The sequence below is a fragment of the Cherax quadricarinatus genome, chromosome 15 (assembly GCF_038502225.1).
Source record: "Cherax quadricarinatus isolate ZL_2023a chromosome 15, ASM3850222v1, whole genome shotgun sequence".
Classification (NCBI taxonomy): Eukaryota; Metazoa; Arthropoda; class Malacostraca; order Decapoda; family Parastacidae; genus Cherax; species Cherax quadricarinatus.
In genome coordinates, this window is record NC_091306.1 from 5,250,720 (window position 1) to 5,516,723 (window position 266,004).

General features: G+C 42.1%; 2 protein-coding genes and 1 long non-coding RNA gene across 4 annotated transcripts; 1 reads left to right on the plus strand and 2 right to left on the minus strand.

Moving 5' to 3' along the window:
• Positions 1-6,812: 6,812 nt before the first annotated feature.
• Positions 6,813-68,075, minus strand: LOC128692025 (3 beta-hydroxysteroid dehydrogenase type 7-like). The gene is made up of 6 exons (XM_070085097.1): positions 67,645-68,075; positions 59,758-59,994; positions 40,643-40,822; positions 39,536-39,757; positions 13,081-13,236; positions 6,813-10,636 (listed from the first exon to the last, which is right to left on the minus strand). The coding sequence occupies exons 1-6, from the start codon at positions 67,670-67,672 to the stop codon at positions 10,197-10,199; spliced, it is 1,263 nt and encodes a 420-aa protein (XP_069941198.1). The 5' UTR covers positions 67,673-68,075; the 3' UTR covers positions 6,813-10,196.
• LOC138852716 (uncharacterized) lies at positions 61,592-140,622 on the plus strand. The gene is made up of 5 exons (XR_011392028.1): positions 61,592-62,007; positions 111,662-111,729; positions 116,428-116,578; positions 139,544-139,675; positions 140,484-140,622. It is a non-coding gene; the product is annotated as an uncharacterized lncRNA (long non-coding RNA).
• Positions 120,488-241,565, minus strand: LOC128692026 (ADP-ribosylation factor GTPase-activating protein 1-like). Of its 2 annotated transcripts, XM_070085095.1 has the most exons (11): positions 241,435-241,565; positions 235,800-235,967; positions 233,455-233,568; positions 230,321-230,432; positions 229,599-229,764; positions 222,795-222,909; positions 220,116-220,226; positions 211,234-211,293; positions 147,498-147,664; positions 140,453-140,630; positions 120,488-124,091 (listed from the first exon to the last, which is right to left on the minus strand). In XM_070085095.1, exons 1-11 carry the CDS (start codon positions 241,492-241,494, stop codon positions 123,984-123,986), a joined length of 1,359 nt encoding a protein of 452 aa, XP_069941196.1. In that variant the 5' UTR covers positions 241,495-241,565; the 3' UTR covers positions 120,488-123,983. The 2 variants fall into 2 exon arrangements, with proteins under 2 accessions (XP_069941196.1, XP_069941197.1); XM_070085096.1 differs by lacking the exon at positions 211,234-211,293.
• Between the last annotated feature and the right edge of the window lie 24,439 nt (positions 241,566-266,004).

Genomic DNA, 266,004 nt, shown 5'->3' on the forward strand with positions numbered 1-266,004 from the left:
TTAAGGCACCTAAAATGGAGGAATATAGCAAATAATATTGTTGCAGTAATAACACCAGGAGGCAGCTCTGATGAAAACTCACACTCACGCGAGCTTTTAAATCTCTGCACAAAATTCAATTTAAACCAGCAAATAATAGAGCCTACTAGACTGGAGAATACACTAGACCTCATCTTCACTAACAATGATGATCTGATAAGAAATGTCACCATATCAAAAACAATATACTCAGATCACAACATAATTGAGGTTCAGTCATGTATGCGCGGAGCCCCAGACCGACAAAATGAGATTAGTCACGAGGGAGCATTCACCAAATTCAACTTCAATAACAAAAACAAAGTGGGACCAAGTAAACCAAGTCCTAACCGATATAAGCTGGGAAGATATACTAAGCAACACAGACCCCAACTTATGCCTAGAACAGATTAACTCGGTGGCACTCGATGTATGCACAAGGCTTATTCCTCTAAGAAAGAGGAGGAGTAGATGTAAAACAGAAAGAGACAGGCGCTCCCTTTACAGGCGACGGAAAAGAATAACAGAGCGGCTAAAAGAGGTCAATATATCTGAAATGTGTAGGGAGACACTGGTCAGAGAAATAGCAAGCATCGAACTTAAGCTAAAAGAATCCTTTAGGAGTCAGGAATCGCAGGAAGAACTAAAAGCCATAAATGAAATAAAAAAAAAACCAAAGTATTTCTTCTCCTATGCCAAATCAAAATCGAGAACAACGTCCAGTATTGGGCCCCTACTTAAACAAGATGGGTCCTACACAGATGACAGCAAGGAAATGAGTGAGCTACTCAAGTCCCAATATGACTCAGTTTTTAGCAAGCCGCTAACCAGACTGAGAGTCGAAGATCAAAATGAATTTTTTATGAGAGAGCCACAAAATTTGATTAACACAAGCCTATCCGATGTTATCCTGACGCCAAATGACTTCGAACAGGCGATAAATGACATGCCCATGCACTCTGCCCCAGGGCCAGACTCGTGGAACTCTGTGTTCATCAAGAACTGCAAGAAGCCATTATCACGAGCCTTTTCCATCCTATGGAGAGGGAGCATGGACACGGGGGTCGTACCACAGTTACTAAAAACAACAGACATAGCCCCACTCCACAAAGGGGGCAGTAAAGCAACAGCAAAGAACTACAGACCAATAGCACTAACATCCCATATCATAAAAATCTTTGAAAGGGTCCTAAGAAGCAAGATCACCACCCATCTAGAAACCCATCAGTTACACAACCCAGGGCAACATGGGTTTAGAACAGGTCGCTCCTGTCTGTCTCAACTATTGGATCACTACGACAAGGTCCTAAATGCACTAGAAGACAAAAAGAATGCAGATGTAATATATATAGACTTTGCAAAAGCCTTCGATAAGTGTGACCATGGCGTAATAGCGCACAAAATGCGTGCTAAAGGAATAACAGGAAAAGTCGGTCGATGGATCTATAATTTCCTCACTAACAGAACACAGAGAGTAGTCGTCAACAGAGTAAAGTCCGAGGCAGCTACGGTGAAAAGCTCTGTTCCACAAGGCACAGTACTCGCTCCCATCTTGTTCCTCATCCTCATATCCGACATAGACAAGGATGTCAGCCACAGCACCATGTCTTCCTTTGCAGATGACACCCGAATCTGCATGACAGTGTCTTCCATTGCAGACACTGCAAAGCTCCAGGCGGACATCAACCAAATCTTTCAGTGGGCTGCAGAAAACAATATTTAGTTCAACGATGAGAAATTTCAATTACTCAGATATGGTAAACATGAGGAAATTAAATCTTCATCAGAGTACAAAACAAATTCTGGCCACAAAATAGAGCGAAACACCAACGTCAAAGACCTGGGAGTGATCATGTCGGAGGATCTCACCTTCAAGGACCATAACATTGTATCAATCGCATCTGCTAGAAAAATGACAGGATGGATAATGAGAACCTTCAAAACTAGGGAGACCAAGCCCATGATGACACTCTTCAGGTCACTTGTTCTATCTAGGCTGGAATATTGCTGCACACTAACAGCACCTTTCAAGGCAGGTGAAATTGCCGACCTAGAAAATGTACAGAGAACTTTCACGGCGCGCATAACGGAGATAAAACACCTCAATTATTGGGAGCGCTGGAGGTTCCTAAACCTGTATTCCCTGGAACGCAGGAGGGAGAGATACATGATTATATACACCTGGAAAATCCTAGAGGGACTAGTACCGAACTTGCACATGAAAATCACTCACTACGAAAGCAAAAGACTTGGCAGACGATGCACCATCTCCCCAATGAAAAGCATGGGTGTCACTAGCACGTTAAGAGACCATACAATAAGTGTCAGGGGCCCGAGACTGTTCAACTGCCTCCCAGCACACACAAGGGGGATTACCAACAGACCCCTGGCAGTCTTCAAGCTGGCACTGGACAAGCACCTAAAGTCAGTTCCGGATCAGCCGGGCTGTGGCTCGTACGTTGGTTTGCGTGCAGCCAGCAGCAACAGCCTGGTTGATCAGGCTCTGATCCACCAGGAGGCCTGGTCACAGACCAGGCCGCGGGGGCGTTGACCCCCGGAACTCTCTCCAGGTAAACTCCAGGTAAACGCTGTATCTCTACCAAGCATAAAGGTATTATTTTTTGTTGGGTCCCTGGTCATGTCGACGTACATTGCAATGAACAGGCCGACACTGCTGCGCGGTCAGCAGTACGTGACCTACCAATTTCCTATAGAGGTGTTCCATTTCTGGACTATTTTGCTGCAATAGCTACCCACCTTCACACCTGTTGGCAACAATGTTGGTCAACTCTGCTTGGTAACGAACTTCATTCTATTAAACCGAGCATAGGTTACCGGCCGTCTTCTTGTCATCAGTGCCGTGGTTGGGAGACCACTCTCTCCCGCCTTCGCATTGGCCACACTCATCTTACTCACGGGTATCTCATGGAGAGGCACCCTGTTCCTCTCTGTGAGCAGTGTCAAGTTCTAGTATCGATTAGCCACATTCTGTTAGACTGCCCTCTCTATCAACGAGCACGCAGAATTTACCTCCAACGCCGTCTTCGTTCTACTATCTCTTTACCTTCCCTTCTTGCTGATGGACCCTCCTTTAACCCTGACTCTCTCATTGACTTCTTGACAACGACTGATTTACTCCACAAACTCTGATGATGATACCTTACGCACTCCCCTCAGCCCTTTCTAGCTCAGTCTCTTGCTGCCCTTTACCCTTTCACCATCCACTGCCCCGCTGTTATCCGTAACCTATTACTCATCCACCTCCCTTTTGCCACCTGATGCCCTCGCTTCCTTCCTGCCCTGCAGCGCTGTATAGCCCTTGTGGCTTAGCGCTTCTTTTTGATTATAATAATAATAATAATCACCGAGTCTCATTAAATGTCATATATTACGTTAATATACACATTTTCATTAATCCATCTATGATATTTTTTTCAAAATTATATAATAAACACGATACATAACATATAAAGATGATAAATACACCCCACAATAGAATAAGTTAGTTAGTTAGTTTAATATGTTTATTATGCACCCCATACCCATCCTGTGGGTGGTAGTCAAAAGATTACAGAGGTACATAATTGGTCCAGGGACTGGGCCTCAAAGTTTTGATAGCTGAGCAAGTTACAGAGGTAATGAATTCACAATTTACAAAGGTAATGAACTCACAATTTACAAAGGTAATGAACTCCAGGTAGGTCTAGTCACAATCATGACAAGTTACAAAGGTATTTACAGATTACAGAGGTACACAATGGGTCCAGGGACCGGGCTCCAAAGTTTTGATGGCTGAACTAGGTACAAGGTAATGAACTCATAAGTTACAAAGGTAATGAACTCACAAGTTACAAAGGTAATGAATACTGTAAGAATGGTTACTTACGTTTATACATGGCTGCAATCATGAAAAAATTTTAGAGTAATGAGCAATTCACACTTCCACACCCGGTCACAACTGTAGTGAGTTATTGGTGCAAATGTTGATTGCTGAGTCTCTCTCTCACACACACACACACACACACACATACAAATTCATACACACACACACACAAACACACACACACACACACACACACACACACACACACACACACACACACACACACACACACACACACACACACACACACACAAACTCATACACACACACGCACACACACTCATACACACACACACACACACTCATACACACACACACTCATACACACACACACACTCATACTCACACACACACACACACACAGGTATGAGAAACTTCCTGCAGGAGGTTCAGTGGGACAGAGAAATGGTAGGAAAATCAGTAAACGAGATGATGGAATATGTGGCAACAAAGTGCAAGGAGGCAGAGGAAAGTTTTGTTCCCAAGGGAAACAGAAATAATAGGAAGACCAAAACGAGTCCTTGGTTTACCCGAAGGTGTAGGGAGGCAAAAACTAAGTGCAGCAGAGAATGGAAAAGGTACAGGAGGCATAGGACCCAGGAAAACAGGGAGATTAGTAGAAGAGCCAGAAACGAGTATGCACAGATAAGGAGGGAGGCCCAGCAACAGTATGAAAACGACATAGCATCGAAAGTCAAATCTGACCCGAAACTGCTGTATAGCCACATTAGGAGGAAGACAACAGTCAAGGACCAGGTGATAAGGCTGAGGAAAGAAGGTGGAGAACTCACAAGAAACGATCAAGAGGTATGTGAGGAGCTCAACACGAGATTTAAGGAAGTATTTACAGTAGAGACAGGAAGGACTCTGGGGGGACAGACCAGATGGGGACACCAACAAGGAATACACCAACAAGTGTTGGACGACATACATACAGATGAGGAGGAGGTGAAGAAACTGCTAAGGGACATCGATACCTCAAAGGCAATGGGACCGGACAACATCTCTCCGTGGGTCCTTAGAGAGGGAGCAGATATGTTGTGCGTACCACTTACCACAATCTTCAACACATCCCTGGAAACTGGGCAACTACCTGAGGTATGGAAGATGGCAAATGTAGTTCCCATTTTCAAAAAAGGAGACAGAAAAGAGGCACTAAACTAAAGACCTGTGTCATTGACGTGTATAGTATGCAAAATTATGGAGAAGATTATCAGGAGGAGAGTGGTGGAGCACCTGGAACGGAACAGGAGTATAAATGCCAACCAGCACGGATTCACGGAAGGCAAATCCTGTGTCACAAACCTTCTGGAGTTTTATGATAAAATAACAGAAGTAAGACAAGAGAGAGAGGGGTGGGTTGATTGCATCTTCTTGGACTGCAAGAAGGCCTTTGACACAGTTCCTCACAAGAGATTAGTGCAGAAGCTAGAGCATCAGGCGCATATAACAGGAAGGGTACTGCAATGGATCAGAGAATACCTGACAGGGAGGCAACAACGAGTCATGGTACGTAATGATGTATCACAGTGGGCACCTGTGACGAGCGGGGTCCCACAGGGGTCGGTCCTAGGACCAGTGCTATTTTTGGTATATGTGAACGACATGACGGAAGGGTTAGACTCAGAAGTGTCCCTGTTTGCAGATGATGTGAAGTTAATGAGGAGAATTAAATCTGATGAGGACCAGGCAGGACTTCAAAGAGACCTGGACAGACTGGACACCTGGTCCAGCAAATGGCTTCTCGAATTTAATCCTGCCAAATGCAAAGTCATGAAGATAGGGGAAGGGCACAGAAGACCACAGACAGAGTATAGGCTAGGTGGCCAAAGACTGCAAACCTCACTCAAGGAGAAAGATCTTGGGGTGAGTATAACACCGAGCATGTCTCCGGAAGCACACATCAATCAGATAACTGCTGCAGCATATGGGCGCCTGGCAAACCTGAGAACAGCATTCCGATACCTTATTAAGGAATCATTCAAGACACTGTACACCGTGTATGTCAGGCCCATACTGGAGTATGCAGCACCTGTTTGGAACCCGCACTGATAAAGCACGTCAAGAAACTAGAGAAAGTACAAAGGTTTGCAACAAGGTTAGTTCCAGAGCTAAGGGGAATGTCCTATGAAGAAAGATTAAGGGAAATCGGCCTGACGACACTGGAGGACAGGAGGGTCAGGGGAGACATGATAACGACATATAAAATACTGCGTGGAATAGACAAGGTGGACAAGGACAGGATGTTCCAGGGAGAGGACACAGAAACAAGAGGCCACAATTGGAAGTTGAAGACACAAATGAGTCAGAGAGATAGTAGGAAGTATTTCTTCAGTCATAGAGTTGTAAGGCAGTGGAATAGCCTAGAAAATGACGTAGTGGAGGCAGGAACCATACACAGTTTTAAGACGAGCTTTGATAAAGCTCATGGAGCGGGGAGAGAGAGGGCCTAGTAGCAACCGGTGAAGAGGCGGGGCCAGGAGCTAGGACTCGACCCCTGCAACCACAAATAGGTGAGTACAAATAGGTGAGTACACACACACACACACACACATGCACATATGTGGTAATGCTTTATTTACAGCTAGCAAAGTCAGGGTATTTCTCCAGAATGGTCTGTAATATACCACTGTGGATAAAATACTTAGCCATTTCTTGAACACTTCTGAGTGAGTTGTTTCTAAATTCATTAATTTTATCACACTCCAGTACATAATGACGCAAGGTGTGACAATAATCGTAATATGAGATGTATATAAAGATGATAAATACACCCCACAATAGAATAAATAAACATAAATATGAGATGTCGTAGCCAGATAACTTGTACAAATGACGGCAAGAATAACATTTTCTCTAGTCTAACATAAGAGAAAATGTGTAACTGGGGGTAACTGTAGAAAATTATTCCTTTAGTATGTAAGTTTATTCAGGTATACACAAATACAGTTACATAGATTATCATGCATAACAGCATATGTGTAGAGAACCTGGGATAACCCAAAAAAGTCAGAGAGTGACTTATTTCCATTGCCTTCACTCAGAGCATCATTTCTTCTAAAAATGGTGTTACATGAGAATGGGCGTGTTCTTCTTTATTTATTCTACCGTATCAATGTAGAGACAACTTGTACACAATGTAACTTGTACACAAACCAGATGTGTACACTTTGTTTGTTGACTTGGTCCCACCTTATGTTTTTGTTATTGAAGTTGAATTTGGTGAAGGTTTCCTCGTGACTGATCACATTTTGTTGGTCTGGGGCCCTGCTGCACATACATGTCTAAACCTCTATTATGTTGTGATCAGAGTATATTGTTTTTGATATGGTAATATTTCATATCAGATCATCATTGTAAGTGAAGATGAGGTCCAGTGTATTCTCCAATCTTGTTGGCTATTATTTGCTGGTTTAAGGAGAATTTGGTACAGAGATTTAAAAGCTCGTGTGTGTGAGAGTTTTCATCTGAGCTGCATCCTGAAGTTATCTCTGCTACAGCATTATTTGCTACATTCCTCCATTTTAGGTGCCTTAGGTTGAAATCCCTCAGGAGCAAGATTTTTGGGGCAGGAGCTCTAAGATTTTCCAGATAGTGGTCTATTTTCAGAAGATGTTTCTGGAATTGTTAGGAAGTTGCATCCGGAGGCTTGTATACAACCACAATGACTAGGTTTTGGTTCTCAGTCTTTACTGCCAAAACTTCAACCACATCATTTCAGGTGTTTAGTAGTTCCGAGCATATCAGTGACTGTGACGGAAAGGCCTCCCCCCCCCCCCATTCCCCCTTTTGCCAATTCACTCTGTCACATCTGTATAGGTTATAACCCGGATTGACAGAAACCCACTACCATTATAGTATGCTCCTCACTTAGTGACGAATTCACTTACCGATATGGTCTTAGGAAGGGAACTCTGTCATTAACTGAGGAGAGGCTGTAGTAAAATTTATAATAGTGACAGAAAACAAATAACAGTATTACAATTAGTATAATTTAATAATGGGAATGGTTTTATCTTGGCATGCTACAATGTTTCTACACTGTCGAAAGCTCCTATATAAGCAGAGCATTTCAGGCAAACTTAGGACTAACTTAAGACTAAATAATGCAATAATAATATGAATTTTATGTTTACAGTCATTTGAGCGAGTTTACAATGAACAGAAGAGAACTGAATATCTTATTACTTTATGCTATATGGCTTTATCATGTTTTGGCTGAGAGGGATTACAGGTTTAATAACAATTATTTAATGTTTGGAAGAATTACAGATAATGAGAGTAAGTCTGTTTTGTTTTGGATGTGTTCATGACATTGAAAATAAGCATATGTTGTTTTCACATAATTAGCTAATTGTGCCAAATTCCTCAACTATATTGTAATTGCAAAATACTGTAGGTCAATCCAGTGTGTCCCAGCTGCAAGGTCACTAGTTTGGTTACTAGGACTTACCCAATTTGTTACTTAAATGATATATCGAGAGTTTCATTTCATAATCATCCCTCCTGCAAATGTTCCAAACTACATTGTTACTTACAACTGTTTTACTCTGTATAGTGCCCTCTCTCAATATTAAGTACTTGGTAGTCCAGCCCTCTAAGTGATGTAATACTTGTTTTCCACAAGAACAAACTCGTACTGATAAACACCTGTTTCCAATATAGGATGGAGGGACAGTACATAATGTCTTATTGCTGGTCCTTAGGGTTGCTTAACAAGCCCCTAGTGTCAGTCATTCACAAATTTGAGAAGCAAAAATTAATTAATGGTAGTCATATGGTTAACTAATACAGTGGACCCCCAGTTAATGATATTTTTTCATTCCAGAAGTATGTTCAGGTGCCAGTACTGACCGAATTTGTTCCCATAAGGAATATTGTGAAGTAGATTAGTCCATTTCAGACCCCCAAACATACATGTACAGAAGCACTTACATAAATACACTTACATAATTGGTCGCATTGGGAGGTGATCATTAAGCGGGGGTCCACTGTATTCAAACAACCTAGCAAATATCTAGGTGTAATAAATGAAAAAAATTAACCTCTAGGTTTTTATTATAAATCTTGAGTTTATGCTACTGCATCTGTACTTCCACCAGTACCAGTCAATGGCAGAAAAACCCTTGCCCATATATAATGGTATTACTTCTGGACACAACTGTCATCAGATATATCAACAGTATTCCTGGTGGGGTAATAATACTTCTTCAGAGGCGAGTCTTAGGTTTATCGGGTAATGGTACAGGCACTATGTTATAATGCTTGCCTAGCCAGGTCTACCAGCCTGACAAGAGAGAGAGAGAGAGAGAGGAGGTAGTTCTTGGTGATTCATTGTCTGGTGCGTGAGAGAGATACAAGGTCTGGTGAACTCAGGTCTAGGTTAGAACTAAGCCCACCAGGCAGCAGCACTAGGCCTAGTGGCATTACAGTAAACCACAAATCCCAAGAGCAGTTACACTGCTCGGGCACACTACCCATGATCGTCCCAACCATGAGAAATGATTGAATAAAACTCTTGTAGCAACAGGGTGCTACTACGACTACAATCAAAACTAAGCACTAACCAAGGAATATTATTATTATAATCAAAAAGAAGCACTAAGCCACAAGGGCTATACAGCTAACCAAGGAATATGGCAGTGTCATGGGCATTAGCATGAAATGCAAAACATGTGTACAGTGAACACAAAATTAACCAACAGTTCAAATCTAGTTAAGAATTAACTACGATTTTTAGTAAGACCTTTCTGTCAGGGTGCCTTAATGCTGGTGTCAAAGACTTATTTCCACTTTCCACATGATACAATGTTTATAGAGATGGGTATACAAACCACAAATTTAGGCATTACAAATAGAACAAGCAAGCAAATAACTATTTCTTTAAAATTGAATTATGATTACAAGTAGTGTGAATAAGAATACACGTACATATAAAGTTTTTTAACGTTTGTGGTTGAAACAATTGTGTAACATTTAATTGTTGCTAGAATATATTAGAGAAAGGTAGCTTTGAAGCTGTCGGTTGATAAGAGGCTCTTGAGTTTTCAGGTAGGAAGTTCCAGATTTTGGGTCTCTTTATGCACACTGAGTGTTTACAAACTTGATGTGCATACAAGGACATTTTCCCAGACACAGGAAATGTCATGAGATTTTTGTGTCTAGCATTATTCCAATGAGTTCTGTTGAAAGTACCAAATGAAGCTTTGATCTACAGAATTGGAGATATCTTTCCCTTCCTCAGATCAAATCTAATTATCTCCCATTCCCCAGGTGCTGTATGACTCCCACGGGTTTAGTGTTTTTCCACAAACAAGCTAGAATTAGCGTAGTAAGAGTTTGAACGTTCTTGTGACTGCCCCCAACTGTAGGGTGGAGTGTATCCAAGACAGAGCTCTGCTCGCATGCGATTCACAACAGTAATGGTGCTAGCAAAGCGGTGGAAAAACAATGATGGTAGAGACGATTGTTTGTTCTTTCTCTTGATGCCTAAAAGAGAACAGGTGAAGGCCCAGAGGCTAGCAAGCATTATCATGAAAGAGACTATCCAGTAAGAGAGATTCTTTGAAGGAAGAAGACCTAAGGGTAGGAGAAAAGGTTCAGCCAGCCCTTGTAGGTTGTTTGGTGGGGTATCATCTGACACATATACAGGTAGCCCACCACATCGTCTCATGCCCTCATTATCTCCAGAGACCAAGTGTAGCAGAGCACACACATGAGCCACAGCCACGTTACCTGGAACATGCAACGTATAAATAAGTGATGAAACTCTAGCCCTGACAATGCATAAGCTAGATGATAACTACCCTAGATGATTCATCATCATGGCCTGCAAAATTCAGTGTGCAGGGGTGTTCAAACGCCTGCAAAATTCAGTGTGCAGGGGTGTTCAAACTAAGGTAGAGACTGACCTCCATTGAGAAAGATGAATAATGATACTTCTAATACAAACAGCACTTATAATTGTGCCAACTACTGTCTTTCCAACTTTTTTTTATCACAGCATCTTCTAGAGTATACTTACTTGCAAAATACGTACAACGTTACAAGAAAAGTGTGAACTACTGGTATGTGTACTGACAGTGATATCCATATCTGCTTTTTGAATGCTCTGCAGCTCCGAGGGGGAACATAAAAATATTTTGAATATGTTTTGATAATGATACTGACAATCTTTTATTTCTACAAAATACAATATACATTTCATTTATAAATAGTTGAAATTGCTGACATACTTTACAGAAAGCCTCTGGATATACAGAGCATTTCAGGCTGCCTTAAAATTAACTTGTAACTGCTGGATGATTTATTATGTAATGTGGTTTGCAAGAGTGCTAAAGTTTGCAATCATTGACACTAATATTTTTATAAGATAAAGATTTTATAAGTCATCTCATGTGGACTGTGATAATATGACTAATTTCCTTGAAAAATTAACATTCCATGGCAAAATAAAAAAAATTGTAGGTAGATTTTTCAAATACGATCAACTCTCGATTTTAAGGACTGACTATTAAGTCCAGAATTGTGTAGCACTAATGAACAATTTTGATTTAGTGGACTTTGTCAATTAAATCCGAAATTAATTTACCCAGCAGACTATATGCTGCAAGTAGTAAATTTTGGCCTAGACATGAGAGAATGTGTGTGTGCAGTGGATGTGCACAGTATAACAGAAATCCTGCTCCATGCAGTGCATGATGGAAACAGTTGACCTTTGACCTTGTGTTTGGATTAAAATAGTGATTGAGGTGTGTTCTAAGCTGGATTTCATGTTTTTATTGGCTATTTCTTGGTGTCAGCACATGGAAATGATTTTGGTTACATTTAGACTGGAAATGGACTGAAATAGGTCTGAAAGTAGCGGAAAATATTTGATTTCTGTTTTATGAGTTATTACTTGGTCTGCTTCAATTTGGATGGCCTAAGCTATGACAAGTCATTCTCAGTTATGTTTTAAGCTGAGAAACAGGGCAAAACTTCAATTTATTGTGTGATAATGGATTCAAAATGGAGGACAAGTGTTCTATAAAAGAGGCCTGGGGTATGTGATTAATTAACAAAGGAAAGTTTGCTTTAGTGACTGGAGTATTTACTTTGGATTCTGTTTTTAAATTGGAATCTGTTGAATTTTGCATAAAATTGGCCAAATTACCAACTACTGGGCATTTTGTAGGATAGTTCTGATGAATGCACAGTTTCTTGTGATCAATTAATATAACCTTTATCAATACGTATATCAATATCAATATAACCTTTATCAATATAGAGTAAGAATTAGTATTAGTCTGCCCGAAGTGCCTAGGCATGAATATTGGCCATCTTTGTAATTAATATCTTATAACATGTAAACCACACATTGTAAGCTTTACAAGGAAATAAATATTTGAATCTGAATTTGAACAGAAGGCATAGTGAAATAGCCAGGAATTAGGTTGATCTCAAACTGGGCGAAACTACTGTTGCTCCCCGACCTCCAACTTTGCACCTACATAATTCCATAAGTTTTCCATCAAATTTTGCATTTTTGGTGTCATTTAGAAAAAGATTCTCTACTATTTTAAAAGTTTTTTTTTAAATAGTAACACTGGCAGTACTTTTAATTTTGACGGGTCACTGTCTGGTTTCTGAATGTTGTCTGACCACAAATTTTTGTCTATTAAATCTGGAATATGTTAAATCTAAGTTTTACCAGTAACTTGAAATTTCAGCCTACTGGTTGTGCTAGACCAGTCACAAGGTGATCATACCTCTTTTGTATTTACTAAGCTCCTAATTGTTTCCTATAATGTACTATAATTTCTTCACATCAATACTGCTTGCAATTCTCATAACTTCTAAATTGTTACAAATATAAAATTAACAGTGTAATAAATCTAATGAGTAATAACTGGAGTAGCTCTCAGACCCATAGTGACCTTCATTTCTTTAGGTTTGTTGTCAGTCCGATTCTTTTCACTTTTTTACTGAAAGCGTACCTATGTGGGAATATGATAATATAGAAATTTCATGCTGATAGCCTTGAAAATAAAAAACTTTCTTAGGTATGACAATACTTGTGTATGCACACATGAAAATCTCTCCTAACACTTGTTCAAAATTCTGAAGAACTAATGAGTTCTAGGGCCTTTTTTATTTTTTTAATCATTAAAATTAAATCAAGCTCAGTTTTGCCTTACCCACATAGGCAGCCTGGAGGAAGGCTTCTGGGTTACCCACAGAGGGAATCCTGCTGCCACCAGCCCTGGCCAGTGACAACAACAGTGGCACAAAAGTAGTGTCACCCTCACCATAGATCAATGGTGGCCTTAGCACCATTGTTTGCAGTGTTGCTCCTGAGAGAGAGAGAGAGAGAGTCACACCTATTGCCTCACAATCTTCACAATACACATGCAGTGTAGCAACCAGCATATGGCTGTAAGTATAATTATCTACTTGCATTTTTTTTCAACACGTCGGTCATCTCCCACCGAGGCAGGGTGACCCATAAAAAAAGGAAATCCCAAAAAAGAAAAGTATTTTCATCATCATTCAACACTTTTACCTCACTCATATATAATCACTGTCTTTGCAGAGGTGCTCAGATACGACAGTTTAGAAGTCCCTCCAAACTGCCAATATCCCAAACCCCTCCTTTAAAGTGCAGGCATTGTATTACCCAAAAACCATTTGTCTCCATTCACTCCTATCTAGCATGCTCACACACGCTTGCTTGAAGTTCAAACCCCTCACCCACAAAACCTCCTTTACCCCCTTCCTCCAACCTTTTTGAGGACGACCCCTACACCGCCTTCCTTTCCCTACAGATTTATACGCTCTCCAAGTCATTATACTTCGATCCATTTTCTCTAAATGACCAAACCACCTCAACAACCTCTCTTCAGCCTTCTGACTAATACTTTTAGTAACTCCATACCTCTTAATTTCCACACCCCAAATTCTCTACATAATATTTACACCACACATTGCCTTTAGACAGGACATCTCCACTGCCTCCAGCTGCTTTCTTGCTGCAGCATTTGCAACCCAAGCTTCACATCCAGAGTGTTGGTACCACTATACTTCTGTACATTCCCTTCTTTGCCTCTATGGATAACGTTTTTTTGTTTCCACAGATACCTCAATGCACCACTCACCTTTTTTCCTTCATCAATTCTATGGGTAACCTCATCCTTCATAAACCCATCCATTAACAAGTCAACTCCCAAATATCTGAAAACATTCACTTCTTCCATACTCCCTCCAATGTGATATCCAATTTTTCTTTATGTAAATCATTTGATACCTTCATCACCTTACTCTTATCTATGTTAACTTACAACTTTCTACCTTTACACACCCTCCAAAGCTCGTCCACTAACCTTTGCAACTTTTCTTTAGAATCTCCCATAAGCACAGTATCATCAGCAAATAGTAACTGTGTCAACTCCCATTTTGTATTTGATTCCCCATAATTTAATCCCACCCCTTTCCCCAACACCCTAGCATTTACTTCTTTTACAACCCCATCTATGAATATATTAAACAACCATGGTGACATTACACATCCCTGTCTAAGACCTACCTTTACCGGGAAGTAGTCTCCCTCTCTTCTACACACCCTAACCTGAGCCTCACTATCCTCATAAAAACTCTACAGCATTTAATAATTTACTACCTATTCCATACACTTGCAACATCTGCCACATTGCTCTCCTATCCACTCTATAATATGCCATTTCTAAATCCATAAATGCAATGAAAACTTCCCTACCTTTATCTAAATACTGTTCACATATATGCTTCAATGTAAACACTTGATCTACACATTTTCTACCCACTCTAAAGCCTCTTTGCCTATCTGCAATCCTACTCTCTGTTTTACATCTAATTCTTTCAATAATATATCTACCGTACATGTTACCTGGTGTACTCAGTAAACTTATTCCCCTATAATTTTTACAGTCTCTTTTGTCCCCTTTCCCTTTATATAAAGGAACTACACATGCTCTCTGCCAATCCCTAGGTACCTTCCCCCTTTCATGCATTTATTAAACAAAAATACCAACCACTCTAACACTATATGCCCCCATGCTTTTAACACTTCTGTCATGATCCTGTCAGTTCCAGCTACTTTACCCCCTTTCATTCTACATAATGCCTCATGCACCTCCCCCCCCACTCACATCCTGCTCTTCTTCACTTCTAAAAGATGTTATACCTCCCTGGTCAGTGCATGCAATTACTGCCTCCCTTTCTTCATCAACATTTAACAGTTCCTCAAAATATTCCTGCTGTCTTCCCAATACCTCCAGCTCCCCATCTACAATCTCCTCTATTCTGTTTTTAACTGACAAATTCATTTGTTCCCTAGGCTTTCTTAACTTGTTTATCTCACTCCAAATTTTTTCCTATTCTCAGCAAAATATGACAGTGCCTCTTCCACTCTATCATTTGCTCTCCTTTTGCACTCTCACCATTCTCTTCACCTTTCTTTTATTCTCCATATACTCTGCCCTTCTTGTATCACTTCTGCTTTGTAAAAACCTCTCATAAGCTACCTTTTTCTCTTTTATCGCACCCTTAACCTTATCTTTCCACTAACCACTCCTCTTTTCTCCTACAACCACAAACTTCTGCCCCACATTCCAATACTGCATTTTTAAAACTATCCCATCCCTCTTCAACCCATTACCTCACTACCCATGTTTGCACTAGCCCACCTTTCTGCCAAAAGTTGCTTATGTCTCACCCTAACTTCCTCCTCCCTTAGTTTATAAGCTTTCACCTCTCTCTTACTTATTGTTGCCATTTTCCTTTTGTCCCATCTATCTCTTACTCTAACTGTACCTACAACTAGATAATGATCCGATATATCCATTGCCCCTCTATAAACGTATACATCCTGAAGCCTACCCATCAACCTTTTATCCACCAACACATAATCTAACAAACTACTTTCATTACATGCTATATCATATCTTGTATACTTATTTATCCTCGTTTTCATAAAATGTGTATTACTTATAATATTAATAATAGTTTATTAGGACATGATACATAGTTGTACAAGGTATTATAGTAGTTGGGTGTATATATCAAAAGCCCCTTGTATGCAGAGCATTATGGGCAGGCTTAAAATTAACTTAAGAATATCTAAGCTATAACAGATTTAATGGTAACAGTTACAGTAAACAATTTACAATATCAAGTACAATTGAGTATTTTAAACAATGAAATTTGAACCTTTCAATTTTGAAGCATTATAGTTTTACAATTTTGTAACATTACAGTGAATAATATAACAAAATGATCAACTTACTATATGTAGTCATACAATTTATGAATCAGATCTAATCAAATCAAATCAATGATCTGTAGTGCAGTAACAGTTCATATGGTCATTAGATGAGTTACAGTGCATTCAAGAGAATGGATTATTCTATTAGGTAATGCTATAAAAACATAGTTTGATAAGGTTTCTCTAATTATACAAGTGCATTATACATTTATGAAATAAAAGTTATTCAATATTTGCATTAGATTAGATATGAGAATTTATTGATCTTTGAGCATTTATTTATGGGGTCCTAAGGCTAGGGGAGTAACACAGTGAGTAATGATATTTTGAGGCAGTAGAAAGTGCTTTGTTAACTATGTAGGTAAAGTTAAATTAAGTACTGTGTACATATTTAGTTTTGGATGAGTAGGTGGTTTTAAAGAAGAGTCTTGAATTGATATACAGACAGTGTTTCTTTGGTAATCACTGGTAATGAATTCCAAATTTTTGGGCCTTTTATGTGCATTGAGTGTTTACATAATGTGAGACTGACACGGGGAACATCAAAGAGTGATCTGTGTCTTGTATTATGGTCGTGTGTTCTGTTAAGGTTGGTAAGGAAATGTCTGAGGGAAGGGTTTATATCTGAGTTTAGTGTTCTAATTGTGTAGTAGGCACAATAATAAGTATGGATGTTTTGTATGGTGAGTAAGTTTAGACTTTTGAATATTGGTGGAGTGTGCTGTCTGGAGTGGGAATTTATCATCATTCTGACTGCAGGCTTTTGCTGGGTAATTAATGGTCTGAGATGATTTATTGTTGTTGAGCCCCATGCCCCCAAACCTCTTTCTACACACAGTTCAATTAAAGGTTCCCCATTTTTATTTACCCCTGGCACCCCAAATTTACCTACTACTCTACAACATTTTTACTCACTTTAGCTAAAGTGCTCAGTAAACTTATTCCCCTATAATTTTTACAATCTCTTTTGTCCCCCCCTTTCCTTTTTGTAGAGGAACTATACATGATCTCTGCCAATCCCTAGGTACCTTCCCCTTTTTCATACATTTACTGAACAAAAATACCAAAAACTCCAAAACTATATCCCCATCTGCTTTTAACATTTCTGTCATGATCCCTTTATGTGATACCTGGAGTTTACCTGGAGAGAGTTCCGGGGGTCAACGCCCCCGCGGCCCGGTCTGTGACCAGGCCTCCTGGTGGATCAGAGCCTGATCAACCAGGCTGTTGCTGCTGGCTGCACGCAAACTAACGTACAAGCCACAGCCCGGCTGATCAGGAACTGACTTTAGGTGTTTGTCCAGTGCCAGCTTGAAGACTGCCAGGGGTCTGTTGGTAATCCCCCTTATGTGTGTTGGGAGGCAGTTGAACAGTCTCGGGCCCCTGACACTTATTGTATGGTCTCTTAACGTGTTAGTGACACCCCTGCTTTTCATTGGGGGGATGGTGCATCGTCTGCCAAGTCTTTTGCTTTCGTAGTGAGTGATTTTCGTGTGCAAGTTCGGTACTAGTCCCTCTAGGATTTTCCAGGTGTATATAATCATGTATCTCTCCCGCCTGCGTTCCAGGGAATACAGGTTTAGGAACCTCAAGCGCTCCCAGTAATTGAGGTGTTTTATCTCCGTTATGCGCGCCGTGAAAGTTCTCTGTACATTTTCTAGGTCGGCAATTTCACCTGCCTTGAAAGGTGCTGTTAGTGTGCAGCAATATCTTTTAATCTCTCTTCTATTTCACTGCCACAACATTTACCATTTTCCTTTATGTATACAATACATTATTATCATTATAATCAAAAAGAAGCGCTAAGCCACAAGGGCTATGCAGCGCTGCAGGGTAGGGAAGGAAGCAAGGGTATTGGGCGGCAGAAGTGGGGAGGGATGATCAGTAGGTTATAGAAAACACTGGGGCAGGGGATAGTGCGGGGGTAGAGGGTAGCAAGAGATTGAGGTAGAAAGGGCTGAAGGTATCAGAGTTTGTGAAGTAAGTCAGTTGTTGTCAAAAAGTCAATGAGAGAGTCCGGATGAAAGGTGGGTCCATCAGCGAGAAGGGAAGGTAAAGAGAGAGCAGCGGAGCGAAGACGACGACGGAGGTAAATTCTGCGTGCTCGTTGATAAAGTGGGCAGTCTAACAGAATGTGGCTGACTGATAATGGAACCTGACAATTCTCACAGAGAGGAGCAGGGGCCTATCCATGAGATATCCATGAGTAAGACGAGTATGGCCAATGCGAAGACGGGAGAGAGTAGTCTCCCAGCCTCGACACTGGTGACAAGAAGAGTGCCAGTAATCTATACTCGGTTTAATAGATTGAAGTTTGTTACCGAGCAAAGTAGACCAATGTTGTTGCCAACAGGTGTGAAGGTGGGTGTTTCTGGAGAGAGTTTCTGGAGAGAGTTCCAGGGGTCAACGCCCCCGTGGCCCGGTCTGTGACCAGGCCTCCTTAGGTCAGTGTCCCAGGATGCGACCCACACCAGTCGACTAACACCCAGGTACCCATTTTACTGATGGGGAACATAGACAACAGGTGGAAAGAAACACGTCCAATGTTTCTACTCTGGCTGGGAATCGAACCCAGGCCCTCACCGTGTGAAGTGAGAGCGTTAACCACCAGGCCACCAGAGCCCTAGTAGTTATTGCAGCAAAATAGTCCGTAAATGGAATACCTCTATATGAAACTGGTAGGGCATGTACTGCTGACCGCGCAGCAGTGTCTGCCTGTTCATTGCCTTGTACGTCAACATGACCAGGGACCCAACAAAAAACAATATCTTTATGCTTGGTAAAGATGCGGCGTAGCCAAAGTTGGATACGGAGGACTAAGGAGTGAGGTGTATCAAATTTCTGTATAGCCTGTAAAGCACTAAGGGAGTCTGAGATAACCACAAATGATGACACAGGCATAGATGCAATACGGATAAGTGCTGTAAGAATGGCATACAATTCAGCAGTAAAAATACTAGCCGAAGATAGTAAATGCCCTCGTACGACGCTGTCTGGAAACACTGCTGCGAATCCTATGCCGTCAGAAGACTTAGAGCCATCTGTGTACACTGCAATGGCGTGAGAATGAGAGTGGAAGTGGTCAAGAAAAAGAGAGCGGGAAGCGACCGTAGACAGTTGGGCTTTCGAGCAAGGGAGAAAGAAAGAACAGACTCGAACAGCTGGAACTTCCCAGGGGGGTAGGGAAAAGTGAGATGCTACATGAACATAGAAAGGTGGTAACTGAAGAGAAGACAAGAGCGAATGTAGGCGAAGAGAGAAGGGACGGAGTAAACAGGGGTGGCGAACAAATAAAGAATGTCTACTAACATCAGTGACCATTCTATAAATGGAAGGATTGTTGAGATCATGAGAACGTACATAGTAGCGAAGGCAATGGGCATCACGGCGATCGGATAAGGATGGAACGTTCGCTTCTGCATAGAGGCTCTCTACAGGGGAAGAGCAAAAAGCACCAAGGCATAAACGTAATCCTTGGTGATGAATGGGGTTAAGGCTAGAGAGAGTAGCAGGAGAGGCCGCTGAATAGATCTGGTCACCATAATCAAGTTTCGATAAAATGAGGGTGGAATGTAGGCAAAGGAGAGTTCAACAATCAACTCCCCATGAAAGATGAGCAAGGGTTTTAAGAAGGTTCAGCTGGCTGTGACAAGTTGCCTTCAGAGAGGTAATGTGAGGTTTCCAGGATAACCTACGGTCAAAGAGGAGGCCCAGAAACCTGACTGTATCACGTTCAGGAATACGGGAGCCATAGAGGTACAAAGGATGATTGGAGATGACAGAGCGTCTAGTGAAAGTAATTTGGTGGGTTTTAGTGCTGGAAAATTTGAACCCATGTGTGGTGGCCCAATTGGAAACACGGTTGACCGCATGCTGGAGAGAAATTGTAATGAGGTGACAGTCAGCGCCTGCACAGGCAATAGCGAAGTCATCAACATAGAGTGATGACCAAATATTTGATGGAAGACTAGAGGCCAAATCATTTATAGCAAGGAGAAAAAGTGTTGTGCTCAGAACACATCCCTGGGGGACACCTTCAGCTTGGATAAAGTCCGGGGAGAGCACATTAACCCGAACACGGAAATGCCTGTCAGTTAAAAAGTTCTTAAGGAAGGATGGTAGATTGCCTCGGAGGCCTAAGGAGTGGGCTTGGGCCAAAATATTATACCTCCAAGTTGTGTCATATGCCTTCTCAAGGTCAAAAAATATGGCAATAACTGAGTGGTTATTCGCAAAGGAATTACGAACATACGTATCCAAGTGTAGTAAGGGGTCTATGGTAGAACGTCCCTTACGAAAGCCATATTGACGAGTGGAGAGACTGTTGTGTGTCTCTGAATACCACACTAAACGTCTGTTTACCAGGCGTTCCATCACTTTGCAAACTGCACTGGTAAGAGCAATGGGATGATAGTGGGAGGCTTCATGTCCCGTAGTGCCTGGTTTGCGGAAAGGGAGAACAATGGCAGATTTTCACAGCTGTGGAAGAACTCCTTGTGACCAAATAAGATTTAAAAGGCGTAATAGGACTGCAAGGGCTGACTGACATAAATGTTGTAGCATACGAATATGGATGTCGTCGGGCCCAGCTGCCGATGATCGGCAAGCTGAGAGTGTTGCCTCCAGTTCTTGAAGTGTAAAAGGCACATTATACTGTTCTTCTCTGAGAGAAGAAAAGTCCAAGGGTGCTAACTCTCTGGCAGACTTTGAGGAAAGAAACGAGGGGCATAGATGGAGCCCCTGAGAAATGCAGACCAGATGATTGCCAATTTCATTGGCAACATCTAGTGGATTTGCTATATCAACACCGGCAACCCGCAGAACAGGAGCCGGGTCAGGAGAATATTTACCACTCGGTTTTCGTACTTTTTTCCAGACTGCACTCATAGAGGAAGCAGAGGTGATGGTGGAGACATAATCTTGCCAGCAAGTGCGTTTAGCATCACGGATGACACGGCGAGCGATCGCATGCTTCTGCTTAAAATCAAGAAGCCTCTCCGTGGTTCTATTATACCGGTACCTGCCCCACGCAGCGCATTTCAAACGTACTGCACGAGCACAAGCAGGAGACCACCAAGGCACGCATTTCTGAGTATCCCTGCCCGAAGTTTGGGGTATAGAATGAGAAGCTGCGGTTAAAATGGAGGACGAGAAGAGGTGTAAACGCTCATCAATGGAGGACGAAGAAGGAACCTCACTAAAAACAGTTAATTGTGAGTAAAGTTTCCAATTTGCCTGATCAAATTGCCAGCGTGGGATACGAAGAGGTGGTGAATATGAAGGGGAAGTAAGAATGATTGGGAAATGATCGCTGTCATGTAAATCCAGGAGAACAGACCAGGTGAAGTCTAATGTGGCGGAGGAAGAGCAGACTGAGAGATCAATGCAAGAGAGAGTGAGAGTCCGAGGATCAAAATGGGTGTGAGTACCTGTATTTAAAACATGGAGCGGGTGGGTAGCAAGAAAAGCCTCTAACTGAATGCCATGGGAATCACAGTGAGACCCCCAGAGGAAATGATGGGCATTAAAATCGCCAAGTAACAGAAGCGGTGGCGGTAATGATGAAACAAGAAAGGCAATATCCGGAATAGACAATGCCCGAGAAGGAGAGAAATATAAAGAACAAAGCATATACCACCTATGCAAGTGGATACGGGCTGCTGTGTAATGCAGCGAAGTACGAACAAATAACTGATGGTACAGAATATCAGTGCGTAGAAGAAGGGCACTTTCATTAAAGGTCCCATCAGGAAAAGGATCTGAAGAATACAATAATTATAGCCTGAGATGGGATAGATGACTGCAGAGTGTAATTTTGGTTCCTGTAAGCAAACACCAACAGGGGAAAACTGGGAGAGTAACATCTGAAGCTCCCCCCGATTACCCCTGAGGCCGCGTTTATTCCACTGTAAATAGGCCATGATTGGCAACGATAAAGATACCTGAAATCCACAGGTAAGGGTTCCTACGGACTAGAGGGGTTAGAAAAGTCCACATGCGGAGGCAGTGGAAAACGTTCAAGTAGCGAAGGAATGGTGCACTGCGAAGAAAGGAGTTGTGCAGATGGAGGAGAGGAGAGAGAAGGAACAGAGGGTGGATCAGTGTCCATTGATGGTTTGGTCTCTGCAATATATTCAGAGATTGCTTCAAGTGTTTTGGAATTCAGAGACGTCGTATGGGAGACAATACTGGAGATGGTAGAGGGAGGATGAGTAAAGATTAGAACTGTAATGGACTGTACCAAGGTAGGGTGGGGGGAAAAGGGTGGAGGGAACTGGAGAAGAAGTGTGGAAGGGGGACAGAAGAGGCAGAAACCTGGGAGGTGGCAGAAGAGGAAGAAACTTGGGAGGGAACAGGGGAGGAAGGTACAGTACGAGGAGGGTGAACCTCTACACTTGTAACAGAGCCAGTGAGAGGAGAAGAACCAGGTACAGAGACAGGGAAGGTAAAATGAGGAGGTGGAAGAAGGGAAGGAGGGGTTAAAGGACCTTTTTTTGACTTCTGAGAAGTAGAGGGACGATTGGGAGGAGGTGTCGTATGAGATCTCGTTGATACTGAGGCTTGTGAGGGAGAACACGAAGAAGCGAAAACAGACCGAGGCGTTGAAGTAGGGACGTCTGAGCCTAGGACAGCAAAAGAATTAGATACAGGAGTGACTATGGGAGAGGTAACCACAGAGGAGGCTGCAGAAGATGGGACCCCAGAAGTGGGGGGACGTTTTGAAACATGGGAATAAGAAACACAAGGTAGTCTCTCTTGGAGGCGGAGATGAGAAACTGCCATGGCATAAGGGAGACCTTCTACTTCTTTGAGGTAACGGATTTCCTGCTCATTTAAGTAGACTTGGCAACGGCGAGAGTACAAAGGGTGAGCCTCATGACAATTAAGGCAAGAGGGAGGGTGATTGCAAGACATATTAGAATGGTCATCAGCATCACAGACTGGGCATTCAGCTATAGGTCTGCAATATTTCGCTGGATGGTCAAATCGCCAGCAATTTCTACACTGTTGCGGTGTAGGGATCACCTTTCGAAATTGTAACCGATGTCTTGCTACATAAACTGAGGATGGGAGTTCACGGCTGTCAAAAGTTAAACGAGCCACATTGCTAGGGTATCGTCTCCGCCCGCAGGCAGGAAGAACATAAGTGTCTACCTTGAGGATTGGGAGATCTTGGAGTTCCAGCTGTTCAAGAATGTCATTGCCACATGTCTGGAAATTTTGTTGAACTATGGTATGGGGCAGAATGACGGTACCAGTACAAGAATTGAGGGAATGATGTTTTTCAATAGTGACAGGAACAGTATCGATATGGGAAAGAAGAGAAAGATCATGAACTTGGGTAGCATTCTGTACAGTGATGATGTGCGTACCGCTCTTAAGAGCATGAAAAGAAATATCTTTACCAACATGGCGTAGGAGTGCCTTGCCAATACTGTGGTCGGAAAGATAGGCAGTAGAGGAAGTCAGTCGTAAAGTGAAGAATTTAGTCCATTGTGCATTCTGAAACTGAGCATGGAAAGTGAGTGCAGGACGTGTCGATCTTTTCGGAGAAGAATGAGAAGGTGGAGAAGTATCATCAGCAGGTAATTGTCATTGGCTTTAGGCGTGGGACCAGAGTTGGTCCGATGTGGAACGGGCCGGCGATTCGAAAATTGCCGCACCGTAGAGGGAGAGGCCGGAAGCATAGTCAAAGGAGAGTGGAGGTCAGATAAATCGAAGGAGTCAGTCGAGACCTCAGTACCTGAAGCGGGTGAGGAAACAGCACCGGCAAGAGGTACAGAGGCATGAGGAGTGTCCGAAGAGTGGTCCAAAGTCGAGGCGGGATCAGAACGGGGTGCGGTATCAAGAAGGGGCCCGGGGGTAGCAGGTTCATGGACTAGGGCTGCCATGGTTAGGTTACTTCTTTCTTTTTGTTTTAAAGAAAAAAAAAGAAAGAAGAAAATAAAATAAAAAAAAGAATAAAAAAAGGGGGGGACCAGGGAGGGATTGTTCCTAGGAGGAATGAAAGGGCCAGAAATCTCCCTCCGCGCCCAAGAGGACCTCAGTACCGCAAGTAGTGCAGATGCAGCATGGAACCCGTGCCATACCCTACCCATCATGCCAGTAAACCAGCAATCTGGGATAGCAACCTCACATCTGCTGAGCTACCTCGGTGGACAAGAGGGCGGCCGGATATCTGCCACAAAGCATACCTCCTTCGGCCACCACCCCCGGAATTCGAAAGGTGGCTTCCGGTGGCCTGGTGGCTAAAGCTCCCGCTTCACACACGGAGGGCCCGGGTTCGATTCCCGGCGGGTGGAAACATTCGACACGTTTCCTTACACCTGTTGTCCTGTTCACCTAGCAGCAAATAGGTACCTGGGTGTTAGTCGACTGGTGTGGGTTGCATCCTGGGGGACAAGATTAAGGACCCCAATGGAAATAAGTTAGACAGTCCTCGATGACGCACTGACTTTCTTGGGTTATCCTGGGTGGCTAACCCTCCGGGGTTAAAAATCCGAACGAAATCTTATCTTATCTTCCAGAGATACAACCGTCGCCCGAGAGACACCCAAAGCCACCCTCCGGGATACCAAAGAGGGATCGATACATCCCCAGGCAATCCAGATTCCACGGCAAACTACACCACCGCCAAGAACCTCAACGGAATGGGATGGACCCCAGTACCCTTTCCCCTACCTAGGAACTAGGGTGCCTGTGGGAAAAAATTCCAAAGGCCAAAAAGGAAGGGCAAAAGGGAGGGGTGGGGAGGAGGAGGAGGAAAGGAAAAAGGGGAGGATGGGAGAGGGAAGGGGGGATTGGGGGGTAATTAGGTTTGGTCTGAGGAAGGAGACCAACAGGTCTAATTCCTCAGACCAAGAGCCTCTTCACCACGCCAAGGAGTCCCCCTTGAAGAGGGTATACAATACAAATATATTTCAACATGATATACTGTTTATACAGTAATGGGTGACACTTTAGAGCATGTTTAAAGTCCACTGTTATGCAGAGCATGCATTTTGAGCAAGCTTAATTAACTTAAGATTACAATTGCAGTAAGCTCTCGCTTCACACACGGAGGGCCCGGGTTCGATTCCCGGCGGGTGGAAACATTTCGACACGTTTCCTTACACATATTGTCCTGTTCACCTAGCAGCAAATAGGTACCTGGGTGTTAGTCGACTGGTGTGGGTCGCATCCTGGGGGACAAGATTAAGGACCCCAATGGAAATAAGTTAGACAGTCCTCGATGACGCACTGACTTTCTTGGGTTATCCTGGGTGGCTAAACCTCCGGGGTTAAAAATCCGAATGAAATCTTATCTTATCTTATCTTAAGTGTTATTTGCTTGTATGTAGGGCAGGGGTGGGCAAACTTTTCAGTGCAGGGGTCACATTCAGAAATTCACAATTTTAGAGGGCTGCATAGTACATACATTAAGTTAAATACGTAATTAATATTTAAAATAGCTAAAATAAAAGGTTTTTAAAGCAAAAAAACAATTACTTTTTTTAAAGTAGTATATGATCTTGGCGGACCATAGTTTGCTCACCGCTGATGTAGGGTATCAAGTGGGTTTAACAATGAACATTTTTATAGAGTTTAATTCTTTAACCCTTTCAGGGTCGGCAGGCCCTCTCCCAGGATCAGAAAATATTTGAAAAAAAAATCTTATGAGTTTTTTTTTTTTTTTAATTTTATAGGCTAAAAAATTTTTTTTTGCCATCAATACTTACCGAGATATGGAGGTGTGAAGTTGACAGAAATTGACCTGCATACGGCAAGATCGCCGACTGCCGGTCACCCGGTAATCATTTTTTTTCTACTTTTTTCTATTATTTTTTAGTATTTTTTATTTTCAATTAACTTTTATGGCCTGTGAGACCAACATGAGGACTATTTTGTAAATATTCACTCTTTCTGTACTACACAATCACTGCACAAACACTGTTGTCATTATATTGTTTACAAAACATGTTTACACATTATTATTATAATCAAGGGGGAAGCGCTAAACCCGGAGGATTATACAGCCCATGTTTACACAAATGAACAAAATAAAATGTTGTTTATTACAATTTTTCTATATTATATATACATATACACCCTGCCTCGGTGGGAGACGGCTGACTTGTTGAAAAAAAAAAATATATAGTCACTGGACATGCTCTTAGAAGTTCTGCAGCCTGTGGAAGTCTTTGAAAAACGGTGTCATGCACAATGGTGTTTTACATTTCTCACAAATAAAACGAGTGTCTCTGCATTGTTGTGTTTTTTTTTTTTTTTTGTATGTGGACAGACGTAACACCACTTCTGAGCACTTTTCTTGAAAGCAGTAGCAGGCAGTTTCATTAGGAAGTGATCACCATGCTTCATTATTATTATTATTATTATTATAATCAAGGGGGAAGCGCTAAACCTGGAGGATTATACAGCGCCTGCGGGGGGGGGATGTGGAAGGCATTCAGGCTTAATTCGGGGAACTGGAGCACAGATCCAATTCCCTAAATCAAGAGCCCCTCACCAACATCAAGGAACCTTCCTTGAGGGGTCACCATGCTTCAGACGAGAAGGTAGTTGTTGATAATTTCGTGGGCGGTTTTCTATTGCAGGTGTTGTTCCTTGGTACTTGATTATTATTTGTCTGATGACAGACAAACAAAATTCGCCATATGGTGGTTTGTTTCTGGTCCTCATCTTATATATATTATAAGCATTGAGCATGGAAATGTCCAGAATATGGAAAAAGAGTTTTATGTACCACATATAACTCTTGCATGCCACATTTGTCCACTGAACGCATGTTGAGGGTGTAGTCAATCACATTATTATTATAATCAAGGGGGAAGCGCTAAACCCGGAGGATTATACAGCGCCTGGGGGGGGATATGTGGAAGGCATTCAGGCTTAATTCGGGGAACTGGAGCACAGATCCAATTCCCTAAATCAAGAGCCCCTCACCAACATCAAGGAACCTTCCTTGAGGGGTAGTAGTCAATCACAGCTGCAGGTTTTAGAATGGGTTCATTGCTCTCTCTATGCTGCCTGCCACTGTCTGCCATTTCGTTATTGTGAACTGATGACAACAGTGTGACATCTTGCTTGTCATGCCACCGAAATGCCATGATGTCATTGGCAGCAAACGTCTGCACCTCACCTCTACGAGTGCCAGCGTCGAACCTAGGCAAATGTTTACGATTTCCACGCACTGTGCCACACACATCTGTCATGTTCACTCACAAAAAATCACTGAGTAAGGGGCTTGTGTACCAGTTATCAGTATATAATATATGCCCCTTACCAAGATATGGTTCCATCATTGTTCTAACCACATCACCAGAGATACCCAGTAACTTCCTGGTATCTCGCAATGTATTACTTCGAGTGTACACAATTATATTCAATACAAGACCACTGTAGCAATCACAAAGCACAAACAACTTTATACCAAAGCGTTTCCTCTTGCTTGGTATGTACTGCTTGAATGACAGTCTTCCTTTGAATAGAATCAATGACTCATCAATAACAAGCTTCCTTAAGGGATAAAAATACATACTGAATTTGTTTCAGATACACAAACACATTCCTAATCTTATATAACTTGTTGTTTCTGTCAGGCCTGGTTTTGTCTGAGAAGTGAAGCATACGTAATAGTAGCACAAATCAATTCACTCCTATTATATCACTGAAACCTGGGGTTGCAATCAGACGGTCTGTCGACCAGTATGATTTGACACTGTACTTATACACATGTGGCATAAGCATTATTGTGGCAAACAAAGGATACATCTCAGCCACAGTTGTCTCCTTCCACTGGTGTAGGTGTGATTTTGGTGAAAGTATTGTGTTTGCTGTGGTGTAATCGAAGTATCTGTTGCTTTCCCTGACAATAATTTCCATCAGGGGTTTGTCAGAGAATAACTCGAAACATTCCAGTTCAGTGGCATTGTTCGTAAGTGTACAAGATGGCCGTATTCCACTTTGACTTTTATCAAAGTGATGGGGATTAGGAACAAAATTGGCAGCTTCCTGCCAATCCCAGGTGCGGTCTGCTGGTGGGTACTGGATACTGACAGGTGGTTGTGGTTGTGGAGGTTGGTGTGGTGGGTGGGTGGGGGATGGTGGCCTTTGTTGTAGTTCAGCTGAGTCAGGAGTGTGCATCATTGCATAGCCACCTTTCTCACCCTGCACACTGACAGCTCCTACACTACCTTCCTTGACCTTAAATCCGCTTTCGATGTAGCCAACCGACATGTAATAATTAGTGAACTTGCCAGAATGGATGTTGGAGGATGGCTTCTCCGCTGGATTAAAGGCTACCTGTCCAACAGAAAATCGTCTGTGTTGTTCCAGGGACATAGAAGTGTAACTAAAGACTTTGAATTAGGAACCCCACAGGGAGGTGTGCTCAGTCCCACACTGTTCAATATTCTAATTAATGCATTACTTAATGCTATGCCTAGTCAGCCCCATAATTATGTGATTAGTTTTGCTGATGATATAATGATTCACACCACCGGATTCTCCAACACCCAAAACATTCTTAATCATGTACTAGCCTCGTGTCAGGACCTGGGGTTGATAATCTCTACTGATAAAACAAAGATACTCAATAGGCGTCCTCCTCGACAGAGAGGCACAGTTCGTCAGATCCAATTGCATGATGGGTCTCTTCTAGAATATGTAAGCAGATACAGGTATCTAGGCTTTGAGGTTCCACTACTTGGACCTGTTGTAACAAGACTTTGTCGCCAATACAAAGAACGACTAAGAGCACTTAGAGTTGTGGCAGGGCTTCACCCCAGGTATGGTGCTAATGTTAAAATTGTGAAAATGATGTATCTTGCTTATATTAGATCATTGGTTGATTATGCTGCGCCACTACTTGCTCTTGTGTCTGACTGGAAGCTTGGAGGGCTGGAAAAACTGCAGAACGAAGCAATGGGGATCATCCTAGGATGCCCTCGTACTGCCAAAATTTTAAATATGCAAAAAGAACTTGATATTCCAAGCATCAGAGATCGTGTTACTGAAAGAAATATCCTAATTGGGGTTAATATGCTCAGGCAAGCTCATTCAAACCCCTGCACAGAAGCCCTCCAAACTTTCCTCAGCACTGGTGAACACTCCTCCAGATGGATCGAAAAGACTGGAACCGACCTCCGCATGAATCAGATACATGATCTATGTCAAGTAAGGCAACAGCGGCACTTCTCCGCTCCATGGAATATTACCCCATTCCAAACTACCATTCCTCCATTTCCCCCCAAACTACTTCTTAAATCACAACCAAAACTTCGCCTTGAAGCCAAACATGAGGCCTTAAGCTGTATTGATAACTTAGTCACACAGCACACACTCTCGCAAATTATTTACGTTGATGGTTCTGTTCACCAATCCACTGGTGCAGCTGGTAGTGCTGCTGTTGTCGTACAGAGTGATGGCTCTCTTAAAGAAATTGGAGCACGCATCAATAATTGGGCCTCTACCCTTCAGACAGAACTGTTTGCCATACTTCTTGCACTGAAATGCATCTATGTATCAAAGATTGACAGTTTAATTGTAACTGATTCTCTGTCATCCATAAATGCTCTCAACTCATTAAGCATAAATTGTGGCATGCTTGTGTCAGAAGCCAGACACAGGTATGGTAGGATTGTGGACAGTGGAGTCAGAGTGCACATGCTGTGGATTCCATCTCACATTGGTCTTCAGATGCATGATAGAACTGATAAATTGGCTAAGCTGTATGCTTTCAAAGAGGGAGTAGATTACAATCTTGGCTTGTCAGGTAGTAGTTTGAGAACAATAATACGAAAAGAACTTCAGCTGAATTTTATGGACTTAAGGCTCAGGGAGATTGACACCAGTGAGTCCATCTATCATCATTCTATCATGCAGGAGGAGCCACATGTCTATGGTGTATCCAACAAAATAAGCAGACTCTTGGATGTCACTACCGCCCGGCTCCGGCTGGGTTACAAGTATCTTTGGCAGGTTAAATCACCACCACCAGATGTAGACCAAACGAAATGTAAACTTTGCCAGATGGATTATTGTCACACCCTGCGTCATTATGTACTGGAGTGCGATAAAATTAATGAATTTAGAAACAACTCACTCAGAAGTGTTCAAGAAATGGCTAAGTATTTTATCCACAGTGGTATATTACAGACCATTCTGGAGAAATACCCTGACTTTGCTAGCTGTAAATAAAGCATTACCACATATGTGCATGTGTGTGTGTGTGTGTGTGTGTGTGTGTGTGTGTGTGTGTGTGTGTGTGTGTGTGTGTTTGTGTGTATGTGTGTGAGTGTGTGTGTGTGTGTGTGTGTGTGTGTGTGTGTGTGTGTGTGTGTGTGTGTGTGTGTGTGTGTGTGTGTGTGTGTGTGTGTGTGTGAGTATGAGTGTGTGTGTGAGTATGAGTGTGTGTGTGTGTATGAGTGTGTACTCACCTATTTGTACTCACCTATTTGTGGTTGCAGGGGTCGAATCACAGCTCCTGGCCCCGCCTCTTCGCTGATTGCTACTAGGTCCTCTCTCTCCCTGCCCCATGAGCTCTATCATACCTCGCCTTAAAACTATGTATGGTTCCTGCCTCCACCACATCACTTTCTAGGCTATTCCATGGCCTGATTACTCTATGACTGAAGAAATACTTCCTAACATCCCTTTGATTCATCTGAGTCTTCAACTTCCAATTGTGACCTCTTGTGTCTGTGTCCCATCTCTGGAACATCCCATCTTTGTCCACCTCGTCTATTCCGCGCAGTATTTTATATGTCGTTATCATGTCTCCCCTGACCCTCCTGGCCTCCAGTGTCGTCAGGCCGATTTCCCTCAACCTTTCTTCATAGGACAATCCCCGTAGCTCTGGGACTAGTCTTGTTGCAAACCTTTGCACTTTCTCTAATTTCTTGACGTGCTTGACTAGGTGTGGATTCCAAACTGAGTGTGTGTGCGTGTGTGTGTATGAGTTTGTGTATGTGTGTGTGTGTGTGTGTGTGTGTGTGTGTGTGTGTGTGTGTGTGTGTGTGTGTGTGTGTGTGTGTGTGTGTGTTTATGTGTGTGTGTGTATGAATTTGTATGTGTGTGTGTGTGTGTGTGTGTGTGTGAGAGAGAGAGACTCAGCAATCAACATTTGCACCAATAACTCACTACAGTTGTGACCGGGTGTGGAAGTGTGAATTGCTCATTACTCTAAAATTTGTTCATGATTGCAGCCATGTATACACGTAAGTAACCATTCTTACAGTATTCATTACCTTTGTAACTTGTGAGTTCATTACCTTTGTAACTTGTGAGTTCATTACCTTGTACCTAGTTCAGCCATCAAAACTTTGGAGCCCGGTCCCTGGACCCATTGTGTACCTCTGTAATCTGTAAATACCTTTGTAACTTGTCATGATTGTGACTAGACCTACCTGGAGTTCATTACCTTTGTAAATTGTGAGTTCATTACCTTTGTAAATTGTGAATTCATTACCTCTGTAACTTGCTCAGCTATCAAAACTTTGAGGCCCAGTCCCTGGACCCATTATGTACCTCTGTAATCTTTTGACTACCGCCCACAGGATGGGTATGGGGTGCATAATAAACATATTAAATTAATTATTAAGCAGCGTGGGTGGCAGCATGGCCCACTGCGGGTGCCTCACGGCTGGCACCACCACTACCACCAACAGATGCAGGCACATTTTCCATCCCAATTGCAACACTATCATCTTCATTTTCACTATCTGTTCCTGATGATAAATTAGACACATGTGCAACTCTATCTGTTCCTGTTGTACAGCCACAGGATGTACTCCGAGATGTACTCCTTCCCCTTGGAATAGTATATGGCACACTACCAGAGCGCATATACCGTCGTATATACTGATGCTTCACTGAAGAATATTCTACTTCACTCTCGCTACTGGAACTGTTTTCAAGAGCTTGGAGTTCATATTCACTATCACTATCAGTCCCTGGACCAATTATGTACCTGGAGTTTACCTGGAGAGAGTTTCGGGGGTCAACGCCCCCGCGGCCCGGTCTGTGACCAGGCCTCTGTAATCTTTTGACTACCGCCCACGGGATGGGTATGGGGTGCATAATAAACATATTAAACCATCACCATTGCTCACATCTGAGTCCTGGATAAGATAAGATAAGATAAGATTTCGTTCGGATTTTTAACCCCGGAGGGTTAGCCACCCAGGATAACCCAAGAAACTCAGTGCGTCATCGAGGACTGTCTAACTTATTTCCATTGGGGTCCTTAATCTTGTCCCCCAGGATGCGACCCACACCAGTCGACTAACACCCAGGTACCTTATTTGCTGCTAGGTGAACAGGACAACAGGTGTAAGGAAACGTGTCGAAATGTTTCCACCCGCCGGGAATCGAACCCGGGCCCTTCGTGTGTGAAACTGAACGTGAGCAAGACGGCCCAGCACCAGAGGTGGAAGGTTGAGACCCTCATCTGGATTTTCCTCACTATTACTGGTATTGTGATCATTAGTTTTGGTCACAACCTCATCAAAACCTTGAAACTCATCTTCACTGACACTTCCATCTGTATTAGAACTGTCACTGGGGAACAACAAAAGTGTCCCAATTCGCCGAGGAGTGAGGAGTTTCTTACCGCGAGGCATGGTGAGCAAGGTGTACTAAAATGGCATTCCCACAATGCACCACTGGGTCCCCGAATTTTTTCCTACTGTGCACACTGACCACGCAGACCCATTCTCTCACATCTAGGCCTACCAGCTGTTTTCCACTCAATTTGAAGCCGCTAGAATTTACGCGTATCCATACAACCCTGGCGCGTAAGCCGTACTAGTAGTACGGCACCAACCCTGAAAGGGTTAAAGGATTACAGGTTGGTTTATTATTACAGGTAATGAGGATTCTAGCATATTACACTAAATTTAGGAATTGGAATGTCATTCACATCAACCAGAGACAGCGCTAGTCCTAATATTAATCAATTGGTGGTGGTGGTAGTGGTGGGTATACCTGTAGGGTATTCCGAGGGTCATTGCCCCCCACAGCCTGGTCTGTGACCAGGTCTCATGATGAATCAGGGCCTGATCAATCAGGCTGTTACTGCTGGGCACACATAAACCCATATACAAACCACAGCCCAGGTGGTTAGGTACTCACGTTAGATGCCTATCCATCTCCCTCTTGAAGACAGCCAGGAGTCTATTGGTAATCCCCCTTATGTATGCAGGGAGGCAATTGACCAGTCTTGGGCCTCTGACACTTATTGCGTTGTCTCTTAGCATACTCATGCCATCCCTTCTTTTCTTGGCCGAGGCAGCTCAGAGCATGAGTATGCGTCCTGGACAAAGGACGATTAGCGAGTAAACCAACCATTTGCAAGACAATGTTTGGACGAGAATAACGCAACGATTTCCGAAAAGGACGACCATCGAGCCAGACGATTATTGAGGGACCACTGTATATAAATATCTCATGGAAGCACTGAATGAATCTTGTGTGGTCAGTGTTTGCCACTCTCACTCTCATCACTATCTCATATGTTTTTCTTGGTGTCTCCCCTCAAGGAAGGTTCCTTGATGTTGGTGAGGGGCTCTTGATTTAGGGAATTGGATCTGTGCTCCAGTTCCCCGAATTAAGCCTGAATGCCTTCCACATCCCCCCCCCCAGGCGCTGTATAATCCTCCGGGTTTAGCGCTTCCCCCTTGATTATAATAATAATAATTTCTTGGTGTCTGTGATGTTCTTGTAAATCTTTTTCTTTGTACTTTAGTGTTCACATTTTATTTCCTTTTATATTTAAGATATTAACTGTAGATTTTGTTTTAACTTGTTCTCATCTGCTACTCTTATTTTTTAAGTTGCTCTCTTATATCGATGAGATGAGACGGGAATTTTATAAAAAAGAGTAGAAGAAAAGAGCAAGTCAGAATCATATTTTTTTGCCTCAGTTTGTAAAAAAAAGTGTGTGTACTCACCTATTTGTGGTTGCAGGGGTCGAGTCTTAGCTCCTGGCCCCTGTGTACTCACCTATTTGTACTCACCTATTTGTGGTTGCAGGGGTCGAGTCCTAGCTCCTGGCCCCGCCTCTTCACCGGTTGCTACTAGGCCCTCTCTCTCCCCGCTCCATGAGCTTTATCAAACCTCGTCTTAAAACTGTGTATGGTTCCTGCCTCCACTACGTCATTTTCTAGGCTATTCCACTGCCTTACAACTCTATGACTGAAGAAATACTTCCTACTATCTCTCTGACTCATTTGTGTCTTCAACTTCCAATTGTGGCCTCTTGTTTCTGTGTCCCCTCCCTGGAACATCCTGTCTTTGTCCACCTTGTCTATTCCACGCAGTATTTTATATGTCGTTATCATGTCTCCCCTGACCCTCCTGTCCTCCAGTGTGGTCAGTGTGTGTGTGTGTGTGTGTGTGTGTGTGTGTGTGTGTGTGTCTGTGTGTGTCTGTGTGTGTGTCTGTGTGTGTGTCTGTACTCACCTAATTGTGGTTGCAGGGGTTGAGACTAAGCTCCTGGCCCCGCCTCTTCACTGATCGCTACTAGGTCCTCTTCCTCTCTGCTTCCTGAGCTTTGGCACACCTCTTCTTAAAACTATGTATGGTTCCTGCCTCCACTACTTCACTTGCTAGGCTATTCCACTTCCTGACAACTCTATGACTGAAGAAATACTTCCTAACGTCCCTGTGACTCGTCTGAGTCTTCAGCTTCCAGTTGTGACCCCTTGTTTCTGTGTTCCCTCCCTGGAACATCCTATCTCTGTCCACCTTGTCTATTCCCCGCAGTATCTTGTATGTAGTTATCATGTCTCCCCTGACCCTTCTGTCCTCCAGTGTCGTCAGTCCGATTTCCCTCAACCTTTCCTCGTACGACATTCCCCTGAGCTCTGGGACTAGCCTTGTTGCAAACCTTTGTACTTTCTCTAACTTCTTGACGTGCTTGACCAGGTGTGGGTTCCAGACTGGTGCTGCATACTCCAGTATGAGCATAACATACACAGTGTACAGTGTCTTGAACGATTCCTTATTAAGGTATCGGAACGCTATTCTCAGGTTTGCCAGGCGCCCGTATGCTGCAGCAGTTATTTAGTTGATGTGTGCCTCTGGTGACGTGCTCGGTGTTATGGTCACCCCAAGGTCTTTCTCCCAGAGTGAGGTCTGTAGTTTTGTCTGCGGTCTTCTTTGCCCCTCCCCAATCTTCATGACTTTGCATTTGGCAGGGTTGAATTCGAGAAGCCAGTTTCTGGACCACATGTCTAGCCTGTCCAGGTCTCTTTGCAGTCCTGCCTCATCCTCATCCGATTTAATTCTTCTCATCAGCTTCACCTCATCTGCGAATGGGGACACTTCAGAGTCTATTCCTTCCATCATGTCGTTCGCATATATCAAAAATAGCACTGGTCCTAGAACTGACCCCTGTGGGACCCCACTCGTCACAGGCGCCCACTGTGATACCTCACGTACCATGACTCGTTGTTGCCTCCCTGTCAGGTATTCTGTGTGTGTGTGTGTGTGTGTGTGTGTGTGTGTACTCACCTAGTTGAGGTTGTGGGGTCGAGTCCGAGCTCCTGGCCCCGACTCTTCACTGATCGCTATTAGGTCACTCTCCCTGAGCCGTGAGCTTCATCATACCTCTGCTTAAAGCTATGTATGGATCCTGCCTCCACTACATCGCTTCCCAAACTATTCCACTTACTGACTACTCTGTGGCTGAAGAAATACTTCCTAACATCCCTGTGATTCATCTGTGTCTTCAACTTCCAACTTCCCTTGTTACTGTGTCCAATCTCTGGAACATCCTGTCTTTGTCCACCTTGTCAATTCCTCTCAGTATTTTGTATGTCGTTATCATGTCCCCCCTATCTCTCCTGTCCTCCAGTGTCGTCAGGTTGAGTTCCCTTAACCTCTCCTCGTAGGACATACCTCTTAGCTCTGGGACTAGTCTTGTTGCAAACCTTTGCACTTTCTCTAGTTTCTTTACGTGCTTGGCTAGGTGTGGGTTCCAAACTGGTGCCGCATACTCCAATATGGGCCTAACGTACACGGTGTTTACCTGGAGTTTACCTGGAGAGAGTTCCGGGGGTCAACGCCCCCGCGGCCCGGTCTGTGACCAGGCCTCCTGGTGGATCAGAGCCTGATCAACCAGGCTGTTGCTGCTGGCTGCACGCAAACCAACGTACGAGCCACAGCCCGGCTGGTCAGGAACCGCCTTTAGGTGCTTGTCCAGTGCCAGCTTGAAGACTGCCAGGGGTCTGTTGGTAATCCCCCTTATGTATGCTGGGAGGCAGTTGAACAGTCTCGGGCCCCTGACACTTATTGTATGATCTCTTAACTTGCTAGTGACACCCCTGCTTTTTATTGGGGGGATGGTGCATCGTCTGCCAAGTCTTTTGCTTTCGCAGTGAGTGATTTTCGTGTGCAAGTTCGGTACTAGTTCCTCTAGGATTTTCCAGGTGTATATAATCATGTATCTCTCCCACCTGCGTTCCAGGGAATACAGGTTTAGGAACCTCAAGCGCTCCCAGTAATTGAGGTGTTTTATCTCCGTTATGCGCGCCGTGAAGGTTCTCTGTACATTTTCTAGGTCAGCAATTTCACCTGCCTTGAAAGGTGCTGTTAGTGTGCAGCAATATTCCAGCCTAGATAGAACAAGTGACCTGAAGAGTGTCATCATGGGCTTGGCCTCCCTAGTTTTGAAGGTTCTCATTATCCATCCTGTCATTTTTCTAGCAGATGTGATTGATACAATGTTATGGTCCTTGAAGGTGAGATCCTCCGACATGATCACTCCCAGGTCTTTGACGTTGGTGTTTCGCTCTATTTTGTGGCCAGAATTTGTTTTGTACTCTGATGAAGATTTAATTTCCTCGTGTTTACCATATCTGAGTAATTGAAATTTCTCATCGTTGAACTTCATATTGTTTTCTGCAGCCCACTGAAAGATTTGGTTGATGTCCGCCTGGAGCCTTGCAGTGTCTGCAATGGAAGACACTGTCATGCAGATTCGGGTGTCATCTGCAAAGGAAGACACGGTGCTGTGGCTGACATCCTTGTCTATGTCGGATATGAGGATGAGGAACAAGATGGGAGCGAGTACTGTGCCTTGTGGAACAGAGCTTTTCACCGTAGCTGCCTCGGACTTTACTCTGTTGACGACTACTCTCTGTGTTCTGTTAGTGAGGAAATTATAGATCCATCGACCGACTTTTCCTGTTATTCCTTTAGCACGCATTTTGTGCGCTATTACACCATGGTCACACTTGTCGAAGGCTTTTGCAAAGTCTGTATATATTACATCTGCATTCATTTTGTCTTCTAGTGCATTTAGGACCTTGTCGTAGTGATCCAATAATTGAGACAGACAGGAGCGACCTGTTCTAAACCCATGTTGCCCTGGGTTGTGTAACTGTTGGGTTTCTAGATGGGTGGTGATCTTGCTTCTTAGGACCCTTTCAAAGATTTTTATGATATGGGATGTTAGTGCTATTGGTCTGTAGTTCTTTGCTGTTGCTTTACTGCCCCCTTTGTGGAGTGGGGCTGTCTGTTGTTTTTAGTAACTGTGGGACAACCCCCGTGTCCATGCTCCCTCTCCATAGGATGGAAAAGGCTCGTGATAGGGGCCTCTTGCAGTTCTTGATGAACACGGAGTTCCATGAGTCTGCCCCTGGGGCAGAGTGCATGGGCATGTCATTTATCGCCTGTTCGAAGTCATTTGGCGTCAGGATAACATCGGATAGGCTTGTGTTAATCAAATTTTGTGGCTCTCTCATGAAAAATTCATTTTGATCTTCGACTCTCAGTCTGGTTAGCGGCTTGCTAAAAACTGAGTCATATTGGGACTTGAGTAGCTCACTCATTTCCTTGCTGTCATCTGTGTAGGACCCATCTTGTTTAAGTAGGGGCCCAATACTGGACGTTGTTCTCGACTTTGATTTGGCATAGGAGAAGAAATACTTTGGGTTTCTTTCGATTTCATTTATGGCTTTTAGTTCTTCCCGTGATTCCTGACTCCTATAAGATTCCTTTAGTTTGAGTTCGATGCTTGCTATTTCTCTGACCAGTGTCTCCCTACGCATTTCAGATATATTGACCTCTTTTAGCCGCTCTGTTATTCTTTTCCGTCGCCTGTAAAGGGAGCGCCTGTCTCTTTCTATTTTACATCTACTCCTCCTTTTTCTTAGAGGAATAAGCCTTGTGCATACATCGAGTGCCACCAAGTTAATCTGTTCTAGGCATAAGTTGGGGTCTGTGTTGCTTAGTATATCTTCCCAGCTTATATCGGTTAGGACTTGGTTTACTTGGTCTCACTTTATGTTTTTGTTATTGAAGTTGAATTTGGTGAATGCTCCCTCGTGACTAATTTTATTATATCGGTCTGGGGCTCCGCGCATACATGTCTGAACCTCAATTATGTTGTGATCTGAGTATATTGTTTTTGATATGGTGACATTTCTTATCAGATCATCATTGTTAGTGAAGATGAGGTCTAGTGTATTCTCCAGTCTAGTAGGCTCTATTATTTGCTGGTTTAAATTGAATTTTGTGCAGAGATTTAAAAGCTCGTGTGAGTGTGAGTTTTCATCAGAGCTGCCTCCTGGTGTTATTTCTGCAACAATATTATTTGCTATATTCCTCCATTTTAGGTGCCTTAAGTTGAAATCCCCCAGGAGCAAGATGTTGGGTGCAGGAGCTGGAAGATTTTCCAGACAGTGGTCAATTTTTAACAGCTGTTCCTGGAATTGCTGGGATGTTGCATCCGGAGGCTTGTAGACTACCACAACGACTAGGTTTTGTGGCATGATCAGATAGATCTGATAATTATTTAACCTGTGGCCATACCTAGAGTATACCTGGAGGGGGTTTCAGGGGGGTCAATGGCCCCGCAGCCCAGTCTGTGACCAGTCCTCGTGTCAACCTGAAACCTGCTTATGTTACTGCTAATGCTCCCTGGTTTTATAACTCTTGAAATGATAAATATGTTGCTTAGTTAAACTGTTGTACGTATAATAAAATCACAATATCATTGGAGTAATTTAAAACGACCCATAAACTGAAAAAGGAAAGTAGACAGCATTTCAATTTGTCTTGGATTATTAAAGTGATTTGATAATGGTTCAGGATGGCCTGAAGAATCTGGTTTCTATTTCAGATCTATAGACTTTGTATAGTGTTATAGTTTTAAGACCCTGCATTCATCCTACCTGACAACTAAACTCCAAAAGTGTCTGCATTCTTAACATTTTGAATCTATACCACCACTAGACTCCAAAATTGTCCTGGTGTTGTTCCTGACATACTCACATAACACCAGCTGTGATCTGACCCCTGCAAACATAATTATGTGAGCACATTATAATTTGAATATTCACGTGTACCTGTGCTAGTGGGTGTACCATGGGCGGCCAGGACCATCCCCTCAGCACGGAGCCTCATACGGGCATAGTCTCCCAGTAGAAGATCCTTCTCTGGGGTGGAGGGTGTGAGTGTCTCTGTGTGCTCCAGGAGCTTGATACCGCCCATCTTGACAGAGACATCACTGGTGTGGACTAACACAGATACCCCTGCCTGGCAGCAAGCCTTCACCACATTCATCACTCCTGCAGCAGTACCATTCAAAGAGTCAGATATACTACCATACAAGAGGAAAGGGGACACAAAAGTTAAAACAGAAATACATTTCTATATTCTAGATTAAGGTTTATTTAAAAAAACTACAAAAGGATTAAATACAGTTAAAATAAGGTAAAATATTTTCTATAATTAAAGTCATAATTTTAATAAGGGTTTAGAAAAATAATAGGCAAATACTGAATATGAATGAGGTAAAAAAAGCTCATGAGTGGAATGAAATACAATGAAGATAGTACTAGCAGATATTACTTAGGTGTACTCTTGAGTACTATTTGAATATTGTCTTACAGTGAGGTGCCTGACCCCTCATGATAACCATGGACATGAATCACTGTTCCTTCAAGTGGGCAGTGCCTTGATGCTAATGAAGGACTCTTGATCCAAATAATCGAAACTACCTTTCCTTTTCTTTTGACCAAAGAAGACTGACCCTTATTCCCAGGTACTGTGTGACCCCTACGGATTCTGTGCTCTCCCGTTGTTACACCCTTTTGTCCATTTTAAGTAGACTGTTTCTAATTGTTATTATCACAATGGTATACGTTTACATGTTATTTTTGCTATTTCACTTAATATTATATTCAGGAGTAATTCCATTATTAGCAAAATTGGATTTACCCGACTTACTAATGGGGAAACCACTGTATTAGTAAGCTGTGAGGGATGCCTGACTCACTCTCAGTGATGATCTGTTGCACACAGTGGTCACAACACCCAAGTCACCTCTGTCACACACTGTCAGTGTTGACTTGTTGCATATAGCGGTCACACCCAAGTCATATCTGTCACACACCATCAATGTTGACCTGTTGAATACAGTGGTCATAACCCCCAGATTATCTGTCACTCACCATCGACGTTGACTTCTTGCATATAGTGGTCACAACCCATGTCATCTCTGGTAAAGTCTGGGGTGACTGCTGAGCAGTTAATGACCGCAGCTACCCCAGCCAGGGCCTCCGTCAGTTGAGACAGGTCCCGCACATCACACTTCTGGTACAACACCTTGGCTGGCTCTCCTGCCGGTGACACTGTGGGACCAAGTGAGAGCTACAGATGACTATAGTTAGGTAGCACATCTGTCTTGTGAGCAGGGCATGGAGGATCAAGTGTTCACCACTGTGCTTATGATCCACATAGGGCTAGTGCTCACATACAGTATAATGTTGAAGGAGATTAAACTCAATGTTCTACATTTATAAACGTTTCAACTCTTTAAAACGTTAACCTTATGATGGGGATTAAATATAAATGATACACACATACATTGCAGACTGCTGAACCAGATTCCACTCAGCATTCATACTCATTTACTTACTGCCACCACTATATTGCTCTTAAAATAATTTTTATAACCAAGATTCTCAATCCAAAATTATCTTCGTCCTTTTAGTAATTTATACAGGAGGAGGAGTTACTACACTCTTGCTCCTGGCATTTTAGTTGCTTTCTTACGGAGGAAGAATTTGGATAATAATAATAATTCATGTTAAGCGCTAAACCCATGTGGGTCATTCATTGCAAGACATGATGGTGGAGGCTTGATCCTCTGTCTGCTGAGCACCAGACAGACACACTTCCTATTTGTACTCAACTATTTGTACTCGCCTATATGAAGTTACCAAAAGTATTATTCAGAGTACTGAGGAGGGGTTATTTAAGTGGTTTGGATATTTAGAGAGGAAGGAGAAAAGTATGACTGGGAGTGTAAATCTAGGGTGAAGGGAAGGAGAGGTAGGGGTCACCTTAGAAAAGATTAGAGGGAAGGAGTCAAGGAGGTTTTTAGTGCTAGGAATGTGGACTTTCAGCAAGCTTGTGTGAGTGTTAGATAGCAGTGAGTGAAGGAAAGTGATTTTTATGACATGATGCACTGTTGGACTGTGATCTAGGTAACATTTTATGAAGCACTGTTGGACTGTGAGCTAGGTAACATTTTATGAAGGGATTCAGGAAAACCAGTTAGCTGGACTTGAGTCCTGGAGGTCGGAAGTGTAGTGCCAGCACTCTGAAGGTTTGGAGGGTCATATGAAATGTATTATTAGTATAAAGGGGAAGCGCTAAACCCGTAGGATTATATAGCGCCTGTGGGGGGGGGAAGGTATTCAGGCTTAATTCAGGGAACTGGAGCACAGATCCAATTCCCTAGATCAAGAGCCCCTCACCAGTGTCAAGGAACCTCCCTTAAGGGGCATATGAAATGTAATGACAGTGCCCTTCTGACAACACTATGTTGTCATTCATTCAGTGCCTGAATAAATGACTGAAAGTTTTTTTTTTTTTTGTTTTTGTCAGGTTACCCTGATTTGGTGGGAGACATCTGGTGTGCTAAAAAAATATTAGTACAATGTTTTATTACTATCCCATCACAATAATAGTTAAAATATTTTAATATACAGAGTGTTGTTAAATACAACAATCATTACGTTTGGAAATCTTATCTTCATATAACTTAAATTGACTAAACTTAGCATTTAACTAGTCTAACTTTAAACATCTTTACAATGGCAAGTACTTTTAAGATCTAGTTTTAGTCTTGCTGAAGTGTTTTACATAAGTAGGGGCTTTCCTTAACATATGAAATGTCACCTAATTTTATGCTAATTATGGAAAATTTTCTAGGGTGATTACCTTCATATACCTCAACATTACATGCATACAAGTAAACTCATTGGGAGACAAGCATATTGTTTACCGTAGTCACCCCGTGTAGACATGTGAGAAAACTTAACCACCCCTGGTCACGGCAGGTGGTTCCTTCGACCTCACAATCTTGTCCATATCTATCCGAGACCAGTATGGATTGGATAGCACCCACAAGTACGGTGCTACTAATTAATTGTGGACTGTATAGATTATATTAGTGTAACTGAATGAAGGGGGGGGTAGGTTACACATGGATATATCCATCAAGGAAAAACACTTGTACATAATCTCACTACTTACCAGATATTCTCTGGTGGTCACTTGATGTAGCTGGATCACTCATAACCTATTCAATTACAACATACCTAACTGGCCAGTATCAGTCTGCTATAACTAGAAGGGTTACTTAACTGTGGGTGATTGATACTCCTTATTTCCTCCATTCACCATCTCATTTCGATGTCGTGCTACACCGACACGGTTCTTATTCCAGCAGGACGAGGTATCCGTCGGTTTGTCCCGGTTTAGAAGTCGTGACTCCATAAAGCCTTCACTATCCTCGGGACAGGAACAACGAGGTAAACATGTGCACACACACTCTGGGAATGGCAGTTCATATCGCTTCAACGATTCCTTAACTTAGTGTTATTATCACTGATTACATTACGATTTACAAGACGGTTTAATGTCTCATATTTATTATACACATTGGAGGCCACTCCATTAAGATTTGAGACCGATGAGTGATGATTAAATCATGGGTATTTTTCCCCGGGACACAGTCCATGGTGACGCGCCAGTCACCCCCGGTCCTACCATTATTCACTCATTTTACCACCTTATTTATAGTGGTGCCGTCAATCACGTTCCCTCACTCTTCACCAGGGACAGTCACGGCACTTCCTATTATGAAGTGAGGCCTATATTAATCCTTAGGCCGCCGTGAACGCCAATTTCCTGGTCCCATGTTTTCACAGCCTCTTAAACCCATTCAAAACACTGCCGCCTCACTCATGCCCCGAGTCGACCTCTACCCCCACACATCTGCTCATGCGCAAAGGAAACTCTTGGTTCTATCCTATTTTCAAATACATTTTTGACCCATATCGACACATTAAACACCTATTAGGCACTATAGCTTCGGAAAATTAAAATATTTTCCACACTGCGGCTGGGCGGAGGTCGTTGCTAGACGACTTACATAATGTGGATTACAATTTTCCCATCTTCACTGGCCACCTGGCTTGGGAACTCCAACATTGGTATTTACATAATCACCCATTAATTCTTTCCACCTGTTAACTCCTCAGGTAGGGCTCCATCCAAAGCACACTCAAGCTTCCATGCTTCTGGTATTAACAATATCCCTCTTATTGTAAGGTGTGACACTAAGCTTATGCTCTCTGGGTTAAATTATTGGGCATACTGGAATTATGAGACATTAACAATAACAAGTCTCTCTCAGTATCCCAAGTCAGCCCCAGCACCTTACTGCAGATAGGCACTTCAACTCCATGGCCATCCATATTTATTGATCCCTCAAAATGGACTAATTACTGTTCCATTCCCTCAGGGGTATCCTTGCACCTTGCATTATTTCATTAACCCCTTCACATATCCTCATTAGTTCCTCTTCAGTTGACGTCACACCCGGAAATTGTCCACATAAGATTATTTACCCAATTACTACGCTCAGCGGACCACCTGTGCACTTAAGGTGTGCATTTATCGTCGCCTGAAGTAAGAACAATTTATTATTTAACTGTTTATTAATTATATCATTATAAGCAGTCAACAATTTTGGTGTCTTGCTCAGTTCGCAGAGCTGAGCCATTTAACTGTCCATACGCCATCCTATAATTAGTAGGCAATTCTGGACGGTCGAGCTTCCACGGAAGTCGCACCCAGTAATGTCCAGATTCACATTTAACATCCTTCAGGTATTGTTCCTGAGTAATGGAATCATTTGGACTTTCCTCATTTATATTAATCTCTATGCTGTCCAGCTCCCACAAATTAGACTGGTTCAACATCATTCTCGATAGAAGAATACTTGTACTGGGTTGACCTTTTATGAGTAAGACACCGTGACTGTATTCACTACTTCCTCTAGTCATTATTACTAGGCGGTAGTCTGCCATATATTAAATGGCCCGTACCAGTGTTGAGGAGAGTGACGCCGCATGCTTTTGGATTTATGCCCTTTATCCTGAATTATTACATCCAACACCGGCAAGACTACCTCAGCTAGGCCATCATTATTGCCATTAGCTGCAACCTTTATATCAGTCACTGTAGTGTCAGGGTTATTAACATTATCATTATTGTCACCATTATTATAAGAATTGCATACAACCCTGCACATAACTGTATGGTGCCTTCCCTTGTTGCATTGATAGCAACTGTTCAATTTGGTATGACAATCCTTTACATTATGATTGTCTAGACATCTGATAATCTGTCAAGTTCTTTCATTCTTTCCACTTTAATATCCCATGAATTATAGGCATTACAATTTTTAGTGAAATGAGTACCCTGGCAGAAGAGACAGTCTCTCTTTTCCTTGCCTGACCTCTTATTAACTGGGTTACCCTTACTGAGGTACTTATTCCTCTTACCTTGATGTGAGGAACCACCATTACTGATTCCTGACTTGATATGTGCCTATTTAACTCTTAACTATGATTATTGCCACTGGGATTATTTTTCCCTTTTGAGACTTGACAGATACTTCAGAGTCATTATGTGTTATATCCTTAGAACTGTTTGGCTGACGGGTCTGCAATTGAACAATTAATTCCTGCCGACCTAGTCTGATTTCCTCCAGACCGTACTCTGGAGGTTTTGGCAAACCCACCCTTTGCATTAATAGGTTGATCAACTGCCTGGCTTACACCCTTTAATTTATTCAAACCCTTACTTTTACAAGACAGTTTTTCTTCCAGTTCGTAATGTTGATTAATTAAAACATTCATTTCCATTCCATCTGCACAATTCTCCAGCAGATCTCTTTCACAGTCTTTAAACCACAATTTGTACCAATCAAATCTACTCTCTAAAGCATCTAAATATAACTTTATTCATTAGGGTTCACGGTTCTTTGATTCATTAAATCAAATGCCTTCGTCACATGGCCTTTAATAGCCTGTAATGATGCTTTCATTACTCTAAAATTCATGGACTTGTCAGCCACATTAACTCCATCAGATCCAGTCATGGTTAGAGAATTATTAATCACTGATTATACAACTTAAGTAGGCGCCTTATAAGAGTAATTCTTGCAATTTACTCTTGTATAAATCCTAGCCACACATGTGCTAGCAATTAATTGGGCTAATTATCATACACCACACGATCGATTAAACTTGTGTACCCTATACCCACTTCCTTCAATCAGTCACTTAATTATTAAGTAATTAATTCAATTAATTTTTTCACTGATTGCATCCGGTTCAGGAAGGACCAGCGGGCAGATGTGGAAAATTTTCTAGGGTGATTACCTTTATGTACCTCAACATTACATGCATACAAGTAAACTCATTGGGAAACAACCATATTATTTACCGTAGTCACCCCATGTAGACATGTGAGAAAACTTAACCACCCCTGGTCACGGCAGGTGGTTCCTTCGACCTCACAATCTTATCCATATCTATCCGAGACCAGTATGGATTGGATAGCACCCACAAGTACGGTGCTACTAATTAATTGTGGACTGTATAGATTATATTAGTGTAACTGAATGAAGGGGGGGGGGGTAGGTTACACATGGATATATCCATCAAGGAAAAACACTTGTACATAATCTCACCACTTACCAGATATTCTCTGGTGGTCACTTGATGTAGCTGGATCACTCATAACCTATTCAATTACAACATACCTAACTGGCCAGTATCAGTCTGCTATAACTAGAAGGGTTACTTAACTGTGGGTGATTGATACTCCTTATTTCCTCCATTCACCATCTCATTTCGATGTCCTGCTACACCAACACGGTTCTTATTCCAGCAGGACAAGGTATCCGTCGGTTTGTCCCGGTTTAGAAGTTGTGACTCCATAAAGCTTTCACTATCCTCGGGACAGGAACAACGAGGTAAACATGTGCACACACACTCTGGGAATGGCAGTTCATATCGCTTCAACGATTCCTTAACTTAGTGTTATTATCACTGATTACATTACAATTTACAAGACGGTTTAATGTCTCATAATTATTATACACATTGGAGGCCACTCCATTAAGATTTGAGACCGATGAGTGATGATTAAATCACGGGTATTTTTCCCCGGGACACAGTCCATGGCGACGCGCCAGTCACCCCCGGTCCTACCATTATTCACTCATTTTACCACCTTATTTATAGCGGTGCCGTCAATCACGTTCCCTCACTCTTCACCAGGGACAGTCACGACACTTCCTATTATGAAGTGAGGCCTATATTAATCCTTAGGCCGCCGTGAACGCCAATTTCCTGGTCCCATGTTTTCACAGCCTCTTAAGCCCATTCAAAACACTGCCGCCTCACTCATGCCCCGAGTCGACCTCTACCCCCACACATCCGCGCATGCGCAAAGGGAACTCTTGGTTCTATCCTATTTTCAAATACATTTTTGACCCATATCGACACATTAAACACCTATTAGGCACTATAGCTATAGTGACAGAGTCACTTGTTTGCACAGAACTGCTTAATGCCTCAAATGATGTAGTGGAAGTTTTAGCAGTAAAGGTCGTGAACCAAAACCTAGTCATTGTGGTAGTCTACAAGTCTCGGAATGCAACATCCCAGCAATTCCAGGAACAGCTGTTAAAAATTGACCACTGTCTGGAAAATCTTCCAGCTCCTGCACCCAACATCTTGCTCCTGGGGGATTTCAACTTAAGGCACCTAAAATGGAGGAATATAGCAAATAATATTGTTGCAGTAATAACACCAGGAGGCAGCTCTGATGAAAACTCACACTCACACGAGCTTTTAAATCTCTGCACAAAATTCAATTTAAACCAGCAAATAATAGAGCCTACTAGAATGGAGAATACACTAGACCTCATCTTCACTAACAATGATGATCTGATAAGAAATGTCACCATATCAAAAACAATATACTCAGATCACAACATAACTGAGGTTCAGACATGTATGCACGGAACCCCAGACCGACATAATGAGACTAGTTACGAGGGAGCATTCACCAAATTCAACTTCAATAACAAAAACATAAAGTGGGACCAAGTAAACCAAGTCCTAACCGATATAAGCTGGGAAGATATACTAAGCAACACAGACCCCAACTTATGCCTAGAACAGATTAACTTGGTGGCACTCGATGTATGCACAAGGCTTATTCCTCTAAGAAAAAGGAGGAGTAGATGTAAAATAGAAAGAGACAGGCGCTCCCTTTACAGGCGACGGAAAAGAATAACAGAGCGGCTAAAAGAGGTCAATATATCTGAAATGCATAGGAGACACTGGTCAGAGAAATAGCAAGCATCGAACTTAAGCTAAAGAAATCTTATAGGAGTCAGGAATCGCGGGAAGAACTAAAAGCCATAAATGAAATCGAAAGAAACCCAAAGTATTTCTTCTCCTATGCCAAATCAAAGTCGAGAACAACGTCCAGTATTCAAAGTTTATTCTCTATAAGGATTACAATGCTGAGTTTACAGAATTTGGTTATTGTGTGGTTTACATGTAGTAAAATAATTACAGAGTGTACCACTAGAACACCTAGCATGGCTAGGCATTTCGGGCAGACTTATATTAAATCTTAAGTTTAAAATATTACAAAATTATGAGGTAAGTTGGTATTATGGCTAAGTGACTAAATACTAGTTGTGAGTTTAGCAATGTGAATGCTTTTGTTTTGGCACTATACATAGTTTCAGTATTGGAGTATCACAGGCCAACTTATGACTAGTTAAGATTCATTATTTTGAGACTGAGATTGATATTTCTGTTTATGGTCAAATGGGTGAGTGAGTGTAAGTGTTAACCACCAGGTGGTATTCGTATTATTAGTTGGCAGGGTGTATCAGGGAGATAAGATGTTTTCTGATGGTAGTTTTGAAGGTGATGAATGTGTCTGCAGTTTTGGAATTTTCAGGTAGGGTGTTCCAGATTTTAGGGCCTTTGACATACATTGAATTTTTGTAAAGGTTTAGTCGGACACGGGGAATGTCATAGAGATGTTTGTGTCTGGTGTTGTGCCTGTGGGTTCTGTCACAACTATCAAGAAAGCGTTTTAGGTCAAGGCTAATATTGGAATTTAAGGTCCTGTAGATGTAGATTGCACAGTAGTAAGTGTGGATGTACTGAACAGGGAGTAAGTTTAGATCTATGAAGAGTGGGGGGGGGGTGTTGCCAGGGATGGGATTTAGTGATTATTCTTACTGCGGCTTTTTGTTGGGTTATTATTGGCTTTAGGTGTGTTGCTGCAGTTGAACCCCAAGCACAGATAGCATAGGTGAGGTATGGATATATAAGTGAATGGTATAGTGTGAGAAGGGCAGTTTGCGGCACGTAGTATCGTATCTTGGAGAGGATCCCAACCGTTTCGGATACTTTTTTGGTTATGTGTTGGATATGGGTGCTGAAGTTCACGTTGTTGTCGAGGTATAGGCCTAGGAATTTGCCCTCATTATGCCTGGCAATTAGATGGGTCTTACACAGATGACAGCAAGGAAATGAGTGAGCTACTCAAGTCCCAGTATGACTCAGTTTTTAGCAAGCCGCTAACCAGACTGAGAGTCGAAGATCAAAATTAATTTTTTATAAGAGAGCCACAGAATTTGGTTAACACAAGCCTATCCGATGTTATCCTGACGCCAAATGACTTCGAACAGGCGATAAATGACATGCCCATGCACTCTGCCCCAGGGCCAGACTCATGGAACTCCGTGTTCATCAAGAACTGCAAGAAGCCCCTATCACGAGCCTTTTCCATCCTATGGAGAGGGAGCATGGACACGGGGGTCGTCCCACAGTTACTAAAAACAACAGACATAGCCCCACTCCACAAAGGGGGCAGTAAAGCAACAGCAAAGAACTACAGACCAATAGCACTAACATCCCATATCATAAAAATCTTTGAAAGGGTCCTAAGAAGCAAGATCACCACCCATCTAGAAACCCATCAGTTACACAACCCAGGGCAACATGGGTTTAGAACAGGTCGCTCCTGTCTGTCTCAACTATTGGATCACTACGACAAGGTCCTAAATGCAATAGAAGATAAAAAGAATGCAGATGTAATATATACAGACTTTGCAAAAGCCTTCGACAAGTGTGACCATGGCGTAATAGCGCACAAAATGCGTGCTAAAGGAATAACAGGAAAAGTCGGTCGATGGATCTATAATTTCCTCACTAACAGAACACAGAGAGTAGTAGTCAACAGAGCAAAGTCCGAGGCAGCTACGGTGAAAAGCTCTGTTCCACAAGGCACAGTACTCGCTCCCATCTTGTTCCTCATCCTCATATCCGACATAGACAAGGATGTCAGCCACAGCACCGTGTCTTCCTTTGCAGATGACACCCGAATCTGCATGACAGTGTCTTCCTTTGCAGACACTGCAAGGCTCCAGGCGGACATCAACCAAATCTTTCAGTGGGCTGCAGAAAACAATATGAAGTTCAACGATGAGAAATTTCAATTACTCAGATATGGTAAACACGAGGAAATTAAATCTTCATCAGAGTACAAAACAAATTCTGGCCACAAAATAGAGCGAAACACCATCGTCAAAGACCTGGGAGTGATCTTGTCGGAGGATCTCACCTTCAAGGACCATAACATTGTATCAATCGCATCTGCTAGAAAAATGACAGGATGGATAATGAGAACCTTCAAAACTAGGGAGGCCAAGCCCATGATGACACTCTTCAGGTCACTTGTTCTATCTAGGCTGGAATATTGCTGCACACTAACAGCACCTTTCAAGGCAGGTGAAATTGCTGACCTTGAAAATGTACAGAGAACCTTCACGGCGCGCATAACGGAGATAAAACACCTCAATTACTGGGAGCGCTTGACATATCAAAATTAAGATTGTAATAATTATAATCCACTACACATTAAATAAATTTGTGAACTTAACATCCACCTCCTTCTGTCATTTCACATATAATTATTAAGTAATTAACCAATTAATGACTTCACTAATTACCTCCGGTTCAAGAAGGACCAACGGGCAAATTAAATGTGGAAAATTGCATTTATCTGAATGTAACTAATTATGTACATAACAGTAAATGATAACAAAGATAATTATTATTTATCAATGTTACATAGACAAGTAGGAATTTGGGACACCTAGGTCGCAAAAAATGTCCCCCTTCAATACCTACCACTGTCATAACCACAAGTTGCTGTGGACCTATTAATTAAATGAAATATGCATACACCAGGAATACTGGTAAATATATAAATTTGTGGACTGTATATTAAAAAATGATTATATATAAATTCACATATACATAACAGAAGGAAAATATATCTTAATATCACTCACCAATTTGACTGGATATTAAGTTGTATCATACCCAAAAAAACCTCGCTAACTAAATTTATGAAAACACTGGCCAGAATTATACACAAATCTAGAGAGCTTATCTGAGGCTCCTGGAGCTGTCTTGTCCAGTCATCTGATATCTCAAGTTATGCAGGAATGGACATCCACCAATTCAGCCTCCTATTTGAGAGGTGTCAGCACAATTTTAACCTCTAGAGCACAAAAAATTCTTCCCCATTCACCAACGTTTCTAATACAAAACTCAAAACCAAGATGGCGAGTCTCGTCTGTGCAGACGCAGGCTTTCCGTTTTCTATGACATAAATATTATTAAATACAGTATGGCCATCTATTTACATATAAATACTGAATTTCTGGAAAATATATACAGTATTTTCCACATATGTGATCAGGCATATGGTCATTGTCTTGAACATTATGCTTAATTGTCCACTTATTGAGGAATACAGAGACAGTATAATAACCTATGTGACATGTCAAGATACCTGGAGTTTACCTGGAGAGAGTTTCGGGGGTCAACGCCCCCGCGGCCCGGTCTGTGACCAGGCCTCCTGGTGGATCAGCGCCTGATCAACCAGGCTGTTGCTGCTGGCTGCACGCAAACCAACGTACGAGCCACAGCCCGGCTGATCAGGAACTGTCTTTAGGTGCTTGTCCAGTGCCAGCTTGAAGACTGCCAGGGGTCTGTTGGTAATCCCCCTTATGTGTGCTGGGAGGCAGTTGAACAGTCTCGGGCCCCTGACACTTATTGTATGGTCTCTTAACGTGCTAGTGACACCCCTGCTTTTCATTGGGGGGATGGTGCATCGTCTGCCAAGTCTTTTGCTTTCGTAGTGAGTGATTTTCGTGTGCAAGTTTGGTACTAGTCCCTCTAGGATTTTCCAGGTGTATATAATCATGTATCTCTCCCTCCTGCGTTCCAGGGAATACAGGTTTAGAAACCTCAAGCGCTCCCAGTAATTGAGGTGTTTTATCTCCGTTCTGCGCGCCGTGAAAGTTCTCTGTACATTTTCTAGGTCGGCAATTTCACCTGCCTTGAAAGGTGCTGTTAGAGTGCAGCAATATTCTTATTAATGAAAATAAGATACCAGATATACTAAGCAAATTTCCTAAATTTGCTTGTAACAGATATGTAAACTGTAGATATGTAGATGTAAATCCAAATGTATACCTGTTAACCCTTTTGGGGCCTAGTTCCTAGGCCTTTTGTGTATCCATATGCTCTTGTGCTACCGTCCACAGGATGGATATGGGGTGCACAATAAACTAGCCACTTTCGCTGCCTGACCACGGTAGAGTGCGGTTGTGCTCTGCACCCCTCTGCTGTTTGTAGGCGAGCGCCCTTGTCAGTTACCTGGCTGCAGTGGTGTGAAGTGGTGCTGTCACACCTCGGCTAACAACTTAGGTGCACTGTGATTGTCAAGATGGCGGTTAGTCTGAGACGAAGGATAAATACTGTAGGCATTGAGCTACTTAAAGGAACGATAATGCCCAGTTCTGTGCAAGTCTTATTGCCAAAGATCATCCGGGAGACATATGGCGTACAAGATAGTGACTTGTATGGTGTAGCATTGAACGGAGGACAACGAATTTTCGTCAAACTGCTATCAGCAACGGTTTATGAATCGTTAGTCACCAGGTTTCAGGACGTGAGTCTTAACGTCACACCAGCTGTCACTGTAAGATTGATAGATGTTTCACGGTATTATACGTGGATCAAGTTACACAACGTTCCCTTTGAGGCGGACGAGGCGGATATAAGGAAAGTTTTTGAGAAGTATGGGACAGTGCATTATGCTCAACATGGTACGTGGGCGGCAGGAGCCTATGCTGGTTTTCCAGAGGGTTCTTTCAACCTCAAAATGACTTTGAGGCACCCAATACCATCCTATGTGTATCTACAAGATTTCAGGACACAGGTAATGGTAATGTACCCAGGACAACGACGTACGTGCCGCCTATGTGGTGAGTATGATCACATAGTGGCGACCTGTGACAAGCGAAGACATGTGCCTGGACCTGTGGTGGACGTCGCAGCCCCTGCTTCAAAAGTGGCAGGTGAGGAACAAACATCGGATGGAGGGCGTGGTGTTTTGTGGAGCGAGATAGTGGATCGGGCACACAGGACTGGCGGTGAGTTGGAGTCCCGCCCCCAACTGCCTGATCAGGTGTCGTCTCCTGTGGATAAGGAGGAGCAGCAAGTACAGGAGAAGGTTCTTGAGATTGAGGAGGAATTGGTGGAGGTGTTGAAGACGTTGTCACCACCAGAGAGGGACGTTACATCTGAGCGTGGTGTCATTGGAGAATCGTCGCTTCCAGAAAGTCTGAGACATGATAATTTGGGACGTAATGGTGGTTTGGAGTAGTCCATTGAATCATTAAACCATTCTCAGGTGGAAGTGGAGGTTCATCGAGAGGTAACATCTGACCAAGACATGTGTAACATGACTGTCACGAGAAAGAGGGCGGCTACATCAGATTCTGATGACATCCTTATGCCTGCACAAAGGCCTGGGAAACAGACTGAGGTGTAGTGTGAAGGTTGTGGTGTAGGTGGTGGTAGCCATGATAGGAGGCACCGGAAGAAGGGGGGAGGGAAAGAGAGCACTCTGAAGGTGTCGAACGTAAATTCAAGCTCTGGAGTTGTAAAGAGTGATGAGAGGAAGCAGGGGTGGAAACTTTAATAGGCCTTAGGTGTATGTCTGTAAATGTTAATGGGTTATGTAGCGGTATGAAGAGAGATTGGTTTCGTAATTTTCTGAATAAATCTAGAGTGGATGTTGTGTTCCTGCAGGAGCACAATTTCAAAGAGGGTAGGGTGTTGGAGGTGGCAGGATTTCGAGTAGTTATCCTGCCATCTCCCCGTCTAAAAGGTGGTGTCAGAATTTTAATAAGGGAGACGAGCCCGTTTGTTTTGCAGAGAAGTGAGGGAGGAGGGGGAGGGAGGGTGTTGCGTGTGGATGGGTGGTGGATGGGTAAGCGTGTGTCTTTTGTGAGTGTGTATGCGCCGGCAGAAAATAACATAAAGGTAAAGAATGATTTTGTGTGTGAGGATCTTGTGTTTTTCTTAAGTGCACTGCCAGAGGTGGCGATAGTTGGTGGGGACTGGAATAGTGTAATCAGGGTGGCTGATGTGGACCCAAGAGGGGCTGGATATATGTCTGTGGCTCTTAGGGATTTATTAAGGGATGTTAGGTTATGTGATGCCTTTGGGGGGGCGGTGTGGGAGACTGAATATACGTTTGTTAAGAGTGGATATGCTGCGAGACTAGATAGAGTGTACCTTTCTCAGGGAGTGGATGTGAAATCTTTCAGTACTGTTGAGGCTACAATGTCAGGTCATAGGGCAGTGGTGGTGGAGGTTGGGTGGGGGACGCTCGCGGACATATATAGAAGTTATTGGAAATTAAATATAAGTGTGTTAGGTGATGAGGAGGGGTTGGAGGGGTTTTCAGTCCTATGGAGGGAGCTTAGTGTGGAAGAACAGGGAGTGGATGACATTGTGACATGGTGGGATAGTGTCACAAAGGAAAGGATTAGAATGTTTTATGTGAGAGAGGGAAAACGTATTAATAATTTAAAATATGGACTGGCTAACTATTTAGAGGATAGGTTAAGAGGTTGCTATGGGAGGGGGGTGGGTGGGAATAATTTTCCTATGGATGAAATAGCTGAAATAAAGGGAAGGTTGAGGGTGTTGCAAAATGAAAGGTTTCAAGCTGTAAGGATGCAGGCAGGGGTGGAGGAAGTGCTTTGGGGCGACAAGCCATCAGCGTGTGTTTTGCGGCATCAAAAGCAAAGGCAGGCGGTGACAGCTATACCATGTTTAGAGGTAACGGAGATGGTTGGGAATTATAGAGTAGGGCAGGAGATACGAACCACGAAGGGGATGTGTGCGTATGCGGAGGCTTGGTACGAGAAGTACTGGAACAGTGGGGGGGTGGGTGACGTGGCGTTGGACAAGGTGTGTACGTATGTGACGTGTAATTTAGGAAATAGTGATCGAAAGGCTTTAGGTGGGACTATTACGGCAGACGAAATAGAGAATGCGTTAAGGGGAATGAGGAAGGGGAAAGCTCCCGGTATTGATGGTCTCCCGGTAGAATTTTATTTACAACATTGGGCGTTGATAAAGGAATTTATAGTTAGGTTATTTAATCGTATGAAGGATAAGGGTAAGTTGGGGGAGAAGCAGGAAACAGCAGTTGTAGTGTTGGTCCCGAAGGTCAAGGGGCAGCCCACCCTTCGGGAGTACCGAGCCATATCACTGATGTGTGCAGACTATAAGGTGTTTGCAAAAATTTTAGGTAATAGGTTCAAATGTGTTGTGGGGAGGGTGGTGTCAAAATCTCAGTTTGGGTTGCCGGGAAGGTCGATGATTGAAGGACATGGGATACTGAGAAGTTTTGTGGAAGCTAAGGGTGGGGGTGGAGGGGCGGCTTTGTTGGATCTAGATTGGCAGGGAGCATATGATAGAGTGGAAAGGGGAGCTTTGCAGGTTATACTTAGGAGACAGGGTTTTGGGGAGGAAATAGTCGAGTGGGTAAATACGTTGTACAAGGGGGCGAAAATGAGGATACAGATTAATGGGTGTATGGGGAGGGAAATTGCAATGGGAAGAGGCCTTAGACAGGGATGCCCCATGTCCCAAATATTGTTTGCGTGTTTCCAGGACCCCTTTTATAGAATGGTTGACCGTAGCTTATGTACGCCATGTGAGGGAAGTGTGGGGGGTGGGAGGGCCTGGCCGGGGTTAATTGGATATGTTGACGACACCACTGTTCTCATTCATGAAGGGATGTCAATGGGAGTGTTGGACGAGGTGGCGCAATTATTTGGAAGTGCCACGGGTATGCAGGTAAATAGTGCGAAGTCAAGGTGCATGGGGTTGGGTTCTTGGGTGGGGGGTGTGGGGGGAGATGTAATGTTGTTAAAGAATGGGCGGTGTCTTTAAAGATTTGTGGTATTATTTATAGGGATGACATGGTTGCGGTGCGGGAGGAAAACTCGATTAGGTTATTGGAAAGGATTGTGGGGCGTCTAGGTGTTCTGAGACCCCAGCACCTAACTCTGATACAGCGAGTGATAGTCGTGAACATTTTATTGTATAGTAAGGTTTGGCATGTTGCAACTGTGTTCCCAATTACAGGGACAGCGATTGCGGGGATTCTAAGACGGGTGTACAAATTTTTGTGGGGTTCATGTTGTGATTGGTTACGGAGGGAAGTTGTAATGTTACCTGTAAGTCAGGGTGGGTTGGGGTTGATGGATTTGAGACGGAGGGCTAATTGTGTGTTTATTAAATGGGAAGTGTTGCATGAGGGTGTGAACGCGGGGCGTTTGGGAAGGATACACGACAGGCTGGGTATGTGGTATCGAGGAATGGAGTTGAGGGAATGTGAAATAGTTTTGAGGGCTGTGATGTTGGTTAGGGAACTGAGAAAGGTTCGTATAAGGGTTTTGTGTAGGTTACTTGTAGGTAGGTGCGTTGTCCCAGTTGAGGGTTTGTTCCCCATGTATGCGTGGAAGAGTATTTGGTTTAGATTTAGTAAAATGAAGTTAAACCCTCGGGCGCGTGAGGTGATGTTTCGTTTTCTGCATGGGATCCTTCCGTCTGGTGAGATATTACGAAACAGACAGGTTGTAGAGGGTGGGGGGTGTAGTATCTGTGGAGGGGATGAGACAGCGTTCCATGTAGTTTACTTTTGTGAAGGGCTAGAGGAGGTTAGGAGCTGGTTAAGTAGGTTGGTACAGAGGGTGGGGGGCCGTGGGGTGTCGGTTTTGCGTGCTTTAAGTCTAGATATGGGTGGGTTAGACGAGGGTGTCATAAGAGCTTTAGATTATATCATGGTAGATTATATATATATGTCGTGGGTGATGAGGGGGAGAGGGGATAGTGAAGAGCGAAGGAAGGTTCTTGCGGTAACGTTCTATCGTACGATGTGTCGTAACAGAGATTTGTATTCAAATTCAAATTCAAATTCAAATTCAAAGTTTATTCTCTATAAGGATTACAATGCTGAGTTTACAGAAATTTGGTTATTGTTTGGTTTACATGTAGTAAAATTGAGATTACAGAGTGTACCACTAGAACGCTTAGCATGGCTAGGCATTTCGGGCATACTTAGTTTTATTCTTAAATGTAAAATATTACAAATTATGAGGTAAGTTGGTATTATGGCTAAGTGACTAAATACTATTTTGTGAGTTTAGCAATGTGAATGCTTTTGTTTTGGCGCAGTATATAGTTTCAGTATTGGAGTATCACAGGATTCATTATTTTAAGACTGAGATTAATATTTCTGTTTATGGTCAAATGAGTGAGCGATTGTAAGTGTGAACCACCAGGTGGTATTCGTGAAGTTAGTTGACGGGGTGTATCAGGGAGATAAGATGTTTTCTAATGGTAGTTTTGAAGGTGATGAATGTGTCTGCAGTTCTAGAGTTCTCAGGTAGGGTATTCCAGATTTTAGGGCCTTTGACATACATTGAATTTTTGTAAAGGTTTAGTCGGACACGGGGAATGTCGTAGAGATGTTTGTTTCTGGTGTTATGCCTGTGGGTTCTGTCACAACTATCAAGAAAGCGTTTTAGGTCAAGGTTGATATTAGAGTTTAAGGCCCTGTAGATATAGATTGCACAGTAGTAAGTGTGGATGTACTGAACTGGGAGTAAGTTTAGATCTTTGAAGAGTGGGGGGGTGTGCTGCCAGGGATGGGAGGAGGTGGGATCAGGCTTTCTCAGAGGGGTATAGATTGCTAACGTTAGGGATTCTCGTAAATCTGTTGATTGATAATGAGTGAGTGAAGGGGTTTTCATAGGTTGGAGGGAGTCAGGGGGTCACAACGGGCTCGCCTCCCTGGTGGGGGGGGGGGTCGTGAGAGTGTTGTGAATGTGGGTTTGGAATGGTGTCCTGGTTTTCATTGAGACTTTATGGCATCCAAGTGTGGATGTAGAGCTCAAGGTCTCGTTATGTTAGATATAACACTTTTCAGAATGTAGGTATAATATAGTAGATTTTTTTATGTATAATTATGATGTGTATCAGTCTTGTATAACATGATTCTTGAGAAATAAGTTCTTTACGACATGAAGTGTGTTTTAGTTTGTATTTATGTTACGTGCTGGGTTTTTGCACGATGAGATATACTTATATCCTGTTTTGCTTTATGCATACAGTGCATCTGATTAATGTGATTTTGTGAAAATTTTTGTGTGTACGTGTGGGTGTGTGTGTGTGGATGTGGGTGTGTGGGTGTGTGGGTGTGTGGGTGTGTGTGTGTATATATATAAATATATATCCCTTTCTATTGTATTGAGCCTTTGTCATGGGTCAGACGTTATGTAATACTTTATATATGCATGATTGATTCTTTTTAAAGTTTATAATTATGGTCTGTACCCTGATACCGGTTTGGTGTCAATGCTAGGTTCTTGATGTTAAGTTTTAGTCTGTATGGTATACAGACATATCTAGACAGTTTAGTAACGTAGTCCATTTGTGTCTGAGATTTGTATATGGGTTTATTGTAACAGTATAGAGCTTCAGTTATTGTGTTCTAAGCTGTATTCTTTTTCTGTTTATTTGTATGTTGGTATATGTAAAGCTGTATTGTTAGGGATAAGTATGTAGATGTTCTAGTAAGATTATGATGTTAGGTTTTGTTTTTTTGATTAATGTGAAGGATGGGATTTAACTGATATAACTTCTTTGTATATTTCATGTTCAAGTGTATCGAACCTTTGTCAGATGTCATTTATGTGTACAATTTATATATATGCAAGGTTTTGTATATATGTCAATTCATGACCCTGTGACATGTAATTTTTTTAGCTATGTTCTTGCTGTAAGTTTTTGTTGTATGTTTGGCAGCAATACCTTGCAAGCATGTAGGTACAAGCCGTTTGTCAGTTAATTTGATTAGGTTCCATACTGTTTCTTTATTTTTATGTTAAACTGTATTGGTTTTAAATAAAAAAAAAAAATAGCCACTTCGGTGGCAAAAATCTAAATCTAATCTGGGAAGGGCTCAGTAACAGTGCTCCAAGTTTAAAAGTGTCAAGGTATATGCGCTACAAATTTATACTTTTAGCTAACTAGTCATGACCCAGCAAAAACTGTCTGGGTTGACTGTCAGCTGCATTTGATACTTAACAACAGAACCACCAGTCATTACCACCATCACAAAATAGTGATCACTACCAACATACCAAGGTAATATTTATCAACAGCAACCTCTCCATGGTAATATCTAGCATCAGTAAGCAACCGTGGTAATATCTTATCACTGGTACTAAAACGAAAATAAACTTGGGCGTATCACTACACTCAACCATCACACCCAGGGCCAGGAGCTGAGTCTCGACCTCTGCAACCACAATTAGGTGAGTATCCATCCCCTTACACATCCTTCTCACTTATTTCTCTTATCCATCCATCCATCACCTTCAACTCCGGTTATCAGCATCATAATCCCCTATTTATTTATTTATTTATTTATTTGTTTATTTAATAATTTGAACATACATACATAGGTACAAAAAATACAGATAAGAGCAGCATGCCAAAGCCATTAGTATGCATAGCATTACGGGCAGGCTTAAAATTAACTTAAGATTAACTAAACAATGATGTGATCACCATTATCATCATCCCCAGCTATCACTCACCCCTGGTCATCACCACCATCCCTGGTCCTTACTATCACGTACACAACTCATGGTAACTCTGTGCCAAACAATCAAGTGAGGGTTTAGTTACTGGACACTTCACCCTCCATCACTTGCCTGTGCAAGGTTGGTAAGGCTTCACGTCCAGGACCCGGATCTCCTTGATGCAACAGCGGTGGGAGGCCTTCGTTTTATCCTCAACCCTCGCTTCCGTCTTCATTTCAGTTTCTATTTTTGTCTCCGTTTCCGTATCGGCGGCCGCAACTTCTTGGGAGACGTCTACAGCTGCACTCATCTTCTGCGCCTCCGTCAGTAGCTCTGAGACAACATGTTGTCCCAAGAACCCGCTTCCTCCTGGAAAGGAGAAGACAGTAGGTTTGAAAAGCTCGATGAATATAAGTACAGTGAAGTCTACCCATGCTAGGCAAGTCTAATTCGTACTTAACCACACCCACAGAAAAGGGTGTCGAAGTTGATCCCATGCACCAGAAACCTTTCCTACGAAGATAGGCTAGAAAGATGTGGAACTGGGGGAAAACAGGAATAAACAAGGAGGATAAAAATTCAACTAGGACACATTTTGATTTAGAAAGGATATAAGGAAATACTTGTTTGGCAATACCGTCACTGAGGCAAGAACTCTGAGTAACTTTTGAATATAGTTAGATGGGTACATGAGTGGGTGTGGCTGAGTGTGAGTTCGACCTTTCCAGCATGGGCAAATATACCTACTGAAGTGTGTTCCTTCATTCTTGTTTTCTTATGAGTTGAAGTGGTTAGGAGTGAACTGTACCTGCCTAGCATGGACTAGAAGGCCTACAGTAGTGCTTCTTCACTGTTCTCATGACGTTACTTAAGAGTTTGTTTCACTTCTCTACAATTCTATTGCCAAACCAATACTTCTTTATATACTCTAAATCTAAATTTGTCTGACTTGAATTCAATGTTGCGAGTCCTGTCTTGGTTAGATATTATCAACATATTTATATCCACTTCATTTATTCTTCTTTTCCATTTGTATACGTCAATCTCCCCTAATTTTACATCTTTCCAGCCAGTGCAAGTTCGGTGCCCTCAGCCTATCTTCATGGGATCAACTTTGCCATCCTTCTCTGAATATTCTGTAACATATTGATGTCCATCCTGTAATGTGGAAAGCAGAACACGGCAATGCGTAAGATTATTATGGATTTTTAGCATTACTCTTCCACACTCCGGCAGTCTCCCACCGAGGTAGGGTGACCCGACGAAGAAGGAAACTATTTCAGTGTCACTCATTCAGTCACTGTCTTGCAAGAGGCACATTGATACTACAGCTCTGGTGGCCTGGTGGCTACCGCTCTCGTTTCACACGGCGAGGGTCTGGGTTCGATTCCCAGCCAGAGTAGAAACATTAGGCCTGTTTCTTTCCACCTGTTGCCTATGTTCCCCATCAGTAAAATGGGTACCTGGGTGTCAGTCGACTGGTGTGGGTCGCATCCTGGGATACTGACCTAACAAATAACAAGGGGCTTTCTATATAGTAGTATGTCATTGTTGTCAGCTAGGACTGTATGCCTTGTACATGTACTTGTAGCAAATAAAGGTATTATTATTATTACAGTTAAGATGACCTTGCAGACCGCAATATCCCACCCCTCCTTCAGTGTATATATATATATAATGTGCTCACCTAGTTGAGGTTGCAGGGGTCGAGTCCGAGCTCCTGGCCCCGCCTCTTCAGTGATCGCTACTAGGTCACTCTCCCTGAACCGTGAGCTTTATCATACCTCTGCTTATGTATGCATGTGTGTGTATGTACTACTTTTTCACACAAATCACAAAGGAGCTAAGAGCTGTTATCCTACCTCAGGTAATTTCAACGCTCACCCTTATCTATCACCCCTCCCCCAGAATGCAACCCATAACAGTCAACTAGCTCCCAGTTCACTGCTAGGCGAACAGGGACAGCAGTTGTATGGAAACAAGTCCAGCGTTTCCACCCATGCTGGAGATTGAACCACGGGTGCTCGAGGATGTGAAATGACTGTGTTTCCAACATAGCCAGTATTTATTTCTGTGGGTTTAGTCATTAAGCTTTACATATTCGACAAATTTTCCAACACTGTCAAAAGTAGTCACTGGAACAACATGTACGAATCAGTTTCACTGGTACGAACACTTCTGAGAACCATGTAAGACGAAGCCTCGGAACATATTGAGCTCACACTCTAGAAGCAGAAAGAGAAAGAGGTGTGTTTACTGTTCGTATTGGTAATGACACATGCAACTCGAATAATCAGTGCAGTAATCAGCCTTTGGGCTGTGATCCATCCATTTTAGTTCACTCAACCCCTGGAGATGACTACTGGCGACTGCCGTAGACGCGTGAGTTAGTTTTATGCTTTTCTTTGTGCTCTGTACCAGTCCCTCCTGATAAGTTGATATGTTAGCCAAGAAAAATACCCAGAATGAGAATGTAGAATGTAACTTTGGTATATCTGTGTCTAGCATTAGGAATAATATTAGTGGAGAAGTAAATCATGAAAATGATTGTTATAAGAATGCAGTTAGAAGCCACTATGATAACATGAACATGGATAAGTATGTTCATGGAGCAACTTGCAATGTGAACAGACTGACTGATGTTGTAGTGGCCAGGCTTAGGCTTGGTTACAAGTACTTCTGGCAGTTTGGGAGACAAACAGATGATGATCAAACTATGTATATGTAAATTATGTGAGCAGGCATATGGTCACTGTCTTTAACACTATGTGCTTAATTGTCCACTTATTTAGGAATACAGAGACAGTATAATAACCTATGTGACATGTCAAGATATCTTATTAATGAAAATAAGATACCAGATATACTAAGCAAATTTCTTAAATTTGCTTGTAACAGATAATTGAACTATAGATATGTAGATATAAATCCATATGTATTCCTGTTAACCCTTTAGGGCCTAGTTCCTGGGCCTTTTGTGTATCCATATGCTCTTGCGCTACCATCCACAGGATGGATATGGGGTGCACAATAAACTAGCCACTTCGGTGGCAAAATCTAATCTATACCAGTCCTGAATACGGTAATCTGTCCCCGTATCTATCCTATGGGGCTGTAGTTGCTGACCATACCCATCCAGTGGGTGGCTGTTGCTCCCCATACCCATCCAGTGGGTGGCTGTTGCTCCCCATACCCATCCAGTGGGTGGCTGTTGCTCCCCATAATCATCCTGTGGGCGGCTGTTGCTCCCCATAATCATCCTGTGGGCGGCTGTTGCTCCTTGCACCCATCCTGTGGGGGGTAGTTGGCACCAAGGTGTAGGCAGCTTTCACTCTCCATACCCTTCTCATTGACGGTTTCACTCATATTGTCAGTAGCAATTACAATCTTTCCCCATTAATATTTGTACGTTGGTAACATCTGCGATTTTTTTATGCGTTACGTAGTATTATATAGATTTTAGTTGTCTATAAGGTAATGAAAATAGGTAAAATGGTTTTTGTTTATGGAAATAATTTTTAATAAATATCTTACTGGGTACTCGTGGGAAGGAGCACAAGCTGGACTACTTGGAAAAAAACAAAGTAATTTTTGGTCAAATAAAGGAACAGATGAAAAGTGATACTTTAGAGCCGGTGACCTATAAGCGTATAGCTTTTTTTTTAGTCCCTTTAAACAGAAGTCATACCTTGCAAACTCATTATAGCTGAATGACTTCCTTTTTCAAGTTCACATTGAAGTATACAGCAATTATATCAGCATGACTAAAAAAAAAAATTTTTATCCACTTACTCCTCGACAGAAACTTCAGGATAATATTGTGGGATAATGGTACTCTTGCACGGTAGCCCGCGGCCTGGTGCCAAAAGCTCTCGCTTCAGACGATTAGTGTCTGGGTTCGATTCCTGGCAAGGGTAGAAACATTGGGAGTGTTTCCTTGTCTATGTTCACCCATCAGTAAAATGGGTACCTGGGTGTTAGTCGACTGGTGTGGGTCGCATCCTGGGACAAAAATGACCTATTTTTTTCCGAAATGCTCTGCACAACAAGCGGCTTTCTGTATAGTAATATATCATTGATGTCAGCTAGGACTGTATACTTTGCACATGTACGTGTAGAAATATATGTTATTAAGAGGGCACACAAATTAAGCAGGGGATGGTAGGCAGCGATTATGTTTTTAAAAGTTCAGAACAATTATAAGCCTGCTAATTATAAGATCACATGAAGGACCTTCAACGGGAGGGGATGAGTAGATACTTTGATCCTGGTGAAGGATTCTTGAACCAAGGAATTAAGAGCTTTCCTTCCCTTGGATTAAATCCGATTATCTGTCATTCCCCAGGTGTTGTAGTACCTGTGCGGGTTTAACACTTTCCCGTAATTATAGTCAGAAATAAGTTTATCATAGGAAACTACCTAAAGTTTCGTTGCTAATTTTCTTTTAAGGTATCTAGAGATAAAGGGGAAAAATCACGGAAGTATTTCGACGCGAAACATACACGAGATAATTAAGAGAACCCAAGCTCATCAAAGCTCAGTCAGGATACAATGACAACTTTGTGTGTTCCAGTCGCTGCTCTGAGTTGTTTTCTCAGTATCGTATAACTCTGCTCCCTCTACTTCCACGCATGCAACTGCTCTACTGTTTGTGCCTTAAATCTGCACTGTATGACCCTTATAGGTTTAACGCTTCTTTATTATAATTGTGCCATAAATCTATAAAGGCCCCCACCCCCCTCGAGAAACCTAGGAGAAAAACTGAACTCTCCTAAGAGGTCCAGGAGCAGATCAACACCTCTGAGAGCAGTAAGGGCTTTAGCTTTACATAATCAAGTCCCCTCAAGGAAGGTTCCTTGATGTTGGTGAGGGGCTCTTGATTTAGGGAATTGGATCTGTGCTCCAGTTCCCCGAATTAAGCCTGAATGCCTTCCACATCCCCCCCCCCAGGCGCTATATAATCCTCCGGGTTTAGCGCTTCCCCTTGATTATAATAATAATAATAATACATAATCAAGTCTACATGAATGGTATACAATACCGACAAGATGAAAAATTAGACACGAGTGAAACATCTGGGTATCTTCATTTGTAGAAGTTTCGCCATCCAGTGGCTTTATTAATAAAGACTGTAGAACTATATACAAAACACGAGGTAATCATTCCCCGTCTTGGAGCTGGTAAGGAGTACCGTAATCTTGAATCTGAAGCCAGTGTCTCAGATTCTTAAAGATTACGGTACTCTTCAACTCCAAGGCTGAGGGACTGATTACCTCGTCTTGTATATAGTTCTATAGTCTTCCCACTGTGTCCTTGAATTTATATTGATAAAGCCAGTGGATGGCGAAAAATTTACAAATATACCCAGATGTTGTACACATGTCTAATTTTTCATCATGTTTATCAGCCTCAAAAGGGCCAGGAGCTGTATATAACCTTAAGCCCAGAAGCTGGTACACATTATTATTATAAAGCGCTAAACCTACAAGGGTCAAACAGCGCAGCAGGACAGGGAAGGGTGTAGGGGTATTGGGTAGCAAGAGGGACAGAGATTATTATTAGGTCATGGAGTATAGCAGGACAGTGCAGGGAAGTTGGTACGTAGCCAAAATGAAGATACGAAACTAGGGTGGTTGCCATCTATTGGCTAAAATGTAAAGTAGTATTTTTGTAATATTTTTGACCTTCATGACTACATAAATAACTCATTGAAACCAGATAAAAACATGTAAACAGTTCATTACCAGTTTAACTTGTTTAGCTAATATAACTCTGCGACCCGGCTCCTGGACCCATTATCTGCCTCTGTAATCTGTAGGCTAAATTAGATTGGCTGTCTGTAAGCCGCTATCTTGAGCATAACGTGATGATAATGCGTCATTCTGGGGGGAAAGGAATGTTAAGCTTGTTGATATAACTTTCACTAATACACCTCATATGAAACTCGGGGCACCTGTTCTTTGAAAAATTTGCTAGACCTAGGATAAATTGCTAGACCTAGGATAAAGTAACAATGATTGAATAGGCTCAATATTCTATTTTTTATGGCATGTAACATAGTCAGTATCCCTTAAGTGCATATAAAGGCATTTCCTAAACAATACATGGTTTAGAATAAACGGGATGAAAGTTTTCAGCTGTATGCCATAATTCCTAAGTGGTCGTTCTACCAAGTGACAGCCATGAAGAGTAGGGGAGGGGTGGTCTTTGGGTCTAAAGCCCCTAGATAGGGCTGGGGCTTTGAAATGAGCCTAGGTAGGATAACAGTTAGCATGTAAAATTGATTCGTGTAAACCCCCCCCCCCAGGCAATTTTTTATACATATTTTTAAATTAATGGCCAATTTTCATTACACTGACCAGTGACTGCAAGAACACCATAGTTAAAGGAATCTCGTGTTGAAAATCGTTTGTTTTCAAAGAAATTTCTTTGATTATTGTCAACATCTTGTGATTTTTTACTCTCCTTCCCCAAAATGAAATCCTGGTTGCTCTACCGCCTTCCCTCCAAATTCACTGTAATGTTTTGATAAGGACCTGCCTCGCATGGGCCAGTAGGCCTTCTACAGTGTTCCTCCATTCTTATGTTCTTATGACATTCCTCAGGTCACGTGCGTCACACCTCACTCTCCGCTTATATATAATGCCTTTCTACCTCTGTATGTTAGAAGTGATCAAGGTCCCAGGACCGAAACGTTTTGTAATAAATATGTCATAGTGTTTGCTTACGTGTCTTTTTAAACCAACTTGTCGGTATTTATTACCAAGGTTTATACCAATGAAATTCACAAATTAGACCCTACTAAGCCCAATATAAATTCTAATCTTGCACAAGTTAATATACACCAGCGTTGAAAAAAAATATTCTGACGTTATCGCGCACAAACTAATATCCAAATGTCATTAAAATTGGGATTGTATAGGAGAATGTGTAGGCGCAGCACACTGATCACCAGTATGGGCCTTTCTGGTACAGACATAGCAGTGGGTTCGAATCCTTTCCGGCCATCCTTTCCACTAAGTATGACATACCAGTGTTTGATCAGTTTAATATCTTTTACACCCCATGCTCATGCCCATGGCGTGGGCGGCAGTCACTCCATGCCCATGGCGTGGGCGGCAGTCACTCCATGCCCATATCGTGGGCGGCAGCTCAAAAGATTACAGGGGCACATGGGTCCAAGTTTCGATGGCTAAATAAGTTACTGATAATAACTATTTACATTATTTATATTTGGTTACAATCGTAGAGTTATTTATGCAAACATGAATTAGGCAAAAAAAAAAAAAATACAAAAACACTACGTTATATTTTAGAAAGATGTGCTTGTAACAGAATAAGTAAGTTGATTCAGGTATACACAAATAGTTACATAGATTATCATACATAGCAGCATATGTGTACAGAACCTGGGATAACCCAATACAATCACTGACTTTTCTGGGTTATCCCAGGTTCTCTACACATATGCTGCTATGTATGATAATCTATGTAACTGTATTTCTGTATTTGTGTATACCTGAATAAACTTAAGTGGCCAGAAAATGAATTCTCAAATTATCGCACGGAAACCGCTACGCTATTGCAATTATTAACAATTGAAAATTCTCACATACATTTCTCTAAGATGACCTTCAACTTAATGCTGGTGAAGAAGGAAATATTCCACCCGTCACCACAGATACTTTCTTTTGGGAAAAACATAATACCACAAAACACTGGAAAAAATACTCAGTAACTCGTGTATATTGTATCAGACTGCAGCGTAGTATAGCCCTTGTGGCTTAGCGCTTCTTTTTGATTATAATAATAATTGTATCAGACTTAACGTAGCATAATAAATAACACATGTTTCAGTGTTCGTGACTTGTGGAAGTTGTAACTAACACCTCATTAATATAACGGAAATAGTTCATTATTGATGTAACTTATTTATCAGTATTTGCACGCACTCGAGTATTCTGATTATCACCTACAGGATGGTCAGTATATGGTTAGCAAACAAAAACATAATCTTACCCAGCACAACAACAGTCAGTTCTTCCATGTTATGAGAGACTGAAGGCTTGGATCAACTTGCAGTGGCCGCTGCGACACTAGTTCACCTTGCTGAAGTGTTTTCCTCTGTATAAATGTTGCACGACAAATTTGCTTCGGCGGATATTCTCTGGCAATGTTCAGTGGTCACGAAGCTCTGTCTATAACGATAATGAAAAACCTTGTTCTGTGCAGTGCAACCTTACTTGCAAACTACGCGACAACCTTCAACAAACTGCATTATCTAATTTGTTCAAGGAGAGGATACGGTACAACTTACTGACGCGTTAACGTGTATCTAATCGCATTATCAGATATCAAAAAGAAAAGTAGACCCTTGACGGAGCATAAGTAGCACTGTAACTGAGGAAGGAGAGTAGCACCAGCGGGAGTGTCTAGCAACACTACCATGCCAGACATTACTAGCTGCTTGTATGCTTCATCACATCAAGGGCATTAGGGCAACCTTCCCACCCAGCATCACCGCGTCACAGTAGTCAGTACGTAAGTTGGGGTCAAGCTCCAGCTCCGGGCCTCCCTCTATAAATCTTCCATTATGACACGTCCTTCATCCCTTGGCTATTGTTTATATCATGATGGGAACGCCAAACTCGTAGGGGTCATGTAGCGCCTTGAGGCATGGAAAGCAAAGTCGATCTAAGGTACTGTAGCTCTAATTCTTTGGATCAAGATCACTTCATGGGCGTTAGTACACCTACACTGAAGGTATGACTTACTCTAAGGTGTTAAGAAAGAACACTGCAACATGCCTACTGGTCCTTACTAAGGTTGGTAGGTAAGACCATTTTAATGTTCATTCAGGTAAGACACACAGGCAACAGTTAGGCAACTTTTATTCCGAAACGTTTCGCCTACACAGTAGGCTTCTTCAGTCGAATACAGAAAGTAGGCAGGAACAGTAGAGAAGACGATGTAATCAGTCCATCACCCTTAAAGTCGTAGAACTTGAGGTTGTCAGTCCCTCGGCCTGGAGAAGTTCAGTTCCATAGTCACATATGCAACAGTTAGGTATCTTTATTTCGAAACGTTTCGCCTACACAGTAGGCTTCTTCAGTCGAGTACAGAAAGGTTGATAGAAGCAGAAGATACTTGAAGACGATGTAATCAGGTCGGTTGCCGTGTTCCTCCCTTAAGTCAATGTGACCTGACCTGACTAGGTTGGGTGCATTGGCTTAAGCCGGTAGGAGACTTGGACCTGCCTCGCATGGGCCAGTAGGCCTTCTGCAGTGTTCCTTCGTTCTTATGTTCTTATGTTCTTAAACCTAATGAACCCCATTTCCAGCCTATGAAAACAGCCAATAATCTAAATTAGAGATGTATCGGATGTGAAAATTTAGATATCCGTGGATGCTGGTGTGTATGAGGATGTCTTACTTATTTTGCGGGTGCTTATGCGGATATCTGTTTACAGTAAGATGCGGATGTAAGAAATTGTGCGGATGTTCCGCGGATGCGGATATCCGATACATCTCTAATCTAAATAATATGACTATTTAAATTGTATACAATACCGACAGGTTGATAAGTAAGACATGTGCAACAGTTAGGTATCTTTATTCCGAAACGTTTAGCCTACACAGTAGGCGAAACATGTGCAACAGTTGGGTATCTTGTAATAAAGTTGGTAGAATTACCGACAATATGTAAAGTAAAAGGACACAAGTGCAACTAATGTGACATTTATTGTGGCAAGCCATTGATAATGGCTTGATAAAGCTCCTGGAGAGCGAAACGTTGCCACAATAAATGTCACATTAGTTGCACTTGTGTCCTTTTACTTTACAAGTTGGGTATCTTTATTGAAGAAACGTTTCGCCTACACCTGGAGTTTACCTGGAGAGGGTTTCGGGGGTCAACGCCCCCGCGGCCCGATCTGAGACCAGGTCTCATGGTGGATCAGGGTCTGATCAACCAGGCTGTTACTGCTGGCCACACGCAAGCTAACTTACGAACCACAGCCCGGTTGGTTAGGTACTGACTTTAGGTGCCTGTTCAGTGCCTTCTTGAAGACACCCAGTGGTCTGCTGGTAATCCCCCTTATGTATGAAGATTGAGACACTTATGCAGCATATGGGAATCTTTATTCAGGAAACGTTTCGCCACACAGTGGCTTCATCAGTCCAATACAAAGAGGAAGGCGTAAGGAGAGGAGGAGAATGAGGTAATCAGTCCCTCAACCTGGATTCGATGTGTTCAGTCCATCAATCTTGTAGAAAGTACAGCATAGGGCAGTAGACGTGGCTTATATACTGTAGTGAGGTGACGTGAAGCAGATGGAGGCGGGGTCATAGTGGTACCATCCACTAGTCGAAGTAGGTCTTCGTCCAAAGGTTGAACAAGTGTTGAAGAATTCTTTGTAACAAGATCCCATGATGCTGCAGTGTCTGACAGTTGTGATGAATGGTTTGAAAAACCGACAAGTTGAAGATTGAGACACTTATGCAGCATATGGGAATCTTTATTCAGGAAACGTTTCGCCACACAGTGGCTTCATCTGCTTCACGTCACCTCACTACAGTATATAAGCCACGTCTACTGCCCTATGCTGTACTTTCTACAAGATTGATGGACTGAACACATCGAATCCAGGTTGAGGGACTGATTACCTCATTCTCCTCCTCTCCTTACGCCTTCCTCTTTGTATTGGACTGATGAAGCCACTGTGTGGCGAAACGTTTCCTGAATAAAGATTCCCATATGCTGCATAAGTGTCTCAATCTTCAACTTGTCGGTTTTTCAAACCATTCATCACACCCCTTATGTATGCTGGGAGGCAATTGAATAGTCTTGGGCCCCGGACACTTATTGTGTTCTCTCAGTGTACTCGTGGCGCCCCTGCTTTTCATCAGGGTAATGTTGCATCTTCTGCCGAGTTTTTTGCTTTCATATGGAGTGATTTTCGTGTGCAGGTTTGGTACCAATCCCTCCAGGACCTTCCAAGTGTATATTATCGTGTATCTCTCTCGCCTGCGTTCGAGGGAATACAGATCAAGGACTTTCAACCGTTCCCAGTAGTTTAGGTGCCTTATCGCTCTTATGTGTGCCGTGAAAGTTCTTTGTACACCCTCCAGGTCTGCAATGTCGCCAGCCTTGAAAGGGGCCGTTAATGTACAGCAGTATTCCAGCCTAGAGAGCACAAGCGATTTGAAGAGAATCATCATTAGGCCGTAGAATTCATTCTGACGAGGACATTCGAGCACTCCAGGAAGATTTGAATAGACTGATGCAGTGGTCGGAGAAGTGGCAGATGCAGTTTAATATAGACAAATGCAAAGTTCTAAATGTTGGACAGGACAATAACCATGCCACATATAAACTAAATAATGTAGATCTTAATATTACGGATTGCGAAAAAGATTTAGGAGTTCTGGTTAGCAGTAATCTGAAACCAAGACAACAGTGCATAAGTGTTCGCAATAAAGCTAATAGAATCCTTGGCTTCATATCAAGAAGCATAAATAATAGGAGTCCTCAGGTTGTTCTTCAACTCTATACATCCTTGGTTAGGCCTCATTTAGATTATGCTGCACAGTTTTGGTCACCGTATTACAGAATGGATATAAATTCTCTGGAAAATGTACAAAGGAGGATGACAAAGTTGATCCCATGTATCAGAAACCTTCCCTATGAGGATAGACTAAGGGCCCTGAAACTGCACTCTCTAGAAAGACGTAGAATTAGGGGGGATATGATTGAGGTGTATAAATGGAAGACAGGAATAAATGAAGGGTATGTAAATAGTGTGCTGAAAATATCTAGCCTAGACAGGACTCGCAGCAATGGTTTTAAGTTGGAAAAATTCAGATTCAGGAAGGATATAGGAAAGTACTGGTTTGGTAATAGAGTTGTGGATGAGTGGAACAAACTCCCAAGTACCATTATAGAGGCCAGAACGTTGTGTAGCTTTAAAAATAGGTTGGATAAATACATGAGTAGATGTGGGTGGGTGTGAGTTAGACCTGATAGCTTGTGCTACCAGGTCGGTTGCCGTGTTCCTCCCTTAAGTCAATGTGACCTGACCTGACTAGGTTGGGTGCATTGGCTTACGCCGGTAGGAGACTTGGACCTGCCTCGCATGGGCCAGTAGGCCTTCTGCAGTGTTCCTTCGTTCTTATGTTCTTATGTTCTTATGTACTTGGCGTCCCTAATTTTGAAGGTTCTCATTATCCATCCTATCATTTTCCTAGCAGATGAGGTAGATACATTGTTGTGGTCCTTGAAAGCAGGTCCTCTTACAGTATCACTCCCAGGTCCTTCACATTACTTTTCCGCTCTATTGTATGGTTAGAATTTGTGGTATACCCTGACACATTTTTATTTTTTTCAAGTTTTCCATATCTGAGTAATTGAAATTTCTCCTTCAGTCAGATACAAAAGGAGCAGTAGTAATAAAATAATGGTGCAATCAGCCCAGTAGCCTTGGAGAAAAAGTATTACTGAGGGATTGAACACCTTAAATACTTTTTTCTCCAAGGTTGGTGGACTGATTGTCATTTTTATTTCATTACTACTGCTCCGTTTGTATCTGAAGAAGCCTACTGTGTAGGCGAAACATTTCGGAATAGATATACCTAACTGTTGGACATAAGAACATAAGAAAGGAGGAACACTGCAGCGGGCCTGTTGGCCCATACTAGGCAGGTCCTTTAGATACTAGGCAGGTCCTTTAGATACTAGGCAGGTCCTTTAGATACTAGGCAGGTCCTTTACCATACTAGGTAAAATATATAAAGTCTAGTTAACATAATAACAAACACTAATACTCGAGCCTGTGATTACGGTCTTGGAAACTTTCCAACATTCCTCTTTTTTTATTTTTTCTCCTGATCCTGGTGAAGCTTAGACACGTGTGCGGCATCTGTTTATTTTTTATTGTATTAATATTGGTAGAATTGCCGACAGTATGTTAAAAGGACACACATGCAACTAATGTGACATATTGTGGCAACGTCTCGCTCTCTAGAAGCTTTATGTTGAGTAAGAAAATAAGAACATAAGAACGAAGGAACACTGCAGAAGGCCTACTGGCCCATGCGAGGCAGGTCCAAGTCTCCTACCGGCTTAAGCCAATGCACCCAACCTAGTCAGGTCAGGTCACATTGACTTAAGGGAGGAACACGGCAACCGACCTGGTAGCACAAGCTATCAGGTCTAACTCACACCCACCCACATCTACTCATGTATTTATCCAACCTATTTTTAAAGCTACACAACGTTCTGGCCTCTATAACGGTACTTGGGAGTTTGTTCCACTCATCCACAACTCTATTACCAAACCAGTACTTTCCTATATGAAAGTTAAGACACATGTGCAACATCTGGATATCTTTATTGTAGACGTTTCGCCATCCAGTGGCTTTATCAATACAGATTCTAGGACATAATAGGAAGACAGTAGAACTATATACAAAAGATGAGGTAATCAGTCCCTCGGCCTTGGAGTTAGTGTTCACAGCATCGTGGTGGAGGAGAGTCATATTGTCAGTATTTTATACCTTTCTTGCACAACTTTCCTATATCCTTCCTGAATCTGAATTTTTCCAACTTAAAACCATTGCTGCGAGTCCTGTCTAGGCTAGATATTTTCAGCACACTATTTACATCCCCTTTATTTATTCCTGTCTTCCATTTATACACCTCAATCATATCCCCCCTAATTCTACGTCTTTCTAGAGAGTGCAGTTTCAGGGCCTTCAGTCTATCCTCATAGGGAAGGTTTCTGATACATGGGATCAACTTTGTCATCCTCCTTTGTAATGTCGGGAAAGTACTGGTCTGTTTATTTAGGTACATTTACACATAATTACGTTATATAAACCAAGAGCTAAACCTACTAGGGTCATGCAGAGCCACATAAATAGCTGCACAAATTATCATGCATAGTAACGTGTGTGTAAATTACCTAGGATAACCCAAAGAAAAATCAGTGACTCATTTCCAATGGGGTCCTTGATTTGCTGAACTACAGCTAAATGGTGGGTGGAAGGACATGATCCGCTCTTTTGAACTTGAGCTAAATTGTCTGACTTGTTTTTCAGTTAATTATTAATCAGTGACCTCGGTAGGATGTACATGAATGGTATACAATACCGACAAGATGAAAATTAGACATATTATGTTCTTGTATTTGTATTGATAAAGCCACTGGATAGCGAAACGTCTATTGTAGACGTTTTGGTCCTGGGACCTTGATCAAGGTCCCAGGACCGAAACGTTTTCTAATAAATATGTCAGTGTTTGCTTACGTGTCTTTCTAAATCAACTTGTCGGTATTTATTACCAAGGTTTATACCATTACTCAACATAACAATAGTTACCACAATACACAAAGGTGGAGACCCAACGGATGTAAATAACTGTAGACCAACATCTAACCTACTATTGTTAACAAAAATTTTCGAAAAATTAGTACGCAAGAGATTAATACTCTTTTCCAGCATCACGCATCAACCACTGCCATTTTGGTTTTAGACCAAATAAGCACCAATGATACTAGACTTCCTTAATACAACTGTTGAAAATAATGAATATCCACTAGGCCGCTTTATAGACCTTAGGAAAGCTTTCGATACAGTAGACCACAGCATCCTGCACCTCAAACTTGATCATTACCTGGAGTATACCTGGAGAGGATTTCGGGGGTCAACGGCCCCGCGACCCGGTCTGTGACCAGGCTTCATGGTTGATCAGGACCTGATCAACCAGGCTGTTACTGTTGGCCGCACGCAACCCGACGTACGAATCACAGCCCGACTGGTCAGGTACTGACTTTAGGTGCCTGTTCAGCGCCTTCTTGAAGATAGCCAGGGGTCTATTCGTAATCCTCCTTATGTATGCTGGGGGGCAGATGAACAGTCTTGGACCCCTGACACTTACTGTGTTGTCTCTTACCGTGCAAGTGGCGCTCCCTGTTTTTCATTGGGGATGTTGAATCGTCTGCCGAGTCTTTTGCTTTCATAGGGAGTGATTTTCGTGTGCAAGTTTGGTACTAATCCCTCTAGGATTTTCCAAATGTATATAATCATGTATCTCTCCCGCCTGCGTTCTAGGGAGTACAGGTTGAGGAACTTTAAGCATTCCCAGTAATTGAGGTGTTTTATTTCAGTTATGTGCCGTGAAGTTTCTCTGCATTTTCTAGGTCAGCAGTTTCACGTGCCTTGAAAGGTGCTGTTAGTGTGCAGCAGTATCTCAGCCTAGACAGGACAAGCGACCTGAAGTGTCATCATGGGCTTGGCATCCCTAATTTTGAAGGTTCTCATTATCCATCCTCTCATTTTTCTAGCAGATGCGACTGCTACAATGTTGTGGTCTTTGAAGGTGAGATCCTCTAACATTATCACCCCTAGATCTTTTACATTAGTTTTTCTCTCTATTGTATAGTTGGAATTTGTTTTATACTCCGATACAGTTTTAATTTCCACATGTTTTCCATATCGGAGTAATTGAAATTTCTCATCATTGAACTTCATATTGTTTTCTGCGGCCCATTAAAGATTTGGTTGATGTCCGCCTGGAGTCTTGCAGTGTCTTCAATGGAGGACACAGTCGTGCAAATTCGGGTGTCTGCAGAGGAAGACACGGTGCTGTGGCTTACACAGCGAGTATTGTGCCTTGTGGAACAGAGCTTTTCACCGTAGCCGCCTCAGTCTTTGCTCTGTTTACTACTACTGTGTGTTTTATTTGTCAGGAAATTGTAGATCTATCTACTAACTTTTTTGCTATTCCTTCAAGCATTTTGTGCGCTATTACACCATGGTCACACCTGTCAAAGGCTTTTGAAAAATCTGTATGTTACATCTGCATTTTGTTTATCCTCAAGCATCCAGGATCTTGTCATAGTGGTCCAGTAGTTGGGACAGGCCGGGGCGACCTGCTCTAAACCCTTGGGTTGTGTAACTGATGGGTATCTAGATGGGTGGCGATCTTGCTTCTTAGAACCCTTTCAAGGATTTGTTTTTATGTGGGATGTTAGTGCTATCGGTCTGTAGTTCTTTGATGTTGCTTTACTGCCCCCTTTGTGGAATGGGGCTATGTCTGTTGTTTTTAGCAGCTGTGGGATGACCCCTGTGTCTGTGCTCCTTCTCCATAGGATGTTAAAAGCACATGATAGGGGCTACTTGCAGTTCTTGATGAACACTGAGTTCCACGAGTCTGGACCTTGGGCAGAGTGCACTGGCATGTCATTTATCTGATTCACGAAATCGTAATGACACTATTGCAAACAAGCCTTTTCGAAGTCATTTGGGGTCAGGATAATATCAGATAGGTTTGAGTCTACCAAATTCTGTCTCGCTCATAAATTCATTTAGGTCTTGGACTCTGGTTAGCGGCTCGCTAAAAACCGAGTCATATTGAGACCTGAGTAGCTCATTCATTTCCTTGCTGTCATCTGTGTATGACCCATCTCGTCTAAGTAGGGGCCCAATACTGGATGTTGTTTTCGACTTTGATTTGACATTAAAGAAATATTTCGAGTTTCTTTCAATTTCATTTATGGCTTTTAGTTCTTCCCGCATTTCTTGACTCCTGTAAGATTCCTTTAGCTTTAGTTTGATGTTTGCTATTTCTTTGACCACTGCCTCCCTTCGTATTACAGATATATTGGCCTCTTTTCGCCGCTCTGTTATTCTTTGCCTTCGCCTGTATAGGGAGCGCCTTTCTAGTTGACATCTTCTCTTCCTTTTCCTTTAAGTAATATGCCTTTAGCATACCTCGAGTGCCACAGAGTTAATTTGTTCTAGACATAGCCTAAGCAACACTGATCCAAACCTGCTTTCTCAGTTCATATAATTTAGGACCTGGTTGACTTGGTCCCACCTGATGTTTTTGTTAGTGAAGTTGAATTTGGTGAAGGCTCCCTCGTGTTAGTTTAATATGTTTATTATGCACCCCATACCCATCCTGTGGCCGGTAGTCAAAAGATTACAGAGGTACATAATGGGTCCAGGGACATTTTGTTGGTCTGGGGCCTCGCGTATACCTGTCTAAACCTCTATAATGTTGTGATCTGAGTATATTGTTTTTGATAGGATAATATTTCGTATCAGATCATCATTGTTAATGAAGACCCCTCTCTCTCGTGTCTTACTTCTGTTACCTTGTCATAAAACTCCAGGAGGTTTGTGATACAAGATTTGCCTTCCATGAACCCATGCTGGTTTTCATTTATAATCTTGTTCCTTTCCAGGTGTTCGACCACTCTCCTCCTGATAATCTTCTCCATGACTTTGCACACAATACATGTCAGAGACACAGGTCTGTAGTTTAGTGCCTCGTTTCTGTTTCCTTTCTTAAATATGGGGACTACATTAGCTGTCTTCCATTTCTCAGGTAGTTGCCCAGTTTCAAGGGATGTGTTGAAGATTGTGGTTAGAGGCACACACAGCATCTCTGCTCCTTCTCTAAGGACCCATGGGGAGATGTTGTCCGGTCCCATCGCCTTTGAGGTGTCAAGGTCACTTAAGAGCTTCTTCACCTCCTCCTCAGTTGTTCGTATGTCATCCAACACTTGTTGGTATATTTCCTCTTGATGTTCCATTCTGTGCTGTCTTCTCACAGCCCTTCCTGTCTCTACTGTAAAAACTTCCTTAAATCTCCTGCTCAGCTCCTCACATACCTCCTGATCATTTCTTGTGAGTTCTCTACCTTCTGTCCTTAATCTGATCACCTGGTCTTTGACTGTTGTCTTCCTCCTGATGTGGCTATACAACAGTTTCGGGTCAGTCTTGATTCTCGATGCTATGTCATTTTCATACTGTCGCTGGGCCTCCCTCCTTACCTGTGCATACTCATTCCTGGCTCTGCGACTGATCTCCCTATTTTCGTGTGTTCTCTGCCTTCTGTACTTTTTCCATTCTCTATTGCACTTTGTTTTTGCCTCCTTACACCGTCGGGTAAACCAGGGGCTCGTTCTGGTCTTCCTGTTGTTACTGTTGCCCTTGGGAATAAACCTTTCCACTGCCTCCTTGCATTTTGTTGTTACATATTCCATCATTTCATTTACTGGCTTTCCTGCCAGTTCTCTGTCCCACTGGACCTCCCGCAGGAAGTTCTTCAACCCTATGTTGCCCCCTCTTTTATAGTCAGGCTTTTCCCATTCAACTCCTGTTATTCTCTCCACTTGCAGCTCTACTATGTATTCAAAGCACAGAACCACGTGGTCGCTAGCTCCTAGGGGACTCTCATACTTGATGTCCTCAATATCTGAGCTGCCCAGGGTGAACACAAGGTCCAATCTTGCTGGATCATCCTCCCCTCTCACTCTGGTAGTGTCCTTAACATGTTGGTGCATGAGATTTTCCAGCACCACGTCCAACATCCTGGCTCTCCATGTTTCGGGACCCCCATGTGGCTCCAGGTTTTCCCGGTCAATCTCCCTGTGGTTGAAATCCCCCATAACCAGCAACTTTGCTCTGCTGGAGTGAGCTCTTCTTGCCACCTCAGCAAGTGTGTCCACCATTGCTCTGTTGTTCTCTTCATATTCCTCTCTTGGCCTCCTGCAGTTCTGTGGTGGATTATACATCACTGCAATGACCACTTTGTGTTCCCCAGACTGAAGTGTATCTGCTATGTAGTCTCTTTCTCCCGTCTCATCTATTCCTTCCATTTTCTCGAATTTCCATCTGTTTTTTACGAGCAGAGCAACCCCACCTCCCCCCTGCCCCTTCTATCTTTCCTGATGTGTGTGCGCGTGTGTGTGCGCGTGTGTGTGCGCGTGTGTGCGCGTGTGTGTGTGCGCGTGTGTGTGTGCGCGTGTGTGTGTGCGCGTGTGTGTGTGCGCGTGTGTGTGTGCGCGTGTGTGTGTGCGCGTGTGTGTGTGCGCGTGTGTGTGTGCGCGTGTGTGTGCGCGTGTGTGTGCGCGTGTGTGTGCGCGTGTGTGTGCGCGTGTGTGTGCGCGTGTGTGTGCGCGTGTGTGTGCGCGTGTGTGTGCGCGTGTGTGTGCGCGTGTGTGTGCGCGTGTGTGTGCGCGTGTGTGTGCGCGTGTGTGTGCGCGTGTGTGTGCGCGTGTGTGTGCGCGTGTGTGCGCGCGTGTGTGCGCGCGTGTGTGTGCGCGTGTGTGTGCGCGTGTGTGTGCGCGTGTGTGTGCGCGTGTGTGTGCGCGTGTGTGTGCGCGTGTGTGCGCGCGTGTGTGCGCGCGCGTGTGTGTGCGCGTGTGTGTGCGCGTGTGTGCGCGCGTGTGTGTGCGCGTGTGTGTGCGCGTGTGTGTGCGCGTGTGTGTGCGCGTGTGTGTGCGCGTGTGTGTGCGCGTGTGTGTGCGCGTGTGTGTGCGCGTGTGTGTGTGCGCGCGTGTGTGTGCGCGTGTGTGTGCGCGCGTGTGTGCGCGCGTGTGTGTGCGCGCGTGTGTGCGCGCGTGTGTGTGCGCGCGTGTGTGTGCGCGCGTGTGTGTGCGCGCGTGTGTGTGCGCGCGTGTGTGCGCGCGCGTGTGTGCGCGCGCGTGTGTGCGCGCGCGTGTGTGCGCGCGCGTGTGTGCGCGCGCGTGTGTGCGCGCGTGTGTGTGCGCGTGTGTGTGCGCGTGTGCGTGCGCGCGAGCGTTTTTCTGTGCTGCCTCCTGGTGTAATCTCTGCTACAGCATTATTTGCTGCATTCCTCCATTTTAATTGCCTTACGTTGAAATCCCACATGAACAAGACGTTTGGGGCATGAGCTGGAAGATTTTCCAGACAGTGGTCTATTTTCAAAAGCTGGTCCTGGAATTGTTGGGAAGTTGCATCCGGAGGCTTGTCTACAACCACAATGACCAGGTTTCGGTTCTCGATCTTTACTGCCAAAACTTCAACTACATCATTAGAGACATTTAGTAGTTCCTAGCATAGCGACTGTAACGTACAGGCCAACACCTCCCTCCCTCCCATTCTTCCTTTTTGCCTGTTCACTCTGTCGCATCTGTATAGGTTATAACCCGGGATCCACATTTCATTGTCAAGGTGATCCTTTATGTGGGGGTCTGTGAAAACCGCTAACATTGCGTTTGACTCTGTAAGTAGTCCACGGGTGAAAGGTATTTTTTTGTTCGTTGCTGACTTTAGACCCTCTATATTTGAGAAGGTGAATGTCGTATTAGTGGTCTGGGGGGATTGAAACTTTTTTTTTCTGGCACTAATATCTGTTATGATCGGAGTTAGTGTACAATTTCTGTTATTTCCTGCCAGCTTTTTTTTCTTTCCTGGCGCTAAAAAAAAACCTCTCTGGAGTGGTTGTGGCTATTAATGTCAGCTAGGTCTGTATAAGTTGTATCACGTCACGTAGAAATAATTATCTCAAGACCTGTCGCCATAGGCGTCCCACAGGGAAGTGTCATTGGCCCCCCTGCTTTTCATCTTATAAATCAATGATTTTCCAAATGTATCTCAGCAACTTAATTTAACCCTTTTCTGTGCCGATGACACAACTTTTTGTTATTCCACCCAAACCTGAAAGTCCCTCAACAACACTGTTAACGAAAATCTCTTAAAGATGTCAACCAGTAAACTCACACTTAACATTGATAAGCTCTTCTATGTGATGTTTGGGAACAGAGCAACAAATGTCCAACTAACAGTTATGATTAACCGTTCTCCCGTTGTTAAACTAAATGAAGGAAAATTCCTAGATCTGTTCCTTGATTGCAACTTGAAATTAACACGTTACAAAAGTATCCCAAACAGTTGGCATCCGTTACTATATACCTCAAACAGCACTACTTATACTATTGTAATCTATCCCTTTCTCACCTATGCCATTTGTGCGTGGGGATCCACTACAGCAAATCACATTGTCGGTAATAACAGAAAGAGGCAGTGCGAATGATCACTCAGTCTACTGCCAGACAACACACTCCCTCTCTTCAAAGACCTAAACCTACATAGACAGGACAATGAATTCTAATATCAATCCTGACTTGAAACGCTTTCTTGATAGTTGCAACAGAAGTCGTAGGCATAATACTAGACACAAAAATCTCTGATATTCCCCGTGTTTGGCTTAATCTTCGTAAAAAAAAAAAATGTGCATGAAAGGACCCAAAATCTTGAACTTCCTACATGAAAACTCCAGAGCTTCTCTGTCTGCCAGCTTCATCAAAACTACTGTAAACAAAAACACGTCCTTTTCCTATGTGATCCTAGCAACAATTATGTGAAAAATTCTTTCAACCTTAAATCTATTAAAAACTCGGCACTCTTACTCTCGTATACTTGTATTCACAGTTGAGCTTTAAAGAAATAGTTTGCTTGTTTGTTCATTAAGTAATACTGGATTTAGTTATTTTTTCCAGATGAAATTGAATTTTAGACATAATATGAGGGTGTTACTTGCAAAAGTCGCTGCTCTAGTGTACCAGTTCTCGAATGTCACGTAATGTACAAAATTGTACCTATAAACTTACTAGACTATAACGCAAATAATTTTTCTTATGTACAGTGATATACTTTATCTACTTACATACACATACGTACATGTCTTAAATATTTATTGATTCAATTTTTTTGTCCTACCTTAATGTCCACATTTGTGTAATGTTTACTGCCCTTGTAGTCTTAAGTTAGGGTTAAGCTTGCTTGAAATGGTCTGCATAATCATGGGATTTCTACATGCATATCAAGTGTCGCCCAATTCTGTACAAAGAATGTATCATGTAGAAATAAATTTTCGAATTTGAAAATCCATCCCCTCTCACTCGTATCTTCTTCATCTGGAGTAGGAAGAGATACGAGTGAGAGGGGATGGATTTTCAAATTCGAAAATTGATTTCTAAGTGATGTATTCTTTGTACAGAATTGGGCGACACTTGATATGCGTGTAGAAATCCCATGATTATGCAAAATATTTCAAGCAAGCTTAAGCTTGCTTTTTTTAACCTATATTTGAAGGTACCCAAGGTTTTGGCCTTAATAACCCTACTTGGCAGATTGTTCCACTTATCGACTATTTCCAAACCAGTACTTTCCTTTCTAAATCTAAACTTATCCAGTTTTAATCCATTACTTCCAGTTCCTTCTTGAAGGGATATCCTCAAAACTTTAATGTCTGATGAGTAAGAAACTCCTACAGCAGTCTTACTACTCAACTTGTCGGTATTTTAAGCCATTTTCTACGTCTACGTATTTTAATGCCCACCTTCCGCTTGTACACTTCACTCACGTCTCCCTTCATCCTTCGTCTTACAACAGAATGTAGGTTAAGGGATCTCAATTTTCTTCATATAGAAAATTTCTTGCGCAGTGGGTTAATTTTGTCATTCTTCTCTGAATGTTCCCTAACGAATTTATATCTATTATTTACTATGGAGACCAGAACTGAGCTGCATAATTTGAGACTTTAGTAAAGTGTAGAGCTGTAGCTTAACCTCTACACTTCTCTTCCTCATACTTTTTGATATAAATCTTAGTAATTTATTTGCCTTATGAACGCTTAAGCATTGCCGTCTTGGCTTTAGGTTGTTGCTTGTATGACCCGTGTGGATTTATCGCTTAGTTTTAATTGTAATAATTCAAGTTGCTGCTTACCATAACTCCCAAATCCTTGTCGCATTCTGTATAGCCAAGTTCTATGTTATTTAGTTAATAAGTACTAGGGTTATCTACGTTCTGGATGACTTTGCATTTATCCACAGTAAACTACATCCGCTACTCTTCCGACCACAACATGAGTTTGCATTAATCCTCCTGAAGTTCACTGGAATCTTGTTCTGAGGTGAGGATCACCTTGACATTAACAAACAGCTCTTGTTTAGATTATGAATTATCATCCCATTACTCAGATAAAGCCTCATTTCCCCTTCCTTTTTCCCTGGTTCCCCAAGAACAATGCTGCTGCAGTTGGATCTACATTACGTAATTAAGATTCGCCTTGTAATTGTATTTTTTCAGAACCAGGAAATTGCGACACCCCCTACCCGACACGCCCCCTACCCGACACACCCCCTACCCGACACGCCCCCTACCCGACACACCCCCTACCCGACACACCCCCTACCCGACACACCCCCTACCCGACACCCCCCCTACCCGACACCCCCCTACCCGACACCCCCCTACCCTACACCCCCCCTACCCTACACCCCCCTACCCGACACCCCCCCTACCCGACACCCCCCCTACCCGACACCCCCCTACCCGACACCCCCCTACCCGACACCCCCCTACCCGACACCCCCCTACCCGACACCCCCCCCTACCCGACCCCCCCTACCCGACACCCCCCTACCCGACACCCCCCCTACCCGACTCCCCCCTACCCGACACGCCCCCTACCCGACACGCCCCCTACCCGACACGCCCCCTACCCGACACGCCCCCTACCCGACACCCCCCCTACCCGACACGCCCCCTACCCGACACACCCCCTACCCGACACGCCCAGTACCCCACACACCCCCTACCCCACACACCACTACCCCAAACACCCGGTACCACACACACCCCCTACCACACACCACGCGCACCACACACATACACCACACACATACACCACACACATACACCACGCGCACCATACACCACATGCACCACACTCCTCGCGCACCCCACGCACCACACACGCAGCCCACGCACCACACGCCACGCGCACCACACGCTACGCGCACCACACGCCACGCGCACCACACGCCACGCGCACCACACGCCATGAGCACCACACGCCATGCGCACCACACGCCATGCGCACCACACGCCATGCGCACCACGCTCACCACACCACACGCACCACACATCACGCGCACCACACACCACACGCTCCACATGCACTACACACCACGCGCACCACATGCACTACACACCACGCGCACCACACACTTGCACCATATACCACACACATGCACCACGCACTACACACCACAAGCACCACACGCCACGCGCACCACACGCCACGCGCACCACACGCCACGCGCACCACACGCACCACACAAACCACACATCACGCGTACCACACGCACCACACATCACGCGCACCACACGCACCACACATCACGCACACCACACACCACACACCACACATCACGCGCACCACACATCACACGCACCAAACATCACAAGCACCACACGCACCAAACATCACAAGCACCACACGCACCAAACATCACAAGCACCACACGCACCAAACATCACAAGCACCACACACATGCACCACATACCACACACATGCACCACACATCACACGCACCACGCGCACCACACACCACACGCACTACACACCACGCGCACCACACACGCGCACCACACATCACACGCACCACACAAATGCACCACACATCACACGCACCACACAAATGCACCACACATCACACGCACCACACAAATGCACCACACATCACACGCACCACACAAATGCACCACACATCACACGCACCACACAAATGCACCACACATCACACGCACCACACAAATGAACCACACACCTCACGCAACACACACACACACACACACACCACACGCACCGCACACCACGCAACACACACCACATACCACACACATGTACCACACGCACCACACACCTCACCACACGCAGCACACACCACACACACACGCACCACACACCACACGCACCACACACCACACGCACCACACACCACACGCACCACACACCACACGCACCACACACCACACGCACCACACACCACACGCACCATACCCCACACGCACCCCACACGCATCACAACCACACGAACCACACCCACACCCACCGCACACACCACCGCACGCACGTATACACACACAACACACCAACAAGTGCTGAATGAAATACAACCGAGGAAGAGCTGAATAAACTGCTAATGTCAGATAATGTCTCTACCACATCTTCTAGGAAAATGATAGGATGGATAATGAGAACCTTCAAAACTAGGGATGCCAAGCCAATAATGATTCTCTTTAAATCGCTTGCTTTCTGTAGGCTGAACTATTGCTGTACAATAACGGCCCCTTTCAAGGCTGGCGAAAGTGCACACCTGAAAAATATTCAGAGAATTTTCACTGCACGTGTAAGTACAATGAAGCACTTAAACTGGTGGGAACGGTTGAAGTTTCTTGACGTGTTCACCTTGGAATGCAGACAAGAAAAGTACATGATAATATACACTTGGAAAATCTTAAAGGGAGTGGTCCAAAATCTGCACAAGGAAATCACTCCCCATAAAAACAAAAGACTCCGCAGGCAGTGCAACATTTCCCCCAATGAAAAACAAAGGTGCCATGAGTACGCTAAGAGAAACACTAAGTGTCAAGGGGCCAAGACTGTTTAACTGCCTCTCAGCATAAGGTGGATCGCAAATTGACCCCTTCTTGTCTTAAAGGAGGAGCTGGATAGGCACCTAAAGTCAGTTCCCGTCCAACCAGGCTGTGGCTCGTATATTGGTTTACGAGTAACCAGAAGTAACAGCCTGGTTGATCACACCCTTATCCACAAGGAGGCCTGATCACTGAGCTGCGGGGGTGGTGACCCCCCCGGAATACCCTCCAGGTATTGCGAGTCGTTCCACTAAAAATATGATAAATATTAAATAATTGCCAAGTTTCAATGATTTTTTTAATTGTAAATTAAGATGTCAGAAGTCTATTCTAGAAGTTACACGAAGTTTACCTAAAAATAGATAAAAAAAATTCGCTTGACAACACTGGAACACGTTTAGCAGAAATGGTAACACTTAAAATTTTAATTTTACATTAGAAAAAAAGGCTAAATAAATGATAAATTATTTTATTAGATCTCCATTTTTTTTATTTTTGTCTTTAAAAAAACATCAACTATGAAGGCTGTTACAGATATCTAATGTAAATTTTTAAAAGCTTGACTCCTGAAGGATGTGTAAGAACAATAGAGTATATGTATGAATAATGAAGCGGGTGCCAATATTAGTAACTTTTGAGAAAAGCTAAAGATTTTTGTTCGGATTTTTAACCCTGGAGGGTTATCATCCAGGATAACCCAAGAAAGGTACTGCGTCATGGAGGGACTGTCTTGGTTTTTTTCCTGTTGGTGTTCTCAGTCTTGACCCCCGGGATGCGACCCACACCAGTCGACTAACATCCAGGTACCTACTTGCTTGCTAGACGAACGGGGACAGCAGGTGTAAGAACATACGCCCATTGTTTCCAGCCTTGCCGGGGATCGAACCATTGACACTGTGTGAAGCGAGTGATTCCTACCAGGCCATGGGTCTCGAAACCTGGAATTTGCCTGGAGAGGGTTCCGGGGTCAACGCCCCCGCGGCTCGGTCTAAGACCAGCCCTCGCGGTGGATCAGGGTCTGATCAACCAGGCTGTTCCTACTGGCCACACGCAAGCTGACGTACGAACCACAGCCCGGTTGGTAAGGTACTGACTTGAGGTACCTGTCCAATGCCATTTTAAAGACAGCCAGGGGTCTTTTGGTAATCCCCCTTATGTAGGCTGGGAGGCAGTTGAACAGTCTTGGACCCTGGACACTTATTGCGTTGTCTCTCAATGTATTCGTTGCGCCCCTGCTTTTCATCTGGGGAATGTTCCATCTCCTGCCGAGTCTTTTGCTTTCATAGGGAGTGATTTTCGTGTGCAGGTTTGGTACCAATCCCTCCAGGACCTTCCAAGTGTATATTATCATGTATTTCTCTCGCCTGCGTTCCAGGGAATACAGGTCAAGGACCTCCAATCGTTCCCAGTAATTTAGGTGCCTTATCGTACTTATATGCGCCGTGAAAGTTCTTTGTACACACTCCAGGTCTGCACTGTCGCCATCCTTGAAGGGGCCGTTAGTGTACAGCAGTATTCCAGCTTTAGAGAGCACAAGCGATTTGAAGAGAATCATCATGGGCTTGGCGTCCCTAGTTTTGAAGGTACTCATTATCCATCCTATCATTTTCCTAGCAGATGAGGTAGATACATTGTTGTGGTCTTGGAAGGCGAGGTCCTCTATATTATCTCTCCCAGGTCCTTAACATTACTTTTCCACTCTATTGTATGGTTAGAATTTGTCATATACCCTGATACATTTTTAATTTCCTCAAGATTTCCATATCTGAGTAGTTGAAATTTCTCCTTGTTGAACTTCATATTGTTTTCAGTGGCCCATTCCAAGATTTGGTTGATGTCCGTTTGGAGTCTCACGGTGTCTTTGATGGAAGTCACTGCCATGGTAATCCGGGTGTCATCCGCAAAGGAAGACACGGAGCTATGGCTTACATCTCTGTCTATGTCAGAAATGAGGATGAGGAATAAAATGGGAGTGAGTACTGTGCCTTGTGAAACAGAGCTTTGTACCGTGGCTGCCTGGGACTTTACTGTTTACTATTACTCTTTGTGTTCTATTTGTCAGGAAGTTATATATCCATCTACCAACTTTTCCTGTTATTCCTTTATCAAGCATTTTGTGTGCAATTACACCATGGTCACACTTGTCGAAAACTTTTGCAAAGTCTGTGTATACTACATCTGTATTTTGTTTATCCACTACAGCATCCAGGACCTTGTCATAGTGGTCCAGTAGCTGGGACAGGCAGGAGCGACCTGCTCTTAACCCGTGTTGCCCTGGGTTGTGTAATTGATGGGTACCTAAGTGGTTGGCGATCTTGCTTCTTAGAACCCTCTCAAAGATTTTTATGATATGGGATGTTAGTGCTATCTTCTGTAGTTCTTTGCAATTGCTTTACTGCCACCTTTATGGAGTGGGGCTATGTCTGTTGTTTTTAGTGTGTGGGATGACCCCTGTGTCCATGCTTCCTCTCCATAAAATATTTCGTTGTCATAATGATCCTTTATGTGGGTCTCTGTGAAAGCTGTAAACATTGCATTTTGACTCCGTAAGCAATCCCTTGATGTAAGAAATTTTGTTGTTTCTGACGGCTTTAGACCCTGTATGTTTACAAAGACGGATGTCGTTATATTGGTGGAATTTAGGGGGGGGGGGTTATTCGCTGGCTCTATTATCTGTTGTTCTGGAGTAGAAGCCAATGTCAGTGCCTCTGCTCCAGAAGTGTTTGGTGTAGGATTATTGTCATTTCTTGCCAGTCTTTTTTTCCCTCCTAGCCCTAAAAAAAACTTCTGTCCCTGGAGAGGTTATGGCTCCCCTGTTTTGTTTCCCATAATCTGGCTGGTCTGTGTCTTCTAGTCCCCTTTAGGTGATGTGCCTGGCAGCATGCGTTGTGGCATTTTCTTTCATGGATTGACGAGTGACACATTTCTGGGAAGTTCACAGCTGACCTATAGACTGTTGACTGGCCTACAGAATTCTCCAAGGCCAATGGTATTGATGACTGGACAGACATTTTTCTTAACAAATTACTTAGACTATACAACATTGTCCTATAAAAACGAAACAGATCACAAACAAACGGCTTGGTTGCCCATGGCTAACCAGCATCATTCTGAAATCCATTGATAAGAAACACCAATAAGAAAAGCAATATAGACAGGGCTTAATACACAAAGATATTCTTAAACACTATTCATCAGCTCTCACCAAAGTAATAAAGAAAGCCAAACAACAATACTACTCCAGTAGATTCACTGACACAAGAGGAGATATAAAAAAAAAGACCTGGAAAACACACTCTCAGATTCTAGGGACCCACAAACTGAAAAAAAAAACAAGAATATTGTCCTAATTAAACCTAGTGAAACACCACTGCATCCCACTGACACAGCTAACAAGATAAACGACTTCTTCTCAACCATAGGTTCTAATCTCGCCAATAAAATCCCACGTACCAATGCCCATGCCGGGGACTACCTAGATGGGAATTTCCCAAATTCCTTCTATCTTGCTCCAACTGAGCCCACGGAAGCCACCGAGATTATAAAGTCACTTAAAAATAACTCAGGGAATCTGTCTCATGTCTCACCATTAATGTACAAGAGAGCAGCCCATGTCCTCTCGCATGCTATCTCATTACTTTTTAACAAGTCACTAGAAACTAGCACCTTCCCGAAACTACTCAAGACGGCAAGGGTTACACCAATACATAAAGGTGGTGACCCTACAGATTTAAACAACTATAGGCCAATATCAAACTTACCATTGCTATCCAAAATCTTTGAGAAACTCATGCACAGGAGACTATATTCATTCGTAACGGGACAAAACATACTCAACCCCTGCTAGTCTGGATTCAGGAAAAATAAAAGCACTAATGATGCAATCATAAAAATGCTAGATTTGCTTTACACAGCATTGGAAAATAAAGAATATCCACTAGGAATTTTTACTGACCTAAGAAAAGCTTTTGACACAGTAGACCACGGCATCCTACTCCACAAACTTGACCATTATGGTATAAGAGGCCATGCGCTTGCATATTTCAAATCTTACCTTACTAATAGGTATCAGTATGTCTCCATTAAAGACACAGCATCAACAACACAGCCACTTGATACTGGAGTTCCGCAGGGAAGTGTCCTTGGTCCCCTGCTCTTCCTCATATACATCAATGATCTTCCAAACGTATCTCAACACCTGAACCCCATTCTCTTTGCTGACGACGCGACTTATGTCATCTCTCACCCTAATCTTGCCACCCTCAACACCATTGTTAATGAGGAGCTGATCAAAATATCGACTTGGATGACAGCCAATAAACTTACGCTTAACACTGACAAAACCTACTACATTATGTTTGGTAGCAGAGCAGGAGATGCGCAAATTAACATTAAGATCGACAACACTCTAATTGCCAGGCATAATGAGGGCAAATTCCTAGGCCTATACCTCGACAACAACCTGAACTTCAGCACCCATATCCAACACACAACCAAAAAAGTGTCCAAAACGGTTGGGGTCCTCTCCAAGATACGATACTACGTGCCGCAAACTGCCCTTCTCACACTATACCATTCACTTGTATATCCATACCTCACCTATGCTATCTGTGCTTGAGGTTCAACTGCAGCAACACACCTAAAGCCAATAACCCAACAAAAAGCCGCAGTAAGAATAATCACTAAATCCCATCCCTGGCAACACCCCCCCCCCACTCTTCATAGATCTAAACTTACTCCCTGTTCAGTACATCCACACTTACTGCTGTGCAATCTACATCTACAGGACCTTAAATTCCAATATTAACCTTGACCTAAAACGCTTTCTTGATAGTTGTGACAGAGCCTACAGGCATAACACCAGACACAAACATCTCTGACATTCCCCGTGTCCGGCTATACCTTTACAAAAATTCAATGTATGTCAAAGGCCCTAAAATCTGGAACACCCTACCTGAAAATTCTAAAACTGCAGACACATTCATCACTTTCAAAACTACCATCAGAAAACATCTTATCTCCCTGATACACCCTGGTGGTTAACACTTTCACTCACCCATTTGACCATAAACAGAAATATCAGTCTCAATCTCAAAATAATGAATCTTAACTAGTCATAAGTTGGCCTGTGATACTCCAATACTGAAACTATGTATAGTGCCAAAACAAAAGCATTCACATTGCTAAACTCACAAACTAGTATTTAGTCACTTAGCCATAATACCAACTTACCTCATAATTTTGTAATATTTTAAACTTAAGATTTAATCTAAGTCTGCCCGAAATGCCTAGCCATGCTAGGTGTTCTAGTGGTACACTCTGTAATTATTATTTTACTACATGTAAACCACACAATAACCAAATTCTGTAAACTCAGCATTGTAATCCTTATAGAGAATAAACTTTGAATTGAATAAGTTACATGAGGGGAAGTTGCACTCTCCTGTTGTCATGCGAATGCAACATTTTTTTGGGATGGTCAAAGGTGCATGTCCCACCTGTTTTACCAGATATACCGTGCCTGCAGATACCCAAGGCATAGAATTTACATACATTGTAATTCTGTTTCCTAGAATTTATTGTAGCTTCGTTTGCTGGTAGTGCATAATATAATTATTTCTACAGGTTCATGTACAAGGTATACAGTCCTAGTTGACATCAATGACATATTACTATATAGAAAGCCGCTTGTTATGCTGAACATTTCGGGCAAATTAAGTCAGTTTTGTCCCAGGATGCGACACACACCAGTCGACTAACACACTAGTATCTATGTCTTAAGGAAACGCGTCCTAATGTTTCACCAGTCGCCCTACCATAGCCAACATTAGTGATAAAATAGCATTTGATGTAATGGAGGTGGGGAAAATCCATGAAAGTTAAATACAGGCTGTAAAAAAAAAAAAAGGGTGCCAGAGGTCGCCAATTTCGTTCAACGCGCAGCAAAAGCTGCCAGCAGTCATCAGTTCACCCACCACGCAAGTCAAATGATATTATTATAATCTATGACTATATATATATATATATATATATATATATATATATATATATATATATATATATATATATATATATATATATATATATATATATATATATATATAAACTACACAATATATACCAACACATATAAAACAAAATACTTTTAAAGTAGACCTTTACCCTAGCCAGCCTACCAGGAGAACTGTTTAAAATGAATACCTGGAGACGGTTTCGGGGGTCAACGCCCCCGCGGCCCGGTCTGTGACAAGGCCTCGTGGGTCAGGACCTGATCAACCAGGCTGTTGCTGTTGGCCGCACGAAACCCGACGTATGAACCACAGCCCGGCTGGTCTCTCTCCCGCCTGCGTTCTAGGGAGTACAGGTTGAGGACCTTCAAGCTTTCCCAGCAGTTGAGGTGTTTTATCGCAGTTATGTGTGCCGTGAATGTTCTCTGTACACTTTCTAGATCAGCAATTTCACCTGCCTTGAAAGGTGCTGTTAGTGTGCAGCAATATTCCAGCCTAGATAGAACATGCGACATGAAGTGTCATCATGGGCTTCGCATCCCTAGTTTTGAAGGTTCTCATTATCCATCCTGTCATTTTTCTAGCAGATGCGATTGATACAATGTTATGGTCTTTGAAGGTGAGATCCTCTGACATTATCACTCCCAGGTCTTTTACATTAGTTTTTTCGCTCTATTGTGTGGTTGGAATTTGTTTTATATTCCGATATAGTTTTAATTTCCTCAGTTTCCGTACCAGAGTAATTGAAATTTCTCATCACTGAACTTCATATTATTTTCTGCGGCCCATTTAAAGATTTGGTTGATGTCTGCCTGGAGTCTTGCAGTGTCTTCGATGGAGGACACTGTCATGGCAATTCGGGTGTCATCCGCAAAGGAAGATACGGAGCTATGGCTTACATCTGTCAGATACGAGGATGAGGAACAGGATGGGAGCGAGTATTGTGCCTTGCGGAACAGAGCTTTTCACTGTACCCACCTCAGACTACTGTTTACTATTATTATTATTATTATTATTATTATTAAAGATTCGTCGGTATTCTCCCGGCCCGGGCCTTTTCCAAGTGGTGGCCCGGCCTTGGCTCCCTCTTTAGGGAGTGTCTGAGACCTATGTCTCCCATGGGAGGAGGTACAAGTACCTCCTCACCTTTGGGACCAACTGTCCCCAGGCCTAGCCACATTCCCCGCCCTCACGGGGCTCGTAGGGAGAAGCTAGACCTCTCTGGTCTGCCATCCCCACCATAATGGGCCTAATGGGAATGACAGTCCTGTGAACTACAAGCTCGGGCTCAGGCACCTACCCTGCCCTAGAAGGGCTGGGCATGGTGTCGATCTACTGTTTACTATTACCTCTTGTGTTCTCTTTGTTAGGAAGTTATAAACCCATCTTCCAACTCTTCCTGTTGCTCCTTTGTCACGAATTTTGTGCGATATTACACCATGGTCACACTTGTTGAAAGCTTTCGCAAAGTCTGTGTACATTACATCTTCATTTTGTTTATCCTCTAAAGCATCCAGGATCATGTCATAGCGGTCCAGTACCTGGGACAGGTAGGAGCGACGTGCTCTAAACCCGTGTTGCCCTGGGTAATTGATACAGTACATGCATTACTTGCCTTAAAATATTTTTGTTCTTATAGCGAGTGGTGAATATATTTATTTCAGGAAGTATGTAATTAAAAATCACTTTAAAGCAGTGTTATGAAGTAAGGCCTCCCTGTAATGGTATCATTTTGGTCCTGTGGCGGCTGTTGTGCTAGCTGGTCTCTCGTGTCTACTTCTATTAGCTCTGGAGTCCAAAGGGCTGAGCCTTTGCTTGTTTGATTTGATAACAGATGGAGAAGTATAACTAAAGGGCATTGATATTGTATTCATATTCACATTTCTGTATCATATTCAGTGATGCAAGCGTGGTTCTGTAAATATCCATTGTTTTATTCCACACCAGTACTCTCATTCCACAAGCAAGGAAACTTCTATGTAGAATATTATGCTGGACATTTATCACCCTCCTAACTATAACAATAAGCAATCATCACAGTGGGTACCATTATCGCTACCTACCTGGAGGGTAGAGTCCATGGATTTGCTAAAAAATAATTGCACCACTCAATGGAAGCTTCAGACTAGTTGGAAGATTACTGAGTCAGCCAAACAATCCTGAGGAGCAGGGTCACTTTTCATACCTGGCAAAACATATAGGATGGGTTAATGATGCTACTCAAGCAGATAACTTGAACACAACTACAAACTGTAGATTACACTTCTGTAACTGCACTTAAATATCTCACCTTAAACACTACGAAGAAAGGTTAAGGGAAATCGGCCTGACGACACTGGAGGACAGGAGGGTCAGGGGAGACATGATAACGGCATACAACATACTGCGAGGAATTGACAAGGTGGATAAAGACGGGATGTTCCTGAGATGGGACACAGAAACAAGGGGTCACAATTGGAAGTTGAAGAATCGGACGAGTCAAAGGGATGTTAGGAAGTATTTCTTCAGTCATAGAGTTGTCAGAAGTGGAATATCCTAGAAAGTGACGTAGTGTAGGCAGGAACCATACAAAAGTTTTAAGACGAGGTTTGATAAAGCTCATGAAGCAGGCAGAGAGAACCTGGTAGCGATCAGTAAAGAGGCGGGGCCAGAAGCTATGAATCGACCCCTACAACCACAAACAGGCGAGTACCGTGAAGCGGTCTTCTTCTTTGCTTAGTAATACATCAACGAGCATTTACTGAATGCACAGACATATTTTCCAAATAGAGCAACAGTTATCTATTCTTAGTCAACACTATTGTCCATCCTTCAAGAAGACAATATAAGTACTCAGGTAATGTTACTATATTAACATTCAGTTGCTGTGATCTCCCCACTACCGTGCATCTGGCAGTAAAATGCATAATGGCAAAACAATTTGGATGTTCACATGCAGACTGCCCTATTTATGCCTTCAGATTCATTCCTGGAGTATACCTGGAAGGGGTTTCGGGGGGTCAGAGCCCCCGTGACACGGTCTGAGACCAGGCCTCGTGGTGGATCACGGTCTGATCAACCAGGCTGTTATTGTTGGCCGCGCACAAATTGACGTACGACCCACAGCCCAGCTGGTCACTTACTGACTTTAGGTACCTGTCCAGTGCTTTCTTGAAGACAACCAGGGGTCTATTGATAATCCCCCTTATGTGTGCTGGGAGGCAGTTGAACAGTCTTGTGCACCTGACACTTAATGTGTTGTCTCTCAGTGCACTCGTGGCGCCCTTGATTTTCATTGGGTGAATGTTGCATCTCCTAGCGAGTCTTTTGATTTCATATGGAGTGATTTTCGTGAGCAAGTCTGGTACTAAACCCTCTAGGATTTCCCAAGTGTATATTGTGTATCTCTTTTGCCTGCATTCCAGGGAATACAAATCAAGGGACTTAACTGTTCCCAGTAATTTAGGCGCCTTATCGTACTTATGTGTGCCGTGAAAGTTCTTTGTACACATTCTAAGTTAGCAATTTCGCATGCCTTGAACGGGGGCAGATAGTGTACAGCAGTATTCTAGCCTAGAGAGAACAAGCGATTTGAAGAGAATCATCATGGGCTTGGCGTCCCTAGTTTTGAAGGTACTCATTATCCATCCTATCATTTTCCTATCAGATGCAGTAGCTACATTGTTGTGATCTCTGAAGGCGAGATCCTCTGACATTATCACTCTCAGGTCCTTCACATTACTTTTTAGCTTTATTTTATCGTTAGAATTTGTTATATACCATGATAGTTTTAATTTCCCCAAGTTTTCCATATCTGAGTAGTTAAAATTTCTCTTCATTGAACTTCATATGGTTTTGAGTGGCCATTTGAAGATTTGGTTGATGTCCGCTTGGAGTCTTGCAGTGTCTTCGATGGAGGTCATTGTCATGGCAGTTCGGGTGTCATCTGCAAAGGAAGACACTGAGCTATGGCTTACATCTCTGTGTATGTGAGATATGAGGAATAGGGTGGGAGCGAGTACTGTGCCTTGTGGAACAAAGATTTTCACCGTAGCTACCTCGGACTTTACTTTGTTTACTATTACTCTTTGTGTTATATTTGTCAGTAAGTTATAGATCCATCTACCAATATTTCCTGTTATTCCTTTATCATGCATTTTGTGCACTATTACACTGTAGTCACACTTGTTAAAGGCTTTTGCAAAGTCTGTGTATACTACATCTGTATTTTGTTTATCCTCTACAGCATCCAGGACCTTGTCATAGTGATCCAGTAGCTGGGACAGGCAGGAGCGACCTGCTCTAAACCCGAGTTGCCCTGGGTTGTGTAACTGATGGGTATCTAGGTGGTTGACGATCTTGCTTCTTAGAACCCTTTCAAAGATTTTTATTATATGGGATGTTAGTTCTATCGGTCTGTAGTTCTTTGCAATTGCTTTATTGTCACATTTGTAGAGTGGCTATGTCTGTTGTTTTTAGTGAGTGTGGGATGACCCCTTGTGTCCATGCTCCCTCTCCTTAGAATGCTGAAGGCGAGTGACAAGGACTTCTTGTAGTTCTTGGTGAACACGGAGTTCCACGAGTCTGGGCCTGGGACAGAGTGCATGGGCATGTCATTTACTGCCTCTTCAGTCTTGTGGTGTTAGGATAATATCAGATTTTTGTGATGACAATTTTGAGTTTCGTTCATAAAGAATTCATTTGGATTGTCGACCCTTAATCTGGGCAGTGGCTCGCTGAACACTGAGTCATATTGGGACTTTAGTATCTCATTTCTTGGCTGTCATCTGTGTATGTCGCATCTCGTCTAAACAGGGGCCTAATACTGGACGTTGTTTTTCTTAGATTTGGCATAAGAAGTATTTTTTTTTCAATTTCATTTATGGCTTGTAGTTCTTTCTGCGATTATTGTCTCCTGTAAGATTCCTTCAGCTTAAGTTCGACATTTGCTATTTCACTGTTCACTGACCAGTGCCTCCCTTCTTATTTCAGATATATTGACCCCTCTCAGCAGCTGTGATTCTTTGCCTTCGTCTGTACAGGGAGCGTCTCTAGTTTACATCTCTTTTTTTTTTCTTAATGGAATGTGTCTTGAGCAGATCTCTAGAACCACAGAATTTATTTTTTTTCTAGTCAAAGGTTCGGATCCGTGTTGTTCAGGATATCTTCCCAGCTTATTTCATGTAGGACATGGTTGTCTTGTTCCTATTGTATGTTTTTGTTACTGAAGTTGAATTTTGTGAAGACTCCCTCATGACTGATCACATTTTGCTGGTCAGGAACCCTATGCATACATGTCTGTACCTCTACTATGTTGTGATCTGAGTATATTGTCTTTGATACGGTTATATTACGTATCAGATCGTCGTTGTCAGTGAAGATGAACTCCAGCGTATTTTCTAGTCTTGTAGGCTCTAATATTTGTTGGTTTAAGGTGAATTTGGTGCAGATTTAATAGCTCGTGTGTGTACGTGAATTTTCATGTGAGCTGCCTCCTGCGGTGATCTCTGCTAAAATATTTGCTACAATCCTCTATTTTAGGCGTCTCAAGTTAAAATCTCCCAATAGCAAGATGTTTGGGGCAGAAGTTGGGAGACTTTCCAGACAGTGGTCAATTTTCAAAAGTTGTTCCTGGAATTGCTGGGAAGTTGCATCTGGAAGCTTGTATATAACCACAATGACAACCTGGAGTTTACCTGGAGAGGTTTTCGGGGGTCAACGCCCCCGCGGCTCGGTATGAGAACAGGCCTCAAGGTGGATCAGGGTCTGATCAACTAGGCTGTTACTACTGGCTGCACGCAAGCTGACGTACGAACCACAGCCCGGTTGGTAAGGTACTGACTAGGTGCCTGTCCAGTGCCTTCTTAAAGACAGCCAGGGGTCTATTGGTAATCCCCCTTATGTAGGCTGGGAGACAGTTGAACAATCTTGGACCCTGGACACTTATTGCGTTGTCTCTCAATGTACTCGTTGCACCTCTGCTTTTCATTGGGGGAATGTTGCATCTCCTGCCGAGTCTTTTCCTTTCATAGGGAGTGATTTTCGTGTGCAGGTTTGGTACCAATCCCTCCAGGACCTTCCAAGTGTATATTATCATGTATCTCTCTCGCCTGCGTTCCAGGGAATACAGATCAAGGACCTTCAACCGTTCCCAGTAATTTATGTGCATTATCGTGCTTATATGTGCCGTGAAAGATCCTTGTACACTCTCCAGGTCTGCAATGTCGCCAGCCTTGAAGGGGGCTGTTAGTGTACAGCATTATTCCAGCCTAGAGAGCACAAGCGATTTGAAGAGAGTCATCATGGGCTTGGCGTCCCTAGCTTTGAAGGTTCTCATTATCCATCTTACCATTTTCCTAGCAGATAAGGTAGATACATTGTTGTGGTCTTTGAAGGCGAGGTCCTCTGACATTATGGTTTTCAATCTTTGCCACCATAACTTCAACTACATCATTCGAGGTGTTTAGTAGTCCTGAGCAAATGAGCGACTCTCAAGTACAAGCCGACCCCCTCTCCCCCCTTGTTGCCAGCTTAGTCTGTCGCATCTGGGATCCATATTTCGTTGTCAAAAGGATCCTTTATGTGGGTCTCTGTAAAGTTGCAAACATTGCATTTGACTCCGTGAGCAGTCCTTCGATGTAAGGAATTTGTTTGTTGACGGCTTTAGACCCTGTATATTTGCAAAGACAAATGTCGTTATATTGATGGAATTTAGGTTCTAATATCTGTTGTTATAGAGTAGAGACCATTGACCGTGCCTCTTGCTCCAAAAGTGTTTTCAGTTTGTGTAAGATTTCTGTCATTTCTTGCCAGTCTTTTTTTTCGTCCTGGCACTATAAAACCTCTTTCACTGGAGAGGTTATGGCTCCCCTCTTTTGTTTCCCATAGTCTGGCTGGTCTGTGTCTTCTTGTCCCCTTTAGCATTTTCTTTCATGGAGTGACGAGTGACACATTTCGGGGTGAAATAAGTTACAGGAAGGGGAGTTGCACCCTCCTGTTGTCAGGTGGGTGAGGTACTTTTTGGGATGGTCAAAGGAGCATGCCCCACCTATTTTACCAGATATATCATGCCTACAGATACCCAAGGCATAGAATTTACATAGATAGGAATTTTGTTTGCTAGGATTTTTTTGTGGCTGCGTTCCCTGCTGGTTCATTTTTTTTCTGTTTCCCCTTATAGGGATGAACCTTGCAAATGATCTGGATGTCCACATTGTGTTGGGGCTCAACCTACCAATTCCTGCTAATTTTTTTTTTAAGGCATGCCAAATTCGCCTTCTGAAGGAAATAGGGCATGTATGAATGTCGGGTTCATTAACATATTCTCTTCAGACTGTTCAAGCAGAATTCATTCAACAAAGGGTGTGTTCTTAGCCCAACCCTATTTATTAGCCATTAATAGTCTAGCCTCAGCAGTACCTCAGAGAATTTAGTGTCCTTTAAGGTGAGTGATTTCACCATTGCTTGGGTTGGAACAGATATACATGTACAGCAAGCATCTACCTTCTTACATAATGCAGCTGAGTGTATCCAGATGAGCTACATCACATGGCTTAAGTTTTCAGTATCTAAAACTAACTAGATTTTTCTCCCGTATGGTACCCCTTCGTGGACTACCAAACTGTTTAATTTCTTGGCCACCACTTCGTAGAATTTATTTATTTATTTGAACATGATACAGTGAAGTACAAAAGAATACAGTTAAATGCAGCATGCCAAAGCCACTTGAATGCATAGCATTACGGGCAGGCTTAAAATTAACTTAAGATTAACTAAGCAATGTAAATTATTGTAAAACAGATAACAATTTAGTACAAATGAGTATTACAAAGACAGGTCATATGGTCATTTACTGTGTTGCTGTGTAATCAGTAGAATGGAGTATTCTGTTAGGTAATGAAGTTAAATAGTAACAAAGTTTGATTGGGTCACAGGTTGACATTTATGAGATACAATAATGAGATACAATTATTCAGTATTTATTTAGTTGTGGGTGAGTAAGTGATTTTTGAGAAGAGACTTGAATTTATAAACAGTGTTTCTTTTATATTCACAGGTAATGAATTCCAGATTTTAGGGCCTTTTATGTGCATTGAGTTTTTGCATAGCGTGAGATGGACACGAGGAACATCAAAGAGAGTGATCTGTGCCTTGTGTTGTGGTCATGTGTTCTGTTAGGAGATGTTTGAGGGAAGGGTTTATGTCAGAGTTAAGTGTTCTATGTATGTAGTAGGTGCAGTAATAAGTATGGATGTTTTGTATGGTGAGTAGGTTTAGAGTTTTGAATATTGGTGGAGTGTGCTGCCTGTAGTGGGAATTTGTTATTCTGACTGCAGCCTTTTGTTGGGTGATTAGTGGTCTGAGATGGTTTGTTGTTGAGCCCCATGCACAAATTCCATAGGTGAGATAGGGGTAAATAAGCGAGTGATATAGGGCCAGGAGGGCTGACCGTATCTTACATAGTATGCCTACGGTCTTGGAAATTTTTTGGAAATTTGTTGTATATGTGTTTGAAATTTGAGTCTGTTATCAAGGTGGATTCCTAGGAATTTTCCCTCTGTGAGTTTTGTCACAAAAATTACATCTGACAACTCTAAAAGTGTGTTAGCAGACTGAATTTATATAAAAAAAAATATACTTTACTCAGGAGGCTGACAGGTGAGTTTTTACATGGCGTTGATTGTAACTCAAGTGTAGGGATCATCTATTCTCTGATGCCGTCCAGGATCAAGGCCATCTCCAGTTGAAAGCCTACATGCAGTCTAATTTTCATAGCAAGACTACAAAGATTCTGTGTATGTTATAAGGTTTGCTTTCACATTTTTTTTTTACCCTGCAACCCATAGAATAACCACAGATGTTAGTAAAGCTAGCACTTTCAATCGTCATCCTTTATTAATCCTTATAAATTTTTGCCTTCGATATCTAGCTAATGTACAGTACTTCTTCTTTTCGCCATGTTTTTCTATTTTACCCTGGTGTCAGCATAGTTGCTGATCCCTGTGTTGTATAGCATATCAGTATCATCCATGTGCTTTAGATAGGAGATCCCTAGACCAGTGTTTCAAGCATTTCCCTTTCTAAGGTCTCTTATCACTTGCTATGAGAATGTGTCCCTTCTTCGTATGTGTGCTCGTGGGTGTACTCGCCTAGTTGTGGTTGAGGGGATCGAGTCACAGCTCCTGGCCCCGCCTCTTCAACTAGCCGCTACCCGGCTAGTGTGTGCTTGTGTGTGTGTTCCTGTGTGCGTGCGTTCGTGTCTGTGTACTCACTTATTTGTGGTTGCAGGGGTCGATTCATAGCTCCTGGCCCCACCTCTTCATTGATTGCTACTAGGTCCTCTCTCTCCCTGCTCCATGAGCTTTGTCAAACCTCGTCTTAAAACTATGTATGGTTCCTGTCTCCACTATGTCACTTTCTAGGCTATTCCAATTCCTAACAACTCTATGACTGAAGAAATACTTCCTTACATCCCTTTGACTCGTAGGAGTCTTCAACTTCCAATTGTGACTCCTTGTTTCTGTGTCCCATCTCTGGAACATCCTGTCTTTTTCCACCTTGTCAATTCTTCGCAATATTTTATATCTCGTTATCATGTCTTCCCTGACCCTCCTGTCCTCCAGTGTCGTCAGGCCGATTTCCCTTAACCTTTCTTCGTAGGACAATTCCCCTTAGCTCTGGGACTAGTCTTGTTGCAAACCTTTGCACTCTAATTTACTGACGTGCTTGACCAGGTGTGGATTCCAGACTGGTGCTGCATACTCCAATATTGGCCTGGCGTATATGGTGTACAGAGTCTTGAACGATTCCTTACTGAGATATCGGAATGCTATTCTCAGGTTTGCCAGACGCCCGCATGCTGCAGCAGTTATCTGATTGGTGTGCACCTCAGGAGATGTGCTCGGTATTATACTCACCTCAAGACCTTTTTCCTTGAGTGAGGTTTGCAGTCTTTGGCCACCTAGACTACACTGTCTGCGGTCTTCTTTGCCCTTCCCCGATGTTCATGACTTTGCATTTGGCGGGGTTAAATTCGAGGAGCCAGTTGCTGGACCAGGCTTGTAGCCTGTCCAGGTCTCTCTGTAGTCCTACCTGATCCTCGACCGATTTAATTCTTCTCATTAACTTCACATCATCTGCAAACAGTGACACTTCTGGGTCTATCCCTTCATTATGTCATTCTTATACACCAAAAACAGCACAAGTCCTAGGACTGAGCCCTGTGGAACCCCACTTGTCACAGGCTCCCACTCTGACACCTTGTCATGTAGCATAACTCGTTGTTGCCTCCCTGTCAAATATTCTCTGATCCATTGCAGTGCCTTTCCTGTTATGCGTGCCTGATCCTCTAACTTTTGCGTTAACCTCTTGTGAGGAACTGTGCCGAAGGCCTTGTTGCAACCCAAGAAAATGCAGTCTGCCCACCCCTCTCTCTCGTGTCTTACTTCTGTTACCTTGTCTTAAAACTCCAGAAGGTTTGTGACACAGAATTTTTCTTCCCTGAAACTGTGCTGGTTGTGGAAAATACTGTATATATTTTCCAGAAATACAGTAGTTATATGTAAATAGATGGCCATACTGTAAAAGAATTATATTATGGAAAATGGGAAACTGGACCTGTGCCTGCGCAGAAAACACTCGCCATTTTGTTTGAATTGAGTAACAGACGTTGTGAATAATGGGAAGAATTTTTCGTGCTCTAGAGGTTAAAATTGGGCTGACAGCTCTCAAATAGGAGGCGAAATTGTGGGATGTGCATTCCTGCATAACTTGAGATATCAGACGACTGGACAAGATAGCTCCAGGAACCCCAGCTAAGTCATGTTTATATTATGTTTATAGTTCTGGCCAGTATTATTATCATAAATGTAGACAGGGGGGTTTTCTGAGTATGATACAACTTGGTCTCCAGTCAAATTGGTGAGTGATTTTAAGATATTCTCCTTCTGTTATGTAAATGTGTATATATATATATAATTCTTTATTAATTTAATATACAGTCCACAAATTTATATATTTACCAGCATTCTTGGTGATGTATTTTTCATTTGTAATTAATAGGTCCAGAGCAACTTGTGGATATGACAGTGGTAGGTATCGAAGGGGGACATTTTTTGCGGCCTAGGTGTCCCAAATTCCTACTTGTCTAACTGATAATTAATAATTATCTTTGTTCATTTACTGTTATGTATATAATGATACATTCAGATAAATGTAATTTTCCACATTTAATTTTCCCGTTGGTCCTTCTTGAACCAGAGGTAATTAGTAAAGTCATTAATTAGTTAATTACTTAATAATTATATGTGAAATGACAGAAGGAGGTGGATGTTAAATTCACAAATTTACTTAATGTGTAGTGGATTATAATTATTACAATATTAATTTTGATAAGTCAAGTCTGGCTAAGTTTATATTAATTTGTATAATAATTTGATAAGACAATTCTGGCCAAGATTTATATCAGTGTATGTGTAATTGATATATTAATGTGTATAATATTAATTTTGCTATGCCAAATTCTGGCAAGGATTTATTAATTTGTATAATATTAATTTTGATAAGTCAAGTCTGGCTAAAGGTTTTTTTGTATTAATGTACATTTGAAAGTTTATATTTTCTTACATGTAATTGCTAAGCTCAAGTAGCTAGGATTTATTCAAATGTAAGCTGTATCAGTGTTGTAAGTTGTAATCAGTGTTATTAATAAAGTTGAATTTAATACATTACATCATGGCTGAAAATGAGGAAATTAATATAGAAGACAAACATATGGAATATAGAGTAAAGAAAGCATCACTACAGGCTAGAAAAGTTCATGTAACCAAGGCATATAATAAGTGCTTGGAATTAATGAATCAAGAAACTGTGAATACTGATGATTTAAAATTGTATTTAGATGCTTTAGGGAATAGATATGATTCATACAAATTATATTACAACAAATATGAATGAGATTTTTTAGTAAACTGTGTAGATGAGACTGAAGTAGATCTTATGATTAATCAGTATTGTGAATTAGAGGAAAAGATTCTTGTAAAAGTCAGGCCTTGAATAAATTAAAATGTGTAAACCAGGCAGTTAATCAGTCTGCTCCAACAAATAAGATGTCTTTGCCAAAACTCCCAGAACTATATTTACCTGTATTTAATCCTGGTGAAAACTGGGAGGAATTTTGGTCAATTTTTAAAGCAGCTGTGCATGACAGGAGTGACCTAGCCTGTGTAACTAAATTATTTTACCTCAAAGGACAGGTTTACCTGGAGTTTACCTGGAGAGAGTTCCGGGGGTCAACGCCCCCGCGGCCCGGTCTGTGACCAGGCCTCCTGGTGGATCAGCGCCTGATCAACCAGGCTGTTGCTGCTGGCTGCACGCAAACCATCGTACTAGCCACAGCCCGGCTGATCCGGAACTGACTTTAGGTGCTTGTCCAGTGCCAGCTTGAAGACTGCCAGGGGTCTGTTGGTAATCCCCCTTATGTGTGCTGGGAGGCAGTTGAACAGTCTCGGGCCCCTGACACTTATTGTATGGTCTCTTAACGTGCTAGTGACACCCCTGCTTTTCATTGGGGGGATGGTGCATCGTCTGCCAAGTCTTTTGCTTTCGCTTTCGTAGTGAGTGATTTTCGTGTGCAAGTTCGGTACTAGTCCCTCTAGGATTTTCCAGGTGTATATAATCATGTATCTCTCCCTCCTGCGTTCCAGGGAATACAGGTTTAGGAACCTCAAGCGCTCCCAATAATTGAGGTGTTTTATCTCCGTTATGCGCGCTGTGAAAGTTCTCTGTACATTTTCTAGGTCGGCAATTTCACCTGCCTTGAAAGGTGCTGTTAGTGTGCAGCAATATTCCAGCCTAGATAGAACAAGTGACCTGAAGAGTGTCATCATGGGCTTGGCCTCCCTAGTTTTGAAGGTTCTCATTATCCATCCTGTCATTTTTCTAGCAGATGCGATTGATACAATGTTATGGTCCTTGAAGGTGAGATCCTCCGACATGATCACTCCCAGGTCTTTGACGTTGGTCTTTCGCTCTATTTTGTGGCCAGAATTTGTTTTGTACTCTGATGAAGATTTAATTTCCTCATGTTTACCATATCTGAGTAATTGAAATTTCTCATCGTTGAACTTCATATTGTTTTCTGCAGCCCACTGAAAGATTTGGTTGATGTCCGCCTGGAGCTTCGCAGTGTCTGCAATGGAAGACACTGTCATGCAGATTCGGGTGTCATCTGCAAAGGAAGACACGGTGCTGTGGCTGACATCCTTGTCTATGTCGGATATGAGGATGAGGAACAAGATGGGAGCGAGTACTGTGCCTTGTGGAACAGAGCTTTTCACCGTAGCTGCCTCGGACTTTACTCTGTTGACGACTACTCTCTGTGTTCTGTTAGTGAGGAAATTATAGATCCATCGACCGACTTTTCCTGTTATTCCTTTAGCACGCATTTTGTGCGCTATTACGCCATGGTCACACTTGTCGAAGGCTTTTGCAAAGTCTGTATATATTACATCTGCATTCTTTTTGTCTTCTAGTGCATTTAGGACCTTGTCGTAGTGATCCAATAGTTGAGACAGACAGGAGCGACCTGTTCTAAACCCATGTTGCCCTGGGTTGTGTAACTGATGGGTTTCTAGATGGGTGGTGATCTTGCTTCTTAGGACCCTTTCAAAGATTTTTATGATATGGGATGTTAGTGCTATTGGTCTGTAGTTCTTTGCTGTTGCTTTACTGCCCCCTTTGTGGAGTGGGGCTATGTCTGTTGTTTTTAGTAACTGTGGGACGACCCCCGTGTCCATGCTCCCTCTCCATAGGATGGAAAAGGCTCGTGATAGGGGCTTCTTGCAGTTCTTGATGAACACAGAGTTCCATGAGTCTGGCCCTGGGGCAGAGTGCATGGGCATGTCATTTATCGCCTGTTCGAAGTCATTTGGCGTCAGGATAACATCGGATAGGCTTGTGTTAATCAAATTTTGTGGCTCTCTCATAAAAAATTCATTTTGATCTTCGACTCTCAGTCTGGTTAGCGGCTTGCTAAAAACTGAGTCATACTGGGACTTGAGTAGCTCACTCATTTCCTTGCTGTCATCTGTGTAGGACCCGTCTTGTTTAAGTAGTGGCCCAATACTGGACGTTGTTCTCGATTTTGATTTGGCATAGGAGAAGAAATACTTTGGGTTTTTTTCGATTTCATTTATGGCTTTTAGTTCTTCCCGCGATTCCTGACTCCTAAAGGATTCTTTTAGCTTAAGTTCGATGCTTGCTATTTCTCTGACCAGTGTCTCCCTACGCATTTCAGATATATTGACCTCTTTTAGCCGCTCTGTTATTCTTTTCCGTCGCCTGTAAAGGGAGCGCCTGTCTCTTTCTGTTTTACATCTACTCCTCCTTTTTCTTAGAGGAATAAGCCTTGTGCATACATCGAGTGCCACCGAGTTAATCTGTTCTAGGCATAAGTTGGGGTCTGTGTTGCTTAGTATATCTTCCCAGCTTATATCGGTTAGGACTTGGTTTACTTGGTCCCACTTTGTTTTTGTTATTGAAGTTGAATTTGGTGAATGCTCCCTCGTGACTAATCACATACTCATACAAGCCTTTCCCAATGTAGATGATTCTTACAAAGAAGCAGTTGACTTGTTGAAGGTCACTTATGGTAATATAGAACAAAGTAGGTTGGATCTAGTGAATATCATTGTTAATTTAAAAACTCCAGACCACACTTACAAAGGTTTACAGCAGTTTAGAGTTAAACTGGAGAGTACTCTCAAAACTTTAAGTAATAAATATAATCTGAAGGAATCAGACTGGTTATTGAGTGCCATAGTACAGAATAAATTCAGCTGTAAAACACTTGAATGGTTCTCGAACAAGTATCACAAGAGTTATTTTGGTCTGGAGGAAATAAGACTAGGTCTACAAGAATTAATTGTTCAGTTGCAGACCAGCCAACCAACTCATTTTAAAGATGCAACACATAATAACTCTGAGGTATCTGTCAAGTTTCACAAAGGGAAAAATTATCCCAATGGTAATAATCAAAATTCATTTCCTATAAATAGTAGCATAGGTGCATATCAAGTAGCAAGAATCAGAAATAATGATTCTCCACAAGGTAAGAAGAATAAGTACCCTCCTAAGAGTAGCCCAGTTAATAAGAAACCAGTCAAAGAAAAGAGAGATTGTCTTTTCTGCAAGGGTACTCATTTTTCTAAGAATTGCAATGCATACAATTCATGGAATGATAAAGTTGAAAGATTGGAGGAACTTGACAGATGTATCAGGTGTTTAGGTAATCACAATGTAAAGGATTGTCATGCCAAATTAAACAACTGTTATCAATGTCACAAAAGAAGACACCATATAGTCATGTGTAAAGGTCTATATGATAATGTTGATAATGATAATGTTGACAATCCTGACACAACAATAGCTAATGTAAAAATTGCTGCTAATGTTAATAATGATGGTTTTGCTGAAGTAGCCTTGCCTGTGTTACAGGTAAAAATTGATGATAAAAGGCATAAATCAAAAAATGTAAATGTATTATTGGACCAGGGATCCCAGCGTACTTTCATAAAACGTAAATGTCTTGATGGTATGAAAGTACAGATGGGAGATCCTACAACTCTAAAATTATCTGGTTTTCTCTCAGATAAAAGAGCTGAATTGTATGACACTGTTTATGTAACTGTCAGGTTGGGCAATGAGAAAAAATGTGTTAATGCAGTAATTGTAGATAGACTTCCAGAGAAAATATCTACAGTAGGGCTTAGTAAAGCTACAGAAAGACTCTCACATAATGTAAATTTAGCACCTTCTGGTGTAAGTGATGATTCTGTAGACCCAATAAATATCTTGATAGGTAGTGACTATTACGCCTCCTTTGTAAAGGGTATGGTAAAGAAATGTGGTGTCACCCTTTTGAAGACTGCTGGAGGCCATGTAATGTATGGTAGGATTCCTCGTAATAATAATTCATGACTAGAGGAAACTACAAATACCATAACTGTGTCTTACTCATGAAGTCGTGCCCCAGTATAATTCTTCCATAGAGGATGGTGTTGAGCCAGTGCATAAATTGTGGGAATTAGACAGCATTGGAATAAATGTAAATGAAGAAAGTCCAGACGATTCTTTTACTCAGGAGCAATACCTGAGAGATGTAAAATTTGAATCTGGACAATACTGGGTACGACTTTGGTGGAGACTGAACCATCCAGAATTGCCCACTAATTACAGAATGGCATATGGGCAGTTAAAGGCTCAGCTCCGCGAACTGAGTAAGACACCAGAATTGTTAACTGCCTGCACTGCTGCACTCTAACAGCACCTTTCAAGGCAGGTGAAATTGCCGACCTAGAAAATGTACTGAGAACTTTCACGGCGCGCATAACGGAGATAAAACACCTCAATTACTGGGAGCGCTTGAGGTTTCTAAACCTGTATTCCCTGGAACGCAGGAGGGAGAGATACATGATTATATACACCTGGAAAATCCTAGAGGGACTAGTACCGAACTTGCACACGAAAATCACTCACTACGAAAGCAAAAGACTTGGCAGACGATGCACCATCCCCCCAATGAAAAGCAGGGGTGTCACTAGCACGTTAAGAGACCATACAATAAGTGTCAGGGGCCCGAGACTGTTCAACTGCCTCCCAGCACACATAAGGGGGATTACCAACAGACCCCTGACAGTCTTCAAGCTGGCACTGGACAAGCACCTAAAGTCAGTTCCTGATCAGCCAGGCTGTGGCTCGTACGTTGGTTTGCGTGCAGCCAGCAGCAACAGCCTGGTTGATCAGGCGCTGATCCACCAGGAGGCCTGGTCACAGACCGGGCCGCGGGGGCGTTGACCCCCGAAACTCTCCCCAGGTAAACTCCAGGTAATAATGATACAATTGCTGAGCAGTTAATTAATAAATTTATAGAAGAGGTACCTCCTGAGCAAGCCAAAATTTATGGTCACTATTTGCCACATCACGGAGTGAAGAAGGATTCTAAGACCACTCCTCTGAGAATTGTGTTTAATTGTAGTGCCAGGAGTAACAAAAATGTACCTAGTTTAAATGACTGGTGACAGGTCCGTCGTTGACGGAAAAATTAGGAGATATCTTTTTAAATTTCAGGATGAAAAATTATGCCTTTACGGCTGACATAAGTAAAGCTTTCTTAAGAGTGGGTTTATGAGAGGCTGACCGGGATTGTATCCGCTTCTTATGGCCTGAGAATCCTAGTGACCCACTTAGCCCTCTGAAAACCTTTCGCTTTAGGAGCGTATTATTTGGTGCTACACCCAGTTTGTTCCTACTTCAAGCGACGATAAATGCACACCTTAAACGTATGGAAAGTCCATTGAGTAAAGTAATGAGCAAACAATTTTATGTAGACAATTTCCTGGGTGTGATGTCAACTGAAGAGGAACTGTTAATGACTTATGGAGAGGCTAATAAAATAATGCAAAGTGCAAATATGCCTCTGAGGGAATGGAATAGTAATTCGTCCAAATTAAAGTACAAAATAAGTAAAATTTACCCTGGAGATGAAGTGCCAAAATGTAGTAATGTATTGGGTTTAACCTGGGATACTGAGAGAGATTTGTTAATGTTAAAACCTAATAATTAGAGTATGCCCAATAAATTAAGAGAGTTTTGCTTGCTGAAGTTTCCAAATGTTTTGATCCACTAGGTTTAGTGTCACCCCTTATTATGAGAGGGAAATTATTAATTCAGGAAGCATGGAAACTTAAATGTGCTTGGGTTGAAATTCTACCTGAGGAATTCATTAACAGGTGGGATGAATTAATTGGTGATTATGAGAAAATTCCAATGTTGGAGTTCCCACACCAGGTGGCCAATCCAAATGGGAAAAATGTACTCCACATTTTTTGTGATGCTTCAAAATTGGCATATGGAGCAGTTGCTTACCTTCAATGTAATAGTGTTATTTCTCTTGTTATGTCTAAGGCTAAAGTGTCTCCAATTAAATCATGTAGCTTGCCCCAGTTGGAATTAACAGCCATTTATGTAGGTGTCAAATTAGCTAATTATATAAGAAATAAGTTGCATGAGATAAAGATTAGCGACACTGTAATTTGGTCTGATAATGAGGTATCCTTACAATGGATTCGCAATGGAAACAGTAAAATTGTGTACGTACAAAACAGAGTCGCTGAAATTAATCAGATGCAAGAGAAGTATAATAGTTTGGGTCAGCATATGTTAACATTTAATCATATACCTGGTGAGGAGAATCCAGCTGATTTCTTGTCTCGAGGTTTACCTTATGCTAAATTTGTAAATGCTGTATCATGGTTTAAAGGACGGAGTTGGTTGGTAAATAAAGCTAATTAGCCTGTACAAAAGGCATATATTGCTCCTGTTGAAATTACTGTGACCACCGCTCCAAGAGTTTGTCCTCCCTTAGCCATTGATATAAATAGGTATTCTTCTTTACCCAAACTAATCAATGTAACTAAGTTGGTGTTTAAATTTCTAAACAAGATGAATATATCATATAAGTTTTCACATCCTCTTGAATATTGGATAAAGAGGGTACAGGAGGAAATCTATGGAAATGAGATTAAATTGATGATGGAAAGAAAAATTGTGCAAGGTTCTATAATAGAGAAATTGGGGCTGTATTTACAGAACAATGTAATTAGGTGCAGAGGTAGGTTACAAAATGCTGAATTGGATGATTATGCTAAACACCCTATCTTACTGCCCAAAACTCATCATCTAACAAATTTAATTGTGCTAAATGCCCATAATGCATGGTGGAGTACAAGACACCTTAAATTGTATTAGGGAAACTTTCTGGATTCCACAAGGACGGCAAAGTGTAAAAAGGGTGATTAAATCTTGTGTAATATGTCGCCGTGTGGATGCCAGATCCTATATGTACCCAGGTCCTCCACCATTGCCAAAGGAGCGTATACAATTAATGAAACCATTTGATGTAACAGGTGTAGACTATTGTGGTCCAATAATTTTAACAGGTACTTCAGATGGTGTTCCACTGAAAGTGTATGTTTTTGTTCACCTGTACTGCTAGTAGGGCAGTTCATTTAGAAGTGGCACAGGACTTGTCTGCAGAACAGTTTATACAGCTGTTTCAAAAATTTGCAGCTAGGAGATCCTGTCCGAGATTAATGATTTCAGACAATGCCACAAATTTTGTAGCAGGTGCTCAACATTTGATAGAATTAAATAATAGTAACGATGTTCAATCTCTGTTAACCCAACAAGGGTGTACCTGGAAATTTATTACTCCTAGAGCCCCTTGGCAGGGGGGGCTGTACGAAAGACTGATAGGCACAGTGAAGAGGTGTCTCCATAAAGTACTACACCGGAAGAGAATTAATTTGGAAGAATTCCGTGCAGTGTTAGTGGAGGCGGAGAATTGTATAATAGGCCTCTCTCGTATGAGTGATACACCTGATGCAGATGTATTAACACCTCACCTAATATGTGGAAGGAAATTGGAAGTTGCCCCTGTCTATAGAGATAATCCCGAAGAAAGTGATGAAGATTACAATGATGCGGCAGTGTTGCGTAATAAATTTAAAATGTTAAATAAAGTAATTGATCATTGGTCTAATGTGTGGCGTAAGGAATATCTTCTTACACTACGTGAACACTTTTATGGTGTGACAGAGGCAGTAAATTGACAGACCATTCAACCAGGTGACATTGTGTTAATTGACACTGAACAACATCGAACATTGTGGCCTCTGGGCAAAGTATTGACATTGTACCCAGATGCACAAGGTGTTGTCAGGAATGTCAAAGTGTTGTGTTGTGGCCAGGAAAGTTTACACACAATTAATAAGTTGATTCCCTTGGAATTAGGTGTTCAATCCAACGTAAATGAAAATCTGAGGGAAAGTGACACGAGTGATATGGAAGATAACGCAGACCAAGTGATGCCGGAAGATGAAATCGTAGTAAGACCTACTAGGAGAACAGCCACTCAAGCCAGAACTGGCTGGAATCGTCTCCTAAAGGAAGGAGTAATTTGAGTCGTTTAGCAACGAACTCCGGCCGGCCGCAGTGTGGAAAATACTGTATATATTTTCCAGAAATACAGTAGTTATATGTAAATAGATGGCCATACTGTATTTAAAAGAATTATATTATGGAAAATGGGAAACTGGACCTGCGCCTGTGCAAAGACACTCGCCATTTTGTTTGAATTGAGTAACAGACGTTGTGAATAATGGGAAGAATTTTTCGTGCTCTAGAGGTTAAAATTGGGCTGACACCTCTCAAATAGGAGGCAAAATTGTTGGATGTGCATTCCTGCATAACTTGAGATATCAAACGACTGGACAAGACAGCTCCAGGAACCCCAGCTAAGTCATGTCTATATTATGTTTATAGTTCTGGCCAGTATTATTATCATAAATGTAGACAGGGGGGTTTTCTGAGTATGATACAACTTGGTCTCCAGTCAAATTGGTGAGTGATTTTTAAGATATTCTCCTTCTGTTATGTAAATGTGTATATATATAATTCTTTATTAATTTAATATACAGTCCACAAATTTATATATTCACCAGAATTCCTGGTGATGTATTTTTCAATTGTAATTAATAGGTCCAGAGTAAATTGTGGATATGACAGTGGTAGGTATCAAAGGGGGACATTTTTTTGCGGCCTGTGTCCCAAATTCCTACTTGTCTAACTGATTAATAATTATCTTTATTCATTTACTGTTATGTATATAATGATACATTCAGATAAATGTAATTTTCCACACTGGTTGTTTATAAGCACGTGTCTTTCTAGGTGCTCCACCACACTCCTCCAGATGATCTTCTCCATGACTTTGCATACTGTACACGTCAGTGACACAGGTCTGTATTTTAGTTCCTCGTGTCTGTCTTAAAAATTGGGATTACATTTGCCATCTTCCATACCTCCGGTAGCTGTGCAGTTTCAGTGGATGTGTTGAAGATTTTTGTTAGTGGCACACACAGCATCTCTGCTCCCTCTCTTAGGACCCACAGAGAGATGTTGTCTGGTCCCACCGCCTTTTAGGTATCAAGTTCACATAGCTTTTTTACCTCCTCGGTAGTATGTATTTCATCCAGCACTTGTTGGTGTACATCCCTATTCAGAATTCCTGGAGTCCCTCCTGTCTCCACTGTAAATACTTCTTTAAATCTCATGTTGAGCTCCTTACGTAACTCTTGGTTGTTTCTTGTGAACTCCCCACCTTCCTCTGTCTGATTACCTGGTCCTTGACTGTTGTTTTCCTGCTAATGTGGCTATACAACAGCTTCTGGTCAGACTTGACTTTCATTGCTATGTCATTTTCATATTGTTGCTGAGCCTCCCTTATCTGTGCATATTCGTTTGTGTGTGTACTCACCTATTTGTGGTTGCAGGGATCGAGTCACAGCTCCTGGCCCCGCCTCTTCGCTGATTGCTACTAGGTCCTCTCTCTCCCTGCCCCATGAGCTCTATCATACCTCACCTTAAAACTATGTATGGTTCCTGCCTCCACCACATCACTTTCTAGGCTATTCCATGGCCTGACTACTCTATGACTGAAGAAATACTTCCTAACATCCCTTTGATTCATCTGAGTCTTCAACTTCCAATTGTGACCTCTTGTGTCTGTGTCCCATCTCTGGAACATCCCGTCTTTGTCCACCTCGTCTATTCCGCGCAGTATTTTATATGTCGTTATCATGTCTCCCCTGACCCTCCTGGCCTCCAGTGTCGTCAGGCCGATTTCCCTCAACCTTTCTTCATAGGACAATCCCCGTAGCTCTGGGACTAGTCTTGTTGCAAACCTTTGCACTTTCTCTAATTTCTTGACGTACTTGACTAGGTGTGGATTCCAAACTGGTGCTGCATACTCCAGTATGGGCCTGACGTAGATGGTGTACAGAGTCTTAAACGAATCCTTACTGAGGTATCGGAACGCTATCCGTAGGTTTGCCAGGCGCCCGTATGCTGCAGCAGTTATCTGATTGATGTGCGCCTCAGGAGATATGCTCGGTGTTATACTCACCCCCAGATCTTTTTCCTTGAGTGAGGTTTGCAGTCTTTGGCCATCTAAACTATATTGTGTCTGCGGTCTTCTTTGCCCTTCCCCAATCTTCATGACTTTGCATTTGGCAGGGTTAAATTCAAGGAGCCAGTTGCTGGACCAGGCTTGTAGCCTGTCCAGATCTCTTTGTAGTCCTGCCTGATCCTCGTCCGATTCGATTCTTCTCATTAACTTCACATCGTCTGCAAACAAGGACACTTCTGAGTGTGTGTGTGTGTGTGTGTGTGTGTGTGTGTGTGTGTGTGTGTGTGTGTGTGTGTGTGTGTGTGTGTGTGTGTGTGTGACCCAGTTAATATTTGCAAACTTTGCAGCCCAGTCCGTGGATCCATTATGTACCCCTGTAATCTTTTGACAACCACCCACAGGATGGGTATGGGGTACATAATAAAGATATTAAACTAACTGTTTGAGATTGATGCCGATTTCGTTGATTTGGGTTAGAGAAAAAGCTGCACATGATCAGACTACAGTTGGATTCTTGATAGACTTCATTGCTGTTGAGCTTGGGGTATAGTTCTTGCGCAAGACTGTAATTTTTTTTTTTTTAACATATCGGCCATTTCCCACTGAGGCACGTTGACCCAAAATGAAAGAAGAAAAAATTTTTCATCATTCAACACTTTCACCATCCCTCATACATGATCATTGTCTTTGCAGAGGCACTCAGATATGAGTTTAGATGTCCCTCCAAACTGCCAATATCCCAAACCCCTCCTTTAAGGTGAAGGAATTGTACTTCACACTTTCCTTCAAGTTCTGCTAGCTGGTTTCCCTGAAACCCTTCACAAAATATTATCCTGCTCACACTCCAACAGCTTGTCATGTCCCAAAAACCACTCGTCTCCATTCACTCCTATCTAATATGCTCATGCACACTTTCTGGAAGCCCAAGCCTCTCACCCATAAAAGCTCCTTTGTCCCCTCCCTGAAGCCTTTTCGAGGATGATCCCTACCCTGCCTTCCTTACCCTACAGATTTAGACACTCTCCAATTCATTTTGCCTTGTTCCATTCTTTCTAAATGACCAGACCACCTCAACAACCCCTCTTCAGCCCTCTGACTAATACTTTTAGTAACTCCACACCTCCTAATTTCCACAATACAAATTCTCTGCATAATATTTACACCACACATTGCCCTTAGACACGACATCTCTACTACCTCCAGCCTCCTCCTCACTACAGCATTTATAACCCATGCTTCACACCCATATAAGTGTTGATACCACTATACTCTCGTACATTCCCTTCTTTACTTCCACGGATAACCTTTTTTGTCTCCACAGATACCTCAATGCACCACTCACCTTTAGTCCTTCATCAATTCTATGGTTAACCTCATCCTTCATAAACCCATCCACTGACAAGTCAATTCCCAAATATCTGAACACATTTGCTTCTTCCTTACTTGTGGGGGGAATTTACCAGCCAAGTCTAATTTCCAACATAATAAAGATATACTTAGCTTCAATGATGACTCGGACTTCTTGCAGCCTCGGTCAAGAAGTCTCGCTTTGAGTCATGGTAGCCCCATCTCTGAGCTGCAGAATGACTAGTATAGATATTACAATTTTCCCCAAAGGAGCGTATGTCCAGCATTTCACAGTTAACTGAAATGCGTAGTGGTACTTGCTGGGTTTGGGTGGATCACCCTTGTGTCACAAGATCTGTTGGTAACTCCAGACAAATCTCACACCTACCTATTTGTATACCGAAGATCACTACATTTTTTTGCAATAGTTAAATTTCCTAGTGGAGAGTGACAGTATTTCAGTTTACTGCACAGTCATTTTCTTTGTTCTCAGCTGACCCACAGGCTGCCCAACAGTTCCTCCTACACACAAAAGAAATGCTGAACTCGGCTTTATATACACTCGTTGCTAGTCTGTGCAGCCAGAATTAACATGAGGGTAAGTTTCTTGTTATTTAGCTGTAGGCTAAGTCATGTCCCTGACTTGCAGACCAAGTGGGGCACAAGTTATCTTTTTTAATTTTCCTACTATGGGAAAAAGAGTAATTACTCTCATTTAACCCTCGTTGTGTAGTTGATCAGAAATTCGAGCAAGGAGAGGGCATCCCTCAAGGCGCTATGGTACATGCATGTGTTCTAATAAAACTGTTGTGGGAGAAAGGAAAAGTCCACTATCCCTTTGTGAGAAGGCTAAGTCCCTCAGAGGGCTGAGGGGGGTGGGCTGAGAGATACCCCCTTTACTGGACAATTGTCTCCACACTGGGGAGGCCGGCAAAAGTTCACCGTAGGTGAACTATTCACCTCTTAACATTTTGATTTTCTCACTAGCCAACACTCCTGATTGTCTTTTCTTAACAGCTTTAGTCTGTGGGGTTTCTGGAGAATCACTACGTTTGTTTTCAGTACTGTGTACGTAATTTTAATGGCACTAGTTTATCTGTTGTCCACTTATTCACTTCACCTTTGCTTAAAACTTCAACTGTCCTGATATTCCCATTTGCATCATTTGTATGGTCACTATTTTTCCAAGAGGCCATTGAGACCTTGGACCATAATTGTTAAAAATCACCATGTCACCAGGTTTTAAGGACATGAGATTTTCAGGGACTCCAGCTCCACAGAAGTGTTCTCTCAGTGAGGTGAGATAGTCTTCTTGCCAAATTTTCTCCTAACGTTCAATCACTTTATTGAGGTGTTTGAATTTACATCCGAGTTGCTCAAGTTTGAGATAAGTAGGATCCTTCATGATCTCTTTATCATTCATGGGAGGAACTGGTTCGAGACTTCTACTAGGGAGTAAATGAGATGGACTTTAACACTTTCAAATTGTCCAGACCATCAGTAACATAAGCTAGAGGTCTCAGTTAAATGCTAAACCCACAAGGGTCATACAGTATACAGGTTTGAGGGTTTTAAGTATGCCAGCCTTGTATTTTAATTCAGAAGAGAATTTTCCTCCTGAGAAGATATGCTGAGGAAATCTTTCACTGTCTAATTAGTACACTTTCATTTAAATTTCATTGTTTTGAGCAGTACTAAATTGTAATATACATCATATTGTATATTATTTTAAATTGTTCTACTGTAATACTGTACTTTTTATAAACTAATTCAATAGTTTAATTATTCTCTGCTAGACTTATTAAAGCCATATAGCATTACCTAATAATACTCATTTCTCTTGTACTCATTGTAACTTATCTAATGACTATATGAACTGTTATTGTCTTACTAATCTTAAGTTAATTTTAAGTTTGCCCGAAATGCTCTGCATACAAAGGGGCTTTTGGCATGTACACCCAATTATATTCCTTTGTACAACTATGTATCATGTCAAAATAAATTATTATTAAGTCACACTTGGTCCTGTTAGTTTGTGCTGGAACTCTACTGAATCACTATGTAATGACTGCCTTTTTGTATAATATACAGTATACAGATGGGAGGCATGTCTCTTCAGTTAAGAGCCAGCCAACTTCAAATCTTAGTATGTTGAAAAGTAAGTCAGCATTCCTTATTTTAGGTACGGGAAGGTCACTAACCTCCTGTAGACCACGTGTTACGGTTAGAGGACAGAGGAGCAGAAGTAGTGGGGGTTGTGACCAGCTTGGTGGAAGGACTAGTGAGTGGCTCTGGCTGTGACTGACAACTGTCACCAGAGGAGAATCTTGCAAGTACAGTTTCCTGGGTTTTACCTTTAAGCTCTGCATCCCTCCAATAATACAGTTTCCCTCCCTTCCTGGTGTACGTCTTTGCAAGAAGTGCAGTAGATTGCTCTATATTAATAGTAATAACTTTATACTGGAATTTTTGTATCACCATATCCTTTGTAGGTTTAGTGCTTCTCTTTGATTATAATAATATCCTTTCAGTTAATAATTAGACTTCTTTTAAAGTATCTTTCTATCTCTGCCTTTGCCTGACCCATAAACCTCCCCATTTATGTACATATAATTATTATAGCACTATTTCCTATTCCAGTTTATTTACTTCTACATGTGTTATTCCAATGATTTATATTTGGCTGGTGGCAGAGTGAGGAAAATAGTTCAGTAAAAAAAAAAATTGGAGTGAACTAATGAACTACAAAGGTTAGGGTTGCATGAATTACAGTATACCAAAGAAAATGGGCTTGCTTGAATTACAATACATATGGGGGGTAACTAAGGTATTTTACATTCTAGCCCTGCGGGAGATATAGCAGTACAGTACTGTATACAGATTTATCTTTACTTTTTTTTTTTTTTTTTTTTTTACCTGTAAACGGTCCAAGCAGATCTACGTTCACATACGTAGTGCTCCAAAAGTAGATCTACGTTTTTAAATATTTTCAAACATAACAAAAAAAAATAGATCAAAGTTTTTTTACACGTTTTCAAATGTAAAAAAAAAAAAGTTTTTTTTACATACTATCAAATGTTGAAAAAAACGTATACAGGAAGGCCCCACTTATACGGCGGGTTAGGTTCCAGGCTAGCGCCGTAAAGCGGAAATCGCCGTAAAGTGGAACACCCTTTTTTTCCACTTATAAATGCATACAAACACTAGATAACAAGTTTACACTAACATATATTAAGTTAGCAATAGAACCAGGCATCAAAAAACAATAAAAAGGTACAATACACACATAGTGCACTCATTACTTACCTTAAAATATTTATAGTCTTAATCTAGGGTGAGACAAGTAGTATTTATTGTAAGAAATCAAGTGTGGTATGTATTGTAATAGGCAGGCTATTTCACCAGGCCACCCCACCCACACATACTATTCTATGATATTTAAGCATCCCAGAGCGATAAAATGTATATACAGTTCACTCATTACTTACCTTAAAATATTTGTAGTCTTAATGTAGGGTCAGGAGTAAGTAAATGAGATAAAACGAATAAATGAGAGAGAGAAAGAATGAATACATGAGAGGTGACAGGCCAGGCACAGAGTAAACAAACCAGGCTCCCACATCTTATATTTATGTTTATTTATTCTATTGTGGGGTGTATTTATCATCTTTTTATGTTATGTATCGTGTTTATTATATAATTTTGAAAAAAATATCATGGCTGGATTAATGAAAATGTGTATATTACCGTAATATACGACATTTAATGAGACTCCGTGACTATTGTTATTATGGCGTCACTTGTGGAAGTCGTCTGCTACCAGAGATCACATTTATGTTTATTTATTCTACTGTGGGGTGTATTTATCTTATTTATATGTTATGTATAGTGTTTATTATATAATTTTTAAAAAAATATCATGGCTGGATTAATGAAAATGTGTATATTACCGTAATATACGACATTTAATGAGACTCAGTATTGTTATTATCACCACTTGTGGAAGTCGTCTGCTACACAGCTCACATTTATGTTTATTTATTCTACTGTGGGGTGTATTTATCTTATTTATATGTTATGCATCGTGTTTATTATATAATTTTGAAAAAAATATCATGGATGGATTAATGAAAATGTGTATATTACCGTAATATACGACATTTAATGAGACTCCGTGACTATTGTTATTATGGCGTCACTTGTGGAAGTCGTCTGCTACCAGAGATCACATTTATGTTTATTTATTCTACTGTGGGGTGTATTTATCTTATTTATATGTTATGTATAGTGTTTATTATATAATTTTGAAAAAAATATCATGGCTGGATTAATGAAAATGTGTATATTACCGTAATATACGACATTTAATGAGACTCAGTATTGTTATTATCACCACTTGTGGAAGTCGTCTGCTACACAGCTCACATTTATGTTTATTTATTCTACTGTGGGGTGTATTTATCTTATTTATATGTTATGCATCGTGTTTATTATATAATTTTGAAAAAAATATCATGGATGGATTAATGAAAATGTGTATATTAACGTAATATACGACATTTAAATGACTTGATGTATGTAAGTTTATTTAGGTACAGGTATACATAAGTATAATTATCAGAGTATATATAAAATATGAAATAACTTTTAAAAACATTTGAAATTTTGGAGTTTCCAGACAAAATGGAGAGACTTAGTGCTTACTGAGCTCATGGAGAATGTAAACAAACAGGGTGGGGCACGGTGACCGTATTAGAAAGTCAGGTGGGGGGAGCCGTATAGTGAGTTTTGGTCATAATTTGAAATGTCCGTATTAGCGGAACGCCGTAAAGCGGAACGCCGTAAAGCGGGGCCCTCCTGTATATACGTTTGGACCGTTTATGGGTTAAGGGTGATGTATGAAGCTGAGTTTGAAATTAAGTTAGTGTTTTGGGGGCATATTTAGGGTTTAAACCATTATTATTATTATAATCAAAAAGAAGGGTTTAAACCATAAAACTAGGCATAGGCTTTTTTTTTTTTTTTTACCGTGTCCAGAATTCACAGTTTTTCCAAATTCGTGGGTGGTCTTGGCATGTAACCCCCATGAATTTGGGGGGACTACTGTACCACATTGGAGGGAGGATGGAAGAAATGAATGTGTTCAGATATTTGGGAGTTGACTTGTCAACAGAGGGGTTTATGAAGGATGACATTAACCATAGAACTGATGAAGGAAAAGAGGTGAGTGGTGCGTTGAGGTATCTGTGGAGACAGAACGTTATTCATGGAAGCAAAGAAGGGAATGTACGAGAGTATAGTGGTACCAACACTCTTATATGGGTGTGAAGTATGGGTTGTAAATGCTACAGTGAGGAGGATGGAGGCAGTGGACATGTTGTGTCTAAGGGCAGTGTGTGGTGTAAATATTATACAGAGAATTCGTAGTGTGGAAATTAGGTGGTGGTGTGGAGTTACTAAAAGTATTAGTCAGAGGGATGAAGAGGGGTTGTTGAGGTGGTTTGGTCATTTAGAGATAATGGATCAAAGAGTGTATAAATCTGTAGAGGAAGGAAGGCAGGGTAGGAGTTGTCCTCAAAAAGGTTGGAGGGAAGGGGTAAATGAGGTTTTGTGGGTGAGGGGCTTGGACTTCCAGCAAGCATGTTAGTGAATGGAGACAAATGGTATTTGGGACCTGACGAGCTGTTGGAGGGTAATATTTTGTGAAGGGATTCAGGGAAAGTATACTGCCTGCACTTTAAAGGAGGGGTTTGTGATATTGGCAGTTTGGAGACATCTAAACTGTCATATCTGAGTGCCATTGCAAAGACAGTAATTATGTATGAGTGATGGTGAAAGTTTTTTCTCACTTTTTGGGTCATCCTGCCTAAGTGGGAAACAGCCATGTAAAAACAAAAAAACCAAAAAAAACAAGGACTGTAATTATGTTGAAGTGGTAAAACTGTATGGGTCTTCACTGTTGATAATAGTGAAATCAGTGTCAGCCATAACTGCAAATTATTATTACAATCAAGAGAAGTGGGGTGCAGAGCACTCAACCCATAGGGGTCATACACCATCTGGGGAAATGTTAAGCAATCAAGTTTAATTCGATAGAAAAAGTTCAATTCTTTAGATCAAGAGCTCAACACTGGCATCAAGGCACTTCCCTGAGGGGTAACGATAATTGCAAGCACACTACTGGAGGAAGGATATGGACATAATTTATATGTTCACTCTGAGATATACAAAATCAATTGCAATGAAAAACATGAATATTTTTAATTCATAGGGATTTACATCACAAAATGCAATCAAATATCAGTAGTCACCATTTATATGTAAAAAGCAGCTTTAATGAGGATGAAAACATTTAGGAAATAGACACAGTACTAAAATCCTAAGTTCATATACATGTGTATATAATGTAATATGTAGTGGGATAGACAGACACTGGGATTAAATATTTAGAAAGTGGTACATATCATGGCACGCAACTTGATATTTAGAAAAATTTAATTGTAGGCATTATGCCCTCTATAAAATTTAGTAATATTTAGGCTTCCATCAGATATTTAAAATGAGAACTTGCAAAATAAATTTTCTCAATTATATTCCTCAGGACTAGAAATAAAAAAATTAGTGCCATTCATTTCCAAGTTAGTAAAGAGTCATCATTACATTATCCTGAATTATGGAACAAATGGTAGTGGTATCTCGACAGGCTCAGGTCCTGGGGAGCTAAAGATGGATTAACTACACACTATCAGTGAAGGCATCACTGACCACTTTCCCCTGATAATGAAATAAGGCCTGGTTTGTTGGCTTTTGGTTATAGCCTATCACTCTAAAAGTTTGTTCCGACAAATTACTATTCCTTTTCATTTCGAAGAGGAAAAGTACCAAAAACATTGATAAAAATGACAAAACCATATTCACAAAAAAAAAAAAAAAAAAAAAAAAAAAAACCAAGACAAACATATAAACAATGTTCTAAAAAAATATAGATATAATTAGCAAGTTTAAAGTCTTATATATTACTGTATGGGACTGAGATTATATTGAATAAGTTAAAATTACATTTTTAATCTTATGCTAATTTTAAAACCTTAAAACTATATACACTGTTATGGTTCTGGTGCTTATATACATATATCCGGTAGTCAAATATTCCTGGGAAATATAAATTAAGAACTAATTTATTCTCTACATTTCCTTTACACTAATTATGCATAAAAAATATATAATTTTTATACTTTCTAAAATAAACAATTGCACCATATTCAAATTTTTATCTTTTGCAAACATAACTTTGGCAAATATCTGTAAATGTATTTATTTCATGTGACAGACATACTCTATCACAAACAATATTACCATACATCACTCGATTACTGCCTCGTGAACACTACTTGGAATTTAGAATTTTAATGTCATCTGACAGCATATTACTATGCCTCATAGGTATATGGAATACTATACAAGCTTGTGTTTTGTAAGCATGTCTGCAAATTTTCCTAAGCCTTTTATAACATTCTTGGTTTATGTATTTTATCATTTTCGTAAATGCTATTGGTCCCCAAGCTTCTTACTCACAAGAACCCGCACATCACCTGGGAGGCAAACTTTCTTTTGGTAAACACCAGGCCATATGCACTGGACCACTACATACAAAAAAATGTACATAATATTTCAAGTAAACCCACTGCCTGAATACACACCTGCATTGCCATAAAATCCGAGATGCAATGAAAAAGCTGCATGACGTGAATCTAAGTCATTTGAGCAATGGGTTGAATCATTCAAAATATAGTGCCCATTATTTTTGTAATGTGGTGGTGGTGCAGTAGATATGGCATCAGCCTGGTATTTATCATAGGAGAATGAAACTTGTGTTGACATTTCAGTTAAACTTGGACCATTAAGCAGTCAAACTAATGACTAGTTAATGGTCCAAGTCAGATGAAAATGTCATAAGTTTCAATCTCCTATCTTTGGTTATTTGTGAATTGTTCCAGTCACAGTATTGTGCCTTTTTATTCTTTTTGGTGTTTATCAGATAGTTTATCTCCTGGGTCAAGTGTGCTTTGTTATAAACAAGTAAGAAGTTGGCCAAATAGTGCACATTTAATTATACACTATTCTACTACTCTTTCATGATATTTTACATATACATCTTGTGCTTTTTAGGCAGAACTTGTAATCTTGTCTTATAAAGCAATGAACATTTTGCTAAACAAGCAAAGTGCAACTGTTGAAAAAGAAGAGAAAAAAAAAAAAAGTATTATCAATATTAAATACTACTAAATTTAGACTGGTCTAGAATGTTTTTGGTAGAATTAAGCTAAATTACATAGTCAATTTTAGCAAGTTTAGGTTAAAGAAAAATCTTAATTCACAAAAATATATATTGTCTAAGACAAATTTTTTGAGAAGACTGGTTTGCTTGAGCAACTCTACCTAAAAAGCACTAATATATACACACACACACCTATCTCTGAGCTCGTGCATGCGTGTGTGTGTGTAATTTTTTTTTTTTAAATAACCCTTTCACTGTCTCTTATAGATCTGTCTAGATCACAGAGCCCTCAAATGTGTTGTTTAAGTCAAAATTTACTGATCACATGAGAAAATGGGGTCTGTCAGGTGGGTGTGCACAGTTTTAAAAAAAAAAAAAAAAAAAAAAAAAAAAAAAAAAAAATTAATATGATGGGAACAGCAGACCTCTGACAGTGTGTTGTGTTAAAATACTGAATTCGAGTTTTTTTTTTTTTTTCCCCCATTTCTTGGCATTAGTTGATAGATGAGAAGACACGCTGTTCAAATGGAGATGATTTTAGTTGGTCTCGGACCAGGGGTGACCTGAAAAGGCCTCAGAGCAAATACTTGATTTTTTGGCTCTTTGTAAGTCGGGAATGCCATATGTTTGCGTTTGTGTGACAATTTATTCAAAATGTAGGGGGTTATATAGGAGAGGAATAGGGATGTGATTAGGGAACAGAGGAAAGGTGGCTTTAATGGCTGGAATGCCTACAGTGTTTATTTTGTTCTGTTTTTAAATTGGGATTTGTTGAATTTTGTGTAAAATTGGCCAAATTACCGACCTCTGGTGGTTCATAGGGTAGTTCTGAATTGAATGGGCAGTTTATTGTGCTCAATCACTAGAACAAAAGGCATATTAGCAAGATTGCCAGGAACTGGGTCAGTTTGAGCAATGGAATTGGTCTAGAATAGACCTAAAAATGGGAAAAATTGCTGTTGCATATACATGTATTGTGCCCAGGACAACAACTTCATACCTGCATAATTTTATTAGCTTTCCATCAAATTTTGCATTTTTGGTGTCATTACCTTAGAAAATGATTCTCTACCATTTCAAAAGATTATATTTTTGGGGGGAGGAAAATCATAAAACTAACAGCACTTTTAATTTCAGGAGTCACGACAATGAAAGGGTTAATTACATACTAAAAGTCTCTGTGGACTCATTTTTTTTTGTCATTAATTCAAAACCTATTACAATATTTATCCATGTTCAGTTTTAACATTGTCCTATTCTTTACTTATGAAGTACATGTCTAAATACAGAAAGTGACAAAATGGCTAAACTTTGCTTTTGAAAGATTTCGGAAGCCTTTCATGTTATGGTTGAGAAATTGTAAACTAGTAAACTATCAAGTCACAATATCTTTTGCCAGCCCAATTTCAAATGATAAACATTCATGTGTTTTGGATCAGTTACAATGATGAATAAATAAATCACTGTCCTTCTACCTTCTCCCAGTCATCATCCCAATTGTCCCAAGTGTGGCCTTTGGTGCCATTGTTCCCAAGATCGACCAGCAACTCCTGCTCAGCTTTTCCATCCTGACAAAAGTAAAGAACACACATAAATAATAATGTACACTACTGCTACTTATGGCATGTTTATAAATTACTTTGCATATGCTAATGGTTCTGTGAATTATTGCAAGCACTGCCTAGTTGCAAGACCAGGCTTCATAAATTAGTCATCAAAATCATGGGGAAGCACTAAACTTGTACAAGTCAATGAAGTGCCTGAGGAATGGAAGTCAATCAGATTTCATCTATGGAAAAGAGTAAAAATAGGTCCAATACCCTGGATGAAATGACCTCCCATAAAAGAGAAATCAAACAAAATATTTCAGAAATGGGAACTACAGTACATATTGGGAAACAAATGAAAATACAGCCAAGTATATGCAGTGGAACCTCGGTACTCGAACAGCTCCGTACTTGAAATGCCCTTTACTTTACTTTCCCTTCTTGCTGATGGACCCTCCTTTAACCCAGACTCCCTGACTTTTTGGCAGCAACTGATTTACTGCATACACTTTGATGATGATACCTCTAGTACTCCTCACAGCCCTTTCTACCTCAATCTCCTGCTACCCTCTACCCCTGCAGCTGTATAGTCCTTGTGGCTTAGCGCTTCTTTTTTTGATAATAATAATCTACCCCTGCACTCCTCTTCAAGGGGGGCTCCTTGGCGTGGTGAAGAGGCTCTTGGTCTGAGGAATTAGCCCTGTTGGTCTTCTTCCTCAGACCGAACCTAATTACCCCCCATTCTCCCCTCCCCTATCCCATCCTCCCCTTTTTCCATTCCTCCTCCTCCTCCTCACCCCTCCCTTTTGCCCTTCCTCTTTTTGGCCTTTGGGATTTCTCCCACAGGCGCGCTAGTTCCTAGGTAGGGGAAAGGACACCGGGGTCCATCCCATTCCGTTGAGGTTCTTGGCGGTGGCGTAGTTTGCCGTGGAATCTGGATTGCCTGGGGATGTCCCGATTCCTCTCCGGTATCCCGGAGTAGCTTTGGGTATCTTTCGGGCGACGGGTGTATCTCTGGAAGCCACCTTTCGGATTCCGGGGGTGGTGGCCGAAGGAGGTATGCTTTGTGGCGGATATCCGGCCGCCCTCTCTTTTGTCCACCGAGGTAGCTCGGCAGATGTGAGGTTGCTATCCCGGATTGCTGGTTTACTGGCATGAAGGGTAGGGTATGGCACGGGTTCCATGCTGCATCTGCGCTACAAGCGGTGTTGAGGTCCTCTTGGGCGCGGAGGGAGACTTCCGGCCCTTTCATTCCTCCTGGGAACTATTCCTCCCCGCTCCCCCCTTTTTTTCTTTTTTTTATTTTTATTTTCTTTTCTTCTTTCTTTTTTTTCTTAAAAACAAAAAGCAAAGGAGTAACCTAACCATGGCAGCCCTAGTCCATGAACCCACTACCCCCGGGCCCTTTCTTGATACCGCACCCCATTCTGACCCTGCCTTGTGTTTAGACCACTCTTCGGACACTCCTGATGCCCCTGTACCTCTTGCTGGTGCTGTTTCCTCACCCGCTTCAGGTACCGGGGCTTTGACTGACTCCTTCGATTTGTCTGAACTCCGCTCTCCTTTGACTATGCTTCCGGCTTCTCCCTCTACGGTACGGCAATTTTCGAATCGCCCGCCCATTTCACGCCGGACCAACTCCGGTCCTACTCCTAAATGCCAACGTCAATCTCCTGATGATGCTCCTTCGTTACCTTCCCATTCTACTCGGAAAAGACCGACACGTCAAGCACTCCCTCTCCATGCTCCGTTTCGGACCACACAATGGACTAAATTCTTTACTTTAAGACAGACTTCTTCTTCTGCCTACCTTTCTGACCATAGTATTGGCAAAGCGCTCCTGCGTCATGTTGGCAGAGATATTTCATTTCATGCTCTCAAGAGCGGTACCCGCATCGTCACTGTCCAGAATGCTACCCAAGCTCATGATCTTTCTCTCCTTTCGAATATCGATACTACTCCTATCACTATTGAAAAACATCTTTCTCTCAATTCTTGTAGTGGTACTGTCATTCTGCCCCATACCATAGTCCAACAGAATTTCCAGTCATGTGGCAATGACATTTTTGAACAGCTGGAACTCCAGGATCTCCCAATCCTCAAAGTAGACACTTGTGTCCTTCCTGCCCGGGGGCGGAGACGTTATCCTTGCAATGTGGCTCGTTTAACTTTTGACAGCCGAGAACTCCCGTCCTCTGTATATGTCGCGGGACATCGATTACAAGTTCGAAAGGTGATACCTACACCGCAACAATGTAGAAATTGCTGGCGTTTTGGTCACCCAGCGAAATATTGCAGATCTATGGCCGAATGCCCAGTCTGTGGTGCCGACAACCATTCTAATACATCTTGCAGTCAACCTCCATCTTGCCTTAATTGTAATGGAGCTCACCCTTTGTACTCCCGCCGTTGCCAGGTCTATCCATCACCAAGGCTTACGTTTGTGCCTTGGTGCTTTTCGCTCTTCCCCTGTTGAGAGCCTCTATACAGAAGCAAATGTTCCATCCTTGTCTGATCGCCGTGATGCCCATTGCCTTCGCTACTATGTACGCTCTCACGATCTACACAATCCTTCCATTTATAGAATGGTCACCGATATTAGTAGACATTCTTTATTCGTTCGCCGCCCCTGTTTGCTCCGTCCCTTTTCTCTTCGCCTACATTCACTCTTGTCTTCCCTTCAGTTACCACCTTTATATGTTCATATAGCATCTCACTTTTCCCTACCCCCCTGGGAAGTTCCAGCTGTTCGGGTCTGTTCTTTCTCACTCCCTTGCTCGAAAGCTCAACTGCCTATGGTGGCTTCCCGCTCTCTTTTTCTTGATCACTTCCACTCCCATTCTCATGCCACCGCTGTGTACACAGAAGGCTCTAAGTCTTCAGACGGCGTCGGATTCGCAGCAGTGTTTCCGGACAGCGTCGTGCGGGGGCATTTACTATCTTCAGCTAGCATTTTTACTGCTGAACTGTATGCCATTCTTGCAGCACTTATTCGTATCGCATCTATGCCTGTGTCATCATTTGTAGTAGTCTCAGACTCCCTTAGTGCTCTACAGGCTATACAAAAATTTGATACATCTCATCCCCTAGTTCTCCGTATCCAACTTTGGCTACGCCGTATCTCTACCAAACAAAGATATTGTTTTTTGTTGGGTCCCTGGTCATGTCGACGTACAGGGCAATGAACAGGCAGACACTGCTGCGCGATCAGCAGTGCATGACCTACCAATTTCCTATCGAGGTGTTCCATTTCTGGACTATTTTGCTGCAATAGCTACCCACCTTCGCACCCGTTGGCAACAACGTTGGTCAACTCTGTTGGTAACAAACTTCATTCTATTAAACTGAGCATAGGCTACTGGCCGTCTTGTCATCAGTGCCGAGGTTGGGAGACCACTCTCTCCCGCCTTCGCATTGGCCACACTCGTCTTACTCATGGGTATCTCATGGAGAGGCACCCTGTTCCTCTCTGTGAGCAGTGTCAAGTTCCAGTATCGATTAGCCACATTCTGTTAGACTGCCCTCTCTATCAACGAGCACGCAGAATTTACCTCCGTCGTCGTCTTCGTTCTACTACTCTCTCTTTACCTTCCCTTCTTGCTGATGGACCCTCCTTTAATCCTGACTCTCTCATTGACTTCTTGACAACGACTGATTTACTCCACAAACTCTGATGATACTTTTCGCACTCCCCTCAGCCCTTTCTAGTTCAGTCTCTTGCTGCCCTTTACCCTTTCACCATCCACTACCCCGCTGTTATCCGTAACCTATTACTCATCCATCTCCCTTATGCCACCTGATGCCCTCGCTTCCTTCCTGCCCTACAGCGCTGTATAGCCCTTGTGGCTTAGCGCTTCTTTTTGATAATAATAATAATAATACCCCTGCACTATCCACTGCCCTGCTGCACTCCATGACCTAATAATCATCCCTCCCCCCTCTCGCTACCCAATACCCTGGCATCCTTTCCTGCCCAGCGGCACTGTATGACCCTTGTAGGTTTAGTACTTCTTTTTATAATAATAGTTTCATACTTGAACGCTTTGTTCAGAAAAAAAAAAACACGCTCAGTAGTCGACCTAGCATACATGACCTGCCAGAACATGTGCGTCAGTCCCCCCAAAGCTCTCGCTCAGTCCAAAACTCCGCTGAACTTCACTGTAAACTATTTTATGTTTCTTCACCTCTTCAAGGGGGGCTCCTTGGCATGGTGAAGAGGCTCTTGGTCTGAGGAATTAGACCTGTCGGTCTCCTTTCTCAGACCGAACCTAATTACCCCCCAATCCTCCGTTCCCTATCCCATCCTCCCCATCCTTTCCTCCTCCTCCTCCCCACCTCTCCCTTTTGCCCTTCCTTTTTGGCCCTTTTTTTTTTTCTTTTTCCACAGGCACGCTAGTTCCTAGGTAGGGGAAAGGGTACCGGGGTCCATCCCATTCCGTTGAGGTTCTTGGCGGTGGCATAGTTTGCCGTGGAATCTGGATTGCCTGGGGATGTCCTGATCCCTCTCCGGTATCCCGGAGGGTGGCTTTGGGTGTCTCTCGGGCGACGGGTGTATCTCTGGAAGCCACCTTTTGGATTCCGGGGGTGGTGGCCGAAGGAGGTATGCTTTGTGGTGGATTTCCGGCCGCCCTCTCTTTTGTCCACCGAGGTAGCTCGGCAGATGTGAGGTTGCTATCCCGGATTGCCAGTTTACTGGCATGATGAGTAGGCTATGGCACGGGTTCCATGCTGCATCTGCGCTACTTGCGGTGCTGAGGTCCTCTTGGGCGCGGAGGGAGATTTCTGGCCCTTTCATTCCTCCTAGGAACTATCCCTCCCCGGTCCCCCCTTATTTTATTCTTTTTTTTTTATTTTCTTTTCTTCTTTTTTTTTCTTAAAAACAAAAAGAAAGAAGTAACCTAACCATGGCAGCCCTAGTCCATGAACCTGCTACCCCCGGGCCCCTTCTTGATACTTCACCCCGTTCTGACCCCGCCTCGTCTTTAGACCACTCTTCAGACACTCCTCATGCCTCTGTACCTCTTGCCGGTGCTGTTTCCTCACCCGCTTCAGGTACTGAGGCCTCGACTGACTCCTTCGATTTATCTGACCTTCGCTCTCCTCTGACTATGCTTCCGGCCTCTCCCTCTACGGTGCAGCAATTTTCGAATCGCCGGCCCGTTCCATGTCGGACCAACTCTGGTCCCACGCCTAAACGACAACGACAATTACCTGCTGATGATACTTCTCCACCTTCTCGTTCTTCTCAGAAAAGATCGACACGTCCTTTACTACCTTTCCACGCTCAGTTTCAGACTGCACAATGGACTAAATTCTTCACTTTACGACCGACTTCCTCTACTGCCTATCTTTCTGACCACAGTATTGGCAAGGCACTCCTACGCCATGTTGGTAAAGATATTTCTTTTCATGCTCTTAAGAGCGGTACGCACATCGTCACCGTACAGAATGCTACCCAGGCTCATGAGCTTTCTCGTCTTTCCCATATCGATACTGTTCCTGTAACTATTGAAAAGCATCATTCCCTCAATTCTTGTAGTGGTACCATCATTCTGCCCCATACCATAGTTCAACAAAATTTCCAGACATGTGGCACTGACATTCTTGAACAGCTGGAACTCCAAGATCTCCCAATCCTCAAGGTAGACACTTACGTTCTTCCTGCCCGCGGGAGGAGACGATACCCTAGCAATGTGGCTCGTTTAACTTTTGACAGCCGTGAACTCCCATCCTCAGTTTATGTAGAAGGACATCGGTTACAAGTTCGAAAGGTGATCCCAACACTGCAACAGTGTAGAAATTGCTGGCGATTTGGCCATCCAGCGAAATATTGCAGATCTATCGCCGAATGCCCAGGCTGTGGTGCCGATGACCATTCTAATACGTCTTGCAATCGACCTCCCTCTTGCCTTAATTGTCATGAGGCTCACCCTTCGTACTCTCGCCGTTGTCAAGTCTACTTAAACGAGCGGGAAATCCGTTACCTCAAAGAGGCAGAAGGTCTCCCTTATGCCAGGGCAGTTTCTCATCTCCGCCTCCAAGGGAGACTACCTCGTGTTTCTTATTCCCGTGTTTCAAAACGTCCCCCCACTTCTGGTATCCCATCTTTTGCACCCACCTCTGTGGTTACCTCTCCCATAGTCACTCCTGTAGCTAATTCTTTTGCTGTCCTCGGCTCAGACGTCCCTACTTCAACGTCTCGGTCTGATCTTGCTTCTTTGTGTTCTCTCACAAGCCTCGCTGTATAGCCCTTGTGGCTTAGCGCTTCTTTTTTGATTATAATAATAATAATCTCACAAGCCTCAGTAGCGACGAGATCTCGTATGACACCTCCCCCCAATCGTCCCTCTACTTCTCAAAAGTCAAAAAAAGGTCCGTTAACACCTCCTACCCATCTTCCACCTCCTCATTTTACCTTCCCTGTCTCTGTACCTGGTTCTCCCCCTCTCACTGGCTCTGTTACAAGTGTAGAGGTTCACCCTCCTCCTCGTACTGTACCTTCCTCCCCTGTTCCCTCCCAAGTTTCTTCCTCTTCTGCCACCTCCCAGGTTTCTGCCTCTTCTGTCCCCTTCCACGCTTCTCCAGTTCCCTCCACCCTTCCGTCCCCCCCTACCTTGGTACAGTCCATTACAGTTCCAATCTTTACTCATCCTCCCCCTACCATTTCCAATATTGTCTCCCATACGACGTCTCTGAATTCTGAAACACTTGAAGCAATCTCTGAATATATTGCAGAGACCAAACCATCAATGGACACTGATCCACCCTCCGCTCCTTCTCTCTCCTCTACTCCATCTGCGCAACTCCTTTCTTCACAGCGCACCGTTCCTTCGCTGCTTGAATGTTTTCCACTGCCTCCGCATGTGGACTTTTCTAACCCCTCTAGTCCGTAGGAACCCTTACCTGCGGATTTCAGGTATCTTTATCATTGCCAATCATGGCCTATTTACAGTGGAATATACGCGGCCTCAGGGGTAATCGGGGTGAGCTTCAGATGTTACTCTCCCAGTTTTCCCCTGTTGGTGTTTGCTTACAGGAACCAAAATTACACTCTGCTGTTATCTCTCCCATCTCAGGCTATAATTTATTGTATTCTTCAGATCCTTTTCCTGATGGGACCTTTAATGAAAGTGCCCTTCTTCTACGCACTGATATTCCGTACCATCAGCTATTTGTTCGTACTTCGCTGCATTACACAGCAGCCCGTATCCACTTGCATAGGTGGTATACGCTCTGTTCTTTATATCTCTCTCCTTCTCGGGCATTATCTATTCCAGATATTGCCTTTCTTGTTTCGTCATTACCACCACCGATTCTGTTACTTGGTGATTTTAATGCCCACCATTTCCTCTGGGGGGGTCTCACTGTGATTCCCGTGGCATTCAGTTAGAGGCTTTTCTTGCCACCCACCCCCTCCATGTTTTAAATACAGGTACTCACACCCATTTTGATCCTCGGACTCACACTCTCTCTTGCATCGATCTCTCAGTCTGCTCTTCCTCCGCCGCATTAGACTTCACTTGGTCTGTTCTTCCGGACTTACATGACAGCGATCATTTCCCAATCATTCTTACTTCCCCTTCATATTCACCACCTCTTCGCATCCCACGCTGGCAATTTGATCAGGCAAATTGGAACCTTTACTCACACCTAACTGTTTTTAGAGAGGTTCCTTCTTCGTCCTCCATCGATGAGCTTTTACACCTCTTCTCGTCCTCCGTTTTAACCGCAGCTTCTCATTCTATACCCCAAACTTCGGGCAGGCATTCTCAGAAATGCGTGCCTTGGTGGTCTCCTGCTTGTGCTCGTGCAGTACGTTTGAAACGCGCTGCATGGGGCAGGTACCGGTACAATAGAACCACAGAGAGACTTCTTGAATTTAAGCAGAAGCGTGCGATCGCTCGCCGTGTCATCCGTGACGCTAAACGCACTTGCTGGCGAGATTATGTCTCCACCATCACCTCTGCTTCCTCTATGAGTGCAGTCTGGAAAAAAGTACGAAAACTGAGTGGTAAATATTCTCCTGACCCGGCTCCTGTTCTGCGGGTTGCCGGTGTTGATATAGCAAACCAACTAGATGTTGCCAATGAAATTGGCAATCATCTGGTTTGTATTTCTCAGGGACTCCATCTATGCCCCTCATTTCTTTCCTCAAAGTCTGCCAGAGAGTTAGCACCCTTGGACTTTTCTTCTCTCAGAGAAGAACAGTATAATGTGCCTTTTACACTTCAAGAACTGGAGGCAACACTCTCAGCTTGCCGATCATCGGCAGCTGGGCCCGACGACATTCATATTCGTATGCTACAACATTTACATCAGTCAGCCCTTGCAGTCCTATTACGCCTTTACAATCTTATTTGGTCACAAGGAGTTCTTCCACAGCTGTGGAAATCCGCCATTGTTCTCCCTTTCCGCAAACCAGGCACTACGGGACATGAAACCTCCCACTATCGTCCCATTGCTCTTACCAGTGCAGTTTGCAAAGTGATGGAACGCCTAGTAAATAGACGTTTAGTGTGGTATTTAGAGACACACAACAGTCTCTCCACTCGTCAATATGGCTTTCGTAAGGGACGTTCTACCATAGACCCCTTACTACGCTTGGATACGTATGTTCGTAATGCCTTTGCGAATAACCACTCAGTTATTGCCATATTTTTTGACCTTGAGAAGGCATATGACACAACTTGGAGGTATAATATTTTAGCCCAAGCCCACTCCTTAGGCCTTCGAGGCAATCTACCATCCTTCCTTAAGAACTTTTTAACTGACAGGCATTTCCGTGTTCGGGTTAATAATGTGCTCTCCCCGGACTTTATCCAAGCTGAAGGTGTCCCCCAGGGATGTGTTCTGAGCACAACACTTTTTCTCCTTGCTATTAATGATTTGGCCTCTAGTCTTCCATCAAATATTTGGTCATCACTCTATGTTGATGACTTCGCTATTGCCTGTGCAGGTGCTGACTGTCACCTTATTACAGTTTCTCTCCAGCATGCAGTCGACCGTGTTTCCAATTGGGCCACCACACGTGGGTTTAAATTTTCCAGCACTAAAACCCACCAAATTACTTTTACTAGACGCTTTGTCATCTCCGATCATCCTTTGTACCTCTATGGCTCCCGTATCCCTGAATGTGATACAGTCAAGTTTCTGGGCCTCCTCTTTGATCGTAGGTTATCCTGGAAACCTCACATTACCTCTCTGAAGGCAACTTGTCACAGCCGGCTGAACCTTCTTAAAACCCTTGCTCATCTTTCATGGGGAGCTGATCGTCGAACCCTCCTTCGCCTACATTCCACCCTTATCTTATCGAAACTTGATTATGGTGACCAGATCTATTCAGCGGCATCTCCTGCTACTCTCTCTAGCCTTAACCCCATTCATCACCAAGGATTACGTTTATGCCTTGGTGCTTTTCGCTTTTCCCCTGTCGAGAGCCTCTATGCAGAAGCGAACGTTCCATCCTTATCTGATCACCGTGATGCCCATTGCCTTCGCTACTATGTACGTTCTCATGATCTCCGCAATCCTTCCATTTATAGAATGGTCACTGATATTAGTAGACATTCTTTATTTGTTCGCCGCCCCTGTTTACTCCGTCCCTTCTCTCTTCGCCTTCATTCGCTCTTGTCTTCTCTTCAATTACCACCTTTCTATGTACATGTAGCATCTCACTTTTCCCTACCCCCCTGGGAAGTTCCAGCTGTTCGAGTCTGTTCTTTCTCTCTCCCTTGCTCGAAAGCCCAACTGTCTACGGTCGCTTCCCGCTCTCATTTTCTTGACCACTTTCACTCTCATTCTCATGCCATTGCTGTGTACACAGATGGCTCTAAGTCTTCTGACGGCGTAGGATTTGCAGCAGCGTTTCCGGACAGCATCGTACAAGGGCATTTACTATCTTCGGCTAGTATTTTTACTGCTGAATTGTATGCCATCCTTACAGCACTTATCCGTATTGCATCTATGCCTGTGTCATCATTTGTGGTTGTCTCAGACTCCCTTAGTGCTTTACAGGCTATACAGAAATTTGATACACCTCACCCCTTAGTCCTCCGTATCCAACTTTGGCTACGCCACATCTTTACGAAGCATAAAGATATTGTTTTTTGTTGGGTCCCTGGTCATGTTGACGTACAGGGCAATGAACAGGCAGACACTGCTGCGAGGTCAGCAGTACATGACCTACCAGTTTCATGTAGAGGTATTCCATTTACGGACTATTTTGCTGCAATATCTTCCCAACTTCACACCCGTTGGCAACAACGTTGGTCTACTATGCTCGGCAACAAACTTCAATCTATTAAACCGAGTATAGGTTACTGGCCGTCTTCTTATCATCAGTGTCGAGGTTGGGAGACTACTCTCTCCCGTTTTCGCATTGGCCATACTCGTCTTACTCATGGATATCTCATGGAGAGGCACCCTGCTCCTCTCTGTGAGAATTGCCAAGTTCCATTATCAATCAGCCACATTCTGTTGGACTGCCCACTTTATCAACGAGCACGCAGAATTTACCTCCGTCGTCGTCTTCACTCTGCTGCTCTCTCTTTACCTTCCCTTCTCGCTGATGGACCCACCTTTCATCCAGACTCTCTCATTGACTTTTTGACAACAACTGACTTACTTCACAAATTCTGATACCTTCAGCCCTTTCTACTTCAATCTCTTGCTATCCCCTACCCCCGTACTATCCCCTGCCCCGCTGTTTTCTGTAACCTACTGATCATCCCTCCTCCCTACTGCCATCCAATACCCTTGCTTCCTTCCCTACCCTGCAGCGCTGTATAGCCCTTGTGGCTTAGCGCTTCTTTTTGATTATAATAATAATGTTTCTTCACTTTTTGGGCGTGTTTTTTTTTTTTTTATATTTGTACACGTAGAATTTACCTCCGTCGTCGTCTTCGCTCCGCTGCTCTCTCTTTACCTTCCCTTCTCGCTGATGGACCCACCTTTCATCCAGACTCTCTCATTGACTTTTTGACAACAACTGACTTACTTCACAAATTCTGATACCTTCAGCCCTTTCTACTTCAATCTCTTGCTATCCCCTACCCCCGTACTATCCCCTGCCCCGCTGTTTTCTGTAACCTACTGATCATCCCTTCCCCCTTCTGCCGCCCAATACCCTCGCTTCCTTCCCTACCCTGCAGTGCTGTATAGCCCTTGTGGCTTAGCGGTTCTTTTTGATGAGGGAAAAAAGGCGAGTGGTGCGTTGAGGTATATGTGGAGTCAAAAAATGTTATCTATGGAGGCAAAGAAGGGAATGTATAGTAGTACCAACACTCTTATATGGGTGTGAAGCTTGGGTGGTAAATGCAGCAGCGAGGAGACGGTTGGAGGCAGTGGAGATGTCCTGGTTAAGGTCAATGTGTGGTATAAATATTATGCAGAAAATTCGGAGTGTGGAAATTAGGAAAAGGTGTGGAGTTAATAAAAGTATTAGTCAGAAGGCAGAAGAGGGGTTGTTGAGGTGGTTTGGTCATTTAGAGAGAACGGATCAAAGTAGAATGACATGGAAAGCATATAAATCTATAGGGGAAGGAAGGCGGGGTAGGGGTTGTCCTCGAAAGGGTTGGAGAGAGGGGGTAAAGGAGGTTTTGTGGGCAAGGGACTTGGACTTCCAGCAAGCGTGCGTGAGCATGTTAGATAGGAGTGAATGGAGACGAATGGTACTTGGGACCTGACGATCTGTTGGAGTGTGAGCAGGGTAATATTTAGTGAAGGGATTCAGGGAAACCGGTTACTTTCATACAGTCGGACTTGAGTCCTGGAAATGGGAAGTACAATGCCTGCACTTTAAAGGAGGGGTTTGGGATATTGGCAGTTTGGAGGGATATGTTGTGTATCTTTATATGTGTATGCTTCTAAACTGTTGTATTCTGAGCACCTCTGCAAAAACAGTGATAATGTGTGAGTGTGGTGAAAGTGTTGAATGATGATGAAAGTATTTTCTTTTTGGGGATTTTTTCTTTTTTGGGTCACCCTGCCTCGGTGGGAGACGGCCGACTTGTTGGAAAAAAAAAAAAAAATTTATATTTGTATAAGTCACCATGGGGCCCAAGAAGATTAGTGATAACAGCCAACCAAAAAGAAAATTGGTTAGTGTTTGCCCTGATGTAAACACTGCCTCTCCATATAATATGCCTTTTATTTATTTTGGTGTCTTTATTGTGCTTCTAGGTTATCATGTTTCTGATATCAAGCTGGAATAAATATGATAGATAACCTTTACTACTAATACAGTATTAGCATAATTACACAATATTGTATTCACGCCACCACTAGTATCCAGCTATCGAGACGACTCATCAGCTACGTAATGCTCCTTCTGCTGGCCCCTCCCTCTCTCCTATAGCTCCTCCCACTTCAGGCCCCTCTTATATTATGCTTGCTTTCCATTTTGAATTTTTATTCACACAATAAAATAGAAGATTTACTGTTATGCAGACTACTCCATTACTGAAAAAAGTATAAATAATATCAGTGCATTTGTGAATGCATATTATCAAATAAAATCAAAGTTTATTCTCTATAAGGATTACAATGCGGGGTTTACAGACTTTGGTTATTGAGTGGTTTACATGTAATAAAATACTAATTACAGAGGGGGCCACTAGAACACCTAGCATGGCTAGGCATTTCGGGCAAACTCAGATTAATTCTTAACCCTAAATTATTACAAATTGTGGAGTAAGTTGACTAAATACTAAGTGACTAAATACTGGTTTGTGAGTTTAGCAATGTGAATGCTTTTTGCTTTGGCACAATACATAGTTTCTATAGTGAAATATCACAGGCAAACTTATGACTAGTTAGGAATCATTATTTTAAGATTAAGATTTGTATTTCTGTGCTTATAGTCAAATGGGCGAGTGAGTGAGTGTGTGAACCACCAGGTGGTTTACATGTAGTTAGTTGTCGGGGTGTATCAGGGAGATAAGATGTTTTCTAACAGTAGTTTTGAAGGTGATGAATGTGTCTGCAGTTCTAGAGTTTTCAGGTAGGGTGTTCCAGATTTTAGGGCCTTTGACATACATTGAATTTTTGTAAAGGTTTAGTTGGACACGGGGAATGTCGTAGAGATGTTTGCGTCTGGTGTTATGCCTGTGGGCCCTGTCACAACTATCAAGAAAGCATTTGAGGTCAAGGTTAATATTGGAATTTAAGGTCCTGTATATGTAGATTGAACAGTAGTAAGTGTGGATGTTCTGAACAGGGAGTAAGTTTAGATCTATGAAGAGGGGGGGGGGTGTTGCCAGGGATGGGATTTAGTGATTATTCTTACTGCAGCTTTTTGTTGAGTTATTATTGGCTTTAGGTGTGTTGCTGCAGTTGATCCCCAAGCACAAATAGCATAGGTGAGGTATGGATAAATGAGTGAATGGTATAGTGTGAGAAGGGCATTTTGCGGCACGTAGTATCGTATCTTGGAAAGGATCCCAACTGTTTTGGATACTTTTTTTGTTGTGTGTTGGATATGGGTGCTGAAATTCAGGTTGTTGTCGAAGTATAGGCCTAGGAATTTGCCCTCATTATGTCTGGCAATTAGAGTGTTGTCAATCTTAATGTTAAGTTTGCGTGCAGCACCTGCTCTGCTACCAAACATAATATAGTAGGTTTTGTCAGTGTTAAGTGTAAGTTTATTAGCTGTCATCCAAGTTGATGTTTTGAGCAGCTCCTCGTTAACAATGGTGTCGAGGGTGGCAAGATTAGGGCGAGAGATGATACAAGTCGTGTCGTCAGCAAAGAGAATGGGTTTCAGGTGTTGGGATACGTTTGGAAGATCACTGATGTAAATGAGGAAGAGCAGGGGTCCAAGGACACTTCCCTGCAGAACTCCAGTATCAAGTGGCCGTGTTGATGATGCTGTGTCTTTAATGGTGACATACTAATACCTAATAGTAAGGTAGGATTTGAAATATGCAAGCACATGGCCTCTTTTATCATAATGGTCTAGTTTGTGGAGTAGGATGCCGTGGTCTGTGTCAAAAGCTTTTCTTAGGTCAATAAAAATTCCTTTCAGATATTCATTATTTTCCAATGCTGTGTAAAGTAGATCTAGCATTTTTACAATTGCATCATTAGTGCTTTTATTTTTCCTGAATCCAAATTGCCAGGGGTTGAGTATGCTTTGTGCCGTTATAAATGAATACAGTTTCTTGTGCACGAGTTTCTCGAAGATTTTGGATAGCAATGGTAAGTTTGATATTGGCCTCTAGTTGTTTACATCTGTAGGGTCACCACCTTTATGTATTGGTGTAACCCTGGCTGTCTTGAGTAGTTTCGGGAAGGTGCTAGTTTCTAGTGACTTGTTAAAAAGTAATGAGATAGCATGCAAAAGGACATGGGCCGCTCACTTGTACAATAATGGTGGGACATGAGACAGATTCCCTGAGGTATTTTTAAGTGACTTTATAATCTCGGTGACTTCGGTGGGCTCAGTTGGTACAAGATAGAAAGAATTTGGGAAATTCCCATCTAGATAGTCCCTGGCATGGGCATTGGTACATGAGATTTTACTGGCAAGATTAGATCCTATGGTTGAGAAGAAGTCGTTTATCTTGTTAGCTGTTTCAGTGGGATGCAGTGGAGTTTCATTACGTTTAGTTAGTTAGACCCACCAGTTGAAGTGTATTGGACATGTGATGTGATTTGTTTACTCTTGAACATCAGCAAAAATCGAACATTTCCGCTACTTTGAGCCCAATTTCAAGGTACTTTTAGTCCTTTCATTCTATCAAATGAGATCAAGAAAACGAGAATACAATCATAAATACCCTAAACCATACCACGGGCGGGGATAGAACCCGTGATCAGAAAGTCTCAAAACTCCAGACCGTCGCGTTAGCCACTGGGTCAGCTAGCCACAATAAGATTCATCCAACAAGGTATATTTCTACACCATAAGAAGGTTAGCATAGGCACTACTGTGACCACAAATGCAAGTTTTTATAGACGAATCTCCAGCTAGGGTGGCCGTGACGAACTCTAGCTCAAGTCCCCTCAAAGCTGTCAACATGACTCATGAAATCGTAATGACACGATTGCAAACAAACCATACCACTTGCATTTGTGGTCACAGTGGTGCCTCTGCTAACCTTCCTATGGTGTAGAAATATACCTAGTTGGATGAATCTTATTGTGGCTAGCTGGCCCAGTGGCTAACGCAACTGTCTGGGGTTTTGAGACTCTCTGATTGCAGATTCTATCCCCGCCCGTTTTATGGTTTGTTTGCAATCGTGTCATTATGATTTTACGAGTCATAAATACCCTACGAAAATACACCACAAAGTCGCTGTGTATTTTTGGAGGTGTGAAACGGATTAATCTAATTAATGTTATTCCTTACGGGAAAAATTTGTTTGGTACTCAAACAGAACGGCACTTTAACAACCTTCTGGAACTAATTAAGTTCAAGTACCGAGGTTCCACTGTACTGAATGTAATTTTTATATTTTTTTTTTCTTTTTTAGATTTAACAGTTATCTTACATGCTCATAAAACAAAGACCAGCAGTGCTGCCAGTGTGTGAAGTTAGTCTACAGCTGCTGACCACCCTTCTCCTAGCATACCACCCCTAAGAACCTACATTCCCAGGAAGAATGGTAGGCCTCTGATGTATAACTGGTTTCCTGGGAGTCAAGTTTGGGGAATCTCATGATAAACAAGAGACTCCATTGATATGATTTATGAGTCAAGAGTATTTCCAGACTGATGAGATGCTTTAGCTGCCACAGTTGTACAGTACTATACAGTACATTGTTTTTCTCAGGTTATTTCCCTAATTATAAAGGGACTGATTTTTATTGTTTTTAAAAAAGTACTGTACAGTACATTAAAATATAGGCACCAAACCTGTATGGGTTGTACAACAGTAAATAGGAGATGTGAAGGGTAGGGGTTAATGTAGCTAGTCATTAGAGTGGGGAAGGGGGCAAAATTGACACGAGAGCTGGTGCAATGGGTTAGTTTCTGTCAGAAAGTTAGTGAGTCTGCTTTAAAGGCAGGAGCTTCAGGGAGGAGGTCAGTTAAAGTGCATTTTAGATCCTGGAAGTGAATTTTGCATGACTTGGTAAATAGGACAGTTTATTAAGGCATATTGATGCTGTACCTTAACCCTTAAACTGTCGAAACGTAGGTCTACATTCACATGTGTAGTACTCCAACCTTTATTTTCTCCATTTGAAAGCACGTAAAAAAAAAATAGATCTACGTTCGGAGCACTACACACATAAACGTAGATCTACGTTTGGACAGTTTAAGGGTTAATCGAGAGATCAGATTATATTTTTTAAAGTAAACTATAGATTATATTTTTTGGATTTGTTAAATGTTTACTCTTTTAATAAACAGGGATATTCCTGCTTGCAAATAAGCATTACCTTTTTGACAGACCCTTTATTCTTCTTACAGCTATTGTTGGCATTTTTCTTGGAGACCCGAGCGTTTGGGGAAGGCTCCGGAGAATCCATTTGAGTTTGTGTTGGAGAGGATGGCTTGCTGTTGTTGCTGCTACCCCAGTCATTTGTCCAATTGTCATCTCCCCAACTATCATTGCATCTAGTAGCAAAGAAACAAGCATCCAATAAAGATTATGAAATATGCATATCAATTAAACACATGACACTGAAAATGAGACACCAAAACCATAAAAATTCTGTAGCTACAAACAACTTCTTTGGATGAATGGAATAATGGTAGATATAAACACATTTGTTTTATATTTTTCTAAACATTTAAAATTTAAGACCTATGAATATTCACTGTCTAGGATCCCGCCTGCTCCATTAGCAAATTTAAAAGAGAGCGATTCAGTGCGTGTTCAATGAACTGATCAACGAATGTGTGTGATTTCTCTGGTGACTGACTTTTCTTCTAAGTTTGGGAACCTTTGCTGTACATATATGAAAGGCTGACTCAAAAAATTCAAGCATAAGGAAACCCATACTATATTCTGGATTGGATAAATTACTGAAACACAGAAAACAGTTGTAATAAATGGAATAAAATGTGACTAATAATGTTTTGTGTGGAACTCCACAAGAATTAACTTTTGGGTTTTAACCCATTTGCACATTGTGAATCCCTGACATTCATCAAACATCTCCACCAAAGATTTCAGATAAAACTGAAAAATGAAAGGCCAAAATGAGGATACAGCATGGAACAACAAAGTTATTATATTGACAACAGTCTTGATACCAACAAATGAAAGGACAGACTAAAGTACATGTCACACCCATTACTGAATATGCAGTGCCAGTATGGAACTCACACCTGGTCAAGAATGTCATGAAGCTGGAAAAAGTGCAAAGGTTTGCAACAAGACTAATCCCAGAGAGACTAGAGCTAAACCTGATGGCAGCCAATGAAGGAACAACGAGGGGTAACATGATATAATGACATACAAAATACTGAGGGACAATTGAAAGGGTAGATAGGGAGAGACTGATCGAGAGGTGAAAATAGGAATATGTGGGAACAGAGATGTTAGGAAATATTTCTTAGGCCTCAGAGTGGTCAGGAAGTGTGGCTGGCAAGTGGAATGACCTGGACAGCATAGGAGTACAGACAGAATCGATATACAGCATTAACAGGTATGACAGGGTTCATGCAGCCAGGAGAAAGACCCCAGAAGCAGCCAGTGGAAAATTGGGGCCAGGAGCTAAGGCCCAACCCCAGCAACCACATGAGTGAGTAAAGTACATACAGACAAGCACAGGACACCTTCCAGTTTGCCAAACTGCATTACAGGACAGATAAATTCTTTCCAGGAATACAATACTAAATGCTTGGCAAAAACTACCTGTTAAATTCATCAAAACAAAGACTTGTGCTTCAAGATTCACTTGAAAATATCTGTATTCATTAAGCAATATGTGAAGCCTTGCATTAGATGCAGGCTTCTGCCTACTCTGAGGCCACTCGAGACATTGGCCAACATGTGAACACGTATAGCAGAACTTCCAACTCAAATTTCTGTTAAACCCTAAATACCTTATTGGCAGAATAAATTGTGGGTTCCTATGTGTGATCCATTAAGTAAGAATATGACCATCAATGATGCAAACTCCAGTTTTCTTCATCTGTCTCTTGTTTACAAGTTACTAGTGTTAAAGCTATTTGTGCATAAATAATACAGTAATTGTACATTAATTGCTGATTTAAAGCATTCTCACCCCGTCCAAACTACTTGGAATGCTGGCAATTGCTGCAAGACAGTAATACACATGAAGCAAGTGGTCGTGTAAGTGTTGTTAGCCTGTAAGATGTGTATTTCTGAAAAATTTTAGCAGGACTTATAAACTACTATACTATTCAGTGTAAATATTTAATAATTACACATTCATCTTGTCATATAGTAGTAAACTTGCATAAGGTAAACAGTGTGAGAATGTCCTGTACTGGCCTTCCAACTTAGAACCAAACGTTGACATAGCATCTCCATGATACTGTATCCTCAATGGATTTATTGTACTTTTAATATACAGGAAGGCCCCAATTATATGGAAGGTTAGGTTCCAGGCTTTACGGCAAAAAGCACCGTAAAGCAAAATTTGCTGTAAAGTGAATCGCCCTTTTTTTCCCCACTTTTAAATGCATATAAATACCTAATAACATATTTACAGAATCATATATTGAGCAACAGAACTAGGACTAAAACAATAAAAAACAAAAATACATACAGTAGGGCCCCGCTTTACAGTGATTTCAAATCATGGCCAAAACTTTCTATACAGCGAGCAGTCTTTCAAATGCAGCGCACGCCACCCGGTGTGTTTACATTCTCTGTGAGCACATCTCTATTATGTAATAATAATCACTCTTGGATACATTAAATGTCTTATTTTATGTTAATATAGACATTTTCATTAATCTGTACGATATTTTCTTCAAAATTATATAACACGTTACATAGTACATAAACATTTTATGTTTATATACTATGTATATAAACATAAGTACATAAACATATAGTACATAAACATTTTAGGTTTATATACTATGGAGGTGTGGTAGCCAGGCAGAGAGAAAACATTATGTCACTCCCCTTAATACATAATGCTTTTGTTTACAATTCTCGGCATGAATTATTCATTACTTCTCCCTTTGTTTATGATGGCATCTAAAGGTAGTTGATAGAAACGATTAAACTCAGTGAACATGGTATGTTGATGTAATAATATGGCTCTGGGCCACATTAAATATCGTGTAGCTATGTAGGTAGGTGTAAGTATTTAGCCCAGGCAGACTATATACCTACATTATTATTATAACTGATAATTATACTTATGTGTACCTGTGCCTAAGTAAACTTACACACTGTGCTGGCATGTAGGTAAACATTAGAATCACTAAGAGTCTTATTAGTCTCGAAGATGCCATATTAATAATGATCATAATAACACACAATAATAATCACTTTGAGGAGTATTAAATATCATATAAAACATTAATACAGTATAGACATTTTGCTTAATCCATCTAAATACACCCCACAGTAGAATAGATTAACATAAGTATGAGATGTGGTAGCCATGTGACTTGCAGGACTTGTGGTAGCCAGGTGACTTGTAGGACTCGTGGTAGTCAGGTGACTTGTAGGACTCGTGACAGCCAGGTGACTTGTAGGACTTGTGGTACCCAGGCAACTTGTAGTCCAACATCAGACAAAATGTGTACACTATAAAATTACTAGAGGTAGCTAGAAAATTATTCCCTTTGTATACCTTCACTCAGAGCATCATTTCTTCTAAAAATGGTGTTACATGAGAATGGGAGTGTTTCTCTTTATTTATTCTACTGTATCAACATGGAGACAACTTGTACACAGTGTAAAGTGACGAAAACCAGACGCGTTCGTCTGGTTTTTTACATTACGTGTAGGTGGGGTGGGGAGGGCTGCCCTTCCTGGCTACCCATACTTCCCAACCTGACTTCCTACAAATAAAACTCACCTCTCACCCTACATCAAGACTACAAATATTTTAAGGTAATTAATGAGTGTACTGTATGTGCCTTTTATCGCTCTAGGGAGCTTTAAGCATCATAGTATAGTATGTGTGGGTGGGGTGGCCAGGAGGTCTACCACACCTGACTTCTTACAGTAAATACACCTTTTGCCCTACATTAAGATTACAAATATTTTGAGGTAAATAATGAGTGTACTGTGTGTGTATTTTACTTTTTAATGCCTAGTTCTATTGCTAACTTAATATATGTTAGTGTAAACTTGTTATCTGGCATTTATATATATTTATAAATGAAAAAATTGGAGTTCTGCTTTCCGGTGAAGTCTGCTTTCCGGCAGTAGCCTGGAACCTAACCTGCCGTATAAGTAGGGCCCTACTGTATACGCTACCAAGTCATCCAACGTGGTTGTTTATTATGTATATCCAAATCCACCACCGAACCCCCACTACACTGTGGGCTGTAGTCAAAGATTACAGAAGTACATAATGGGTCTAGGGACTGGGCCACAAAGTTTTGGATCACTTATTTTCATAAATAACTTATTTTCATCTTAATAACGGAAAAAGCCTTAGAGTACTACAAAACAATGTGTGATGAGGAAGAAATGAAGGCCAGAACAAGTGGTTAGCACCGACTGGTTCCATAAGTTCAAGTTATGTAATAGTTTACATAATAAGTTTTCTGGTGAAAGTGCTTCAGCAGCAGGTAATTTCCCTGCTAAGTTGCAGAAAATTATTTCTGACGGTGGCTACAAGCCACAGCAAGTGTTCAATGCTGATGAGACAAGTGTGTATTAGATGATGATGCTAGCAAGAGCTTACATCAATCAGCATTTTAAAAGTACACTGGGATAATGCATGTGGTAATGCATAGGTGATTTTAAGTGTAAGCCCATGGTAATTTACCACTCCAAGACTCCCCATGCTTTGAAGGGTATGCATGAAACCCCCTTACCAGTTCTTTGGAGGTCAAACATGTCAGCACGGATGAGATGAATAATTGGCTGGTTTGAACATCACTATTCCTGCACAGCATGAACATTGCATTCAAGGTTCTCTTCATTCTTAATAATTACCATACTCATTAAGAAGCTCTGTTGGATGTTCATCATCCAAATGTTAAGTTGAATTTTTACTTCCAAATACATCTTCAATACAACCACTGGATTATGGAGTCATTAGGTCATTCAAGTGTAACTACATGCAAAAAGTGACACAAAAATTTGTTGCAGCAATGGACACTGACCCTGATCTTGCAGTACCAAACTTCTGGCATAAATTTAACAGTTCTGATGCTATCAGCTATGCTAGAAGTGCATGGGATGAAGTGCCCCAATCAACATTATATGCAGGCTGGGGAAAGTTGTGGACTAGTGTGGTGAATACTTTCACAGGTTTCCCCCTCACTTGAGAGTCAGGTGCAAAAAATAGTTTAGCTGAGAAGGAAATTACCAGATGAGGGCTTTGAAGATATGCAGGATGATGATGTAAACAAGCTCTTAGGTCATGACAGACAGGAGTCCAGGGGAAATGTTGGCAGAATTCAATGCAGAGATAGAGGAAGAGGAGGAAGAATAACCTGAAGAAACACAAATAACCCACACATAGAAGAGAGAAGCTTGCGACGACGTTTCGGTCCGACTTGGACCATTTACAAAGTCACACTAACCAGAAGTGGAGCAGGACGGCTATATATAGGCAGGAAGAGGTAGTGGTAGTAGTGGTGGTAGTAGTAGTGGTGGTAGTAGTAGTGGTAGTAGTAGTAGTGGTAGTAGTAGTAGTGGTAGTAGTGGTAGTAGTAGTGGTAGTAGTAGTAGTGGTAGTGGTAGTAGTAGTAGTAGTAGTAGTGGTAGTAGTAGTGGTGGTAGAGTAGTAGTAGTAGTAGTGGTAGTAGTAGTAGTAGTAGTAGTAGTAGTGGTAGTAGTGGTAGTAGTAGTAGTAGTAGTAGTAGTAGTAGTAGTAGTAGTGGTAGTGGTAGTGGTAGTGGAAGTAGTAGTAGTGGTAGTAGTAGTCGTCGCAAGATTCTCTCTTCTATGTGCGGGTTATTTGTGTATCGTTCCAGTCACAGTATTGTGCCTTTTTTTGTTATTTAACCTGAAGAAAAACAGTTAACACCAACAGTTATGTGAGTAGTTCCATAGTATTGGTAAAGTTGCAGACTTATTCACTGATGAGGACCCCAACAAACCTAGAAGCACCGCTCTGAAATGAGGTCTAGAGCAGCTGATGATGCCTTACTGTCAACTGGATAAAGTGCTGCAGGGTAAAGAGACCAGAGATTCATTACAGAATTTCTTACTACTCCAGTACAACCATCAACTTTAAGTGCCAGAGCATCAACCATCCACCTCGGCTAACAATCCACAGCCATCCACCTCAGTGCAGTAGGGCCACAGCATCCCTCTTCACTCTGTTTATAATCATCAGCATATACCAGCAAAATTTAAGTTAAGAAATATTATTTCTGTAACATTTTGTAGCTTTAACCAATGTGTTAAACATAATACATCATGACAACCAACTACAATTACATATAATTTTTTTGTTTACAATTTGGAAACCTAAAACAAAGTTGTCTGCCATTTTGGGAGGGGGGAGATTACAAGAAAAGTAACCTTATTTTTCCCATGTTCTTCAGTTTGTTTTAGACTATATTTTGTCTTATGCTATTTTCAAGAATGTAACTACCATCTTAATCAACAGTCAACTGTACTTTTCTTTAGTTTTGCTATCAATACCACTACAGCCACACTTATGAAAATAGTGATTTTTGTTGGCCACTTAAAATACTATTCATTTTCCATGCTAAAAAATTTAAACCAACCACAGAATAACATCTTTTCGTAAATATGCTCAATGATAAACAATGAAGCAAGTGTGGGGGCACTACATCTCTTTCCTTCTCCTATTTTCCTGAAACGTGTGCCAGAATCTTTTCCTCACATGCCATGCAGGTTACCGAAAGCAACACCATGCCAAGAGTGTGGAGAGCTTGTCACCCTTCTTACTCACCTTACCATACTGAACCAACTTATTATTATTATTATAATCAAAAAAGAAGTGCTAAGCCACAAGGACTATACAGTTATACTGAACCAAAAATACAAAGAATTAAATATGCTTGTCTAAGGGTCACCCCTAACTTGGGGGGGAAATACAGGTGTTCAAAATTAATGTAAGTACAGTGGACCCCCGCATAACGATTACCTCCGAATGCGACCAATTATGTAAGTGTATTTAAGTAAGTGCGTTTGTACGTGTATGTTTGGGGGTCTGAAATGGACTAATCTACTTCACAATATTTCTTATGGGAACAAATTCGGTCAGTACTGGCACCTGAACATACTTCTGGAGTGAAAAAATATCGTTAACTGGGGGTCCACTGTACTGTACTGTATTAAGAAAAGGTACACTTGTATCCATATATGGTATATAACACATGTGCTGTTCTAACCTGTTGTTGTCAAGCCGCTGGTATCCATCACCTGGGCCAAGCAGCAAGGAGGAGCGTTCATGTGGGCCCCCAGAACTGCTAGTGAGGGCCAGAGTTCCTCCTCCAGAGCCACCACTCCCCCATGCCCTGGTGGCTTCGCTCCAGCCACGACGAGATACCTCGCTCACCTGAAAAAAAAAATCTGAATAATTATCACTGGTGAAATGAAAACAGCTTGTAAAGAGTAAAAAAAAAAAAAAAAAAAAAATAAATAAATGCTGATTCATTCGTTGTGTATCTCAATGACTACAATAAACAGCTGCAATAAATCCACTTGCAGTGTTTTTGTGAATGTTATATGTAGGATAACATTAACCCTTTCAGGGTCCAAGGCCCAAATCTGAAGTGGTGCCCCAGTGTCCAAGAATTTAAAAAAAAAAAAAAATTATTTTTTCTTATGAAATGGTAAAGAATCTTTTTGTGAAGGTAATAAAACAAAAAGTACGAAATTTGATGGAAAATTTGATGGAATTTTGATGTGTCAGCGATATTTACGAATCGGCGATTTTGCCGACTTTGACTCCCATTTTAGGCCAATTACATTATTCCAGTAAACCAAATTCTTAGCTATTTCACTAGTATTACTTCTATTCTATCTATTGAGCACAAGAAATCAGCAAGTCAACTGTTTCAACTACAAATTAAAGTGATCAGAAATTGTTAATTTGGCCAATTTAACACAAAGTTCAAAATATTCCAATTTCAAAATAGGGTCCAGAATAAACAATGTAGGTATTCCTGGAACTAAACTAACATTTCCTCTGTTCATTAGTTATGTTTTGAGGCTTTACAAATAAATTCCATTTTGATTTTTTATTCACACCAAAAAATTGAAGATTTACTGTTATGCAATACTGTAATAATTGTATAAATATCACCATATTTGTGAATGCATATTAGACCCACCAGCTGGCGTGTATTAGACGTGTGAGGTCGTTTGTTTACTCTTGAATATTGGCAAAAATTTAACATTTCTGCTACTTTGAGCTCAGTTTCAAGCCATTTCCAGTGCTGAAACCAATCAAAATCATCTCTATTTCTGTAATATGTCTTCCATTCTATCAATTGAGACCAAGAAATCGCAAATACAACTATAAAAAACATACGAAAAAATACTGCAAAGTCGCTGTTTTAATCGAAAAATCATGATTTCAGTTTTTTTCTCTCATTATACACAGTGTGCTGCAGGATCTGTTTTATGTGGTGCACACATACCACATAGATGTATTCTTTCATATCTAGGCCCAAATGTACCACTCACAGTTTATCAGAGTGAGCTGAGCTCATGACGTAGATCTACGGTTTGGACCCTGAACGTAAAGCCGTAGATCTAAGGGACGGACCCTGAAAGGGTTAAATATGTATATGTTATTGTAATCTAAAGGGAAGTTCACATTATTTATAATCAATGTAAGTGCTGCTTATATACACAGCTATTGCTAACAGTGTCAGGAAGCCCCTAACAGCTCATGTAGCAGATATGTACTTAAAAAGTTAATCATCATCTGCCTTGTCACTATGTGAAGAGAAGCAACAGCATAGAGATATGCTGGGGCACATCACCTCATTAATGTACCAACAAGATGAGGTTAATACTGTGCCTGCCCTTCACCACCAACACAAGTGCCACCATTGTTTTTATTTGTTTACTCATGCTTGCACATTTGTTTCTTCTCCCTCTCCCTCCCCCACCCACAAAAAATATAAATGCAACATACCCAGACGAATGTTGGAATATGCAGCAGTAATGTGGTGAAGACGAAATATTTAGATAAAACAGAAAAGGTCCAAAGACATGCTACAAATGATTTGTCAGAGCTTAAAAAAAAAAAAAAAAAAAAAAAAGTAGACTAAAAATGCCAAAAATGTCCATATTCACTGATGAGAGAGAGAAAGGGAGGGAGCGGGAGACAGCGAGAGGGGGGAGATGGTGAGACAGCAAGAAAGAGGGAGAGACAGTAAAAGAGAGGGCGAGAGAGAGATGATACAGACAGCACAATTTAAAACAATGTATAAAAAGTTAATACACAACACTTACGCACCATTAACAGGGAGAACAAGAAGCCACAATTGATAACTAAGGGGTAAAGTAAAGCTGAAAGGCTACTAGAAAGTATTTCTCCACAGAGTGGTGGACCACAGGAATGGGATAACAAATGCTATAAATAAATGAATATTTAAAAACATAAGCTGTATATTTTTCCTGAAATATGCTTCGCAAAAAAACATTATTTTTATTTATTATCACACTGGCCGATTCCCACCAAGGCAGGGTGGCCCGAAAAAGAAAAACTTTCACCATCATTCACTCCATCACTGTCTTGCCAGAAGGGTGCCTTACACTACAGTTTTTAAACTGCAACATTAACACCCCTCCTTCAGAGTGCAGGCACTGTACTTCCCATCTCCAGGACTCAAGTCCGGCCTGCCGGTTTCCCTGAACCCCTTCATAAATGTTACTTTGCTCACACTCCAACAGCACGTCAAGTATTAAAAACCATTTGTCTCCATTCACTCCTATCAAACACGCTCACGCATGCCTGCTGGAAGTCCAAGCCCCTCGCACACAAAACCTCCTTTACCCCCTCTCTCCAACCTTTCCTAGGCCGACCCCTACCCCGCCTTCCTTCCACTACAGACTGATACACTCTTGAAGTCATTCTGTTTCGCTCCATTCTCTCTACATGTCCAAACCACCTCAACAACCCTTCCTCAGCCCTCTGGACAACAGTTTTGGTAATCCCGCACCTCCTCCTAACTTCCAAACTACGAATTCTCTGCATTATATTCACACCACACATTGCCCTCAGACATGACATCTCCACTGCCTCCAGCCTTCTCCTCGCTGCAACATTCATCACCCATGCTTCACACCCATATAAGAGCGTTGGTAAAACTATACTCTCATACATTCCCCTCTTTGCCTCCAAGGACAAAGTTCTTTGTCTCCACAGACTCCTAAGTGCACCACTCACTCTTTTCCCCTCATCAATTCTATGATTCACCTCATCTTTCATAGACCCATCCGCTGACACGTCCACTCCCAAATATCTGAATACATTCACCTCCTCCATACTCTCTCCCTCCAATCTGATATTCAATCTTTCATCACCTAATCTTTTTGTTATCCTCATAACCTTACTCTTTCCTGTATTCACCTTTAATTTTCTTCTTTTGCACACCCTACCAAATTCATCCACCAATCTCTGCAACTTCTCTTCAGAATCTCCCAAGAGCACAGTGTCATCAGCAAAGAGCAGCTGTGACAACTCCCACTTTGTGTGTGATTCTTTATCTTTTAACTCCACGCCTCTTGCCAAGACCCTCGCATTTACTTCTCTTACAACCCCATCTATAAATATATTAAACAACCACAGTGACATCACACATCCTTGTCTAAGGCCTACTTTTACTGGGAAAAAATTTCCCTCTTTCCTACATACTCTAACTTGAGCCTCACTATCCTCGTAAAAACTCTTCACTGCTTTCAGTAACCTACCTCCTACACCATACACTTGCAACATCTGCCACATTGCCCCCCTATCCACCCTGTCATACGCAAAAAAACATGCACTTAAGAAATGTTAGGATGATATTTCAGTCCTCCCTGGACCACTGTAATTTGGTTGGTTTAAGACCAAACAAAGTATCATCCTATGTTCCTTTCCTAGGTGTCAGTTTTTGGCAAATTGGTCCAGCCATTAGGATTAGTCTGCCCAAAATGCCTAGGTATGCTAGAAGCCTTCCTTGTAATTTTAATTATCAAAGTTTTGATGAAAATTCAATCACTTCTGTGCATTATATATATACCACAATCAGAATGAATTTTTTCACTATGAAATACTGAAAAAATTATAAAACAAATCAATCAATGAAGACCTACAAACAAATGAAGTATTTACACACTAGAAAGTTCTACCATATATTTGAAAGTTAAAGAGGTGGTGCTGAAAATGGTTTCAAGAGGAAGTAGAATATGCCAAAAGAACTGGAAACTGAAGTACGGATGGAATACAAAGAACAGATTTAATCCTGTAAATAAAAATATAGGTTTCCCATGTTTAATGTGTTCTACTACATGCAGGTTCACTATGTAATGACTCTACTTCTACCAGTAACTTGCTATGTGTGGCATAAATTCACTCTTATGAGATTACTCAAATCCAGTGCCACTATTTCTAAATATCACACTAAACTGATTCACTGTCATTTATATTAAAAAAAAAAAAGGGGGGGGGATGGAAAATGCAAAGAGCAAGAGAAAATTTTAAATGAAATCCTTTGATTGTTTTTCAGTTTTAACCCTTAAACTGTCCAAACAGAGATCTATGTTGACGTGTGTAGCACTCTGACCGTAGATCTACGTTTTTTTACATGCTTTCAAATGGAGAAAATAAAGGTCAGAGCGCTACTCATGTGAATGTAGATCTACGTTTGAACAGTTTAAGGGTCCATTAAAAAGAAGAGGGAAGAAAGAGAAGTAGGGAGATATACATTCACAGATTCCTAACACAAGCACCTCAATCTATAGAAAGACAGATTGGTTGATTGGTGGCACTGGAGGCAATGTAAAAGGGAGGAGAACTATGATTGAAATCCAGATTTATTTTTTTCTTGGCTGTTTTCAGACCAAATTTATTTCCTTTTGGTACAGTACATAGCTGTTTGATGCCACATAGTATGCTAAGAATTGCTTGGTAGAAGTCAGTCAAGAACTGTGGATTCTTTTTTCCAGATTCTGGCAATTAATTGTAGAAAGAATACAGTACGATTTTTTTTTTTTTTTTTTTTTGGGGGGGAGGGGGGTATTTGGGTTATATATATTTTTCATTCTATACATGGCTGTTTAGTACATTCCTGTATGTGGTATGCTCATACAGTGGAACCTCAAATTTCAAACGTATCGCTTATCGAACTCTTCGAAAATCAACTGCTTTTTTCGAACCAACTTTGTCCCTATTATTGAGCTCACCCCTATTTTCGAACTGCCAGATACTGGAACTGTCAGCCAGCCCATTCTGTCTGCATCCCCGTGCAGGCACCATGAACCAGTCTGGCTTTGTTGATGCTTGAGTGAACACTAACCTGCACTCTCATTCAAACATTTTATGATTGTGTTTAGTGCTTGTGGGAATGTGAAATAAGCTACCATGGGCCCAAAGAAACTTGGTACCCCTGTGGTAAAGAAAGTGAGAAACACCATAGATGTGAAGAAGGAAATAATACAGAAGTATGAGAGTGGTGTGAAACTTGTTGAGCTTGCCAGGATGTATGGGAAAAACAAGTCGACCATTGCTTCTATCCTTTGATACCTAAAGTCCTTATGGAGGGGGATTTCCCTTCCAAACACTAACCCCAACTCCCTCTCTCCTCCTCCCTGTCTTCCAGATGCCATCACCAATCTTCAATAAAGGTAAGTAAAAATGTTACTTTATATGTTTATTTAAATTTATTAATACATAATTGTACACTATATTTGTTGTATGTAAAACTATAATTAATCTCTATAAAATGCATTTTTTTTTTGTGAATATTTTTGGGTTTCTGGAACATTAGTTGTATTTCCATTACAGTGGAACCTCAAATATCGAACTTTCTTCGGTCCAGAAGGCTGTTCGAGTGCCTTTACCGAATGAATTTATTCCCATCAGGAATAATGTAAATTAGATTAGTCCATTTCAGACCCTCAAAAATACACTTATAAAAGCACTTACAAAAATACACTTACATAATTGGTTGTGTTGGGAGCAGTTCGATTTTTGAGGTTCCACTGTACTTCTTATGGGAGATATTGCTTTGCTTTTCAAACTTTTCGAATTTAGAACTAGCTCCTGGAACAGATTAAGTTCGAAATTTGAGGTTCCACTGTAATTTTTTTTTGCCAAAAATAAGTTTGGAGATGTGAATTGTTATTCCCTATGCTGGCACAGTGTTAACCCCTTAACTGTAACAACCCCAAATCCTGAGGTGTCTCCTGGTGTTGCAAAATTTAAAAAAAAAAAAAAAAAAAAAAAATCTTGGGAAATGATAGAGAATCTTTTCCTGATTGTAATGACACCAAAAGAATGAAATTTGATGGAAAACTGATGGAATTATGCTCTCGCAAAGTTAGCAACCTCGGCGATATTTACGAATCGGCTATTTTGCCCACTTTGAGCCCTATTTTCGGCTAATTCCATTGTTACGGTCAACCAAACTCATAGCGATTTCTTTAGAACTCCATTTTTTCTATCGATTGAGTACAAGAAACTGCCCATTTACTGATTTCAACTACCCAATAACGTGATCAGAAATTTGCAATTTTTCCAATTTCACGAAAATTAAAAAAATGACAATTTCAAAATAGGATCCAGAATGAACAATGAAGACATTCCTGGCTCTAAAATAACATTTTCTTTGTTCATCAGTCATGTCTCCAGGCCCCTCTGATATTACTCTTGCTTTCTATTTTGAATTTTTATTCAAACAAAAAATAGAAGATTTACTGTTATGCAGACTACTGCAATATTGTAATAATTGTATAAATAATGTCAACCCATTCATGACTGCATATTAGAATAGCTACTTGGACATTTATTGGAAAATGACATATCTGTTTACTTTTGAACACTGGCAAAAATCAAACATTTCTCCTACTTTGAGCTCCATTTCAAGGTTCTTTTCATAGTAAAACCAATCAAAATCACCTCTATTTCTATAATATGTTTTCCGTTCTATCAAATGAGACCAATAAAACGAGAATACAACCATAAATACTATATGAAAATAGACCACAAATTCGGCATTTTAATTAAAAAAAAAGGTCGGATTTTTTTCTCATTATGCACTGCATACTGCAGGATTTTTTATATGGTGCACACTGACCACACAGACCCATTTTCTTACATGTGGGCCTACAGCTTTCTCCTGCTTGATTTGAAGCCGCTAGAATTTATGAGTACATATACGTCAAACACGGTGGCTCGTAAGACGTATATATACGACCGAAACAGTCAAAGGGTTAATTGTATAGGAGTATGACTGAATTCTGGATATAATTTTTTCCTCACACTTTTGAACAAAATTCATTTCCTTTCCCAATTCTGGTTGTTTTAATTGTACTATATAATGAAGGGATTATGAGTGAATTATGTATTTTATTTTTTCTTATTTTTTTTTTTAGACCAAATTTACTTATTTTGTAAACATACAGTATATAATAGTGTGGTACATGTACAATAGGCTCATTTTTTTTATTACCTTCATTAAGTAATGTGAAATTTGTAATGTTTCAGTACACATCCCTACAATTGGCATATTATATTGGCTTTGCTTTATACACCGTCAACTGGGAATGTATCTACTAATTAATGCATGTGAAACCTGTGCATACTATAATTAGAAGATTGTATAATAAAATGCAAACTATGCAAATGTACCCAGAAATTAATAATAATGCATTTGGGTAAGTGTGTTGCAACAGAAGTTTGTCGGTATAGAATAGGAAAAGGAAGGATTGCTGCAAGGATAAGGTTAATAGGGAGGAAGGAAGACAAAGTTACCATGAAAAGGGGTTTTACAATGTAAAAATAATACAGTGGACCCCCGGTTAACGATATTTTTTCACTCCAGAAGTATGTTCAGGTGCCAGTACTGACCGAATTTGTTCCCATAAGAAATATTGTGAAGTAGATTAGTCCATTTCAGACCCCCAAACATACACGTACAAACGCACTTACATAAATACACTTACATAATTGGTCACATTCGGAGGTAATCGTTATGCGGGGGTCCACTGTATAGAGAAGGCAGAGTGGAGAGAAAAAATAGATTAAAAGAATAGTGAGGAAGTGTAAAAGGAAATCAAATGAGAGAATGAGTGAGTGTCAGCAAATTACGCTGAGTGATTAATAAGTTGAGAAAGCCTGTCAAATGACAAAAGGGAGACGATTTCTTGAATTAAGCACGAAGGAATAAAATTTTGTAGGTACAGCCGAGTATTCAGGAAGTGTGCGAGGCAGTGGGTTGGGTCAAAAGGGCTTAAGACAGATGTTAAAATCAGCCAGAGGTGCAATTTTGAAGTGGTTGGTGTAAGAGTATTTGTTCAATACACAGTATGCAGGAACAGGGAAGGTACATAAGGTACAAGGGAAAAGGGGACAAAAGAGAGAGCATGAATTATATGGGAATAAGCCTGTTGAGCATACAAAGTGTAAAGTAGAATTATTACTGAATAGTTTGGGAGACAAAGCGAGATTGCAAAGGAACAAAGGGGACTTTAGGAAGGGTGGGGGATGTGTAGACTGTGTTTACGTTGAAGCATATAAGTGAACTCTATCACATTTACGGATTTAGAAAAGGCATATTTTTATATAGCCGGACTTGAGTCCTGGAAATGGGAAGTACAATGCCTGCACTCTAAAGGAGGGATTTCGGGATATTAGCAGTTTGGAGGGATATGTTGTGTATCTTTATACGTACAGTGGACCCCCGCTTTACGATCAGCTCCCAATGCAACCAATTATGTAAGTGTATTTATGTAAGTGCATTTGTACGTGTATGTTTGGGGGTCTGAAATGGACTAATCTAATTCACAATATTCCTTATGGGAACAAATTCGTTCAGTAATGGCACCTGAACATACTTCTGGAATGAAATAATATTGTAAACCGGGGGTCCACTGTATATGCTTCTAAACTGTTGTGCTCTGAGCACCTCTGCAAAAACAGTGATTATGTGTGAGTGAGGTGAAAGTGTTGAATGATGATGAAAGTATTTTCATTTTGGGGATTTTCTTTCTTTTTGGGTCACCCTGCCTCGGTGGGAGACGGCTGACTTGTTGAAAAAAAAAAAAAAGATAGGGTGGATAGGGAAGCAATGTGGCTGATGTTGCAAATGTATGGAATAGGTGGCAAATTACTAATGCAGAAAAAAATTTTATACAGAAAGCAAGGCCTAAGTTAGGGTATTTAGGAAAGGGAAAATATTTTCTAGTAAAAATTAGGCCTTAGCACCAGACACCATGGTCGTTCAATGTATTTATAGATGGGTTTGTAAAAGAAAGTGGTACGAGGGTGAAAAATGAGAGATGAAGTGGGGATTATCATAGGTGTTTTTTTTAATGACGAGAGTTCTTTTGGAAGATTCTGAAAGGAAGCTGCAAAGATTGTTGGAGTAGTTTGGGAGGGCATGTAAAAGGAGGAAATTGAAAGTGAGCATAGAAAAGAGCAGAGTGATAAGAGTAAAAAAAAAAGTTTAGGCAATGAAACACTGGAGGAACAGAGAATGGAAGAAGCGAATATATTTAGATATTTGGGATGAGGTAAACAAAAGAGGGGAAAAAGGTGGGTGGCATCTTGAAGCATTTATGGAATGAAAACTTTTTTATGAGGGGGGGGGAAGAGGTACCATAGAATAGTGGTACCAAGACTTTTAAATGGATGCGAGATGCCATCTTGAAATGCCGCAGCTAGGACACTGAAGGCAGTTAGGATACCATGTATGACAGTAATGTGGTGTGATTAAGCAGAGAATTAGGAGCAGTTATATGATGATGTGGGGTTAATTCAGAGTATGACAATGTGGGGATAATTCAGAGGAAGGAGTAGGATTTGTTGAAGTGTTTGGTCATTTAGAAAAGATGGAACAGAATCAGACGACAATGTTAAAAATCTGGGGTAAAGAGGAAGGGTAGGGGCTGCCTCAGAAAGGGTTGAAAGGAGGAGGGTGAAGGAACATCCAGCAGGAATGTATACATGAATGAATGTGTGAAAGATAACATTTATGAAGGGAAGTACAGTGGCCTGCAGGTAAAGGAGGGGTGGCAAAGTTGTTTGGAGAGTCAACAGAAATGTGATATCCATAAACTGCTGGGACGACAGATGCTGAATGAGTAATGATGAATGCATTTCCTTTATCTGGGTCACCTTACCTTGGTGGTAGATTGCCAAGGTGGTAGAAAAAAATAATAAAGCCAAGAATAAGGGGTAAAACAAAGAAAGTCTATAAACATTAGACAGGACTAATCAAAAGAATTATTGTTAATGATTAGCACAGCCTATCTAGGAAAAAGTAACACTTTACACAGTACAGTACTAGGTCTGAAATCAATTGTAAAATAAAAAAATCAGTACAAAAGATAATAATTAAATATTAAAAGAACAGACAGATATACCACAAAGAATGAAATACATGTACAATGGATCTATTTAAAAAAAAAAAAATAAAGAGGTAAAGTGAAGAGATGCTATAAAAATGGATATTGAGGGCTTAATGAAAACAAATGAGGTGGAAATTAACCCTTTCAGGGTTTTGGCCGTACTAGTATGGCTTACGCACCAGGGTTTTTGACGTACTAGTACGCCTAAATTGTAGCGCCCTCAAATCTAATAAGAGAAAGCTGGTAGGCCTACATATGAAAGAATGGGTCCATGTGGTCAGTGTGCGCAGTATAAAGAAAATCCTGCAGCACACAGTGCGTAATGAGAAAAAAAAACTTCGACCATGTTTTTGGATTAAAACAGCGACCTTGCACTGTATTTTCGTATGGTATTTATTGCTGTAATCTAGTTTTCCTGATCTCAATTTATAGAATGGAAGACATATTACAGAAATTGAGATGATTTTGACTGGTTTTACAATGAAAAGTACCTTGAAATTGAGCTCAAAGTAGCAGAAATGTTCGATTTTTACAAAAGTTCAAAAGTAAACAAATCATGCTATGCGTCCAATACACGTCAAATGGTGAGTCTAATATTCTTTCACAAGTGCGCTGATATTATTTATACCATTTCTACACTAATACAGTAGTCTGCATAACAGTAAATCTTCTATTTTTTTGTGAGAATAAAAATTCAAAGTGGAAAGCAAAATAACGCAAGTGGCGCGTGGGGACGTGACTAATGAACAGAGGAAATGATATTTTAGTGCCAGGAATGTCTTTCTTGTTTATTCTGGACCCTATTCGGAAACTGGCATCTTTTGAAATTTGTGTGAAATTGGCAAAATTGCTAAATTCTGACCACACTATTGGATAGTTGAAATCGGTAAATGGGTGGTTTCTTGTACTCATTCGATAAAAAAAATGGAGTTCTAGCGAAATAGTTATGATTTTTGTCGACTAGTACACTGGAATTGGCCGAAAATAGGGCTCAAAGTGGGCAAAATCGCCAATGCGTAAACATCATTGAGACCGCTAACTTCGCGAGAGCATAATTCCATAAGTTTTCCATCAAATTTCATACTTTTGGTGTCATTATGATCAGGAAAAGATTCTCTATCTTTTCATAAGAAAAAAAAAATTTTTTTTTTTTTTTGAAATTTGGGCGACCCTGAGAACAAGTCTCTGAGAGGGCCTGTTGACCCTGAAAGGGTTAAAGCTAAAATAAAGGAGAAAATATATAAGGGACTAAATTAAGTAATGGTAAACAAAGTTAAATGGACAGATAGTCACTATGATATAATATTGATTTGGGAGTAAGATCTGACTTGTAATATATAATAAGTTGAGCAATTAATTGCAATATATAAAGTAAAAAAAATATAAGGTAGTTGGTACTAGCTAGCAAAAGATAGTTTTGGGAATTGCACAATAATGTAATTGGAATATACACTAATTGCACACACAATATAAAAGGGACTAGAATAAGTAGTGGTAAACAAAATTAAATGGACAAGTAGCAACCATGAATAACATTAATTTAGGAGTAAGATTTGACTTGCAATGCAAAATTATGAGCAATTAATAGCAATTAAAAAGTAAAAAGTACTTGGGGCAGCTGGTATTAGCTAGTAAAAAAATAATAATGCACAATAATGTAATAGTAACGTACACTATATGCACCACATGTATGTGTGTGTTAAGGACACTTATCTAATCTGTTACAGAAATGTCAGCTTTTCTAAGGAAGGTAGAGAAATCATGTTCATAAATAACAAAAAAAGGCACAATACCATGACTGGAATGATACACAAATAACCCACACACAGAAGAGAGGAGCTTACGATGATGTTTTGGTCCGACTTGGACCATTTAGTGTGACTTTGTAAATGGTCCAAGTCGGACCGAAACGTCATCGTAAGCTCCTCTCTTCTATGTGCGGGTTATTTGTGTAAATCATGTTCATTTGAGATGGTATACTGTTGTCCTGTTGATGTTTTCCTAACTAGTATTTTCCCATCTCGAGTGAAACACTGATGTATTTTGTTTTCCTGTTGTTTCCTGTTTAATTACAATATATACACTAGATGGCCTATAAAGAAATATACACTAAATTTCTCAATTTGATGATTGGTCCTTTTATGTATTAACATGTTAGAGGGGCAATGTGAGTGAGAGAAGGCAAAATACTATTCATTCTAGTGTTTACTAAAAAGGAGGAAAAAAATACTCAGTACAATTTAAATGACAGCTCACCTTTAACCCCCCCCCCCCTTGGAAGAGGTAATCATGTTCTGTTAATGTATGTAGCAACGACAGTAGACTAAGCAACAAATGAGTAATGAAGTGTGTGCTGATCTTTTATATACTGGATGCTCTCATAAAACGGAAATTAAGTGTTGTCACTCACAAGACAAGAGGATCAATAGATTCATTGTCCTCTCATCTATCAAGGCAACTCCATTGATTTCTTGAAGTATTAAACCTGTATAGGTCATGCAATGCATGGAGTAGCAGAGGCTTTATCTCCTATCTGCTAATTGCAGCCCAATCTCTGACCACTCAGACTGTTGGTGATCCACCTTAGTGTCACAGAAACACATAGTAAATGTGTGTGCATTTAGAGCATTAATTATAGTAATGTACTGAAATTCAAAAAGAACACTAAAGGAAGAAGTACTGTACTGATAAATTCTGTGTGCTGAATAGGAAAACAGAAAATATTAGTCTAATACAGTATTTAAATAATGTTATTAAGAAGACACACAGAGTACATATGAATAATGAATAAAAAAAAATCTAAGCAATTAAAGACTGTTGGAAGAAACGAGGACAGGGGAAGTGAATGCATGTCGATGTATCAGAATGGATGTGTCATCATAAGTCTATGAATAATGAAGTGAACTGCAATAGATGAGGTAAACAGCGTAGGTGGGATGTTGAAGAGTGTATTGAAAGTTTTTTCAATGGATGCAAAATAAGAGGGCTCTATGTAGGAGTGAGGCAATTCCAGTAATCTAGATTTCCAATCTTGTAGCCTCAATGAGAGAAGACTTATGTTACTATATTCCTAAGTGTTAAACTCATAATGGTTACACAACAACTTAGAAATAGGTGGCAAATAGGTATGATCCAAGAAAATAGGGAAGAGGAAACTTCAGTTTCCCTGAGCATGGGCCCTTCACGAGAATCAAGGCATCCCCTTAAAAGAGTAAATGAGAATAAGAGATGTTTACTCGTCCAGTGGCATCTCATACTCAAGTCTGTCGCCAACTTGTGCTTCCAGCAAAAAACAGTTGGAGAACATAAGATCCTGTTGTTACTAGTAGTGAAATGACAAATACAGTGGACCCTCGGTTATCGGCCGTAATCCGTTCCGAAATGGCCGAAAAGCAAAATAATATTTTCCATGAGAATTAATGTTAATACAATTAATCCGTTCCGAAATGGCCGAAAACCAAAATAATATTTTCCATGAGAATTAATGTTAATACAATTAATCCGTTCCAGACAAAAATATTCACAAAAAAATAATTTTTTTAACAATTATATAAATATTACATACCTTTATTGAAGGCTAATGCTGGCTTCTGGAAGATAGGTAGGAGGAAAGAGGGAGGAGTTAGTGTTTGGAAAGGAAATCCCCCTCCATAAAGACTTTAGGTAGCAAAGCCTTCTCTGGGGTTACTTACCTTCTTGGTCTTTTAATGCCACTAGGACCAGCTTGAGAGTCACTGGACCCCTGTCTCACAAAATAACTGTCCAGAGTGCTCTGTTTCTGGCATCTCTAAGATTTCCCTGAAGTGGGACATGGTTTTGTCACTAAACATGTTGCAGATATGGCTTGTTTCAGCAATGACAGGGTGGTACTTCTCGACAAAACTTTGCACATCATTCCACTTTGCACAAATGTTCTTAATCAATGAAGAAAGCACCTCCTTCACTCCCTCTTCCTCCTCTTCTGAAGCAAGATCCTCAGCTGCAGTCTGTTGCTGTTCAAGTTGAAGCTCTTGCAGCTCTTCAGTGTTAGCTCTTCCCTGTGGTCCTCCACCAACTCTTCCACATCCTCCCCACTCATCTCCAACCCCAGGGACTTCCCCAGTGCCACAATAGAGTCCACAGGGTCAGCAAGGTCAGGGTTAGCCTCAAACTCTTCAAAATCCCTCTCTTGGACACAATCTGGCCACAGTTTTCTCCAAGCAGAGTTCAAAGTCCTGGAAGTCACTCCCTCCCAAGCCTTACCTATAAGGCTTATGCAATGGAGGATAGTGAAGTGATTCCTCTAGAACTCTCTTAGGGTCAACTGAATGTCCGAGGTCACTTCAAAGCACCTTTGAAACACTGCTTTTGTGTAGAGTTTTTTGAAGTTAGAAATGACCTGCTGGTCCATGGGCTGGAGGAGAGGAATGGTGTTAGGAGGCAAGAACTTCACTTTTATAAATTTGAAGTCCTTAAAAACTTGGTCTTCCAAGTCTGGAGGATGTGCAGGAGCATTGTCCAGTACCAGCAGGCACTTGAGTGGCAATTTCTTTTCCAGGAGGTATTTTTTCACACTTGGGCCAAACACATCATTAACCCACTCTTTGAAAATTTGCCTTGTGACCCATGCCTTACGATTAGCTTTCCACATCACACACAACCTATTCTTCATGACATTGTTTTTCTTGAACACTGGGATTTTCTGAGTGATACACAAGTAAAGGATTCACTTTGAAATCTCCACTAGCACTACCACACAACAAAAGAGTAAGTCTGTCTTTCAAAGGCTTGAGTCCTGGCAGTGCCTTTTCCTCCTGGGTAATGTAGGTCCTGTTTAGCATTTTCTTCCAAAACAGGCCTGTTTCGTCACAACTGAACACTTGCTGGGGTTTGAATCCTTCAGCCTCTATGTACCCCTGGAATTCCTGCACGAATTTTTCAGCCGCACATTTGTCAAAACTTGCAGCCTCACCATGCCTTACAACATTGTGTATGCCACTACGCTTCTTAAATCTATCAAACCATCCTTTGTTGGCCCTAAATTCACAAACTGCAGCACTTGTTCCAGGCATTTTCTTTGCAAGATCCTCAGGCAACTGCCTTGCCTTCTCACAAATAATTGACTCCACAACACTGTCTCCCATTAATTTTTTTTCCTTAATCCACAATAATAATAACTTTTCCATCTCTTCCACTATTGGTGGCATTTGTTTAGTTAAAAAAGTTACTCCTTTTGCAATATTAACATCCTTGATTTGTTCTTTCTTTGCCAGGATGGATGTAATTGTTGATTTATTCTTGCTGTACATCCTGGCAAGTTCCACCACCCTCATACCACTCTCAAATTTTTCTATCACTTCACTCTTAAATTCCATGGTGTTTCTCACTTTCTTTACCACAGGAACTTTCTTTGGAGCCATGGTTACTTATTTCACAGTTGCACTACAAAAATAACACAAACTACAATGGGAAATAAGCAAAATGTTTGGATGTATCAGCAGAAGCTTCCTAAGCCACTGAGGGAGATGCTGTCTGGTCCCACTGCCTTTGAGGTATCAAGGTCCCTTAGCAGCTTCTTCACCACCTCCTCAGTTGTGTGTATGTCATCTAACACTTGTTGGTATATTCCTTGTTGGCATCCCCCTCTGTTCTGTCCACCCAGAGGCCTTCCTGTCTCCACTGTAAATACTTCCTTAAATCTCTTGTTGAGCTCCTCACATACCTCTTGATCACTTCTGGTGAGTTCCCCACTTTCTTTCCTCAGCCTGATCACCTGGTCTTTGACTGTTGTCTTCCTCCTAATATGACTATACAGCACTTTTGGGGCAGACTTGGCTTTCGATGCTATGTCGTTTTCATACTGTCGGTGGGTCTCCCTCCTTATCTGTGCATGCTCATTTCTGGCTCTTCGACTATTCTCTCTATTTTCCTGGGTCCTTTGCCTCCTGTACCTTTTCCACTCTCTGTTGCACTTAGTTTTTTCCTCCCTACACCTTCGGGTAAACCAAGGACTCTCTTTGGTCTTCCCATTATTTCTATTGCCCTCGGGAACAAACCTTTCCTCTGCCTCCCTGCATTTTGTTGTTACATATTCCATTATTTCATTTACAGACTATCCTGTCAATTCTCTGTCCCACTGAACCTCCTGCAAGAAGTTCCTCATACCTGTGTAGTCCAACTCCTGTTACCCTCTCTACTTGTAATTCTACTATGTATTCAAAACACAGAACCATGTGATCACTAGCTCCAAGGGGCCTCTTATATGTGATGTCCTCAATGTCTGAACTGTTCAGGGTGAACACAAGGTCCAATTTTGCTGGTTCATCCTTCCCCCCCTCTCTCTCTGGTAGTGTCCTTAGCATGTTGATGCGTAAGGTTTTCCAGTACCACATCCATCATCTTGGCTCTCCATGCTTCGGGACCCCCGTGTGGCTCCAGGTTTTCCCCAGTCGATCTCCCTGTGGTTGATATCGCCCATAACCAGTAACTTTGCTCTGCTCGAATGAGCTCTTCTTGCCACCTCGGCCAGTGTGCCCACCACTGCTCTGCTGCTCTCTTCATATTCCTCTCTTGGCCCCTGCAGGTCTGTGGTGGATTATACATCACCTTATGTTCCCCAGACTGAAGTGTACCTACTATGTAGTCCCTACAATCTCGTCCATGCCTTCCATTTTCTCAAATCTCCATTGGTCTTTTATGAGCAGTACAGCCCCTCCTCCCCCTCTGCTTCTTCTATCTTTCCTCAGGATCTGATACCCTGGTTGGAAGATTGCGTCTGTTACTGTCTCAGTGAGTTTCGTTTCTGTGACTTGCTATGATGACTGGGGACTTCTCACCGATTTTTTCATGCCACTCATATTTATTCGTTATTCCATCAGTGTTCGTGTACCAAACCTTCAACTTTTCTAATACTGTGATCCTGGGAGAAGATTGGGGTTGGGGGATTGCGAGCCCTGGCAGCCTATGGAGGGTTGAAGTGGGAGCAGAGGGTGTGCGAGTGTCGGTTTAGTTTGCTCAGTTGCCTAGGGGTAGTTGCAGTTGGAGTCCTTCTGCAGGTGTTTCTGGAGGGTGTGTTTGCCCTTCCACCTGCATCTGGGTTCTTCTGCTAATCTTTGTCATTTCCTCTCGTTCCTCCTTTCGTTTTTGTACTCTTTCAGTATCAACCTTTCCTCTTGTGTTCTGTCTCGATCGAGGTACACACTCTGGTACTCTTGTTTGTCTCTCAGTCATGCTTCCTCCTGCAGAATCATTGTTCGAGTTGATTCTGCCTTGAAAATTACTGAGAGGCCATTTCCGTCCCCTTGCAAACCACCCAATTCTCTGAAAATTTGCCACCTGGGTCGTGTCTCCCTCACCTATTGCTTTCATGATACCTTCACTTTTTTCTCCTCCTGTTTCCTTTCATCATAAGCTTTCCCTTCAACTTCCTGGAGCCTATAGACAAAAACTGATCTCACCCTTTCGTCCTCCCACTGTGACTCCCATTGCGTCCTCTGAGGTGCTTTAGGTCCTTCCATTGGAGCATTCCTTCCTTCAAGCCCTTCCCTGGCTGAGGCCCCTTTACTCAGTGGACTGTCTTTCCTGCTCAGCTGTTCCTGGCCCCCTGCAGGTATCTGTTAGTCTCTGCATGTGTCATAGCCTCTTCATTCTCTTCAGACCTCTCATTTGTTCCTAGTGTGCTCTTCATCTTTGCCTATGCCCCATGTGGGTCTGATATGGCCCTTGTATGCAGTATAGCATCTATACTCCCTCTAGGTCCCTTGTCTGTACCTGATGCAGAAGTTCCTGATGTTATGTCTGTACCAGGTTATGTCTGTTTCAGGTTTCTCAGTTCCTCTTCCAAGCACTGTAACTTAGCTTCTGCTTCTACAGCTTGTTGCTCCCACTTCCTGCTCTCTGCAGCTATCCTCTCCTCCATTTTCCAGCCAAGCTCTTCTAGTTTCCTTCCCCAGTCTTCCTCCCTTTTTTTTGAGCTCTGCCTCCCAATCTTCCCTCCCAGGTTCCACCAGACCCCTGGTTCTCGGCCTTCTTGGGTAACCTAATGAACCCCAGAATAAGCCTGTGAGCTTTCGCATGGGTGTTTGTGATAGCTGGGTGTTGTAGGGAGGGGGAGGCAGGGCAGGGGAGAGAAGGATATGAGGTGGGAGGGGGGACAGCAGCAGGGATATTTAAGGGGTACTAGGGGGATATAGGGAGGGCAAGGGGAGAAGGATGCAAGGGAGGGGGACAGCAGCAGTGTGTACTCACCTAGTTGAGGTTGCGGGGGTCGAGTCCGAGCTCCTGGCCCCGCCTCTTCACTGATCGCTACTAGGTCACTCTCACTGAGCCGTGAGCTTTATCATACCTCTGCTTAAAGCTATGTATGGATCCTGCCTCCACTACATCGCTTCCCAAACTATTCCACTTACTGACTACTCTGTGGCTGAGAAATACTTCCTAACATCCCTGTGATCCATCTGTGTCTTCAGCTTCCAACTGTGTCCCCTTGTTACTGTGTTCAATCTCTGGAACATCCTGTCTTTGTCCACCTTGTCAATTCCTCTCAGTATTTTGTATGTCGTTATCATGTCCCCCCTATCTCTCCTGTCCTCCAGTGTCGTCAGATTGATTTCCCTTAACCTCTCCTCGTAGGACATACCTCTTAGCTCTGGGACTAGTCTTGTTGCAAACCTTTGCACTTTCTCTAGAAACTAGAAACTAGAGGCTAGGTGTGGGTTCCAAACTGGTGCCGCATACTCCAATATGGGCCTAACATACACGGTGTACAGGGTCCTGAATGATTCCTTATTAAGTGTCGGAATGCTGTTCTGAGGTTTGAGCCCATATGCTGCAGCAGTTATTTGGTTGATGTGCGCTTCAGGAGATGTGCCTGGTGTTATACTGATCTTTTTCCTTGAGTGAGGTTTGTGTCTCTGTAGACTGTACTGTGTGTGACTTTGCACTTGGTGGGATTGAACTCCAGGAGCCAATTGCTGTGCCTGTCCAGATCCCTTTGTGTGTGGTGATCGAGTGTATTCTTCTCATCAACTTCACGTCATCTGCAAACAGGGACACCTCAGAGTCTATTCCTTGTGTCGTACCAGAAACAGCAGTGACTGTGCTGGAGGTGCCCACTCTGACACCTCGCCACGTGAGCTGTGTGATCCATTGTAGTGTGTGCTTGGAGTTTTTGCACCAATCTCTTGTGTGGAAGTGTGTGTGAGAGTGTGTGTGTGTGTGTGTGTGTGAGTGTGTGTGTGTGTGTGTGTGTGAGTGTGTGTGTGTGTGTGTGTGTGTGTGTGTGTGTGTGTGTGAGTGTGTGTGTGTGAGTGTGAGTGTGTGAGTGTGAGTGTGTGTGTGTGAGTGTGAGTGTGTGTGTGTGAGTGTGTGTGAGTGTGTGTGAGTGTGTGAGTGTGTGTGAGTGTTGGAAGTTGCTGTCACTGTGTCTATGGTTCCTGGTAACTAGATTGAGTTGATAGTTAGGTTTGCGTATGTTGGTGGTAAATTTGAGTCCCAGACTCAGTGCTTGTTTTTCGTAGTCAGTTAAGGTGCGTGACGATAAGTCACGCACTTCCAGAAGGGTTATATACAGGGCCTTCTCACTGCAGCTTTATGTGAACCTTCTTCTTCTAATCTCCCTAGACGATACATCACTGCCCTTAAGAACCTCGCCAACGACCCCAACATTATCGTCACCACCGCCGACAAAGGAGGTGGAGTCGTCATACTCAACACCAGTGACTACAACACTAAAATGATGGACCTTTTGAATGATCAATCTACATACGAACCCATCAGCACTCAACAGTGGGAGACGCTCACCAAAGATTTTCTATACAAAACCAGACAAATACTCAAACGCACTAGAGAAAGGAAGAAACTTCTGTACTTGTTACCAAGCAACCCTAAACCAGCACACATGTATGGTTTACCCAAGACCCATAAACACAATATTCCTCTCAGACCAATCACGTCAGGAATAGGCAGTGCTCCACACAAACTAGCCGGAGTTCTTGCCAAACATCTTTCCTGCCTTCTGGGGACCATCAGCCCCGCTCATCTTAAACACTCAGGCGACCTTCTCAACCGCATCCGTAACCTCTCCATCCGTAACAAGAAACTAAGCAGTTTGGATGTGACTTCCCTCTTCACAAAAGTAACTACCAAAAAAGCCATCGAGGTTCTACGACGTAAAGTCAATCAGGACCTTAATCTTCCTCTACCTCCCGGAGATTTTGTTGACTTGATTGAACTCTGTGTTAATTTCAACTGTTTTTCTTTCAATAACAAGCTCTACAAACAAACCTACGGCATGGGAATGGGGTCCCCCATCAGTGCCGTCCTAGCCAACTTATACATGGAACACCTAGAGTCCGAACACTTCGCCAACATCATCCCTTCAAGCGTCACTTGGTTACGTTACGTGGACGACGTCCTCGTAATAACTCCCAAACGTTTTGATGTACGGAATCTTCAGGCAAGGCTCAACGCAGTTGAACCGGCGATCCAGTTTACACTAGAAGAAGAGTCCAATGACAAGCTACCTTTCCTCGACGTCCTCATTCACAAAGTAGACAACAACCTAAGATTTCAAGTTTATCGGAAACCCTCCAATAAAAATGATCTCACACACTTCTATTCCAGTCAAGATACCAAGACCAAAAGAGGCATCATCATCGGGTTTTTCCTAAGAGCATACCGAATTTGTAGTCCTGAGTTTCTTGACGAGGAATGTACATACATTCACCAAACATTCACAGAGTTACATTTTCCTTCTTTTTTCATCAAAGACTGCAAGAAAAGAGCTCTTCAGATCATTAATTCTCCACGCATCAACACCACTCCCAACAAAGTTATAATTCTTCCCAACAGCCAGGTTGCACTGAACGTCTCAAAAGTACTTTCACAAGCTAACACCAGAGTCGCCATCGCTTCTAGCACTTCAATAAAGGATCTAACCAGGACAAAATCCAAGCACCACGAACCAGTCAATGCAGGAGTTTACACTATACCCTGTGGAGGCTGTGACAAGATTTACGTAGGTGAAACAGCAAGAAACCTCAACACCAGCCTCAATGAACACATTTACGCATGTAGGAACGATAACTTGAACAACGCCTGTGTACAACACCGAAATTCCACCAATCATCTCATGAAATTCAGAGACGCCCAATTAGTGATCAAAGAAACTAATTTCCGCAGACGCAAGTGCCTCGAATCAGCACTGATCGCTGTTTCGAATACAATTAAACAAAACAACGGCAGCTTCACCATCTCTGAAGTCTTAGCAAGAATCCTCCTGAAAACAGTAAACCCTGCCATCACATAGTCTCTCCTGTTATACTACATGTAGTTTCAAATGGAGATTTTTAACTTTAGTCAAATCAATTAGAATAATTTGATAGGTAATCTACAGTGCAAATCACGGCATTATGCCCCCCTCCCCCACACACGCACCAAAACACAAACACATACCATGAGAGAGAAAGAGACAGAGAGACAGAGTGCGAGTGCGAGTGTGTGTGTGTACTCACCTAATTGTGGTTGCAGGGGTCGAGACTCAGCTCCTGGCCCCGCCTCTTCACTGATCGCTACTGGATCCTCTCTCTCTCTGCTTCCTGAGCTTTGTCATACCTCTTCTTAAAACTATGTATGGTTCCTGCCTCCACTACTTCACTTGCTAGGCTATTCCACTTGCTGACAACTCTATGACTGAAGAAATACTTCCTAACGTCCCTGTGACTCGTCTGAGTCTTCAGCTTCCAGTTGTGACCCCTTGTCCCTGTGTCCCCTCTCTGGAACATCCTATCTCTGTCCACCTTGTCTATTCCCCGCAGTATCTTGTATGTCGTTATCATGTCTCCCCTGACCCTTCTGTCCTCCGGTGTCGTCAGTCCGATTTCCCTTAACCTTTCCTCATACGACATTCCCTTGAGCTCTGGGACTAGCCTTGTTGCAAACCTTTGTACTTTCTCTAACTTCTTGACGTGCTTGACCAGGTGTGGGTTCCAGACTGGTGCTGCATACTCCAGTATGGGCCTAACATACACAGTGTACAGTGTCTTGAACGATTCCTTATTAAGGTATCGGAACGCTATTCTCAGGTTTGCCAGGCGCCCGTATGCTGCAGCGGTTATTTGGTTGATGTGTGCCTCCGGTGATGTGCTCGGTGTTATGGTCACCCCAAGGTCTTTCTCCCTGAGTGAGGTCTGTAGTCTTTGTCCACCTAGCCCATACTCTGTCTGCGGTCTTCTTTGCCCCTCCCCAATCTTCATGACTTTGCATTTGGCTGGATTGAATTCGAGAAGCCAGTTACTGGACCACATGTCCAGCCTCTCCAGGTCTCTTTGCAGTCCTGCCTCATCCTCGTCCGATTTAATTCTTCTCATCAACTTCACGTCATCTGCGAACAGGGCCACTTCAGAGTCTATTCCTTCCATCATGTCGTTCACATATATCAAAAATAGCACTGGTCCTAGAACTGACCCCTGTGGGACCCCGCTCATAACAGGCGCCCACTGTGATACCTCTTCACGTACCATGACTCGTTGCTGCCTCCCTGTCAGGTATTCCCTTATCCATTGCAGTGCCCTTCCTTTTACGTGTGCCTGATCCTCCAGCTTCTGCACTAATCTCTTGTGGGGAACTGTGTCAAAGGCCTTCCTGCAGTCTAGGAAAACGCAATCTACCCAACCCTCTCTCTCGTGTCTTACTTCTGGTACCTTGTCATAAAACTCCAGGAGGTTTGTGATACAAGATTTGCCTTCCATGAACCCATGCTGGTTTTCATTTATAATCTTGTTCCTTTCCAGGTGTTCGACCACTCTCCTGATAATCTTCTCCATGACTTTGCACACAATACATGTCAGAGACACAGGTCTGTAGTTTAGTGCCTCGTTTCTGTTTCCTTTCTTAAATATGTGTGTGTGTGTGTGTGTGTGTGTGTGTGTGTGTGTGTGTGTGTGTGTGTGTGTGTGTGTGTGTAGGTAGGTAGACAGCAACCGCCCAGGGAGGTACTACCGTCCTGCCAAGTAAGTGTAATAGTTTTACACGATGTTAGGATTGCTGGTGTCTTTTTTTTTTTTTTTTGTCTCATACACATGCAAGATTTCAGGTACGTCTTGCTACTTCTACTTACACTTAGGTCACACTACACATACATATACAAGCGTATATATACACACCTCTCTGGGTTTTCTTCTAGTTTCTTTCTAGTTCTTGTTTATTTCCTCTTACCTCCATGGGGAAGTGGAACAGAATTCTTCCTCCGTAAGCCATGCGTGTTGTAAGAGGCGACTAAAATGCCGGGAGCAAGGGGCTAGTAACCCCTTCTCCTGTATATATTACTAAATGGAAAAGAAGAAACTTTTGTTTTTCCTTTTGGGCCACCCCGCCTCGGTGGGATACGGCCATGTGATGAAAGATATACATGTATATATATATATTTGCACACTTACTGAGGTTTTAATACTTGGTGCTGGGTCTTTACGCTTAATCAAATCCCTCAGCCGCGTAGGAAGACTCGCACAAATTCTTGAGGGTTTAGGGTGGTATATTATTCTATGCCTCATGTAGAGCAGCCTCCAGCCGAGGGATGGAGCTGATAGATATCCTTGCCCAGTAAACTTCGTTTCACTATTGACTAGAGGTTCTCAATAGGTTTAGGTCTGGGGAATTGCCTGGCCAGTCACTGAAGAACCTCACTTCACAGTCCTAAAGCCACTGAACTACAGATTTGGCGGTATGCCATAGTGCACCGTCCTGCATAAAAACTGTAACCCCACACTTGTCAAATGCCTCAGCTAAATTGTCACACAATAACTCGAGGTAATTATACTGGTTCATAGACTGGTTTCAGGAAGCACAATGAGTTCAACACACTGAAACACCCCCAAACCATGAGCGAGTCTGGGTGTTTCGTGGTCCCACAGGTGTAGTGTGGGTCTAGTGGGTTACTACCTCTGGACCGGTACACATGTCCTCCACAGTTACAGGTGACGGTGAAGGTTGCTTCATCACTCCAAAGTACTTCAGACCACTGTTGAGGATTCCACTTAAGATATTTCTTTGCATAATCCAGCCTACGTTTCTTCTGTAGCTTGGAGAGGATCAGTTTCTTAACCTGGCAGTGACTACTGTAGCCCAGTTCTGACATGTCTGTTAACAGTTCTTACAGACACCTCTGAGAGAAGATGTGGGTTTTCTTTCAATTCTCTAGAAGTTATCTTAGGTATACTCAAACTGCTTCTTTAACACAGTTAAGGTACGAACAGATGTCTTCTTTGGGGGCCAGGCCGAGGTGCCACCAGCCTTGAAACACTGCACCCACTTCCTCACTGAACACACACACACACACACACACACACACACACACACACACACACACACACACACACACACACACACACACACACACACACATTCTCCACTATTTCTTTCGTCTGGTGCCCAGCTTTGTGAAGCCCTATGATTCGAGTTATAGTTTCAGGTGTTAAAGACTTCATTTTACCCATAATCAAACGTGTATAGCCCCAAAACCAAAGGGAATACCGGACAAAAGATGGGGCAGATGAGAGACAAAAGTGCAACACTTCCTCTCACCACAGCAGCCACATGAGCATTGAGGAGTCACTGTGGAGTGTGGCGGCAGGCCGTGATGTCATGCTAACGGCTGCTACCTGGCATAAAGCACTGACGGAAAAGAGGCCCTATGTATGGTAAACCTTTGATTTTCATCACGGCTTTATGCCAAGGCGCTCACCCTGTACAATGCCGTGACTAACACTGTAGAGTCTAGCGACATTCTTGAAATGTTCTAGCACTGTTTTTTAAGTGTGTCAAAACCAACTAGAGGAAGCAACCTGGTGGACTTGGTTCTGGCAAACAAGGATTCTTTGATAGATAATCTTGAAGTTAATGAAGAGTTTGGAGGAAAATGATCACAAATCGCTTAGTTCTGTCTCATAGAATCACCTTATTAAATAACAAAGTTAAGGATAAGAGTTAAAAGTATTTGGGAAAAAAAAATTAAAAATACACCTATTTCAATCATTTTTTTTTATTTAAAGTTAGTCCTCAATTTTTGCGCTGCAGATTATATAAGGCCGAGTGATTACTTGAGAAGTGTAGACCTTGGTAACCTGACTAGGAACTATAATGAGGGAGACCTGATGGAAGGCAGTGTCCAATATGACATTTTCCACCGAATTTTACATGCCAGCCAAGCTGCATATATTCCTAAGAGAGAATATAGCTCAAACACGAATGACCCTAAATGGATAAACATACTAAAGCATCTCGGGTTAAAAGAAGAATTTACAGAAAAATCAAGACATGAAGGCCATCTTAATGAGCAATGTATGCAATTTTAAAAAAATAAGTAAAAACAAAGAAATAAGAAATATAACTTAGGTCAGCTTACTGCTAGTGACAAAGAAATGTATACCATTTTCAACACATTTCCTTTCTGTTTGCACACAAGAGGTTACTCATGAGGTCCCATAAATCAATAATTACAGGTCAGAAAGAAAAATTATGCAACAAATATGTTACTAGTGCAATGATCCTTAAACAATTAAGACTGAAGCCAAACAAGTCACTGGGTCCTGATGAGTTATCTTCAAGAAAAATGTAAAATGGATCTAACTTAGCTAAGCTTGTCTCTTCAACATATCACTACAAACATGTATTATGCACGTGTTATACCCATTTACAAAATGGCACATCGGTCCCTAGCTTCAATTATGGGAAAGCTGATGAAATCAATAATTGCTGATGCAACTCAAAGGCACTTAGAAATAATATGATCAACTAATCTTAGCAGGATTTTATAAAGAGGAATTCTTACCTTATGACCTAACCTTTTTCATCAAGGTATTTGAGGCAGTAGACCAAGATAAAAAAAATATATTGTGTATGTGGACTTCAGTAAGGCCTGTGACAGTTACATACAAGAGACTGATTAAGAAAGTAGCAGCACAAGGAATAGATGGATGAATTATCTCCTGGGTCAAGGCTTGGCTGACTGATAGCCAACAGGGTTTGCATTGTGATGAATGGTTTGAAAAACCGACAAGTTGAAGATTGAGACACTTATGCAGCATATGGGAATCTTTACTCAGGAAACGTTTCGCCACACACTGGCTTCATCAGTCCAATACAAAGAGGAAGGCGTAAGGAGAGGAGGAGTATGAAGTAATCAGTCCCTCAACCTGGAGACGATGTGTTCAGTCCATCAATCTTGTAGAATGTGCAGCATAGGGCCGTAGACGTGGCTTATATACTGTAGTGAGGTGAGGTGAAGCAGGCGGAGGCGGGGTCATAGTGGTACCATCCACTAGTCGAAGTAGGTCTTCGTCCAAAGGTTGAACAAGTGTTGAAGAGTTCTTTGTAACAAGATCCCATGATGCTGCAGTGTCTGACAGTTGTGATGAATGGTTTGAAAAACCGACAAGGGTTTGCATTAATGGGGAGAACTCAGAATGGGGACCTGTCACGAGTAGTGTGCCACAGAAGTTAGCGTTGGGACCATTGTTGTTCACAATCTATATAAACGGCATTGATGAGGGAATATACAGTGACATAAGTTTCCCAATGACACTAAAATAAGACATCAAGTAATTTATGTGGATACAGGTTACAGGATGACCTGAAGAGATTGATGTTGTGGTTGGAGAAGTAGCAAAGGCAGTTCAATGCTAGGAAAAGTAAAGAACCATGGCACTTTTAAAATACATAATATATATCTTAATCAAAATGAATGCAAAACAAAAGATCTAGTTCTGGTTAGCAGAAATTTAAAGCCAAGACAACAGTGTACAAGTGTTCAAAATAAAGCCAATATAATTCTTGGTTTCATTTAAAGAAGTATAAATAATAGAAGTCGACTTTATATATCTATCTTTTATTAGACCTAATCTAGATAATGGTGCTCAGTTCTTGTCTTCATATTACAGGATTAACATAAAAACATTCAAAAATATACAGAGAAAGATGAAGTTGATGCCAATTATTAGAAAACTTTCGTATGATGGAAACCAGGAATTAAAAAGGGAGATACACACAGCATCTTGAAAATATCTAACCAAGGCAGGACTCGCAGCAATTTATTTAGGTTGGAGAAATTTAGATTTAGACATTATACTGGGAAGTACTGGTTTGGTAATAGAGTTGTAAATGAGTGGAATAAACTCCGAGGTAGCATGACTGGGGCGATAACTTTGGGTAGCTTTAAATATAGGTTGGACGGGTACATTAGTGGGTGTATATTGGACCTGCCTAGTATAGGCCTGTTGCAATGTACTTTCGTTCTTGTATAAAAGAAAAAGTGCGGTGTGAACAGAAAAAGAGTACCCACAGCATCAGGTTCGAGTAAAGCAGTCATAATTCAACTGTTTTGAGGGCCTTCAACAGTCACCCAATTGACTATCTTTACAACAGTGACACGATGTCTGTGGTTAAGAGGATAGGTTGTGTCACTGACCCATGTTGACCCACCTTATGCTCAACGGCCCACCCTGCCTGCTTGATGGAGTCTGCCAGGACCAGCTGTGCTTGGCGAACGTGGGCGGCCAGGCGGGTCTCGAAGAGCTTAGCCTTGAGCCGCCCTAGGGCCGCCCTGGAGCCCTCGCCGCGTGTCCAGGGGGCGTGTCCGCCCTTCTGACACGCCGCCTCCTCTTCCATATCGTTGTCGTCATCGTCAAGGCAGCAGCTCCTGAGCCTGCCTCTGCTCACCTCTGTGTCCGCCATCATCCTCCAGCTGTCCATGCAGAGCTCCTTGCTGATGGGTGTCTGGCACTGCCCCTGGCACTGTTATTACTGGCGCACCTCACTCTAGGGTCTCCCCTCGCCCTCTTCACTGCATCTCCGCTCGCTCGAGCATCTCGGGATCACCTTGCAATGAGTGTGGGTTCCACTGTGTTGTTGTAGCGTCCGTTAAGTGGCTAACATGGTGTAGGTGAGGGTGTTGAGCGCTGCAGGTGTGCCCGGCAGCATGTATGATGTGTTTCCTGCACAGTGAAGCAAGGCCACATTAGCGGTGTGTAGCGCAGGCAGCCACCGCCAGCCACTCTGGCCACCACCACCAGCAACAGCTGACTGGCCGCCACGCGGCGGCCACCACCACCACGGTGGCGGCGGCAACGCCCAGCTGGCGGCGGAGGAAGGGCGCTTAGCAGAAGACACCAGCGGTATAATGACACGCCCGCCGCTGCAGCCGCAGCCGCCACTACTATAACATCATCACAGTAACATTTCCTGTGAGCTCTAATATGTGACTGTCACTGACATTAATGGAGGATGTGCGTTTCCGGAGTGACCCAACCTAAGCGGGGGATTACTACCATGCCTAGCGCAGGTTACTGATGTTAGGTAACGTGTACACACACACACAAACACACAAACACACAAACACACACACACACAAAGGACCTGGGAAGTCATGTTTGGGACAGAGAACATGAGAATAGTGGAGCACTGCATATGAAACACTGCGATAGTAATACTTTTTTCAGATTCCGGGAGGGGAGCAAGAGGTAACTGCGGAAGAGACAAACATTGTTTTCGGAGTAGCTGTGACTGGGGCCTGGCAGCAGTGAAGCAGGTCAGTATGAGGCAAGAAGCGGGGCCAGGACCTGAGAGTTAACTCCTGCAAACAAAACTTAAGTACACATTCGTACATCCAAACACAGTTCATGAATACATCTTTTTATACGTGAGTGCATAAGCCCATACATCCACGAATACGCCCATACACACGCTCATATATGAATACGCCAATATATATATATATATATATATATATATATATATATATATATATATATATATATATATATATATATTACATAGTGTGTGTGTGTACGTGTGTGTATAAACACAACCATACACACAAACACGACCACACGCACACAAGCGTCCATATACACACACGAGAGCGCACCACACCTCACTATATTACAAGATCCATATTGCAAACTGCTTGTGGTTGCCTCACGCAGAACCCTCCCCCGTCCTTCCCATCATCCCCCTTCCCCTCATTTACCCTCCCTCACTACCTTCCTCTTACACACCCTCATCCCCCTTCCCTTTACACCCCCCTCACCCAATCCCTCTCCTCTCCCCTCCAATGCTCTAACATCACACACTCCCTCATCGTCTGAAAGGCTACAGCCTTTTGTGTGTGTAAAGGAAGAAAAGAAAGAAAGGTTAGATAATGAAAAACACTGAGCTCAACCTAAATGCATCATGCAGTCCCAAGGAAAGACACAGCAAGCAGAGTTATAAATGCAAAATCCGTTTAAAAAACCACATCTAGTATCTGGCCATTTCTTAAGGAGATGGATAGAAAATGATACAATACACAATACGACTGTGTTCAGTGAGCTATTAATCAGTCTTTAAAGACTTACAATCCACACCAGTTTTTTCATCGACCAGACTAAACAAAAACTGCAGACAGCTCCATAACCTTTGACATAACCCTAATTCCACTCGACTTCGAAGAAGCCACTGATAGTATGCTCTGCACTCTGTCCCGGGTCCACACTTATGGAACTATATATTCATCAAAAATTGCAAGAAAACCATTATACTGTGCTTCAAATATTTTACGAAGAAAAAGTCTGGACACATGTCATCCCACAGTTATTAAAACCCAATGATACAGCCCCACTAAAGAAAGAAAGAAATAAAGCAATCGTAAAAGTTATAGATCAAGAGCACTGGCGTCCCACATTATCATAAGAATCAAGATTGCCAATCACATGGAATCACAGCAACTGCAGAACCCAGGGCAGCATGGTTATGAAGCAAGTAGCTCCTGCCTCTCATAACTGCTGAACCATTACATCGTCTTGGATGCATTGGCAGACAAGAAAAATACAGATGTGGTGTACATATTTTGTATAGTTTCACTGGGATATTCACATGAGAAGTGATCCCCCCAGATGCCTACGACTTTGCAAAAGCTTGCAACAAGTGCGATTATGGCGTAATAGGACACAAAATACATGCAAAAGGAATAACTGGAAAAGTGGGCAAATGGACGTTTAACTTCCTAACAAGTTGAACCCCGAGTGATACCGTACAGTGATACAGTGACGAGCCTTGTTACTCAAGGACAATATTAGTCTCAATTGTTTTATTGTGACATATGACACAAAGACATAAAATATAACACCATATCCTTTGCAGAGAGTATTTAAATTTGAATAATAGTGACATCCACTGAGGACACAGCAACCCTCTTAATGTTATATAAACGAAGCATTCCAGCGAGCCACTACAACAATATGTTCAATGAAGATAAATTTTAGATACTCCTCTATGAAAAGACTGAGGAAATAAGGACTCAAATAGAACCTAAGACAGACTCAAATAGAACCTAAGACAAAGTCGAGTAACTCAAAAGAGCAGAGGTTTAATGCGAGACTTAGTGGTGACAATGTGAAAAGATCTCACATTCAAGGATGACCACAATATTATCATCACAGTCACTAAGACAACGATAGGCTGGATAACTGAGATCATGTCATGTAATGTCAAGCCGATAATAGTAGACTAAGTCACTGGTTCTTACTAGGCAGGAATACTGCTCTATACTAACACTTCTTCACCCCTCCCCTCGTACTCCCTCACATTAGTCACATCGTGGCTGCACGCAACTCATTACCTCCCCCCCCCCTCAATCACGCCATAATACTCTTTATACCAGTGTGCAATTCCTTCACTTCCCATCACCACAATTTCCTTCCTTACCCTCACCTCAACCTTCCTCTTCTCCCCAGTCTCTCTCCCCATCACCGTAATCTCCCTCCCTTGCAAGTTTCCCTACAGTCTTGCGTCTGACGACACAGACTACATACATGAATAACATCCCTCAAGAGACAGTGGTGAGTACTGCTGTCTGAGGTGTGAGCAGCTAGTTCCCAGGTGAGCCACCTACCCCTAGCACTTAGTGCCACCCCCTTTGATACTTCCTCCCTTGCTGATTCGCCCTTGGGACTCAATACCACCCCATTCTGCTTTACATTCACTCCTATCCAAGGTACTGGAAAAATACCCTGACTTTGCTCACTGTAAATAAAGCATTACCCCTGTGTGTGTGTGTGTGTGTGTGTGTGTGTGTGTGTGTGTGAGAGAGAGAGAGAGAGAGAGAAAGAGAGAGAAAGAGAGAGAGAGAAAGAGAGAGAAAGAGAGAAAAAGAGAGAGAGAAAGAGAGAGAAAGAGAGAGAGAGAAAGAGAGAGAGAGAGAAAGAGAGAGAGAGAGAGAGAGAGAGAGAGAGAAAGAGAGAGAGAGAAAGAGAGAGAGAGAAAGAGAGAAAGAGAGAGAGAAAGAGAGAGAGAAAGAGAGAGAAAGAGAGAGAGAAAAAGAGAGAAAGAGAGAGAGAGAGAGAGAGAGAGAGAGAGAGAGAGAGAGAGAGAGAGAGAGAGAGAGAGAGAGAGAGAGAGAGAGACCAAATTAATATATGCATAAATAACTCACTACGATTGTGACCGGATATAAACATGTAAATAGTTCATTACCACTGTAACTTGTTCAGCTATCAATACTTTGGGGTCCAGTCCCTGAACCCATTATGCACTTCTGTAATCCTTTGACTACGGCCCACAGGATGGGTATGGGGTGCATAATATGTTAAACCCAAGGTACCCATAGTGTCACCCCCAGCTGTCCCGCTCACCCCTACCCCTGGTACCCAGTGCCACCCCTGCCTCGCTTACCTTTACCCCTGGCACCCAATGCCACCGCTACCTCACCCTTACACCTGGCACCCAGTACCACCCCTACCTCACCTTTACCCCTGGAACCTAGTGCCACCCCTACCTCACCCTTACCCCTGACACCCAGTGCCACCCCTTCCCCCACCTGTCACCAGCACCCAAAATACAGCTGGTGATAAGCTTCATCACTGAGAACTCAACGCTCAATATCAGGATGTACTGTGCAGTGTGCAGGATGGCTGTAACACTGCTGTGCTCTACTCGATGTAACAACAAAATACAGAGTATTAAATGGAGATATGAGCAACTGGAGTGGTGTTAGCAAGGGAGTGGTGTTAACAGTGTCAACAAGGAAGTGGTCTTAACGGAATGGTGTTAACAGTGTCAACAAGGAAGTGATCTTAACGGAGTGGTGTTAACAGTGTCAACAAGGAAGTGATCTTAACGGAGTGGTGTTAACAGTGTCAACAAAGATGTGGTGTTAACATGTAGCAGTGCCTGGGTGATCGTCAAGGTAAAGCTTCTAGTAAACAACGAAGTAGTTCTCTTCTATCTTTGTTTTTCAAGGCTTGTCTACGCTACCAGCCCAGCCTTTGATCAAGCTTCCTTGATGAGTGCTTGTTCAACCAGTCTGTTAGTAACCCTCCAGCTCTCATAGCCTGGTAGATCTGGCACTCAACTGAGATAATCCATTCTCCTCTTGAAAACGTCTACACTTGTGCCGGGAATATTTCTTTCTGGTGTCTGCTAGTATTAGGTTGACTGGTCTTGGACCACGAATGTGTGCCCATTCTTTTCACCCTATTTCTCACTCCAGTTCGTTCTCACTGCAGTGTGTGGATATGGGACTTGGCCATCCAATGTCTTCCAGGTGTATATTGTCAGGTGTATCTTCGCCTCGGAGAGTACATTCAAAGTGCTTTGAGATGAACTATTTCCGCACAATTTTCAGCTTTGATCTCTCTCCCACTTTAAATGGAGTTGTGAGTACATAACAATATTCTGCTCGTGAGAGTACAAGTGATTTGAATAGTACCATGATTGGTATTATTTTATGAGCTTTACTGCGTAGTCTAAATGATATATCAGATATTATTCCTAAACCTTTCACGAGTTTTTAATGTTCTCTGGGATGCTCTGCCTGCGATCTGCATTCTATGTTCTTAGAGTTCTTTATTCTTCCCAGATCTAAAGTACTGAAATTGATCACCTTTGAACATGTTATTTTCATTTGCCCGATGGAAAGCTTTATTGATATGTTATTTTTTCTCCATCGTTTACTGAGGAGACTTTCATACTTATTTTGATATCGTGCGCCAAGGACGACAGAAAGTTGTGACGAGTGTTTTTATCCGTCTGCTATGTGGAGGATAAACAGTGAAGGCGCCAAGATCCTGCCTTTTGGTACTGACAACTTGGCTAAGGGGCGACATTGTTTTGTTTACTGTCACTAACGTTCTGTGTCAGAAATTTGAATATCCAATTTCCTTCTTTTCATATTATATCTATTGGCCTCATTTTAAGGCTTATCACTCCATGATCATATTTGGTATAAACCACGTAATTGGTACCAAGGTCATAGAAGTGATCAAGGTCCAAGGACCGAAACGTTTTCTAATATGTCCTAGTGTTTGTTCACGTTTCTTTTTAAATCATGGTCATATTTGTCTAATGCTTTTGCAAAATCCGTGTAAACCATATCTGTGTTTTGTTTTTTTCCCCCAAGAGCTTTACTGTTTTTTGTCAATGATCGCTGAAAGATACGACAAGCAAGATCTCCCCGCTGTAAATCCATGCAAACTTTACATGGATTTACTTATCAATAAGAACAATAAGTTAGCGTCCCAGTACCTTAATAAAGACTTGTATGATTGTTGATGTTAGTGCTACTGGTCTATCATTTTTACATATATAACTACTGCCTCCTTGGTGAATATAAGAACATAAGAAAGAAGGAACACTGCAACAGGCCTACTGACCCATGCGGAGCAGGTCCATGCCCCCCCCCCGGATTAGCCCAACGACCCACCCAGTCTGGTCACCTCCACTCAAGGAAGGAGCACGGCACCAGACCCAGCAGCACAAGCTAGTCAGGTCCAACTCACACCCACTCATGTATTTATCTAAAATATTTTTAAAGCTACACAACGTTTTAGCCTGAATAACTGTACTCGGGAGTTCGTTCCACTCATCCACAACTCTATTACCAAACCAGTGTTTTCCTATATCCTTCTTGAATCTGAATTTTTCCAACTTGAAACCATTACTGCGAGTCCTGTCTTGGCTGGAAATTTTCAGCACGCTATTTACATCCCCTTTATTTATTCCTGTTTTCCATTTATACACCTCGATCATATCCCCCCTAATTCTACGCTTTTCGAGAGAGTGCAGATTCAGGGCCCTTAGTCTATCCTCATAGGGAAGATTTCTGATACATGGGCTCATCTTTGTCATCTTCCTCTGTACGTTTTCCAGAGCATTTATATCCATTCTGTAATACGGTGACCAGAACTGAGCAGCAAAGTCTAAATGAGGCCTAACCAAGGATATACAGAGTTGAAGAACAACCTCAGTACTTCTATTATTTATACTTCTAGATATGAAGCCAAGAATTCTGTTAGCTTTATTGCGAACACTAATGCACTGTTGCCCTGGTTTTAAAATTTTACTTAGACTCTAAGCTGCTCCCCCAAAGAACACTTGAGTGCCTGTGCTAATGGTACTTTGTATTTCTTTGCATATATTGAATTCCAGCACCTTTCCAGCATCCTGAATTCCAGGAATCAGGTCCAGGTGCTGTGTGCACGGGCATAATGTATTTCTTTTTCGAAGTCCGAAATATTTGTACTAATGTCTTGTATGAAATTTGTAGGATGGGTAGAATTATTGAAGACATTATCCGAGGCGTGAATTCACAGTGTTGACTGTCCAACACTGATTCTTACTGTTCTTCCAGAATTTCTCTCATTTTTATGTTATCTTTATGAATCTTTCTTGAGAAGAGAAACGATACTGACAGATTTTTTAATTATAGTTTGTACATATGATAAAATATTTAGGATTTTTTTCAATTTCCCGAGTCCGTATTGTTCCTTGTGTGTTTCTTCTGCTTGGGGTGAGAGCTTTACTTCATCGCTTGTCTTTCTTGTGATATTTGCGTTTTGTTGTCAAGACTTCCAGTGCCCTCACCCGGAACAACCTGCCCTCACCCGGAACAACCTGCCCTCACCCGGAACAACCTGCCCTCACCCGGAACAACCTGCCCTCACCCGGAACAACCTGCCCTCACCCGGAACAACCTGCCCTCACCCGGAACAACCTGCCCTCACCCGGAACAACCTGCCCTCACCCGGAACAACCTGCCCTCACCCGGAACAACCTGCCCTCACCCGGAACAACCTGCCCTCACCCGGAACAACCTGCCCTCACCCGGAACAACCTGCTTTCAACTCTACTCTTGAACATTCCAAAACATTAGCCTCTCAGGGAGGCCTTAAGTACCTCTCTTGCCTTCACACACGGGAGCACCAATGATCCAACACTAGCCATGAGTGTGTGTGTGTGTGTGTGTGTGTGTGTGTGTGTGTGTGTGTGTGTGTGTGTGTGTGTGTGTGTGTGTGTGTGTGTGTGTGTGTGTGTGTGTGTGTGTGAATCAGATTACACCCCCCGCGCACACACTGAAGGGATACCACGAGCACAGTTCTCCAGTAGCTAAACATACGGTAATTACACAAAGCTAGTAAACTGCCACCACCACCACCCCACCTGACATCAACACCACCACCTAGCATCAACACTAGCACCATCACTACCAACACTATCACTTAGCATCACACCAGCACCTCATTAATGAAAGTTGGAGTGTCAATACCCACTGGGATGACTATGATAGTTACAGAACTAATACATGGTTATTGCAGACCTACACCGCAGTTGCAGAGCTACATCATCAATGCTGCACTGCTAATACATCAGTGTGTGACCACACGAGTGATGGGGGACGGGGGGGGGGAGCTTTCCTCAGCTACCTTCCCGTCTGTAAAGTAAAAGGACACAACTGCAACTAATGTGACATTTTATTGTGGCAACGTTTCGCTCCATGAGCTTTGTCAAGCCGTTACAACGGCTTGACAAAGCTCCTGGAGAGCGAAACGTTGCCACAATAAAATGTCACATTAGTTGCACTTGTGTCCTTTTACTTTACATATTGTCGGTAATTCTACCAACTTTATTACTACCTTCCCGTAGTGGTCATACAGCGCCTAGGAACAACAATCATGTCTAACCCAAGACTAGGCTACCTCCAATTCCTGGGATTGAGAACTCTTCACCAGTACCAAGGGAGAAGTAGCCAGGAGAGGGAGGGCAAGTGATACAACCCCAGCAGCTAGTAAGAATAACCATGCAAGGCACATTTTAGGCCTAACAATATGAATGAGGGCGCCTGCAGTGTATTTTGCAAGTACCTTCACTTTCACCTGGAACATCCTGGAGGCGGCACTGACGTCACACCTATACAGGGTAAACTACTTTGACCAGAGCAAGAGGCACATATATCGTGATCAAGTTGCACTTCAGCCGTGCTGAGGTGTCCTACGTCAGGCGTGTACGCAGCCAACACCAACAGCCTGTGACTAACCAGGCCGTCCAGCAAAAAAAAAAAAAAAAAGCTAGAGACATCAAAGGTAGCACCCACAGAAGTAAAACAGTAACAGGTGCTTACAAACAGCTACAACAAACACAGTGTTTACGGTCTTGCGTAAAAAAAAAAGTCAACTCACAACTAGAATTACTGCCACTGCTTGTTCCAAGATCCTATAATTTCCCGCACCATGGAAGAAGGAAAAGGGAGAGCAGATGAGAAGAGGGAGATGAAGATAGATGTATAACTGAAAAAAAGCAGTGATGGAAAGAAATGCACTAGGAAAAGAAACAAGATGGAGGGACAGAGTGAGGAAGAGATGAACAACGTCTTAAGACTGAGGAGAGCTGCTTACGTCCTTGATCTTATTGTCTGATGTGCGTACGTGTGCGTGTAGGGATGGGGGGGGGAGGGGCCACCTGTACCACCACCACTGTCCCCGAAGCTCTACCTAGCACGTCTCATGAATTCGTCTAATTGCCTGTGACTTGGGTATATCGCCTCTCACCCACCACTACCCCCAACACACGCTGTTGGCACTCAACCCAACAACCCTACGCTGTTGGCACTCAACCACCAACCAAGTGTATTAGTGGTGGTGGTGTCACAGCTGTGAAAGTATACATTATACATTTAGAGTGTCATAAATGTTGAAAATGGTGGTTGTAGCTGTGTTGCAGTTGTAATACACGTGTGTGTGTGTGTGTGTGTGTGTGTGTGTGTGTGTGTGTGTGTGTGTGTGTGTGTGTGTGTGTGTGTGTGTGTGTGTGTGTGTGTGTGTGGTGTACTCACCTATTTGTGGTTGCAGGGGTCGAGTCCTAGCTCCTGGCCCCGCCTCTTCACCGGTTGCTACTAGGCCCTCTCTCTCCCCGCTCCATGAGCTTTATCAAACCTCGTCTTAAAACTGTGTATGGTTCCTGCCTCCACTACGTCATTTTCTAGGCTATTCCACTGCCTTACAACTCTATGACTGAAGAAATACTTCCTAATATCTCTCTGACTCATTTGTGTCTTCAACTTCCAATTGTGGCCTCTTGTTTCTGTGTCCCCTCCCTGGAACATCCTGTCTTTGTCCACCTTGTCTATTCCACGCAGTATTTTATATGTCGTTATCATGTCTTCCCTGACCCTCCTGTCCTCCAGTGTCGTCAGGCCGAGTTCCTTTAATCTTTCTTCATAGGACATTCCCCTTAGCTCTGGAACTAACCTTGTCGCAAACCTTTGTACTTTCTCTAGTTTCTTGACGTGCTTTATCAAGTGCGGGTTCCAAACAGGTGCTGCATACTCCAGTATGGGCCTGACATACACGGTGTACTGTGTCTTGAACTATTCCTTACTAAGGTATCGGAATGCTGTTCTCAGATTTGCCAGGCGGTCATATGCTGCAGCAGTTATCTGGTTGATGTGTGCTTCCGGAGACATGCTCGGTGTTATACTCACCCCAAGATCTTTCTCCTTAGTGAGGTTTGCAGTCTTTGGCCTCCTAGCCTATACTCGGTCTGTGGTCTTCTGTGCCCTTCCCCTATCTTCATGACTTTGCATTTGGCAGGATTAAATTCGAGAAGCCATTTGCTGGACCAGGTGTCCAGTCTGTCCTGGTCTCTTTGAAGTCCTGCCTGGTCCTCATCAGATTTAATTCTCCTCATTAACTTCACATCATCTGCAAACAGGGACACTTCTGAGTCTAACCCTTCCATCATGTCGTTCACATATACCAAAAATAGCACTGGTCCTAGGACCGACCCCTGTGGGACCCCGCTCGTCACAGGTGCCCACTGTGATACATCATTACGTACCATGACTCGTTGTTGTCTCCCTGTCAGGTATTCTCTGATCCATTGCAGTGCCCTTCCTGTTATATGCGCCTGATGCTCTAGCTTCTGCACTAATCTCTTGTGAGGAACTGTGTCAAAGGCCTTCTTGCAGTCCAAGAAGATGCAATCAACCCACCCCTCTCTCTCGTGTCTTACTTCTGTTATTTTATCATAAAACTCCAGAAGGTTTGTGACACAGGATTTGCCTTCCATGAATCCGTGCTGGTTGGCATTTATACTCTTGTTCCGTTCCAGGTGCTCCACCACTCTCCTCCTGATAATCTTCTCCATAATTTTGCATACTATACACGTCAATGACACAGGTCTATAGTTTAGTGCCTCTTTTCTGTGTCCTTTTTTAAAAATGGGAACTACATTTGCCGTCTTCCATACCTCAGGTAGTTGCCCAGTTTCCAGGGACGTGTTGAAGATTGTGGTAAGTGGCACGCACAACATATCTGCTCCCTCTCTAAGGACCCACGGGGAGATGTTGTCCGGTCCCATTGCCTTTGAGGTATCGATGTCCCTTAGCAGTTTCTTCACCTCCTCCTCATCTGTATGTATGTCGTCCAACACTTGTTGGTGTATTCCTTGCTGGTGTCCCCATCTGGTCTGTCCCCCCAGAGTCCTTCCTGTCTCTACTGTAAATACTTCCTTAAATCTCGTGTTGAGCTCCTCACATACCTCTTGATCGTTTCTTGTGAGTTCTCCACCTTCTTTCCTCAGCCTTATCACCTGGTCCTTGACTGTTGTCTTCCTCCTAATGTGGCTATACAGCAGTTTTGGGTCAGATTTGACTTTCGATGCTATGTCGTTTTCATACTGTCGCTGGGCCTCCCTCCTTATCTGTGCATACTCGTTTCTGGCTCTTCTACTAATCTCCTTGTTTTCCTGGGTCCTATGCCTCCTGTACCTTTTCCATTCTCTGCTGCACTTAGTTTTTGCCTCCCTACACCTTCGGGTAAACCAAGGACTCGTTTTGGTCTTCCTATTATTTCTGTTTCCCTTGGGAACAAAACTTTCCTCTGCCTCCTTGCACTTTGTTGCCACATATTCCATCATCTCGTTTACTGATTTTCCTAGCATTTCTCTCTCCCACTGAACCTCCTGCAGGAAGTTTCTCATACCTGTGTAGTCCCCCCTTTTATAGTTTGGCCTGTCCCCTTCAGTTCCTGTTACCTTCTCCACTTGTAACTCTACTATATAATCAAAACTCAGAACCACGTGATCGCTAGCTCCAAGGGGCCTCTCGTAAGTGATGTCCTCAATGTCTGAACTGTTCAGGGTGAACACAAGATCCAGTCTTGCTGGCTCATCCTCCCCTCTCTCTCTGGTTGTGTTCCTGACATGATGATGCATGAGGTTTTCAACTACCACATCCATCATCTTGGCTCTCCATGTTTCGGGACCCCCATGTGGCTCCAGGTTTTCCCAGTCGATCTCCCTGTGGTTGAAATCGCCCATTACCAGTAACTTTGCTCTGCTCGAGTGAGCTCTTCTTGCCACCTCAGCCATTGTGTCCACCATCACCCTGTTGTTTTCTTCGTACTCCTCTCTTGGCCTCCTGCAGTTCGGTGGTGGGTTATACATCACTCCAATGACTACTTTATGTTCTCTGGACTGAATTGTACCTACAATGTAGTCTCTTTCTCCAATCATGTCCATGCCTTCCATTTCCTCAAATCCCCTTCGGTGTTTTAAGAGCAGTGCAACCCCTCCTCCCCCTCTACTCCTTCTATCTTTCCTCAGGATCTGATATCCTGTTGGGAAGATTGTGTCCGTTATTGTCTCAGCGAGTTTTGTTTCTGTGACTGCTATGATGTCTGGGGATTTTTCACTGATTCTTTCGTTCCGCTCCTCATGTTTATTCGTTATTCCATCCGCGTTTGTGTACCAAACTTTCAGTTTCTTTTCTATCATTGTGGTCATGCAAGAATATTGGGGTTGGGGGAGCGAGAGCCTTGGTGGGGGCCTATATGGGAATGTGGTGTAGGTGGGGTTTGTGATGATGGGGGTGGGGTCAGAATGCCCATAAGGGACAGCTGTTGGGGTGAGGTTTGTGATATGGGGGTTGGTGGCAGAGGGAACAGTGAGTGGGTTGTAGTATAGGTTGCTCAGTTGCGTTGGGAATGTCGCGGTTGGAGTCTTTTGGTGGGAGATTCTGTGGGGTGTGTTTGCCCTTCCTCCTGTGTCTGGGTCCTGCTCATTTTCGTCATTGCCTCTTGTTCCTCCTTGCGTCTCTGTACCCTCTCTTTCAGGGTAGTCCTTTCTTCTTGTGTTCTGTCGCGGTCGAGGTATACTCTCTGGTACCCCTCTTTGTCCCTCAGTCTTGCTTTCTCTTGCAGAATCCTGGTTCGAACTGATTCTTCCTTGAAAGTTACTCTGACAGGCCGTATCCTTCCACTCGCAAACCACCCAATTCTCTGAAAATTTGTCACCTGGGCCATATCGCCCTCACCTATTGTTTTCATGATGCCTTCAATCATTTTTTTCTCCTGTTTTATTTCTTCAAAGTTGTCCCCCTTGGCTTCTTGGAGCCCGTACACAAAAACTGACCTCGCCCTTTCCTCCTCCCACTGAGTCTCCATCTGCTTCCTCTGAGGCATTTTATGTCCTTCCATTGACATGTTCTTGCCTTCAGTCCCTGCGTGTGTGTGTGTGTGTGTGTGTGTGGTGTGTGTGTGTGTGTGTGTGTGTGTGTGTTGTGTGTGTGTGTGTGGTGTGTGTGGTGTGTGTGTGTGTGTGTGTGTATGTGTGTATGTGTGTGTGTGTGTGATGTGTGTGTGATGTGTGTGTGATGTGTGTGTGTGATGTGTGTGTGTGATGTGTGTGTGTGATGTGTGTGTGTGTGTGATGTGTGTGATGTGTGTGATGTGTGTGTGTGTGTGTGTGTGTGTGTGTTGTGTGTGATGTGTGTGATGTGTGTGATGTGTGTGATGTGTGTGATGTGTGTGATGTGTGTGATGTGTGTGATGTGTGTGATGTGTGTGATGTGTGTGTGTGTGATGTGTGTGTGTGTGATGTGTGTGATGTGTGTGATTGTGTGATGTGTGTGATGTGTGTGTGTGATGTGTGTGTGTGATGTGTGTGTGATGTGTGTGTGTGTGTGATGTGTGTGTGTGTGTGATGTGTGTGTGAGTGATGTGTGTGTGAGTGATGTGTGTGTTTGTGATGTGTGTGTTTGTGATGTGTGTGTGTGTGTGTTTGTGATGTGTGTGTGTGTTTGTGATGTGTGTGTGTGTGTTTGTGATGTGTGTGTGTGTTTGTGATGTGTGTGTGTGATGTGTGTGTTTGTGATGTGTGTGTGTGTGTGTTTGTGATGTGTGTGTGATGTGTGTGTGATTGTGTGTGATGTGTGTGTGATTGTGTGTGTGTGTGTGATATGTGTGTGATTTGTGTGTGATGTGTGTGATGTGTGTGTGTGATGTGTGATATGTGTGTGTGATGTGTATGTGTGTGATGTGTGTGTGTGTGTGTGTGTGATGTGTGTGTGTTGTGTGTGATGTGTGTGTGATGTGTGTGTGATGTGTGTGTGATGTGTGTGTGATGTGTGTGTGATGTGTGTGTGATGTGTGTGTGATGTGTGTGTGGTGTGTGTGTTGTGTGTGTTGTGTGTGTGTGTGTGATGTGTGTGTGATGTGTGTGTGATGTGTGTGTGATGTGTGTGTGATGTGTGTATGTTGTGTGTGTGATGTGTGTGTGTTGTGTGTGTGATGTGTGTGTGTTGTGTGTGTGATGTGTGTGTGTGTTGTGTGTGTGTGTGTGTGTGTGTGTGTGTGTGTGTGTGTGTGTGTGTGTGTGTGTGTGATGTGTGTGTGATGTGTGTGTGATGTGTGTGTGATGGGTGTGTGATGGGTGTGTGATGGGTGTGTGATGGGTGTGTGATGGGTGTGTGATGGGTGTGTGATGGGTGTGTGATGGGTGTGTGATGTGTGTGTGTGTGTGTGTGTGTGTGTGTGTGTGATGTGTGTGTGTGTGTGTGTGTGTGTGATGTGTGTGTGTGTGATGTGTGTGTGTGTGATGTGTGTGTGTGATGTGTGTGTGTGTGATGTGTGTGTGTGTGATGTGTGTGTGTGATGTGTGTGTGTGTGATGTGTGTGTGTGTGATGTGTGTGTGTGTGATGTGTGTGTGTGTGATGTGTGTGTGTGATGTGTGTGTGTGTGATGTGTGTGTGTGTGATGTGTGTGTGTGTGATGTGTGTGTGTGTGATGTGTGTGTGTGTGATGTGTGTGTGTGTGTGTGTGATGTGTGTGTGTGTGTGTGATGTGTGTGTGTGATGTGTGTGTGTGTGATGTGTGTGTGTGATGTGTGTGTGTGATGTGTGTGTGTGATGTGTGTGGTGATGTGTGTACTCACCTAATTGTGGTTGCAGGGGTCGAGACTCAGCTCCTGGCCCCGCCTCTTCACTGATCGCTACTAGGTCCTCTCCCTCTCTGCTTCCTGAGCTTTGTCATACCTCTTCTTAAAACTATGTATGGTTCCTGCATCCACTACTTCACCTGCTAGGCTATTCCACTTCCTGACGACTCTATGACTGAAGAAATACTTTCTCACGTCCCTGTGACTCGTCTGAGTCTTGAGCTTCCAGTTGTGACCCCTTGTTTCTGTGTCCCCTCTCCGGAACATCCTATCTCTGTCCACCTTGTCTATTCCCCGCAGTATCTTGTATGTCGTTATCATGTCTCCCCTGACCCTTCTGTCCTCCAGTGTCGTCAGTCCGATTTCCCTCAACCTTTCCTCGTACGACATTCCCTTGAGCTCTGGGACTAGCCTTGTTGCAAACCTTTGTACTTTCTCTAACTTCTTGACGTGCTTGACCAGGTGTGGGTTCCAGACTGGTGCTGCATACTCCAGTATGGGCCTAACATACACAGTGTACAGTGTCTTGAACGATTCCTTATTAAGGTATCGGAACGCTATTCTCAGGTTTGCCAGGCGCCCGTATGTTGCAGCAGTTATTTGGTTGATGTGTGCCTCCGGTGACGTGCTCGGTGTTATGGTCACCCCAAGGTTTTTCTCCCTGAGTGAGGTCTGTAGTCTTTGTCCACCTAGCCTATACTCTGTCTGCGGTCTTCTTTGCCCCTCCCCAATCTTCATGACTTTGCATTTGGCAGGGTTGAATTCGAGAAGCCAGTTTCTGGACCACATGTCCAGCCTGTCCAGGTCTCTTTGCAGTCCTGCCTCATCCTCATCCGATTTAATTCTTCTCATCAGCTTCACATCATCTGCGAATAGGGACACTTAAGAGTCTATTCCTTCCATCATGTCGTTCGCATATATCAAAAATAGCACTGGTCCTAGAACTGACCCCTGTGGGACCCCGCTCGTCACAGGCGCCCACTGTGATACCTCTTCACGTACCATGACTCGTTGTTGCCTCCCTGTCAGGTATTCCCTGATCCATTGCAGTGCCCTCCCTGTTATATGCCTCCTGATCCTCCAGCTTCTGCACTAATCTCTTGTGAGGAACTGTGTCAAAGGCCTTCCTGCAGTCTAGGAAAATGCAATCAACCCCACCCCTCTCTCTCGTGTCTTACTTCTGTTACCTTGTCATAAAACTCCAGAAGGTTTGTGACACAGGATTTGCCTTCCATGAACCCATGCTGGTTTTCATTTATAATCTTGTTCCGTTCCAGGTGTTCCACCACTCTCCTCCTGACAATCTTCTCCATGACTTTGCATACAATACATGTCAGAGACACAGGTCTGTAGTTAAGTGCCTCGTTTCTGTTTCCTTTCTTAAATATGGGGACTACATTTGCTGTGTGTGTGTGTGTGTGTGTGTGTGTGTGTGTGTGTGTGTGTGTGTGTGCGCGTGTGCGTGTGTGTGCGTGTGTGTGCGTGTGTGTGCTTGTGCATGTGTGTGTGTGTGTGTGTGTGTGTGTGTGTGTGTGTGTGTGTGTGTGTGTGTGTGTGTGTGTGTGTGTGTGTGTGTGTGTGTGTGATGTGTTTGTTTTTACAAGCCACAATCATTACAACATCAGTACAAATGGTCTTACCATACCACTAGTCATATTCGACTGGAGAGGATCTCTGATTAGACCGAACACAACAAAGTTTCTTAACACTGACCCCAATGTATCAGAAGAATCCACACACTGTAGGTTAAGCCGCGGGCAAACAGCTAAAATGTGTGTCACACATGGGGTGCATAATAAACATATTAAACTAACATATTCTGCAGTGCATTAATCAAGCTCAGAGGCAGGAGGACACCTGTATGATACTCTGGATGTGGTGTATCCAGTATCTTCAAGTCTATAGGGTGCTACATCCTCAAATCTACTGGGGTTTACACGTGTTTTATAGCCGCAATCTAAAGATATTTGTTTTAATGTGACGCCCAGGTACTGCTGAACCTGTATACCTTGCTGGACTCTCCACAGGCAAAAACAAAAATCTGATCCACGAAATTATTTTGAGGCAGCTTGATAACAGTGGTCCCTGCCAGTCATGGGCAGGCTAGCCACTCATGGTTCTTCTAGACTACAAGGTGGACGCAAACACATTTGGGAGTCGAAGTAAGACAATGACGTGGGACCCGCCTAGAGTAGCTGTCATGAGAGCAGTGAGCACTAGTAACTTGTCACATTAAGTCATAACTAAGATCATTTTAACGCACACTGCAAAAGAGCAGAGTCGCGTGTGACAGGCTGAGGGTTGCCATCGTCCCCTCCTCCATAAAATATGGAAGTATAGCATACGCCATACCCAAAACATAGTACGTAGGCTCAGCTCCTAGTGGAGAACAAAGGGCAGCTTGCCAGATTCGACAGCAGCTCTCAATAAGGAACACTGGGAATATTTAGATGCTAAACTCCCTGGGTGAAGAGGATCCTACCAACAGTGGAGCGTGGGGCGCCACAAGGCCACTTACACTGTGTGCTGATCCACTCGTGGCCTTTGGTCTGAGGGTTCCTTCGAAAACACATGCACACACGCACGCGCGCACACGCACACGCACGCACACACACACACACACAACACACACACACAACAGGCCTAGTGTCTAATCGACATGTGCCTAGGACAAAATGGTAACTAACACACATATATATTAGGGATGCAACCTGAGAGAGAGAGAGAGAGAGAGAGAGAGAGAGAGAGAACTAACAAGGCTGGACCTTGTATTCACTCCGAGTGGTTTTGACATAGGGGATATTGTTAATGACCACATGATCCCGAGTTTCGAATACCTTGTGGAAGTAACAGTGGAGAGAGGAGTAACGTGGGAAGGATGGGAGAAGTAAACTTCAAAAGAGGTGACTACACAGGCATGAGGCAATTCCTGAATGAGGTGCAATGAGAAAGAAAACTTGAGAGGAACACACTGAATGATATGGAGTATCTGGTTGAAAAGTGGAGGGAAGAAGAGGAGAAATTTGTACTCAGAAGAAAAAAAACAATGGAAGGAACAAAGTGATCGCATGGTTTACCTAGAGTTGTAGAGAGGCCAAAACTAACTGTGCTAGAGCATGGAAAAAAAATATGTAAAGCACTCAGGAAAACAAGGAATCGGGCCGAAGAGCCAGAAACGAGTATTCATGGATAAGGAGAGAGACTCGATGACAATTTGAGAATGACACTGCATCAAAAACAAATCCGACCCAAGTTGTTATATAGCCACATCAGGAGGATGCTAGGAGTAAAGGGATAGGTAATCAGGCTGGAGGAGGAAGGAGGGGAGTTCACAAAGAATGAGCAGAAGTCTGTGAGGAGCTCAGCAAGAGATTAAGGGATAAAAGCCATAAAGGAAACTGAAAAAAAAAATTCTTCTCTTATGCCAAATCTAAGGGAAAAACAACATTCAGTACTGGGCCCCTGCTTAGGTGGGATGGGACATACACAGATGACAGCCAAGAAATGATCGAGATACTAAAGTCCCAATATGACTCAGTGTTCAACGAGCCACTGCCCAGACTAAGGGTCAACAATCCAAATGAATTCTTTATGAACGAAACCCAAACTTTGGTCATCCCAAAAATCTCGGATATTATTCTAACTCTACAAGACTTTGAAGAGGCAATTAATAACATGTCCATGCACTCTGCCCCAGGCCCAGACTCGTGGAACTCCATGTTCATCAAAAATTGCAAGAAGCCCCTATCGCGTGCCTTCAGCATTTTATGGAGAGGGAACATGGACACAGGGGTCATCCCACACACACTAAAAACAACAGACATAGCCCCACTCCATAAAGGTGGCAGTAAAGCAATTGCAAAGAACTACAGACCAATAGCTCTAACATCCCATATCATAAAAATCTTTGAGAGGGTTTTAAGAAGCAAGATAGTCAACCACTTAGATACTCATCAATTACACAACCCATGGCAATACGGGTTTAGAGCAGGTCGCTCCTGCCTGTCCCAGCTACTGGACCACTATGACAAGGTCCTGGATGCTGTAGAGGATAAACAAAATACAGATGTAGTATACACAGACTTTGCAAAAGTTTTCGACAAGTGTGACCATGGTGTAACTGCGCACAAAATGCGTGATAAAGGAATAACAGGAAAAGTTGGTAGATGGATCTATAACTTCCTGACAAATAGAACACAAAGAGTAATAGTAAACAGTAAAGTCCCAGTCAGCCACGGTACAAAGCTCTGTTTCACAAGGCACAGCACTCACTCCCATTGTATTCCTCATCCTCATTTCTGACAAAGAGAGATGTAAGCCTTAGCTCCGTGTCTTCCTTTGCGGATGACACCCGGATTACCATGGCAGTGACCGCCATCAAAGACACCGTGAGACTCCAAGCGGACATCAACCAAATCTTGGAATGGGCCACTGAAAACAATATGAAGTTCAACGAGGAGAAATTTCAACTACTCAGATATTGGAAACTTGAAGAAATTAAAAATGTGTCAGGGTATATGACAATTCTAATCATACAATAGAGCGGAAAAGTAATGTGAAGGACCTGGGAGTGATAATGTCAGAGGATCTCGCCTTCAAAGAACACAACAATGTATCTGCCTCATCGGCTAGGAAAATGACAGGATGGATAATGAGAACCTTCAAAACTAGGAATGCCAAGCCCAAGATAATTCTCTTCAAATCGCTTCTCTCTAAGCTGGAATACTGCTGTATACTAATGGCCCCCTTCAAGGCTGGCGACATTGCAGACCTGGAGAGTGTACAAAGAACTTTCACGGCACACATAAGTACGATAAGGCACCTAAACTACTGGGAACGGTTGAAGGTCCTTGATCTGTATTCCCTCGAACGCAGGCGATAGAAATACATGATAATATACACTTGGAAGGTCCTGGAGGGATTGGAACCAAACCTGCACACGAAAATCTTGGAAGGTCCTGGAGGGATTGGAACCAAACCTGCACACGAAAATCACTCCCTATGAAAGCAAAAGACTCGAAAAGAGATGCAACATTACCCTGATGAAAAGCAGGGGTGCAACGAGTACACTGAGAGGCAACACAATAAGTGTCCGAGGCCCAAGACTGTTCAATTGCCTCCCAGCATACATAAGGGGCATTGCCAATAGACCCCTGGCTGTCTTCAAGAAGGCACTGGACAGGCACCTGAAGTCAGTACCTGACCAACCGGGCTGTGGTTCGTACGTCAGCTTGCGTGTGGCCAGCAGTAACAGCCTGGTTGATTTTACCCTGATCCACCATGAGGCCTGGTCTCAGACCGGGCCGCGGGGGGGCGTTGACCCCCGAAACCCTCTCCAGGTAAACTATTCTCAGAGACAGCAAATTGAAGTAACAGAGTGCACCAGTGAGCGTTTAACAATACATAACTCTGGAGTAGGTGAAGAAGCTACTGTATGAGCTAGATACCTCAAAGGTGTTGGGACCAGATATCTCTCCATGGGTCCTGAGAGAGGGAGCAGAGTTACCGTGTGTGCCTCTAGGAACAATCAAGTCGATCGACACAGGGCAACTGCCGGAAGTGTGGACGACAACAAATGTATTCCCATTTTTTAAGAAAGGAGAGCGGCAGCGTTAAACTACAGACCTGTGTCACTCGCATGCATAGTATGCCAAGTTTTAAGATTATCAGAAGAGTGGGGGGAGCATCTAGAAAGGAGTGGGTTCGTACAAGACAAACAGCACGGCTTTAGGATGGTAAATCTTGTCACAAACCTACTGGAGTTCTATGACAGGGTAACAAAAGTAAGGCAGGAGAGAGAGATGGGATGATTTTATTTTCTTGGACTGCAGGAAGGCTCGACAAAGTACCGCAAAAAAGGCTGGTACAAAAACTAGAGGAGCAGGCAAGAATAATAGGTAAAGTGCTACAATGGATGAAGGCCTACATTACAGGAAGGAAACAACGAGTGATGATCCATGAAGAGTTGTCGAAATGGAAAGCTACAAATGGATCTGGATAGGCTGCAGGTCTGGTCTGACAAATGGCTACTGGGGTTTAACCCCAGCAAGTGCTAAGTTATGAAAACTGCAGACGTACAGGCTCGAGGGCAAAGGCTGCAAATCTCACTCAGAAGGACCTTGGGGTGAGTATTGTACTAAGCCTATTACTTGAGATGCACATCAACCAAACAACTGACAAATCTAAGAAGAGGTTTTCGACATGTAAGCAAGAAGTCATTCAAGACATTGTGCACCATGTACCTGAGGCCCATATTGGAATATGCAGCACCAGCATGGAACCCACACCTGGTAAAGCACGTCAAAAATTTTGAGAAAGTGCAGAGGTTTGCAATGAGACTAGTTCCGGAGCTAAGGTATGTCCTATGAGGAAGCTAAGGTATGTCCTATGAGAAAAAGTTACGGGAACTCAGCCTGAAGACACTGGAGGACAGAAGGACTAGTGATATGATAACATACACAATACGGAGAGGAACCGATAGGATGAATAGGGGTGACATTGTTTAAGATTGGAAGCAGGAACATGAACACACAGCAGAAGTTGACTCAGACGAGTAGTCAGGAAGTGGAATAACATGCAAAGTGGTACATGCAGGATCCATACACAGCTTTAAGAAGAGGTACGATAAGGCTCTCGAAGCCAGGAATGAACTTACTAGCGACCAGCGAAGAGGTGGGGCTAGGATCTGAGAATCGACCCTTGCAACCATATATACGCGAGTACACATGCACGAGCAAAAATGCGCACGCACGCACACGCACGTACACACAGTATCCTCGTGTGTATCCGTTTCTAGGTACTTCAGTTTGGGGGCCCACGTTAAGGCTTTGTTGACGACCATCTCAGGAAGGTCACCTGGTACTCAAGAGCAACACACCTTGCAGCAACAGCAACAACACACCGTGCAGCAACAGCAACACACCGTGCAGCAGCAACACACCGTGCAGCAACAGCAACACACCGTGCAGCAGCAGCAGCAACACACCGTGCAGCAGCAACAGCAACACATGGTGCAGCAGTAGCAGCAACACACCGTGCACCAGTAGCAGCAACACATGGTGCAGCAGCAACACCACCACCACACGGTGCATCAGTGGTACGGAAGGAGACACCCTTCAGTATAGACGAGTGAGGAAGGGAGGACACAGGGAGGTAGGATGGCACAGCAGCACATTTACAGTACATAAGGAACGACCTATTCTGAGTGCCAGCAACACTTGTGTAAGGCCCTCTACTGAGTGCCAGCAACACTTGTGAAAGCCCTTATAGTGTCAACAACGCTTGTGTAAGGCCCTATAGTGAGTGTTAACAACACTTGTGTAAGGACCTAGTGTCAACAACAATTGTGTAAGGACCTAGTGTCAACAACACTTGTGTAAGGACCTATAATGTCAACAACACTTGTGTAAGGATCTATAGTGTCAACAACACTTGTGTAAGGATCTATAGTGTCAACAACACTTGTGTAAGGACCTATAGTGTCAACAACACTTGTGTAAGGACCTATAATGTCAACAACACTTGTGTAAGGATCTATAGTGTCAACAACACTTGTGTAAGGACCTATAGTGTCAACAACACTTGTGTAAGGACCTATAGTGTCAACAACACTTGTGTAAGGACCTATAGTGTCAACAACACTTGTGTAAGGAAGGCCATGTATTGAGTGCCAACATTACTCTTCTCTCTAATCCCCTACCCACACACCCACCAGAGGGGGGGGGAGAGAGAAACAGGGGGAGAGGAGAGAAGAGAAAAGGAAGGAAGGAAGGAAGGTAGGTAGGGAGAGTGAAGAACGGATTGTGATTCAGGAAACAATGACTGGGTCATGCCAAGCTAAAGTGTACTACTGAAATTCATTATATAAACAGCGAACGTTTTCCTTATTACATGTTCGTTTCCATATATTTGAAGACATTTAACTCGTTGGGAAAAAGCGTATGCAAATTCCTGAAGTTAGGCAAAAAGGACACTAAGTATCCTGAAGCAGGCACTTGTGTCTTCCATCACCTCAGTGTTGCAGTTGAGAGAGGTAATGTTCCTTCCATCTTGGGTACGTACCCCCCGCCCCAGCTCTGAGGAGCTCCACTAAGTACTTCCAATGTATTGACAAAAAATCATCTGTGTACTTATCTCTTTAACCTTGTGTCTTGCACGCTACACACACACACACACACACACACACACACACACACACACACCAGGAGCTAGGACTCGACCCCTGCAACCTCAACTAGGTGAGTACACCTTGACAGGGCGGCCCAAATTAAGGAAATATTCATAATCATTTAACACCCGTCTTACCAGAATTGTGCTGACATCAAATTCAAATGACCTACCGAGAACTTCATCCTGATCTTTCCCCACTACCAGGAACCACAACATTCTCATCCTTCATCCTTCCCTACTCCTAGAAACTACAACATATTCATCCTTCATCCTTCCCCACTCCCAGAAACTACAGCATCCTCATCCTTCCCCACTCCTAGGAATTACAGTATCTTTATCCTTCCCCACTCCCAGGAGCTACAGCATCCTCATCCTTCCCCACTCCCAGGAACTACAGCATCCTCATCGTTCCCTACTCCCAGAAACTACAGCATCCTCATCCTTCCCCACCCCCAGAAACTACAGCATCCTCATCCTTCCCCACTCCTAGGAATTACAGTATCTTTATCCTTCCCCACTCCCAGGAGCTACAGCATCCTCATCCTTCCCCACTCCCAGGAACTACAGCATCCTCATCCTTCCCCACCCTCAGGAACTACAGCATCCTCATCGTTCCCTACTCCCAGAAACTACAGCATCCTCATCCTTCCCCACCCCCAGAAACTACAGCATCCTCATCCTTCCCCACTCCTAGGAATTACAGTATCTTTATCCTTCCCCACTCCCAGGAGCTACAGCATCCTCATCCTTCCCCACTCCCAGGAACTACAGCATCCTCATCCTTCCCGACCCCCAGGAACTACCGCATCCTCCTCCTTCCCTACTCCCAGAAACTACAGCATCCTCATCCTTCCCCACCCCCAGAAACTACAGCATCCTCATCCTTCCCCACCCCCAGGAACTACAGCATCCTCATCCTTCCCCACTCCCAGGAACTACAGCATCCTCATCGTTCCCTACTCCAAGAAACTACAGCATCCTCATCCTTCCCCACCCCCAGAAACTACAGCATCCTCATCCTTCCCCACTCCCAGAAGCTACAGCACCCTCATCCTTCCCTACTCCCAGGAACTACAATATCCCCATCCTTCCCCGCCCCCAGGAACTACAGCATCCCCATCCTTCCCCACCCCCAGGAACTACAATATCCCCATCCTTCCCCACCCCCAGGAACTACAATATCCCCATCCTTCCCCACCCCCAGGAGCTACAACATCCCCATCCTTCCCCACCCTCAGGAACTACAATATCCCCATCCTTCCCCACCCCCAGGAACTACAGCATCCCCATCCTTCCCCACCCCCAGGAACTACAATATCCCCATCCTTCCCCACCCCCAGGAACTACAATATCCCCATCCTTCCCCACCCCCAGGAACTACAATATCCCCATCCTTCCCCACTCCCAGGAACTACAGCATCCTCATCCTTCCCCACTCCCAGGAACTACAATATCCCCATCCTTCCCCACCCCCAGAAACTACAGCATCCCCATCCTTCCCCACCCCAGGAACTACAATATCCCCATCCTTCCCCACCCCCAGGAACTACAATATCCCCATCCTTCCCCACTCCCAGGAACTACAGCATCCTCATCCTTCCCCACTCTCAGGAACTACAATATCCCCATCCTTCCCCACTCCCAGGAACTACAGCATCCCCATCCTTCCCCACCCCCAGGAACTACAGCATCCCCATCCTTCCCCACCCCCAGGAGCTACAGCATCCCCATCCTTCCCCACCCCCAGGAACTACAGCATCCCCATCCTTCCCCACCCCCAGGAACTACAGCATCCTCATCCTTCCCCACCCCCAGGAACTACAATATCCCCATCCTTCCCAACTCCCAAGAACTACAGCATCCCCATCCTTCCCCACCCCCAGGAACTACAGCATCCCCATCCTTCCCCACCCCCAGAAACTACAGCATCCCCATCCTTCCCCACCCCCAGGAACTACAGCATCCTCATCCTTCCCAACCCCCAGGAACTACAGTATCCTCATCCTTCCCCACCCCCAGGAGCTACAGCATCCCCATCCTTCCCCACCCCCAGGAACTACAGCATCCCCATCCTTCCCCACCCCCAGGACCTACAGCATCCTCATCCTTCCCCAACCCCAGGAACTACAGCATCCCCATCCTTCCCCACCCCCAGGAACTACAGCATCCCCATTCTTCCCCACCCCCAGGAACTACAGAATCCTCATCCTTCCCCACCCCCAGGAACTATAGCATCCCCATCCTTCCCCACCCCCAGGAACTACAGCATCCTCATCCTTCCCCACTCCCAGGAACTACAATATCCCCATTCTTCCCCACCCCCAGGAACTACAATATCCCCATCCTTCCCCACCCCCAGGAACTACAATATCCCCATCCTTCCCCACCCGCAGGAACTACAATATCCCCATCCTTCCCCACCCGCAGGAACTACAATATCCCCATCCTTCCCCACCCCCAGGAACTACAATATCCCCATCCTTCCCCACTCCCAGGAACTACAATATCCCCATCTTTCCCCACCCCCAGGAACTACAATATCCCCATCCTTCCCCACCCCCAGGAACTATAATATCCCCATCCTTCCCCACCCCTAGGAACTACAATATCCCCATCCTTCCCAACTCCCAGGAACTACAGCATCCCCATCCTTCCCCACCCCCAGGAACTACAGCATTCCCATCCTTCCCCACCCCCAGGAACTACAGCATCCTCATCCTTCCCCACCCCCAGGAACTACAGTATCCTCATCCTTCCCCACCCCCAGGAGCTACAGCATCCCCATCCTTCCCCACCCCAGGAACTACAGCATCCCCATCCTTCCCCACCCCCAGGAACTACAGCATCCTCATCCTTCCCCACACACAGGAACTACAGAATCCCCATCCTTCCCCACCCCCAGGAACTACAGCATCTCCATCCTTCCCCACCCCCAGGAACTACAGCATCCTCATCCTTCCCCACCCCCAGGAACTACAGCATCCTCATCCTTCCCCACCCCAGGAACTACAGCATCCCCATCCTTCCCCACCCCCAGGAACTACAGCATCCTCATCCTTCCCCACCCCCAGGAACTACAGCATCCCCATCCTTCCCCACCCCCCGGAACTACAGAATCTTCATCCTTCCCCACCCCCAGGAACTATAGCATCCCCATCCTTCCCCACCCTCAGGAACTACAATATCCCCATCTTTCCCCACCCCCAGGAACTACAATATCCCCATCCTTCCCCACCCCCAGGAACTACAATATCCCCATCCTTCCCCACCCCCAGGAACTACAATATCCCCATCCTTCCCCACTCCCAGGAACTACAATATCCCCATCTTTCCCGACCCTCAGGAACTACAATATCCCCATCCTTCCCCACTCCCAGGAACTACAATATCCCCATCCTTCCCCATCCCCAGGAACTACAATATCCCCATCCTTCCCCACCCCCAGGAACTATAATATCCCCATCCTTCCCCACCCCCCGGAACTAAAATATCCCCATCCTTCCCCCACTCCCAGGAACTACAGCATCCCCATCCTTCCCCACCCCCAGGAACTACAATATCCCCATCCTTCCCCACCCCCAGGAACTAAAATATCCCCATCCTTCCCCCACTCCCAGGAACAACAGCATCCCCATCCTTCCCCACCCCCAGGAACTACAATATCCCAATCCTTCCTACTCCCAGGAACTACAATATCCCCATCCCTCCCCACCCCCAGGAACTACAATATCCCCATCCTTCCCCACAACCAGGAACTACAATATCCCCATCCTTCCTACTCCCAGGAACTACAATATCCCCATCCTTCCCCACCCCCAGGAACTACAATATCCCCATCCTTCCCCACTCCCAGGAACTACAATATCCCCATCCTTCCTACTCCCAGGAACTACAATATCCCCATCCTTCCCCACCCCCAGGAACTACAATATCCCCATCCTTCCCCACCCCCAGGAACTACAATATCCCCATCCTTCCCCACTCCCAGGAACTACAATATCCCCATCCTTCCCCACCCCCAGGAACTACAATATCCCCATCCTTCCCCACTCCCAGGAACTACAATATCCCCATCCTTCCCCACCCCCAGGAACTACAATATCCCCATCCTTCCCCATCCCCAGGAACTACAATATCCCCATCCTTTCCAACCCCCAGGAACTACAATATCCCCATCCTTCCCCACTCCCAGGAACTACAATATCCCCATCCTTCCCCACCCCCAGGAACTACAATATCCCCATCCTTCCCCATCCCCAGGAACTACAATATCCCCATCCTTTCCAACCCCCAGGAACTACAATATCCCCATCCTTCCCCACCCCCAGGAACTACAATATCCCCATCCTTCCCCACTCCCAGGAACTACAATATCCTCATCCTTCCTACTCCCAGGAACTACAATATCCCCATCCTTCCCCATCCCCAGGAACTACAATATCCCCATCCTTCCCCACCCCCAGGAACTACAATATCCCCATCCTTCCCCACTCCCAGGAACTACAATATCCCCATCCTTCCCCACCCCCAGGAACTACAGCATCCTCATCCTTCCCCACCCCCAGGAACTACAATATCCCCATCCTTCCCCACTCCCAGGAACTACAATATCCCCATCCTTCCCCACCCCCAGGAACTACAATATCCCCATCCTTCCCCACTCCCAGGAACTACAATATCCTCATCCTTCCTACTCCCAGGAACTACAATATCCCCATCCTTCCCCACCCCCAGGAACTACAGCATCCTCATCCTTCCCCACCCCCAGGAACTACAATATCCCCATCCTTCCCCACTCCCAGGAACTACAATATCCCCATCCTTCCCCACTCCCAGGAACTACAATATCCTCATCCTTCCTACTCCCAGGAACTACAATATCCCCATCCTTCCCCACCCCCAGGAACTACAGCATCCTCATCCTTCCCCACCCCCAGGAACTACAGCATCCTCATCCTTCCCCACCCCCAGGAACTACAATATCCCCATCCTTCCCCACTCCCAGGAACTACAATATCCCCATCCTTCCCCACTCCCAGGAACTACAATATCCTCATCCTTCCTACTCCCAGGAACTACAATATCCCCATCCTTCCCCACCCCCAGGAACTACAGCATCCTCATCCTTCCCCACCCCCAGGAACTACAATATCCCCATCCTTCCCCACTCCCAGGAACTACAATATCCCCATCCTTCCCCACTCCCAGGAACTACAATATCCCCATCCTTCCCCACCCCCAGGAACTACAATATCCCCATCCTTCCCCACTCCCAGGAACTACAATATCCTCATCCTTCCTACTCCCAGGAACTACAATATCCCCATCCTTCCCCACCCCCAGGAACTACAGCATCGTCATCCTTCCCCACCCCCAGGAACTACAATATCCCCATCCTTCCCCACTCCCAGGAACTACAATATCCCCATCCTTCCCCACCCCCAGGAACTACAATATCCCCATCCTTCCCCACTCCCAGGAACTACAATATCCCCATCCTTCCCCACTCCCAGGAACTACAATATCCTCATCCTTCCTACTCCCAGGAACTACAATATCCCCATCCTTCCCCACCCCCAGGAACTACAATATCCCCATCCTTCCCCACCCCCAGGAACTACAATATCCCCATCCTTCCCCACTCCCAGGAACTACAATATCCCCATCCTTCCCCACTCCCAGGAACTACAATATCCCCATCCTTACCCACCCCCAGGAACTACAATATCCCCATCCTTCCTACTCCCAGGAACTACAATATCCCCATCCTTCCCCATTCCCAGGAACTACAATATCCTCATCCTTCCTACTCCCAGGAACTACAATATCCCCATCCTTCCTACTCCCAGGAACTACAATATCCCCATCCTTCCTACTCCCAGGAACTACAATATCCCCATCCTTCCTACTCCCAGGAACTACAATATCCCCATCCTTCCTACTCCCAGTAACTACAATATCCCCATCCTTCCTACTCCCAGTAACTACAATATCCCCATCCTTCCTACTCCCAGGAACTACAATATCCCCATCCTTCCTACTCCCAGGAACTACAATATCCCCATCCTTCCTACTCCCAGGAACTACAATACCCCCATCCTTCCTACTCCCAGGAACTACAATATCCCCATCCTTCCTACTCCCAGGAACTACAATATCCCCATCCTTCCTACTCCCAGGAACTACAATATCCCCATCCTTCCATAGTGCATAAATAAATGTCATCTTGTTCATACTCCAACAGCACATCAAACACTGAAAACCTCTCGTCTCCAATGACTCCACGATCATACTTGCCTGCCGGATGTTCAAACCCCTTCCCACAAAAAAAAACCTCTTACACCCTCCTCGAACCTCTCCTTAATACCACTCCAGATTTATACACCCTTTATCATCCGATTCTACTCTTTAAATGCCCAGACCACTTCAAGAACTCCTCCTTCCTCTGAGTTATGCCTTTTGTAACCCCCATCCAGGGGTAGGCACCCTTGTTTATGTTGGAAGGCCGCACTAAAATTATCTGTAATTTAATCTAACAAGGCTGCATTCAAGAAATTTTGAGTAGATATACTGCAAAATGTCGGTTATTTTGCAAAGTTAATTATATAATAACTTCAATAAAATTCATTCAGAAGGCCGCGCTTAATCCCCTAGAAGGCCGCGCTTAATCCCCTAGAAGGCCGCAGGTTGCCCCCGCTTGCTTGCCCGGGGCCCAAACCATCTTTACTTACTATGCTCTGAATTCTATTAGGCAAAAAATGGACTACTGGGTTTTTAGTGGCGCACTGAAAGCTAGAACCCCGACCCCACAGGGTCGGGAGGAAGCTCGATTAAAGTACGGTGAGAATGGGGGAAGTTACTGCCTGGAGTCTACCTGGAGGGCATTCCGGGGATCAACGTCCCCGCGGCCCGGTCCACGACCAGGCCTCCCGGTGGATCAGGGCCTGATCAACGAGGCTGTTACTGCTGGCCGCACGTAATCCAACGTACGAACCACAGCCCGGCTGATCCGGCACCGTCTTTAGGTACATTACACTGAGTACATTATGTATTGTGTACACACAAGATCACCCTCAAGGAAACCAGAGCCACCTAGTGGTAATACACAGCAATAGATCATGTGATGGCCGTTAGGTGTGCTGTGGTATTCTGACCTGTCAGGGAAGATGCAATGATACTCGTGTACAACACTTGGGTATCTTTACTGTGGAAACGTTTCGCCAGCCAGTGGCTTCATCAGTCCAATACGGACAAGAACGGTAGAAGATGAGGAGTTTTATGTAAATCAGTCCCTCAGCCTGAAGCTGTGTTTAGTCCATCAATCTTGATTGAACTAATGAAGCCACTAGCTGGCAACATTTCTACAATATACCCCAAGTGTTGCACAAGTGTCTAATTCATAAACTTGTCGGTTTTCCAAACCATTTATATAATAATACTTGTCAGGAGAGAGATGGAGGGGGGCTGGTTTAATTACCTCCTCTATGGGAATCCTTCCAGCCAACTACGCTCAGGTCGTCCGCTGGTGTATATCCCATGTTACTGTTAGTTATCTCGTATTTTGTGTTCACCCTGTTCGTTGGGTTAGTGATGAAATCCTCGTACATTTGAAAATGTGGGTGTGTATAATAAATTAAAATGAATATTGATTTAGGATTATACAAATTATTCATTTATAATTAAACAAATTTGGGAAGAATTTAAGATGCATTCGACAAGCGCAATTTAATTTAAGCCTAATCCAACTAAATATATTTTAGATAAGTTTACAATAATTTAATAATAAACAAATACAATGAAATATTTTTTTTCGTTAGGTTCAGAATGATTTTTGCGAAATTATTGCATACACAAATTTTTGCTTACTTTATTCGGCAAGAGCGTTGCTATTTAAAGCAAAATCGCAAAATTTACCTATTCGGCACATTTAATTATATATATATAATATATATATATATATATATATATATATATATATATATATATATATATATATATATATATATATATATATATATATATATATATATATATCACAAATTAACGGCTTAAATGATTTGTGAGTACAATTACTACTGGGGTTCGTGTGACTAATCCAATACAATATTAGCTATTATCTGTAGTTTACCAGTAGATGATTCTAGTGACAAGCGTAGCAATGGTGGTGCCTTGGGAATGGTGTTTCTAGCAATGGTGGCACTTGTGGCGAATGGTGGGTGGTGGTGATGAGGGGGGGGGTTAGTGGTGGTTAGGGTAGTTATGATGGGTGGGTGGTTAGGGTAGTTATGATGGGTGGGTGGTTAGGGTAGTTATGATGGGTGGGTGGTTAGGGTAGTTATGATGGGTGGGTGGTTAGGGTAGTTATGATGGGTGGGTGGTTAGGGTAGTTATGATGGGTGGGTGGTTAGGGTAGTTATGATGGGTGGGTGGTTAGGGTAGTTATGATGGGTGGGTTGTTGGGGAAGGGGAGGGTTGGTAGTAGTCCTCTCAGCTGGCTCCTAAAGGGACACACCTCCCTTGCAGGATCAATCACACAACACTTCAACCATCCCAGAAACACACACGCAACACTGTCCACTGAAACACACGCACACAACACTACCATCCACCCTAAGTAACCATACAAACACACAAAGGGTTCTTATCCATGCCTTCACGCTTCTCCATACAAACTTCCTGCTTTTCACTGCTACCAACAAAGGCAACACCTGCAGTATGACACATTCCTCATGTGTTGCAGTCACTGGTTTGCCTCACACAGTATGGCGAATGTGTGCTGGGCTGGCGGGGTCATCCTTAGAGCAAACAAAGAGTTAAACCTGGATGCCAACACCACTGTGTTGGGGGTGGGAGGTCAGGTCGGCGGCACACCTTCACTCACTCCCCTCCATAACACTACTGCTGCCGGGGCTGGCACACTGCCTCTCTCTCTCTCTCTCTCTCTCTCTCTCTCTCTCTCTCTCTAAAACCTCCCTTCCCACCCATCCTGGCTACTGCCCGCCCATCCTGGCTACTACCCGCACATATGGGCTACACTGCCCGCTCATCACATTTAATTTCCACCTATATCTCCCGCCCATTTTTTTTTTTAACAAAAATAAAGTCTTTGACTCCCCGAGAGACGGTAAGTGCTAGGTAATAGTGACTACAGTGCTCCTGGATGACAATCTCCGTATATGCCGAACCTTGAGACTACCAGACAATCTTCCCAGCGCCCCATCCCCAATTTTCCACCCCAGGCTGACAGTAAATAGTAGGTTCGCTGGTATTGTCCCGGCCAAGTATTTTCCAGATGGTGACCCGGCGATGAGGCTGACACGTTTCATCACCTCGTGTACGAAATCCATCCCATGTGATTAAAAATGACCTGGAAACATAACTAGCTCTTGTTCCCACCGTGTTACTGTCAGAGTAAGACAGCAGCAGTACACTGCTGGTGTTACCACCGTGTAATTAGTGTAGGGTAGCAGTACACTGCTTGTGTTCCTAGTGTAAGGCAGCAGCACACTGCTGGTGTACACAGTATTTAATAACAAAAGCAACTGCTTCCGTTAAGGCAGGCGCCATGCTGTACCACCCATACCATAATGTCTCCCCAACCTACTTTAATTACCATCCCACGTCACCTCATTATACTTTCTAACTTCTTAATGAACGTGATTCATTCCCACCTACCCCTCCCCATACCCGGATCCCCGGGGGCCTCAAGGTCTTGCCCTGACTACCAATGAAAGGTAACATGCATTACGTTACTTCCCTTAACGGTATTTGAGAGTGTAAACATTGGTGGCCAGGCTGTGTGTTTGATACCAAACCCTACTGCAGGGCAACCCCTTCCCCTCCTTCACCAGCCCCCACCCTTCCATAACCAACCTACTCTCTCATTCACCAACCTGGGCAAGAGAAAAGAATAAAAAGAAAGAATAGAAAAATGTGAGAAGAGAATAAATAAAAAAAATATAAGAAAAAAAATAGGAGAGAGAGAGAGAGAGTTGGATACCAGCTGGGGTGAATGCTGCCAATCCAAAGTAAACCATCTACTTTATACACAGACTGTTATAGTCATCATAATCATACAAAAGTTGTACACCATTGCGTGGTCATGCAACTCAAGTTGAACACTTGCAGTCGTCATGCTGTCAGTTATGTCTGCCTGCCACCTCCTACTCTCTCCACCACCTTGTTTTATAAATATCATTAGTACTCACTCTCCACATCTGTAATTTCTTCTGCTTAAAAGTGGCTGTTAGGGCAGAGCAATATTCCAGTCTCAAGAGTACCAAGTTCCTTAAAGAGTAATATCATTGGCTTGACACCTTTTCTCCTGAAAGTTCTTATTAGCCAGCCTATCATTTTCCTTGATCTTAGAACAATAAAACCACCGTGATCCTTCACTGTGAAGCCTTGCTCCTTCATTACTCCTCACTTTCCATAATCAAGTGATAAGTGCACCTTTTATATTCTCTTCCAGTTTTTGTACTTAAATTTTTCCACTGTGGAGTAGCTGAAATTTGTCTGTGCTGAACAGTTTCTTTGGCCCATTGCAAGAAAGGGCTTATGTCAGTGTAGAGATTTGCCATGTCCTCAGTGTATGTCACACAAAAATTCTGGTATCATCTGCAATGCAGATACCTGAATTTTTGAGTGTGATGATATCATGCTATGATTTGTGTCCAGCAAACTATGAAATTAAAAAGAAAGTAAATCCTTGGATGATTTGAACAGATTGAAAAAGTGGAGTGATAGAATATAAACATCACAAATACCATAGCATGAACAGTTTAAGATTCCTCTCACAAATTCAGGTGTTTGGCAAAACTGAGTCATAAAATGGATAATGAAATCTAATAATGACAGGCCAAACATAAGGAAAATACGATATAATGAAAAAAGATCTCGTATAGATTATGCAATGCAGCATTAAGAGCATCAGACAGAAAAAAATACGGTAGTCATCAAACAAAAAATTATCACCAGCAACTCCTACACTATACTGGCAGACTTCAAAATAGATTTGACATACAGATGGTGAAATGCCAAGAAAACTATTTGCAATAGTATGTGTTGGGCCAGAAATGGAATACTCGTCAACAGTGCAATGTCAAAGCACGAAAATTTATTTAGTACTTTAAACAGATTAAGTTTGCGAACATACTACAAAATGACTCCTGAACCTTAGAAGCACATGTTACAAAGAAAAATTGAAAATAAAAATCACTGGTTAATACAAGGAAAAGAGAAGACATAACCACAAGATCAAAAAATGAGAAATGGTAAACAGAGAAGATTTTTAAACACCATTAACTAGTAGAAGAGCTCTAAATATTACACTGAGAAAAAATCGTGCCAAAAGAATACTAGATAATATTCCTTCAGAAATGAAGTAGGAGACTACTGGAATGGGACTCACAAGCAAGAAATGTCCACTATATCCACTGAAACTTTTGAAAATATATGACAAATTAAACAGTGAAGACAGGACATAATAAGCATGGGTTTGCTCCTGTAATTATAAATATAGGTAATATCTGTAGTTTGTTAATGGTTCCAGGAATCCACCCTCCCACAACCCAATACCAGAATAAACCTATTCAACTGACAAGGAAATACTGCACAACTAAGAAATATTAAGAAAAACATAAAAATAAACATAAGTGCATACTGCATGTATGTAGAAGTTTGCAAGATTTACCTATTATCTTATGTATTCAAGAGACTAAAAGACCAGCAGTCTTGACAGAATGCAAAACCTTTAACAGGCTTCAAATGAATGGACAGACAGACAGAGACAGAGACAGCCACAGACACAAGGGCCAGGAGCTGAGTCTCGACCCCTGCAACCACAATTAGGTGAGTACACACACACACACACACACACACACACACACACACACACACCAGGCCTAGTGTCTAATCGACATGTGCCTAGGACAAAATGGTAACTAACTAACACAGAATAGACTCAGAAAGTGCAACTGTGAGCAGATGATGTGAAGTTGATAAGAATAATTCAATCGGACAAGGACCAGCAGAACTACAAAGGGATCTGGACAAGCTGCAGGCCTGGTCCAGCAACTGGCTCCTAGAGTTCAACCCCACCAAGTGCAAATTCATGAAGATTGGGGAAGGGCAAAGACTGCACACAGAGTACAATCTAGGGGGAGCCAGAGACTACAAACCTTACTCAAGGAAAACGATCTTGGGGCAAGTATAACACCAGGTACATCTCCCGAGGACACATCAACCAAAAAACTGCTGCAACATACAGGTGCCTAACAAACCTAAGAATAGCATTCCAACATCTTAATAAGGAGTCATTCAGGACCCTGTACACTGTGTACCTGAGGCCTATATTGAAGTATGCAGCACCAGTTTGGAACCCACACCTAGCCAAGCACGTAAGAAAACTATAAAAAGTGCAAAGGTTTGCAACAAGACTAGTCCCGGAGCTAAGGGGCATGTCCAACGAGGAGAGGTTAAGGGAAATTGACCTGATGACACTGGAGGACAGGGGATATAGGGGGGATATGATAACGACATATAAAATATTGAGAGGAATTGACAAGGTGGACAGAGACAGGATGTTCCAGAGATGGGACACAGCAACAAGGGGTCACAGTTGGAAGCTGAAGACTCAGATGAATCACAAGGATGTTAGGAAGTACTTCTTCAGTCACAGAGTTGTCAGGAAGTGGAATAGTCTGGAAAGTGATGTAGTGGAGGTAGGACCCATACATAGCTTTAAGAAGAGGTATGATAAAGCTCATGGAGCAGGAAGAGTGACCTAGTAGCGACAAGTGAAGAGGCGGGACCAGGAGCTGTGAATTGACCCCTGCAACCACAACTAGGCGAGTGTACACACATATACAAGAAAAATAGATCTGCCAACTTACCTTACCACCAATGTTACTGGCATGAGATGAAATTTCCTCCAACAGCTTGCCTTCACGGACCTGACGTCAAAACATCAAACATATCAACATCACATTTTCATGCTCTACAGTACAGCATTCAATACTACAAAGCCAATAATGGATTTCTCACCTGCTTGCACAAGAAACAATTGTTCATAATCTATACTACTACCTAATGTATAGGTCCAAGACAACTACAGCAATAGCAAGCCAGGCTCAAAATACGTATATCCTTCCCTCCACTAACCACCACAGTACAGTATCTACCACTGTAGCACAGTACCTAGCTACTGCAGTGCAGTACCTAGCTACTGCAGTGCAGTACCTAGCTACTGCAGCACAGTACCTAGCTACTGCAGTGCAGTACCTAGCTACTGCAGCGCAGTACCTACCTACTGCAGCGCAGTACCTACCTACTGCAGCGCAGTACCTACCTACTGCAGCGCAGTACCTACCTACTGCAGCGCAGTACCTACCTACTGCAGCGCAGTACCTACCTACTGCAGCGCAGTACCTAGCTACTGCAGCGCAGTACCTACCTACTGCAGCGCAGTACCTACCTACTGCAGGGCAGTACCTAGCTACTGCAGCGCAGTACCTAGCTACTGCAGCGCAGTACCTAGCTACTGCAGTGCAGTACCTACCTACTGCAGAGCAGTACCTACCTACTGCAGTGCAGTACCTACCTACTGCAGTGCAGTACCTACCTACTGCAGTGCAGTACCTACCTACTGCAGTGCAGTACCTAACTACTGCAGAGCAGTACCTAACTACTGCAGTGCAGTACCTAGCTACAGCAGTGCAGTACCTAGCTACTGCAGCGCAGTACCTAGCTACTGCAGCACAGTACCTAGCTACTGCAGCACAGTACCTAGCTACTGCAGTGCAGTACCTAGCTACTGCAGCACAGTACCTAGCTACTGCAGTGCAGTACCTAGCTACTGCAGCGCAGTACCTAGCTACTGCAGCGCAGTACCTAGCTACTGCAGCGCAGTACCTAGCTACTGCAGCACAGTACCTAGCTACTGCAGCGCAGTACCTAACTACTGCAGTGAAGTACCTAACTACTGCAGTGAAGTACCTAACTACTGCAGTGCAGTACCTAACCAATGTAGCACAGTACCTTGTATTTAAACACTCCTAAAATAAGTCAAAATACTTGTGACAAATTAGCTCAAGGGTTGTTTTTTTATATTTCTACCAGGGGCCAATTTTGATGGTATCGGCATCAGTGGATATCAGCCAATTCTGGTGTTATCAGTATCAATTCCAGTACATCTGTTAGTATCAGCTAATTTTGATGGTACTGTATCTGCCTAAAATTTAGTATTGACATCAGCAAAAAATCTCCTATAGTTGCATCCTTAATATCTACTACTTATTCTTATATTTAGGGGGAAGTGCTAAACCCAAAAGAGTCAAACAGCAGTTGGGTAATGGAAGGCAATCCAGCTTCATCCAAGGAAGGGGAATTCCATTTCTTGGTATCGAGCCCCTCACCAGCATGAACGACCTTCCCTGAGGGGAGTTATATACTTGATGTGGTAGTTTGGATGTGCAAATCACTTTATCTGAGTAAGTGATTATGGTTGTCTGCACTATTTAGCACTCAAAGCTTAGTAGCTGAACAAGTTAAAAAATCAATATGCCAAAATTAATTTTGCATAGTGGTCCAAACTTCAATGGAAATTTTTAAAAGCATATACTCGTACCAATCTTGCTTACTGTCTGCCTGAGTGGGATCCTAACTGCAGGCTTACTTAGAGAATAGATGACAGTGCTTTATGGCAATCTTATCTACTCCATAACAGCTGTCTACATGATGCTATTAAAACTTAGCAACCTATTTTCAAAAACAAAGGATTGTTTTCACTACATGTTACTGAAGGTGTGGCTAAGCATGCTAGCTGCACGAGAACATGGCAAACCAGAGCTGTGGGCTGACCTACAACTTTACAGGCAATCAAGACTGAATTTAATATATAGAAAAGAACCATAGTTAAAATTATACAAATCTATGAAACTAGTTTATCTTGAACAAAATTATGAGTAAAATAATTATAAAATAAATCACTGGCTAGGAGCACAAAGCAACGGTGTCCGATAAGGGAAAATTAAATTAAAAGAAATATGTTAATTTTTTTTTTTTTTTTTTTCAACAAGTCGGCCGTCTCCCACCGAGGCAGGGTGACCCAAAAAAGAAAGAAAATCCCCAAAAAGAAAATACTTTCATCATCATTCAACACTTTCACCACACTCACACATTATCACTGCTTTTGCAGAGGTGCTCAGAATACAACAGTTCAGAAGCATATACGTATAAAGATACACAACATATCCCTCCAAACTGCCAATATCCCAAACCCCTCCTTCAAAGTGCAGGCATTGTACTTCCCATTTCCAGGACTCAAGTCCGACTATATGAAAATAACCGGTTTCCCTGAATCCCTTCACTAAATATTACCCTGCTCACACTCCAACAGATTGTCAGGTTCCAAGTATCATTCGCCTCCATTCACTCCTATCTAACACGCTCATGCACGCTTGCTGGAAGTCCAAGCCCCTAGCCCACAAAACCTCCTTTACCCCCTCTTTCCAACCCTTTCGAGGACGACCCCTACCCCTCCTTCCTTCCCCTATAGATTTATATGCTTTCCATGTCATTCTACTTTGATCCATTCTCTCTAAATGACCATACCACCTCAACAACCCCTCTTCTGCCCTCTGACTAATGCTTTTATTAACTCCACACCTTTTCCTAATTTCCACACTCCGAATTTTCTGCATAATATTTACACCACACATTGCCCTTAGACAGGACATCTCCACTGCCTCCAACCGTCTCCTCGCTGCTGCATTTACCACCCAAGCTTCATATCCATATAAGAGTGTTGGTACTACTATACTTTCATATATTCCCTTCTTTGCCTCCATAGATAATGTTTTTTGACTCCACATATACCTCAACGCACCACTCACCTTTTTTCCCTCATCAATTCTATGATTAACCTCATCCTTCATAAATCCATCCGCCGAACACGTCAACTCCCAAGTATCTGAAAACATTCACTTCTTCCATACTCCTCCTCCCCAATTTGATATCCAATTTTTCTTTACCTAAATCATTTGATACCCTCATCACCTTACTCTTTTCTATGTTCACTTTCAACTTTCTACCTTTACACACATTCTCAAACTCATCCACTAACCTTTGTAATTTTTCTTTAGAATCTCCCATAAGCACAGTATCATCAGCAAAAAGTAACTGTGTCAATTCCCATTTTGAATTTGATTCCTCATAATTTAATCCCACCCCTCTCCCGAACACCCTAGCATTTACTTCTTTTACAACCCCATCTATATTAAACAACCATGGTGACATTACACATCCCTGTCTAAGACCTACTTTTACCGGGAAGTATTCTCCCTCTCTTCTACACACCTTAACCTGAGCCTCACTATCCTCATAAAAACTCTTTACAGCATTTAGTAACTTACCACCTATTCCATATACTTGCATCATCTGCCACATTGTTCCTCTATCCACTATCATATGCCTTTTCTAAATCCATAAATGTAATAAAAACTTCCCTACTTTTATCTAAATACTGTTCACATATATGCTTCAATGTAAACACTTGATCTACACATCCCCTACCCACTCTGAAGCCTCCCTGCTCATTCGCAATCCTACATTCTGTCTTACCTCTAATTCTTTCAATTATAACCCTACCGAATACTTTTCCTGGTATACTCAGTAAACTTATTCCTCTATAATTTTTACAATCTCTCTTGTCCCCTTTCCCTTTATATAAAGGGACTATACATGCTCTCCGCCAATCCCTAGGTACCTTCCCCTCTTTCATACATTTATTAAACAAAAGTACCAACCACTCCAACACTATATCCCCCCCTGCTTTTAACATTTCTGTCATGATCCACATGTTAAATATTTTGTTTAATAATGCAAACATTTTAAACTTACGATTCTGCAAAAATATCTGGGAAGAATTTTTCTCGTAAATTAAATTATTTATTTATTTTTTAGCACACTGGCCGATTCCCACCAAGGCAGGGTGGCCCAAAAAAGAAAAACTTTCACCATCATTCACTCCATCACTGTCTTGCCAGAAGGGTGCTTTACACTACAGTTTTTAAACTAACATTAACACCCCTCCTTCAGAGTGCAGGCACTGTACTTCTCATCTCCAGGACTCAAGTCCAGCCTGCCGGTTTCCCTGAGTCTCTTCATAAATGTTACTTTGCTCACACTCCAACAGCACGTCAAGTATTAAAAATAGTTTGTCTCCATTCACTCCTATCAAACACGCTCATGCATGCTCGCTGGAAGTCCAAGCCCCTCGCACACAAAACCTCCTTTATCCCCTCCCTCCAACCTTTCCTAGGCCGACCCCTACCCCGCCTTCCTTCCACTACACTCTTGAAGTCATTCTGTTTCGCTCCATTCTCTCTACATGTCTGAACCACCTCAACAACCCTTCCTCAGCCCTCTGGACAACAGTATTGGCAATCCCGCACCTCCTCCTAGCTTCCAAACTACGAATTCTCTGCATTATATTCACACCACACATTGCCCTCAGACGTGACATCTATGTATATTTTACAATATACAAAAATTTCTCATTTAAAAGCTACAGTGGTCATAAAAATCATACACTAAATAAAGAATTTTATTGTACTACACATAAGGTTTGATGATATTTTTTCTATAAAAGAACACAATAAAACCCTATTCACTTTTTTCCTATTAATAATTACATAAATTTATTTTGCAGCTGACATGGGTAACCTTAATCATCCACGAAAGAATTACTAATCCGGGAAAGTAATGGGGTCACCTTTCTATCACTGCTAATTCATTTCTCTAATCATTATATTAAAAAGTACTTCATACATTCTGACAAGTAGACAGGTAAGACTACTGTGCAACAGTTTGGTATCTTCACTTCCTATTTTTTCCACATGCTCTGCAGGCTTCTTCAATCAAATGCAGAGGTGACTAAATACTGGAGACAGAAGCAGTGGAGAGGTAAAGATGAGGTGGTCAGTCCTTTAGCCTACAGAAGTGTTCAGCACTATTAGTCTCAATGTGAATCAAGACTATGGAGTGGAACACTTCTCACAGTTAAGAGACTGATTGCCTCATCATTTCCTCTCCACTGCTTCTGCTGTCTTCAATACATATTTAGTCACATCTGTACTTGACTAAAGAAACCTACAGAGCAGGTAAAACATTAAGACAATTAAGATACCCAACTGTTGCACATGTATCTTTTTCATTTATTAATTCATTTCTCTGTCTGGATGACCAAGCAGTCAATATTGAAATCTGGCCTCCAACTGGGATTTGTGAAGAAAATTCTTGAAACCAATCACAGGCATGATTGTAGACACATTGCAGCAGTACTAAATAAGCTACTGCATTTTATCTACCATGACATTCTCTTTGCAAATAAAAGTTTTAGGAATCATATATTTCCCAACTTATGCCTTTGTGCTTCCTTTCTTCAGATTCTAATTTCCCACTTGTGTATGCATGCATATTGAGGCAGCTCTTATCTCTTCACACTTGTTTCAGGTGGTAGCTGCTTCACGTAGTTATAACAAAAGCAGGTAAATGAAAGCATTAAGAATGCCAAATATCCTTCAAATATCTAACATTTACCACCAGTTGAAAATCTTAAGGATATTCTAACTAAGGCGGCATTGCTAGAGGGAATACCCATCAAAGATAAAGTAGACAAAGTATAACATAGTACAGTGGACCCCCGGTTCGTGATATTAATCCGTTCCTGAGAGCTCATCGTAAACCAAAATTATCAGAAAGTGAATCAATTTTCCCCATGAGAAATAATGGAAATCAAATTAATCCGTGCAAGACACCCAAAAGTATGAAAAAAAACATTTACCACATGAAATATTAAGTTTAATGCAATAGAATAATTACAATAACAACAATAACAAAAGAATAATATGTAACTAAAGAATAATTGACACTTACTTTTAATGAAGATCTGGTGATGATTGATGGGATGGGAGGACAGGAGTGTGTGGATGGTGTTAGCGTTTAGAAGGGAAATCCCCCTCCATTAGGACTTGAGGTAGCAAGTACTTTTCCGGGATTACTTCCCTTCTTCTTTTAATGCTACTAGGACCAGGTTGAGAGTCACTGGACTTGTGTCGCACAACATATCTGTCCATAGAGGCCTGTACCTCTCGTTCCTTTATGACTTTCCTAAAGTGGTACACAACAGTGCCATTGTACAAGTTGCCAACACGGCTTGCAGTGGCTGTCTGAGGGTGATTTTCATCAAAAAAGCTTTGCACCTTAATCTTTGAAATAGACAACTTCTTCAATTTCTCTATCCCCTCCTCCAGAGCAGTTTCCTCAGGTGTGGCCTCTTGCTGTTGAAGATGATCTAGCAGTTCATCAGTGGTTAGTTTGTCATTGTCCTCCTCCATCAACTCTTCCACATCCTCCTCACTAACCTCCAACCCCAAGGACTTCCCCAATGCCACAATGGATTCCTCAACTGGCATAGGCTTCTCAGGGTTAGCCTCAAACCCTTTGAAATCCCTTTTGCCTACACATTCTGGCCACAGTTTTTTCCAGGCAGAGTTCAAGGTCCTCTTAGTCACTCCCTCCCAAGCCTTACCTATAAGGTTTACACAATTGAGGATATTAAAGTGATCCTTCCAAAACTCCTTTAGTCAATAGAGTATCTGTGGTCACTTCAAAGCACCTTTCAAACATAGCTTTTATGTATAGTTTCTTGAAGTTGGAAATGACCTGCTGGTCCATGGGCTGCAGGAGAGGAGTGGTATTAGGAGGGAAAAACTTGACCTTAATGAAACTCATGTCCCCAGAAAGTCGCTCTGCCAAGTCTGTAGGATGACCAGGGGCATTGTCTAATACCAGGAGGAACTTAAGGTCTAATATCTTTTCAATTAGGTAATTTTTCACATTGGGGGCAAATGCATGGTGTAACCAGTCATAGAAAAAGTCCCTAGTGACCCATGCCTTACTGTTTGCCCTCCACAGCACACACAAATTAGCCTTGAGGATATTGTTTTGCCTGAATGCTCTGGGAGTTTCTGAGTGATACACCAATAAAGGCTTCACTTTGCAATCACCACTAGCATTGGCACACATCAGAAGAGTAAGCTTATGTCTTGGGAGTGCCTTTTCCTCCTGAGTAATGTAGGTCCTGCTTGGCAATTTCTTCCAAAACAGGCCTGTTTCATCACAATTAAACACTTGTTCAGTTTTCAATCCTTCAGCCTCTATGTACTCCTTGAATTCATGCACAGATTTTTCAGCCGCTTTGTGGTCTGAACTGGCAGCCTCACCATGCCTAATCACACTATGTATGCCACTACGATTCTTAAATCTTTCAAACCAACCTTTGCTGGCCTTAAATTCACTCACATCACCACTAGTTGCAGGCAATTTTTTTACCAAATCATCATGCAACTGCCTAGCCTTTTCACAAATGATCGCTTGAGAGATGCTATCTCCTGCTATCTGTTTTTCATTTATCCACACCAATAACAGTCTCTCAACATTTTCTAACACTTGCGGTCACAGTTGCACCTTTTGCAAGAACAGCTTCCTTGACTGCCGTTTTCCTGCTCACTATAGTAGAGATGGTTGATTGGGGTTTACTATACAACCTGACCAGCTCCGACACACGCACTCCACTTTCATACTTTGCAATTATCTCTTTCTTCATTTCAACAGTCATTAGCACCCTTGGTCTCGAAGGGTTGGCACTAGGAGCTTTCTTGGGGCCCATGGTGACTTATTTTGCAGAAACAAGCACCAAAAACAGTGATAATATGGATAATATGGAATGTACCGAATGTATCCTTAGATGCGCGCACACTGGCTGGCTTGTAAACACTGGCACACACGGGGCAGTTCAGGCCACACATGGACACGTCTCGTACAAACTGCATCACATACCGGGTTCTGTAAAGGGAACCGAGGCAAATTTTCTGCGATATAATGCATCGGTTACCGGATTTATTGGATACCGATAGCATCGCGAACCGGGGGTCCACTGTACTGTACTCAACTTCCGAAAGAGAGCATTTTAAAAGAATACAGCTACAAAAAAATTCTGCAACTCTGAACTCTTTTATCCCATTGATACCTGAAGAATAATTTAATATCATAAGCACTGTATGTGATGCTTGGTTCTGCATGCTACACAAGTGAACATTCAGTGATAAAAGTGCAGCAACTGTAAATATATATGACTGAGCTTGCTAAGAAATAATAGAATATTAAAGCAAAGAAACTTGAAAGCATGGGAACATTACAAAAGAGGTAACAAAATATACATTGTATATAAAAACTACTGTACTAATTTTTCATACCACTTAACATGCTCCTATGCTATAAATTATATATATTAACATACAGTACCTTCATGGGCCTTTATCCAACAGGAGAAAACATTTAATTTAAAATGACTTATTTTTAAACCACATAATACAATAATTATTTCCCTGGGTTCATGGCGTATAAGAATAAGAGATTAGTAATGAAGGGACATCATGTGTTTACCTATAGCTTGTGTTAATTTTAAAAGAAGGTTTAAGCACCCACTGACAGAAATGTCCAGGTGACAATTTTATGGATACACGGAAGATTAGATATACGTAATTGATGAATGAGAAAGCAAATTACACAGCAATGTAATTTCTATTAAAAATAAAAATTTCAGACAATCTATAAAATAAAATGGTGTTACACTGCAGAAATAACCAACCTCCTCTGTGATGGTGTGGCTAAAAATAGATAAATTAGTGAAATTTTTGCAGAAGTAATTTACCTTCTCTGTGATGGAGTGGCTGTATTCTGTGGCTTTCTCTGTGGCTATGCTGCTGTATTCCACAGCTTTTCCTGCAATTTTAGTGGCACCCAGAGATAGCAGTGACCAACCCTGAAATGTGAACAATGCTAGGGATGATATCCCAAAATCAACTAATAAGATTATAGTTGCCTGATGCACACCTGATGGTTTCTAGCCTTCCATACCAACTTTTACCTGCTTTATTAATGCGAAGACTACTCTTTTGGCAAATTTAAAAATTATACATGTCAGCCATCACTAATCCGGTATCACTGGGACCTGTTATGTGCCAGATTAGAGAGTTTGCTGGATTACAGAGTGGTTAAGTTAGAATACACTTAATTAACCTATCAACATGTTCCTCATTTTCATCACTGCTTTCTCCTCCACCAGCTTGCTGTTGTGGATTTCTGCACAATTTCTGAGTCAGTATAATGATGAAATTTGAAATTATGCTAGCCAAAATTAGTGTCGGATTACTGATGGAACCGGATAACTGATTGCTGGATTAGTGATGACCGACCTGTAATTCATCATACTATCTTTGATAAGTATATTTATTATTCATAATAAACTGAGCCTTCAGTTTACCTTAACTATTTAATGGCATCTAATTTAAGTTACTGTATTAAATACTGCCTTAGGATCTTGTAATAATCATACCTGAAAACAATTTGGCTAGAATTTAACAAAATGCATTCACTTAAATCACTCTCTTGCCAGAAGTGTGCTAACATCATATTTCAAATGACCCTCTCAGCTGCAGCATCCTCACCTTTCCTCTACAGTGCAGGCACTGTACTTCTACCTCCAAGACTTGAGTCTGACTAACCAGTTTCTCTGAAGTCTTTCATAAATATTACCTTGCTCATACTCCAACAGATCATCATCAAGTCATATAAACCTCTTGTCTTGACCCTGACCTAACACAAGCTTGCTGGATGCTCAGGCCCCTAGCACTCAAAACCTCGTTTACCCCCCTCCCTATAATTCTTGCTGGGATGATGCCTATCCTTCCTTGCATCCTAGATTATATACCCTCTTAGTCATTCTGTCCTGCTGCCTCCTCTTCAAAAGCTCAAACCACCTCAACAACCCCACATGATTTTCTAATCTCCACGTTCTTTTTTTTTTCTGCATCTTCACACTACACATCACCCTCAAACAAGACATCTCCACTGCCTCCATCCTTCTCCTTACTGCTGCATTTAAAGTTCATGCCTCACACCTATACAAGTATTGGTAACACTATACACATTCCTCTTTTTGCCTCTATGGATAAAACTGTCTCAACAGATACCTCAACACACCACCCACTTTTCCTGTCTATTCTGCATTTCATCTCATCTTTCATAGAACAATCAGCAGACAAGCCCACTTCAAAATATCTAAATACATTTACTTCCTCCATACTCCCTCCCTCCAATCTGACATAAAATCTTTCATTGCCTAGATTCTGTTACTCTCATCACCTTGCTCTTTCCTGTATTCACTTTTAATTTCCTTCTTATTCATAACTGATATGTTAGGTTTATTAATCATTCTGGACTGCATGATAATGGACATATCAAGCACACACTATTTGGACACCCTTCTCTGAATTCACAACCTTTGTAATAGATAGTTTTCTAGTAGCGTCTAGCAGAAAAGGTGATCCCTAAATTTAAATATACCTCAACACATTTCCCCAGCTCCACCACTACTACTATTACTACTACTATCTGCTCACCCACTGCTACAACTGCTCTACTGTTACTACTATACTACTGCTGTACGACTACCTTTAAGAATGCTGCACTTTCTGACCTATGTTTATAAGCAGTGTCTATGCAAAAGCACAACTTATTCATTATTGCATTTTATATTTTTCCTTAATATGTTATACGTTTTTCTACATTATCTTAACCTCTAACCTCATAGACCCTTTCTATCTCTATCATATGATTCTTTTATTTTTTTTTTTTACTTCATATTCTTCCTTTCTTGTTAAATATAGGAGTACCACACAATCATTCTCAGATGTACCTCAATGCTACATTTCTTTTTCTCTCCAAACAGCTGCTTTTTATCACTTAACTTTATATGTAATGCAATAATCGTGAAAAAGCAAGAAGGAAAATAACCACAAGGGGAGTTGAATGGTAGCTCTAGGCCTTTCATGTAGCAATTATCGCATCAGGAGCTTGCAGTGTTGCAGAAATTAGTAGAGGTCCAGGCAGATTTGTTCAGGAAAGTGTTCCCTTGAATGTATCTACCTGGACTTCCTACTGATTTTTGCAACTGCTCCTGATGTGTTGATTGCAACATGCAAGACCTAGAGCTATCATTCAACTCTTCCTGTGCTTATTTTGCATTTATATGTAATTTTACTTGTATTTAATCAAAGGGAAGAACTAAACTCACAGTAGTCATAGTGCCTGAGATATGGGAGGCATTAAGAAACAATATAAAAAATGGGGATGAAGTCCAGTTACATACGTACTTTTTTTTTATTATACATTTGATGGTTCACTTCTCATTACCTATTCATTAATGCCATATTAAACCATTTTGCTATTGTTGTACATATATCATTTTCATCTCAAAATACTACTCTGTCCCTTTCATTTCCTATTTAAAGCAGTGTCTCACAAACCTCACAACTAGACTGGCACTTACTGTAGATAAAGAACTAAGGGCAGTGTCAAGTATTTCCGTTGACGCACTCTTTGGAGGTGGATTGGGGCAATTGCCAAACCCGGAGTATCGTCCTCCTTGAGAAGGTGGAAGGTGACTGTGGAGTAAAGTGATTTTCATTTAAAAATTTAGGCTTTGTATTATTTTCCACAATGCTTAATAATTTTTATTTACAATATACATGTATGTATCTTCTCTTCTTTCAGCAAACCAGACGTATCTCACAGAAGTAGGGTGGCCCCCCAAAAAAAAAAAAAAAAGTCTCTTTTTAACTTTAGTAATGTATACAGGAGAAGGGGTTACTAGCCCTTTGCTCCCGACATTTTAGTCACCTCTCACGACACGCATAGCTTATGGAGGAAGAATTCTGTTCCACTTCCCCATAGAGATAAGAGGAAAAACCTAGAACTAATAAACCCCAAAGGGGGCAGTTGGAGGCAGTGGAGATGTCCTGTCTAAGGGTAATGTGTGGTGTAAATACAGTGGACCCCCGCTTAACGATCACCTCCCAATGTGACCAATTATGCAAGTGTATTTATGTAAGTGCGTTTGTACGTGTATGTTTGGGGGTCTGAAATGGACTAATCTACTTCACAATATTCCTTATGGGAGCAAATTCGGTCAGTACTGGCACCTGAACATACTTCTGGAATGAAAAAATATCGTTAACCGGGGGTCCACTGTATTATGCAGAGAATTCGGAGTTTGGAAATTAGGAGAAGGTGTGTTTAGCCATTTAGAGAATGAATGAATCAAAGCAGGGGAAGGAAGGCGGGGTAGGGGTCATCCTTGATAAGGTTGGAGGGAGAGGGTAAAGGAGGTTTTCTGGGTGAGGGGCTTGGACTTCCAGCAAACGTGCATGAGCATGTTTGATAGGAGTGAATGGAGACAAATAGTTTTTGGGACCTGACGAGCTATTGGGATTCAGGGAAACTGGTTACAGTGGACCCCCGCATAACGATTACCTCCGAATGCAACCAATTATGTAAGTGTATTTATGTAAGTGCGTTTGTATGTGTATGTTTGGGGGTCTGAAATGGACTAATCTACTTCACAATATTTCTTATGGGAACAAATTCGGTCAGTACTGGCACCTGAACATACTTCTGGAGTGAAAAAATATCGTTAACCGGGGGTCCACTGTATTTTATATAGCCGGACTTGAGTCCTGGAAATGGTAAGTACAATGCCTGCATTTTAAAGGTTGGGTTTGGGATTTCCTTTTTGGGGATTTTCTTTCTTTTTGGGTCACCCTGCCTCGGTGGGAGACGACCAACTTGTTGAAAAAAAAAAAAAAATATATATATATTTATTTTTCTCAACAAGTCGGCCGTCTCCCACCGAGGCAGGGTGACCCAAAAAAGAAAGAAAATCCCCAAAAAGAAAATACTTTCATCATCATTCAACACTTTCACCTCACTCACACATAATCACTGTTTTTGCAGAGGTGCTCAGAACACAACAGTTTAGAAGCATATACGTTTAAGGATACACAACATATCCCCCCAAACTGCTAATATCCCAAAACCCCTCCTTTAGAGTGCAGGCATTGTACTTCCCATTTCCAGGACTCAATTCCGGCTATATAAAAATAACCGGTTTCCCTGAATCCCTTCACTAAATATTACCCTGCTCACACTCCAACAGATTGTAAGGTCCCAAATACCATTTGTCTCCATTCACTCCTATCTAACACGCTCACGCACGCTTGCTGGAAGTCCAAACCCCTCGCCCACAACACCTCCTTTACCCCTTCCCTCCAACCTTTTCGAGGACGACCCCTACCCCGCCTTCCTTCCCTACAGATTTATACGCTCTCCATGTCATACTACTTTGATCCTCTCTCTTTAACCCTTTGAGGGTTTTCGTCGTACTAGTACGTCTTACGCGTAGGGGTTTTTGACGTACTAGTACTCATAAATTCTAGCGACCTCAAATCTAGTGGGAGAAAGCTGGTAGGCCTTCATATGAAAGAATGGGTCTATGTGGTCAGTGTGCACAGTCTAAAAAAAATCCTGCAGCACACGGTGCATAATGAGAAAAAAAAAACTTTTTCCATTTTTTTTTAATAAGTCAGCGACTTTGCAGTGTATTTTCGTATAGTATTTATTGTTGTATTCTAGTTTTCTTGGTCTCATTTTATAGAATGGAAGACATATTACTGAAATTGAGATGATTTTGACTGGTTTTACAATGAAAGGTGCCTTGAAATTGAGCTCAAAGTAGCAGAAATGTTCGATTTTTACCAAACTTCAAAAGTAAACAAATCGTGCCAAGCGTGCAATACACGTCAACTGGTGAGTCTAATATTCTTTCACAAGTGCACCAATAATATTTATACCATTTTTTACACTAATGCAGTAGTCTGCATAACAGTAAATCTTATATTTTTTGTGAGAATAAAAATTCAAAGTGGAAAGCAAAAGAATATAAGAGGGGCCTTGAGACGTGACTAATGACTAGAGGAAATGTCATTTTAGTGCCAGGAATGTCTTTCTTGTTTATTCTGGACCCTATTCCGAAATTGGCATCTTTTGAAATTTGTGTGAAATTGGCAAAATTGCTAAATTCTGACCACTGTACTGGATAGTTGAATTTATAAATGGGTGGTTTCTTGCACCCATTCGATAGAAAAAATGGAGTTCTAGCGAAATATTCATGTTTTTTGTCGACTAGTACAGTGAAATTGGCCGAAAATGGGGCTCAAAGTGGGCAAAATCGCCGATCCGTAAACATCGCCGAGACCGCTAACTTTGCGAGAGCATAATTCCGTAAGTTTTCTATCAAATTTCAAACTTTTGGTGTCGTTATGATCGGGAAAAGATTCTCTATCTTTTCATAAGAGAAAATAATTTTTTTTTTTTTTAAATTTGGCCGACCCTGAGAACGAGTTTCGGAGAGGGCCTGTCGACCCTCAAAGGGTTAAATGACCAAACCACCTCAACAAACCCTCTTCAGCCCTCTGACTAATACTTTTATTAACTCCACACCTCCAAATTTCCACACTCCGAATTTTCTGCATAATATTTACACCACACATTGCTCTTAGACAGGACATCTCCACTGCCTCCAACCACCTCCTCGCTGCAACATTTACAACCCAAGCTTCACACCCATATAAGTGTGTTGGTACTACTACACTTTCATACATTCCCTTCTTTGCCTCCATAGATAACATTTTCTGCCTCCACACATACCTCAATGCACCACTCACCTTTTTTCCTTCATCAATTCTACGATTAACCTCATCCTTCATAAATCCATCCGCTGACACGTCAACTCCCAAATATCTGAAAACATTCACTTCTTCCATACTCCTCCCCAATTTGATATCCAATTTTTCTTTATCTAAATCATTTGATACTCTCATCACCTTACGCTTTTCTATGTTCACTTTCAACTTTCTACCTTTACACGCATTCCCAAATTCGTCCACTAACCTTTGCAATTTTTCTTTAGAATCTCCCATAAGCACAGTATCATTAGCAGAAAGTAATTGTGCCACTTTCTGTGTGTGTGTGTGTCCACACACACACACACACACACACACACACACACACACGTGTAGTGGGACTTAAGTAGAACTAGCAAGATGTATCTGAAATCTTGCATGTTTATTAGACAGAAAAAAAGACACCAGTAATCCTACCATCATGTAAAACAACTACAGGCTTCCTTTTACACTCGCTTGGCAGGATGGTAGTACCTCTCTAGGCAGTTGCTGGCTACCAACCTACTACCTAGATATTTACAATACAGCCTCTCCTTACTTAGTGACGTATTCGTTTACCAATGCCTTGGATTTACGATGGGCTCTCTGACCAGTATTCACACCAAAATAATGTATATTAGAGCTGATTTCCTCTATTCTGTTTATTTCAATATACAGTACACTACTGTATAAACATTTGAAAATGTACCAGAAATGTTATAAATGGTGCAAAGGTGACATTAAAAAAATATCAAAGATGGCTGACACAAACTCACTACCATTATAGTATGCTCCTCACTTAGGGACAAATTTGATTAACAACGTGGTCTTAGGAATGGAACTCTGTCATTAAGTGAGGAGAGGCTGTATATGAAACTTAAAAATATACATTTTTCATTCAAAATTACATTAGACGGCTGATAAATTTTCAAGATTGGAAGAAATATTTATTCAAAACACTTTCCAAAGCAGTGTTCCTTGTCTGTACTGAAACTATTTTTGTTTAAGGAGTACAATACTGCATTAAGAACATTAAAATCACAGCAAATGCAAATCATTCACAATACGACAGATTAACATATAAAACATGCCAAAGACAATTTCTCACTAATAAAATCCTTGAGGTTACAATAATTTTTTAGGAAAATTAGAATAGGTGATGCAACTGTTAAAAGAAGTTTTTGATTAGCCAAATATGGTTAAATGTAATTAGGTTTTGAACACACAGAAGATTAACCAAATAGTGATTATCTTCAAATATGTGATCATGCAAGGAAGCTTCTATTTTTGTGGAAGCATTTCTAATTTAGCATCTAAAAATTAATATATAAAAGCTAAAAGAAAAAGGTTCCTATATTACTATCATCAGGCACCTGCAAAATATTTTTCGTGTTGCTACATTATCTATTCAACCAGATGTACATGGCTTGCAACAGCAAATACATAGTCAATTCCCATTAACTTGACTAAGGTCAACATAAACTAAAGGTAAGCATTAAGTTTTTTTTAGCCGTGAGATGAGCGCTGTTCTATATAGACACAGTGAGAGGTATGCATCACAGTACTGGTTTTGTAGTATTTTTTTTATTATCACACCGGCCGATTCCCACCAAGGCAGGGTGGCCCGAAAAAGAAAAACTTTCACCATCATTCACTCCATCACTGTCTTGCCAGAAGGGTGCTTTACACTACAGTTTTTAAACTGCAACATTAACACCCCTCCTTCAGAGTGCAGGCACTGTACTTCCCATCTCCAGGACTCAAGTCCGGCCTGCCGGTTTCCCTGAATCCCTTCATAAATGTTACTTTGCTCACACTCCAACAGCACGTCAAGTATTAAAAACCATTTGTCTCCATTCACTCCTATCAAACACGCTCAAGCATGCCTGCTGGAAGTCCAAGCCCCTCGCACACAAAACCTCCTTTACCCCCTCCCTCCAACCCTTCCTAGGCCGACCCCTACCCCTACATAGTACTCGATGTAAAATTTACACACCCATCATGAATAGATGAAGGAATATTTCTTTACAAAGCAGCCTCATGTCTATAAAACCAATCAGGCAATATCGTAAACCTAATCTTTTAATAAACTGAGGTTAAAAGAGTGCAGCCTTTGTACTAGTTTTACATATTTAATTCATACCTACTTAATTTAAATAAAATATGCCCGTGTTTTAGATGTGAAGAAAGTCACTGTATAACACCTTTGCAACTGCAAGAATTATGACCAGGATAAAATTTTTTTGGTAATGCTGCAAAGAATCCTCTACTATACAATTTCTAAACAAGCCTTAAAGTCATTCAATATAAAAAGCTGCTAAACATCTTAGATATCATTAACTGTTTTATGTTATTCACAGTGTATGCCTAACTAGATTTCTTTTAGCATGCTGGCTGTCTCCCACCAAGGTAGGGTGCCCCAAAAAAGGAACACTTTCACCATCATTCACACTATCACTGTCTTGCCAGAGGCATGCACATACGACAGTTTAGAGGTCACTCTAAACAACAAATATCCTAAACCCCTCTTTTACAGTCCAGGGACTGTACTTCCCACCTCCAGGACTCAAGTTCGGCTAACAACTTTCCCTGAATCCCTTCACAAAATAATACCCTGCTCACATTCCAATAGCTCGTCAAGTCCCAAAAACCCACTCTTCTCCACTTACCCCTATCTAACACACTCACACCTGCCTGAGTATGTCCAAGCCCCTTCCACACAAAACCTCCTTTACCCCTTCCCTCCATCCTTTCCTGGGATGACCCCAACCCTGCATTCCCTCCACTACAGATTTCTACACCTTCCAAATCATCCTATTGTGTTCCATCCTCTCTCAATAACCAAACCACCTCAACAATCCCTCCTCAGCCTCCTCCTAATTTTCACACTACAAATTCTCTATATAATATTTATGCCACACATTGCCCTTAGACATGACATCTCCACTGCCTCCAGCATCCTTCTCACTGCAACATTCACAACCCATGCTTCACACCCATACAAGAATGGTGGTACCACTATACTCTCATACATTCCCTTCTTTGCCTCCATAGACAACATTTTTTTTGCTCTCTACAGATACCTCAATGCACCACCCACCTTTTTTTCTTCATCAATTCTATGGTTTACCTCATCCTTGGTATACCCATCTGCCAACACATCCACTCCCAAATACCTGAACATATTCACTTCTTCCATTCTTCCTCCATCCAATTCAATATCCAATTTTTCCTTACCTAACTCATTTGATACCCTCAGTACCTTACTTTTATCTATGTTCACTGTCAACTTCCTTACTAGGTTTTACTAGACATACAACGACTAGCAAGGCTTCTCTGGAAATATTTAATGCCGGGGAGTGCACTATCTCCAATTTTAACTTGTATTTTCAGACAGAAACTCAAACTGACCAAGTAGTTAACAGGACTATACATCCCTATCATCAAATTTTGTTCCACTCATTTAAAAATATATCTTACATTGGTTGCTGTGAAACCATTAGCCACTACATTCTTTTTTAAAGAGCAATATATCTTTTTATTTTTACTTTAGGTAACAGTGAAATATCACTTACTCTGGCCGAGAAGAATTTTCATCTTGTACTTTTGCAAAAAATGCTTCCGTTTGGCTTTTAATGCTGGGGTCTTGGTAACCACCCTGATATCCTCCTTGACAGTCATTATAACCACCACTATTGTAGCCATTATAACCATTGCCAGTGGAAGAGTACATGTTCTGCCCTGTAATATGCATGGTTGATATAGGGTTCTATTGTCAGCTAGGATAACAAATGACACTGTTTAGTTTTGTGTGCCATTTCTTGCAGGATGAAATACAATGATAAAATTACATAAAAACAAATCACTTTGGCACAGATTGCACTAAGATTAAAAAGAAGATAAGGTTTACCATTAAGTGAAAGAAATACCAAAATACAATACAGCAAGTAGCCGGGATGATGTCCTCTAATATTTTAATATACACTACTGCAATTTATGATCCCTTGAGCTAATGAAAAGTGACATTCACACCTGTTGCTAATAAAAATCTATATAGATTATATACTCCAACTAGAGGACCATCACACAAGATTGTACAATGCATAGGTATTGAAGCAGATACACACACTACAATACATCAACAAATTTACAGAAACTTAAAAGGATTAAGAGAATTATAGCTTACCCTAAAACTTTACAAATGTACAAATGTATAAAGAGGATCAAAGCTTAATTGAAAAATAAAAGTAAGATACTTGGAGCAATGCACAATATTAGTTAAGCTTGAGGGTCCTACCAGATGTCTTGAAGGATGTGGTTGAAGAAGACTTGGGAATTGATGTAGAGTGGTAATTCTGTGCAGATGAAGTTTCTATGCTCCAAGGTTTGCCTTGCGAGAGTGCTGCAACCTGTGGTTGATATATATTACACAGTAAATTACAGGATAGACTTTTAAAGAAATTCTGTACATAGTAAAAAAAAAAAAAAATGCTAAAAAGCCCATCATATTTTACAAAAATTACAATTTTTCCAGCAACATGTATAAAAATGTTTCAACTGCAAGTTTTACAAAGCCCCCCTAAATCTCATATTTTGATAAAACATGCTTCCAATTTTTGCACTTACCATGATAAGACACTTTCAAATTCTTTTCAAGTATGCAGTGACTTGGCCAATTCCAAGGAAGAATCCTGACCCTTATTTATCACCTAATTGTAAAGGCCTAAATCTTGTAAAAAGTTCAAATCTGCTCTATGATTATAGTCTACAATTTTTTTTTCAAAAATTCTAAAAACATTCCAATTCTTACATTTTTATTTAGGCCAAGATTATTTACAAAAGACACATACCATTAATACAGTGTCTGGAACTATTCTCTCCCAGACTTAAGGATGATATTGCTAGTTTTGATCTCCAAGAGGTTTTGCTGCAAAGTTTACTGCTTATATAATACAGAACTTTCTCCTCCTAGATTTTCTTTGTCTATAAACTCAAGTCTAGTTTCCTTTCCAACTGACCTCACACCAGAACATTGCTTAATTACGGTTTCATTTCATCCTTCAGTTTGGTAGAAACCATCTTATCCTCAATTCAGTAAAAGCACAAATTCAAACATGACATAAGAAAACTTATGTATGTATGTATGTATAAGTAACATTCTAATAACAACAGTTTTCTTGAGCTTCTATCACTGATAAGTATTTTACAGTTCTAAGTGTAATATCTGAACTTGTAGGAAAACTCATTTCTTTCATTTTGTACACTGACTCAAACTTAACATGCTCACATATTCATCCTCTGACCTTTGTCATGTACACTATCCAATTCTTTCTCAGGCTCTGACCGTCTTTCCACCTACCACCTTCCATTTCATTCCAGATTTCCACATTATTACTAACTTACTGTACTTTGCTCTATGCTTTTTATAATACCAAATCATCTTGACAACCACTCTTTGAATTATACCTCTTATACATGTGCTACCACACACTATCTTAATCTCAGACAAGACAAATCTACTGCCAACCTTCTTGTTGCAACATTTGAAGACCTTGTTCCATACCCGTAAAAGTCTGAACTACTGTGTTATATTCCCATTTTTGCATCCATTGACAAATTACTTTCTTTATGTAAGCTTCGATATTCTTGCAAACTTCTTTCCGTCCACTATTCTGCTATTTATTTCACCTTTCACAACTATATGCTGTTGTATCTACTTTTATATAATGTATATTCACTTCTTATAATCTAAAGTAATTCCAACCATTCTTACCTATTCTTCTTTCACCATACATCTACTTATTCTCATCACCTTATTCTTTTTTTATGTTCACTTATATGTACACTTTCAAACTTCCCTACCATGGGTGAACTGGACAAAAACAAAAAACACTATAAAATTACTATGCATACCCCTCAACCCCTTCAATGCAGAGTGCCATCCTTTGAAAACAGTGTTCAATTATTTTTAAAATGTTATAGATACTGGCAAATTGGAGTCATATTGTAACACCTCTTTTAATCATTGAGACGAACAGATTTAAGTGAAAGTTATTAAAAGTAAAAACATGATGGTAACAGATTGAATAGCAAGAAAGGAGACCTACAAGAACCTGTGAAAACTTCTTTCCCAAGGTTGCTGAATGATAGGTACTACTGACAAGTATAACTGACAGATAATGTAGAGCAAGGCTGTATTATTGATGATTTTTTGCTCTTCGTAAAGCAAAACAGTCATCTCTCTGCAGAGAGCTTTAACCCTTTCAGGGTCCAGAGGCCAAATTTCAAAGTGCGCACCAGGGTCCAAGAATTTAAAAAAAAAAAAAATTATTTTTTCTTACGAAATGGTAGAGAATCTTTTTCTGAAGGTAATAAAACAAAAAGTACGAAATTTGATGGAAAATTGACGAAATTATGCTCTCGCGAATTTTGATGTGTCAGCGATATTTATGAATCGGCGATTTTGCTGACTGACTCCCATTTTAGGCCAATTACATTATTCCAGTCGACCAAATTCTTAGCTATTTCACTAGTATTACTTCTATTCTATCGATTGAGCACAAGAAATTGCCATGTCAACTGTTTCAACTACAAAATAAAGTGATTGGAAATTGGTAATTTGGCCAATTTAACACAAAGTTCAAAATATTCCAATTTCAAAATAGGGTCCAGAATAAACAATGTAGGTATTCCTGACACTAAACTAACATTTCCTCTGTTCATTAGTTACATTTTGAGGCTTTACAAATGAATTCCATTTTGATTTTTTATTCACATAATGAATTTTTATTCAAACAAAAAAATAGAAGATTTACTGTTATGCAATATTGTAATAATTGTATAAATATCATCACCACATTTGTGAATGTATATTAGGCCCACCAGCTGGCATGTATTAGATGTGTGAGGTCGTTTGTTTACTCTTGAACATTGGCAAAAATTTAACATTTCCTCTACTTTGTGCTCAGTTTTAAGCGATTTCCAGTATTAAAACCAATCAAAATCATCTCTATTCTGTAATATGTCTTCCATTCTATCAAATGAGACCAAGAAATCACAAATACAACTATAAAAAACATACGAAAAAACACTGCAAAGTTGCTGTTTTAATCGAAAATCACGGTCTCAGTTTTTTTTCTCTCATTATACAATGTGTGCTGCAGGATTTGTTTTATGTGGTGCACACATACTACATAGATGTATTCTCTCATATCTAGGCCCAAATTTACCACTCACAGCTTATCAGAGTGAGCTGAGCTCATGGCAAAGATCTACGGTTTGGACCCTGAACGTAAAGTCATAGATCTATGGCACGGACCCTGAAAGGGTTAAGTCATGACTACTAAAGCTCTCTTCAAAATGAAACCTCTGCTATAGTGAATGTTTTCTCTACACTAAGTAGCTTTCTATTCACCAAGACTATCAGCTCACCTTATCCCTGTAGAGGGCTGCAGCTCTGGTATTGTACTTCTGCTGCAAGGATGCATGATGGTCATAATCTTTTTGACTCTCTAAGAACTCTCTGGCTCTTTTATTCCCACCAACCTGTAAAAAAGTGTCTTTACACTAGAATAATGATAAACAAGGTAAGATTCTCTTATGCAACAAAGCCAGAAAACTACTTTTACAGAAATACTAGGAACATTAACGGAGTAATCATATTTAATGGGTATGCCTCGAATCATGACTGTCTTAAAAATTTACTAATTGGTTTCACCAAATAAGTTACACTATTTAAAGGGAAAGTGGGTGCCCATACCAATAAAAGTTTATTCCAATCAGTGATTTGTTATACAATAGTTCTTTTTTTTTTTATAAAATCTCATAGTGCCATTACCCATGTTCATTTTGATATGAAATGAACACAGTTACAATACAGGTATTTATGATATGGTTACAAGTATCCAAGACCAAACATAACATGATTATTGTGGCTCCCATAATTTCATACTTTAAGTGTAGTGTGCACATTGCTCTTAAGAAAATTTAATTTCTTTAAAAATAAGAATACAAAATGAAACAATGTTTAGCCATTATATCAGGTGAGGAGACTAATAGCTTTTATTTTTTATCAAATAACATAAAATTCTAACCTCAATTTAAAAAAAAATAATTGTGCTTTGCATTACAGCACTTGCTAGCTTATAACATTTACTTTTGTGATCCACTAGTGTACTATAAAGTTATAACATACAATGGATAATGGTAACATGAGGATGCTCAGTCATCTCATGTCTAACCAAATTACTACAATAATTCCCCAAGGGCTTTATGGTAAGTCACAAACAAAAATCTGCTGACATTTTCCAAACTTAGAGGGTTATGAAGTAATTCTGAATATAAAATTATTGTGAGTTCTAAGTAACAATTTTGAGAATACAGTTTCCATCTTTTTCAAAATGCTCCATAGTAGCTTTGTAAATCTTGCACATTTTGGTCTGTGACAAATACACAATTTGTACATCAAAAGATAAAATATACTGTATACATACTGTATAATGTATACAGTGGAACCTCAAAAATCGAACTTAATCTGTTCCAGGAGCTAGTTCTAAATTCGAAAAATCTGAAATTCGAAGCAATATTTCCCATAAGAAATAATGGAAATACAATTAATCCGTTCCAGAAACCCAAAAATATTCACATAAAAAATACATTTTATAGAGATTAATTACAGTTTTACATACAACAAATACTATAGTTTTTAATTATGTACATATAGCAATACATATAAAATAACATTTTTACTTACCTTTATTGAAGATTGGTGATGGCATCTGGAAGATAGGGAGGAAGAGAGAGGGAGTTGGGGTTAGTGTTTGGAAGGAGAATTCCCCTCCATGAGGACTTCAGGTAAAGCCCTCTCTGGGGTTACTTCCCTTCTCTGTCTTTTAATGCCACTAGGACCAGCTTGAGAGTCACTGGACCCCTGTCTCACAAAATAACTGTCCACAGTCCTCTGTTTCTGGTGCCTCTTTAACATTTCCCTAAAATGGGACATGGTTCTGTCACTGAACTTGTTGCAAAGATGGCTTGTTTCAGCTTGCTCAGGGTGGTACTTCTGCACAAACATTTGGACATCATTCCACTTGGCACAAATCTCCTTAATCTTTGAAGAAGGCACCTCATCCACTTCCTATATTAACACCTTTCGCAACATCAGCTTCCTTGATTTGTTCTTTCTTTGACAGGATAGAACCGATGGTCGACTTGTTTTTCCCATACATCCTGGCAAGCTCAACAAGTCTCACACCACTCTCATACTTCTGTATTATTTCCTTCTTCACATCTATGGTGTTTCTCACTTTCTTTACCACAGGGGTACCACTGGCAAGTTTCTTTGGGCCCATGGCAGCTTATTTCACAGTCCCAAAAGCACTAAACACAACGAAATAATCGTAAAATGCATGAATGAGAGTGCAGGTTAGTGTTCCCTCAAGCATAAACAAAGCTAGACTGCTCATGGCAGTCCGAAAATAGGGGCGCATTTGATAATAGGGACACAAGTTTGTCTGAAAAAATGGTCCTATTTTCGAAACGTTCGATATGTGATACGTTCAATTTTTGAGGTTCTATTGTATAGCAATAATTGATAACTAAAATGATAACATAATTTTCTTAACTTTTCTATAGCAAATACAGTACTACTGCACTGTATCTAGAAATGCAATCCTTAATCAAAATTCAAGCACTCATTTCAAGGCTAGTTCACAAAGCATTTGAATAGAGCAGCAGTAAATGTACTTCAACTAGCCTATCATATGTACTTTACTCACCTTCATCTTTTCCAGTTCATTGTCCTTCCACTTGTCCATGGTGACTGAACGAACAAATGATAAGTGTACGCCAAGACCACGGTGCTTTCCTGAGCACTCAAGACATATCCAAATTCCATAAGACACCGATGCCCACTGGGGGTTGGGGGCCCCACACTCAAAACATTGCTGTTATGAAGAAAAAACATAACAGAGCTTACATTAATTGTGCTAATGTACCCAAAGAGCACATTTAATTTTTATATACAGTAAATATGAAAAAGCAAAGAATCTCCAAATCACTGATTTCATATCTACACTGCATTGTACATAAAAATTACAGCGACAGATGGTGTACGTGAGCAAATATACCCACCAATTTGCATTTGCGGGTGAATAGTCTTAGCTCCTGGAGTTGCTTATATGATTTTTACCTAACTGTAGCCACAGTATATGGACAAAGCAATGCTCACGTGCCCCTTCTTTAATATTTAATTTATCATATGCAGTAATATTTTTTATTTCCAGTAGCCATGGAACATACTACTGTACCATCTTTTTTAAGCCACCCCCTTTCTTTTACTACTTTTTCAATTTATAACCATGGCCTCTTATTTTCCCTGTTGATGGTGTTTAAAGAAATCTTCCATATCTACTCTTATTATCAATCTTTATATTCAATATACTGCATATTTTAAATATGGTTATTTTTAGCCTTTCTCTATAACTCATATTTTTAAGCTCTGAAAGCTATTTTGTAGCTCAGCTTTAGACTATTCCTACCTAGTCTTTTATTTTTTTAAGGTATGGACATATCACCTCTCCATAGTTTTTTTCATATACTGATGTCCTTCATGAACCCTATGTTATGAATAACTTTAGGATTTACCCATCAACATATTATCTAAAGTCTATTTCAAAATTTAAAAGTGTACAGTAATCTGCTTTTGTTACTGATATCTCTTAAGTTACTCTCTTTGCCTGACACTTAAAAATACTGCAACTGCATTTTATTGCACAATCCTACTTTTCATGTGGTCTATTCTATTACAATACACACATCCACACATTCCATCATCCACTTTTCACAATTTTCTCTAATCTATGTCATGCAGGGATTTACCAGCAAGACATTTTTGTTGCTTATTTTTCACAGAATGTTTGCATATCTGCAAATATGTTCATATACTCTAGTTTGATAATCCTTCTGGCAGGTTATTTAAGCAAACTAAAAACATTAAATTAGAAAGCACCACTGTATGACACCCTTCTGCAACACTGAATGAGGGCATTCATCCTTTACCACTGTTTGCATTTTCCTTTCACACAGAAAGCCTCTCATTCACAAAGTTTGCCTTTTATAGCTCTTATGTTTTGCATTTGTTTGCATAGCAGAGAAATGCAGCCTCTTTTCTTCCCAAGATGACTTCCACCAAATTGTAGAAGGCCCCGTGAACATGATGGAATGTCAGAGAGCATACATAACCTGCACTCAAAATGCAAAGAGGTGCCAGTCTGCCATATCCAGCTTTGACAGTAGAGTGCCAACTCTGAAGAAATACATGTATGTCACAGTTTCAAGCAAACAGAAAAAGTACAGACATGTAAATTTAGAACAGACTGGTGTATGTTAAGAGGTGCCAACATGGGTGGAGGGCATCAAAATCCCTCCACTGATTGATCATCATTTTGATTTAACTCTCATTTATGTAAATTCTCTTTTGCCTGTCAGCAAGTCAGGTGTTGATCACAATCATCTAGTATGTAAGTAATATACCTTAATTTTCTCTCAAATTTCATATAGTCAAAATAATAAAAAATATATGATTTTGCTCAGGATATCATACAATTATAAAATGGTTAATACAATACATATTTATATTTACAAATGTTATCAAGTTAACAATCCAATCTATTGTAATTTATTTAAAAACAGTCTTCTGTAGAAATCACATCATGTCAGTAAAAAACAAAAGTAACTGAAAAAATACCTACTGCAATATTTATCCTAGAATTACACTGAATTATAGGTTCATCATTACTGTGCCCACAGTCACTTCAGTACCATGATCCACTACATTATGCCAGGGCATTAAACTACTATATTATTGTATTCGCAGAGAAACACTAAACCCAGAGACCATACAATGCCTGGGTAATGGAAAGTGATTAGGTTAGATTCAAGTATGCCAAGCTAGAATTCTATATCTATCCCCCAACTAAGCCAAATGATGCTGCTTTGATAATTATAAATTAGCTGAAAAATAAGACAGAAAACTTAGCTAATTTGATGTTATTAATGTATATGAAAGCAGCTTATGTGCTACCCCCCACCATTGCAACATTGCTCAACAAATTAGAAACCAAAACTTTTCCAACCATACTTAAGATACCAAGGGTTACCCAAATACATAAAAGAGACTCGCCTGATGTCAGCAATTACAGGCTAATATATAACTTGCAATTGTAATTTAAAATCTTTGAAAAACTAATTCATAAATAATTTGTTCTTTCTTAGTGTTCCACAACATACTTAACCTCCGACACTTTGGTTTCAGGCCAGGAAAAAGCGAAAATAATGATGTAATGAAGATGCTTGAACTAATTTATTCATCTTAAAACAGAAAATATCCTAAGACCTCTCAGAGACCTTAGAAAAGCTTTCTATATTAAACCACATCCTGCTTCTAAAATTAGGACATTACTTTAAAACCACAACTGCAGACACTAACGTGTCTCCACCACTAACAACCTCGTCAACTTGACCTATTAACACAAGAGATGCATCAGGGAAGTGCCCTTGCCCCTCTGCTTTTACTAATCTACATCAATGACCTTCCCAATGCATTTCAGGTGCTTAAACCTGTTTTGTTTGCAGATAACTTTTGACATCTCCCATTCAGACCTGGTTTCTCTCTTCTCTTCCCTTTCAGCATTTCGGACGTACTAGTACAGCTTAGGCACCAGGGTTTTTGACGTACTAGTACGCCTAAATTCTAGCGCCCTCAAATCTAGTGAGAGAAAACTGGTAGGCCTACATATGAAAGAATGGGCCTATGTGGTCAGTGTGCGCAGTATAAAAAAAAAAAATCCTGCAGCACACAGTGCGTAACGAGAAAATAAAAACTGACCATGTTTTTGGATTAAAACAGCGACTTTGCACTGTATTTTTGTATGGTATTTTTTGTTGTATTCTAGTTTTCCTGGCCTCATTTTATAGAATGGAAGACATATTACAGAAATTGAGATGATATTGACTGGTTTTACAATGAAAAGTACCTTGAAATTGAGCTCAAAGTAGCAGAAATGTTCGATTTTTACCAAAGTTCAAAAGTAAACAAATCATGCTACGCATCCAATACGCGTCAAATGGCGAGTCTAATATTCTTTCACAAGTGCGCTGATATTATTTATACCATTTCAACACTAATGCAGTAGTCTGCATAACAGTAATTCTTCTATTTTTTTGTGAGAATAAAAGTTCAAAGTGGAAAGCAAAAGAATGTAAGAGGGGAGTGGGGACATGACTAATGAACAGAGGAAATGTTATTTTAGTGCCAGGAATGTCTTTCTTGTTTATTCTGAACCCTATTTGGAAATTGGCATCTTTTGAAATTTGTGTGAAATTGGCAAAATTGCTAAATTCTGATCACTTTATTGGATAGTTGAAATCGGTAAATGGGTGGTTTCTTGTACTCATTCGATAGAAAAAATGGAGTTCTAGCGAAATAGTTATGATTTTTGTTGACTAGTACACTGGAATTGGCCGAAAATAGGGCTCAAAGTGGGCAAAATCGCCGATGCGAAAACATCGGGAAAAGATTCTCTATCTTTTCATAAGAAAACATAATTTTTCTTTGTTTTTTTTTTTTTAATTTGGCAACCCTGAGAACAAGTCTCGGAGAGGGCCTGGCGACCCTGAAAGAGTTAAGGGTGAGCTACCTGGATGACCACCAATAGACTTACTCATAATAATGACATGACATTCTACAAGACATTTGTAAACAGCTATAAATGTATAACTCGATATAAAAAATAAATTATTCACTTACTGTAAAACAAAATGAAGGAAAATTTTTAAGGGTATACCTTGACTGCAAGTTAAAATTCAACACTCACATACAGCACATAACCAAGCAGGTCTCTAAAACAGTGGGCATCCTCTGTAAGATACATTACAATGTGCCTGAAACAGCATTAATTTCTCTGTACTATTTTCTAACCTATTCTTCCTGCACCTATGGTATTTGTACCTGGGGATCTAACACAGCAAACCACCAAAGCTAATAATAACTCATCAAAAAATTGCTGTATGAATAATCACTCAAGTGATAGACAACACACCCCTCCTCTTCAAAAATTTAAAACTTACTCAGCATACAAAACATTCACTTTAAACTACGGCACATACTATATATACAAGACAATCAATACAAATACAAACCTTGACCTGAAACTCTTCCTGGATAGCTGCAACAGAACTCATAGCCACAATGCAAAATATAAATACTTTTGATATTCCCATGTATGACTCGACCCATGTAAAACTCAATGCTCATGAAAGGCCTCAAAATTTGGAACTTTCTGCCATATTCCAAAGTTTCCCTCTCTGCCAGTCACATCAAAGCTACTGTTAAAAAACATCTCCTTATCTTAATGTAAGTCATGATAACAACAGTTTGTCGAGTATTCATCCATTATTCATCCTACAGTATTCCTTGTTTCAATTCCCTTCATTCAGACATAACTGTTGCATTGAAAATTTTACAGAGAAAAATTATTGTGTTTAAATTATATCCATGTTGGCTGAAATAACCTTCAGATAACTTACAGTAAATTTAATTATACAAATACAAGTAGTCACAAACCTTTATTTCAAAATTACAGTACAAAACATAAAATGATCTGAAGGCCCATGTCATTCTGGTATTCATGGGGAGCGCTAAACCCGTAGGATTATACAATACCTGTGGAGGAAGATGGAAGGCATTAAGGCTTAGTTCAGGGAACTGGAGCACAGATCCAATTCCCTAGATCAAGAGCCCCTCACCAGCATCAAGGAACCTCCCTTGAGGGGATTACAAGTTCATTAATTAGTTCCCCTTGCCCTTTTATAACTAAACAATTATTTTTTTTTTATTTTATGAATTATATTTTTCATCTTTGTAAATACTTTGTAACAGAACCCTTGAACAATAAAAACTAAAACTGTGGTTCTTGATACTAGCTTTAAGTTTTTCCCAAAATGCATGCATTCCATTTGCATTCTGATTATTGCATATTTTGTATATGCAGAGATATGAAATAATAAATACAATTTCTTGCTTCAAAAGCCCTTCATTAAGTTTATTTAAGCACATGTACACAAGTACAATTATCATAGTGTGAATTACCTAGGATAACCTTTAATGCCATGAGCATTAAGGCACCTATATCCTTTGAAAGGCATTAAATAATAGTTACTCCCTTATTTACACAACAAAGAAACTGACAAGAGCTTGACCTTTATTTACGGTACAGACCAGAAGTAGGTCAAATTATAATTTCAGCCTTGACCTCGTCAACAACGGTAATAACCCACTTCCGACTGAGTGGTAAATATCACCTTGAGAAGCTCAATACCTTCAAGTGCTTTAGTTAAGTCATCTGTACTCACACTATTCTCATCTTTGGGCTTAATTTCGGCCAACACACGTCTTGTTCTAGGACTGGCCATGATCACAGCTGCTACAGACACTACCTGCTGCTGCCAACACTGATTGTTTACTCTCAGTCAGCTGCTGCACACCAACTCAACACCTAAACTATATATTAATACAACAATAACATAAAAATGCATTCTTTTGAAAAAATAAAGAAAATTAGTTGTTTACTGGATATATTAACCTATACAGTATTAAATTATAAGAAAAATATATGCAATTTAAAAATATATTAGAAACAAAATAGGTTTTCATTATTTACGTCATTCACTTACCAGTCAGGTAATTCATCTTTTTTAATTATATTTTTCTGTTATATTTAAATATGTATAGATTTATTTTTTAGTAACACTTACTACATGACACCTGCAAGATTTACTATATAAGAAGCTTATAAATTTTAAAATATATGTTTTGCTAGCTTATATTCACAAGAAGTATAGATACATGTAGACTTCTTTCACCAAGTTTCCCCTCAAGGGAGGTTCCTTGATGCTGATGAGGGGCTCTTGATTTAGGGAATTGGAACTGTGCTCCGGTTCCTTGAATTGAGCCTGAATACCTTCCATTCCCCCCCCCCCCCCCGATGTGCTGTATAATCCTATGGGTTTAGCACTCCTCCATGATTATAATAATTTCACCAAGTTTAAAACAAAGGTACATTAATAATTTCAGAATAGTGGAGCTTATTGCAGACATGTAAACCATTCTATTAGTGTTGCTCTCGACCCCCCAAAAAATTGGAGGTAGTACCTAGTTCAGCTATCAAAACTTTGGGGGCCCAGTCCCTGGACCCATTACGTACCTCTGTAATCTGTATATACCTTTGTAACTTGTCATGATTGTGACCAGACTTACCTGGAGTTCATTACCTTTGTAAATTGTGAGTTCATTACCTTTGTAAATTGTGAGTTCATTACCTTTGTAAATTGTGAGTTCATTACCTTTGTAAATTGTGAGTTCATTGCCTCTGTAACTTGCTCAGCTATCAAAACTTTGGAGTCCAGTCCCTGGACCAATTATGTACCTCTGTAATCTTTTGACTACCGCCCACAGGATGGGTATGGGGTGCATAATAAACATATTAAACTAACTAAACTAACCCCTCTCATTTCTCGAATGAATTCTCATGATCTTCTATTAATGGTTGTTGTTATTATTATTAATATAATCGAAAAGAAGCACTAAACTATTAATGGTTGCACGACCTCCTATGGGTTTAGCGCTTTCAAGGGAATAATAATAATAATAATAATAATAATAATAATAATAATAATAATAATAATAATATTAATAATAATAATAATAATAACAATAATAATAATAATAATAATAATAATAAGAAGAAGAAGAAGAAGAAGAAGAAGAAGAAGAAGAAGAAGAAGAAGAAGAAGAAGAAGAAGAAGAAGAAGAAGAAGAAGAAGAAGAAGAAGAAGATGTCAGGAGAACTCATAGGGAACAGTGTAGTAAAGAAAGCGAATGTCAGACTGAAGTTCCTCTACAGACAAGCACAGTGTCTACCTATTGAGGGTGGCAGGACCCTATGTCTAGCCCTTATCCAGTGTCATATGGACTACACTTGCTCTTCATGGTACTCTGGAGTTTACCTGGAGAGAGTTCCGGGGGTCAACGCCCCCGCGGCCCGGTCTGTGACCAGGCCTCCTGGTGGATCAGAACCTGATCAACCAGGCTGTTGCTGCTGGCTGCACGCAAACCAACGTACGAGCCACAGCCCGGCTGATCAGGAACTGACTTTAGGTGCTTGTCCAGTGCCAGCTTGAAGACTGCCAGGGGTCTGTTGGTAATCCCCCTTATGTGTGCTGGGAGGCAGTTGAACAGTCTCGGGCCCCTGACACTTATTGTATGGTCTCTTAACGTGCTAGTGACACCCCTGCTTTTCATTGGGGGGATGGTGCATCGTCTGCCAAGTCTTTTGCTTTCGTAGTGAGTGATTTTCGTGTGCAAGTTCGGTACTAGTCCCTCTAGGATTTTCCAGGTGTATATAATCATGTATCTCTCCCTCCTGCGTTCCAGGGAATACAGGTTTAGGAACCTCAAGCGCTCCCAGTAATTGAGGTGTTTTATCTCCGTTATGCGCGCCGTGAAAGTTCTCTGTACATTTTCTAGGTCGGCAATTTCACCTGCCTTGAAAGGTGCTGTTAGTGTGCAGCAATATTCCAGCCTAGATAGAACAAGTGACCTGAAGAGTGTCATCATGGGCTTGGCCTCCCTAGTTTTGAAGGTTCTCATTATCCATCCTGTCATTTTTCTAGCATATGCGATTGATACAATGTTATGGTCCTTGAAGGTGAGATCCTCCGACATGATCACTCCCAGGTCTTTGACGTTGGTGTTTCGCTCTATTTTGTGGCCAGAATTTGTTTTGTACTCTGATGAAGATTTAATTTCCTCATGTTTACCATATCTGAGTAATTGAAATTTCTCATCGTTGAACTTCATATTGTTTTCTGCAGCCCACTGAAAGATTTGGTTGATGTCCGCCTGGAGCCTTGCAGTGTCTGCAATGGAAGACATCATGCAGATTCGGGTGTCATCTGCAAAGGAAGACACGGTGCTATGGCTGACATCCTTGTCTATGTCGGATATGAGGATGAGGAACAAGATGGGAGCAAGTACTGTGCCTTGTGGAACAGAGCTTTTCACCGTAGCTGCCTCGGACTTTACTCTGTTGACGACTACTCTCTGTGTTCTGTTAGTGAGGAAATTATAGATCCAGCGACCGACTTTTCCTGTTATTCCTTTAGCACGCATTTTGTGCGCTATTACGCCATGGTCACACTTGTCGAAGGCTTTTGCAAAGTCTGTATATATTACATCTGCATTCTTTTTGTCTTCTAGTGCATTTAGGACCTTGTCGTAGTGATCCAATAGTTGAGACAGACAGGAGCGACCTGTTCTAAACCCATGTTGCCCTGGGTTGTGTAACTGATGGGTTTCTAGATGGGTGGTGATCTTGCTTCTTAGGACCCTTTCAAAGATTTTTATGATATGGGATGTTAGTGCTATTGGTCTGTAGTTCTTTGCTGTTGCTTTACTGCCCCCTTTGTGGAGTGGGGCTATGTCTTTTGTTTTTAGTAACTGTGGGACGACCCCCGTGTCCATGCTCCCTCTCCATAGGATGGAAAAGGCTCGTGATAGGGGCTTCTTGCAGTTCTTGATGAACACAGAGTTCCATGAGTCTGGCCCTGGGGCAGAGTGCATGGGCATGTCATTTATCGCCTGTTCGAAGTCATTTGGCGTCAGGATAACATCGGATAGGCTTGTGTTAATCAAATTTTGTGGCTCTCTCATAAAAAATTCATTTTGATCTTCGACTCTCAGTCTGGTTAGCGGCTTGCTAAAAACTGAGTCATACTGGGACTTGAGTAGCTCACTCATTTCCTTGCTGTCATCTGTGTAGGACCCATCTTGTTTAAGTAGGAGCCCAATACTGGACGTTGTTCTCGATTTTGATTTGGCATAGGAGAAGAAATACTTTGGGTTTCTTTCGATTTCATTTATGGCTTTTAGTTCTTCCCGCGATTCCTGACTCCTAAAGGATTCTTTTAGCTTAAGTTCGATGCTTGCTATTTCTCTGACCAGTGTCTCCCTACGCATTTCAGATATATTGACCTCTTTTAGCCACTCTGTTATTCTTTTCCGTCGCCTGTAAAGGGAGCGCCTGTCTCTTTCTATTTTACATCTACTCCTCCTTTTTCTTAGAGGAATAAGCCTTGTGCAAACATCGAGTGCCACCGAGTTAATCTGTTCTAGGCATAAGTTGGGGTGTGTGTTGCTTAGTATATCTTCCCAGCTTATATCGATTAGGAATTGGTTTACTTGACATTAAAATGGTATAAAATACCGACAGATTGTTAGGTAAGACACATATGCAACAGTTAGGTATCTTTATTTCGAAACGTTTCGCCTACACAGTAGGCTTCTTCAGTCGAGTACAGAAAAGTTGATAGAAGCAGAAGATACTTGAAGACGATGTAATCAGTCCATCACCCTTAAAGTTTTGAGGTGGTCAGTCCCTCAGTCTGGAGAAGAGCATTGTTCCGTTGTCTGAAACAATATGAAGTTGAAGTGACAGGATGGAGCTTATATAGTGCCAGGAGGTGAGACGTAGGTTGCTTTGGGAGGGCAGGTCCCTCTCAAACCCAGCCGTTCTCACTAGTAGTTGTTGTCGAAGTTGATGGTCTGTACCAAGATACCCTTGTGTTGCAGTGTCTGACAGAATGAACATTAAAATGGTATAAAATACCGACAGATTGTTAGGTAAGACACATATGCAACAGTTAGGTATCTTTATTTCGAAACGTTTCGCCTACACAGTAGGCTTCTTCAGTCGAGTACAGAAAAGTTGATAGAAGCAGAAGATACTTGAAGACGATGTAATCAGTCCATCACCCTTAAAGTTTTGAGGTGGTCAGTCCCTCAGTCTGGAGAAGAGCATTGTTCCGTTGTCTGAAACAATATGAAGTTGAAGTGACAGGATGGAGCTTATATAGTGCCAGGAGGTGAGACGTAGGTTGCTTTGGGAGGGCAGGTCCCTCTCAAACCCAGCCGTTCTCACTAGTAGTTGTTGTCGAAGTTGATGGTCTGTACCAAGATACCCTTGTGTTGCAGTGTCTGACAGAATGAACATTAAAATGGTATAAAATACCGACAGATTGTTAGGTAAGACACATATGCAACAGTTAGGTATCTTTATTTCGAAACGTTTCGCCTACACAGTAGGCTTCTTCAGTCGAGTACAGAAAAGTTGATAGAAGCAGAAGATACTTGAAGACGATGTAATCAGTCCATCACCCTTAAAGTTTTGAGGTGGTCAGTCCCTCAGTCTGGAGAAGAGCATTGTTCCGTTGTCTGAAACAATATGAAGTTGAAGTGACAGGATGGAGCTTATATAGTGCCAGGAGGTGAGACGTAGGTTGCTTTGGGAGGGCAGGTCCCTCTCAAACCCAGCCGTTCTCACTAGTAGTTGTTGTCGAAGTTGATGGTCTGTACCAAGATACCCTTGTGTTGCAGTGTCTGACAGAATGAACATTAAAATGGTATAAAATACCGACAGATTGTTAGGTAAGACACATATGCAACAGTTAGGTATCTTTATTTCGAAACGTTTCGCCTACACAGTAGGCTTCTTCAGTCGAGTACAGAAAAGTTGATAGAAGCAGAAGATACTTGAAGACGATGTAATCAGTCCATCACCCTTAAAGTTTTGAGGTGGTCAGTCCCTCAGTCTGGAGAAGAGCATTGTTCCGTTGTCTGAAACAATATGAAGTTGAAGTGACAGGATGGAGCTTATATAGTGCCAGGAGGTGAGACGTAGGTTGCTTTGGGAGGGCAGGTCCCTCTCAAACCCAGCCGTTCTCACTAGTAGTTGTTGTCGAAGTTGATGGTCTGTACCAAGATACCCTTGTGTTGCAGTGTCTGACAGAATGAACATTAAAATGGTATAAAATACCGACAGATTGTTAGGTAAGACACATATGCAACAGTTAGGTATCTTTATTTCGAAACGTTTCGCCTACACAGTAGGCTTCTTCAGTCGAGTACAGAAAAGTTGATAGAAGCAGAAGATACTTGAAGACGATGTAATCAGTCCATCACCCTTAAAGTTTTGAGGTGGTCAGTCCCTCAGTCTGGAGAAGAGCATTGTTCCGTTGTCTGAAACAATATGAAGTTGAAGTGACAGGATGGAGCTTATATAGTGCCAGGAGGTGAGACGTAGGTTGCTTTGGGAGGGCAGGTCCCTCTCAAACCCAGCCGTTCTCACTAGTAGTTGTTGTCGAAGTTGATGGTCTGTACCAAGATACCCTTGTGTTGCAGTGTCTGACAGAATGAACATTAAAATGGTATAAAATACCGACAGATTGTTAGGTAAGACACATATGCAACAGTTAGGTATCTTTATTTCGAAACGTTTCGCCTACACAGTAGGCTTCTTCAGTCGAGTACAGAAAAGTTGATAGAAGCAGAAGATACTTGAAGACGATGTAATCAGTCCATCACCCTTAAAGTTTTGAGGTGGTCAGTCCCTCAGTCTGGAGAAGAGCATTGTTCCGTTGTCTGAAACAATATGAAGTTGAAGTGACAGGATGGAGCTTATATAGTGCCAGGAGGTGAGACGTAGGTTGCTTTGGGAGGGCAGGTCCCTCTCAAACCCAGCCGTTCTCACTAGTAGTTGTTGTCGAAGTTGATGGTCTGTACCAAGATACCCTTGTGTTGCAGTGTCTGACAGAATGAACATTAAAATGGTATAAAATACCGACAGATTGTTAGGTAAGACACATATGCAACAGTTAGGTATCTTTATTTCGAAACGTTTCGCCTACACAGTAGGCTTCTTCAGTCGAGTACAGAAAAGTTGATAGAAGCAGAAGATACTTGAAGACGATGTAATCAGTCCATCACCCTTAAAGTTTTGAGGTGGTCAGTCCCTCAGTCTGGAGAAGAGCATTGTTCCGTTGTCTGAAACAATATGAAGTTGAAGTGACAGGATGGAGCTTATATAGTGCCAGGAGGTGAGACGTAGGTTGCTTTGGGAGGGCAGGTCCCTCTCAAACCCAGCCGTTCTCACTAGTAGTTGTTGTCGAAGTTGATGGTCTGTACCAAGATACCCTTGTGTTGCAGTGTCTGACAGAATGAACATTAAAATGGTATAAAATACCGACAGATTGTTAGGTAAGACACATATGCAACAGTTAGGTATCTTTATTTCGAAACGTTTCGCCTACACAGTAGGCTTCTTCAGTCGAGTACAGAAAAGTTGATAGAAGCAGAAGATACTTGAAGACGATGTAATCAGTCCATCACCCTTAAAGTTTTGAGGTGGTCAGTCCCTCAGTCTGGAGAAGAGCATTGTTCCGTTGTCTGAAACAATATGAAGTTGAAGTGACAGGATGGAGCTTATATAGTGCCAGGAGGTGAGACGTAGGTTGCTTTGGGAGGGCAGGTCCCTCTCAAACCCAGCCGTTCTCACTAGTAGTTGTTGTCGAAGTTGATGGTCTGTACCAAGATACCCTTGTGTTGCAGTGTCTGACAGAATGAACATTAAAATGGTATAAAATACCGACAGATTGTTAGGTAAGACACATATGCAACAGTTAGGTATCTTTATTTCGAAACGTTTCGCCTACACAGTAGGCTTCTTCAGTCGAGTACAGAAAAGTTGATAGAAGCAGAAGATACTTGAAGGCGAAACGTTTCGAAATAAAGATACCTAACTGTTGCATATGTGTCTTACCTAACAATCTGTCGGTATTTTATACCATTTTAATGTTCATTCTGTCAGACACTGCAACACAAGGGTATCTTGGTACAGACCATCAACTTCGACAACAACTACTAGTGAGAACGGCTGGGTTTGAGAGGGACCTGCCCTCCCAAAGCAACCTACGTCTCACCTCCTGGCACTATATAAGCTCCATCCTGTCACTTCAACTTCATATTGTTTCAGACAACGGAACAATGCTCTTCTTCAGACTGAGGGACTGACCACCTCAAAACTTTAAGGGTGATGGACTGATTACATCGTCTTCAAGTATCTTCTGCTTCTATCAACTTTTCTGTACTCGACTGAAGAAGCCTACCAGTGTAGGCGAAACGTTTCGAAATAAAGATACCTAACTGTTGCATATGTGTCTTACCTAACAAACAGAGTATGTAGGCCTGGGTCCAATAGAACATGTAGGCCTGCGTCCAAGAGAACATGTAGGACTGCGACCAAGAGAACATATAGTCCTGCGTCCAAGAGAACATGTAGGCCTGGGTCCAAGAGAACATGTAGGACTGCGACCAAGAGAACATATAGGCCTGCGTCCGAGAGAACATGTAGGCCTGGGTCCAAGAGAACATGTAGGCCTGGGTCCAAGAGAACATGTAGGCCTGCGTCCAAGAGAACATGTAGGCCTGGGTCCAAGAGAACATGTAGGCCTGGGTCCAAGAGAACATGTAGGCCTGGGTCCAAGAGAGCATGTAGGCCTGCATCCAAGAGAACATGTAGGCCTGCGTCCAAGAGAACATGTACGCCTGGGTCCAAGAGAACATGTAGGCCTGGGTCCAAGAGAACATGTAGGCCTGGGTCCAAGAGAACATGCAGGCCTGGGTCCAAGAGAACATGTAGGCCTAGGTCCAAGAGAACATGTAGGCCTGGGTCAAAGAGAACATGTAGGCCTGGGTCCAAGAGAACATGTAGGCCAGGGTCAAAGAGAACATGTAGGCCTAGGTCCAAGAGAACATGTAGGCCTGGGTCCAAGAGAACATGTAGGCCTGGGTCCAAGAGAATATGTAGGCCTAGGTCCAAGAGAACATGTAGGCCTGGGTCCAAGAGAACATGTAAGCCTGGGTCCAAGAGAACATGTAGGCCTGTGTCCAAGAGAACATGTAGGCCTGGGTTCAAGAGAACATGTGGGCCTGGGTCCAGCAGAACATGTAGGCCTGGGTCCAAGAAAACATGTAGGCCTCGGTCCAAGAGAACATGTAGGCCTGGGTTTAAGAGAACATTTGGGCCTGGGTCCAGGAAAACATGTAGGCCTGGGTCCAAGAGAAAATGTAGGCCTGGGTCCAAGAGAACATGTGGGCCTGGATCCAGGAGAACATTTAGGCCAGGGTCCAAGAGAACATGTAGGCCTGGGTCCAAGAGAACATGTAGGTCTGGGTCCAGGAGAACATGTAGGCCTTGGTCCAGGAGAACATGTAGGCATGGGTCCAAGAGAACATGTAGGCCTGGGTCCAAGAGAACATGTGGGCCTCGGTCCAGTAGAACATGTAGGCATGGGTCCAAGAGAACATGTAGGCCTGGGTCCAAGAGAACATGTAGGCATGGGTCCAGGAGAACATGTAGGCATGGGTCCAAGAGAACATGCAGGTCTGGGTCCAGGAGAACATGTAGGCCTTGGTCCAGGAGAACATGTAGGCATGGGTCCAAGAGAACATGTAGGCCTGGGTCCAAGAGAACATGTGGGCCTCGGTCCAGTAGAACATGTAGGCATGGGTCCAAGAGAACATGTAGGCCTGGGTCCAAGAGAACATGTAGGCCTGGGTCCAAGAGAACATGTAGGCCTGGGTCCAAGAGAACATGTAGGCCTCGGTCCAGTAGAACATGTAGGCATGGGTCCAGGAGAACATGTAGGCATGGGTCCAAGAGAACATGTAGGCCTCGGTCCAGGAGAACATGTAGGCCTGGGTCCAGGAGAACATGTAGGTCTGGGTCCAGGAGAACATGTAGGCCTGGGTTCAGGAGAACATGTAGGCATGGGTCCAAGAGAACATGTAGGCCTGGGTCCAAGAGAACATGTGGGCCTCGGTCCAGTAGAACATGTAGGCATGGGTCCAAGAGAACATGTAGGCCTGGGTCCAAGAGAACATGTAGGCATGGGTCCAGGAGAACATGTAGGCATGGGTCCAAGAGAACATGTAGGCCTCGGTCCAGGAGAACATGTAGGCCTGGATCCAGGAGAACATGTAGGTCTGGGTCCAGGAGAACATGTAGGCCTGGGTTCAGGAGAACATGTAGGCATGGGTCCAAGAGAACATGTAGGCCTGGGTCCAAGAGAACATGTAGGCCTGCGTCCAAGAGAACATGTAGGCCTGGGTCCAAGAGAACATGTAGGTCTGGGTCCAGGAGAACATGTAGGCCTGGATCCAGGAGAACATGTAGGCCTGGATCCAGGAGAACATGTAGGCCTGGGTCCAAGAGACCATGTAGGACTGGGTCCAGGAGAACATGTAGGCCTGGGTACAGGAGAACATGTAGGCCTGGGTCCAAGAGACCATGTAGGCCTGGGTCCAGGAGAACATGTAGGCCTGGGTCCAAGAGAACATGTGGGCCTGGGTCCAAGAGAACATGTAGGCCTGGGTCCAAGAGAACATGTAGGCCTGGGTCCAAGAGAACATGTAGGCCTGGGTCCAAGAGAACATGTATGCCTGGGTCCAAGAGACCATGTAGGCCTGGGTCCAGGAGAACATGTAGGTCTTGAACAATTACAACAACTGGATATGCTGAATATTGAAGATAGAGCAAAGGAATTTGAAGTAAAATCAAGTTTATAAAATTGCTCACAGTATCAAGAATATCTTGCTGCCAATTTTGTCAATGTATTAAACCGCAGCAATCATAGTACTAGAGGGAGAGAGCACAACTTTGTAGTACCCACAGTCAGTGGCCAGGCTTCAAACACCTTTTATTGTACAGCAGTATAGGAATGGAACAGACTGCCTGCACCTGTCAGAGTCAGTCATAGCATGACAGATAGAAAGGGAGGAGAATGATTTTTTTTATTTTTTTAGCTAACACGTGTAATTTTTACCTTATTCCTAGTAATGACCCTCGTATTGTAGATATTCTTAATGACCCTCGTGAAGTGGTCTTAATGACCCTCGTGTAGTAGATAGTCTTAATAGTATGATAATAAGATATTATCTCCTTTATAATAATAAGGTAAAAGGACCCCAGTGGAAATAAGTCACTATCTGATTTTTTGGGGTTATCCTAGGTTCTTTACACATATTGTGCTATGTATGATAATCTATGTAACTGTATTTGTGTATACCTAAATAAACTTACTTATCCTTTGCTAGGCTAAGTGGCTAGCACATGACGTCACGCAGTGATGCATGTGAACGTGGGTCCACAGGCCTCCAGCTCAGTTCCCACGTAGACCCACAGGGAAGGACAGGTAGGCTGGTCCATTCTCCCTCACGAATCTACCAATTTAAGTGTAACATCCATATCAGTGTGTATTTCTACACCACTTTTATCTCCTGGAACCCTCACGCTATAAATGATGCCAACGGTAGTCACGTAAATTTTATATTTACGCAAATGTACGGAGATAATTTCTACCAGCCGACGGACATTGTGTTGACCGCATGGGGGCCTAGCTAGCTAACCCACCAGCCTGCCTCCATTGCTTTCTGGTCAGTCTTCGTGCCTTATCTGATTATTTGCATTACTTCCGAGGGGTTGACCCGGGTTTGCAAATTAAGTCAGTGTATGGGGGAGACTAAGTCCTAAGCCATCCAGCCTGCTTAGTACCAGCCTTACTTGCTAAGCCAGCTTCCCAGCCTGCTGTGCTCATTGTTACAAGTTCTCAAGCCAGTCTAGCCTGTGTGAAGGGCTTACCAGCACGTTAACCCAGGTGACTAACCACAGTACTCAAGCAAGCCACGTGAGTTCCAGCCTTCATCATCGCTTTGTGCTCCCAGTTCCAAGCCGTCCCGAGTGCTTATACCATTCCTGTGGTGTTCTGGTGTGTTTTAAGCCAGCTTGGCTTAGAGTATTCTCGTACCGTGCGCCAGACCGCGTAGGTTACGCCGTTCATCCAGTCTGCCTAAGCCACCACGTGGTGACACAGCGCCACTCACCACCTCCACACAAAGCCATACCCACCGCCATTGTTTATCTCACCCTTATACCGGGTTCTACCTTCACTTTTACACCTGTGCGCCAGCGACAAAGTCTAGTATGTGGGACCCTCGAGATTAAGTGCAGATTTTCTTCAGGAATTCGACGTGTGAGTGGAGGCCGCCAGACTCCACCACCTGTACTCACCTAGTTGAGGTTGCAGGGGTCGAGTCCAAGCTCCTGGCCCCTGGCTCCTGTGTTGCTCCCAGCCTTCAAGCGAGCATTATAGCAGTTTTATACAGATATTTGCGTGTGTTTGAGACATTTTCTCAGTCTACAGTGAATTATTAGTGACATTCAGTGATTTGTGATTACAGGAAGTGTTGATTAGATTCTGTTTGCAATAATTTTTTCCCATTGTTGCCTTGTTTAATTTTCGTGTCTTATTTATATACATATATATGTTATGTTGTGTTGCAGTAATTTTTTCCCATTGTTGTCTTGTTTAATTTTCGTGTCTTATTTATATACATATATATGTTCTGTTGTGTTCCCTTCTTAAATCTGAAGTAAGTACTTTTTTCTTTTTCTCTGTTGTAAGTAATACTTCGTGTTAATTTTCTGCACTGCCATAAGCATTCTAAACTTGCCTTTACAATTCTTAATTGTTCCATGTGCGCAGAATTGTACTTATTGCCCAGTAATTCTTTCAGTGAAGTACTTCAGTAAACTGTTTACCTTGTGTTCTGCTCCATATTTCAGTGTTTTGCTTTATTCATTTTTTCCCCTGTACCTACGTCGTTATTTTTCCCCAGTATTTTCATTGTGTGTTCCTTCTTATTTGTGTTGATTCATTTCCCATTTTTTCTCCATTGTGTTTTATTCCCATTTTATTTGTCCTTTATTTTTATTCATATTTCATTGAACAAATTCACTGTGTAATTTTAATTCATTTTTAAAGTAAAGTGTTCCCTTTTGCTGTTTAAGTGTTTGCCTAATTTGCAATTAAGAATGTGTTCAACCAGTTCATTCTTTATATTTTTTTTATTGTTCTTGTAAACTGTATTCCTATGTGTGTGCAATTTTGATGGAATATTAACTCATTCTGCAGCGACTCTTGTCCAGTTTGTTGTGTTGTGATTGATTTTTCTTTCATAATTTTTTATAGTGTTTTTTTGCTGCAATTCCTGATTAGTAATTATTATTTCAACTATGGAAAATTTTATAGGGTGCTTATCTGTATGTACCTCAACATTATATACATACAAGTAATCTCATTGGGAGACAACCATATTGTTTATCGTAGTCACCCCGTGTAGACATGTGAGAAAACTTAAACCACCTCTGGTCACTACAGGTGGCCCCTCCCCCTTCCCCGTCTTATCCACATCTATCCGAGACCAGTATAAATTGGGTAGCACCCTCAAGCACGGCGCTACTAATTAATTGTGGACTGTATAGATTATATTAGTTTAGCTGAATGAAGGGGGGGGGGGTAGGATACACATGGATACATCCATCAGGGAAAAACATTTGTACATAATCCCACCACTTACCAGATGTTCTCTGGTGGTCACTTGATGTAGCTGGATCACTCATAACCTATCCAATTACAACATACCTAACTGGCCAGCATCAGTCTGCTATAACTAGAAAGGTTACTTAACTGTGGGTGATTGATACTCCTTATTTCCTCCATTCCCCATCTCATTTCGATGTCCTGCTACACCGACACGGTTCTTATTCCGGCAGGACGAGGTATCCGTCGGTTTGTCCCGGTTTAGAAGTCGTGATTCCATAAAACTTCATTGTCCTCGGTACGAGAGTCACACGTTCACTCGGAGCAGGGCGGTCTATTTCACATCCCGCATTCTCTTAACTCAATGTTATTATCACTGATTACATTACCATTCACAAGATGATTTAACGTCTCATAACTATTATACACATTAGAGGTCACTCCATCAAGATCTGAGGCCGATGAGCGAGGATTAACACACGGGTATTTCCCCTGGACACACACCATCGCCGTGCACCTGCCACCCGGTCGAACATTATTCACTAATTTTACCACCCCTTTACGGTGGTCCCGTAAATCACGTTCCCTCACTCTTCACTAGGGACAGTCACGACACTTCCTATTATGAATTGAGGCCTATATTGATCCTTAGGCCGCCGTGAACGCCAGTTTCCTCATTCCCGGTTTTCTCAGCCTCCTCACCCATTCAAAACACTCCCGCCACCTGCCCCCCCAGCTCGACCCCCCACCCCCCTGCACATCTGCGCAGGCGCAGCAGGAACCCAGCTGATTTCATTAAAAATGCAAATACATTTTGACCCAAATCAGCACATTAAACACTTATTAGACACTATAGCTTCGGAAATTAAATAATTTCCACACTGCGGCCGGGCGGAAGTCGTTGTTAGACGACTTAAATTGCGTCTTCCTCCAGGAGACGATTCCAGCCCTCTCTAGATTGCGCTGCTGTTTTCCTAGTGGGTCTTACTACAGTTTCTTCTTGCATTTCCCGGTCAGTGTCTTCAATATCACTCGTGTCACTTTCCCTTAGATTTCCATCTACACTGGATTGAACACCATTTAATTCTAAGGGAATTAATTTATTAATGGTACGCAAACTTTCCTGACCACGACACAACACTTTGACGTTTCTGACAACACCTTGTGCATCTGGGTATAATGTAACTACCTTGCCCAGAGGCCACAATGTTCGATGTTGTTCAGTATCAATTAACACAATGTCACCTGGTTGAATGTTCTGTCGGTTTACTGCCTCTAGCGCACCATAAAAGTGTTCACGTAGTGTAAGAAGATATTCTTTACGCCACACATCAGACCAATGAATAATTACCTTATTTAACATCTTGAACTTGTCACTCAACACAGTCACGTTATTGTAATCCTCATCACTTCCCTCGGGATTATCTCTATAGATAGGTGCAGCTTCTAACCTTTGTCCACATATTAGGTGAGAGGGAGTCAGTATCTCCGCGTCAGGAGTGTCGCTCATGTATGACAGAGGGCGATTGTTCACCCGATTCTCTGCCTCCACCAACACTGCACGGAATTCCTCCAAATCAATTCTCTTCCTGTGTAGCACCTTACGAAGACATCTTTTCACTGTACCTATCATTCTTTCGTACAGTCCTCCCTGCCAAGGGGCTCTGGGAGTAATAAATTTCCAGACACACCCTCGCTGGGTCAACAAAGACTACATCATCACTCTTATTTAATTTCATCAAGTGTTGAGCACCCGCTACAAAATTGGTGGCATTATCTGAGATCATCAATCTTGGACAGGATCGTCTAGCTGCAAATTTCCGGAACAGCTGTATGAACTGTTCTGCAGACAAGTCCTGAGCCACTTCTAGATGAACAGCCCTAGTAGCTGTACAAGTAAATAGACATACATACACCTTCAAGGGGACACCATCTGAAGTACCTGTTAAAATGATTGGCCCACTATAGTCCACTCCGGTCACATCAAATGGTTTTACCAACTGCACGCGTTCCTTGGGCAATGGTGGAGGACCTGGGTACATGTAGGTTCTGGCATCCACCCGGCGACATATTACACACGACTTGATAACCCTTTTTACACTTTGCCGTCCTTGTGGAATCCAGAAGGTTTCCCGAATACAGTTTAAGGTATCCTGTACCCCACCGTGCATCACGTTATTATGGGCATTAAAAACAATCAAGGTTGTCAGGTGATGAGTTTTGGGCAGCAAGATAGGGTGCTTAGCATATTCCCCCAATTCAGCATTTTGTAACCTGCCTCTGCACCTAATTACATCATCCTCTAAATACAGCCCCAGCTTTTCTATTATTGAGCCTTTCACAATTTTTCCGTCCATCATGAATTTAATCTCATCCCTGTAGGTTTCTTCTTGTACCCTCTGTAGCCAGTATTTCAGGGGATGGGGAAAATTATGTGAGATATTCATCTTACTTATAAATTTAAACACTAACCTTGGCACACTAATCAGCTTAGGTAAGGAAGAATACCTATTCATATCAATGGCTAAGGAGGGACTACTGACCGGAGCGGTGCTCACCGTAATTTCGACAGGAGCAATATGTGCCTTTTGCACCGGCCAGTTAATTTTGTCCACCAGCCAACTTGGCCCTTTAAACCACGATAAAGCACTCACAAATTTTTCATAAGTCAAGCCTCGAGACAAGAAGTCAGCTGGATTCTCGTCACCAGGAATGTGATTAAAGGTTAACATATGCTGACCCAAACTGTTATATTTCTCCTGCATTTGATTGATTTCAGCGACTCTGTTTTGTACATACACAATCTTACTGTTACCATTACGAATCCATTGTAAGGATACCTCGTTATCAGACCAAATTACGGTGTCGCTGATATTTATCTCTCGCAATTTATTTCTTATATAATTGGCTAATTTGACACCTACATAAATGGCCGTTAATTCCAACTGAGGTAAGGTGCGTGATTTGATTGGAGCCACCTTAGCCTTAGACATAACAAGAGAAATGGCACTATTACATTGAAGGTAAGCGACTGCTCCATATGCTAATTTCGAAGCATCGCAAAAAATGTGGAGTACATTTTCTCCATCTTGACTGGCCACATTACGTGGGAACTCCAACATTGGTAATTTTACATATTCACCTATTAGTTCTTCCCACCTTTCAACAAATTCCTCAGGTAGGGTTTCATCCCCCAGCACACTTAAGCTTCCATGCTTCTTGTATCAACAATTTTCCTCTTATGGTAAGTGGGGACACTAAGCCTAGTGGATCGAAGCATTTTGAAACTTCCGCAAGTAAGACTCTCTTGGTTAATTTATTGGGCATGCTGTAGTTATTAGACTTTAACGATAACAAGTCTCCCTCTGTGTCCCAAGTCAGTCCCAGCACATTACTATATTTGGACACTTCAACTCCAGGGTTGTCTTTATTTATTTGAACCCTTAAACTGGACGAATTACTGTTCCATTCCCTCAGGGGCATATTTGCACCTTGCATTATTTCATTAGCCCCTGCGTATATGCTCATTAGTTCCTCTTCAGTAGATGTCACCCCCAGGAAATTGTCCACATAAAATTGTTTACCCATTACTCCACTCAGTGGACCACCCATACGCTTAAGGTGTGCATTTATCGTTGCCTGGAGTAGGAACGGACTGGAGGTAGCACCAAACAATACACTCCTGAAGCGAAAAGTCTTCAGGGGACTAAGTGGGTCACTAGGATTCTCGGGCCATAAGAACCTAGTGCAATCCCGGTCAGCCTCCTGCAGACCCACTCTCAGGAAAGCTTTACTTATGTCCGCCGTAAAGGCATAATTCTTAACCCTGAAGTTTAATAGTATGTCTCCCAGTTTTTCCGTCAACGACGGACCTGTCATCAAACAGTCATTCAAACTAGGTACACTTTTATTACTCCTGGCACTACAATTAAACACAATCCTCAGAGGAGTGGTCTTAGAATCCTTCTTCACTCCGTGGTGTGGCAAATAGTGACCATAAATCTGGGCTTGCTCGGGAGGTACCTCCTCTATGAATTTATTATTTAACTGCTCATTAATTATATCATCGTAAGCAGTCAACAGTTCTGGTGTCTTGCTCAATTCGTGGAGCTGAGCCTTTAATTGTCCATACACCATCCGGTAATTAGTTGGTAGATCTGGATGGTTCAGCTTCCACGGAAGTCTCACCCAGTATTGTCCAGATTCAAATTTAACATCCTTCTGGTATTGTTCTTGAGTAAAGGAATCATCTGGACTTTCTTCATTTACATTGATCCCTATGCTGTCCAATTCCCATAATTTATACACAGGTTCAACTTCATCCTCTATTGAAGTATATTTATACTGGGGTGATACTTCATGAGTAAGACACACCGTAACTGTATTTATGGCTTCCTCCAGTCATTCATTATCAGTACGAGGAAGCCTGCCATACATCACGTGACCTCCTGCGGTCCTTAGAAGGGTGACTCCGCATTTCTTTGTCATACCCTTTACAAAGGTGGCATAATGGTCACTACCTATCAAAATATCTATTGGCCCCACAGAATCATTATTTATACCAGAAGGTGCCAAATTTACCTTACTTGAAAGCCTTTCAGTAGCGTTACCAAGCCCTATTGTAGATATTTTCTCTGGGAGCCTATCCACAATTACGGCATTAATACGTTTTCTCTCATTGCCCAGCCTGATAGTTACATAAACAGTGTCGTATGACTGGGCCTTCTTATTCGAGAGAAAGCCAGATAGCTTGAGTATAGCAGGATCTCCCATTTGTACCTTCATCCCATTAAGGCAGTTACGTTTTATGAAGGTACGTTGTGATCCCTGATCCAGTAATGCTGTTACAGTTTTGGATTTACGCCGTTTATCATTAATCACCACATCCAACACAGGCAAAGCTACCTCAGCTAGGCCATCATTACCGATGTTAGCTGCAATCTTTACGTTGGCTACTGTTGTGTCCGGGTTATTATCACTATCAGTACTATTGTTACCATCATTACGATTAGATCTGCCCTTACACATAGCTATGTGGTGTCTTCCCTTGTTACACTGATAACAATAGTGCAAGTTAGCACGGCAATCCCTTACATTATGATTTCCTAGACACCTGATACATCTAGCAAGCTCTTCCAATCTTTCCACTTTAACATCCCATGAATTATAGGCATTACAGTTCTTAGAGAAATGAGTACCGTTGCAGAAGATACAATCTCTCCTTTCTTTGCCTGACCTCTTATCAACTGGGCTACCCTTATTGTGGTACTTCCTCCTCTTGCTTGGATGTGGAGAACCACTATTACTGGCCCCTGTCACTTGATACGTGCCTACGTAACCCCGTGTAGTAGGTGACTTAGGATTATTGATATTAGGATAAGGTTTCCCTTTGTGGAACTTGACAGGTGCACTGGGGTCTGTAGATGTGGTATTCCTAGAGGTAATGGGTTGGCTGGTCTGCAGTTGGACAATTAGCTCTTGCAGTCCCACTCTTATTTCTTCCAACCCGAAGTAACCCTTGTGATATCTGTTAGATAACCACTCTACGGTCTTGTGGTTCAATTTATTCTGAATCAAGGCACTCAACAACCACTCTGCTCCCTCCAGATCATATTTATTACTCAAGGTCTTAAGAGTGCTTTCTAGTTTGATCCTAAATTGCTGTAAGCTGTTGCGGTTGTGATCTGGAGTCTTCAAACTAGCCAAATTAGCTACTAGATCCAGCCTACTTTGCTCCAAATTACCGTAAGTGACCTCCAACAAGTCAACTGCCTCACTATAGGAGTCATCTACATTTGGGAATGCTTGTATGAGAACATGCGCTTCTCCCCTTACTTGTCCCTTTAAATAGCATAATTTGGTAACACTTGCAAGATCACTCCTATCATGTACGACTGCTTTAAAGATAGACCAAAACTCCTCCCAGTGTTCTCCCGGATTAAACACAGGCATACATAATTCTGGGAGTTTTGGTAGACGCCTCTGACTTTCCTTACTAGGTTGACCAACAACATTGTTTACACCCTTTACCTTCTCCAAAGCCTTAGTTTTGCAGGACACAATGTTGTCCTCCACTTCATAATGTTGGTCCAGCAGCCGTTCCCTTTCAGCATCATCTGCACAATTCTCTAGCAGCTCTTTTTCACAGTCTTTAAACCACAATCTATATGACTCATGTCTATTTCCTAAGGCATCTAGGTGTAGCTTTAATTCATCAGGGTTTACCGTTTCTTGTCTGATTAACTCCATACACTTGTTGTATGATTTAGTAACATGACCCTTCCGAGCTTGTAGTGACGCTTTCTTTGCTTTGGCATCCATGGACTTGCCAGCCGCACTAACTTCCTCGGACCCAGCCATGGTTAGGGAATTAATAATCACCCATTATACAACTTAAGTAGACACCTTGTGAGAGTAATTCTTGCACTTTACTCTTGTATAAATCCTAGCCACCCATGTGCTGGTAATTAATTGGGCTAATTATCCTCCACCACACGACCGATTAAATTTGTGTACCCTATACCCACTTCCTTCAATCAGTCACTTAATTATTAAGTAATTAATTCAATTAATTTTTTACTGATTGCATCCGGTTCAGGAAGGACCAGCGGGCAGATATGGAAAATTTTATAGGGTGCTTATCTGTATGTACCTCAACATTATATACATACAAGTAATCTCATTGGGAGACAACCATATTGTTTATCGTAGTCACCCCGTGTAGACATGTGAGAAAACTTAAACCACCTCTGGTCACTACAGGTGGCCCCTCGACCCTCACCGTCTTATCCACATCTATCCGAGACCAGTATAAATTGGGTAGCACCCTCAAGCACGGCGCTACTAATTAATTATATTAGTTTAGCTGAATGAAGGGGGGGGGGTAGGATACACATGGATACATCCATCAGGGAAAAACATTTGTACATAATCCCACCACTTACCAGATGTTCTCTGGTGGTCACTTGATGTAGCTGGATCACTCATAACCTATCCAATTACAACATACCTAACTGGCCAGCATCAGTCTGCTATAACTAGAAAGGTTACTTAACTGTGGGTGATTGATACTCCTTATTTCCTCCATTCCCCATCTCATTTCGATGTCCTGCTACACCGACACGGTTCTTATTCCGGCAGGACGAGGTATCCGTCGGTTTGTCCCAGTTTAGAAGTCGTGATTCCATAAAACTTCATTGTCCTCGGTACGAGAGTCACACGTTCACTCGGAGCAGGGCGGTCTATTTCACATCCCGCATTCTCTTAACTCAATGTTATTATCACTGATTACATTACCATTCACAAGACGATTTAACGTCTCATAACTATTATACACATTAGAGGTCACTCCATCAAGATCTGAGGCCGATGAGCGAGGATTAACACACGGGTATTTCCCCTGGACACACACCATCGCCGTGCACCTGCCACCCGGTCGAACATTATTCACTAATTTTACCACCCCTTTACGGTGGTCCCGTAAATCACGTTCCCTCACTCTTCACTAGGGACAGTCACGACACTTCCTATTATGAATTGAGGCCTATATTGATCCTTAGGCCGCCGTGAACGCCAGTTTCCTCATTCCCGGTTTTCTCAGCCTCCTCACCCATTCAAAACACTCCCGCCACCTGCCCCCCCAGCTCGACCCCCCACCCCCCTGCACATCTGCGCAGGCGCAGCAGGAACCCAGCTGATTTCATTAAAAATGCAAATACATTTTGACCCAAATCAGCACATTAAACACTTATTAGACACTATAGCTTCGGAAATTAAATAATTTCCACATCAACAGTGCTAAAGTATATTTTAGTGCAATATTCTGTGATTCCAGTTCCACATTTACTTGTGTTCTCAGTGCATAATACTTTAATAATTGAGTGCCAATTATTTTTTCTGAGTCTATTTTAATTTTTGCACAAGATTTGTTGATTCTGTTTTATTATTACTGTATTTTATTGATTTATCATTTGTGCCTTTAATTCAAATTAAAGTAAGATTTCTCTTGCCATCAAAGTGTTGCTTTATCCAGTTGAGTGCTAAATTTATGTGAGTTTTCCTTGCTTTGTAGTGTCTTGTACATTCTCTTTACTTATGCAGATTAGTTGAGCATTTCCTCCCATCCGAGAACTGTATCATTAGCATTGGAAAGGAAAGTCTAGCTTGTTCATCAGCTGCTTTGAATGTGTCTTAACCTGATCAAGATGACTGACTTTGAAGGTTTCGCTATGTGGGCGGAGGATGAGCAATTAATACGTAACTATCTTACCCCGGTGAGAGCAACTGACCCATACATCGTCCTTAGGGAACTAGTGTACATGGTACCTAGGCCAGAGGAATCGTTAGACATGTTCGCACTTCGTTTAAATAACCTCATGGTCTCATTTGTTAAAGCAGGGAAAAATTCCGACTTCTTTTCAGATGAGGATAAACGATCCCTTGTGTCATTTGCCAAATTAGCGGCTTATGGATCTCTTAAGCAATTAATGCCGCCTGCGTCCATGTATATGTATAACGCCAGTCCTCTAACTGCCAAAATGGAACCGCTTGCAGCCCTCATCCACGTGCGTGACTTATGTCCCAAGGGAACCATCCCATACCGTAGGCCTGCATCTGTTATGACCGATCTTGTACCGCCTCTTGTTTGTGCAGCAGCAAAAACTCCTGGTAGAAATCACTCAAGACCCTCGTCTAGGGCTAGTGTCACGAGCCGTTATCCTCGTAGTATTCGTAGTACATTCAGTAACCATAGTCAGAGAACTTGCTACAACTGTGGTTATCATGGCCATATTGCCATTAATTGTCCTGATAATCGCCATAAGAGGCGTCGTGATGAGTACCAGTCTTATCTGCCATACTGTACTTATCATAGAATCCATGGACATGACACATCTGAATGCAATGCTCTCTACCACCTCTCAAGATCTTTCCATGGCCGTTTCAATCACAGAACTAGGAGAGGAAACAGAGGTCGTGGTTCTCAGACTACCCAGAACTAGGCTTATTCTTTCACTTCGGGGGAATTCGAGTGCCCCAGTCAACCCGTCCATGGTGACGGTAGGTGATAATGAGTACACCATTCCTGTTAGTAATTCTTTCGATGCCTTAAGCACTCTCGAGAAATATAATCTTGCTGATGTTGCTTCACACGTCTCTGACGATAGTTTTAGGGATGACGTGGAACAAACCACCTCTGACGACAACTCTCCCTTTTGTTTGCATATTACTTCCAATGCAACAGTAGGTCCCTTAGTACAAGCCTCTGTTCATCAGGAGCCCGTTCATGGACTCTGGTGCACAAGTCAATATTATCAGGTCTAGTTTAAGGATAAGCCGTTACGACATGCCCTCCTCATAGAACCAACTACTGTAACTTCCCTTAGTGGAGTAGCTGGTTCCCACCTGCATGTCCGAGTTCAGACTTCCCTCACCTTTTCTATCCAAGGTCGAGACTACTTACTGCTTCCTTCCTCGTTGTCGACCAGATTAGTTTCCCTGATCTTCTACTGGGCTTTGCTTCCATAAGACTTATGCATTGTGCTCGGCCATTACCAATGGCATGCCCAAATCGATGACTTGCTCGTACCGTTTTGGGGTTACCAACTTGGATCCAAGATCTGCCATACTGCCACGGAGTACGAAGTTCGGGTTAGTCCTTACAGGCCAGTGCATTTTCCAGTAGCGTATCCAAGCAATCAGGCACTGTTAATTCTGTCACTCCTGTGTACCTACAGCTTCAGGCATGCAAGATAGTGTCCAGTTGCCTCAGGTGTCTGAGGGCCCTCAGATTCCCTTGAGTGCTGAGCCTATCCCTGTAATGTCTGCTAATTCGAATAGTAGTTCCTCCACAGGGAACACCTTGTCGAAAAACGACTACTTGCAACTAGTAATGCCATCTCTTGTTGATGTCACATGCTGTCTACAGAAAGACAATTCTGTCGCGGCTAGTGCCCTCACTCGAGTGTTTGGTGTTGTCCCTTGTGTTCCAGATGGTGATAACGTCCTAATTGACAGTGATTCCTGCAAAGTAAAGAGTTTATTTGTTGAGCCATCCTTACATGTTGTAAGAGAGTAAGATCCACTTCTTCCTGGCTAACACTTCTGGTCAGTGTTCATCTCAGCGAATACCAGTATTGTAGACCCTGTTCATTACTTTTCCCCTATGCTTCCAGTAAGAGATAGTAGATCCGTTCTCCCTTGTTCGTGCATGCGTTCATCATTGCTACAGAGTTTGATCCTCCCAGAGATGATAACCATTCTGCATATGTAAATCTTACCCTAGCAGAGTTGGGTTTAAATGTACACAGCCTGTATAATTGGATGATTAAGTTGAATGAAGTTGTCAACTGTGTGCTTTGTTATTAGCTGATCAGTGTCCAAAATTTTTTTTTGTGTTTACATTCCCTCCGAATTCTGAGATTTAGCAGTAGTGACTTGTCCGTGCCAGGTCTGCCTTTTCTGTTAAATACTTTCTCCTTTGTAAATATATATTCTTCCTCAGAATCCATAGAGTACATAAAGACAGGTCAATCGATCATTTCTTTCTTGTATTGTACTGTGATTTGTTACTATAATTCATAATCCATTATGCAACCATCCATTACAGTAATATCCACTCCTATGTTGTCCATTCCATCTAGTATATCCCATTATCAATTCTTTGATTAGTTCTAAGTTGTGTATGTGTTTGCTATTGTATAGAATCAGCCCAGAGCCACCTGCCTGTTCAGCCTATATAGTAGTATTGTATGTCGAGACACCATATATAACACGACCAAGCCGTTAATATTGCTACTGAATAGCTATGTATATGTTTGTACAACTATGTATCATGTCCAAATAAAGTATTGTATTGTATTGTATATTGTACTATCCATGTGTATTATACATACAATCCCTTGCTAGGCTAAGTGGCTAGCCAATACAAGTGTAACATCCATACCTGTGTGCATTTCTACACCACCTTTATTTGCTAGAACCCCCACGCTACAATGCCACCACTAGCACAGCACCTGCCACCACAAGTACCTGCACCTGTCACCAATGGGAAAACTAGCTAAAAAAAATTAGAATTTTTTTTGTCTATATTTATCAAGTATAGCCTACGGGATAATTGTTTTTTTATTCCCAGTACGTACGTACTTTTATAATACCGTAATGTACCGGACACTCAAACTTCCACACATACCCATACTTATCATAATAATATCTATATATTCATGGACAAGTGCTCAACCTGTAAGAATGGATTGAAGAATAGAAAATAATCAGGTTTGATACAATGGGAGAGTGATTCAAATATCTTGGATCAAGAACACTTCACTGATATGGCATTTCCCCTTGAAGGGTAAGTGTACAATGGAGCCATAAGCTTACTATAGAGCCTGGTTTTCGAGAGGTAATTTGGCTTGATCTGTGTAAGGGAAAGATAGCTCCAATTCCTTGGATCAAGAGCCCTTCACAAGTATCAAATTATTATTATTATTATAATCAAAAAGAAGCGCTAAGCCCACAAGTATCAAAGTATTTGCCTTGAATAGAACAACTATTGTAAGAGGTTCCAAGGCAGAACTAGTTTTAGGAAGATTATATGTTCAATACTATATGCTGAGAATTTACTTTTTTTTTTTTTTTTTTTTTTAGGGATAC

Excerpts from the sequence above, each read along its gene's own strand:
- LOC128692025 (XM_070085097.1), bottom strand. The coding sequence starts at position 67,672 with ATGGAAGAACTGACTGTTGTTGTGCTGG. Across the intron at positions 39,758-40,642 it reads GCAAGAAGTCAACGTCGATG|GAGTGATGAATGTGGTGAAG; the intron begins GTGAGTGACAGA and ends GTACTGCTGCAG. Across the intron at positions 10,637-13,080 it reads CCTCCAGGCTGCCTATGTGG|GTAACGTGGCTGTGGCTCAT; the intron begins GTAAGGCAAAAC and ends TGCATGTTCCAG.
- LOC128692026 (XM_070085095.1), bottom strand. The coding sequence starts at position 241,494 with ATGGCCAGTCCTAGAACAAGACGTGTGTTGGCCGAAATTAAGCCCAAA. Across the intron at positions 235,968-241,434 it reads AGCCCAAAGATGAGAATAGT|CAATGTTTTGAGTGTGGGGC; the intron begins GTGAGTACAGAT and ends TCTTCATAACAG. Across the intron at positions 229,765-230,320 it reads CACATCCTTCAAGACATCTG|GGCAGAACATGTACTCTTCC; the intron begins GTAGGACCCTCA and ends TGCATATTACAG.